Genomic DNA, 288,358 nt, shown 5'->3' with positions numbered 1-288,358 from the left:
ACTCACAGTAGATGATTTATCGTGTAGCTTTTTGAGGACCAGCTTCCTAGCAAAAAGGTGTAAGTCCTTTAAGGCTGTAAAATAATCGAAAGAAGCCACAGGGGAAAATGTTAAACCCATACCAAGCACATCAATCTGATCCGTGGACAACTCAATGTCAGAGAGGTTTATTACCTGGAGTTTGGAGGATTTATTAGAAGATCTCAAGTTCCTGTGCTGATAGGGGCTGAATCTATGGCCACCTCCACGTTTGTTCTTATTACCAGAACCTCCTTTAAAGGAGTGGGGTCCAGACATACTCTCAACCGATGATAGTGATGAGTTAGATGGAGCCCTCTGAAGTGAGTGCGGTTGCTGCCATCTGTACACATTGTTACTCTGAAAATCATTAAGATCACGCTGGAATTTCTTTGTTTTAGTATCCTGAATTTCCTTAACCCAGGTTGTGAGGAGTTTATCAATTTCACTCTTGAATAAATCCATCTCAGTGAGAGGTAACGTGTTGGTTAATTTCACTTGTATCGTCTCTATTTCCCCTTCCAGGGTTTCCAGAGTTTTTTTGTTCATACCAATAAGAATCTCCATAAGAGATCTTGAGCAAATAGTACAGGCCTCTTCCCATCTATTACGAAAAAATGCATCTTCAACAGGAAAAGAGGGTAGGATCCTGACTCTCAAACCCCGGGGTATCAGACTTTTAACTAAATAATTTTCAAGGGAGGCCTTGTTCCACCAGACACGAGCTCGTTTTTTTATAAGAAATTTAAATGAATTTTTTAGTTCAACAGTGCTCCCATTCTCATTACCCATACTCTGCGCATGTTCACCCTTAAAGATTGTATCGATGTTGGAGAGCCATAACTGGTCTCTAGCTTTAATGTCCATGGTCAACAAACTGTGAAAACACAGAAAATCAATCAATTTATTTACCCAAAAACATAGACCAATAAATATATGAGGGGTACCACCAAAAGGATACTATATAACCAAAAAAGGGGGAAGTACCAACCAAATATTAAAAATTATATATTTTATTTATAACAATTTTAAAATACAAACAGTCGTAAAGAGAAATGGGGACAAGGCAGAGTAGCCCCAAAGCAATCTTCATGTACATTAAATAAATATATATACCAAAAGAAATTAATAAATAAATGCTCATGCATCAGCAGGTTCTGGATTGGTAATGTATATAAACACCATAAACTAGTAGATGTGTATATATTTATACATATGTAGGTGTTAGTATAGCTCCTATGACAGCAAGTCCCATATGGATGAAGTGTGCAAGGCTACAATAAGTGTGCTAAGGAAATTTCCTATAGCTACACAGAAAAGAGCTAATAAAGTGACAGTGCACATGGCCGAACAAATGATGCAAAGTAAGAGTGCTTAGTGCAATACAAAAGATCAAGTTCTAGCCACAATGGTCCATAGCCAAAGGTAAGGGGGACTACAAAGAAATGAATGACCGCAAAATATAAAAAAATAATGCGGGACAGCTAGCCTGGTAGGGCATTAGCCACAATCATACATAGGACTGCAAGTTATACCCCAGAGTTGGACATAATACGGCTGGGTGGCAAATACAGTGCTGAATGCACAAAGATATTAGTGCGTTGCCAGTGAAAATCTAAGCCTCACTAATGAGAGAGGAGCTGCAGATGTAACATGAACAACCATATAATTACCTGCTGGAAAGAGGATTGCTGTGGAGAGGAAAACCCCGACGCGCGTTTCGCAACGTAGCTTCTTCCTGGGGGTCGTGGTGAAAAGAGGGGCATAGTGCAAACCTTATATATGCGGCGGTTCAATCGGCGCTGGCGCCCATCAGGCTCAAACCAGGAAGCGGCAGATCCGGCGTCCCACGTCACCAAGTCCCACCCCACTCCGACGCGTCAGAGAGGTGGGGAACAGGATGACGCTGAAGGACGCGTTACCACGGCAATCCAGGCCGGCCGACGGGCGCAAGCGCACTGCGCTGCAAAAGGAGAGCACCACAGAGGGACTAAGTAAGAAGATAGAGAAACTATACTAAACATAGGCAGAGCGCGGGTGGATGTCATATGTTGCTAAAACTGAACAAGAATTACTGGGAAAACTAGAAAGGAGGTGGATGCGGTATGTAATGAAAGGGGAAAGCAGGGCAAAAAGCCGTACGAGCCTAATAGGGTGTGTGAAAGTGGTAACTATAGTGAAGAGGATTAGGCATATATTAAGATGCCAATATGTGGCAAATATAGATGCACAGGCACAATGTGAACCCCATAGGGGCCAAAAGTGGGTAAAGATAGTGTGCAAAATTAAATACATTATACATGTAAAAAGAAAAAACAATGTAAGAGCAAATATGTGAAAATTAATAATTTAACAGCAACGTTGATCTTGTTTCAGACGAGGAAGATAAAGTCCATTGTTTCAGACGAAGGAGATGAAGTCCATCAAAGTGCATACAGTGAAGCCCGAATCGACAACGCCACATAAGGAGATGAACAAGGTGAGTAGCAGCAACTGGTCATACCGCGTTTATTTTACAAAATACAAGTGTCTATAATAAAGAGAGAACAACATATGTTAAAATCACATATATAAGAATTGAACAAGGATATAAAATTAGAGGGATTAAAAAATAAAATAAAATACAGGATGTGACAAATATCCGTGCACCGAAGACGTTATAGGGCACACGTATCATTACAGATAGTTAAAATAACAGAAATAGAACTAGGAAACACTATGCATAAAATCTCAAAATTACTTAAGTCATTTAAAGAAAGGGAGCGAAGCTCATGACCTCATTTAGGCCTTTGGGTTGGAGTGAGCCTATTCTTGAAATCCACCTGGTTTCAAGTTGAGCCAGTCTGGTTTTAACATTGCCACCTCTAGAGTCCTTGATTATTCTGTCAATACCAATTATCCGTAATAGGCTTGAGTCACAATTATGAGCTGTTCTGAAATGTCGTGGAATTGGCTTCAGAAGTGCCAAGTCAGTCACCTCACAGGCATTGATTATGTCGCGGACATGTTCACGTGTCCGTATCTTCAATGGTCTGGATGTCATGCCGATATATATAAGGTGGCACGGACATGTGGCATAGTAAATCACACAGTCCGTTCCACACGTAATGTGGTGAGTAATATGGAAGACCTTACCCCGTGTGTCCTTGAATTCTTGAGCCTTATCCATGTTGTTGCAGGCCAGGCATTTTTTGCACGGAAAAAAGCCCCAGCTAGGTCTTTTGGAGTTGAAAATACCACATGCTGCATTGCCCTTATACTGGCTATGAACCAGTATATCCTTAAGATTTTGCGATCTCCTATACGTGATTGTAGGTGTTACAGAGACACTTCTTGCTAGCAGAGGATCATTCCTGATGATAGGCCAGAATTTGGAAAGGGCTTCTCTCATCGGTTTCCATTTCTCATTATAATTAGAAATAAATCTTACTTTAGATGGTGTGCTTGAGAGATTTTTGGGTTTCTGTTTCAACAAGTCACATCTTGATTTGTTGCTAGCTTTCGTCCAACCCTGGTGGATAACTCGTTTGGAGTATCCCCTTTGTGAGAATCGTTGGGCCAGTTCAGAGGCCTGAATTTGAAATGAGGAGTCGGTGGAACAGATTCTCCTAGTTCTCAAGAACTGCCCATACGGGATACTATCCTTCAATGGTCTGGGATGTGATGAGGTGGCATGTAACACTGAGTTGACAGAGGTGTCCTTCCTGAATACTTCAGTGTGCAGAAACCCATCTTCACCTTTAAAGATTTTAGTATCAAGAAAATCAATACATGATTGACTGTAATTACAAGTCAATTTGATGTTCAATGTGTTATCATTCAGTAAATGAATGAAAGAAACCAGATCCTCTTCAGAGCCCTGCCAGATGACAAAAATGTCATCTATAAACCGTAGCCAAGTGCATACTTTCTCAATCAACGGAATGGTGTTGGTTAAGAAAATCATACGCTCCCAAAACCCCATAAAAAGGTTTGCATATGAGGGCGCAAATGCAGCCCCCATAGCAGTCCCCTGCAATTGAAGGTAGAGGACCTCTTTAAACATGAAAAAGTTATGGGTAAGGGCGTATTCTAGTAGAGTCAACAGAAATTCAATTAGATCGTTGTCATTACTGGACATGTGGAGAAAGCTTCTGACCGCTTCGATCCCATCATTGTGGCGGATAGATGTATATAGAGATTCAACGTCAAAGGTTACCAACCACATATCAGCTTCCAGTGGGGTATCCATTAGTCTGCGGAGTACGTCACCTGTATCCTGGATATATGATGGGAGATTTTCCACCAATGGTTTCAGGTGGAAATCGAGGAATTTATTGACCTGCTCACAGAGCCCTCCCCCCCCTGAAACAATCGGACGTCCAGGTGATACCCCATATGTGGGGGTAAACTACTGTTTGGGCACATGCCGGGGCTCGGAATTGAAGTAGTGACGTTTTGAAATGCAGACTTTGATGGAATGCTCTGCGGGCGTCACGTTGCGTTTGCAGAGCCCCTGATGTGGCTAAACAGTAGAAACCCACCACAAGTGACCCCATTTTGGAAACTAGACCCCGAAAGGAACTTATCTAGATGTGTGGTGAGCACTTTGAACCCCCAAGTGCTTCATAGAAGTTTATAATGCAGAGCCGTGAAAATAATAAATACGTTTTCTTTCCTCAAAAATAATTATTTAGCCCAGAATTTTTTATTTTCCCAAGGGTTACAGGAGAAATTGGACCCCAAAAGTTGTTGTCCAGTTTGTCCTGAGTACGCTGATACCCCATGTGTGGGGGTAAACCACTGTTTGGGCACACGTCGGGGCTCAGAAGGGAAGTAGTGACTTTTAAAATGCAGACTTTGATGGAATGGTCTGCGGGCATCACGTTGCGTTTGCAGAGCCCCTGGTGTGCCTAAACAGTAGAAACCCCCCACAAGTGACCCCATTTTAGAAACTAGACCCCCCAAGGAACTTATCTAGATATGTGGTGAGCACTTTGAACCCCCAAGTGCTTCACAGACGTTTACAACGCAGAGCCGTGAAAATAAAAAATCATTTTTCTTTCCTCAAAAATGATGTTTTAGCAAGCATTTTTTTATTTTCACAAGGGTAACAGGAGAAATTGGACCCCAGTAATTGTTGCGCAGTTTGTCCTGAGTATGCTGGTACCCCATATGTGGGGGTAAACCACTGTTTGGGCACACGTCGGGGCTCGGAAGTGAGGGAGCACCATTTGACTTTTTGAATACAAGATTGGCTGGAATCAATGGTGGCGCCATGTTGCGTTTGGAGACCCCTGATGTGCCTAAACAGTGGTAACCCCTCAATTCTACCTCCAACACTAACCCCAACACACCCCTAACCCTTATCCCAACTGTAGCCATAACCCTAATCACAACCCTAACCGCAACACACCCCTAACTCTAATCCCAACTGTAGCGATAACCCTAATCACAACCCTAACCCCAACAAACCCCTAACCCTAACCACAACCCTAATTCCAACCCTAACCCTAAGGCTATGTGCCCACGTTGCGGATTCGTGTGAGATTTTTCAGCATCATCTTTGAAAAATCCGTGGGTAAAAGGCACTGCGTTTTACCTGCAGATTTTCCGCGGATTTCCAGTGTTTTTTGTGCGGATTTCACCTTCGGATTCCTATTGAGGAACAGGTGTAAAACACTGCGGAATCCGCACAAAGAATTGACATGCTGTGGAAAATACAACGCAGCGTTTCCGCGCTGTATTTTGCGCACCATGGGCACAGCGGATTTGGTTTCCATAAGTTTACATGGTACTGTAAACCTGATGGAACACTGCTGCGGATCCGCAGCCAAATCCGCACCGTGTGCACATAGCCTAATTCTAAAGGTATGTGCACACGCTGCGGAAAACGCTGCGGATCCGCAGCAGTTTCCCATGAGTTTACAGTTCAATATAAACATATGGGAAACAAAAATCGCTGTACACATGCTGCGGAATAACTGCACGGAAACGCAGCAGTTTACATTCCGCAGCATGTCGCTTCTTTCTGCGGATTCCGCAGCGGTTTTACAACTGCTCAAATAGAAAATCGCAGTTGTAAAACCGCAGTGAAATGCGCAGAAAAATCGCGGTAAATCTGCCATAAATCTGCAGCGGTTTAGCACTGCGGATTTATCAAATCCGCAGCAGAAAAATCCACAGAGGACCAGAATACGTGTGCACATACCGAAACCCTAACCCTAGCCCTAACCCTAACCCTACCCCTAACCCTAACCCTAGCCCTAACCCTACCCCTAACCCTAACCCTAGCCCTAACCCTACCCCTAACCCTACCCCTACCCCTAACCCTACCCCTAACCCTAACCCTATTCTAACATTAGTGGAAAAAAAAAATTCTTTATTTTTTTATTGTCCCTACCTATGGGGGTGACAAAGGGGGGGGGCTCATTTATTATTTTTTTTATTTTGATCACTGAGATATAATCTATCTCAGTGATCAAAATGCACTTTGGAACGAATCTGCCGGCCGGCAGATGCGCCCGCCATTTTGGAAGATGGCGGCGCCCGGGGAGAAGACGGACGGACCCCGGCAGGATCGGTAAGTATGATGGGGTGGGGGGGAGCACGGGGGGGGGGATCGGAGCATGGGGGGTGAATCGGAGCGCGGGAGGGGTGTAACGGAGCACGGGGGGGTGGATCGGAGTGCAGGGGGGGTGATTGGAGCACGGGGAGGGTGATTGGAGCACGGGGGAGCGGACAAGAGCACGGGGGGAGCGGAGTACAGGACGGAGGGGAGCCGGAGCAGTGTACCGGACAGATCGGAGGGCTGGGGGGGCGATCGGTGGGGTGGGGAGGGGGCACATTAGTGTTTCCAGCCATGGCCGATGATATTGCAGCATCGGCCATGGCTGGATTGTAATATTTCACCAGTTATAATAGGTGAAATATTACAAATCGCTCTGATTGGCAGTTTCACTTTCAACAGCCAATCAGAGCGATCGTAGCCACGGGGGGGGGGGTGAAGCCACCCCCCCTGGACTAAACTACCACTCCCCCTGTCCCTGCAGATCGGGAGAAATGGGAGTTAACCCTTTCACCCGATCTGCAGGGACGCGATCTTTCCATGACGCCACATAGGCGTCATGGGTCGGATTGGCACCGACTTTCATGACGCCTACGTGGCGTCAAAGGTCGGGAAGGGGTTAGACATGCCAGGGATACCCCAATATCCAGACATGTTCGAACTGTACATCAGGGTGACCTTAAATCTTTCTCTTTTTGTGCTATTGAGGTGGTGGTCCCATCTATTAGAGGCAGTGACTGGGATCGAAAGATTTTGCAAAAAGAACTTAAATGGATCCATAGACTGGACACAGTCTCCCCGAAAGGGTTGAACGAACAAATGAACTTTGGCTGTTACCTATGACTCTATTATTGGTTGATAATAATCTGGCAATGAGACTATCTGTGATATTGACCCTAATAGTAACATAGTAACATAGTAACATAGTTAGTAAGGCCGAAAAAAGACATTTGTCCATCCAGTTCAGCCTATATTCCATCATAATAAATACCCAGATCTACGTCCTTCTACAGAACCTAATAATTGTATGATACAATATTGTTCTGCTCCAGGAAGACATCCAGGCCTCTCTTGAACCCCTCGACTGAGTTCGCCATCACCACCTCCTCAGGCAAGCAATTCCAGATTCTCACTGCCCTAACAGTAAAGAATCCTCTTCTATGTTGGTGGAAAAACCTTCTCTCCTCCAGACGCAAACAATGCCCCCTTGTGCCCGTCACCTTCCTTGGTATAAACAGATCCTCAGCGAGATATTTGTATTGTCCCCTTATATACTTATACATGGTTATTAGATCGCCCCTCAGTCGTCTTTTTTCTAGACTAAATAATCCTAATTTCGCTAATCTATCTGGGTATTGTAGTTCTCCCATCCCCTTTATTAATTTTGTTGCCCTCCTTTGTACTCTCTCTAGTTCCATTATATCCTTCCTGAGCACCGGTGCCCAAAACTGGACACAGTACTCCATGTGCGGTCTAACTAGGGATTTGTACAGAGGCAGTATAATGCTCTCATCATGTGTATCCAGACCTCTTTTAATGCACCCCATGATCCTGTTTGCCTTGGCAGCTGCTGCCTGGCACTGGCTGCTCCAGGTAAGTTTATCATTAACTAGGATCCCCAAGTCCTTCTCCCTGTCAGATTTACCCAGTGGTTTCCCGTTCAGTGTGTAATGGTGATATTGATTCCCTCTTCCCATGTGTATAACCTTACATTTATCATTGTTAAACCTCATCTGCCACCTTTCAGCCCAAGTTTCCAACTTATCCAGATCCATCTGTAGCAGAATACTATCTTCTCTTGTATTAACTGCTTTACATAGTTTTGTATCATCTGCAAATATCGATATTTTACTGTGTAAACCTTCTACCAGATCATTAATGAATATGTTGAAGAGAACAGGTCCCAATACTGACCCCTGCGGTACCCCACTGGTCACAGCGACCCAGTTAGAGACTATACCATTTATAACCACCCTCTGCTTTCTATCACTAAGCCAGTTACTAACCCATTTACACACATTTTCCCCCAGACCAAGCATTCTCATTTTGTGTACCAACCTCTTGTGCGGCACGGTATCAAACGCTTTGGAAAAATCGAGATATACCACGTCCAATGACTCACCGTGGTCCAGTCTATAGCTTACCTCTTCATAAAAACTGATTAGATTGGTTTGACAGGAGCGATTTCTCATAAACCCATGCTGATATGGAGTTAAACAGTTATTCTCATTGAGATAATCCAGAATAACATCCCTCAGAAACCCTTCAAATATTTTACCAACAATAGAGGTTAGACTTACTGGCCTATAATTTCCAGGTTCACTTTTAGAGCCCTTTTTGAATATTGGCACCACATTTGCTATGCGCCAATCCTGCGGAACAGACCCTGTCTCTATAGAGTCCCTAAAAATAAGAAATAATGGTTTATCTATTACATTACTTAGTTCTCTTAGTACTCGTGGGTGTATGCCATCCGGACCCGGAGATTTATCTATTTTAATCTTATTTAGCCGGTTTCGCACCTCTTCTTGGGTTAGATTGGTGACCCTTAATATAGGGTTTTCATTGTTTCTTGGGATTTCACCTAGCATTTCATTTTCCACCGTGAATACCGTGGAGAAGAAGGTGTTTAATATGTTAGCTTTTTCCTCGTCATCTACAACCATTCTTTCCTCACTATTTTTTAAGGGGCCTACATTTTCAGTTTTTATTCTTTTACTATTGATATAGTTGAAGAACAGTTTGGGATTAGTTTTACTCTCCTTAGCAATGTGCTTCTCTGTTTCCTTTTTGGCAGCTTTAATTAGTTTTTTAGATAAAGTATTTTTCTCCCTATAGTTTTTTAGAGCTTCAATGGTGCCATCCTGCTTTAATAGTGCAAATGCTTTCTTTTTACTGTTAATTGCCTGTCTTACTTCTTTGTTTAGCCACATTGGGTTTTTCCTATTTCTAGTCCTTTTATTCCCACAAGGTATAAACCGCTTACACTGCCTATTTAGGATGTTCTTAAACATTTCCCATTTATTATCTGTATTCTCATTTCTGAGGATATTGTCCCAGTCTACCAGATTAAGGGCATCTCTAAGCTGTTCAAACTTTGCCTTCCTAAAGTTCAATGTTTTTGTGACTCCCTGACAAGTCCCCCTAGTGAAAGACAGGTGAAACTGCACAATATTGTGGTCGCTATTTCCTAAATGCCCAACCACCTGCAGATTTGTTAATCTGTCAGGTCTATTAGATAGTATTAGGTCTAAAAGTGCTGCTCCTCTGGTTGGATTCTGCACCAATTGTGAAAGATAATTTTTCTTGGTTATTAGCAGAAACCTGTTGCCTTTATGGGTTTCACAGGTTTCTGTTTCCCAGTTAATATCCGGGTAGTTAAAGTCCCCCATAACCAGGACCTCATTATGGGTTGCAGCTTCATCTATCTGCTTTAGAAGTAGACTTTCCATGCTTTCTGTTATATTTGGGGGTTTGTAACAGACCCCAATGAGAATTTTGTTACCATTTTTCCCTCCATGAATTTCAACCCATATGGACTCGACATCCTCATTCCCTTCGCTAATATCCTCCCTTAAAGTGGACTTTAGACAAGACTTTACATAGAGACAAACCCCTCCTCCTCTCCGATTTTTACGATCCTTTCTAAACAGACTGTAACCCTGTAAGTTAACTGCCCAGTCATAGCTTTCATCTAACCATGTCTCGGTTATTCCCACTATGTCAAAGTTACCTGTAGATATTTCTGCTTCTAGTTCTTCCATCTTGTTTGTCAGGCTTCTGGCGTTTGCGAGCATGCAGTTTAGAGGATTTTTTTTTGTTCCAATCTCCTCACTGTGGATTGTTTTAGAAATGTTCTTACCTCCCTTCTGAGTATGTTTTCCTGGGTCGTCTTTGTTCGAGTCTAATGTTTTTCTTCCCGTCCCCTCTTCTTCTAGTTTAACGCCCTCCTGATGAGTGTAGCGAGTCTTCTGGCGAATGTGTGTTTCCCAGGTTTGTTGAGGTGTAGTCCGTCTCTGGCGAGGAGTCCATCATACCAGTAATTCACACCGTGGTCCAGGAATCCAAATCCTTGTTGTCTGCACCATCGTCTTAGCCAGTTGTTTGCATCAAGGATCCTGTTCCATCTCCTGGTGCCATGCCCGTCTACTGGAAGGATAGAAGAAAAAACTACCTGTGCATCCAGTTCCTTTACTTTCTTCCCCAACTCTTCAAAGTCCTTGCAGATTGTCGGTAGGTCCTTCCTTGCCGTGTCATTGGTGCCAACATGTATCAGAAGAAATGGGTGGACGGTTAGATGGGTTAGATTTAGCCTACATCTGTCCTTATTTTTTGGACTTAATATCCGTTTATACCTGTTGAAAATAGATTTTTGACAGAAGTAACTTGATGATGTGTGCGTTTTGGGGCTATAGAAGAGAATTTTTCTATTTCTTCATTCTAAGAATACGTTTATCTCAATGTTATGGCATATGTTATCGAACTAAGCGTCCACTTAATAAAGTCCCCGGTGATTTGCTCTTGGTGAAAATAAAAAATAAAAAATATCTTTATATTATCAAGGTCTGTTAGGCTGTCTCTATTAATGTGGCATCTATATATGGATTTTTATCTATGAGATGATGGTGTTGGTATTGAATATGGATTATTCATAGTATGCTGGTGTATTGATAAATTTTTCTATTCCCACGCTAGCGCATTAACTCTCCAGCCGTTTACTGTACGATCGGGACCTATAAGGGGCATTTGTATTGTAGTGACAACTGCACGTGCGCTAGTGTCTTTGCATTGCGCAATGTGATACTTTCATTTTCGATGTGCGGTGCGTGCGTGACTTTTCGCGCTTGCGCATATGCAGTACCTGATGTGTTTCTTACTATCTTGGTCAATTGTGTACTGGGCATGCGCATATCCTCCGCGCCAGCGCATTAGTGGAATGGGGTTTGCGCCATGCAGGAGACGTCATATGACGCGCTGCAACCTCAGGGTAACAACCGGAAGTAATTGAAGTGGGAACACACGCCGGATAATCAGGTGATTTCATCTAGGATAATGAATGGTCTATAAAACGCAGAGTTCCTGGCACATTACCGTAAGCAGCATATCTATAGGGGACTGGCCCAGTGGTGTTACGGACTATATTGCTTACATGCACCCCGTTAATGGATGAAGCTAAGTAACCCTTTTCGATATCTATTTCACTCCTGATGAACCTCCTGGAATTTGAGGAGGGGAAACGCGTTGAGTTAGAAAGGGAAGCATTGTGGTTTATGAAGGAGCGCATCAGATTATGACTTGGTGTTGTTATATGTCAGAAAGGGTAAAGGGGGATGTATCTCTGTAATATTCAGTGATGGTTTGAACCACTATATTGATGTCTAGGATTGGCTTAATGAGGATATAGTGTCTTTATTTATTGTTTTTTTGTATTTGTCCTCATATACATATTCATCTAGAAACTATGTGGTACGTGGAGTATGAATGACTATCACATTAAGGGGATTTTTACATATGCAAATATAGTACCCTTAAGGGCACCCCTGATATATGGTAACAACTGAGGATTATATTCTTCCTGACACCTTAAAAGCACTACAAGCACCTTAACCTACCTTCCATATCTCATCTATATATAGAGGGCCAGATTAGTGGACAGTCGTCGTGGAACGGGGGTGCCAATTGCGTTTTTCATAAGGGTGCCAACCTCCGCTGACAGGAAGGAATGGATATAGGCATGAAGATAGATGTACCATTTCACCTATGTTGACTCATTATATTCCTAGAGGGGCACCGTTTGTGTGATCTTTCCTTTCCCCATCCCAGCAGGGCCCATTAGGGGTAGCAGGGATAGTCGTCCAGGAGCCGGGGCGCCATTGCGCAGGTTAATAGGGTGCCAACCCAACTGTTAGGTAGGGTGTTTTTAGTGAAGTGTAGGGCCTGGCACTACCCTGGCCTTTCCTGTAGTATGCTGCTATTGTGGTGATGGTTTAAGTAGTGCACTTATGTGGTTGTTTTTTTATTATATGATATCAATAAAGGTTAATTTTTAATTTTGGGGGGATCCTTTCTGTGAGCTCTAAAATATATCCCCAAGGACACATTTTGTTTTTCTCTGTGAATTTCAACTTCCAACGTTAACCCTTGCAGACGCTGAGCAAGATCTTAAACGCTGTTCATATTGCAGAAATCCGGGAGGGGAGTTTTTTTTCTTTTATACTTCTTTCTGGCTGGACAAACTGTTACGGATCTGCAGCACAGGACTAAGGTAGAAGGGGAAAAAGTGACCCTGCACTATGACTAGGCTGAAACCCTAAGAAGGAGTGGGCAAACCATTCCTTGCGAATAGGCCCACCGACGATCCTAGGATAATCTCAAGCGAAGACCTATAGATAAGGGGAAGGGGTTCCCTAAAAGACCTAAGGACTGGGTACAAAAAATGGGTCACCTCCTAATAGAAAACAAAGAGAAGGCTGCAGAAACCAATAGAAAATAGAAACTAAGGCTAGCAGAACCAGAGGTACCAGCACTGCTCAAATAACACACACAGAACACAAAGCAAAGCACCAAGCTTGAGTTCAAGCAGATTAACACTGTTGTCCAGCAAGGACTTGGAGGCAGGTGCTGGTTAATAAAGAGTGAAACAAACACCTGACTCAAGACAACTCCACAAGAAAATGGCGGATAGTAACAAACTAAACAGATTCTAACAGTAACCTGACAGTTGAAAGACGTTTCTGGACAAAAGACACTTTCTTCTCAGAACCCGATTCAACTGATAGTGTTAATGAATTTTCCAACTATGATTTTTGTGAGCAACCATCTATTATATATTTGCAGAATGGTACTCAGTCTGTGATAACATCAGTAAATCAGGTTAACAGATTTAAAACCAAAAATCCTTAACCAGTGCAGTCTAGGACGGACTACATGGATAAGTTACAGGATAACGTTGAGAGGGAATTATAAACTCTACATGCGTCAGTTCAATCCAATAAAAAATCCTACTTGTAGCAATACTGTTATGCTGTCACTGAATATGCGAACACATCAATAATATATATTATCAAATTACATCTTTTTGAGTTGTTAATTTCGAAATAATAGGGTACAATTAGTTTATTGTAATCTCCCATGGAGTAGTCTCACTAGAATTATATAATTAAACAATCAGATATAAGATCTTTCTATTTGCTTCAAGCAGATCTGGGGAGATTGGTCGTGCGCATGCGTGTCTGTCGTATCCCTTCTGACTTCCAGGAATGCTTTATCACACTGATATGTGTTCCAGCATGAGGTCCCATTCACATTATCCTGGAAATACCTTTAGTATCAAGGAACAGAGCAGACACACAATGTGCCGCTTACACCAACACTCGTCTAATTCATACATGACGTGGCAGCATCCTATTGGTAGTGTAGGAATATGTGTAGTACTGGGTCCCCTGTGGTTAGCTATTCCCCCCGGAAGAAGCGTAGGCAACACGGCGTCAAGGTGGGGAGTGTTATGATCAGGTGGCCTTGGAGCAGCATGAAATGACCTTCGCTGGAGCAGTGGTAACTTTACTGACCGCAAATCCTATCACAGCAGCTAGAAGTAGCCGTGGGGTGTGCCTAACCAGACCTAGACACCTCGACACAGCCTGAGGACTAAATATCCCTAAAGATGGAAATAGGAAAACTCTCTTGCCTCAGAGTAGACCCCCAAAGGATAGGTAGCCCCCACAAATAATGACTGTGCGTAGGAGAGGAAAAGACACACGCAGACAGAAAACAGGGATAAGCAAAGGAGGCCACTTCTACTTAGATAGGAAAGGATAGTACAGGACACTATGCGGTCAGCATAAAACACTACAAAATATCCACAGCAGAAAAATACAAAAACTCCGCCACCTAACTAAAGATGTGGAGAGTATATCTACGACTCCAGCGAATCCAACTAGACTGAGAAAAACATCAGGCACAGTCTAGCAGGAACAAAATAGAAACAAGATCAGCACAGAAAATAAACACACAGCAGTGTGTCTAAAAAAATGAAGCAAACACTTATCTTTGCTGAATTGGCAGCAAGCAGGAGAGGCCAGGCAGAGGACCAACACTTCCAAAGGAACATTGACTACTGGCAAGGACTAATGAGTCCTGCAAAGCTAAATACCCCAGTCAGAATTGCGATTAGTAGAAACACCTGTCCAAGACTGCTGCTCAGGAATAACTGCATTACCATCAACAACCACCGGAGGGAGCCCAAGAGCAGAATTCACAACAGTACCCCCCCTTGAGGAGGGGTCACCGAACCCTCACCAGAGCACCCAGGCTGGTCAGGACGAGCAAGATGAAAGGCACAAACCAAATCAGCGGCATGGACATCAGAGGCCGAAACCCAAGAATTATCCTCCTGGCCATAACCCTTCCATTTGACACGGTATTGAAGCTTCCGCCTCGAAAAACGAGAATCCAAAATCTTCTCAACCACATATTCCAACTCCCCATCGACCAACACAGGGGCCGAAGGATCAACAGAGGGAACAACGGGCTCCACATATTTCCGCAACAAAGATCTATGGAAGACATTATGGATAGCAAAAGAGGCCGGAAGCACCAGACGAAAAGACACCGGATTAATAATCTCAGAAATCCTATAAGGACCAATAAACCGAGGCTTAAACTTAGGAGAAGAAACATTCATAGGAACATGACGGGAAGATAACCAAACCAGATCCCCAACCCGAAGCCGGGAACCAACACAGCGACGTCGGTTAGCAAAACGTTGAGCCTCCTCCTGAGACAACACCAAATTGTCCACCACCTGAGCCCAAATCTGCTGCAACCTGTCAACCACAGAATCCACACGAGGAAAGTCAGAAGACTCAACCTGCCCAGAAGAAAAACGAGGATGAAAACCAAAATTACAAAAAAAGGCGAAACCAAAGTAGCCGAACTAGCCCGATTATTAAGGGCAAACTCGGCCAATGGCAAAAAAGCCACCCAATCATCCTGATCAGCAGACACAAAGCATCTCAAATAAGTCTCCAAAGTCTGATTAGTACGCTCGGTCTGGCCATTTGTCTGAGGATGAAATGCAGAAGAAAAAGACAAATCAATGCCCAGCCTAGCACAAAAGGCCCGCCAAAACCTAGAAACAAACTGGGAGCCTCTGTCGGACACAATATTCTCAGGAATACCATGTAAACGGACCACATGCTGAAAAAACAATGGAACCAAATCAGAAGAAGAAGGCAATTTAGGCAAAGGCACCAAATGAACCATCTTAGAGAATCGGTCACAAACAACCCAGATAACCGACATCCTCTGGGAAACAGGAAGATCGGAAATAAAATCCATAGAAATATGCGTCCAGGGCCTCTCAGGGACCGGCAATGGCAAAAGCAACCCACTCGCACGGGAGCAACAAGGCTTGGCCCGCGCACAAGTCCCACAGGACTGCACAAAAGACCGCACATCACGCGATAAAGAAGGCCACCAAAATGACCTACCAACCAAGTCTCTGGTACCAAAAATGCCAGGATGACCAGCCAACACAGAACAGTGAACCTCAGAAATCACTCTACTAGTCCATCTGTCAGGAACAAACAGCTTACCCACAGGACAATGATCAGGTTTGTCAGCCTGAAATTTCTGAAGAACCCGTCGTAAATCAGGAGAAACGGCAGAAAGGACCACCCCTTCCTTCAAAATACCGACTGGTTCCAAGACCTCGGGAGAATCAGGCAAAAAACTCCTAGAGAGGGCATCAGCCTTAATATTCTTAGAACCCGGAAGGTACGAGACCACAAAATCAAAACGAGAAAAAAACAAGGACCATCGAGCCTGTCTAGGATTCAACCGTTTGGCAGACTCGAGGTAAATCAGATTCTTATGATCGGTCAAGACCACAATACGGTGCTTAGCTCCCTCAAGCCAATGTCGCCACTCCTCAAACGCCCACTTCATAGCCAACAACTCCCGATTGCCGACATCATAATTGCGTTCAGCAGGCGAAAACTTATGGGAAAAGAAGGCACACGGTTTCATTAAGGAACCAACAGGATCCCTCTGAGACCAAACAGCCCCTGTCCCAATCTCAGAAGCGTCAACCTCAACCTGAAACGGAAGAGAAACATCCGGTTGACGCAACACAGGAGCAGAGGTAAAATGATGTTTAAGTTCCTGAAAGGCAGAGACTGCCGCAGGGGACCAATTCGCCACATCAGCGCCCTTCTTCGTCAAATCAGTCAAGAGTTTAACCATGCTGGAAAAATTAGTAATGAAACGGCGATAAAAATTAGCAAAACCCAAAAATTTCTGAAGGCTCTTCACGGATGTGGGCTGAATCCAATCATGAATGGCCTGAACCTTAACCGGATCCATCTCTATAGACGAGGGAGAAAAAATAAAGCCCAAAAAGGAAACCTTCTGCACCCCAAAAAGACATTTAGACCCTTTCACAAACAAGGCATTGTCACGAAGGATCTGAAATACCATCCTGACCTGCTGCACATGAGACTCCCAATCATCGGAAAAAATCAAAATAACGTCCAAATATACAATCAGGAATTTATCAAGATAATCCCGGAAGATATCATGCATGAAGGACTGAAAAACAGATGGAGCATTGGAGAGTCCGAATGGCATCACAAGGTATTCAAAATGGCCCTCGGGCGTGTTAAACGCAGTTTTCCATTCATCACCTTGCTTAATACGAACAAGATTATAAGCCCCCCGAAGGTCAATCTTAGTAAACCAACTAGCTCCCTTAATCCTAGCAAACAAATCGGAAAGCAAAGGTAAAGGATATTGAAACTTGACCGTGATCTTATTCAAGAGGCGATAATCAATACAGGGTTTTAAGGAACCATCTTTTTTAGCAACAAGAAAGAACCCCGCTCCCAACGGTGAAGAAGATGGCCGAATATGCCCTTTCCCCAAAGACTCCTTAATATAGCTCCGCATGGCGGTGTGTTCAGGTACAGACAGGTTGAAAAGTCGGCCCTTAGGAAACTTACAGCCTGGAATCAAGTCAATAGCACAATCGCAGTCCCTGTGTGGTGGAAGGAAACTGGACTTGGGCTCATCGAATACATCCTGAAAATCAGACAAAAACTCTGGAATTTCAGGAGAGGGAGAAGGGGCAATAGACATCAGAGGAACATCATTATGAACCCCCTGACAACCACAACTAGTCACAGACATGGACTTCCAATCCAAAACAGGATTATGTACCTGCAACCATGGAAAACCCAGCATGATAGCATCATGCAAATTATGCAACACCAGAAATCGACAATCTTCCTGATGGGCTGGCGCCATGCGCATGGTCACCTGTGTCCAAAACTGGGGCTTATTTTTAGCCAAGGGTGTAGCATCAATGCCCCTTAAAGGAATAGGGTTCTGCAAAGGCTGCAAGGGAAAACCGCTACGCCTGGCAAACTCAAAGTCCATTAAGTTCAAGGCGGCGCCTGAATCCACAAACGCCATGACAGAAAATGATGACAATGAACAGATCAAGGACACAGATAACAGAAATTTAGGTTGTACAGTACTGATGGTAAATGAACTGGCGATCCTCTTGGTCCGCTTAGGGCAGACAGAAATGACATGGGAAGCGTCGCCACAATAATAACACAGTTCTGCGCTCCCGCAAGCGCCGATCAATCTGAATGGCCAGAGACATAGAATCACTCAGATTGGAGGCTGTGGGAAACCCCACCATAACATCTTTAACGGATTCAGAAAGACCCTTTCTGAAAATTGCCGCCAAAGCATCATTATTCCATTTAGTCAATACAGACCATTTTCTGAATTTCTGACAATACAATTCTGCCGCCTCTTGACCCTGAGACAGGGCCAACAAGGTCTTCTCAGCTTGATCCACCGAATTAGGTTCATCATACAGTAATCCTAACGCCTGAAAGAAAGAGTCTACATTAAGCAAAGCAGGATCCTCAGATTCCAGGGAAAATGCCCAATCCTGTGGATCACCACGCAGCAGGGAAATGATGATTTTAACTTGTTGAATGGAATCACCGGAGGATCGAGGTTTCAATGCAAAAAAACAGTTTACAGTTGTTTTTAAAACTCAAAAATTTGGACCTGTCACCAAAAAACAAATCAGGAGTAGGTATCTTCGGTTCTAAAGCAGGAGTCTGAACAATGTAATCAGAAATACCCTGTACTCTAGCAGCAAGCTGGTCTATACGAGAAACTAATTCCTGAACATTCATGCTAGCACAAGGCTCTTCAGCCACCCAGAGATAAAGAGGGAGGAGAAGACAAAACAAACTGGAGAAAAAAAAATGGCTCAAGATCTTTCCTCCCTTCTTCTGAGATGCAATTAACTCATTGTTGGCCAGTAGTACTGTTATGATCGGGTGGCCTTGGAGCAGCATGAAATGACCTTCGCTGGAGCAGTGGTAACTTTACTGACCGCAAACCCTGATCTTATCACAGCAGCTAGAAGTAGCCGTGGGGTGTGCCTAACCAGACCTAGACACCTCGACACAGCCTGAGGACTAAATATCCCTAAGGATGGAAATAGGAAAACTCTCTTGCCTCAGAGTAGACCCCCAAAGGATAGGTAGTCCCCCACAAATAATGACTGTGAGTAGGAGAGGAAAAGACACACGCAGACAGAAAACAGGGATAAGCAAAGGAGGCCACTTCTACCTAGATAGGAAAGGATAGTACAGGATACTATGCGGTCAGCATAAAACACTACAAAATATCCACAGCAGAAAAATACAAAAACTCCACCACCTAACTAAAGATGTGGAGAGTATATCTGCGACTCCAGCGAATCCAACTAGACTGAGAAAAACATCAGGCACAGTCTAGCAGGAACAAAATAGAAACAAGATCAGCACAGAAAATAAACACACAGCAGTGTGTCTAAAAAAAATGAAGCAAACACTTATCTTTGCTGAATTGGCAGCAAGCAGGAGAGGCCAGGCAGAGGACCAACACTTCCAAAGGAACATTGACTACTGGCTAATGAGTCCTGCAAAGCTAAATACCCCAGTCAGAATTGCAATTAGTAGAAACATCTGTCCAAGACTGCTGCTCAAGAATAACTGCATTACCATCAACAACCACCGGAGGGAGCCCAAGAGCAGAATTCACAACAGGGGAGACACAGTTTCCATTTTTCCCTCTGGTGGTTCTTGGATTTAGGTAATATACCTTTTACTATTTCTACAATGTTTTACTGCTGTTTTAGCCTGCCCCGTGAGTCACTGATGTTGAATCCATGCATATAAGATTATACAAGAGGGAAGACATTCTAGTCTTAATTAGACTAGCACTTTGATTATAAGTTTTGCCATTGTGGCAGAAATAGCCAGTAAGCTTGAATGCCCCTCTCCTTCTGTTCATTTTTTCTACACCTGTATTTTCACTTAGCTTATTATGCTTTGGATATATCTGCATATAGAAATTCTATCAAACTATTTAGACTTGTGATATTGTGTCTGTGTCTTCTTCTTGAAATGGAGCACTACGGCACTCATAATGTGTGAGATAGGTGCTAAAGTATCCAGCCCAAAACCAGAAAAGACTTGGCACTCTGAAGGAAATTTTGGCGTGCAATCAAAATGTTTATTGATGTGCATCCATAAAGGCAAGTTGAACGTTTTCGGTCCACATCCGGACCTTCATCAGAACAAATATATACTGGTATTGAGAGAAACATGTATCCTGTCTCTATCAGTTCCAAATAACGTTTTAAGGGTAGCCTGGATGCAGCCGGGAGTCGTGTATGAGTCAGCGCATGGGGAGAGCGACTGAAGTCGGTTTAGGAGTCGCGCTGAATAAACATTTTCATTGCACACCAAAATTTCCTTCAGAGTGCCAAGTCTTTTCTGATTGTCTCCTTCTTGGAGGTCTATTGCCCTGTCTTTGTATATATTGTTTTATGCATTAATTGAATAAAAAATTATATTTTTTAATACTTAGCTGAAATCTCTTTTTAACTTGCAGCATTTGATTTGCTGTTATGGATGCTAGTTTTGAATCTGTTGACAAATTGTCTAGCAGTACATTATTCTTTTTTGGGACATATGTGATTATATATAAGAAATGTGCTGCTTTCAGGGAGATATTGTGTCACGATCCATTTTTTGGATTTGTGGCAGCTATGGTTCCACTCCGTTTAAAACCTTTTTCCTTTTGGACTATCGGGGGTTAATGTCAGTCCCCCCACCCCACTTGCCAGCAATCTGGTGTTACAGCAGTGCTGCTGAGTCAGCTGATGCAGATGGTGTCCACTCCCATTCTTTAAAAGGTCACCTGATGCATCAGCTGACTGTTGGTGATACAGTTTCTTTCTGGAGACCAGCCTAGCGGGAGCAGCTCTCGTCTGGTAATTGGAGTCCAGTTGCTGTTGTTGTCTGCGGTGCGGAGCTTAGCAGTAGTGTTCATAAGCTAAGTGTGGTGTTTTTTCACCTTCTCCCATTGGTGTTTGTCACTTCCCTCTATGTGTATTATCTGCGGAGGTGAGGCTAGTGCTCCTTGCCGGCCAGTGCACTAGCCAGGGCAGTAATAGGTGACTACTAGGGATGAGTTATCCTGACAGCGGTCGGGGGAAGTACTCACATAGGGCGTTAAGCGAGTTCAGGGACCGGCTCAGGTTTGAGCTCAGGTGGTGACCATCCCCCATTCCCTACGGGTAGGGCCTTCCCCTCACCTTTTCCATCCCATTGTTTGTGAGTTGTGCTGTTCGTTGACCAACCACCCGTTGGGTCGGGTCTCACCATGACATATTGGCAGCACTCTTGAGATTTGTCAACACATCAGGAGAGTCTCACGATTTTGCAAGAGCCTTCCAAATTTTTTTTAGGGCAAGTAGGAGCTAAATACTCTGCTCCTTGAAAAAAATGTAAGGGTTGCTCACAATTATAACTCCTGTTTATATATCATATTCAAGTTTAAGGACATCTTTGACATGAAAAAAAAATTCTCTAACACTTCATTGGGGGACACAGGAAACCATGGATGTACACTGCTGCCACTAGGAGGCTGACACTATACAAAAAAGCTCCTCCCTAGTAGTGTACACCCACTAACTGGCATGAAGTTAATCAGTTTTAGCTTTGTGTCAGTAGGAGGCAGACAGAGGTCTAGACCCAGGCTCATTTCTACCTTAAGTTTTTTTTTTTTGGGGGGGGGGGGGGTTGTTAATGATTCCCCTTTTTCTTACAGATATGGATTGTAAATGCAATAAAGTGGAGTTGTTTCATTCTGATCTCTCACCTAGAGACCGAGAGCACATTGTGGAGTTGTGTCACTGTATCCCATCTGGTCTGAGGCAGGACCTTTAACCCCCTAACACAGCAAGAGTGTTTGGGGCTCCCTGGCGGACGGTCCTTGCCACCAATCTCCTGGCCACTCGGCCCCCAGAACCAGATGGACTGGGGAGGGAAGGCGGATCTGTTACCTGCCAGCCACTTCGGCCTGCGAAGAAGGATTCGGGATCTTCAGGACAATTATATCCAGATCAAGTGTCTCTGTTTCAAGGCTATCGAGTCGCTCTCTAAGGCAGTCATCATGATTCCCATCCCCCCGCACAAATGCTTTTTGGGTTTTTATGCAAGCCTGTTTGTGATCCCAAAGAAGGATGTTACCATGCACCCCATCCTGGACGTCAACAGACATGTACGTCTGTGTCATTCAAAATGGAGTCTCTTCGATCGGTGATAGCCGCCATGGAGCCTGGGTAGTTTCTATGCTTGGTGGACATCCAAGATGCTTCCCAGTCCAGGAATCCCACTTTTAGCTCACAATGCGTTGGAAGGTTGTAACAACGAATGCCAGTTTGCTCGGTTGAGGAGCAGTTTTTCAAGACATAACAGTCCAGGGCCGATAAATTGCTCAGGAATCGTCCCTTTCTATCAACATTCATGAACTCAGCGCAGTCTTCCTTGTTCTGCTTCAGTAGCAGAACCTTCTTTCCAGCCTTCCAATACAAGTCCAATCCAACAATGCCACAGTTCTGGCTTACATAAACCACCAAAGAGGAAATCGAGCAGTGATGTCAGAAGTGGCTCAGATGCTGTCATGGGCCAAAGGGAACATACCAGCAATCTCGGCGGTACACATCCTGGGAATATACAGCTGGTCCACCACCGGTGATCCGTCTGTGAATCTGTTGCTTTTTTGGTAAGATTTGTGTCAGATGAAGAACTCCCAAAGTTGATATGATGGCTTCTAGACTGAACCACAAGGTTTCTCTGTTTCCAGATCTCACAATTCTCTAGCGATCGGCTCTGATGCGCTTGAAATTCTATGTTCATAGTTCCCCCTCCCATACATGCTTCCACCTCTATCGCTGGTCCCCAGGATGATCAAGAAGATCAAGGCGGAGGTAGTGCCCGTCATACTCGTTGCTCCAGACTTGCTCAGAAGATCCTGGTATGCAGAAGTAATCAATCTCATCGCTGACATTCTGTATAAACGTCCAGATCTTCTCTCGCAGAGCCCTCTCTTACCCCTGAATTCTCAGTTGCTCAATTTAACGGAATGGCTGTTGAAGTCGTAGTACTGAATTCCACCAATGTTTCCTATCAAGATAATCAGACCATGAACAAGGCAAGGAAACCTTCTTGCATTTACCATCATATATGGAAGGCCTTTTTCTGCTGTTGCGAAGCCATCCTGGCCGCCCCCATAGTTATTGCTCTTCCATCCATTTTGTCATTTTTGCAGTTGGTCCTATCCCTCAGTTCCCTTTAAGGGCAGGTGTCAGTGCTTTCCATTCTTTTTCAGAAGATTCTGGCATCTTGTCTGCAGATCAGAACCTTCCTTCAGGGGGTCGCACATTCCGTTCCCCCTTACCAGCCCCTGGTAGAACCTTTGCACCTCAACTTAGTTTGAGATGTCCTTCAGGAGTCCCCATTTGAACTACTACAAAAAATCTCTCGCCTTCCTCTCATGGAAGATTGCCTTCCTGGCAGCCATCACCTCAATCAGATGAGTGTCCGAACTCCCAGCTCTTTCTTGCCGTTCCTCATACCTGGTGTTCCACCAGGACAAGATGATCCTGTGGCCGATTCCATCTTTTCTTCCTAAGGTGGTTTCCTCATTTCACCACAGTGAAGACATTCTACTTCATTTTGTCCATTTCCCTCTCTTCCTCAGGAGCGATGACTAAACAAACTTCATCTATACCTTACTTCATCTTTTGGACTTACTCAGTGGTCCTCCTCAGCCACCCACACAGACAGACACACATTAGACCTCGTCTTCACCCAGTTCTGCTCCCTATCTTCACAACGGCACGGTGGCGCAGTGGTTAGCACAGCAGCCTTGCAGTGCTGGAGTCCTGGGTTCAAACCCCGTCAAGGACAACATCTGCAAAGAGTTTGTATGTTCTCTCCGTGTTTGCGTGGGTTTCTTCCGGGCACTCCGGTTTCCTCCCACATTCCAAAGACATACTGATAGGAAATCTAGATTGTGAGCCCCATCGGGGACAGTGATGATAATGTGTGCAAAAATGTAAAGCGCTGCGGAATATGTTAGCGCTATATAAAAATAAAGATTATTATTAAAATAAAGATTATTTAACCTCCCTTCTCCCTCTATCTGACCACCATCTACTCACTTTCTCATCACTGTCCTCCACACTTGTCACCCATGTCCAGCAACATGCACACCCCCCGCAGAAACCTTGCATACCTAGACCCTCGCACACTCTCTGACTTTATTCAGCCACTGTCCTCCATAGCTTCACGACACAGACACTGCCACTAGTTTCTACAATGCTACTCTGGCATCAGCCATCGATTCGGTCACCCCTGTCATGCATAGCAAAGTGCGACGAATCAATAGACAACCCTGGCACAATAACATCACTAAAAAGCTTCAGCAAGTATCCAGAATTGCAGAACAGCGTTGGAAGAAAATGCATTCACAAGATGATTTCACTGCACTCAAACAAGCAACACTCCCATTTAAATCAGCGCTCACCTTTGCTAAACAGGCCTACGGTACTTTACATCCCTTGTATCTTCCCTATTCCACAACCCCAAACAATTGTTCAACACCATTAACTCCCTCCTCCGCTCACCACTGCCCCCTCCGACTTCCCTAATCTCTGCCGAGGTCTTTGCCAAGCACTTCAAAAATAAGATAGACCAAACAAGGCAAGTCTTTGCTGTACGACCACCACAACCCCTTTGAATGCCAGACCAATGCCCTAACCCCATAACTTCCCTTTCCAAAATCACTGAAGGACAGCTTGCTAATCTTCTCTCCAAACATACTTTACCCTGTCCCGGTAATCTTCTGCCTTGGAGTAACCCTTGACTCTGCTCTGTCCTTTAAACCGCACATCCATGCTCTCGCCACCTCCTGTTGCCTCCAGCTCAAAAATATTTCCAGAATTTGTCCTTTCCTCAGCCCTCACTCTACCAAAATGCTTGTGCATGCTCTCATCATCTCTCGCCTCAACTACTGCAACATCCTTCTCTGTGGCCTACCTTCTAACATTCTCGCACCCCTCCAGTCCATCCTTAACTGTGCTGCCCGATTAATCTCTCTCCTCGCTACACTCCTGCTTGTCCTCTTTGCAAATCCCTTCACTAGCTCCCAATTTCCCAGCGTATCCAGTTTAAACTACTAACACTGACCTACAAAGCCATCCATAACCTTTCTCCTTCGTATATTTCTGAACTAATCTCTCAATATCTTCCCTCACGTAATCTCCGGTCCTCCCAATACCTCCTTCTCTCCTCCATGCTTATTCTCTCCTCACCCAATCGACCTCCAAGACTTCTCCCGAATATCCCCCATCATCTGGAATTCTGTGCCCCAACACGTCCGGTTATCCACCACATTTGGATCATTCAAATGGAACCTGAAAACTCATCTCTTCAAAGAAGCTTACAACCTGTAATGACCACACGGCCACCTCATCACCATCAGAGCTACTGCAACCCCTGACCTACTGTCTCTTTCCCCACAATCCTGTAGAATGTAAGCCCGCAAGGGCAGGTTCCTCTTCCCTCTGTATCAGTCTGTCATTGTTAGTTTTGTTTATTGTAAGTGATATTTGTATTTTGATGTAACCCCGTCTAATGTACAGCTCCATGGAATTAATGGTGCTATATAAATAAATAATAATAATCTATACCTTTCGAAAACTGCACCCTTCAGATGAGCGGACTCTCTGTTCATAATTTCTGCCTCAAAGAGGCTTTCCAGGTCTACCATTTCCCCTTGTGACCGTTCTGCCATTCTGGAAGCCTATTGGATAAGGGACAGAGCACGTCCACTCAGGGTCACGGCTCACTCCGCTCATGCAATGGGGGTCTCCTAGGCTGTTTGCCACCAGGCTTTGGCCTTACAGCTTTACAAAGTTGCTACATGTTCTTCCATTCATACCATTGCAAAGTTCTACATGGTTCACACGTACCCCTCGTCGGCTGTGAACCTCGGTAAAAAGTAATGTTCTATTTATTTGCTTTCTTTCTTTATGTTTAATCTGTTTTATCTGCCCTCTATAACATTTTAGATACTTTATCCTCTCTCTCCACTTTGTGTACAACCTCCTCCCTCCTGGTATCTCTGAAGATCTTACCAAGATACTGAGGAACCCCTGAATTGGGCAATACCCCTTGGGGGGGGTAAGATCTTGTTATGGGTTGTGTCCCGGTGGGGTGTTTTCTGACGCCATTAGGCTTTTCACTTATGCCTCTCAGAGGACACTCCATTGATTAACCCACATCCCAGGCTGTTTATTAGCCAGACCCTTATAGATAAAGCCAGATCGGGCATGATTTTGACATATGGGTTACAGTTGTAGGCTTTACAGCTCGGTTCTGGGGGGTTTTGGAGGTTACAGATCCTTCATTTACTCATTGACATAAGACAAAATCCTGTGCCAGGGTAATTTGTGCCAGCATGGTTATGGGTACTGATATTATCTTATGGTGTCTTTATTTGGTGTTTTTTTAAGTGTGTAAATTGTATTGAATTTTTCTAATAAACTTTGTACAAATATTTTTTATAAACGCTCCCGTTGTTCTCCTGTTTTGATATTATGCTTTGGGAGTTGTGGATATAGGGGCCGGGATATATTCCTCGGCCACCTTTCACTATGAGTCTGGGTTTAGGTGCAGTGATATAGGTGGGCTGTGTAAGGGTTCTTTCAGTATATAGGGGACTATGTGGGGCCTCTTAGTTTATAGTGGGCTGTATGAGTGCTCTTTCGGTATATAGGGGCTATGCGCTAGCTCATACGGTGTATAGGGGATTTCAGCAGACTTAACTTTGCACAATAATAAGTGACACTAGTAATACAAATAATTATAGCATGTGCCTTCTAAGTGTTGCTCTATAAGTATGCTGCAGTAATATACCAGGAATAGACCAGAAGGGAAAAGTTCCCTCTCTCTGGAGCGCCCGCTCTATCTGCAATAGGCATCATGTGATTCAAAACCTCTTTATTTTTTGCAATCTTTCCTTCCTGGGCCTCACATAAACCTGGCTGATGGCCTCCCCTGCTGCCCTGTATTACGGTGGCCTCCACTGCACCCAAACTCCTCGCCCTGACAACAGACATGGTGGAGGAGTGGGTTGTCTCCTTTCTACCAACTGGACCTTTAACCTGATCCCACCTCTACCCTCCCTTATCCACCCTTCTTTTGAAGTAAACTCTGGCACAATAACCTCACTAAAAAGCTTCGGCAAGTGTCTAGGGTTGCGGAGCAGCATTGGAAGAAAACACATTTGCGAGATGACTTCACTACATTCAAACAAGCAAAACTTGATTTCAAATCAGCCTGTTATGGACCAACGTGAGTTGGAGTAGTAATATTGTAGCCACTAGGGGCAGGACCACCAGTTGGCATCGTCAGGAATTAGCCAGAGGTCGGTACACGGAGCCGCAGTACAATTAGAAGGATAAGCATGTAACGTAGTCAGGAAGTAGCCAGAGGTTGGGAAACGGAGTAGCAGCATAGTTGGGAGGATAAGCAGGTAACATAGTCAGGAAGTAGCCAGAGGTCGGTACAGTAAGCAGCAGTAGAGTCTTGAGGATAAGTGTCGAGTCTTGTATCTGAACTAACCAGGCATATATTTTTAGCAAACCAAAAAGAATAGGCTTTTATCTATATGTTGACTTTGGAATTTAAGCATTTCTTTCTGGCTGGTCAAGAAAACAGACTTTTGTTTGTGTAAGCCTGTAATATTGACTTGTATTGTGTGTTTATCCTTGATAACTAGTTATGTTTACTGATATGCTAATTCATCATTCTCTAGACCAGGTAGTTTTTTGATTTTATTTTAAAGCAGGGGAGGAAAAAAATATGCAAATAGATTAAATAATCAAGTAATGCTACTTGATCTCATCTCCATTCTTACCCTTTATGTAAAAACTGAATGAAGGACACTTGTTAAAGGGAAGGTGCCACCAGTTTTCTTATAGTTTGTTTTTTGTGAAATTAAGCTTTAAATAGTAATTAAAATGTATTAATGCAATGTTTGCAGTGTTTGTAAACATTTCTATATGAAAAATATTATATATTTTCTTACAAATATATATATTTACCACTAGGGAGAGCATTTTCCGTTTTAGACCCCAAGCAGCTATAGTAAGACTTACCAGCTTTAGTGTTAGCAGCAAAATTGGGGCAGTAACTGCTGACATCACCATTTCTCTCTCCTTTTGGGTGGTCTGGTATCCCTTGGGCAGAATGAAGAGTAGCATCTCAGGGCAGCGCCATTTTGTGGGTGACTGCCCTGTGATCTGCTATCACCAGTAGTTACTGTCTCTCTCTCTTCCATCAGTCTTACCCAGATTACATGATTCTCTCACCCCCCTCCACAATGTCTGGCCATTCAATGCAGACTGGCAGCTCCTTATCTTATCTTACTGAAGGATAAATCATAACTCCTGCCGAGCAGCTGACAGCTCCTGTCCTGATAATGGTACACTGTTCCCCTTCATGTCTCTGCTGTACTGCCCGTACCTTTCTCCTGCATTTTACTCAAGTCCGCCCTCAATCTAGGATCTGTTCTGCTGGAAGCACTACTGCTTATGTTATGTTCGAGGGCTCCATGAATATGGCAGCAGAACACTCCCACTACTGTGAGTTGTGCAGCCCACAGAGGCGTGCCCAGTTCACAGCAGTGACAGTTCTATTACAATAGATAGGGTCAGAGTCCATCTGTTCTTTCCTATGACCATGTGGTGCTGTATTATAACACTTAGGCTACGTTCACATTGGCGTTCCGCCAATGTGCGTCGCTGTTGCGCCGGCGACGCAGCGGCGACGCGTCATAGGGGACGCGTGCGTTGTTTTGGTGGCGTTTTTCGCCACGTGCGTCGTTTCCGACGCTAGCGTCGGACGCAAGAAAACGCTACATTGTAGCATTTTCTGTGCGTCCGATTTTCGTCAAAAACGACGCACGCGTCGCAAAACGCGCGCGTTTTTGCGCGCGTTTGCGCGCGTTTTTACGTGCGTCGCACGTTGCGTCGCCGACGCAGGGCGGCGCAACGCTAGTGTGAACCTAGCCTAATAGTGTCATGCTGCTTCTGTGAATGCAAGATGTCAGCCCCCAGTGCCTTTAAACTCCTATAACACACAAAATATGTTTCAAATGCAATCAAAACTTGGTTATAACAGCATGTTAAGCTACATTTCATTGATCTATTAATGATCTACAAACGCGGTACCTTCCCTTTAAGTATAAAAATAGGTTACATGCCTCGGTATGGACTTAGAGACACAGAAACAGCCAGAGATACTGCCAAGACATCCAAACATCCAGGGGACCCAACAGGACTGCTGCCAATACATCATGGCCCCAGCACAAGGGAGATAGATCTATCATTCTACAGGAAACAACCTAGGGGACTGATGCCCTCATTGGAAGAATACATGTCTGCTCCATTGACCATTGCTGAACCATAGATACATTTGGAGAAAACCAGAATAGGGACCCGCCGGTCGCCTGGCTCCATAGAGATGTCCGGAGAAGCCAGGTTGTGACCCTCGAGTCAACTGACCTTGTACCTCAATGGACTGTCATCTTTCTAAGCTTGTCGTTACCTTTTCTCAGTGTGTGTGTGCCACAGGTGGGGTAATCCACCCTGGAAGATGAATCCAGTTTGTGACCCTCTGACCAACTGGCCTTGCACCTGAATAGACTGTCATCTCCCTATGTTTGTTGTTACCTCCTCTCTGTGTGCGTTCCACAGGTGGGGTAGTGAACAGCTTCCATTTTCTCCAGTCACCTTCCACAACAGCAGCATTGAAGGATGTCTCCCTGCCCTAATTGGGGACAGGAAACAAAAGGAGGTTAAATACCCCTCCCCTTCCTGCAACCACCAGTGTTTTGGTGTCCCCTATGGGGCATGAAGAGGTTCCGTGATGGTGCTGCCATGGCCGGCGATTTGGAGCACCCAGGGCTACTCACCTCCGGGCAGCTGAGGTCGGGGGCTCTGCTCTCCTCCACTTGCTGCTCCCATCTCCATTCGCACCATGTGACTCGTGACCCCCTTTTCCCGCTCCTCCTGTGCCTCTTTGAGGGGTAAGGCGGAGTGGTGATATGCAGCTGGGGTCCACTTGTAGCTCCTCAGTGTCCTCTTCTCATGTGGCAGTATCCGGATACAGCGCGCATCGGAAGTGGCGTCAGGTGAACTTCCGATTCACTTCCTGTGCGCCCCACAGTGGAACGCACGTGCGCCCCGGCGTGTGTTAGGATTCTCCGGACCTGCTGTAGTGTTTGGGGCATTTCCCTTGGGATCCCCCCCCTGCGATGTGGGGGAGGAGCACAACTGTGTAATGCTGGGACCGCGGTTATTTAATCCTGGTCGGGGATTCCTCCAGGTAAGGCCCATTGTTTGTGTCTGTGTGTGACCACTGACAGACTGACCATGGACGGCGACAAATCCTTCCTTTCTGCCTCTGCAGAGCCCAGCATACACCCTCCTACTATAAGTAGTGGATGAAGGTCCTTTCCTATCTGAGGTGTCCTTAACTCCTTCATGACCGTGGGATTTTTCATTTTTCCGTGTTCGTTTTTCACTCCCCTCCTTCCCAGAGCCATAACTTTTTTATTTTTCCGTCAATTTGGCCATGTGAGGGCTTATTTTTTGCGGGACGAGTTGTACTTTTGAACGACATCATTGGTTTTACCATGTTGTGTACTAGAAAACGGGAAAAAAATTCCAAGTGCGGTGAAATTGCAAAAAAAAGTGCAATCTCACACTTGTTTTTTGCTTGGCTTTTTTGCTAGGTTCACTAAATGCTAAAACTGACCTGCCTTTATGATTCTCCAGGTCATTACGAGTTCATAGACACCTAACATGACTAGGTTATTTTTTACCCAAGTGGTGAAAAAAAATTCCAAACTTTGCTAAAAAAAAAAAATATTGTGCCATTTTCCGATACTCGTAGCGTCTCCGTTTTTCATGATCTGGGGTCTGTTGAGAGCTTATTTTTTGCATGCTGAGCTGGCATTTTTAAAGATTCCAATTCGGTGCAGATACAGTGGGGCAAAAAAGTATTTAGTCAGTCAGCAATAGTGCAAGTTCCACCACTTAAAAAGATGAGAGGCGTCTGTAATTTACATCATAGGTAGACCTCAACTATGGGAGACAAACTGAGAAAAAAAAATCCAGAAAATCACATTGTCTTTTTTTAACATTTTATTTGCATATTATGGTGGAAAATAAGTATTTGGTCAGAAACAAACAATCAAGATTTCTGGCTCTCACAGACCTGTAACTTCTTCTTTAAGAGTCTCCTCTTTCCTCCACCCATTACCTGTAGTAATGGCACCTGTTTAAACTTGTTATCAGTATAAAAAGACACCTGTGCACACCCTCAAACAGTCTGACTCCAAACTCCACTATGGTGAAGACCAAAGAGCTGTCAAAGGACACCAGAAACAAAATTGTAGCCCTGCACCAGGCTGGGAAGACTGAATCTGCAATAGCCAACCAGCTTGGAGTGAAGAAATCAACAGTGGGAGCAATAATTAGAAAATGGAAGATATACAAGACCACTGATAATCTCGGTGAGCAAATATCCCACAACCACGTGGGGGGACCTAGTGAATGAACTGCAGAGAGCTGGGACCAATGTAACAAGGCCTACCATAAGTAACACACTATGCCACCATGGACTCAGATCCTGCAGTGGCAGACGTGTCCCACTGCTTAAGCCAGTACATGTCCGGGCCCGTCTGAAGTTTGCTAGAGAGCATTTGGATGATCCAGAGGAGTTTTGGGAGAATGTCCTATGGTCTGATGAAACCAAACTGGAACTGTTTGGTAGAAACACAACTTGTCGTGTTTGGAGGAAAAAGAATACTGAGTTGCATCCATCAAACACCATACCTACTGTAAAGCATGGTGGTGGAAACATCATGCTTTGGGGCTGTTTCTCTGCAAAGGGGCCAGGATGACTGATCCGGGTACGTGAAAGAATGAATGGGGCCATGTATCGTGAGATTTTGAGTGCAAACCTCCTTCCATCAGCAAGGGCATTGAAGATGAAACGTGGCTGGGTCTTTCAACATGACAATGATCCAAAGCACACCACCAGGGCAACGAAGGAGTGGCTTCGTAAGAAGCATTTCAAGGTCCTGGAGTGGCCTAGCCAGTCTCCAGATCTCAACCCTATAGAAAACCTTTGGAGGGAGTTGAAAGTCCGTGTTGCCAAGCGAAAAGCCAAAAACATCACTGCTCTAGAGGAGATCTGCATGGAGGAATGGGCCAACATACCAACAACAGTGTGTGGCAACCTTGTGAAGACTTACAGAAAACGTTTGACCTCTGTCATTGCCAACAAAGGATATATTACAAAGTATTGAGATTAAATTTTGTTTCTGACCAAATACTTATTTTCCACCATAATATGCAAATAAAATGTTAAAAAAACAGACAATGTGATTTTCTGGATTTTTTTTTCTCAGTTTGTCTCCCATAGTTGAGGTCTACCTATGATGTGAATTACAGACGCCTCTCATCTTTTTAAGTGGTGGAACTTGCACTATTGCTGACTGACTAAATACTTTTTTGCCCCACTGTACATGCTTTTGATCGCCCGTTATTGCATTTTAATGCAATGTCGCGGGGACCAAAAAGACGTAATTCTGGCATTTCGATTTTTTTTCTCGTTACGCCTTTTAGCGATCAGGTTAATGCTTTTTTTAATTGATAGATCGGGCGATTCTGAACGTGGCGATACCAAATATGTGTAGGTTTGATTTTTTTTTTATTGATTTATTTTGATGGGGCGAAAGGGGGGTGATTTAAACTTTTATATTTTTTTTTATTTTTTTCACATTTTTTTAAACTTTTTTTTTTAACTTTTGCCATGCTTCAATAGCCTCCATGGGAGGCTAGAAGCAGGCACAACTCGATCGCCTCTGCTACGTAGCAGCGATCTGCTGTTCGCTGCTATGTAGTAGAAAATCAGGTGTGCTGTGAGCGCCGACCACAGGGTGGCGCTCACAGCTACCGGCGATCAGTAACCATAGAGGTCCCAAGGACCTCTATGGTTACAATGGAGAAGCATCGCCGACCCCCGATCATGTGACGGGGGTCGGCGATGACGTCATTTCCAGCCGCCCGGCCGGATGCGGTAGTTAAATGCCGCTGTCTGCGTTTGACAGCGGCATTAAACTAGTTAATAGCGGCAGTTGAATCGCAATTTCACCCGCCGCTATTGCGGGCACATGTCAGCTGTTCAAAACAGCTGACATGTCCCGGCTTTGATGCGGGCTCACCGCGGAGCCCTGCATCAAAGCAGGGGAGCTGACATCGGACGGTATAGTACGTCCGATGTCGGTAAGGGGTTAAGGGAGACTTAGTCCACCTTTTTCTCTTGTTTTAGGGAGGGAGACCAGGTCCCTGCCCCTAAGAAGGATAGAGGGCCCAGCCGCAAGTGTGGCGTATGTCATCAAGCTTCCCTCAGCATATAAGAAGCTTTGCCAGCACTGCACTAATGATGCGTTGTGTACCCAACAGCCGCCTTTGTTGGAGAGTATCAAAACCCTCGTTAACCCCTTTACCCCCCAAGGGTGGTTTGCACGTTAAAGAGACACTGTCACCTGAATTTGGAGGGAACAATCTTCAGCCATGGAGGCGGGGGTTTTGGGTTTTTGATTCACCCTTTCCTTACCCGCTGGCTGCATGCTGGCTGCAATATTGGATTGAAGTTCATTCTCTGTCCTTCATAGTACACGCCTGGGCAAGGCAAGATTGCCTTGTGCAGGCATGTACTACGGAGGACAGATAATGAGCTTCAATCCAATATTGCAGCCAGCATGCAGCCAGCGGGTAAGGAAAGGGTGAATCAAAAACCCCGCCTCCATGGCTGACGATTGTTCCCTCCAAATTCAGGTGACAGTGTCCCTTTAATGACCAGGCCAATATTTACAATTCTGACCACTGTCCCTTTATGAGGTTATAACTCTGGAACGCTTCAACCGATCCCGGTGATTCTGACAATGTTTTCTCGTGACATATTGTACTTCATGATAGTGGTAAAATTTCTTTATTACCTAAATTTATTTATGAGAAAAATGGAAATTTGGCAAAAATTTTGAAAATTTCGCAATTTTCCAACTTTGAATTTTTATGCAATTAAATCACAGAGATATGTCACACAAAATACTTAATAAGTAACAATTCCCACATGTCTACTTTACATCAGCCCAATTTGGAACCCAAATTTTTTTTTGTTAGGGAGTTATAAGGGTTAAAAATTCACCAGCAATTTCTCATTTTTACAACACCATTTTTTTTTAGGGACCACATCTCATTTGAAGTCATTTTGAGGGGTCTATATGATAGAAAATAACCAAGTGTAACACCATACTAAAAACTGCACCCCTCAAGGTGCTCAAAACCACATTCAAGAAGTTTATTAACCCTTCAGGTGTTTCACAGGAATTTTTAGAATGTTTAAATAAAAATGAACATTTAACTTTTTTTCACAAAAAATTTTATTCAGCTCCAATTTTTTTTATTTTACCAAGGGTAACAGGAGAAAATGGACCCCAAAGGTTGTTGTACAATTTGTCCTGAGTACGCTGATACCCCACATGTGGGGGTAAACCACTGTGAAGGAGCGCCATTTGACTTTTCAATGTAAAATTGACTGGAATTGAGATGGGACGCCATGTTGCGTTTGGAGAGCCCCTGATGTACCTAAACATTGAAACTCCCCACAAGTGACACCATTTTGGATAGTGGACCCCCTAAGGAACTTATCTAGATGTGTGGTGAGCACTTTGACCCACCAAGTGCTTCACAGAAGTTTATAATGCAGAGCCGTAAAAATAAAAAATCATATTTTTTCACAAAAATGATCTTTTTACCCCCAATCTTTTATTTTCCCAAGGGTAAGAGAAGAAATTGGACCCCAAAAGTTGTTGCACAATTTGTCCTGAGTACGCTGATACCCTATATGTGGGGGTAAACCACTGTTTGGGCGCATGGCAGAGCTCGGAAGGGAAGGAGCGCCATTTGACTTTTCAATGCAAAATTGACTGGAATTGAGATGGGACGCCATGTTACGTTTAGAGAGCCACTGATGTGCCTAAACATTGAAACCCCCCACAAGCGACACCATTTTGGAAAGTAGACCCCCTAAGGAACTCATCTAGGTGTGTTGTGAGAGCTTTGAACCCCCAAGTGTTTCACTACAGTTTATAACGCAGAGCCGTGAAAATAAAAAATCTTTTTTTTCCCACAAAAATTATTTTTTAGCCCCCGGTTTTGTATTTTTCCAAAGGTAACAGGAGAAATAGGACCCAAAAAGTTGTTGTCCAATTGGTCCTGAGTACACTGATACCCCATATGTGGGGGGACCACCGTTTGGGCGCATGGGAGGGCTCGGAAGGGAAGGAGCGCCATTTGGAATGCAGACTTAGATGGAATGGTCTGCAGGGGTCACATTGCGTTTGCAGAGCCCCTAATGTACCTAAACAGTAAAAACCCCCCACAAGTGACCCCATATTGGAAACTAGACCCTCTCAAGGAACTTATCTAGATGTGTCGTGAGAACTTTGAACCCCCAAGTGTTTCACTACAGTTTATAACGCAGAGCCATGAACATAAAAAATCTTTTTTTCCCACAAAATGTTTTTTTTAGCCCCCGGTTTTGTATTTTTCCAAGGGTAACAGGAGAAATTGGACCCCAAAAGTTGTTGTCCAATGTGTCCTGAGTATGCTGATACCCCATATGTTGGGGTAAACCCCTGTGTGGGCACACGGGAGAGCTCGGAAGGGAAGGAGCACTGTTTTACTTTTTCAACGCAGAATTAGCTGGAATTGAGATCGGACGCCAGCCCCTGATGTGCCTAAACAGTGGAAACCCCCCAATTATAACTGAAACCCTAACCCAAACACACCCCTAACCCTAATCCCAACGGTAACCCTAACCACACCTCTCACCCAGACACACCCCTAACCCTAATCCCAACCTTATTCCCAACCGTAAATGTAATCCAAACCCTAACCCTAACTTTAGCCCCAACCCTAACCCTAATTTTAACCCCAACCGTAACCCTAACTTTAGCCCCAACCCTAACTTTAGCCTTAACCCTAGCCCCAACCCTAACCTTAGGTGATGAAGGGGGGTTTGATTTACTTTAATAGCGTGTTATTTAGCGGATTTGTATGATTGGCAGCCGTCACACACTAAAAGACGCTTTTAATTGCAAAAAATATTTTTTGCATTACCACATTTTGAGAGCTATAATTTTTCCATATTTTGGTCCACAGAGTCATGTGAGGTCTTGTTTTTTGCGGGACGAGTTGACGTTTTTATTGGTAACATTTTCGGGCACGTGACAATTTTTGATCGCTTTTTATTCCGATTTTTGTGAGGCAGAATGACCAAAAACCAGCTATTAATGAATTTCTTTTGGGGGAGGCGTTTATACCATTCCGCGTTTGGTAAAATGGATAAAGCAGTTTTATTCTTCGGGTCAGTACGATTACAGCGATAGCTCATTTATATCTTTTTTTTTATGTTTTGGCGCTTTTATACGATAAAAACTATTTTATAGAAAAAATAATTATTTTTGCATCGCTTTATTCTGAGGACTATAACTTTTTTATTTTTTTGCTGATGATGCTGTATGGCAGCTCGTTTTTTGCGGGACAAGATGACGTTTTCAGCAGTACCATGGTTATTTATTTCGGTCTTTTTGATCGTGTGTTATTCCACTTTTTGTTTGGCGGTATGATAATAAAGCGTTTTTTGCCTCTTTTTTTTTTTACCGCGTTCACTGAAGAGGTTAACTAGTGGGACAGTTTTATAGGTGGGGTCGTTACGGACGTGGCGATACTAAATATATGTACTTTTATTGTGTTTTTTTTAAATTTAAATAAAGAAATGTATTTATAAGAACAATATTATTGGGGGGGGGGGATTTTTTTAAATTTTTTTTACATATGTGAATATTTTTTTTTTTACACTATAACATTGCCCCAGGGGGAGCATCATGTTATAGTGTAAGATCGCTGATCTGACACTTTGCTGTGCAGTTTGTCAGATCAGCGATCTGACATGCACAGCTGCAGGCTTCACAGTGCCTGCTCTGAGCAGGCGCTGTGAAGCCACCTCCCTCCCTGCAGGACCCGGATGCCGCGGCCATCTTGGATCCGAGCCTACAAGGAGAAGGAGGAGGTAAGAGACCCTCGCAGCAACGCGATCTCATCGCGTTGCTGTGGGAGTCTCAGGGAAGCCCGCAGGGAGCCCCCTCCCTGCGCGATGCTTCCCTATACCACCGGCACACCGCGATCATGTTTGATCGCGGTGTGCTGGGGGTTAATGTGCTGGGAGCGGTCCGTGACTGCTCCTGGCTCATTGTGCCGGATGTCAGCTGCGATAGTCAGCTGACACCCGGCCGCGATCGGCCGTGCTCCCCCGGGAGCACGGCCGATCGCTATGACGTACTATCCCGTCGGTGGTCATACGGGCCCACCCCACCTCGACGGGATAGTATGTCATATGTCAGAAAGGGGTTAAACAGGTTAAATCCTCTATGTCTGCCTTGTCACAGGTTCCAATACCACATTCCTAAGAAAGGGAAGTTAGCATTTGTGGAGTCTGATTCAGACTCAAGCGAGGTCCTTACCTCTGGTTCGGACGATGTTTGGTCCGATAATAAAAGATATTATTTTTCCTTCGAGGATATGGAAGAATTAATCGGTATCGTGAGAGGCACCATGTGGGTTGAGGAGGAGCAGATAAAGCAGTCAGTGCAGGACGAAATGTTTGGGGGGATAAAACCTGGAAAACACAAGGGTTTTCCCGTACATGAAAACACTCACAGCCTTATCCTTCTTGAATGGGACCTTCCTGAGAAATGTCTTAGCGTCCCACCTCCAACTCCCCTAATCTCTTCTGAGGACTTTGCCACCTACTTCAATAACAAGATCGACCAAACAAGGCAAACCTTTACTTTTCCACCACCCCAACCACTCCATATACCAGACCTCTGCCCTTCCCCAATAACTTCCCTCTCCAACATCACTGAAGGAGAACTTACTCGCCTCCTTTCCAAATCACACCTCACCACCTGTGCACTTGACCCCATCCCTTCCCACTTGCTCCCAAACCTCACTAACACGCTCATTCCAGCCCTAACCCATCTCTTCAACCTATCGCTATCTTCTGGTGCTTTCCCCTCTGCCTTCAAACATGCCACCATCACACCCATCCTCAAAAAAGCTATCCTTGACCCAACCGCTATGCCCAGCTATCGCCCCATATCACTGCTCCCGTTTTCTTCCAAACTCCTTGAGCAGCATGTCCATACTCAACTTTCTTCCCACCTCTCATCTAACTCTCTCCTTGACAACCTCCAATCTGGCTTCCGCCCCCACCACTCCACCGAAACTGCTCTGACCAAAATTACTAATGACTTACTCACAGCCAAAGCCAACAGACAGTTCTCCATCCTCCTCCTTCTCGATCTGTCCTCGGCTTTCGACACAGTCGACCACCACCTACTGCTACAGATTCTTTCTTCCCTCGGCATCAAAGGCCTTGCCCTCTCCTGGATTGCCTCATAACTTTCCGACCACACATTTAGCGTTTCTCACTCCCACACTACCTCCTCATCCCGCCCCCCTCTCTCTGTTGGAGTCCCTCAAGGCTCTGTCCTAGGGCCCCTACTTTTTTCCATCTATACCCTTGGCCTAGGACAACTCATAAAGTCCGATGGCTTCCAGTACCACCTATATGCGGACGACACTCAGATCTACCTCTCTGGCTCAGATGTATTTTGTGGCTAAAGAGTATATTTATGGTCGTGTAGGTTGCTAGGGGAAAGATTACTGTACTCCGGTGCTAATAAGGCTATATGCAAATGCTAAAGATAGGCCTATCGTATATATATAAATGTTATTTTTGTTTATGGCCGCTGTGCCTTATATATATAGGCTCCCGGAACATGTGCACCTCATTAGCAGGGTTTAGCTAGGTAGTATATAGTAAATAAACAAACATCAATCTGATAGATAGTCAGGGAGCCATGTGTACAATGGCGCCCAGATTGTATGCCCCCTGGTAGTGAAGAAATTACGCAAATAGAGCCCCAACAGTAGCCTAATCAAGATCCATAATTACCTCTACACACTCACAAAGCCGGTAAGATACCCCTACACACGTTTCGATAAGCTTCTTCTTCCGGGGGCGTGTGTTATTAGGAGGAGAGATGAGGGCCTATTTAAATGAGTTCCTAGCCAATAGCCGTGGATGACAAATCACCACACATGTGAGTAAGGTGCCTTACGCTATATCCTATGCAGCTGTGTTCAGCGTAGATGAAAGGCGCCGCGTTGCTTAGTTACTATACACTCAGTGTGACGCACTAGAAACCCTCTACATAGTTATACGCAGGAGCGGAAATAAAGAAACACCATGCATATCTCTGTATCCCTATGGTCTAGTGCGCAGCTGCCAACTGAGATTGAGATGTTGCCTAGCAGCCATAACGCGAACAATTCAAAAGATTATTTTGGTTTCTTCTCTGGACATTTGTTTAATGTAATCGCCTTTTCTCCAACTCTTATGTACGACTTTCAAGCCTGTAATGCGAGTACCCCTGAGTGAGCCCCCGTGGTGAATTAAAAAATGTTTGGATAACGGATGGCCCTGAAATTGTTTATTTATATTTCTCAGATGTTCTTTTATCCTCACATACAGGGGACGCTTCGTCCTCCCGACATAAATCTTATCGCACGGGCAAGGTCTAAAAGTGCTGCTCCTCTGGTTGGATTCTGCACCAATTGGGAAAGATAATTCTTGTGACTTTCATCTTTACTCACAGTCAATATATGTGGGGGGCTGCCTTTTCCTTTGGGGAATTTCTCTGAGGCAAGGTAGGCTTTATTTTCTATCTCTAGGGCTAGCTAGCTCTAAGGCTGTGAAGAGGCGTCTAGGGGGAGTCAGGAACGCTCCACAGCTATTTCTAGTTGTGGTGATAGGATTAGGGCCTGCGGTCAGCAGAGCTCCCACATCCCAGAGCTTGTCCTGCGTAAGTTTAACTATCAGGTCGTGCCGGGTGCTCCTAACCACCAGGTCCATAACACAAATCCATCCGTTGGAGCTATCCAAAGGGTGGTAAGGGCAAAAATATCCTTGTCCCTCACCACCAGCAAGCCCCAGACAAGCAGTGACTGCTCCCCTGTCGGAGGTCGACTCTCAGACTTTCTCACTCAGTGGCAATCCATTTCTATGAACCAGTAGGTTCTCCGTACCATTCGGGATGGATTAAAGCTAGAGTTCGTGAGTCTTCCCCCTCAATACTTGAGAATTACCTCATTACAGAGTCTACACCTTCAAAACTCCTTGCTGTTAGCTCTTCAAGGTTTGCTTCTAGCAAATGTGATCTCTCGAGTACCCCTGCAAGAGATAGGCAGGGGCCACTATTCTTGCCTCTTCCTGTCAAGAAGCCCTCAGGGGAGCACAGAGATATCATCAATCTGAAACCCCTGAATCAAGTGATCACATACAGATGGAAACGATCAAGTCAGCAATCCCCCTTATTGGACAGTTTTGTAATGGCTGCGATAGATCTGAAGGATGCCTATTACCATGTACTAATCCACCCAGATCATCGGAGGTTCCTCAGATTCGCAGTTTCCCATGGTCACCAGGTCAGCCATTACCAATTCAATGTCCTCCTGTTTGGCATTTCATAAGCACCACAGGTATTCACCAAAATTATGGCAGAGGCAGTAATCTTCATTCGCCATCAGGGGATTTGCATCGTTCCATATTTAGACAATTTCCTCATCGTTGCACCATCTATTCCCCATCTAAAACTAGATGTGGCGAAGACTTTAGAAATTCTGGAATCTCTGGACTGGTTCCCAAATTGGGAAAAGTCGGATCTTCATCCTTCACCAAGGAAGAAATTCCTGGGAATACTCCTGGATTCAGAAAAAAGAACATCCTTCTTGCCCAGAGATTAACAGCTCGATCTTTTTCAGAAGATCTCAAAATTCAGAGACTAGAGGGCTTCCACCCTAAGGCACTCGATGTCGATCCTGGGATCATTAACATTATGCATCCAGGCAGTGCCCTGGGCCCAAGCCCATACACAAGTCCTCCAGACTCCTGTTCTTTCATCTTGGGACAGGCATCAAGATTCTCTGACCAAGTGTTGTGAATTCTGCTCTTGGGCTCCCTCCAGTGGTTGTTGATGGTAATGCAGTTATTCCTGAGCAGCAGTCTTGGACAGGTGTTTCTGCTAATTGCAATTCGGACTGGGGTATTTAGCTTTGCAGGACTCATTAGTCCTTGCCTGTAGTCAATGTTCCTTTGGAAGTGTTGGTCCTCTGCCTGGCCTCTCCTGCTTGCTGCCAATTCAGCAAAGATAAGTGTTTGCTTCTTTTTTTTAGACACACTGCTGTGTGTTTATTTTCTGTGCTGATCTAGTTTCTATTTTGTTCCTGCTAGACTGTGCCTGATGTTTTTCTCAGTCTAGTTGGATTCGCTGGAGTCGCAGATATACTCTCCACATCTTTAGTTAGGTGATGGAGTTTTTGTATTTTTCTGCTGTGGATATTTTGTAGTGTTTTATGCTGACCGCATAGTATCCTGTACTATCCTTTCCTATCTAGGTAGAAGTGGCCTCCTTTGCTTATCCCTGTTTTCTGTCTGCGTGTGTCTTTTCCTCTCCTACTCACAGTCATTATTTGTGGGGGCTACCTATCCTTTGGGGGTCTACTCTGAGGCAAGAGAGTTTTCCTATTTCCATCTTTAGGGATATTTAGTTCTCCGGCTGTGTCGAGGTGTCTAGGTCTGGTTAGGCACACCCCACGGCTACTTCTAGTTGCGGTGATAGGATCAGGGTTTGCGGTCAGTAAAGTTACCACTGCTCCAGCGAAGGTCTTTTCATGCTGCTCCAAGGCCACCTGATCATAACACCAAGAGAGTTCCTCTTCTCAGTCATGTGAAGGCTTCCCTTGCATGGTGGCTAAACTACCTGAATCTCCAGCAAGGGGTCAGCTGGGATCAGCTTCCCCTGAAAATTCTCACTTCGGATGCCAGTCAGAGGGGCAGGGGCGCGGTGGTAGAGAAAACCCACTTTCAGGGTTTATGGTATGCAGAAATCAGAACCAGTTCCTCAAACCTCAGAGAACTGAAGGTGGTAGAACAAGCATTGAAAGCCGCATCTGCCCTTTTCCAAGTCCATCATGTACATGTCTACTCCAACAATATGACCACAGTGGCATATCTCCTTCACTAGGGGGGCACAAAGTATGTCAGATTGAAATTGGTTGCTGCAAAAAAAATTTCCTGGGCAGAGAAACATCTTCTGTCCATTACAGCAGTCCATCTGAAGGGGTCCGCCAATACTCAGGCAGACTTCCACAGCAGAAGGGACATCCATCCGGTGGAATGGTGCTTCGGCCACACAATCTTTCTATCCCTAGTGACAAGATGGGGAATTCCAGATGTGGCTATATATGCCAATGGCCAGAACACAAAAGTGAAGACATTCTTCTCCCTGAATTCCGCAGACGGGGCATTAGACCTTTTCTCACCCTTGGAAGTTCAACCTGGCCTATGCCTTCCCACCGATCCTGATTCTGGCAAGGACTTTACAGAAGATACGGTCCGATCAGATCACCACGATTATGTGGCCGGGAAGGAGTTGGTACATCGCTCTGACGGACATGGCCCAGGAGAGTCCACTGCTGCTTTCCCAGAAAGAAGACCTCCTCCACCAGGGTCCCCTGTTATACCCGGACCTTCACAAATTGAACCTTGCGGCCTGGATACCGAAGCCAGAATCCTAAGAGCAAAGGGGCTTACGGATGAAGTGATACAAAATCTCCAAAATAGTAGAAAGCCAGTGACCAACGCCATTTATGGCAAGGTTTGGAAGAAATTCTTGTCTTGGTGTTCACCGAACATGCCTGATCCCTTACATCCTAACATTGCTCAGATTTTGGACTTTCTTCAAAAGGGTCTTGATCTAGGTCTTACACCTTGTACCTTGAAGGAGCAGATGTCAGCTCTTAGTTCTTTCTTTGACCAGAACTTAGCTAGTCATCGCTGGATAAAGCAGTTCATGACCTCAGCAGCTAGACTCCGGCCCAGACTTCGGAGCGTATTCTCCCTTGGGATTTAAATCTCGTGCTTAATGGCTTAACTAGAGACCCATTTGAACCTTTGTCATCTACCAGTATAAAAAACCTTACCCTTAAGACTGTCTTTTTGGTAACAATTACTTCTGCTAGGCATGTAAGGGAGCTACAGCCACTGTCAGTACAAGAGCCCTACTTAACAGTGATGACAGATAGCATCATCCTCCGCTGAAATCCCTCCTTTATGCCTAAGGTAGTCTCGGATTTTCATAGAGGTCAGGATATAGTGCTACCATCATTCGGCCAAATCCTTCCAATACAAAAGAAAAGGACTTTCACACCCTTGATGTTCGTAGGGTGGTTCTCTACTATCTCCAACAGACTGAAGGTTAGCGGATCAACTGAAACTTATTCATTCAGCCCTCGGTACGGAGTAAGGGCAGGAAGGTGGCTAAGAATACAATTGCCAATTGGATCAAACAAGCTGTCTTGCATACTCGTCACAGTATTTATCTCCTTCTACATCACTAAAGGCTCATTCCACACATGCAATATCAGCATCATGGGCAGAGAGAGGGGATGCATCTACTGAGCAGATCTGCAGAGCTGCCACCTGGTCTTCTGTTCATACGTTTACCAGACACTACAGACAAGATTTTAATAGGGATTTAACATTCGTCAGACGTGTTCTGCAGGCTGTTGTCCCTCCCTAAGAAATTAATTGTTGGTATTACTCCAATGCTGCTGTCGTGGAAGGTGACTGGAGAAAATAGAATTAGTCTTACCAGTAATTCTGTTTCTAGGAACCTTCCACGTCAGCACTAATTTCCCTCCCTATCTTATTGGATGATTCCTGCACTTTGGTGGTAACTATTCATGCTAGTGTCTCCGGAAAAACACTGGTAGTTGCAGGAAGAGGAGGAGTATTTAACCTCTTTATGTTTCCTATCCCCCATTAGGGCGGGAGACATCCTCCAATGCTGCTTTTGTGGAAGGTTCCTAGAAACCAAATTACCAGTAAGACTAATTCTATTTTCTCACAGTGCGAAAAATGGCTGTCATAGGTAAAAAAAAAACAAAATAATATCTCCAATACATATGTAAGCTAAACAATAATAAAGAATAGGGGCTATATACCCATAGATGGTAACATTAACTATATTTTTTACCATCTGGGTAGGATTTGAAAAATAGATAAAGAGATTTTGCATAATGCAACAATATAACATAGTCACCCATGTAACCCAGATCAGAGTTGCTAATACAATACATAAGAAACAGATTTGGTCTCCAGTGGTCTGCCCAAAGGACTTTTTGTTATTGCGTTTTCTCATAAAGACAGCTTTCTGTTAAGGCTCACCTTGTGAGATAGATCAACCGAAGAGCAAGTTAAGATGATCACAAGGACCAAGGCTGATGACACACCCAGGCTCGGACTGGCCCATACGGTAACAGGGGAATCCCCCGGTGGGCCTCTGTTCAGATCTGGGCCCCCAACCCCATTATATGGGCATTATTTGGCATAATTCAATTGATTCACTCTGTACATAAAAAAAACGGCATATCAATCATTAACCAAATTACCCAGTTTATTATTATATAGAGATATAGGCAAATTTGTGAACGAGGATAGTGTAATATTTGTATGCAGGTGAAAAGTGGGTCCCCACAGTCAATGTTACTGGTGGGCCCTTAGCACACCAGTCCGACACTGGACTCACCGATGAGAAACTGGACAATGGACTATGCTGGCCGGCAATCAAGCAGAGCGGGTGTCAAATATGCTTATTTTGGGGGGCGTGGCCTATCTGCTGATGGAGTAGGTCGCACAGAGTGGGAGCTCCTCAGCCAGGAACCTCAAAGCGGCACACTTCTACCTCTCAGGTGTCCTCTTCTGCCTTCACGACATCGGTGCTGGCTCCCGGAGCGTCGGTGAGTGCATGGGGAAATCCAGAGCGTCCAACCGCGATCCCCCTAGGAGAATTCCCGACTTCTTTGCAGCCACCCCGCAGCCACCGCCGGAATCCAAGATGGCGCCGTCCTCCCCCAGGGCTTCCCGCTCTTCACAACGCAACGCTCAGGCGTCGCGGTCCGGCGCTGCGGCGTCGCATCCAGATGGAACAGCGCTACATTCGGACGCAGCAGCGTCGCATTTTGGCGGAGCAGCGTTAAATTCAGGCGGCTCGGCGTCTGACGCAGCTGATGGCCCGGTGACCGCATCTCTCCTTAGAGGACTGCTTGGGGACCTTAGATCCTCCATCCAAGAGGACTTGCGTTCTATGCTGGCTGAGCTAAGAGGAGAGGTGGCAGAGCTGGGCAACCGCACGGACCGCCTGGAGCGCAAGATGGCGGAACTGGTCTCCTCTCTTAATGAGCTCTGGGACGCACATGAATCCCTGCAAACCCTAGCTGCTAAAACCCACGCTAAAGCCCTGGACCTGGAAGATAGGTCCAGGAGAAATAACGTTAAACTGAGAGGCATCGAGGAATCTGTCCTGGCAGGGGATTTGAAGTCATTCCTGCAGGACTTTACGGCGGCAGCCTTACCGCAGTTCGCGCCAAAGGACTTCATAATAGACCGCGTGCATAGGATCCCTAAACCCTCTGGCCTGGGGCCCTCCATCCCCAGAGATGTGCTGGCGCGCATACATTTTTTTGAGATAAAGGAGGACTTCCTACAGGCCCTAAGGAGAACCCCAGTGCTTCCTGAACGATTTGCAAACATCTCAGTCTTTCCGGATCTCTCTCCGGGCACTTTGGCTCTGCGGAGGACCTTCGCCCCCTACACTGCCATCCTCAGAGAGAAAGGCATTCTGTATCGCTGGGGATTTCCGACGAAGCTGCTCATTCGCAAAGATGGATCAATCACTACCTGCCTAACTCCGTCCCACGCGGCTTCGGCTCTCGCTAAATGGGGACTCCCGACTCCGGACTCCTCGAGTGCCGTGAACATTCCTAAGCATGGGTCTGACGGAGGTCCCAGGGCCCGTATCACACCGGACTGGGAGGAGGCCTGAGTCTACTGTATCTTTGGTTCCTGGCTATTTTCCCGCACGGATTTACTTGGTTTTTCTTTTTTTTTCCTTTTTTAAGCTGCGTTGGTTTCTCGCTTGAGAGCTCCAGCAGCACTTGTTTGCCCCATAGGTGAACTGTTTTTTGATTCTCACCTTCTGGACTCAGGATATTCCTGAATGGACCTTGGTCCGCTGGTTTTTTTGTTGTATGTCCTGTTGGTTTCCCTATGTTCTTTCTCTCCTGTTTCTGTTTTGCCCTTTCTTATGCCCTGCTATATTGACCACATGTTTTCTTTGCCTTTGCTCAGGTTATCAGTGTTTGAGGACTGTAAAACTGTTCTTATGCCTTTTCAATGAGTATCTCACTGCATTCAGTTAACGTTAATGGCCTCAACTCGCCGGGTAAGAGGTCTGTGGTTTGGCGTCAGTTGAGCAAATCCCGTCATGATATTTTATGTCTCCAGGAAACGCACTTGCTGGAATGTGATAACTCCAGAATGCAATCAGGTCTGTACCCGCATCAGTTTTTTGCCAATGGCCCATCAAAAAAGGCGGGTGTAGCCATTTTCTTCAGCAGGTCCAACTCCTTCCAACTGGTTCGCTCTATAGCGGATCCATTGGGTAGATTCATTGTGGTGTTGTGTCTCATTAATAATGCCCCATATACTATTGCCTCGATATATGCCCCTAATGTAGGCCAACTTAAGTTTTTGGAGGGTGTATTCAAAACTCTTAATGATATTCAACATGGGCACAAGCTGATAGCTGGTGACTTCAATGCCCCAATGTCCAAAGTCCTTGACTGCTCTGCCTCCTCACTGTCTAGATGTGAAGTCGGGCCTCTAGCTGACTCTTTCCACTTGCATGATGTCTGGCGGTACCTGCACTGCGGTGAGAGAGACTACACATTTTTGTCTCCCAGACACGGTTCTTATAGCAGGATCGATTTTGTGCTGGTGAATGACGTGGCTCTCCCTCACTGCACCGCAGCAGATATTGGCAGTATCACCTGGTCGGATCATGCCCCGGTGTCCCTTACCCTGAAGGACCCCTTGGCCATCAGACCCCCTGCGCGTTGGCGCCTTAATGCCCACCTCCTGGCTGACCAATCCAATTCCCAATGTATAGAGGAGGCCTTGGGAGAATTTTTTGCCTCCAACGACACTCCTGACATTGGTGACGATACCCTCTGGTTCGCCCACAAGGCGGTGATTAGGGGTCACTTCATCAAGCTAGCGGCAAAGGCTAAGAGGAAATACAATGCGGCACTTCAGGTAGCCTTAGACGAATTATCTCGCCTGGAATCTGCTCATAAACTTTCTCCTACTCCAGCGCTTCTCTCTGACCTTTCTAAAGCCCGCATACATGTTCGCAATCTCCTCCTCCATAAGGCTGAGAAGGCCCTGAGGAAAACCAGAGCCAAATTCTACACAATGGGGGATCGAGCGGGTGCTGTTCTGGCTAGACGTGTTAGGAAGAGAGAGGCCCAATCCAAGATCCCATTCTTGCTCCGGTCTGACGGCTCCCAGGTTCGCAACCCGATTCAGATTGCGGAGGAGTTTGCTTCTTATTATTCCTCGCTCTATGACCTCGGGTCTGACCTGGGGATTCCTCAGCCTACGCGGGAGTCAATTTTGGCGTTCTTGGAGAGGGCTAATCTCCCCTCGGTCACTCAGGAGCAGCTCTCCTTCCTAAATTCCCCCATTGTCGAGTCTGAACTCTCGCAGATTGTCAGAGAGGCCAATAAGGGTTCTTCCGCGGGGCCTGATGGCTTTCCCTTCTCCTACTATGCTCAGTTTCTTCCTGTCCTTGCCCCCTTTCTGTTGCGTCTTTTTAATAATTGGCTGGCGGTTGGTAGTATTAGGGCTGAGGGGTTGGAGGCAGCCATTGCGACTCTCCCCAAACAGGGGAAACCCACAACATCTCCGGGGAACTTCCGCCCGATAGCACTCTTAAACTGCGACGTTAAGATTTACGCAAAAATCTGGGCCAATAGATTGTTCTCAGTCCTTCCTGATCTCATTCACCCCGACCAAGTTGGGTTTGTTCCTGGCAGACAGACGAGGGATGGTACCAGACGTTTGATAGATCTCTTGGATGTGGTGGAGAGGGGGAGTCTCCCCAGTGTATTCCTGTCGCTCGATGCCGAGAAGGCGTTCAACAGAGTGCACTGGGGCTATATCGAGCTCACATTGGAGAAATTTGGGCTTACCGGGCAGATTAGCAAAGCGGTTATGGCATTGTATTCCAACCCATGCGCGTCGGTTCGATCGGCGGGATTCGGGTCTCGAACGTTTCCTATTAAGAACGGTACTCGTCAAGGCTGCCCCCTCTCCCCTATCATCTTTGCTCTGATCATGGAGCCCTTGGCCGCCATGGTCAGGCAGTGCGCGGACATAAGGGGAATTGCGGTGGGGGGAACTGAACATAAAATTGGTCTTTATGCCGACGACGTGGTCCTGACCTGCACCTCCCCCTTAACTTCATTGACTGCAATCACCACCATCCTATCTGAGTTTTCGGCGGTTTCATATTATAAACTTAATCTCACCAAATCCACAATTTTCCCCCTCTTCCTCCCCCCCCCCCCCTTCAGATTCAAATTCAATCTCAATATGCTTTTATTTGGGCTCCCTTGGGCTTTACATATCTGGGCATCAAGATTACTAGGCTAGATAACATAGTCCGAGTAAATTGCGAAGAAACTCTTTCGGAGGTCAGGAGGGGCATGGAGCAAATATCAAGCGCGTCTCTCTCGTGGATGGCCCGCATACAAACGGCGAAAATGCTATTCCTCCCCAAAATAATGTACCTCTTTCGGTGCCTTCCCCTTTTTATCTCCTCGAAGTTTATTTCGGCTTTTCAATCTTTGATAGACCGATTTATCTGGAATAAGAAGCCCCATAGGGTCAGGCGTCGGATTATGTCCCTTCCGTACTCTGCGGGGGGGTTGGGAGCTCCTGCGGTCCAGGCGTATTACAGGGCGGCGATCCTTGAGCCCCTTAAAATATGGTGGGAGGGGAACTCATGTTTGCCCTGGTTTCTGATTGAATCCCATTTTGCTCCCCAAAACTCGCTTAGATTGCTTTTGGAGCTCCAACTACTTCAAGTTCCTCCTGTGGGCCCCTGTCTCCGTTCTATTAGGAACGCATCTAAACTATGGGCGCTACTTAGCACTTCTCTCCTAACATTCATGTTTGACTATGTCTCTTTGCAGGCTGTGGAGTGTGCCATTGTCCACATTTCTCTTGCCTCCTGGACGAGGCGTGGGGTGCACCGGGTGGCGGACCTTTTCGGCTCGGACGGTCTCTTGTCGTTTGAGGACCTTGCAGGGAGATTTTCCCTCACTGGGTCTGACTTCTTTCAATACCTGCAGATTCGCAGCTTCCTCAGACCGTGGCGGTCATTCGGTGCACCCCCGCCTCTGACAGAGGACCCGGCCCATAGATTTTTCAGACCATCCACCATTGTGCCACATGGCATCTCCATAATTTATAAAGCCCTCATTTCATTTGGTTCTACTGACAAACTGCCTTTTATGTCTTCCTGGGAGTCAGCGTTGGGCTTTGAGGCTTCCCTGGAGGATTGGCAATTTGCTATGGTACACCCTTCTAGGTTCTCGTCTTGTTTGGGCCACTTGGAGCAGGTGAAAAAAATTCAGCTCCACTGGTACCTCACCCCCGCCCGATTGGCGAGGGTTTTCCCGGCTACCTCTCCGCGCTGCTGGAAGGGATGTGGCGCCCTTGGGTCCTCCTCTCATGTCTGGTGGTCGTGTCCGCAGGTCCGGGTCTTCTGGCGTGAGGTAGAGACTTTGATTGAGGATCTGATCCGTATGCCCCTTGTTCTGAGTGGCCAACTCGCTGTCCTGGGCATCTCCCTCATCGATCTCCCTGCCCCCCTACGCCCCATAGTTTCTAATATCCTAGTGGCCACTAGGCAATGTATCGCGAAGCATTGGAAGACCTCCGTTTCCCCCTCCAGAGCAGAGCTGATCTCCAGGATTGATTTACATTTTTGTTATGAGGTCATAATGGCAGGGGGTCTTTCGAAAAGAGCTAGGGTCCTATCGTGGTGGGACCCTTGGACGTCCTCGCCATTTGTATCTCAGTCTGCCCTTTCCCTTATTTAAACTGTTTGCTCCTACAATTCTGCTCTTGTTTTTTGGTTTTCTGTTTATTTCTTCTATCCTCTATGTGACACTGTATTTATGTATTTTGTATTGATTACATAGTAACATAGTAACATAGTAACATAGTTAGTAAGGCCGAAAAAAGACATTTGTCCATCCAGTTCAGCCTATATTCCATCATAATAAATCCCCAGATCTACGTCCTTCTACAGAACCTAATAATTGTATGATACAATATTGTTCTGCTCCAGGAAGACATCCAGGCCTCTCTTGAACCCCTCGACTGAGTTCGCCATCACCACCTCCTCAGGCAAGCAATTCCAGATTCTCACTGCCCTAACAGTAAAGAATCCTCTTCTATGTTGGTGGAAAAACCTTCTCTCCTCCAGACGCAAAGAATGCCCCCTTGTGCCCGTCACCTTCCTTGGTATAAACAGATCCTCAGCGAGATATTTGTATTGTCCCCTTATATACTTATACATGGTTATTAGATCGCCCCTCAGTCGTCTTTTTTCTAGACTAAATAATCCTAATTTCGCTAATCTATCTGGGTATTGTAGTTCTCCCATCCCCTTTATTAATTTTGTTGCCCTCCTTTGTACTCTCTCTAGTTCCATTATATCCTTCCTGAGCACCGGTGCCCAAAACTGGACACAGTACTCCATGTGCGGTCTAACTAGGGATTTGTACAGAGGCAGTATAATGCTCTCATCATGTGTATCCAGACCTCTTTTAATGCACCCCATGATCCTGTTTGCCTTGGCAGCTGCTGCCTGGCACTGGCTGCTCCAGGTAAGTTTATCATTAACTAGGATCCCCAAGTCCTTCTCCCTGTCAGATTTACCCAGTGGTTTCCCGTTCAGTGTGTAATGGTGATATTGATTCCCTCTTCCCATGTGTATAACCTTACATTTATCATTGTTAAACCTCATCTGCCACCTTTCAGCCCAAGTTTCCAACTTATCCAGATCCATCTGTAGCAGAATACTATCTTCTCTTGTATTAACTGCTTTACATAGTTTTGTATCATCTGCAAATATCGATATTTTACTGTGTAAACCTTCTACCAGATCATTAATGAATATGTTGAAGAGAACAGGTCCCAATACTGACCCCTGCGGTACCCCACTGGTCACAGCGACCCAGTTAGAGACTATACCATTTATAACCACCCTCTGCTTTCTATCACTAAGCCAGTTACTAACCCATTTACACACATTTTCCCCCAGACCAAGCATTCTCATTTTGTGTACCAACCTCTTGTGCGGCACGGTATCAAACGCTTTGGAAAAATCGAGATATACCACGTCCAATGACTCACCGTGGTCCAGTCTATAGCTTACCTCTTCATAAAAACTGATTAGATTGGTTTGACAGGAGCGATTTCTCATAAACCCATGCTGATATGGAGTTAAACAGTTATTCTCATTGAGATAATCCAGAATAACATCCCTCAGAAACCCTTCAAATATTTTACCAACAATAGAGGTTAGACTTACTGGCCTATAATTTCCAGGTTCACTTTTAGAGCCCTTTTTGAATATTGGCACCACGTTTGCTATGCGCCAGTCCTGCGGAACAGACCCTGTCGCTATAGAGTCCCTAAAAATAAGAAATAATGGTTTATCTATTACATTACTTAGTTCTCTTAGTACTCGTGGGTGTATGCCATCCGGACCCGGAGATTTATCTATTTTAATCTTATTTAGCCGGTTTCGCACCTCTTCTTGGGTTAGATTGGTGACCCTTAATATAGGGTTTTCATTGTTTCTTGGGATTTCACCTAGCATTTCATTTTCCACCGTGAATACCGTGGAGAAGAAGGTGTTTAATATGTTAGCTTTTTCCTCGTCATCTACAACCATTCTTTCCTCACTATTTTTTAACGGGCCTACATTTTCAGTTTTTATTCTTTTACTATTGATATAGTTGAAGAACAGTTTGGGATTAGTTTTACTCTCCTTAGCAATGTGCTTCTCTGTTTCCTTTTTGGCAGCTTTAATTAGTTTTTTAGATAAAGTATTTTTCTCCCTATAGTTTTTTAGAGCTTCAATGGTGCCATCCTGCTTTAGTAGTGCAAATGCTTTCTTTTTACTGTTAATTGCCTGTCTTACTTCTTCGTTTAGCCACATTGGGTTTTTCCTATTTCTAGTCCTTTTATTCCCACAAGGTATAAACCGCTTACACTGCCTATTTAGGATGTTCTTAAACATTTCCCATTTATTATCTGTATTCTCATTTCTGAGGATATTGTCCCAGTCTACCAGATTAAGGGCATCTCTAAGCTGTTCAAACTTTGCCTTCCTAAAGTTCAATGTTTTTGTGACTCCCTGACAAGTCCCCCTAGTGAAAGACAGGTGAAACTGCACAATATTGTGGTCGCTATTTCCTAAATGCCCAACCACCTGCAGATTTGTTATTCTGTCAGGTCTATTAGATAGTATTAGGTCTAAAAGTGCTGCTCCTCTGGTTGAATTCTGCACCAATTGTGAAAGATAATTTTTCTTGGTTATTAGCAGAAACCTGTTGCCTTTATGGGTTTCACAGGTTTCTGTTTCCCAGTTAATATCCGGGTAGTTAAAGTCCCCCATAACCAGGACCTCATTATGGGTTGCAGCTTCATCTATCTGCTTTAGAAGTAGACTTTCCATGCTTTCTGTTATATTTGGGGGTTTGTAACAGACCCCAATGAGAATTTTGTTACCATTTTTCCCTCCATGAATTTCAACCCATATGGACTCGACATCCTCATTCCCTTCGCTAATATCCTCCCTTAAAGTGGACTTTAGACAAGACTTTACATAGAGACAAACCCCTCCTCCTCTCCGATTTTTACGATCCTTTCTAAACAGACTGTAACCCTGTAAGTTAACTGCCCAGTCATAGCTTTCATCTAACCATGTCTCGGTTATTCCCACTATGTCAAAGTTACCTGTAGATATTTCTGCTTCTAGTTCTTCCATCTTGTTTGTCAGGCTTCTGGCGTTTGCGAGCATGCAGTTTAGAGGATTTTTTTTTGTTCCAATCTCCTCACTCTCCTCACTGTGGATTGTTTTAGAAATGTTCTTACCTCCCTTCTGAGTATGTTTTCCTGGGTTGTCTTTGTTCGAGTCTAATGTTTTTCTTCCCGTCCCCTCTTCTTCTAGTTTAACGCCCTCCTGATGAGTGTAGCGAGTCTTCTGGCGAATGTGTGTTTCCCAGGTTTGTTGAGGTGTAGTCCGTCTCTGGCGAGGAGTCCATCATACCAGTAATTCACACCGTGGTCCAGGAATCCAAATCCTTGTTGTCTGCACCATCGTCTTAGCCAGTTGTTTGCATCAAGGATCCTGTTCCATCTCCTGGTGCCATGCCCATCTACTGGAAGGATAGAAGAAAAAACTACCTGTGCATCCAGTTCCTTTACTTTCTTCCCCAACTCTTCAAAGTCCTTCCTTGCCGTGTCATTGGTGCCAACATGTATCAGAAAAAATGGGTGGACGTCCTTGGAGCTGAAGAGCTTTGCTATCCTATCGGTCACATCCTTGATCATCGCACCTGGAAGGCAGCATACTTCTCTTGCGGTTATGTCCGGTCTGCAGATGGCTGCTTCTGTGCCTCTCAATAGTGAGTCTCCCACCACCACCACTCTTCGTTGCTTCTTGGCTGTACTTTTTGCTGTCACTTGTTGCTGTGTGCCCTTTTCTTTTTTGCTTGCTGGTATTGCTTCATTCTTAGGTGGTCCTACATTGTGGTCCTTAATACGTTATACATTGGATTTTTCCCCTGATCCCCCCTTCCCTCCCCCCACCTTCCCTTTTCATTCTGATATGTTGTTTATTGTGGAAAATGTTCAATAAATACTGATTGGTTAAAAAAAAAAAAAATGCTTATTTCGCACATTTATTTAATTAGGACTTTACCAGGTGCGTTACCAGGTGTCATGATATTTTCATAAAAAATGTAGTGGTTTATTGAATTGTCCACAGAAAAACGACATTGCAGCAAATTGTAAAAATAGATGAAATAGTTACGATCAGATTGTCCATTTGTAAATATCAGCTCTTGTTACTCATCTTTCCCAATGTTCTGAATGGTAAAAGCCATCTGTCTGTGTGAAGTCTGAAATCATCATAGCTACCAGCTGTTCCTTCCTTGTGTGACTTGTCTGATATCCATGGAGAATGATGGTGAAGGCAGGAGGTGACAGCCCCCAAGTGACAAGCCCCCACCCTCCTAAGAGAAGTTATTTATATGTCCCACAGATCACGTGTTCCCTTTATACGGTGTTGACTTATACTCTGAGCTATATATATATATATACATATATATATATATATATATATATATATATAAATAGCTTTTGTAACGTCAGCAAGAAGCAATGTGCTCAGTACAGAATTGAGAATAAGAATAATTCAATTAATATTTAACAGCGGGACACAACAGAATCCAGAGCCAGAAATGTAGATAAGCACAGGAGAGCAGATGAAGGTCCAAAAAGAAGGTCTTAACCAGGATGTAGATGCAGGTTGAGAAATATTCAGGATTTTGCAGGGATGATTGCAGTGTAATATGATCCGTCTCTAAGTAACAGTTCGTAATAAATACAGCAGATAATTGGCCAAACAGTTGGTCTGAGAAGCAGCAGATGCAAGTCGTAGCACCCACAGGAGTTTGCAGAGATGATTGCAGCATAATGTGACCAGTTTCCAAACAACTGTGTGTAATGCTTCGGAGCAGTACATGAAAGTTGTTGAAACATGTGCTTTTGCAAAGATGATTACAACTGAAGGAACTGGATTGTGGCAAGCTATAAGCCAAAAAGGCAACTGATCACAATGTTCACTGAATACTCAAACACCACATGTTTACCTAAGTAAAATTTAAAGGGATATTCTCATATCATAAAATTAGTATAGTTAAATAACATGAAAATAAACAAGTTTGCAATTGACCTGCTTTTTCTATCTGCTTTCATTCTCCCTCTTTGGAAGCTTTTACCTGACATAGTGTGTAGCTTGTTTCCAAGGAAACTGACCACTGGAGCCTGGTCCTATGCACAGTAGTTACATTCAGGGCTAAGGCATTAACTTCTGAGATGTTAGACATCTGACCTGCTCATTGATTTCCATACAGCAGATAAGTTTGTTAGCTCCTGACCAACCTGTCATTAATCCTGCAAAATCACAATCCTTCGACCCCACCACCAGCTATTTAAAGAGCAGTTTTCCTATCTCATTATTAGCTCTATATGCAAATATAAGGATAACAGTTTAGTCTTCAGAATAAGCAGTAGGATAAACCTACTTAAAGGGAACCTGTCACCAGGTTTTGCAGATAAGAGACATGTCCATCACCTTTCAGGGCTGATATACAGCATACTATAATGCTGTATATCTGCCTCCAACCTGACCTGTAAGAGAAGAAAAATAACATTTATTATACTCACCTGCAGGGCAGTCCGGTCCAATGGGTGTTGCTCTACTTGGTCCAGCGCCTCCCTTCTTGTTGCAATGCCACCCTCCTGCTTGCTTCGTGTGGATGATGAGTCTCCTCGGCACCGCAATCCTTCGCAGGTGCACTTCTCTGCCCTGTGGAGGGCAGAACAAAGTACTGCAGGGCACAGGTGCTGGGAAAGGTCAAAGAGCCCCGGTGCATGCGCACTGCAGTACTTTGCTTTGCCCTCGACAGGGCAGAGAACTATGCCTGCACAGGAGTCCTGTGCCAAGGAGACTGTGTGGATGACGAACGGACATGTCATCCACATGAAGCAAGCAGGAGGATGGAGATCGTAAGATGGGAGACGCCGGACCAAGACCAGCGATGCCCATCGGACCGGAGCATCCCGCATAGAAGTATAATAAAAGTTGTTATAGAAAAAAGATATTATAGAATGCGGTTTATCAGCCCTGAAGGGTGATGGCCGTATCTCTTATTGGCCAAACCTGGTGACAGGTTCACTTCAAGGAGTAGCTTTATCATTCTGCTTGTGGCTCCTCCCCCACTAACAAGGAAGTGAAAGAAGCTGTATGGGAGTGTGTTGTTGAAGGCGCAAATTGAGTATATTAAATTAAAAGGCCTTGGATGATGATGTCAGTGAGGTACGCCAAGCAACTTGTGAATCCTACCATGAAGCACAAGACCTGTAGCCAATTACTTAAGGGAGCATTGAGACAGGTGAAAAATACTTTCTTTAGTACACTTGGTCCTTTGTTTAGCTGTTTCCAAATCACTAATTGGAAATTTATAGTTTTATTGGGGACATGTTCTTCTGTTGGCCTTGGCCATATCTACTTCAGACTAATGATCAAACGGAAGGTGAAAACCGAAATCCGGTTGATAAAATTACACCAGTTGGTAAATATCCATTAGTCTCACACATTCTTCCCTTATTTAAGTCCACAAAGACACAGGAATGTAATCTTTTAGATTATTTATTTTAGCTTTAAAATGCACAAGTATATGTTACACAGGGTTTAGTAAAGTGATCGCAAAACAATGTTTTTTCACATCTAAAGTTAGATGAAAAAAACATTACTTGGTATCAGTTTTTTTCTTACAGATAGGGAAATAAAGATACGGCAGGAGTTACAGTGCCACATAATGAAGCGTTTCTTGTTCATTGATAACTTCTGCCTAGAAGACTGAAATAAAATGGTTTAAAAATTGTACTTGTTTGCTACAAGTCTATGAATTTAATCTAAAAATTCTGAAATTGAAAACACTGCCATTTTCTTGTCTTGCTCTTCCTACTCCTCCGCAATCAGTGGACTTGTACATGCTCTGCCGTCGTCAGTCCAAAGGCAACAAGAGTGGCAGAGAACCAGCATGTAATCGATAGGCAACTATAATGCAAGCTTTGTAATATTGCAAATATGCACCCATTAAACTTTGAATAATCACTTTATTCATGGCAATACCCTCAATATATACTTGATATTTCTGCAGTGGAGATCGCTTCTCTACAACAATGCTTGTTGTTATATAAAAATGCCTGAATAAAGTAGGTCATAAATACAAGGTGACTATGGCCACAACTTTCATCGGGGATGTCAGGATAGTTGTTATTCTTGAACTTCAATCTAATGTCTGTGCACAGTTTAAGGCTGAGTCTGGTATTGGCCCTCTGTAGCTGTGAAAAAATCTTCCAAATAGGAGCGAAGAAATTCAAATGTGGGCCTTTCTTCAGGGCATTCCTTCCAGCATCGAAGCATCAAATCATAAAGTTCCTTAGGGCAATCTTCTGGTTTTGGCATTCGGTACCCACGCTCAAGGTGATCTATTACTTCGGGATTAGTCATGCCTGTAGAATGGAAAACATATTTCCTTATGTCATTGAACATTTGCTTTCAGTGTATACCAGTTCTTCCCAAACTGTGATGTGGGTCTCAGCAGTGATACGCCACTTGGCACCTCACTTGCTGAGCTGCAGCTAGGGAGGCTGTTTCCACAGAAGAGATCACAGGATACAGACTAGATAAGCTGGGCTTGCCTCAATTCACTTGTATTAATGCCGAGTACGTCTAGTCAGGATGTGGCAAGGGAGTACACGAAATTAAAGGACGTATAGTATTCTGAGCATTTAGCTCATACTGAGCATGCATTGGAATTGACAATTGATGCATGCTCAGCAAAGCAGGGATTAGACCAGCACCCAAAGTGGGCGTTACTGATGATGGTTTGTTTGAAGGTGGGGAAAGCATCTGTGACAGTAACACTGACTGTTGGTAACCTTACACATTACCGTCATTCACAGGGCTGCAGTTCCCACACTGTCCACAGATGACAGCGTGTGAGCCAGCAGCTTTGACGGCTGGTGAAAAAGTTACCTGTGTCTTGGATGCTGGGCTGAGCAGTTGCATTACTTATGTCACCGCTCAGCAATGCATCCATATGTAGCAGAGTTGGAGCTTGTCGTGGGACACATGGATTATTGGCGGACAAGTGAGGATTACTTTGATTTTTTCATCTTAATAAATGGGTAAAAGAGGGGATTTGCCAAGGAGTGTGTTATTCACTTAAAGACTTTTTCTGTGTGTCTATATTAATTTTCTCTACGGGGTTAGTAATGGAGGCGATAGACATATCTCCATTACAAACTCCATTCCTTGATGTCAGCGGACATAAAACAGCTAGCATCAACCCCAGAACTATTACCCCACTTGCCAATGCCCCAGAGCAAGTGGGAAGAGCCGAGCAAAGCATCTAATGGAAGTGCCTTTTCTGGGGTGGCTGCGTGCTGCTATTTTTAGGCTGAAGGGGGTCAATATCCATGACCCCCTTACCAGTCTGAGAATACCAGCCCCCAGCTGTCTGCTTTAGCTTGGCTGGTTATCAAAAAATGGAGGTGACCCTACGCCAGTTTTTAAAATTATTTCAATAATTTAAAAAAATGGCATGGGTACTCTTTTATTTCTGATAACAAGCCTAGATAAAGTTGACAGCTGAAGACTTCAACCCGCAGCTGTCAGCTTTACATCAGTTATCAAGAATAAAGGTGACCACACTTTTTTTTATTGCTTATGTTGTTACACAGTGCGCCGGCCAATCACAGCAATGCCAATACTTGACATGGCTGCGATGGGGCCAGAAGCCTTTCAGCAAGCTTTGTTTGGGTTACCGAACCCAAACAGTAACACGTAGGATGGCAATACCATTACTTTCATGATCTTTTTCATGTACTTTCTAATTTGTCAACTTACCTGGGTATGGAATACGCCCATATGTGATGATTTCAGTTAAGAGAACACCAAATGACCACACGTCTGATTTAATGGTAAATGTTCCATAATTTATAGCTTCAGGAGCTGTCCATTTTATTGGAAATTTTGCACCTGCAGATAAGAAAACATTTTCTGATCATTATCATCTGAGCTACAACAATAATCTAGTTTTGTGAAGAAACCAGACAGTAATAAAGAGTTATCAAAGTCAATGGGACAAGGCAGAACAGAGAGCCAGTAGTTTTTTCAAAGAAGTACACTTTTTTTATATCTTTTTTTTTTTATTAGAAAGGCGCTCTCCCAAATCCATGTCAGACTTTGGGGAAAATGTAGCAAGTCCAGAATTTTGTCTTTAATAATGCTTTGCATATGTATTTAAAGCGATCCATTCATGGTTTATCCAAATTGATTTTAGATACAAGAGAATTGGATGGTTGTTCAGGTATACACATGCACATAAAGTATATCATAAAGCCCCCAAACACATTAGAGTAATGTCAGGCGAACCCACTGATATCGGCGAGTATGGCCAGCTGACTGCCTAATGTGTCTGGGAAAGATCAATCCAACATGAGCAACATTTCAGACTGCCGATTGTATCATATGGGTAGCATGGTGGCTCAGTGGTTAGCATTGCAGTACTGGGGTCCTGGGTTCCAACCCAAGCAAGGACAATGTCTGCAAGGAGTTTGTATGTTCTCCCCATGTTTGTGTGGGTTTCCTCTGGGTTCTCCAGTTTCCTCCCACACTCCAAAGACATGTTACATGCACGCCACTAGTTTCAGATAGGGGCGGAACAAGTCTCATGAATTCTTTGGAACTCTGGGGGAACCGTTACTCAGGGCGACCATGTACTGCAGCTTCCTCAGGCACAAGATGGATCCACTTGCTCACACAGAAACAATTGACCGTATAGTTTAGTGTAACAGCACATTCAGTACAATTCAAGTCTCTTAAGCACAGGCTTGATAAACAGGACAGCTGCTTCTTAGAGGTACATTGATTAACAGTCTCTTTAGATAGCACAGTTCAACACAGATCAAGACTCTTTACAAAAGCACAGGAGTATACAACATTCCTTCCAGCACAGTGTAATGGAGGAGGGAGGAGTATTTGCTGAGGGAGATTATCCCTGTACACAACTTCTTCCAGTCCTTATCTTTCCACTCTTGTTAGACTCAACTAGCAGTATAGGGGTTGCCCAACTCCACTCTGTACATGAATCCAGTATCCCTATGGTTCACTTGCCTGAACTTCTGTGGGAGAGATCACAGAAACACACCGCTCATTCCACTGGCTGCTGCCAGACTGGTAAACAAGTTTCCCACAAACCCCCTGGGGCTCTGCTAAGCACTCCCTGTTTCCTGTGACTGTGTTAACCCCTCTAGTTGCTGGATGCTTTTGAAGCAACAACAGTTAGCACTATTTCTGCATGTCACACTCTTCCCTCCTTTTTGAATGTCGTCCTCGACATTTGCCTCAATTAATCGATCTGACCAATTCTAAGACAGTGGTAGGAATCATGTCACTTCATATACATATTGGCATAACATTCATAAACATTAATAACAACCTATTATTACAAACTTTTGCTTGTAGCACTTCTGTAAGAAATTAACAATTAAAACAAACAGCATCTCTTCAGCTGGAGCTTTTCGCATGTCTTCAACCAGCTCTCCGTCTCACTAGGCCTAATAGTTCTTTGTTTCTACAAAGTCTTTTAAGGAAAATCACAGCGTGAAAATAAGTCTTTCCACCAGGCAACATCTTCCATACTGCCTCTCGGTGGTGAACACCACTCAAGTGGGCTTACCTGGTCCGTAGGCAGAGATACTTGTTTCCAATTGACAGTCCTTGGCACTTGACTAGGTTCACCAAGTGTCTCATACGTCAGCATCACTTGCCTCCTCACTTTTCGAGTTGACATCCTCTTGATGGGTTGTTCCTCAGATATTTCTTGTACTTCCTCAGATGCTCTTGGAATGCCTCTGTAAGTTCCTGTACTTCTTCTGAATCATCTGGTTCCACACAGTCTGGTAATACCGCTCCTCCCGAGTGTCTCTGCAGTGATCGGTGTTCCATCATCAGAACTGAACTGGACTTAATCTACACTCCTTTGTACAAACTCTGGAGCCTCTGGACTTAGTTCACTCTCCTGAGGATAGTACATCATTCTCCTTGCCAGACCGAGAGGTACAACAATGTGTGTTGTGAATTCTGTTGTCGAACTCCCTCCTGTGGTCGTGAATGGTACTTCGGTGAGTTCTGTCCATGGACTCCCTCTGGTGGCTGTGAGTGGAGCTGCTGCTTCTGAGGTTCCTTACACAGGTGACGTGGTTTATCCTTTGGCTGGCTGCTCTATTTAACTCCACTTAGATCGTTACTCCATGCCAGCTGTCAATGTTTCTGCTTTGGTTCAGTTCGCTCTTGGATCTTTCTGGTGACCTGTCTACTCCAGCAGAAGCTAAGTTCCTGATAGTATCTAATTTGTTCATTGTTTTCTTCTCCAGCTGGATATCATGATTTTGTCTTGCTAGCTGGAAGCTCTGGGATGCAGAGTGGCATCTCCGCACCATTAGTCGGTGCGGAGGTCTTTTTTGCACACTCTGCATGGTCTTTTGTAGGTTTTTGTGTTGATCGCAAAGCTACCTTTCCTATCCTCTGTCTATTTAGTAAGTCTGGCCTCCCTTTGCTGAAACCTGTTTCATTTCTGCGTTTGTGACTTTCATCTTTACTCACAGTCAATATATGTGGGGGGCTGCCTTTTCCTTTGGCGAATTTCTCTGAGGCAAGGTAGGCTTTATTTTCTATCTCTAGGGCTAGCTAGCTCTTAGGCTGTGACGAGGCACCTAGGTAGAGTCAGGAGCGCTCCACGGCTATTTCTAGTGTGTGTGATGGGATTAGGGATTGCGATCAGCAGAGCTCCCACATCCCAGAGCTTGTCCTGTGTGAGTTTTACCTATCAGGTCATTCCGGGTGCTCCTAACCACCAGGCCATAACAGTACAGCTGGCCCAAAGTATTGATGCATCTCAATAGAGGGATAAGAGAAGTTCTGAGACCATTTTTTTTCTTTGCACTGTGTTTTGTCTTTCTTTTCCCCTAAACCTTTGGGTGGTTCAGGACACAGGTGTAGATATGGACATTCAAGGTCTGTCCTTTTGTATAGATCATCTCACTGCAAGGGTACAAAACATTCAAGATTTTGTGGTTCAGAATCCGATGTTAGAGCCTAGAATTCCTATTCCTGATTTATTTTCTGGGAATAGATCTAAGTTTCTGAATTTCAAAAATAATTGTAAACTGTTTCTAGCTTTGAAACCCCGCTCCTCTGGTGACCCCGCTCAACAAGTAAAAATCATTATTTCTTTGTTGCGTGGTGACCCTCAGGACTGGGCATTTTCCCTTGCGCCAGGAGATCCTGCATTGCGTGATGTTGATGCGTTTTTTCTGGCGCTTGGATTGCTTTATGATGAACCAAATTCAGTGGATCAGGCAGAGAAAATCTTGCTGGCTTTGTGTCAGGGTCAGGATGAAGCGGAGGTGTACTGTCAGAAGTTTAGAAAGTGGTCTGTGCTTACTCAGTGGAATGAATGTGCCCTGGCGGCAATTTTCAGAAAGGGTCTTTCTGAAGCCCTTAAGGATGTCATGGTGGGATTTCCCACGCCTGCTGGTCTGAATGAGTCTATGTCCTTGGCCATTCAGATCGATCGGCGCTTGCGTGAGCGCAAAGCTGTGCACCATTTGGCTGTGTTCTCTGAGAATAGGCCTGAGCCTATGCAGTGTGATAGGACTTTGACCAGAGCTGAACGGCAAGAACACAGACGTCGGAATGGACTGTGTTTTTACTGTGGTTGTTCTGCCCATCTTAATGTGCAGAGAGTTAATTATCATGTTATTCAAGTTGTGGCCACTGGAGGTCATCAGTTGCCTACTTTTCATGTTGTTTACCAACCTTTCCCTCCTAAGAGCAATGTCTTATGGGTTAGTTCCGCCCACATTCTTCTTGTGAAGACAAGCTTCAGTAGCCATTTTTCCTCAGATCTGCAGAGAGGTACACGTGCTCCTGTCTCGCTTACTTTCTTACCCCTGTCCTAACGGATCTCGGTACGTTTATAAAGGTTTAATGCATCTTATGTTTGTGTTAGTATTTAAGCCTTATGCAGCTCCTATAGTCAGATATAGTTAAGCAGATGTGCTTTGCAGCTTGCAGTTAGGTTAATGTGTACTCTGCATTTAGATAGATGCATTCTTGTATAGAATAGGGCAGTGCTGTTAGAATTACTGTGTAATGCACTCTGTATAATTCTTGCTGTTATGTCCCAGTTATTTATGTGATTGCACCCTGTATGTGCATATACTGAAATGCTGTTATTCTTTACAGTTTTTCACCAGTCATCCACTATGATCAGTCATCCACTATGATTATTCACTGAACATCCACTTTGTACATCAACATCATTCACTATTCGATCATCTACTATGAATACTGTCCACCATTGTTGTTCAATGTTATAGTTTTGGTTATCATCACCCTAATAAATAAGACTTAAGCATCAACACAGTCTGTTTACTGGGATGTGGATGAAGGTTTAGCCGTATGTTGGAATCCACACAGCATCCTACGTGGAGGAAGACAGAACAGTGAAAAACGAGACCGCCAGTCGCAGGCGGTGATTGTAAAGTAAGAACAGATTAGCTGCCTTCAGTGAAACTGATAGCCGGTCGCAGGCTGTAGTTGTTCAGACTGTACGGAACCGCTAACACCCACACTGCTCCGCATTCGGGTATCACAGCAGCCGCCATACAGCCGTGGGACTATACTGCAGCCCGCCAAGAGGAGCTACATCATTCATGCCACGCGGAAGCTCACCGCATCTAGACTCAGTTTCCCGCCAAAACACTCAGCAGTACGCAGCTAAGGGCACAATGTCTCGAAACAGCACATCCTCACTCAAGACGAGGTCACGAGCAAGCTCTAACAGGTCATCATTAGCAGAGCTGGGTGCTGTCGCTCGTGCTGAAGCTGAAGCAGCCAAAGCGAGGTCCTCCTTTGCCGAGAAAGAAATGCATCTAAAGCTGAGACAAGCAGAGCATGAGGCAGAAAAGGTATGTTTGCAGGCAGAACAAACTGCACGCCTGCAAGCCGAAACCGCACGTTTGCGGGCAGAGCATGAAGCAGAAAATGCACGTTTGCAGGCTGAAACTGCACGTTTGCGGGCAGAGCAAGAAGCAGAAGGTGCGCGCCTGCAAGTGTCTCTAGAAAGACTTATGGTAGACAAAGAGGCAGCAGCTGCAATAGCTAAGGCAGAGTACTTGGAAGCCATGAAGGATCCTGATTATGAGAGACGCAGCAACGTTCTTGGAACAGATCTAGAGCAGCAAGATCCAGCTCAGCGCGTCGCAGAGTACGTTCATCGACACTCCAGCATGGACAACACCCTCGACAGACTACAACGATCAGCCTACGCCGATTATCATCGATCCAACCCCGAACTTCACTACTACAAACAAGAAGACGTCCAACACAGAGGAGTCGACCACAGCTACCGTTCCACTGAGAAGAAGGTACAGCTCCCACCTCACCTTAAAGAGACATCTTCTTCACCAGAAAGGTACTATGCAGACTGTCCGAAGCCAAGAGCGTCTCACAGGTATGGTGACGCACCACACACTAGACATGGCTATAACATACCGGCTCGTACCAACACTGATCAAGCCACCATAGACTTGGCAAAGTTCTTTGCCCGCCGAGAACTGGTAACAAAAGGACTTGTAAAGTTCACTGACAAAGCCAAAAACTACAGGTCGTGGCGAGCTTCGTTCCAGAACGCCATTCAGGGACTGGACCTTTCTAGTAGTGAGGAGTTAGATCTCCTGGTAAAGTGGCTTGGAACTGAATCGGTCGAGCATGCTAAAAGACTAAGAGACATTAACATAGAATACCCACACATAGGTTTACGTAAAGTGTGGGAAAGACTTGACGAACGCTATGGGTCCGTAGAAGTAATAGAGAATGCTTTATTCAAAAGAATTGATGATTTCCCTAAGATAGGGCCCAAGGGTTATCAAAGACTTAGAGAATTGAATGATTTATTGATAGAGTTACAGGTCGCCCAGAAGGAAGGTCACTTGGCTGGATTGGCATTCTTAGACACTGCTAGGGGTGTCAATCCAATAGTACAAAAACTTCCTTACAATCTTCAAGAAAGGTGGATTATACATGGTTCACGGTATAAACAAATTCATAACGTACCATTCCCTCCTTTTACTGTATTTGTTGAGTTTGTCACCCAGCAAGCCAAGATCAGAAATGACCCTAGTTTTGATTTCACTCTGTCATGTTCCACTACCCCTGGTGTCAAACCCAGTAAGACACCCGTGGCAGTCCATAAAACTGATATTGATTCCACAGGTCCTCCACACAAGACAACTAAGCCCCCTACGGAAGAGCGCAAACCTCAGGATGTCAATAAGCAGTGTCCTCTACACAGGAAACCACATCCTCTACTAAAGTGCAGAGCCTTCAGGGAGAAGACTTTAGAGGATCGCAAAGGTTTCCTCAAGGAAAACAACATCTGCTTCAAATGCTGTGCTACGACCTCTCACTTCGCCAGGAACTGTGGAGCTAGCGTGAAATGTGCAGAATGCAGCAGCACGGATCACAATACAGCCTTGCATCCTGGACCACCTCCAGGAGTGTTGTCACAAGCAGAGGAGCACGATGAGAAACAGAAGAACACCGACGAAGACACCCCTGCGGTCACCTCTCAATGTACGGAGATCTGTAAGGGACTCAAGGGAGGAAGATCCTGCTCAAAAATCTGCCTTGTCCGAGTCTATCCAACAGGCCACAGAGACAAAGCGCTCAAGATATATGCAATCCTAGATGACCAAAGTAATAGGTCTTTAGCCAGGTCCATCTTCTTTGACAACTTCAGCATTGTAGGCCCCAGTTCTCCCTACTCCCTTAGGACATGTTCAGGTACCGTCGAGACGGCGGGGAGGAAAGCAACCGGATACAAAGTGGAGTCCATGGATGGCCAGACCTGTCTGTCACTACCGACCATCCTGGAGTGCAACCAGATTCCTGACAACAGGTCTGAGATACCTTCACCAGAGGTGGCAACGTATCACCCCCACCTGAAGCGTATAGCCCACCTGATACCTAAGTTGGAACCAGAAGCGCCAATAGCTTTACTTCTGGGAAGAGATATACTACGAGTCCACAAGACTAGAGAATATATCAACGGCTCACTGAATGCTCCATATGCGCAGAGGCAAGACCTTGGATGGGTCATTGTAGGAGATGTCTGTCTAGGAGGAGCACACAAGCCGGTCTCAGTCAACAGTATGCTTACCAGCACACTAGAAAATGGACGTCCATCTCTCTTCCAGCCGTGTCACAATAGTCTGCTGGTAAAGGAACTACCGAGCAGCACTCCCCTACCTTGCCCTTTCTCAGTTCCTATCAACGAAGACCACGCCTGTGAAGGTGAACAAGACCACATAGGATGTACAGTCTTCCACAGGATGAAGGAAGACAACAAGGTAGCGATGTCTATAGAAGACAAGATATTCCTGGACATCATGGACGAACAAATAGTCAAGGATACGGCGAATAGTTGGGTCGCACCTCTACCATTTCGACCTCAGAGGAGACGCCTACCCAACAACAAGGAATTGGTCTACAGCAGATTCATCTCCCTAAGACACAAGCTTCAGAAGTCACCTGAGACGAAGGAACATTTCTTTACCTTCATGGGAAATATATTCCAGAACAACCACGCAGAGATTGCACCTGCACTTCGACACGGAGAGGAGTGTTGGTACCTGCCCATCTTCGGAGTGTACCATCCTAAGAAGCCAGGTCAAATTAGAGTGGTATTCGACTCAAGTGCCAAATGCGAAGACGTGTCATTGAATGATGTCTTACTGTCGGGCCCAGACCTCAACAACAGACTTCTGGAAGTATTACTCTGTTTCCGTAGAGATTCAGTGGCATTTATGGCTGACATACAACAGATGTTCCACTGTTTTCTCGTCAAAGAGGAACACAGAAACTACCTGAGGTTCTTCTGGTACCGTGACAACGACCCAGACGAAGACATCGCAGAGTACCGGATGCTGGTACACATCTTTGGGAACAGTCCTTCCCCAGCGGTCACAATCTACGGCCTCCGACATTCTGCCAAAAAGGGTGAAGAAGAGTATGGCTCGGACGTCAGGTCCTTTGTGGAAAAGGATTTTTACGTGGATGACTGTTTGAAGTCCACACCGACAAGTGAGGGCGCAATCAGTCTACTAAAGAGGACTCGTGACATGCTCGCTCAGTCTAACCTAAGGTTACACAAGATTTCTTCCAACAGCCGAGAGTTGATGGAAGCCTTTCCCTCTGAAGACTATTCCAGCGATCTAAAGGATTTAGACCTCAGCATCGACCCCCTTCCTATGCAGCGGAGCCTTGGATTGCTGTGGGACCTGAAGACAGATACCTTCACCTTTCAGATCAGCAAGGATGAGAAACCCTTCACGCGCAGAGGAGTTCTTTCCTTCGTGAATAGTTTATACGACCCCTTGGGATTCGTAGCTCCAGTAACCATCCAAGGAAAGCTGATGCTCAGGGACTTCACCCAAGACACTACTGATTGGGATGATCCACTTCCAGCAGGAAAGGCTGACCTGTGGGCAGAGTGGAGGAAGTCTCTTGAAGCCCTGACCAACCTTCGTGTGAAACGACCGTATGCTCCTGTGCCATCCACAGAGGTCAAAACGCAAACACTTTGTATTTTCTGTGATGCATCAGTTAAAGCGATTGCAGCAGTAGCGTACCTCAAATCCACAGACATAAGCGGACAATGCCATATCGGGTTCGTTATGAGTCGGACGAAATTGGCACCACTTCGTGAACACACGATACCCAGACTGGAACTCTGTGCTGCTGTCCTCGCAGTTGAGTTGGCCGAACTGATCTCGGATGCGATGAGGCTGAAGATCAAGGATGCAGAGTTCTACACCGATAGCAAGGTGGTACTGGGGTACATCTGTAACGAGACGCGACGCTTCTACGTCTACGTCAGCAACCGGGTACTTCGGATAAGAAGATCCACCGACCCTAATCAGTGGCACTACGTACCTACTAACCACAATCCTGCGGACCACGCGACTAGATCCGTTGCACCCAGTCATCTGAAGGACACTTCATGGTTCACAGGCCCTACCTCTTTGTACCGTTCGATGTCCAACATCAGCAGGCCTGAAACTTTCGAACTAGTGGGTCCAGACGCAGACGAAGAGATCCGACCTCAAGTGTCTGCTCTACATACAGAGATTTCAAGCTGCCACCTCGAATCTCACCGGTTCAGCAGGTTCTCCACCTGGAAGTCACTTGTTCGAGCTATAGCTTGTCTATTTCTTGTAACCCAGTCCTACAAGACAGCACTTTCTAGTGATTCTGGAGATCCATCCATCCTTACTCCTGCAATGTTACTCACACAGAAAACCTGTGTCCCGAAAGCTCCACTCGGAGAATTCAATGACAAAGACCTCTACAGACGACAATGGAGGCAAGTACAAAGCGTGTCCAACGTCTTCTGGAATAGATGGAGGAAACAGTATCTCTCCACTCTGCAAAGCAGGACAAAGTGGCAGAAAGACCGCTCAAACATTCAATCTGGCAATGTTGTACTCGTCAAAGACAGTCAGTCACATCGGAACGAGTGGCCACTCGGCCTAGTCATTAAGACCCTTCCCAGTAAAGATGGGAAAGTGCGGAAAGTAGAGGTCAGAGTGTGCAAGCTTGGAGAAAACAAACTGTTCCTCAGGCCCGTTACCGAGCTTGTATTATTATTTTCCCCAAAAGAACCTAATTGTGGCATCTGTTGACGCCAAGCGGGGAGTGTTCTGCCCATCTTAATGTGCAGAGCGTTAATTATCATGTTATTCAAGTTGTGGCCACTGGAGGTCATCAGTTACCTACTTTTCATGTTGTTTACCAACCTTTCCCTCCTAAGAGCAATGTCTTATGGGTTAGTTCCGCCCACATTCTTCTTGTGAAGACGAGCTTCAGTAGCCATTTTTCCTCAGATCTGCAGAGAGGCACACGTGCTCCTGTCTCGCTTACTTTCTTACCCCTGTCCTAACGGATCTCGGTACGTTTATAAAGGTTTAATGCATCTTATGTTTGTGTTAGTATTTAAGCCTTATGCAGCTCCTATAGTCAGATATAGTTAGGCAGATGTGCTTTGCAGCTTGCAGTTAGGTTAATGTGTACTCTGCATTTAGATAGATGCATTCTTGTATAGAATAGGGCAGTGCTGTTAGAATTACTGTGTAATGCACTCTGTATAATTCTTGCTGTTATGTCCCAGTTATTTATGTGATTGCACCCTGTATGTGCATATACTGAAATGCTGTTATTCTTTACAGTTTTTCACCAGTCATCCACTATGATCAGTCATCCACTATGATTATTCACTGAACATCCACTTTGTACATCAACATCATTCACTATTCGATCATCTACTATGAATACTGTCCACCATTGTTGTTCAACGTTATAGTTTTGGTTATCATCACCCTAATAAATAAGACTTAAGCATCAACACAGTCTGTTTACTGGGATGTGGATGAAGGTTTAGCCGTATGTTGGAATCCACACAGCATCCTACGTGGAGGAAGACAGAACAGTAGTGAATCCACTCATGCTATCTCCGATTGTCCTAAGCGCACTAAGCGGTTCGCTAGGTCTGCCACCATTGGTACGGTACAGTCTAAATTTCTTTTGTCCGTTACTCTGATTTGCTCTCTATCATCCCATTCTGTTATGGCATTGGTGGATTCAGGTGATGCCCTGAATTTGATGGACTTGGAGTTTGCCAGGCGCTGTGGTTTTTCCTTGGAGCCCTTGCAGTATCCTATTCCATTGAGAGGAATTGATGCTACGCCTTTGGCCAAGAATAAACCTCAGTACTGGACGCAATTGACCATGTGCATGGCTCCTGCACATCAGGAGGATATTCGCTTTTTGGTGTTGCATAATCTGCATGATGTGGTCGTTTTGGGGTTGCTATGGCTACAGGTCCATAATCCAGTATTGGATTGGAAATCTATGTCTTTGTCCGGCTGGGGTTGTCAAGGGGTACATGGTGATGTTCCATTGTTGTCAATTTCGCCTTCCACTCCTTCTGAAGTCCCTGAGTTTTTATCAGATTACCGGGATGTATTTGAGGAGCCCAAATCCGGTGTCATACCTCCTCATAGGGATTGCGATTGTGCTATTAATTTGATTCCCGGTAGTAAGTTTCCTAAGGGCCGACTGTTTAATTTATCTGTGCCAGAGCACGCTGCTATGCGGAGTTATATAAAGGAATCCTTGGAGAAGGGTCATATTCGCCCGTCGTCGTCACCATTGGGAGCGGGGTTCTTTTTTGTGGCCAAGAAGGATGGATCTTTAAGACCTTGTATTGATTACCGCCTTCTTAATAAGATCACAGTTAAATTTCAGTATCCTTTGCCGCTCCTGTCTGATTTGTTTGCTCGGATTAAGGGGGCTAGTTGGTTCACCAAGATAGATCTTCGAGGGGCGTATAATCTTGTGCGAATTAAACAGGGCGATGAATGGAAAACAGCATTTAATATGCCCGAGGGCCATTTTGAGTACCTGGTTATGCCATTCGGGCTTTCTAATGCTCCATCTGTGTTTCAGTCCTTTATGCATGACATCTTCTGAGAGTACCTGGATAGATTCATGATTGTATATTTGGATGACATTTTGGTCTTTTCGGATGATTGGGAGTCTCATGTGAAGCAGGTCAGAATGGTGTTCCAGGTCCTTCGTGCGAATTCCTTGTTTGTGAAGGGGTCAAAGTGTCTCTTTGGAGTTCAGAAGGTTTCCTCTCCTAAGTTTAAGCCTCGTTTCATTGGGCCATATAAGATTTCTGAAGTTCTTAATCCTGTGTCATTTCATTTGGACCTTCCAGCTTCTTTTGCCATCCATAATGTGTTCCATAGGTCGTTGTTGCGGAGATACGTGGCGCCTATGGTTCCCTCCGTTGATCCTCCTGCCCCGGTGTTGGTCGAGGGGGAGTTGGAGTATGTGGTGGAGAAGATTTTGGATTCTCGTGTTTCAAGACGGAAACTCCAGTACCTGGTCAAGTGGAAGGGTTATGGTCAGGAAGATAATTCCTGGGTTTTTGCCTCTGATGTTCATGCTGCCGATCTAGTTCGTGCCTTTCATTTGGCTCATCCTAATCGGCCTGGGGGCTCTGGTGAGGGTTTGGTGACCCCTCCTCAAGGGGGGGGTACTGTTGTGAATTCTGTTGTCGAACTCCCTCCTGTGGTCGTGAATGGTACTTCGATGAGTTCTGTCCATGGACTCCCTCTGGTGGCTGTGAGTGGAGCTGCTGCTTCTGAGGTTCCTTACACAGGTGACGTGGTTTATCCTTTGGCTGGCTGCTCTATTTAACTCCACTTAGATCGTTACTCCATGCCAGCTGTCAATGTTTCTGCATTGGTTCAGTTCGCTCTTGGATCTTTCTGGTGACCTGTCTACTCCAGCAGAAGCTAAGTTCCTGATAGTATCTAATTTGTTCATTGTTTTCTTGTCCAGCTGGATATCATGATTTTGTCTTGCTAGCTGGAAGCTCTGGGATGCAGAGTGGCATCTCCGCACCGTTAGTCAGTGCGGAGGTCTTTTTTGCACACTCTGCATGGTCTTTTGTAGGTTTTTGTGTTGATCGCAAAGCTACCTTTCCTATCCTCTGTCTATTTAGTAAGTCTGGCCTCCCTTTGCTGAAACCTGTTTCATTTCTGCGTTTGTGACTTTCATCTTTACTCACAGTCAATATATGTGGGGGGGCTGCCTTTTCCTTTGGGGAATTTCTCTGAGGCAAGGTAGGCTTTATTTTCTATCTCTAGGGCTAGCTAGCTCTTAGGCTGTGACGAGGTGCCTAGGTAGAGTCAGGAGCGCTCCACGGCTATTTCTAGTGTGTGTGATGGGATTAGGGATTGCGATCAGCAGAGCTCCCACATCCCAGAGCTTGTCCTGTGTGAGTTTTACCTATCAGGTCATTCCGGGTGCTCCTAACCACCAGGTCATAACAAATGTGCTCTTCTTCATTGGAACTTTCAAGGTCACTATCCACCTCTGGAGCTTCAGTCTTTGGTAGTTTTGTAGTCGATCTCGAGCGATGTCTGTCTACTTCTGGGGAGGCTTGTGGTGGTGGGAGATAATCACAGGGTAGTAGTAAATTTCGATGGACTATTCTGGTTTTCTTGTCCCCCATTTCCAATCGGATTTCATACACTGGACTGTCATCGGCTTTCCTCCTTACGACCACATACACGTTGTCTTCCCAGTCCGAACGAAGTTTTCCTGGACCACCTTTTTCACATACATTCTTGACTAGCACCCGACTTCCCAGTGTTAATTCTGCTCCATAACATTTTCGATCATAGTACTCCTTACTCTTGCTCTGCCCTTGGGGAGCCACTTTGGAGGCTATGTTGTATGCCTCTGTCATCCGTTCCTTCCATTTCCAAACGTACTCTGGCTATGTTTTGTAAGTCTCTGACACCGGAGTGTCGAACATGATGTCAATTGGCAGTCTTGGCGATCGTCCATACAACTGGAAGAAAGGTGAGTAATCTGTTGCCTCGCTCTTGGTACAATTATATGCATGTACCACTTTTGACAGAGAACTCTTCCAATCTTTCTTCTTGTCAGCTGTTAAAGTGCGCAGCATTGACAATAATGTTCGGTTAAAACGTTCCACTTGTCCATTACCCTCTGGGTGATAGGGTGTTGTATGGGATCTCTGAATTCTACAGTACTTTCCTAATTTGGCAAAGAGCTGGTTCTCAAATTCTCTTCCTTGGTCGTGGTGTAACCTCGTAGGGAGCCCAAACTTCAAAGCAAAATCATTGAAGATCTTCTCTGCCACTGTTCGACCAGATTTATTATTGGTGGCATATGCTTGAACAAATCGAGTAAAATGGTCCATCACCACCAAGATAATAATAATAATATTTATTTTTATATAGCGCTAACATATTCCGCAGCACTTTACAGTTTTGCACACATTATCATCACTATCCCCGATGGGGCTCACAATCTAAATTCCCTATCAGTATGTCTTTAGAATGTATTCGTAACCTCCCTTGCATGTCTTGAGATGTAAAAAGTCTATTGAGACTATCGCAAATGGATACGTAGTCTGGATGTTGCCCATAGGTGCTCGGGTTGATGTGTTGGGACATTTATCTTTCAGACACCCACACTCACTGGTCATGTACCTCTCAATATCTCTCTGCATGTATGGCCAGAAGAAACATTCACAGATCAAGTTTGTTCTTTCCACTCCCAGGTGTCCCATGCTTTCATGGAGTTCTTTGAAAACCAACCTACGTTACAATCTGGTGAGCACCAACTGCTGTTTTTGCCCTCCCTTTACAATACAGGATACTGTCTTCACTAAGGTACAGCTTTGTCCATTCTTTAACTAAAACCGATACTGCCAATGTCAAAGTGAACATAAACAAAAATAACAAAAAAAAGTATGTAAAAAAATAATTTTATTGAAAGTAAAAATAAAAAATACAAAATACAGAAAAGGAAAAAACAACCAATAATACTACACCATGTAACAAAGAATATATTGAATGAGGAGACCAGATCCATATAATATAAAAGATACTAAAAAAGTATATACTGAAAAAATATATAGCCCTCCAAAGTGCAACAAAATGAGAAAAATAGATGACATAAAAAAATAAATAAGCCATCCATCTCAATAAAGTGCATATGCATCCATAATAAATAGTCTAGCTTAGACAAAGTAAGTGCATAAAACTCTGGAAAAATACTAGTACCAGTGTGGAGATGATCTGTGACCCTCAAGGACTCCGACTCCAACGTACGTTTCGCCTAAGTGGCTTTTTCAAGGAGTGGCGTACGTTGGAGTCGGAGTCCTTGAGGGTCACAGATCATCTCCACACTGGTACTAGTATTTTTCCAGAGTTTTATGCACTTTGTCTAAGCTAGACTATTTATTATGGATGCATATGCACTTTATTGAGATGGATGGCTTATTTATTTTTTATGTCATCTATTTTTCTCATTTTGTTGCACTTTGGAGGGCTATATATTTTTTCAGTATATACTTTTTAGGATCTTTTATAATATATGGATCTGGTCTCCTCATTCAATATATTCTTTGTTACATGGTGTAGTATTATTGGTTGTTTTTTCCTTTACTGTATTTTGTATTTTTTATTTTTACTTTCAATAAAATTATTTTTTTACATACTTTTTTTGTTATTTTTGTTTATGTTCACTTTGACATTGGTTGTATATTTGTTGGTGGACATCAATTCACTAGGGTGAATTTTGTTGTTTATTTTACCGATACTGCTAGTGACTAATTATCGCTCTCCCGTTTACTTGGAAAACTGTTTTGGTCCACATAAGGAAGTACTCTGCCAATTATCTGATCTTCATGTTGTGCTCTACGGATTGTTCTTCATGTTGTGCTCTACGGATTGTTCTTTTTGGTAGTTGTTGAATGGACAGGGGATGATCTCGTTCTTTCGCTTTTACAGTGGTTTCCACCATCAACGGACACCACAATGGTGTATCTTCCACTTGATGAGCTTATACTGCGTGGGTAGTGCACTCAATAGCTTCCAGGCTGACTTCCTTTGAGCATTCTTGCATGAACTCCTCAGGCTCTGGTGGTATTTCCCTGGCCTGTACTTAATACTGTAATTAAAGTCAGCTAGTTCAGCTACCCATCTCTGACCCGTTGCATTCAGTTTGGCTGTAGTGAGAACATAGGTCAAGGAGTTATTGTCTGTGTAAACCTCAAACTCTTTGCTGTAATAGAGATAATCTCTAAATCATTCACAGATAGCCCATTTCAATGCCAGGAACTCCAATTTTCCAGAATGTAGATGGTAATTTCTCTCGGCGTTTGTCAATGTTCTGGAACCGTAACCGATGACTTTCAATTTCCCATCTTGATGCTGATACAGGGCAGCTCCCTGTCCAACTTGAGAAGCATCACAATGAAGAACAAATGATAAGTCAGAATATCCCAATATGGGTGGTTTTACCAGGTAATCCACTAGTTCTTCCAATACCTCCTGGTGCTCTGATGTCCAGACAATAGGCTGCTGGGATGAAACGGTGTTTCTTTTAAGTCCGGTCCTGCCCGCATTCTTCTTTTTCTCCATGGGTGTTGTTGACTCTGTCGTCCCCCAAGAAAAGATATAGTGGGGCGGCAATCCTGGAGAAGTTTCAGATATAAGTACAATAGTAGGAGAGGAATCCTATGATCTGCCTGACCTCCCCGACAGTAGAATGCCGCTTGTCTTTTAAGGCCAGTACCGGAGCGATTTCTGTTGGGTCCATGGTATATCCTTCTCCAGGCACAATTTTCCCTAGAAATCGGACTTGCCTTTTGAACAGTTCACACTTCTTTGGGGTCAACTTAACTCTATGTTGTTGATATCGCTGAAGTACATGTTGAACATGCTCTTGGAAGGTTTTGCTGTGTACCACATTGTCATCCAAGTACAACTGACATACAGTACAGACCAAAAGTTTGGACACACCTTCTCATTTAAAGATTTTTCTGTATTTTCATCACTTTGAAAATTGGACATTCACACTGAAGGCATCAAAACTATGAATTAACACATGTGGAATTATATACTTCACCAGGAATGGTTTTCACTTCACAGGTGTGCCCTGTCAGGTTTAATAAGTGAGATTTCTTGCCTTATAAATGGGGTTGGGACCATCAGTTGTGTTGAGCAGAAGTCTGGTGGATACACAGCTGATAGTCCTGCTGAATGGACTGTTAGCTGCTTTTTTCTTGCCATAATACAAAATTCTAAGTAAAGAAAAACGAGTGGCCATCATTACTTTAAGAAATGAATGTCAGTCAGTCCGAAAAATTGGGAAAACTTTGAAAGTGTAACCAAGTGCAGTTACAAAAACCATCAAGCGCTACAAAGAAACTGGATCACATGAGGACCGCCCCAGGAAAGGAAGACCAAGAGACACCTCTGCTTCTGAGGATAAGTTTATCCGAGTCACCAGCCTCAGAAATCGCAGGTTAACAGCAGCTCAGATTAGAGACCAGGTCAATGCCACACAGAGCTCTAGCAGCAGACACATCTCTACAACAACTGTCAAGAGGAGACTTTGTGGAGCAGGCCTTCATGGTAAAATAGCTGCTAGGAAACCACTGCTAAGGACAGGCAACAAGCAGAAGAGACTTGTTTGGGCCAAAGAACACAAAGAATGGACTTTAGACCAGTGGGAATCTGTGCTTTGGTCTGATGAGTCCAAATATGAGATTTTTGGTTCCAACCACCGTGTCTTTGTGCGATACAGAAAAGGTGAATGGATGGACTCTACATGCCTGTTTCCCACCGTGAATCATGGAGGAGGAGGTGTGATGGTGTGGGGGTGCATTGCTGGTGACACTGTTGGGGATTAATTCAAAATTGTAGGCATACTGAACCAGCATGGCTACCACAGCATCTTGCAGCGGCATGCTATTTCATCCGGTTTGCGTTTAGTTGGACCATCATTTATTTTTCAACAGGACAATGACCCCAAACACACCTCCAGGCTGTGTAAAGGCTATTTGACCAAGAAGGAGAGTGATGGGGTGCTACGCCAAATGACCTGGCCTCCACAGGCACCAGACCTGAACCCAATCGAGGTGGTTTGGGGTGAGCTGGACCGCTGCTCATTCCTTTGGCTGCTGCCAGACTGGTAAACAAGTTTCCCACAATCCCCCTGGGGCTCTGCTAACCACTCCCTGTCTCCTGTGACTGTTAACCCCTGTAGTTGCTGGATGCTTTTGAAGCAACAACAGTTAGCACTATTTCTGCATGTCACACATACTGATAGGGAATTTAAATTGTGAACCCTAAAGGGGACAGTGATAATAATGTCTGTAAAGTGCTGTGAAATTAAAAGCATTATATAAGTGAATAAAATAAGTAAAATTTTCCAGAGACATGCTGCCACCAGACATGCTGGGTGGTGGATCTCTCAAAGAGAACTCAGGGCTTCTCAGCCGCATTAGTGCTCCTGTGTTTTTAAGAGTGACTGAGATGGAGATGGGCCAAACCATTGTTTGGCTAATAGCCATAAAATGTGCTCAAGAAAGGTGTGATGGCAGCATCACTGTATACATTTGATCTATTTTTATTACAGATGTGCTTTCACAGATCCCAAATGTCTAACATTGATGATTTATGAGATTGGTAGACATCCAACACCTGGCACCCCTACTGATGTCTGCTCTGACAGAGGCTGGAAGTAAGAGATTTTGTGGAATACCAGCTTAAAGGGAACCTGTTACCAGAAATAACACTATGAACCTGCAGATATGCGATTAATCTGCAGGTTAACAGTGTTATTATGCTTTTACACAACCAAATGCAGTGGGGAGAAAATAAACTTTATTCTCCCCCCCCAGCATTGGGTTTCAGTCATGGATTGACACTCCCTCTGCATTGAGGCTCAGCTGTCAGTCAGGGCTGGGGCGCGGTTACAGCAGCTGCTCTGTATACTCAGGTGACTGAACCAGCAGTGCCCCCTCCTCCATGACTGAAACGGAATGCTTGCAGGGAGAATGAAGTTAATTTTCTCCAAACTGCATTCGGCTGCGTGCAGATGCCAGACAGAATAATAACGCTATTAACTTGCAGATTAAACGCATATCTGCAGGTTAACAGCGTTATTTCTGGTGACAGGTTCCCTTTAAGTGTAACTGTCTGAGCATAACACTTACACACTTCAAATACAGCAGCCCCTGGGCATAATAAAGTGTAGTCGCCATCCGACCGCATCTCTTGTATTGAGGCTGCTTCTCCTGCTTCTAGCTGTGACCTGGGCATGCCTCCTGGGCTCTCCTGGTCACAGCTGTGAAAAGAGATCATGGCCATTTTGTTGTAGTGCACAGCGTATGCTGTGGGCTTCATTTTGCCCCTGTCATCGCACAGGATGGAGGGGCCATACACCATGATAGAAGAGCCATATACTACTATAGAGGGGCAATATACCGGAATGGGGGCCATATACCTGGATGGGAGGACATACATCAGGATGGGGAGCATACAGTGGGTACGGAAAGTATTTAGACCCCTTTAAATTTTTGATTCTTTGTTTCATTGCAGCCCTTTGGCAAATTCAAAAAAGATCATTTTTTGGCAAATTCAAAAAAGATAATTTTTCACATTAATGTACACTCTGCACCCCATCTTGACTAAAAAAACAGAAATGGAGAAATTTTTGTAAATTTATAAAAAAAATACTGAAATATCACATGGTCAAAAAGTATTCAGACCCTTTGCTCAGACTCTCATATTTAAGTCACATGCTGTGCATTTTCTTGTGATCCTCCTTGAGATGGTTCTACTTCTTCATTGGAGTCCAGCTGTGTTTAATTAAACTAATAGGACTTGATTTGGAAAGGCACACACCTGTCTATATAAGCAGCTCACAGTGCATGTCAGACCAAATGAGAATCATGAAGTCAAAGGAACTGGCCAAGGAGCTCAGAGACAGAATTGTGGCCAGGCACAGATCTGGCCAAGGTTACAAAATAATTTCTGCAGTACTCAAGGTTCCTAACAGCACAGTGGCCTCCATAATCCATTAATGGAAGAAGCTTGGGACCACCAGAAGTCTTCCTAGACCTGGCCGTCCAGCCAAACTGAGAAACCGTGGGAGAAGAGCCTTAGTGAAAGAGGTAAAGAACAACCCCAAGATCACTGTGGCTGAGCTCCAGAGATACAGTAGGGAGATGGGAGAAAGTTCCACAAAGTCAACTATCACTGCAGCCCTCCACCAGTCGGGCCTTTAAGGCAAAGTAGCCCAAAAGAAACCTCTCTTCAGTGCAAGACATATGAAAGCCTGCATAGAGTTTGCTAAAAAACACATGAAGGACTCCCAGACTAAGAGAAATAAGATTCTCTGGTCTGATGAGGCGAAGATAGACCTTTTTGGTGATAATTCTAAGCAGTATGTGTGGAGAAATCCAAGCACTGCACATCACCTGCCCAATACAATCCCAACAGTGAAACATGGTGGTGGCAGCATCATGCTATGGGGGTATTTTTCAGCTGCAGGGACAGGACGACTGGTTGACATTGAAGGAAACATTAATGCAGCCATGTACAGAGATCCTGGGTACAAACCTCTTCCAGAGTGCTCTGGACCTCAATGACCCTAAGCACACAGGTAAAATAACAAAGGAATGGCTTCAGAAAAACTCTGTGACCATTCTTGACTGGCCAATCCAGAGCCCTGCCCTTAACCAACTGAGCATCTCGGGAGAGACCTGAAAATGGCTGTCCACCAATGTTTACCATCCAACCTGACGGAACTGGAGAAGATCTGCAATGAAGGATGGTAGAGGATCCCCAATTCCAGGTGTGAAAAACTTGTTGCATCATTCCCAAGAAGACTCATGGCTGTACTAGCTCAAAAGGGTGCTTCTACTCAATACTGAGCAAAGGGTCTGAATACTTATGACCACGTGATATTTCAATTTTTTTTTTAAATAAATATGCAAAAATTTCTACGTTTCTGTTTTTTTCAATCTAGATGGGTTGGAGCGTGAACATTAATGACAAAAAAAATAAACGTTTTTGAATTTACCAAATGGCTGCAATGAAACAAAGAGTGAAAAATTGAAAGGGGTCTGAATACTTTCCATACCCACTGTATATCAGGATGGAGGGGCCATATACCAGGATGGAGGGGCCATATTCCAGAATGGAGGGGCCATATACCAGGATAGAAGCCATATACCAGTAAAATATAATATATTATAAATATAAGGAAATATAAGCCAGGATGGGGGAACAGATGCCAGGATGCATCAGGATGCACTACATGGGACCATTATACCATGGAGCACATTGCACTGTGGGTCACTCTTGTGGGGCCATTATACTGTGGGGTACCATATTTTTATTATTATTATAGCGCCATTTATTACTTGGCGCTTTACATGTGAAAAGGGGTGTACATAGCAAAAAACACGCACAATAATTTTGAACAAAATTATTCACCAACTGGTACAAAAGTAGAGGGGACCCTGCCTGCAAGGGTTCACATTCTACAAGGCATGGGTGTGGATACAGTAGGTAAGGCCAGAGGTGATCATGCAGCAGTTTGGTGGAACGAGGGTTACTGCAGGTTGCACATTTATCGGAAGAGGTAGGTCTTCAGGTTCGTTTTGAAAGTTTCCAAGGTTGGCAAGAGTCTAATCGAATCATAGAATCATTGAATGCTAGAGTTGGAAGGGACCTCCTGGCTCATCTGGTCCAACCGCCTGCTCAAAGCAGGATTCACTAAATCATCCCAGTCAGATATCTGTCCATCCTCTGTTTGAAGACTTCCATGGAAGAACGCACCACCTCTCGTGATAGCCTGTTCCACTCATTGATCACCCTAACTGTCAAAATGTTTTTTCTAATATCTAATCTGTCTCCTCCCATTCAGTTTCATCCCATTGCTTCTAGTCTTTCATTGTGCAAATGAGAATAAAGATGATCCTTCTACAATGTGACAGCCACTGAGATATTTGTGGACAGCTATTAAGTCTCCTCTCCGACTTCTTTTTTGCAAGCTAAACAATCCCAAATCCTGTAACCGTTACTCAGAGGACATGGTTTGCAGACCGGTCGCCATTCTGGTGGCTCTTCTCTGAACTTGCTCCAGTTGGTTGATGCCTTTTTTAAAATGTGGTGCCCAAAACTGGACACATTATTCCAAATGAGGTTTGACCAAAGATGATTATTAATAGTAATGACTTTGTGTGATTTAGACTGTATGCTTCTGTTAATACATCCCAGAATTGCATTTGCCTTTTTAGCTACTGCATCACACTGTTGACTCATCAGCGTACGATCTATTAGTATACCCAAGTCTTTTTCAGTTGTCCATTCCATACTTAGTCATTTTTTCAATAAGAATGCTGTGAGATACTTTGTCAAATGCTTTGCTGAAGTCAAAATATACTATATCTACAGTATTTCCCTGATCCACCCAGTCAGTGATTCTGTCATAGATGGAAATGAAGTTAGTCTGACATGACTTATTAGTTACAAACCAATGCTGACTCTGGTTAATCATTCTTATCCAGGTTCTTACATACATGTTGTTTAATAATTTGTTCAAAGATCTCTCCTGGTATAGAAGTCAGACTCACCGGCCTATAGTTCCCTGAGTCCACCTTCTTCCCCTTTTTGAAGATAGGAACAACATTTGCTCTTCTCCAGTCTTCTGGGACTTCTTCTGTTCTCCAAGAATTTTCAAAGATTATGGACAGTGGTTCAAAAATTTCTTCTGCTATCTCTTTCAGTACTCTGGGGTGCAATTCATCTGGACCTGGAGACTTGAATTCATTTATGTTGGCTAAGTGTTTCCTCACTATATTTATGTTTATAGATATCCTGGATTCTTCTATTCCTTTAATTAGACAGTGAAGATCAGTTTATGTTACATTTACTTTCTGAGGGAAAACCGATGCAAAATAGGAATTTAAAAGTTTGGCCTTCTCAACATCCTTTCTTACCATTTCATTGTTTTCATCCTGTAAAAATCCTATAGCATCTTTGACTTTTCTTTTACTTTTGACATATCCACAAAATACTTTTTTATTGCTTTTGACGTCTCTTGCAAGCCCTAATTCATTGTCAGCTTTAGATAATCTGATTCATTCCCTGCAGGTTCTGCAGACAGCATTATATTCTTTAGATATGCCTCCCTCTTTCCATTTGATAAACATTTCCTTCTTCCCTTTTAGCATGTGTTTAAGTTCTATATTCATCCATCCTGGTTTCCTTAAATGCTTTATATTATTCCCTCATTTTGGAATTGTTAAAGATTGTGCTTTGAGAATCTCATTTTTCAAGATTTCTCATCCTTCCTGGACATTTTTGTCCTTAAGGATATCCAGCCATTGGATACCTACGATTCTCTTTCTGAGTCCCTTAAAATCTGCCTTTCTGAAATCTAACCTTGAAGTCTGAGTCTTCACAGGTCTTCCTCCTCTAGTTATCCAAAATTCTAAAATAGCATGGTCACTACCTCCTAGGGTCCCAGCCACTCCTACATTCTCAACCATTTCCTCCCTGTTTATAAAGATTAGATCCAAGGTAGCAGATTCCCTTGTTTTCTCCCCTACCCTTTGGAAGATAAAGTTGTCAGCAAGAGAGGATAAGAATTTGCTTGACCTGTTAGGTTTCCCTGAGAGAGATTCCCAACAGATTCTCTGGATTGTTGAAATATCCCATAACCACAATGTCATATTTTTTGGAGAACTTGGCCATTTGATGCAAAAGAGTTCATCCATATCTTCAGCTTCCACAGGCGGCCTGTAGAAAATGCCTACAATGGTGTCCTTTCCGTTGTTCTCTCCTTGCATTCTTACCCAAACAGTTTCCACAGAACTCCCAGAGTCTGAAGCTTCAATCTGTGTGCAGATATACGCTTTTCTAACATACAATGCGACACCTCCTCCTTTATCAAGTTTGTTTCTTGCAAATAAGTTGTATCCTTCTAGCCTTGTATTCCAATCATGTGTATCCTCCCACCAAGTTTCAGTGACTCCAATGACATCATATTTCTCCTGTGTTAGTAGTTCCAATTCTCCTTGTTTATTGCCCATGCTTTGAGCATTTGTATAGAAACATTTTAGTTTTGTTCCTACTGTTAAGGAGATATCAAAGCGGTGAAAAACGTGGCAAAATTCACTCGCCAGCAGGCGCACATTTTACCAATGTCCTCCTTTCAGCTGTAACGGCCAAATTCCAGTGTTTTTTGAGCTCACGGAGACTCTTCACTTATCCCAGAATGCACTGGGACAGTGTCTTGTCTTTATTTGTCTCTTTTTATTTCTTAGGTTTCAATTTGTTATTTTCAAAAATAAATTGGTGAATCAGGTAAAATGTTGGAGAGTTTTTTTTCAAATAAAATGTATTTTTCTGTCTGCTTTGTTTTTTTCATTAGTGTGTTAGTAATGGGGGCGTCTGAAAGACAACTCTCCATTACTAACACCAGGGCTTGATGCCAGATGTGATTTTTGATAATTCACAGCTGTCATCAACCCCAACTACCATTACCCTGATTGCCACTAAACCAGGACAATCGAGAAGAGTCAGGCAAAGCCCCAGAATTGGCGCATCTAATGTGATTGCCCAATTCTGGGGCGACTGTGAGCTGGTATTTTTAGACTGGGAAAGGCCCAATAACCAGGGACCTTCCCAGCCTGGTAATATAAGCCCACAGCTGTCTGCTTTACCTTGGCTAGTTACCAAAAATAGGAGAGACCCTACATCATGTTTTTCATTTACTTATTTGGGTAAAGTTTATTATTTGCACAGGGTTTGTGAGATTATATAGCTACAGGATGTTTATCTATTCTATTTATCTTTTCTATTACACCACTGCTCCCACAGAAGTGGATAGAGCAGAGTTACACATTTTAAAGGAGCAGTGGTGTAATGTGGCATATCGCTCTGTACACTTCTATGGGAGCTGTGATGTAATGTGTGACCCTGCTCCGTCCACTTCTATAGGTGCAGTTATGTAATAGTAACATAGTTAGCAAGGCCGAAAAAAGACATTTGTCCATCCTGCTCAGCCTATATTTCGTCAGAATAAATCCCCAGATCTACGTCCTTCCAAAGAACCTAATAACTGTAAGATACAATATTGTTATGCTCCAGGAAGACATCCAGGCCTCTCTTGAACCCCTCGACTGAGTTCGCCATCACCACCTCCTCAGGCAAGGAATTCCAGATTTTCACTGCCCTAACAGTAAAGAATCCTCTTCTATATTGGTGGAAAAACCTTCTCTCCTCCAGTCGCAGAGAATGCCACCTTGTGACCATCACTATCTTCTCTTGTATTGACTGCTTTACATAGTTTTATATCATCTGCAAATATCGATATTTTACTGTGTAAACCTTCTACCAGATCGTTAATAATATGTTGAAGAGAATAAGTCCCAACACTGACCCCTGCGGTACCCCACTGGTCACAGCGACCAGGGCCGGCGTCAGCACCCGGCGCACCCGGGCAAGTGCCGGGGCCCTGAGCAGGCAGGGGGCCCACTCACCGTCGGGGACACTGGCGCGCTATAGTGCCGGCCCCTGCGAGTGGACCCCCCGCCTGCTTCGGGCTCCGACACTTGCGACACTTACCTCTCCCGGTTCCAGCACTGCAGCGTCTTCCATCCTCTGACTGTGACGTTCAGGTCAGAGGGCGCGATGACGTCACCAGTGTGCACCCTCTGCCTGAGCAGTCGCAGCACAGAGAGCAGGAAGATGCCTGTTATGACCTGGTGGTTAGGAGCACCCGACCTGATAGTTAAACTCATACAGGACGAGCTCTGGGATGTGGGAGCTCTGCTGACCGCAAGCCCTAATCCTATCACACACACTAAAAATAGCCGTGGGTGGTTATAAATTGTATATTCTCTATCACTAAGCCAATTGCTTACCCATTTACACACATTTTCCCCCAGACCAAGCATTCTCATTTTGTGTAACAACCTCTTGTGTGGCACGGTATCAAGCGCTTTGGAAAAATCAAGATATACCACGTCCAATGACTCACCTTGGTCAAGACTATACCTTACCTCTTCATAAAAACTGATTAGATTGGTTTGACAGGAGCGAGTCCTCATAAACCCATGCTGATATGGAGTTAAACAGTTATTTTCATTGAGATAATACAAAATAACATCCCCCAGAAACCCTTCAAATATTTTACCAACAATGGAGGTTAGACTTACTGGCCTATAGTTTCCAGGTTCACTTTTAGAGACCTTTTTGAATATTGGTACCACAATTGCTATGCGCCAGTCCTGTGGCACATAGCATGACCCTGCTCCATCCACTTCTATGGGAGTAGTGGTGTAATGTGGGACCCCACTCCGTTCACTTCCATGGGAGCAGTGGTGTATTGTGTGACTCCGCTCTGTCCACTTTTATAGGTGTAGTAATATAATGTACAGAGCGGGGTCACACATTACACTACTGATCCCGTAAAAGTGGACGGAACGGGGTCACACATTACCACACTGCTCCCATAGAAGTAGACAGTGGAGTCACACATTACACTATTGCTCCCATAGAATAGACAGAGCAGGGTCACACATTACACCAGTCATTCATAAAACTACTGCTCCCATAGAAGTAGACAAAGCAAAGTCACACATTTTACTGCTGCTCCCATAGAAGTAAACAGAGCAAAAGTCACACATTACACTAATGCGCCCAGAGAAGTGGACAGAGCGAGGTCCCACATTACACCACTGCTCTCATAGAAGTGGACGGAGCGACATCACACATTACATCACTGCTCCCATAGAAGTGGGTGGAGCGTTGTCACATCTTACATACATTAGATACTTGAAGACACAAAAGAGCACAGTGAGGTCAAAAATACTCTGTTGTAAAAAAAATCACAATAATAAGCAAGTGCTAGTCAAAAGATGGAAAAAAACAGGGTATTTAGTTGATACTTTTTTTTGCAAAAAAATGTATACTAAGCTGCTCCACCAATCGTCAAGGTATACCCATATAGAGCAGTCCTAACTAATGTATATAATCCCTATCTGATATATTTAAAAACCTGATCATCTGTATAGTACCTGTATAAGCAGGGTTCAGAGAAGGAATATCCATGTGGACATGCTGGATGGAACAGCTTTGATACAAATGACCCATAAGGAGTGGTGGACTCCCCAGTCTTGTAGAAACAAGAGAACAATTATAGAACCAAAAACACATAGTTGTTCCATCCAGCATTCTCCCCTGCTAGCGTTGATTGCAACATGAGCAGGGGAGAATGGTGCAAGTGGTCTTCAGCACCCAGCATCGGAGAACAGCGCTAACTGTACCGCTGCTTCTCAACTCAACTATCTCCCCCATTTAAATAAATATGCATAATGTTCATGGTGTAGTTAGGTAAAATAGCTGCCAGCTGTCTCCTATGTATAGTTGGCTGTAGTGGAGGGACATACCATTTTGGAATGTCATGAAATTTTTAGTTATCTTACACTAATGCTCTAAGAATTGCCAGCAATGTGCACTATTAAATATCTTCTAATTATCACCATGCAAACATCCATTGTGTGCATACAACATCATCGACAGAAAATGAAAATCACTATAGCCAATTGGGATGATTGTCTGACTTTGGTTGTAAATAATTACTTCATTTTAGATGTCTAAATTATTGTTTTAATGGAATGTTCTCAAATAAGTTAACCATATTACATATTGCAAAAAAGCAAAATGCAACTGGATTCTGTCTCAAAATGTGATAAAAAAAATAGTATACACGTTTTGTGCTACATCTATTATGGCATTTTGCCCCTAATTCATCAAAGCATCATTGCCAGAAATCTGGAGTAAAATAGTTTAATAAGTTGAAAATCTTTGTGTAACTTGAGATTGTGCCAAAATGTCACGACTTTTCAGGTTTTCACACAAAATTCTCCCAGCTTCACCAAAATGTGTGGAACTGGAACAGAACGGTGGTGTGACACTACTGCTTGTCTAACTAATATGAAACTGTGGCACATCTCACGCCAAACATCTTACTGCAGTCTATGACTAGAGTAAGATTTGTAGCGAGGTGTATGGAGGCGCTGACTCCTTTTTTTCATCTGCAACTAATTCATTAAGACACATGCAATTCTTAATGAATCAAGCGCCACTGACTTCAATATGCTCCCTGAGCAAGACTGTTGGTCCTGATGAATCAGTGCCATGGTGCCTTGCTATACAGTTTTGAAAGAGAGAATGTAGCTAACAGGAGTTTTAAAAATTACATACTGAAGGGGTTGTTCACTACTAGGATATTCCCTTCTCAATCTAAATGTTTGCTCCGGTTAAAATAAAAACACTTATACCCAGCTCCTGGGCCGTTGCCATTCCAGTGGTGCTGACACTCGCATTCCCAGGGCTCACATGTGGTCGTTATCAAAGATCAAGAGGAATCCGAGAAGCAGTTGCAGTCCTTGTTGATGTACCAAACATCCGAAGGCGGAGACAGTAAAGCCGGCGCTGATTGGTCGCAGGGCTTTAGTGACATAACAACCTCACAAGAGCCCTAGGACCGCGAGAGCCGGCCCCCTGGGACGCTATGGGAGGTGGGTGTAAGTGCCTTTATTTTAACAGAGGCAAACATTCAGATTGAAAAGCGACTGTCCTAGTAGTGGACAACCCCTTTAACTGCATGCAACATTATTTTCGTTCAAAGTAATGGTGTAAAGTCAACCAAGAGGTGCAAATGCTGAATAGAAAGTTCAAAGGTTTAGAATACCTTTAAAATAATATATTCTAAAATACTTTTCACCCAACAGTAACATATTATGAAAAAAGGTTTAGGAGATTAATTATTTGAAAAAAAAAAAAAATACTAGACAGGATTTGTATAGCTAGGTACCTTCTCGTGCTGTGTACTCATTGTCCTCGATCATACGAGCCAGACCAAAGTCTGCAATTTTACATATCACTCTTTCTGAAACCAAGATGTTGGCAGCTCGCAGGTCACGATGGATATAATTTTTACGCTCCAGGAAAGCCATTCCTTCTGCCACCTAGTAATCAGGAAAGTATATTACAGTGAGGAGGACTGATTAATTATAAAAAGTGCATATATACTTTTTAGCGCATTTACAATAAGATTTAGTTCACATCTGCGATATTATTCAGTTTACTGTTCCTTCATAGGAGAATAAAACAAAAAAGGCTGCGTGCCGGATCTCCCACACTATCAGTCTGAGTATATATCTGCATTGGAGGCCACACTAGGAGCCTCCTTCATAGATTATCATTCGGTCATATTTAAATAGGAAAAATAGCGCAGCATGCAGCAATATTCTTTTTGTTAAAATACTGGACACCACAACAAAACTTAACAAACCCCAATATTGTCAATTTAGACTGTTTTTCCACTCATGTCTGTTGTATGGTGGTGGCACCACATCATTTATGGTTTTATGCTCCTTAGACTTAGAAGTATACTCAGTTTCAAACTGTGTTCCTCAAATCCTTCTGTGGTTCACCAGACATTTCTTTATAATTCTTATTCTAGGAGTTGCCATTTCTGGGTTCTCTGCCAGCTTCAATATTCTGTTATATGAATTCTTACCTGAGCTGACATGTCTATAAGCTTATAGACATTTAGTCTGAGGCCTTCTGGTGTCTTCAAATAATCCACCAGGCTCCCTGTAGTATGACGAAAGAGGCAATAGATTGATAATACTCCAAGATTATTACCGTAATATTAAGTATTTAATCATGACCAATAAAGGGTTATCTGGTTTAGTTACAGATTTTCCAATCTCCTATTCAGGAATTCATAGTTAGGTCCCTCATCTATTTGGCTGCTTTCACATTGCAATGTCTGCTAAAGATCTGTATCGGTAGGATTTCCCAACGTTTACCTCTGTCGGATGCCACAATATAAACATGCAGAGCCATCCGTTGCCCAAAGGCTTCCATGTAAAAAAAATAAAGGAATACCTTGTATGGAATATTCCAATTGGCAGAAAAAGAATAACAACCTATTGCCAGAGTGTCAGACTGGCCCACGATGACCAATCCACTTTTAAGGAAACTGTTCATGTAGGAATGCTCGGACCTGACACCCATAATGTGGTGGTGCACACCGTAGGCCAGTTGAATGGCCACCAAGGTCTCCGATCTGACCCCCTTAGACTTTTATCTTTGAGGTCATCTGAAGGCAATAGTCTATGCTGTGAAGATATGAGATGTGCAGCATCTGAAACAACGGATCCTGGAAGCCTGTGCCAGCATTTCTTCTGCGGTATGGAAATCAGGGTGTCAAGAGTGGGAGAAGAGGGTTGCATTGACAATCCAACAAAATCGGCAGCACTTTGAATACATTTTATAAGTGGTCATAAACTTGTAAATAACTCATGAAAGAATAAAGTTACGTTAAAACCAAGAACACCGTTGTTTTTCTTGTGAAATTCTCAATAAGTTTGATGTGTCACATGACCCTCTTCCCATTGGAAAAAATAAAGTTGGATCCAAAATGGCCAACTTCAAAATGGCCGCCATGGTCACCACCCATCTTGAAAAGTTTCCCCCTCCCATATACTAATGTGCCACAAACAGGAAGTTGATATCACCAACCATTCCCATTTTATTTAGGTGTATCCATATAAATGGCCCACCCTGTACATTAGATTAATGCTGGCTGGTTCACCTGATGGTCTAATATGTAAGAGAAAATTGGCCTCCTGATCGTCTTTAAAAATATTTCGATCAGGAATTTCCGATTTTGGATTGCCGATCACATTGACTCCTGGGGAACACGAGAGCTTAGCTGAGCGATCGCTTCTGTGTTTGGGAGTATGGGAAAGCCAGCTGAGATGGCGGTTGACCGAACGATCGGTGAAGCAATGTGTATGGCAGGCTTTACATAACTATTGTATATACATACTGTATATTATATTATCTTTTGTAAAGAGTACTCGACAAAGTGCAGACTGTTTACTCTTTTACTCGAAATCACATTATTGTATGTTTGCTACCTTATATTTCACAATAATAAGATATTTAATAGAAAAGTCTTACCATTTTCCATGAATTCTGTCACAATAAATATAGGCTCTTCAGTTACCACAGCATGTAAGCGGACCAGTCGTGGATGCTGCAGCTGCTTCATTAGGTTGGCCTCTGCCAGGAAAGCTGTTGGTGGCATGGTGCCCTGTTTAAGGTTTTTTATTGCAACTTTGGTGTGCTTATTGTAGTATCCTGACCAAAAAGACAAAGTGTAATACAAAAAAAACCTTAGTAATATGTAAGTGGAAACAATGCCAATAAAAAAGGCATGTTTGGCATATGCAAAAGACATTTCACATCAATGTCTCATTCACAGTCACCGTTATGCCCACTGATCCAAGGTGGATTTTACAAGCCAAATTTCCACAGTGAAATTTGTCAGGGAAATTTGTAGCAGCAACATTTGCACCATATTGTGGGTTTTGTTATGGAAATATTGCCACAGATTTCATTGTTTGCATGGCATTTCGATACCACATTCCTGCTCAGATTTTGATTTTTTGCTGTGGATTTCCTTATGCTGATTGTGAATAAAATGTTGGGAAAAAAACCTCCTCCTGCTGGTATTGTAATATGCAGTGGATTTTGTGGTTTGAAAATATGGATAGAAAATGAGCTAATTAATTATTTTCCCATATGCATATACCATTAGGGTATGTTCACACATCATTTTTTTTACGTGGAGTTTGAAGTGGATCCGCTCTAAAATCCACTTCAAATGCACTTTGAATATGCTTCCTGCATCAATACCTGGCACTGCCGCTGACACTCGGGACCGGAGCGTGCAGCTGCATGTATTCTGTGTGAGTTTCTCGCATTGCACTCGTAAGTGTGACCCCGGCCTTAAAAAGATGTTCTTCACCCTTCATTTAGTACTGTCAATCATAAAGGCCTTAAGGGGGAGTCACACATAACGATATCGTTAACGATATCGTTGCAACGTCACGCTTTTGGTGACTTAGCAACGATCCCGCTAACGATCTCGCTATGTGTGACAGCGACCAACGATCAGGCCCCTGCTGGGAGATCGTTGGTCGTTGGGGAATGATCAGGACCATTTTTTGGTCGCTGATCACCGGCTGTCATCGCTGGATCGGCGTGTGTGACGCCGATCCAGCGATGTGTTCACTTGTAACCAGGGTAAATATCGGGTTACTAAGCGCAGGGCCGCGCTTAATAACCCGATATTTAACCTGGTTACCATTGTAAAAGTTAAAAAAAAAAAAACAGTATATACTCACATTCTGATGTCTGTCACGTCCCCCGGCGTCCACAGGGTTACTACTGCTTTCGGCAGGAGCGCTGCTAATGTGTCAGCGCCGGCCGTAAAGCAGAGCACAGCGGTGACATCACCGCTGTTACTGCCGGCGCTGACACAGTCAGTACAGGGAAGCTCTCGGCAGCAGCGCGTGCATTAGCAGCGCTCTTGCCGAAAGCAGTTTTAACCCTGTGGACGCTGGCGGGGGACGTGACAGACATCAGAATGTGAGTATGTAGTGTTTTTTTTTTTTTAACTTTTACAATGGTAACCAGGGTAAATATCGGGTTACTAAGTGCGGCCCTGCACTTAGTAACCCGATGTTTACCCTGGTTACCCGGGGACTTCGGCATAGTTGAAGACAGTTTCAACGATGCCGAAGTCGTTCCCCCGATCGTTGGTCGCTGGAGAGAGCTGTCTGTGTGACAGCTCCCCAGCGACCACACAACGACTTACCAACGATCACGGCCAGGTCGTACCGCTGGTCGTGATCATTGGTAAGTCGTTTAGTGTGACTAAAGCTTTATGTACCCTGATTGTTTAAGACTGATGCGCTGCCTGATAATTCCACTGAGGAAATAGGATTAGCACCTAGCATTGTAGCAGCCATATTGTTGGCAGAATTCCCACTGTTCAGCTCAAAAATGGGTTGGCATAGTTTGAACGGCAAGTCATTTGTAAATGCTCATGGCATTCTTTATTCTTCTGAAAAACTAACTAGCCATAATTTGCTATTTGCTTGAAAGCCCTTTAAACTTACCATATCTTTAGCTATAGCTCTGCTCACTCTGTTTCAATTGCAATAATGCCCTTTTTTGCCATTAATTACTGAGAACAATTCTTTAGTCTCTAATGGCAATACAATATAATGGTAATCTACAATGCTAGGTCAAATCTGTTCTGTTTAGTGGTAAATTAAAATTTTAAGAAATAGATCAACTGATCTGTAACCACATGATGGCAGCACCATATAAGATTCAATATACAAAATGAAAGCTACACAACATTTACTGACTTTAATCTTATCAGCTACATTTGTTGTAAGACAGATATAACATTTGAGAATATTTTGCTCTGGGATTCTCATTCCTTACATAGTAATAAACATGACTCTGACTTCAGAAAATAACGAGAGAGTATACAGCAATTATATTCTTTTAACTAAAGCCTGACTGTCAGCAATATGTCCTGGTACGTATATAATATGTAACCTTTCTTTCCACATTTAGCTCTTCTCTAAATAATAAAAGTTAGTCGATTGTTATTGTTACTATTATTAATTGCTTCCGCACTGCCTGTAGTCTCTAAACGTCTGGTGGTCCCGTTCTTACTCTGCAGTGATGTTATAAAACATGATTGCTGTGTATAGGGAGAAACAGTGTGGCTGCATTTCCTTTGTAACTGGAGCTGATATTATGAATCAAGTTACAAGGGAAATATCATGACCTTATGGGGGCACAATGTGTAAAAGAAATTAAAAATAAATACATAAAAAATAACAGGTAAAAAATAATCGAAACTGCTCTTACTAGCCCCTGCCCCGTAAAAAAAAGTGTCCAACAAAAAAAATTAATTCTTGCATCTTGGTGAACAACTTTATAAATATATTTTAGTGGTCCTGAGTGGACATAAAAAATAATATTAAAAAAGGGAAAAACAGACACTCATTTCCCTTATTTTTCCATCTATATTGCCAAATATCAGCCAAAAAAAGAGAATATCACACTGACATAAAAATGGAGCTCCATGTGTCACAAAAGAAAACACAAAAATATATTTAATATCTGAATGAGAATATGTTTTAAGGTTCTTTAAACCACATGTATAGTGGGAAAAAATGAAAATGTGCCTGGCCAGAAATGGGGGGAAAATGTTCTGGTCTTGAACTGGTTAATAATACATTTTACCTAAAGCTATTTTATAACAAATCAAAACTAACACTAATCCTGTTATCCTTTTAAATATATAAATGAGTTAACTTACCCATCCATACCTCCCCAAACTGCCCGGCGCCTAGTTTTTTCACCAGTTGTAGTGAACTGCGTGAAATTTCCCATTCATCGCCCCACCAGGGCTTTTGTGGCCGCTGAGTTTGACATGGTGCCTTCAGTAATGTGCACAATCCATCCAAAGTACCTAAATTAAATACTTATAAAATTACTCTATACACCAATATATGTATGGAATGATCTGTGAATTCTTTGGCAGCTGTTAACCACTACTTTGTACATTACGAAAGATATTTCAATCTATTGAATTCCTATTGTTACAACAAAAGTAAGAATCACATAATAGATATAGTATAGCTTGTAAATGTGTTTGTTTCAACTTGCATTCCCTCTGCCGGGCTTTGTAAATGAACATCTTGACTATTTGTTTGTTCTTTTTGGCATGATGAAAGAGTTGTTTTGGGTTTTCTGAGCTAGTCAGGTGTATCAGAGTTGCCAACTTGATTTTTTATTTTTACTGGACAGCAAACATTTTTTGAAGGCATATTGGAAAACCATAATACATCATTAATAATCATAAGTAATATGTATATTATGACAAAGTCACTGGCAAAGTACTGGAGTGGAGATATGCATCACTGTGGTTGTTAGCGCCAGTAACATGAATCTAGAAAAAGGCTCCAGCACACTAAGTGTTAAAAAGTGTTAATCTGCCATGTTTAGGGCTAGGTTGAGTGAACAGCTGTAGAGTGATGGGAGTCCAGAGGATAAATACACAGCCTTCTGGATCATTCAGTGTTGGGTGTGTCTTGAGGTGCAAACTCCAAAGCTGTGTTTTCATGATACGGAAAGCTGAACTTTGTTGTTCTTTTCTGAGAGGAAGACCCCCACAGCAACTATGCCTACTTACATTAAGTTTTTGTTTTCCTGTTAGGCCAGAAAGGCCGTGTTTGTTTTTGCTAACGTTATACTGGTTTATGCGGTACCTTTAATAAACCAGTAAAAGTTATAAAGAGACAGAGTTCTTGTGTCTACCTCTATGTGCAGCCAAGTGAGCCTATCTACCACAATATTTACAGAATATTTATATGAACAAATTGGTAACATTTTTTTTTACCAGAATAATGTTGCACAAGTTCTTGAAGTGTTTTAAAAGTTATTCGAGGAGATATATAGAATCCTCCATTATCCATGTTGCGGATTTTGTAATGTTTCACCACTTCCCCTTGATTCTGATCCAGATCACGCACAGATAAAGAGTATGAGCCTGGAAAAACAATAGGTGAGATTCATTCATAGCTGGAAAGGATGAAGCTTTTCAATGGAAAAAGTGATACAGTAAAGATACCTTCATACTGTTCAGCCAATAGATAGAAAGAAAATGATAGTGCTCAGTGGTTTGATAAAATTTTCTCAGCTATTAAGGACTCTCATTTTTTTTCTAAATTAATACAATAAATACAAACATAAAAATTAATTTGGAGAATAAAGATCCAATTTATGTTACTTGCCTATTTTCATTGCAAAACTATACCTTTATTTGTCTCACTCTCTCGGATAAGGAAAGAACCTTGCTGGTTTCCTGGCGCTAAGAGTTGACGCTCTGCATCTTTCCGACCTAAATCTTTGAAGAACCAACTAAAGAGAACATGTTGACATGAGTTTATAAGCAACACATTTTATACAACGACAAAAAATGCTACAACAAAAAATGCTACAATCAAAAGGTAATATGTTAACTTTTGACAAATACATACATTGAATTGTTCTATAAGGTAGTGACTGAGTATGTTTGTTCTTATTGAAATTTAAAATATTTCTCCTTGTATACAAAGAGTTGGGGACAATGTTCTATTTGATATTAAGCTTCCATTTTCATCTCATATAAAGACAGGTTTACATCTTGTGCCATTTGAACACTATGCATACATTTTTTGTAATTTTCCTCTATGTATTTGCATTTGACATGAATTAACAAGAATGGAAACTGAGTCACACGCTTTTCCTCTCTGTATTGTCAAACCACAAAAATGTTTATTTCGGAAAAAAAAAACTCTAGTAGGTAATATTTCCCGTTGGTGATGCACCAAGAAAATTACTGAACGAACATGAGATATCATTTGTAATGTAAAATATCTACCAACACAAATGTCCCCATCTCTAGAGTCTGAAAGTCTTTGTAGTTATTTTATTCTAGGTTTTATTTGATACTTATTTTAAGTATTCGTTCACACTTGCGTATAAATCAACCGAGTGCAATCCAATTTTGGCATCTGATTTTTACGGATGCATTACAACTCTCTAGCACAGAAAACTGTAAATAGTTAATAGTTTCTGAGTAAAAAAATGGATTGTATACAGACAGCACACGGATGACAAGTGAGAAAAAATTGTCCCACTCTCCTGGATGAGAATGGGACCGATTATTTAAACGCATGTGTGAGCGAATCCTCAAGTTTAGGTTTACTAGCTTTATAAATAAATATAGACAAGACCAACTTTAGATAACGTCAAACAATATAACAATAGCCATTTCCGTAAATTGAAGCTCGTGGACCCTAATGCCAAGTCGGCAACGGGGCCTCTAAAAATCATGGATTTGTAATAGTTTTCTCTTCTTATTTAGACCAAAGAGAACATTTGAGCCCCTTAGACTCCAGGGCCCAGGTGGAACTGCAACCCCTGCACCCACTATGGTCACTCCCGTGCCAATAACCATACCACAAAGTGTCTAACATCCACTGCTCCACTCATTGCCAAAAATAACATTGTGAATTGCATCTTACTAACAGTGATAGAAATTGCTCACATAATAGCAACATACATTGAATTAGAAACATTGCCATATACAGTATATATTGGGTGTATATACTTATGTACAATAGATGAAATAATCAATTCTATTCAAATCAAATTTGTATTAAATATTTAGCATCCAAGGGGTAACGTTCCTCCTTCTGGAGCGCGTCACAAAGGGGTGGACATACCGCCAGGGCAGCAAATACAACTGTACCGGAGCCCAGAGGTGGAGGTGGGCCCCTGCAGGGCAGCTAATTCTTAGTGTACTCTGGCCTGTTTCTGGATCCCCGAGGCTCCGTGGGGCCCATGGTCAAATTGCCCTCATTTGTTGCGGGCAGGGAGCGATCCATCCTCTGCTTCCTGCCCAGGGAGGTGAATGGTGGCGTGTTTTTTTTTAGTTAATACTGTACATTGAGGAGAGGACACTGAGGAATGGTGGGGAGAACAATGATGGGACTGGTGGAGAGGACACTGAGGTGTGGTGGAAGAGAGGACTGGTGTGGTGGGGGAGAACAATGATGAGGATAAGGGAGAACAATAATGTGGGTGCGGCAGAAAAATGATGAGGCTGGTGGAGAGGACACAGGTGTGGTGAGGGAGAACAATGATGGGGTGTTGCAGAGGACACTGAGGTGTGTTGGGGGGAAAATAATGATGAGGCTGGTGGCGAGTACACAGGTGTGAGAGAAAAATGATGGGGTGGTCTGAGAGTCTCCAGATGACCATGCTTGCTTCAGCAGCACATATACTAAAATTGTAATGATACAGAGAAGATTAGCATGGCCCCTGCGTAAGGATGACACGCAAATTTATGAAGTGTTCCATATGGTATTCGTCATGTTTTCGAACGGATGAGATGCAGGATGCACCCATGCAGATAGAAAGCCTTCTCATGCTTTTCCAAGGCCAACTGAAGTTCAACATTTTGGTTCCTCCCATTCATTTTTGAATAACTGACTCCATTTTGGCCTACTCTCAATCAACCCAATAAGACTCTTTTTTTAACCCTAATTCGAGTTTGCAAGCTAATCAGGAGTACTATGCTGCATCCTGCTGTATGTTTTAAAGATCTTAATGAAAAAAAGTATAATTTTCCCATTCACTCCCCCTAAGTTTGTGAGATGGATATGCGGTGCCGCATATATTTCTTTATAGTTATTGGGTAGGGGAGATTATGGTTAATGGGGGGCACAGTGTTGCTCGTCAGTCTATATTTTGATTGGTGCGTGGTTAATAGTATGTTAATGGTGGGGTACATATCTATACTCAGGGGTGCAGTGCAGGGGAGATACATGTATGTATACAATGTATATGACCTTGTTATTTTTAGGGCTGCAATGATCATCATGACAAGATAAGTCTTGGCTGGGAGGTGTCGACATGAAGGTCTGACTAGATGGAGAAGAAACAGCAGAAAGTGACTCTAATCAGACATCAGCGGTTAGTTCCTGGATGTAAATATTATTCTGTATCTGCTTTGAGGGGTTGACTCACTCAGCTGTTTCCTAAGGTAGACATAGCAACGCTTCTTGTGATAAATCACCTTCTGGTTTATTGTGGATCAGCATAAACCATAGCAGGGTTAAGCAAAGGAAACATGGCCTTTCTGGCATAACGGCAAAACAAAAAGATAACATAAAGCAAAGTCCATATGTCTGAGGGATTCGCCCGCTCAGACTATCACGTGTCTTCAGCTCCACCTGGAGCCACCGTTTGGAGTCTTTCATCTCCAAACCACAACAAACCGACTGACTCTCAAGTCTAGCTATTTAAAGCCACACCATGTGACTTACCACATGACTGTGAAATCACACAGGTCCTGTCATCACACGACTATGACAACTCTGCAGGTGGAGATAAGGTGGACATCTTCCCACCCATTCTATAGATCTCCACATAAAACCAGCCCATGTATGCAAATTTAATTTAACCCTCACAACATGTAGTGTGCTGGAGGAAAATACTCTGGTTTCACGTCGCTGACTCCATTATGCACAGTGACACATTACTCCCCTCATATACCGTGCCAGTGACCCTGTCACATATTCTCCCCCTCTGCCCAAAGGCGAGGGTTTTGGCACCTTCAGACATCAAACAGTGGATTCGGAAGAGAACATCCACGCTACCATGTAACTTCCCTGGCCTATGTGCCACGTGGAAACTGAAATCTTGAAGGGCTAAGAACCACCCAGTCACCCGGGCATTCTTACCCTTCTTTTCCCTCAACCATCTCATAGGGGCATGGTCTGATACTAGCTTAAACCTACGGCCTAGAAGGTAATACTTCAGTGTGTCCACGGCCCACTTTATGACTAAGCACTCCTCAACAATTTGGGTAGTTTTTCTCGCAGGAAGAGTTTCTGGCTCAGATACAGGATGGGATGCCCTTCTCCATTTATTTCCTGAGACAGAACAGCTCGAAACTCGACTTCTGAAGCATCCATCTGGACCACAAATTGTTTGCTAAAGTTCGGTGCGACCAGAACCGGATGCATATGCAGAGCCCGCTTAAGCTCCTAAAATGCCACTTCTGTGTCAGGAGTCCATTTCACCATAATCGACTTTGTGCCCTTAAGGAGATCCGTTAATGGTGCGTCAATTATGGCTAAATTTGGGATAAACCGTTGGTAATACCACACAATTCCAAGAAACATCCTCACTTGTTTCTTGGAGAGCGGTTGCAGCCACATCTGAATTGCCTTGATCTCATTTAACTGTGGCTGATTTTGCCTCTCCCGACAATGTAGCCTAAGTACGTGGCCTCTTCCTTCCCTATGGCACACTTTTGGGGATTTACGGTGAACCCAGCTTTTCTCAATGCATCCAGGATCGCCTGTACCTTTGATAGATGACTATTCCACTCTGGTTTCACATCACTGACGCCATTATGCGCAGTGACACATATCTCCCGTCATGTACTGTGCCATTGACCCTGTCACTCTGCACTGTGTGATGTGGAGTGATAATGTTATGTGTAAAATCCATTAAGCCACATTCTCAAATTTATGTGAAATGCCCGAGTATTGCCAGATGTTTTTATCAAACACCACACAAACTTGTAGAGTTTTAAGGGTTCATTCACACATGATTGAAAATCATGGTTCTGAGAATGAGATCTGTTAGGGTCAGAGAATGTCCTTTTCTAATCCGATTTTGAGGATCAGAATAGGACATGCTTAATGTGGCTGTAAAAGCTAGCAGCACACCGACACTGCACACAGATACAGGAATGTAGCCTAATTATGTATCGCCCATTCCCCTAGTACATAGTGTGCTCACTCAAAATGTAAAGCACAGTCCCTTATTATATAGTGTACTCACTTATTATGTATAGTGCCGTTCTTAGTTACATAGTTTACTGTTCTATTATATATAACCCTGTCCCTTAATATGTACCATCCTGACTAGTTATATATGGTGCTGTCCATTATTATATAACTTCATCTGCTGTTATGTACAGTGTTGTCCCTTACATAGGTTATTCTTGTTATTTTTCTTAAGAAGGGCACTGTGTAATAAGGGACAGCAATATACATAATAAAGGAGACTATGTAAGATACAGTGAGAAAAAAAGAATTTAGTCAGCCACCAATTGTGCAAGTTCTCCCACTTAAAAGATGAGAGAGGCCTGTAATTGACATCATAGGTAGACCACAAGTATGAGAGTCAAAATGAGAAAACAAATCCAGAAAATCATCCTGTCTGATTTGGCAAGATTTATTTTGCAAATTATGATGGTAAAAAAGTATTTGGTCACCTAAAAACATGCAAGATTTCTGTCTCTCACAGACCTGTACTTCTTCTTTAAGAGTCTCCTCTGTCCTCCAACTCATTACCTGTAGTAATGGCACCTGATTGAATTTGTTGTCAGTATAAAAGACACCTGTCCACAACCTCAAACAGTCACACTCCAATCTCCATTATGGTGAAGACCAAAGAGCTGTCGAAGGACACCATAAACAAAATTGTAGCCCTGCACCAGGCTGGGAAGACTGAATCTGCAATAGGCAAGCAGCTTGGTGTGATGAAATCAACTGTGGGAGCAATAATAAGAAAATGAAAGACATACAAGACCACTGATAATCTCCATCGATCACAAGAACGGTGAGCAAAAATCCCAGAACTACACTGGGGGACTGTTATGTAGGCAATCCAGTGACACAGTGTGCCAGCAATCAGAGCACATACAGTGATCTGACAATAACCCAAAAACAATAGAACGAGCTCTGAGACGTGGAATCTCTGTAGACCGCAATACCTGAACCTATCCTAAGCACAACTAAAGGCAGCTGTGGATTGCGCCTGACACTACCTATGCAACTCGACACAGCCTGAGGAGCTGACTAGCCTGAAGATAGAAAAACAAGCCTGACTTGCCTCAGAGAAATACCCCAAAGGAAAAGGCAGCCCCCCACATATAATGACTGTTAGCAAGAAGAAAAGACAAACGTAGGGATGAAATAGATTCAGCAAAGTGAGGCCCAATATTCTAGATAGAGCGAGGATAGCAAAGAGAACTTTGCAGTCTACAAAAAACCCTAAAGCAAAAAACCACGCAAAGGGGGCAAAAAGACCCACCGTGCCGAACTAACGAATTGACAAGCTGGACAGAAAAAGTAGCAACAAAAGCAAAAAAGCACTTATCTAAGCAGAGCAGCAGGCCACAGGAAAGATCCAGAAGCTCAGATCCAACACTGGAACATTGACAAGGAGCAAGGAAGACAGAATCAGGCGGAATTAAATAACAAAGCAGCCAACGAGCTCACCAGAACACCTGAGGGAGGAAGCTCAGAAGCTGCAGTACCACTTGTGACCACAGGAGTGAATTCAGCCACAGAATTCACAACAGGGGACCTAGTGAATGACCTGCATACAGCTGGGACCACGTAACAAAGGCTACCATCAGTAACACACTACGCCACCAGGGACTCAGATCTTGCAGTGCCAGACGTGTCCCCCTGCTTAAGCCAGTACATGTCCGGGCTAGTCTGAAGTTTGCTAGAGATCATTTGGATTATCCAGAAGAGTATTGGGAAAATGTCATATGGTCTGATGAAACCAAAGTAGAACTGTTTGATAGAAACAAAACTCGTCGTGTTTGGAGGAGACAGAATGCTGAGTTGCATCCAAATAGCACCATACCTACTGTGAAGCATGGAGGTGGCAATATCATGCTTTGGGGCTGTTTGTCTGCAAAGGGACCAGGATGACTGATTGGTGTACATGAAAGAATGAATGGGGCCATGTATTACCCCATATAATCTACTCTCACAAGTTTCTTCTGCAACCAAACTATGAAATACAAACCTCCTTCCATCAGCAAGGGCATTGAAGATGAAACTTGGATCGGTCTTTTTGCGTTTGTGACTTTCATCTTTACTCACAGTCAATATATGTGGGGGGCTGCCTTTTCCTTTGGCGAATTTCTCTGAGGCAAGGTAGGCTTTATTTTCTATCTCTAGGGCTAGCTAGCTCTTAGGCTGTGACGAGGCACCTAGGTAGAGTCAGGAGCGCTCCACGGCTATTTCTAGTGTGTGTGATGGGATTAGGGATTGCGATCAGCAGAGCTCCCACATCCCAGAGCTTGTCCTGTGTGAGTTTTACCTATCAGGTCATTCCGGGTGCTCCTAACCACCAGGCCATAACAGTACAGCTGGCCCAAAGTATTGATGCATCTCAATAGAGGGATAAGAGAAGTTCTGAGACCATTTTTTTTCTTTACTCACAGTCAATATATGTGGGGGGCTGCCTTTTCCTTTGGGGAATTTCTCTGAGGCAAGGTAGGCTTTATTTTCTATCTCTAGGGCTAGCTAACTCTTAGGCTGTGAAGAGGCGTCTAGGGAGAGTCAGGAACGCTCCACAGCTATTTCTAGTTGTTGTGATAGGATTAGGGCCTGCGGTCAGCAGAGCTCCCACATCCCAGAACTTGTCCTGCGTGAGTTTAACTATCAGGTCGTGCCGGGTGCTCCTAACCACCAGGTCATAACAACACTGCCAGGGTAACGAAGGAGTGGCGTTGTAAGAAGCATATGAATGTCCTGGAGTGGTCTAGCCAGTCTCCAGATCTCAACCCCTTAGAAAATCTTTGGAGGGAGTTGAAAGTCTGTGTTTCCCAGCGACAGGCCCAAAACATCACTGCTCTAGAGGAGATCTGCATTGAGGATTGGGCCAACATTCCATCAACAGTGTGTGCCAGCCTTGCGAAGACTTACAGAAAATGTTTGACCTCTGTCATTGTCAACAAAGGATATATAAAAAAATATTGAGATGAACTTTTGTTAATGACCAAATACTTATTTTCCACCATAATTTGCAAAATAAATCTTGCCAAATCATACAAGATGATTTTCTGAATTTGTTTTCTCATTTTGACTCTCATATGTATGGTCTACCTATGATGTCAATTACAGGCCTCTCTCATCTTTTTAAGTGGGAGAACTTGCACATTTGGTGGCTGACTAAATCCTTTTTTCCCCACTGTATATATGTGTGTTGCTATATATATATATATATGTAGGTTTGTCTCCATAAAAGGAGACGGACACATTTCTGCACAAGGGCCCCAAGCTGTCAGTGTCTGCCCCTGGTGACATGTCAAGCCTGACTGTTGTGAATTCAGTTATCGAACTCCCTCCTGTGGTCATGAATGGTACTTCGGCGAGTTCTGTCCATGGACTCCCTCTGGTGGCTGTGAGTGGTGCTGCTGCTTCTGAGGTTCCTTCCACAGGTGACGGAGTTTATTCGTTGGCTGGCTGCTCTATTTAACTCCACTCAGATCGTTACTCCATGCCAGCTGTCAATGTTCTTGTACTGGTTCAGTTCGCTCTTGGATCTTTCTGGTAACCTGTCTACTCCAGCAGAAGCTAAGTCCCTGCTAGTTATTATTCGTTCATTGTTTTCTGGTCCAGCTTGCTATCATGATTTTGTTTTGCTAGCTGGAAGCTCTGGGATGCAGAGTGGCACCTCCACACCGTGAGTCGGTGCGGAGGTCTTTTTGCACACTCTGCGTGGTCTTTTTGTAGTTTTTGTGCTGACCGCAAAGATACCTTTCCTATCCTCAGTCTGTTTAGTAAGTCGGGCCTCTCTTTGCTGAAACCTGTTTCATTTCTGTGTTTGTGACTTTCATCTTTACTCACAGTCAATATATGTGGGGGGCTGCCTTTTCCTTTGGGGAATTTCTCTGAGGCAAGGTAGGCTTTATTTTCTATTTCTAGGGCTCGTTAGCTCTTAGGCTGTGAAGAGGCGTCTAGGCCGTGTTAGGTACGCTCCACGGCTATTTCTAGTTGTGTGATAGGATTAGGGGTTGCGGTCAGCAGAGTTCCCACTTCCCAGAGCTTGTCTTGTGTGAGTTTAACCATCAGGTCGTTCCTGGTGCTCCTAACCACCAGGTCCATAACAGTACAGCTGGCCCAAGGTATTAATGCATCTCAATAGAGGGATAAGAGAAGTTCTGAGACCATTTTTTTTCCTTTGCAGTGTGTTTTGTCTTTCTTTTCCCCTTAACCTTTGGGTGGTTCAGGACACAGGTGTAGATATGGACAGTCAAGGTCTGTCCTCTTGTGTAGATCACCTCACTGCAAGGGTACAAAACATTCAAGATTTTGTGGTTCAGAATCCGATGTTAGAGCCTAGAATTCCAATTCCTGATTTGTTTTCTGGGGATAGATCTAAGTTCCTGAATTTCAAAAATAATTGTAAATTGTTTCTAGCTTTGAAACCCCGCTCCTCTGGTGACCCCGTTCAACAAGTAAAAATCATTATTTCTTTGTTGCGTGGTGACCCTCAAGACTGGGCATTTTCCCTTGCGCCAGGAGATCCTGCATTGCGTGATGTAGATGCGTTTTTTCTGGCGCTTGGATTGCTTTATGATGAACCTAATTCAGTGGATCAGGCAGAGAAAATCTTGCTGGCTTTGTGTCATGGTCAGGATGAAGCGGAGGTGTACTGTCAGAAGTTTAGAAAGTGGTCTGTGCTTACTCAGTGGAATGAGTGTGCCCTGGCGGCAATTTTCAGAAGGTCTTTCTGAAGCCCTTAAGGATGTCATGGTGGGATTTCCCACGCCTGCTGGTGTGAATGAGTCTATGTCCTTGGCCATTCAGATCGATCGGCGCTTGCGTGAGCGCAAAGCTGTGCACCATTTGGCGGTATTCTCTGAGCATAGGCCTGAGCCTATGCAGTGTGATAGGACTTTGACCTGAGTTGAACGGCAAGAACACAGACGTCGGAATGGGCTGTGTTTTTACTGTGGTGATTCCACTCATGCTATCTCCGATTGTCCTAAGTGCACTAAGCAGTTCGCTAGGTCTGCCACCATTGGTACGGTACAGTCTAAATTTCTTTTGTCCGTTACTCTGATTTGCTCTCTGTCGTCTTATTCTGTTATGGCATTTGTGGATTCAGGCGCTGCCCTGAATTTGATGGACTTGGAGTTTGCCAGGCGCTGTGGTTTTTTCTTGGAGCCCTTGCAGCATCCTATTCCATTGAGAGGAATTGATGCTACGCCTTTGGCCAAGAATAAGCCTCAGTACTGGACTCAATTGACCATGTGCATGGCTCCTACACATGGAGGATATTCGCTTTTTGGTGTTGCATAATCTGCATGATGTGGTCGTTTTGGGGTTGCCATGGCTACAGGTCCATAATCCAGTTTTGGATTGGAAATCTATGTCTGTGTCCGGCTGGGGTTGTCAGGGGGTACATGGTGATGTCCCATTGCTGTCAATTTCGTCTTCCACTCCTTCTGAAGTCCCTGAGTTTTTGTCAGATTACTGGGATGTATTTGAGGAGCCCAAATCCGGTGCCCTACCTCCTCATAGGGATTGCGATTGTGCTACTAATTTGATTCCTGGTAGTAAGTTTCCTAAGGGCCGACTGTTTAATTTATCTGTGCCAGAGCACGCCGCTATGAGGAGTTATATAAAGGAATCCTTGGAGAAAGGTCATATTCGCCCGTCGTCATCACCGTTGGGAGCAGGGTTCTTTTTTGTGGCCAAGAAGGATGGCTCTTTGAGACCTTGTATTGATTACCGCCTTCTTAATAAGATCACAGTCAATTTTCAGTACCCTTTGCCGCTGCTGTCTGATTTGTTTGCTCGGATTAAGGGGGCTAGTTGGTTCACCAAGATAGATCTTCGAGGGGCGTATAATCTTGTGCGAATTAAACAGGGCGATGAATGGAAAACAGCATTTAATACGCCCGAGGGCCATTTTGAGTACCTGGTTATGCCATTCGGGCTTTCTAATGCTCCATTTTTGTTTCAGTCCTTTATGCATGACATCTTCCGAGAGTACCTGGATAGATTCATGATTGTATATTTGGATGATATTTTGGTCTTTTCGGATGATTGGGAGTCTCATGTGAAGCAGGTCAGAATGGTGTTCCAGGTCCTTCGTGCGAATTCCTTGTTTGTGATGGGGTCGAAATGTCTCTTTGGAGTTCAGAAGGTTTCATTTTTGGGTTTCATTTTTTCACCTTCTACTATCGAGATGGACCCTGTTAAAGTTCAGGCCATTTATGATTGGACTCAGCCGACATCTGTGAAGAGCCTGCAGAAGTTCCTGGGCTTTGCTAATTTTTACCGTCTCTTCATCGCTAATTTTTCTAGTGTTGCTAAACCGTTGACTGATTTGACCAAGAAAGGTGTTGATGTGGTCAATTGGTCCTCTGCGGCTGTAGAGGCTTTTCAGGAGTTGAAGCGTCGTTTTTCTTCTGCCCCTGTGTTGTGCCAGCCAGATGTTTCACTTCCGTTTCAGGTCGAGGTTGATGCTTCTGAGATTGGAGCAGGGGCTGTTTTGTCGCAAAGAAGTTCTGATTGCTCGGTGATGAAACCATGTGCCTTCTTTTCTAGAAAATTTTCGCCTGCTGAGTGCAATTATGATGTTGGCAATCGAGAGTTGTTGGCCATGAAGTGGGCATTCGAGGAGTGGCGACATTGGCTTGAAGGAGCCAAGCATCGCGTGGTGGTCTTGACGGATCACAAGAATTTGACTTATCTCGAGTCTGCCAAACGGTTGAGTCCTAGACAGGCTCGATGGTCGCTGTTTTTCTCCCGTTTCGATTTTGTGGTTTCGTACCTTCCGGGCTCTAAGAATGTGAAGGCTGATGCCCTGTCAAGGAGTTTTGTGCCTGACTCTCCGGATGTTCCTGAGCCAGCGGGTATTCTCAAAGAGGGGGTAATTTTGTCTGCCATCTCCCCTGATTTGCGGCGTGTGCTGCAGAAATTTCAGGCTGATAGACCTGACCGTTGTCCAGCGGAGAAACTGTTTGTCACTGATAGATGGACTAGTAGAGTTATCTCTGAGGTTCATTGTTCGGTGTTAGCGGGTCATCCGGGAATCTTTGGTACCAGAGATTTGGTGGCTAGATCCTTTTGGTGGCCTTCTTTGTCATGGGATGTGCGTTCTTTTGTGCAGTCCTGTGGGACTTGTGCTCGGGCTAAGCCCTGCTGTTCTCGTGCCAGTGGGTTGCTTTTGCCCTTGCCGGTCCCGAAGAGGCCCTGGACGCATATTTCCATGGATTTTATTTCAGATCTCCCTCTCTCTCAAAGGATGTCGGTCATTTGGGTGGTTTGTGATCGCTTCTCTAAGATTGTCCATTTGGTACCCTTGTCTAAATTGCCTTCCTCCTCTGATTTGGTGCCATTGTTTTTCCAGCATGTGGTTCGTTTGCATGGCATTCCGGAGAACATCGTCTCGGACAGAGGTTCTCAGTTTGTTTCGAGGTTTTGGCGGTCCTTTTGTGCTAAGATGGGCATTGATTTGTCTTTTTCTTCGGCTTTCCATCCTCAGACAAATGGCCAACGAACTAATCAGACTTTGGAAACATATCTGAGATGCTTTGTTTCTGTTGATCAGGATGATTGGGTGTCCTTCTTTCCTTTGGCTGAGTTCGCCCTTAATAATCGGGCCAGCTCGGCTACTTTGGTTTCGCCCTTTTTCTGTAATTCTGGTTTCTATCCTCTTTTCTCTTCAGGGCAGGTTGAGTCTTCGGACTGTCCTGGTGTGGATACTGTGGTGGACAGGTTGCAGCAGATTTGGACTCATGTGGTGGACAATTTGACATTGTCCCAGAAGAAGGCTCAACGTTTCGCTAACCGCCGGCGCTGTGTTGGTCCCCGACTTCGTGTTGGGGATTTGGTTTGGTTGTCGTCTCGTCATGTTCCTATGAAGGTTTCCTCTCCTAAGTTTAAGCCTCGTTTCATTGGTCCGTATAAGATTTCTGAAGTTCTCAATCCTGTGTCATTTCGTTTGGCCCTTCCAGCTTCTTTTGCCATCCATAATGTGTTCCATAGGTCGTTATTGCGGAGATACTATGGTTCCCTCCGTTGATCCTCCTGCCCCGGTGTTGGTCGAGGGGGAGTTGGAGTATGTGGTGGAGAAGATTTTGGATTCTCGTATTTCGAGACGGAAGCTCCAGTACCTGGTCAAGTGGAAGGGTTATGGTCAGGAAGATAATTCCTGGGTTTTTGCTTCTGATGTTCATGCTGCCGATCTAGTTCGTGCCTTCCATTTGGCTCGTCCTGATCGGCCTGGGGCTCTGGTGAGGGTTCGGTGACCCCTCCTCAAGGGTGGGGTACTGTTGTGAATTCTGTTATCGAACTCCCTCCTGTGGTCATGAATGGTACTACGGCGAGTTCTGTCCATGGACTCCCTCTGGTGGCTGTGAGTGGTGCTGCTGCTTCTGAGGTTCCTTCCACAGGTGACGGAGTTTATTCGTTGGCTGGCTGCTCTATTTAACTCCACTCAGATCGTTACTCCATGCCAGCTGTCAATGTTCTTGTACTGGTTCAGTTCGCTCTTGGATCTTTCTGGTGACCTGTCTACTCCAGCAGAAGCTAAGTCCCTGCTAGTTATTATTTGTTCATTGTTTTCTGGTCCAGCTTGCTATCATGATTTTGTTTTGCTAGCTGGAAGCTCTGGGATGCAGAGTGGCACCTCCGCACCGTGAGTCGGTGCGGAGGTCTTTTTGCACACTCTGCGTGGTCTTTTTGTAGTTTTTGTGCTGACCGCAAAAATACCTTTCCTATCCTCAGTCTGTTTAGTAAGTTGGGCCTCTCTTTGCTGAAACCTGTTTCATTTCTGTGTTTGTGACTTTCATCTTTTTTTACAATCAATATATGTGGGGGCTGCCTTTTCCTTTGGGGAATTTCTCTGAGGCAAGGTAGGCTTTATTTTCTATTTCTAGGGCTAGTTAGCTCTTAGGCTGTGAAGAGGCGTCTAGGCCGTGTTAGGTACGCTCCACGGCTATTTCTAGTTGTGTGATAGGATTAGGGGTTGCGGTCAGCAGAGTTCCCACTTCCCAGAGCTTGTCTTGTGTGAGTTTAACCATCAGGTCGTTCCTGGTGCTCCTAACCACCAGGTCCATAACACCTGACATGCTGAGGTGAGGAGACTTTTAAGCTACAATGCTTCTCTGGGAAATATGCAAATTGTCTCTTCAGAGAGGAAGATAACTGGAACTCTAGTGCTAATTATAGGAAGTAGCAATCCTAAAAGTCAATATTGACTCTATAATAAGCCTTGTCACATGACTTAGGATAAACGCAAAAACCAAAATCTCAATTTGCAGACACTGTGTTTTGGGGTACTGCCCCTCATCAGTGCAAAGTGTGAGATCTGGTTTGGCTGAGTCAGAGGTGTCTGATGGGGATGCAAGTGGTTCCTAGGGATTTACATATTTCTCAGAGGAACATTGCAGCTTTACCCCTTAATGACCACCGATATGCCTTTTAATAGCGGCAGTTGAAGGTACTTATGCCTCAGCGCTGCTTTTTAATGGCACTGAGAAATAAGTGGATACAGGGGTAGCCGTGAACCTGGAGAACATGATTTGGGTTGGTTGTTACCAACCTCAGTGTTGCGATCACCGTTATTCACGGAATAACGGTGACCGCAAGCAAAAAAGTCAGATTTCCCATTTAATTTCTCTCTCTTTAATTTTCTCTTTCCTCTGATGCCATCACATCAGAGGAGAGAGAAATGGGGTACACCGATACCCCCTGGTACATCCGGTGTCCCTAGACCCTCCTGTATCCCCCCGTGATGTCCCTCGGCTGGCTGCCTCTTCCGGGAAGAAATGCGTCCGCCGAGATCTGCCGACTGGCACCCGGCAACATTAGGAAATTTTTCCTATTGGTTCATTTTTATCACTGTGATAGACCCTATCACAATGATCAAAATAAAAAGTATAGCAAAACCCCCTTTATCACCCCCTTAGTTAGGTAAAAAAAGAAAAAGAAAAATAGTATTTACTTCCATTTTTCCATTAAGGTTAGGGTTGGGGCTAGGGTTAGGGTCGGGCTAGGGTTGGGTTAGGGTTGTCTTTAGGGTTGGTATTAGGGTTAGGGGAATGTTGGGGTTAGGATTGTTGTTAGAGTTATGGTTATGGATGGGATTAGTGTTAGGGGTGTGTTGTGGTTAGGATTGGAGTTAGAATTGGGAGGTTTCCATTGTTTAGGTACATCAGGGGATCTCCAAATGCGACATGGCACGCACCATTGATTCCAGCCAATTTTGCATTAAAAAATTCAAACGGTGCTCCCTCCTTTCTAGGCCCTGCCATGTGCCCAAACAGTGGCTTTTCCCCAAATACAGGGTATCGGTGTACTCAGAAGAAATTGCACAACAAATTTTGTGGTTCATTTTCTCCTGATACCCTTGTGAAAAAAAAAATTTGGTTCCAAAGTAAATTTTTTGTGAAAAAAGTAAAATGTTCATTTTTTCCTTCCACATTGCTTTAGTTCTCGTGAAGCACCTAAAGGGTTAATAAACGTATTGTATGTGGTTTTGCACACCTTAAGGGGTGCAGTATTTAGAATGGTGTCAATTTTGGGTATTTTCTGTTATATTGACCCCCAAACTCACTTCAAATGTGAGGTGGTCCCTAAAAAAATGGTTTTGTAAATTATGTTGGAAAAATGAGAAATCGCTGGTCAACTTTTAACCCTTATAACATCCTAACAAAAAAAACTATGTTTCCAAAATTGTGCTGATGTAAAGTTGACTTGTGGGAAGTGTTATTTATTAACTATTTTGTGTGACACCAATCTCTGATTTAAGGGTACAAAAATTAAAAGTTTGAAAATTGCTAAATTTTCAAAATGTTTGCCAAATTTCTTTTTTTTCATAAATAAATGCAAGTTATATTAAAGAAATTTGACCACTATCATAAAGTACTATATGTCACAAAAAACAGTCTCAGAATCAGTGGGATACGTTGAAGCGTTCCATAGTTATAACGTCATAAAATGACAGTGGTCAGAATTGTAAAAATTGGCTTGGTCATTAAGTACCAAATTGGCTCTGTCACTAAGGGGTTAAAAATCTCACCTCAGCATGTCAGGCTTGATTGTCCCACTCCACTTAGAGGAAAGTTACCACTTGGATGAGTTGAATACACTACTTGGAGACCTCAGAGTATTATACATGCTTTTTCAGGGCAACTGGAATACTTGCGATTTGCCACAAATTGATTTGCTCTGAATAATTTTTTTTTTCATTCGGTGAAGCTAGAAAATTTAAATTTCAAAAGCTTTGCTGATCTCTATTATTATATATATTCTATTATTTGCTCCAATAAGACCAGTACAATTATACTATGAACTAATGAACTAATGCTGCGCTAAAAATCTAATGGTCTCAGACTTTAACTATAATACTCCCGCTAGTTTCGAGAATTCATAGAGTTAAAATTCATGGTTAGTTAATAAAACTGCCAGACATCATACACCACTGACTTGCAGATTACCCCAAATCTGCAGGTAAAAAGCTTTTACTTTTAAAGTGACAGGTTCCCTTTAATGAATCAAGCTAAGAAAAGTAGGCATAACCTCTAGAATAAAGAAGTTCTATACAAAATAATACAAACATACTGTAAAGCATGACGGGATTGCACATCATAAAAATATGTAAAACTTATAGTGTCATGTAGGAAACTAACATTTAGTTCCAAGGCTAAAGAAAAAATCCTATAAGAGAAATTTTATTGTACCAATAATGTTTTGTACTCCGTGGCCTGTAATGTCAGGTCTTGAAAAATGAGTCATTTTGATTGCAGGAAAGAAATATATTATGCATTTTGGTTGTTAATTAGAAAAGCTAGATCCTTTATGGATCACATATTCTCCAATTTTTGAAACTGAAGTTTAAATGAAGCGACATTTCTGTAGTACTGTGATACAATCTCTAGCTACATCTAATAGAAGTATCATAATGGAGACCTTGTAAGATATGGTTGGTACATCACTACTGTATAGCAGGAAAAAGCAAGAGTGAAATGGAGAGTAATCTATGAAAGTGGAGGACTCTATGGGTATGTGCACACGTTGCGGATTTACTGCGGATCCGCAGCGTGTTTTCCGTGCATCCACAGTGGATTAAAAAAAGGACCATGTCAATTTTTTTGGTGTTTCTGCATTGTTTCTGCACCCATTCCATTATAGGAAAAGGCAGGGGTAAAAACACATGAAATCCGCAGCAAATCTGCAGTAAAAACGCACAACATCTGCATAAAAAAGTGCAGATTTTGACCTGCATTTTCTGCCAAGAGATGCAAAGAAAATTCCATAGGCAAATCCGCAACGTGTGCACATAGCCTTAACTTTTCTCCAAAAAGCTAAAATGTAGATAGTCCTTTCAGTACTGCCAACAATAAGAGAGGACTGAAGACATCATCATGTGTAATTTAGAAGGAAATCTAGAAATAGATGATCTGTGGCATAACACCCCTCCACCCACTACCCTTCCTCCACCATTCATGCACTCACTTCCTAATCCTTGCTTGTCATGTACTTACGTTGACACACATTAGCCAATCTGAGAAGGCAAGAGAGCAGCAGCCTGAACTAAAAATGAGGCTGGGGGTGTGTTTTAGGCTACCACAGACTCCCTGTAGGCAAACTGTAGTCACAGAACTCAGCTCTGCTGTAATAGAGCTAAGCTATAAACCAGCTAAGCAGTGCATATAGAAAAATATATACGGTAACAGACAAGAATAACCTTAACCTATTAGCATACATATACTGTATGTTATTTTTAAGTTCCTGGTTGGACGGTTGCTTTTACTTTTACAAACTCATATCATTGATACTTTAGGAGTAAAATATTCATCTACTCATATGACAGAAATATGGAAAAAGCAATAGATAATAATGTTGTGCAGCCATGAATCTACAACCATACAGTCTCACTACATTGATCACAATAATAATACTCATTAGTAGGATATTCAGGAGGCATTATCGTAATAATATGTTTCTAGTTGAAAAAAAAAGTTCATTTTGATAATTGATAGTTATGGACCAGACTAGAGCATCATGATCTCACTAGACTCCCTTATTATCTCATAGAAACCTTGTTCCTTCTTCTAATGATAAAAAGACAAATACTAGAAACAATATTTTCTTAAGAAAATGTTAAAGGCATTAAAGAAGTCAGCACGAAGTCACAGTGTCATTTCTGAATACTTGCATTGCTGTTTCACATGAATGGATACTCACCGTTCAGCTGCAATTCCAGCTACTGAAGCTACAAAATTAAATGGGATTAGTCCTTCTTGTCCTGTACGCAAGGACTTAGCTTTCCACCACTCTCCGGTTCTAAAAGGGATAAAATGTCATTAGGGCTATGATTATACAGCAGAATAAAACCCAGGTGACATCAGCATTATATTCTAGTGAACTCCCAGTTTGGATGAACCCCTTGATTTTGGTTTGGCCAACCATCTAATTGGTATGAAGTCCTTCCAATGTTCCCCATGGCGTCAGAAAAGAAGAGGATCAGTAGATTTGAATTCATATGCCTAATCCTATTGTCCTCCTAGGAGATAAGCCCCCACCAGTGGTGTCTGGTAGCATCTTTCTCCCTCTTTTCCAAATGCATGGAATAAGCATTGATGTCTATCAGCCAACAGGTATATAAGGTTCTTAGGTGCTTGTGGAGTGCCCCCAAGGGCTAGGGGTACTCAGTACCGGATCCTTCGGTTCTCAAGGGGGATGTCACGGTGGCTGACCCGGTCCGTGGCCCTCGGTACGTCCGTAGTAAAAGGGGAAGGGTCTTTAAAGGAATATGTTCGTGATGCCACCTGTGGTATTCGGTCAGGGTGACCGACGATGCTAAGGGGTCCGCTGGGGTGATGTTATGGCAGCTAGATGGTATACCTTCCCACAGGTGAAGTGTGTCCCCAGGGCTTCCCAGTGTGTAAGATGGTGGATGGTGCGAGGCGCAGTGAAGAACGAGGACACAAGGTTGCAGTCTCTTTACCTTTTTACTGAAGGCTTCAGCATCCACAGTCCAGAGCACAAGGCAGGCAGAGTCCGGCCGGTTTGGAGGCAAATCCAGAGTCACCTTATCTAGGTGGAAATCAGTAGCCTTCCTCTAGCGCCTTGGCATTGTAGTACCTTACTGCTAAGCCTCTTATAAGGTCCTCACAGATGTTGTAGATGTTATCAATGTTATCTCTCTCTGGCCCCCAGATGGATAGGACAAACTCGTATGACCGGTGGCGTGAGACTTTTTACAGGGATTCTATCATGCCCCGGCCTCTTGTGGGTGCCACCTTGCCTCCTGGGTATAGGGCGGATCAGTAACTTGCAATTAGCTGTCCTGCCGGTCTCTGGAGCAAGGCATAAAGGACTGTTGCTCCCTCGGTGTTCCGGCTTCCGGGATCCTGCGCCTCAGAAGGAGGCAGCCTGTACAGGGCAGAACTCCTTCTGGTTTCCACTCCTTTTGCTATGACTTCTTTCTCACTCTCTACAATACAGTTCTCTGTTTGTGTTCGTTCTTAGGAACTGTCGCACGTGGGGCAGGCGCAGCTCCGTGATCTTCTGTCTAGGCCTCTGACAGAATCCCACCCCTGTCAGGGACCAACTACCTGAGCGGAGCTCAGCTAGCAACTGCCTAGCTTCCTATCCATGCCACCAGTTTTACCTAAATGTGTGAAGAGTGCCCGCCCTAATAAATAGGATCATAGCTCCCCCTGGTGGACTGGAGTGTGAAATGTGTTGTATGTTTGTAGTAGCTGGTAAAGAGATCTCCTTTATTGCCTCCAACCGTAACATCACTCCCCCCTAGAGGAAAATGATATTACTGCAATGACCAGGACCCTGGGGCGCTGCACTTGTAGTTTGCACGTACAGCGATAGCTAAAGCAACCATGTAGAGAATTGACCCTGCTAATGAGCTTCTCTGCTTCCTAGACTTCTGTAAGTATAATTTGGGAAAAGAGGCAGGAGTTAAAGCGTTGGACCCTAAAAATCTACATTTGTCAGTTCTTCAATCATCAATTTACAACCGAATTGTAAATTCGAATTGAGATACTGATTTGGCTTTTATCCTAAGTCATATTCCACGACTCGTTAAAGGGTTGATTGTGACTTGTAGGATTGCTACTTCCAACAGGTGGCGCGATAGAGTTTAAGTCCTCTTTTTCTCAGAAGAGGCAATTTGCATATTCAATTTACAACAGTTACTTGAGTAAGGGTGAAATAAGAAATCTAACATCAATTGGTCATGTATGCACTTACAAATCCAGAATGTGCAGCTTCTCTCCAGCCTGAAAGCCAAGATCACCATCATGCACAGGCGTGTAGTCAAACAGTGCCACTACCTGTTTATCTGGGCAATAGAGAAATTATTCTGTAAAGACTGCACTCAAAATGCGAAACATGAAAAGTTTACAATTGTTTTATGTGTTTACTCTAAATTTTGCATAGTAATGTTCATCTTATCTGTATTGTGCCCCCAATTATACCAAATTTTGGAAAAATAACATACCAAATATAGATTCAAAGTAGGCAATTTGTATTTTTGATTAATTTTATTATTGAACAACTGCAGAGCTGTCAATCAGCCCAAAAGGTTAGTAAACCTGAATATTTAGGAAAGTAAAAGTGAGGATTTGTCTCTCTTAGGAGAGTATTTATGTGTGCAGAAGTATTGGGCAACTATTAGTGTGCAGAATTATGCAACTAAATGAAAAATGTAAATTTCCCCATTTGATTTCTTTATTTAATCTATTAAAGTGTTATAAAAGATAAATGTGGATGAAATCCACGCTGCTGTGACAAATGACGAATACAGATATGGTTGTGAAATACTCAGGTGGTTTATTCAACGCGTGTCAAAGCTCATGGCCACAGAAAGATATGACAAACGGTACCATTGCATTGCTTATATACATTCAGAATTCGTATAACTGCGCCAAACAGTCTTCTGACATGTGACATACAATGTCAAAGTTGATAATGCAGTATTACATAACAAGAAGTTATTTTTGACATATACATAAATTGTTGGTATCATGATTAGAATTAATTACCAATCTCATAAAATTTCATTCATTTTTCAGAAATCAGAAAGAGAAAAGAAAAATAAAAATGTATACGAAATGACAGGACAAGAAGTTATTTGAGGATGAGAACAATCCCCACTATGCTCCCTCCCCTACCTGAGCCACCATTCCAATCAGAGGAGCTTCTCCTGAAGGATAAGATCAACCTCCACCTTTAAATGTTTAATTAATGTGTATTTATATTTATTTATTAAAAAAGTATTTTTATTTAAAGTAAAAATGAGTAAAAATAAAAAAATTAATAAAATATACTCATGAAATTATCATTTTGGGTTTTCTCTTTTTTTTCTCCTTTTCTGATAAAAATAAGATATTTATTGTGGTTATGGTGGAGTTTTAAATTTTTTTTATCCTGTTGAATGTCATTGGTAAAAATAAAAAATAAAATGAATCATTATATTCACACTTGAAACTAACCAAGAAAATTCCATCCGTCATTAACGTGGACTGGAGCTCAAATGAAGTACCCATGAAAAAGGTGAGGAGAAAGACGAGAAAACCACAAACTATATGAAAGAAGCAAATAGACAACTTATGGACACACGCTACTGCAAAAAATTCAGAGTCGGATCCTACACAGGACTATTACAAGGAACTAAACAAGTTAGTATCTTGTCTGCTTGACAAATCCATAAGAGCCGATGACCTGATACCAGAAAGTCCAAGAACAGGGACATTCTACATTAAATTACTTTGAATTTGACAACAAAATATATCTACAGGAGACTGGCACAGCAATGGGAAGTAAAATGGCCCCACAGTTTGCCATGGACAGGTTTTATACTTCCATCCTGTCCTATCTATCAAGCTAGACTGGCTTCCTGTGCTCATCCTGGTTTCATTCTGTGTATGTCTTTTCCCTCTCCACTCACAGTCATTATTTGTGGGGGGCTAATCTATCCTTTGGGGATTTTCTCTGAGGCAAGATAGTTTTCCTGCTTCTATCTTTCGGGGTAGTTAGCTCTTAGGCTGTGATGAGATGCCTAGGGAGAGTTAGGAGCATTCCACGGCTACTTCTGGTGTTGAGCTTAGGGACTGCGGTCAGTACAGTTACCACTTCCTTCAGAGCTCGTTCCATGTTGCTCCTAAACCACCGCATCATAACAGTGCAAATCGTTTCATGACCAAGCTTGAAAGTGACTTTTTGTCCTCATGTCCCATCAGGCCTCTGGCCTAGTACCGCTACATTGATGATATTTTAATCATTGGGACAGAGTCTGAGCCACAACTAAAGACGTTCCATGAACAGTTTAATCCATTTCATCCTACCATCAACTTAACACTCAACTACTCCTGCACTGAAATTAAATTTTTGAAAACATCCCTGTATCAGAAGCCAATCGACCATCCAACATACCTTAAATGGGACACTTTCCATCCAAAACACATAAAAAATTCTATTGTCTACAGCCAAGCCATCAGATACAATTGTATATGTTCCAACCTCATGGATAGAGATGAACACCTTGGTCACCTCAGAAAGACCTTTTTGAATCAGGGCTACCATCCAAGAACAATTCAAAACCAAATTACTAGAGCAACTAGAATATCAAGGAATCACCTGCTACATTACAAGGCTAAAGAAGAAAATAATCGGGTGCCTCTAGTAGTCACCTACAATCCAAATCTGGAGGTGCTAAGGGGAACTCCACAGAAATTACAACCTTTACTACAAAAAGATGCCCCACTTACAATCCATTTTTCCAAACCCCCACTACTGTGTTTTAGGCAGCCCCCAAATCTAAGAAGCATTATTGTCAGAAGGTCGCTGTCCCCTCCAACAGCTGCAGGAACCTTTCCTTGCAACCAGAAAAAATGTAAAACCTGACCATTTATAATCACTGCGGACAAGATAAAGATCCCCAATTCACATCAGGAGTACAAGATACCAGGTACTTTCAGCTGCGTCACTTCTAATGTAGCGTACTTAATTATTTGTACTAAATGGACAACTGGGGGTCTGTATGTAGGGGAGACAGGGCAGAAACTGAGAACAAGGATGAACTTTAATTGCCATACAATAAGAGAAAAAAAATGGATCTACCTGTGGCCAAACATTTTTGTCTCCCCGATCATAACATTGTGGACATGAAATTACTTGTATTAAAAGGTAACTTCAAATCTCAGAGAGACAGAAGAATCTGGGAATATAAGCTAATGATGACCTTTGACACTCTCAGTGCAGAAATGAATGTGTCACATGGATTTTTTGTCTTTTTACATCAACTAAGGAATTTGCTCCTCAGACCATGTGGGGTCATCATAACACAGTACCATACCCCAATCAGAGGACAATAAAACATTCACACTTCTTATCTATGAACTGTTCCAACATTTATGGACACAAATGTTTATCCCTCTCCCATAATGATAATTCTGCTTCACGTCACCTGTCTTATCTATGGCATTTTTCTGTGCTGTGTTGTGCATAAATATTTGATTCTTCAGAATTTCTATTAGTCTAGGCCTGAAGAGACCTGAGTAGACTCGAAAGCTTGCAGTTTGTAGCCATCTTTTCAGCTAGCCATTAAAAGGTATCAACCTCTGAAGACTCTCAATTCTAAATATTTTTCTATCCACTGGCTAACACTTTACCAAGTTATATATCTGTCCTGTACCTACAGTACAGACCAAAAGTTTGGACACACCTTCTCATTTAAAGATTTTTCTGTATTTTCATGACTATGAAAATTGTACATTCACACTCAAAACTATGAATTAACATATGTGGAATTATATACTTAACAAAAAAGTGTGAAACAACTGAAATTATGTCTTATATTCTAGGTTCTTCAAAGTAGCCACCTTTTGCTTTGATGACTGCTTTGCACATTCTTGGCATTCTCTTGATAAGCTTCAAGAGGTAGTCACCGGGAATGGTTTTCACTTCACAGGTGTGCCCTGTCAGGTTTAATAAGTGGAATTTCTTGTCTTATAAATGGGGCTGGGACCATCAGTTGTTTTGTGCAGAAGTCTGGTGGATACACAGCTGATAGTCCTACTGAATAGACTGTTAGAATTTGTATTATGGCAAGAAAAAAGCAGCTAAGTAAAGAAAAACGAGTGGCCATCATTACTTTAAGAAATGAAGGTCAGTCAGTCCGAAAAATTGATAAAACTTTGAAAGTGTCCCCAAGTGCAGTTGCAAAAACCATCAAGCACTACAAAGAAACTGGCTCACATGAGGACCGCCCGAGGAAAGGAAGACCAAGAGTCACCTCTGCTTCTGAGGATAAGTTTATCTGAGTCACCAGCCTCAGAAACCACAGGTTAACAGCAGCTCAGATTAGAGACCAGGTCAATGTCACACAGAGTTCTAGCAGCAGACACATCTCTACAACAACTGTTAAGAGGAGACTTTGTGCAGCAGGCCTTCATGGTAAAATAGCTGCTAGGAAACCACTTCTAAGGACAGGCAACAAGCAGAAGAGACTTGTTTGGGCTAAAGAACACAAGGAATGGACATTAGACCAGTGGAAATCTGTGCTTTGGTCTGATGAGTCCAAATTTGAGATCTTTGCATCCAACCACCGTGTCTTTGTGCGACGCAGAAAAGGTGAACGGATGGACTCTACATGCCTGTTTCCCACCGTGAAGCATGGAGGAGGAGGTGTGATGGTGTGGGGGTGATTTGATGGTGACACTGTTGGGGATTTATTCAAAATTGAAGGCATACTGAACCAGCATGGCTACCACAGCATCTTGCAGCAGCATGCTATTCCTTCCGGTTTGCGTTTAGTTGGACCATCATTTATTTTTCAACAGGACAATGACCCCAAACACACCTCCAGGCTGTGTAAGGGTTATTTGACCAAGAAGGAGAGTGATGGGGTGCTACGCCAGATAACCTGGCCTCCACAGTCACCAGACCTGAACCCCATCGAGATGGTTTGGGGTGAGCTGGACCGCAGAGTGAAGGCAAAAGGGCCAACAAGTGCTAAGCATCTCTGGGAACTCCTTCAAGATTGTTGGAAAACCATTCCCGGTGACTACCTCTTGAAGCTCATCAAGAGAATGCCAAGAGTGTGCAATGCAGTCATCAAAGCAAAAGGTGGCTACTTTGAAGAACCTAGAATATAAGACATAATTTCAGTTGTTTCACACTTTTTTGTTAAGTATATAATTCCACAAGTGTTAATTCATAGTTTTGATGCTTTCAGTGTGAATGTACACTTTTCATAGTCATGAAAATACAGAAAAATCTTTAAATGAGAAGGTGTGTCCAAACTTTTGGTCTGTACTGTATATCTTCGGTAAGTCCCCTCTGTTCACTGAACCATACATGCTTTTCTAGTATACTGACTTCTAGTATCACTATATCTTTTTTAGACAAGCCAGCCCTGCAGCTGATGCTGTACCAGCATACTGTATATAGTCTAATAAACTGGTAGGTGCTCCTTCCCTATGTTTGTGGCTTGCCACCACGTTGCTATATTGTACTCTAAAGTGATCTCTTATTCTTTTTTCTCTTAGGCTTCTTTCACACTTCCGTCGGTACGGGCCGTCGCCAAGCGTCGGCGCGATGTACCGACGGACGTTGTGAAAATTCGGTACAATGTGGGCAGCAGATGCAGTTTTTCAACGCATCTGCTGCCCTTTCTAAAGTCACGGGGAGGATGGGGCAGAGTTCCGGCCACGCATGTGCGGTAGGAAATGCAGGAACCGACGTACGAAAAAACGTTCCCTTGGAAGTTTTTTCGTGACGAAGGTCCGCCAAAACACAATGCATCCAGTGCACGACAGACGCGACGTATGGCCATACCTCGCGATCCGTCGGCAATACAAGTTTTTTCCCAAAACGACGCATTGCTGCGGATGCCAAACGACACAAGTGTGAAAGAAGCCTTAAAGAGTGCATCTCTCACAAGGGATAAGGATATCCCATGATTGTCTAATGTATCATATAGGTGGGTTATTTTGTATTTCATCCCTTATGCCCTCCATCTCCCGTGCATGACACCATAATGGGTTAAGAATTAATGCTGTAGATAAGCCCCCGATGTATCCTGAAAGATGAGAAAAGAGGTTAGATTATACTCACCCAGGGGCGGTCCCGCTGCGGTTTGGGTCCGATGCGCGTCGCCCAGAATGCTGTAGATAAGCCCCTGATGCCGGTGGACTTAGCTCATCTTCGAATTTGGGGTGACAGGTTCCCTTTAAGTTCATTTTGTACACATTTTTTATTGCGCTTTTTCAGCTGGGGTTTTTTCTGTTTTTGTTTTGTCATGTTTTTAAAAAATTGCTTGTTTTTAGATACTCTCTGTTATTTGGTTTTGATAAGCCTTTATTGATAAAGTCATATGCATATTTGATGTGTTTTAAGTACATTTTTGCTGCATTTTGTTATTTCTTACTACTTTATCTCACTCAAGTCTATATAGTGAAAATCCACAAATTAAATGCTTATCTGCCGCAAGAGAAAATGACATGTTGCAAATTTAAAAAAATCTCTTTTGTGGGACTTAGCTTTGTGGTATGTTTTTACAGCAATGTTGGACTAATTTTTTAATATATTTTACTTACCATGCACTGGCGAAATGGGAGGAACTTGAGACATATATGAGACCAATGGATCCTGTATATCATATTGCATGATCATCTGAGAGGGCAATAAAATTAAGAAATAATTATTCACATGTAAATATATCTCTGTCTTTTTTGTGACCTTCTATAGCTTATGGTAGTGTCATCGTAATAAAAATGTAGAGTATGCTAAAATATATAAATTGTGTCACATATGGATTTGTCACAAATTTTGTTGCCGATTTGCTACACATTTCTCTCTATGAGAAACCATAAATCCAACAAGTACATGTTGAAAATAAATGGGTATTACAGAAAAAATACCAGTCTGTCTCTAAACCCATATAAGCCACTCTAAAGGATGTAAACGATAAAAACAAAACAGGAGAAATAGGAGTTTGTGGCTAAAATACAAAAAAAACTTTTATTGTTTGCAAGCAAAAAAAAACAATAAAGTCATAGGTAAAGTGAATACAATTTAGCACAAAAAATTATAACGCAAACATGTACCATAATAATGTGCATAAAATTTACTTAAAAGTAAGAAAAGTTCAGGTGTGGATGTGCACCAATTGAGTATATTTGAACAACCAAACGTAAATGAACATAAAATGCCCTCAGTATATAAATTAAGATTTACTGTTAATTCTGGTATGAATAGTAGGAAAGTAATGCGCCTTATCATAAAAAAGAGACAAAATAGTCACAACAATCAAGAAGCCACTAAGCCTCCCATAAACACTGCATGTCAGGCCGGTCTCACACTACCGTAGAAAATGACCGAGTCCCCGAAAATCCATCTCCTCTACACTCACAATTCCGCCAATAATCCATTAATGCCCATGTCACATGACAATCCGGATGGTATGGTCAGTGATGTGACCATTCTCCACGACAGTGGAACACACTGAGCTGATCTTGAAAACGCGGCTGCATGTGACTAGTGGTGATGTCATTAAGGTTACCGTTGATCACGGGAAGTGCTTCTCATGCTCAGCTCAGTGTGTTGTGGCTGGCATGGAGATTAGTTTCATCACTGATAATAATAATAATAATAATAATTTTTATTTATATAGCGCCAACATATTCCGCAGCGCTTTACAAATTATAGAGGGGACTTGTACAGACAATAGACATTACAGCATAACAGAAATACAGTTCAAAACAGATACCAGGAGGAGTGAGGGCCCTGCTCGCAAGCTTACAAACTATGGGGAAAAGGGGAGACACGAGAGGTGGATGGTAACAATTGCTTTAGTTATTCGGACCAGCTATAGTGTAAGGCTCAGGTGTTCATGTAAAGCTGCATGAACCAGTATGTAGCAGTACAGACACAGAGGGCTAATACTGCATAAAGTGTATGAGAACATGATGCGAGGAACCTTTTTTTTTTATTTATTTATTTATTTATTTTTTATTATAAATAGGCCACACAGGGATCGTTAGGTTAATGCATTGAGGCGGTAGGCCAGTCTGAACAAATGAGTTTTTAGGGTACGCTTAAAACTGTGGGGATTGGGGATTAATCGTATTAACCTAGGTAGTGCATTCCAAAGAATCGGCGCAGCACGTGTAAAGTCTTGGAGACGGGAGTGGGAGGTTCGGATTATTGAGGATGCTAACCTGAGGTCATTAGCGGAGCGGAGGGCACGGGTAGGGTGGTAGACTGATACCAGGGAGGAGATGTAGGGTGGTGCTGAGCCATGGAGTGCTTTGTGGATGAGGGTAGTAGTTTTGTACTGGATTCTGGAGTGGATGGGTAGCCAGTGTAATGACTGGCACAGGGTAGAGGCATCGGTGTAACAGTTGGTGAGGAATATGATCCTGGCTGCAGCATTCAGGACAGATTGGAGCGGGGAGAGTTTTGCAAGAGGGAGGCCGATTAGTAGAGAGTTACAATAGTCCAGACGAGAATGAATAAGTGAAACAGTAAGAGTTTTTGCAGAGTCGAAAGTAAGAAAAGGGCGAATTCTAGAAATGTTTTTGAGATGCAGGTAAGAAGAGCGAGCCAGTGATCGGATGTAGGGGGTGAATGAAAGGTCAGAATCAAGGATGACCCCAAGGCAGCGGGCATGTTGCTTTGGAGTAATGGTGGAACCGCACACGGAGATGGCAATGTCAGGCAAAGGTAGGTTAGTAGAGGGAGAGAACACGAGGAGTTCAGTTTTTGACAGGTTTAGTTTCAGATAGAGGGAGGACATGATGTTAGAGACAGCGGTAAGACAATCACTGGTGTTTTCTAAATAGGTCGGTGTGATATCAGGAGAAGAAGTGTATAATTGGGTGTCGTCAGCATAGAGATGGTACTGGAAACCAAATCTACTGATTGTTTGTCCAATAGGGGCAGTATACAACGAGAAGAGGAGGGGGCCTAGGACTGATCCTTGAGGAACCCCAACAGTAAGGGGAAGGTGAGAGGAGGAGGAACCAGCAAAACATACAGTGAAGGATCGGTCAGAGAGATAGGAGGAGAACCAGGAGAGAACGGTGTCCTTGAGGCCGATGGAGCGGAGCATAGTGAGGAGGAGCTGATGATCCACAGTGTCGAATGCTGCAGAGAGATCCAAGAGAATTAGCATGGAGTAGTGACCATTAGATTTAGCTGTTAGTAGGTCATTAGAGACTTTAGTGAGGGCAGTTTCAGTAGAGTGTAAAGAGCGGAAGCCAGATTGAAGAGGGTCGAGAAGAGAGTTATCTGAGAGATAGCGGGTAAGACGGGAGTGGACCAGGCGTTCGAGGAGTTTAGAGATGAAGGGAAGATTAGAGACAGGTCTATAATTAGCGGCACAGTTTTGATCGAGGGATGGTTTTTTAAGTAATGGATGTATGATGGCATGCTTAAATGAGGAGGGAAAAATACCGGAAGTGAGGGAAAGGTTGAATATTTTTGTTAGGTGAGAGGTGACAGCCGGGGAAAAGGACTGGAGGAGATGTGATGGAATGGGGTCACTGGTGCAAGTGGTCGGGCGAGAAGATGCAAGGAGCCTGCTTACTTCTTCTTCTGTAACTGCTTCAAAGTCAGAGAGTGAACTAGATGCAGTGGGGGAGGGAGGACAGTGCATGGTATGAAGAGATTGGGAGATGATTTCCTGTCGAATGTGGTCAATTTTTTCTTTGAAGTAATTGGCCAGATCGTCAGCACGGAGATCCGTGGTTGGGGCCTGCTCTCTTGGGTTGAGTAGGGACTGGAACGTGTCAAAGAGACGTTTAGGGTTATTGGACAGGGAGGTGATGAGGGTGTTGAAGTAGGTTTGTTTGGAGAGGTGAAGGGCAGAATTGTATGTCTTTAGCATGAACTTATAATGGATGAAATCTTCGGGTAGATTAGATTTTCTCCACAGACGTTCTGCGCACCTGGAGCACCGCTGCAGGAAACGTGTTTGCAGCGTGTGCCACGGTTGTTGCCGTCTGTGCTGAGTTGTTTTATGTATAGGAGGAGCAGCTTCATCCAGAGCACTTTGCAGGGTTTCATTGTAATGCTTCAATGCAGAATCAGGACATGAGATGGAGGAGATAGGGGCCAATGAGGACTGCAAGTTTTTCATAAGTTTCTGGGTGTTAATGGCCTGCATGTTTCTATAAGTGTGGAAAGTGGGGGTGACCTGAGCGGGATGGCAGTTCTTGATAGAGAATGAAAGAAGGTTGTGGTCAGAGAGCGGGAGAGGGGAGTTTGTGAAATCATCCACTGAGCAAAGCCGGGAGAAGACCAAGTCAAGAGAGTTTCCATCTTCATGTGTTGGAGAGTTAGTATGCTGCGAGAGGCCAAAAGAGGAGGATAGAGATAAAAGGTGAGAAGCAGATGGGGAGAGGGGAGAGGCAATGGGGATGTTGAAATCACCCATGATAAGGGTGGGGGTGTCACAGGAGAGAAAGTGTGGAAGCCAGGTGGCAAAGTGATCCAGGAACTGATGAGAGGGGCCGGGAGGACGATACACCACCGCCACTCGCATGGAGAAGGGGACGTAGAGTCTGACCACATGGACCTCAAAGGAAGGGAAGACAAGTGAGGGTACTTGGGGGGTAACTTGGAAAGTACATTTGGGTGAAAGGAGCAGGCCAACGCCTCCACCTGCTCTGTTGTCTGATCTTGGGGTATGAGAAAAGTGTAGTCCACCATATGAAAGAGCAGCAGCAGCAGTGGTGTCTGACTGCTGGATCCAGGTTTCAGTAAGAGCCAGGAGATTAAGAGAATTAGAAAGGAAGAAGTCATGAATGAAGGAGAGTTTATTACACACAGAGCGAGAATTCCAAAGGGCACAATGGAAAGAGACAGAAGGCATGCAGGGAATATTAATAAGGTTAGAGGGGTTTCTGGGTGTAGCAATTGGGAGGTTTGACTGGCTATAACATGGGGGGCCGGGGTTTGGAGATATGTCTCCAGCGACTAGGAGAAGGAGGATCGAAAGAGTGAGCAGATGGTTAAGTGATTTGTGAGAGCGTCTCTTGTGTTGGATGGTGGGACTGAATGGATCTGTGCTGTTAAGCAATGTGAATAGAGCATGAGTGCTATACATAGGAGAGGCAAGGACAGAGGGGCCGATATGGATGGAGTGTAGAGAGTTAATGCGAGGGCGGTGAATGTGAGTGAATGCAGCAGCCAGAATATAGATTATACAAATAAATATGGTGAGTATTTGTGCTGTTTCAAGTGAATATGGATTAGATTTAGATTGTCTTACCTGTCTAACTGCCATGTTATAACTGCCGAGTACTTAGAAAAAAAAAGTACTTTGAATAAAAAATACACGAATAACAGTGCACGAATGCACCCCTGCACGAATGCATCCCCAAGCTAAGTCTACATTTATAGAAGGCTAGCCCTTAGATCTCTTTTTTTTTTTTTTGGGTTAAAGCTCGTTAGCAATCAATCTAAATCTGATGTGACTGCTCATCAAACCATCTGCATCATCGGGCGACGTTCCATGTGAAAAACCTAACATATACGCACCACCACTGAATACAATTGGTGTACTATGTGTGTTAAAAAACGGACATGTGAAGAAGATCTAACTATGCCTTTTTTGGTCACCAGAAGCACTGGTGTCTGTCTTTTTTTATGTTTCTGAATAGTTTTGTTTTACTTGTAAACAATAAGAGATTTTTGTATTTTAGTCACAAACTCCGATTTATCCTGTTATTTTATACATTTCTCTCTATGTCTCTCCAACAGTAACATCCGCTGTGACAATCTGCAGTATTCAAAATCCATATTGTGAATTTGGATGTGGATGAGATTTTGTAACATTTAATTCACTTTGCTACAACTGAAAAACACTTGATTAGCACACAACCTATCTAAATGTGCAACAATGTAATATATCAAAGAAACGTGAATAACAACCGCGCCTCAGGCGTTAATAGCAAAACTACTTTATGGCATAATGGTTCACGCAATGGAACAATTAGTCTGCTTGATACTGCTGAGTAACATCAATAAAAAGAAAATTAGTTCCTATAAATGGTTTTAAAATATAGTAAACTATTAAACCAAAATACAAAACTACACTGTACAGTAATGTGATGTATAAGTAGCAAAAGACCAGATTAAGTCAATATGAGGGAACTGACAGTCATAAATTACATTTCCCAACTGCAGCGTGTAACTGTAAGCAACTATAAAAAGATCCAAATATAAACATAGTATTAACAAAAATAGATTGCTACATTAACCCCTTCCCGACCCATGACGCCACATAGGCGTCATGAAAGTCGGTGCCAATCCGACCCATGACGCCTATGTGGCGTCATGGAAAGATCGCGTCCCTGCAGATCGGGTGAAAGGGTTAACTCCCATTTCACCCGATCTGCAGGGACAGGGGGAGTGGTAGTTTAGCCCAGGGGGGGTGGCTTCACCCCCTCGTGGCTACGATCGCTCTGATTGGCTGTTGAAAGTGAAACTGCCAATCAGAGCGATTTGTAATATTTCACCTATTATAACGGGTGAAATATTACAATACAGCCATGGCCGATGCTGAAATACCATCGGCCATGGCTGGAAATACTAATGTGCCCCCACCCCACCCCACCGATCGCCCCCCCAGCCCCCTGATCTGGCCGGTACACTGCTCCGGCTCCCCTCCGTCCAGTGCTCCGCTCCCCCCCGTGCTCTTGTCCGCTCCCCCCGTGCTCCAATCACCCCCCCGTGCTCCAATCACCCCCCCTGCACTCCGATCCACACCCCCCGGTGCTCCGTTCCACCCCCCCCGTGCTCCATTCCATCCCCCCGTGCTCCGTTCCACGCCCCCCGTGCTCCGTTCCACCCCTCCCGCGCTCCGATTCCCCCCCCCTGTGCTCCGATCCCCCCCCCCGTGGTCCCCCCCCACCCCATCATACTTACCGATCCAGCCGGGGTCCCGTCCGTCTTCTCCCTGGGCGCCGCCATCTTCCAAAATGGCGGGCGCATGCGCAGTGCGCCCGCCGAATCTGCCGGCCGGCAGATTCGTTCCAAAGTGCATTTTGATCACTGAGATATAATCTATCTCAGTGATCAAAATAAAAAAAATAATAAATGACCCCCCCCCCCCTTTGTCACCCCCATAGGTAGGGACAATAAAAAAATAAAGAAATTTTTTTTTTCCACTAATGTTAGAATAGGGTTAGGGTTAGGGTTAGGGGTAGGGTTAGGGCTAGGGTTAGGGGTAGGGTTAGGGTTAGGGCTAGGGTTAGGGCTAGGGGTTAGGGGTAGGGTTAGGGGTAGGGTTAGGGGTAGGGGTAGGGTTAGGGGTAGGGTTAGGGTTAGGGGTAGGGTTAGGGGTAGGGGTAGGGTTAGGGCTAGGGTTAGGGTTTTGGTATGTGCACACGTATTCTGGTCCTCTGCGGATTTTTCCGCTGCGGATTTGATAAATCCGCAGTGCTAAACCGCTGCGGATTTATGGCGGATTTACCGCGGTTTTTCTGCGCATTTCACTGCGGTTTTACAACTGCGATTTTCTATTGGAGCAGTTGTAAAACCGCTGCGGAATCCGCACAAAGAAGTGACATGCTGCGGAATGTAAACCGCTGCGTTTCTGTGCAGTTTTTCCGCAGCATGTGTACAGCGATTTTTGTTTCCAGTAGGTTTACATTGAACTGTAAACTCATGGGAAACTGCTGCGGATCCGCAGCGTTTTCCGCAGCGTGTGCACATACCTTTAGAATTAGGCTATGTGCACACGGTGCGGATTTGGCTGCGGATTCGCAGCAGTGTTCCATCAGGTTTACAGTACCATGTAAACATATGAAAAACCAAATCCGCTGTGCCCATGGTGCGGAAAATACCGCGCGGAAACGCTGCGTTGTATTTTCCGCAGCATGTCAATTCTTTGTGCGGATTCCGCAGCGTTTTACACCTGTTCCTCAATAGGAATCCGCAGGTGAAATCCGCACAAAAAACACTGGAAATCCGCGGAAAATCCGCAGGTAAAACGCAGTGCCTTTTTCCCGCGGATTTTTAAAAAATGGTGCGGAAATATCTCACACGAATCCGCAACGTGGGCACATAGCCTTAGGGTTAGGGTTGGAATTAGGGTTGTGGTTAGGGTTGTGATTGGGGTTATGGCTACAGTTGGGATTAGGGTTAGGGGTGTGGGGGGGTTAGTGTTGGAGTTAGAATTGAGGGGTTACCACTGTTTAGGCACATCAGGGGTCTCCAAACGCAACATGGCGCCACCATTGATTCCAGCCAATCTCGTATTCAAAAAGTCAAATGGTGCTCCCTCACTTCCGAGCCCCGACGTGTGCCCAAACAGTAGTTTACCCCCACATATGGGGTACCAGCATACTCAGGACAAACTGCGCAACAATTACTGGGGTCCAATTTCTCCTGTTACCCTTGTGAATCTAAAAAAATGCTTGCTAAAACATAATTTTTGAGGAAAGAAAAATGATTTTTTATTTTCACGGCTCTGCGTTGTAAACGTCTGTGAAGCACTTGGGGGTTCAAAGTGCTCACCACATATCTAGATAAGTTCCTTTGGGGGTCTAGTTTCTAAAATGGGGTCACTTGTGGGGGTTTCTACTGTTTAGGCACACCAGGGGCTCTGCAAACGCAACGTGACACCCGCAGACCATTCCATCAAAGTCTGCATTTCAAAAGTCACTACTTCCCTTCTGAGCCCCGACGTGTGCCCAAACAGTGGTTTACCCCCACACATGGGGTATCAGCGTACTCAGGAGAAACTGGACAACAACTTTTGGGGTCCAATTTCTCCTGTAACCCTTGGGAAAATAAAAAATTCTGGGCTAAATAATTATTTTTGAGGAAAGAAAACGTATTTATTATTTTCACGGCTCTGCATTATAAACTTCTATGAAGCACTTGGGGGTTCAAAGTGCTCACCACACATCTAGATAAGTTCCTTTCGGGGTCTAGTTTCCAAAATGGGGTCACTTGTGGGGGGTTTCTACTGTTTAGGCACATCAGGGGCTCTGCAAACGCAACGTGACGCCCGCAGAGCATTCCATCAAAGTCTGCATTTCAAAACGTCACTACTTCAATTCCAAGCCCCGGCATGTGCCCAAACAGTAGTTTACCCCCACATATGGGGTATCACCGTACTCAGGAGAAACTGGACAACAAATATTGGGGTCAAATTTCTCCTGTTACCCTTGGGAAAATTAAAAAATTCTGGGCTAAATAATTATTTTTGAGGAAAGAAAACGTATTTATTATTTTCACGGCTCTGCATTATAAACTTCTATGAAGCGCTTGGGGGTTCAAAGTGCTCACCACACATCTAGATAAGTTCCTTTCGGGGTCTAGTTTCCAAAATGGGGTCACTTGTGGGGGGTTTCTACTGTTAAGCCACATCAGGGGCTCTGCAAACGCAACGTGACGCCCACAGAGCATTCCATCAAAGTCTGCATTTCAAAACGTCACTACTTCACTTCCGAGCCCCGGCATGTGCCCAAACAGTGGTTTACCCCCACATATGGGGTATCACCGTACTCAGGAGAAACTGGACAACAACTTTTGGGGTCCAATTTCTCCTGTTACCCTTGGGAAAATAAAAAATTGCAGGCTAAAAGATCATTTTTGAGAAAATTTTTTTTTTTTTTTTCATGGCTCTGCGTTATAAACTTCTGTGAAGCACTTGGGGGTTCAAAGTCCTCACCACACATCTAGATTAGTTCCTTTGGGGGTCTAGTTTCCAAAATGGTGTCATTTCTGGGGGATCTCCAATGTTTAGGCACACAGGGGCTCTCCAAACGTGACATGGTGTCCGCTAATGATTGGAGCTAATTTTCCATTTAAAAAGCCAAATGGCGTGCCATCCCTTCCGAGCCCTGCCGTGCGCCCAAACAGTGGTTTACCCCCACATATGAGGTATCGACGTACTCGGGAGAAATTGCCCAACAAATTTTATGATCCATTTTATCCTACTGCCCATGTCAAAATGAAAAAATTGAGGCGAAAAGAATTTTTTTGTGAAAAAAAAGTACTTTTTCATTTTTACAGATCAATTTGTGAAGCACCTGAGGGTTTAAAGTGCTCACTAGGCATCTAAATAAGTTCCTTGGGGGGTCTAGTTTCCAAAATGGGGTCACTTGTGGGGGAGCGCCAATGTTTAGGCACACAGGAGCTATCCAAACGCGACATGGTGTCCGCTAACGATGGAAATAATTTTTCATTCAAAAAGTCAAATGGCGCTCCTTCCCTTCCGAGCCTTACCATGTGCCCAAACAGTGGTTTACCCCCACATGTGAGGTATTGGTGTACTCAGGAGAAATTGCCCAACACATTTTAGGATCCATTTTATCCTGTTGTCCATGTGAAAATGAAAAAATTGAGGCTAAAAGAATTTTTTTGTGAAAAAAAAGTACTTTTTCATTTTTACGGATCAATTTGTGAAGCACCTGGGGGTTCAAAGTGCTCACTATGCATCTAGATAAGTTCCTTGGGGTGTCTAGTTTCCAAAATGGGGTCACTTGTGGGGGAGCTCCAATTTTTAGGCACACGGGGGCTCTCCAAACGTGACATGGTGTCCGCTAAAGAGTGGAGCCAATTTTTGATTCAAAAAGTCAAATGGCGCTCCTTCCCTTCCAAGCCCTGCCGTGCGCCCAAACAGTGGTTTACCCCCACATATGAGGTATCAGCGTACTCAGGACAAATTGGACAACAACTTTCGTGGTTCAGTTTCTCCTTTTACCATTGGGAAAATAAAAAAATTGTTGCTAAAAGATAATTTTTGTGACTAAAAAGTTAAATGTTCATTTTTTCCTTCCATGTTGCTTCTGCTGCTGTGAAGCACCTGAAGGGTTAATAAACTTCTTGACTGTGGTTTTGAGTACCTTGAGGGGTGCAGTTTTTAGAATGGTGTCACTTTTGGGTATTTTCAGCCATATAGACCCCTCAAACTGACTTCAAATGTGAGGTGGTCCCTAAAAAAAATGGTTTTGTAAATTTCGTTGTAAAAATGACAGATCGCTGGTCAAATTTTAACCCTTATAACTTCCTAACAAAAAAAAAATTTTGTTTCCAAAATTGTGCTGATGTAAAGTAAACATGTGGGAAATGTTATTTATTAACTATTTTGTGTCACATATCTCTCTGGTTTAACAGAATAAAAATTAAAAATGTGAAAATTGCGAAATTTTCAAAATTTTCGCCAAATTTCCGTTTTTATCACAAATAAACGCAGAATTTATTGACCTAAATTTACCACTAACATGAAGCCCAATATGTCATGAAAAAACTATCTCAGAACCGCTAGGATCCGTTGAAGCGTTCCTGAGTTATTACCTCATAAAGGGACACTGGTCAGAATTGCAAAAAACGGCAAGGTCTTTAAGGTCAAAATAGGCTGGGTCATGAAGGGGTTAAAAAATAAAAAAAAGTGCTAAAATAACTCAAAAGAAATAATTGAAACACAATGCTCAGATAGCAGCTATGAGGGCTCATTCCCACTTGCGATGAAATCGGATGAATGCAATCTGATAAAAAATCGGATTGCATTCGGACCAATGTTATTCTATCATTGTATGTTCATCTGCATTTTTTTCCCAGCTCGGATCGTATCACGATCGGTCTCAAAAAAATTGACAGCATGCTGCGATTTTAATCAGAAATCGGATTGCATCCTGCAATAGAAGTCAATAGATGCGAGAAAAAAAAAATCGCACAGCACACGGAGTGCTGTCTGATTTTTACACACCGCATTTGAAAAGCCGCGTATAGTAAAATCACAACGTGACAGGTAAGGCTACTTTCACGCTAGCGTTTTTTGCAATCCGTCATTTTTTGGGCAAAAAACGGATCCTGCAAATGTGCCCGCAGGATGCGTTTTTTGCCCATAGACTTGTATTGCCGACAGATCCGTCCGTCGTGCACTGGATGTGTCGTGTTTTGGCGGACCGTTGGCACGAAAAAACGTTCAAGGGAACGTTTTTTCATACGTGGCGTCTGCCATTTTCTACTGCGCATGCGCTGCCGTAACTCCGCCCCCAACTCCCCGGACTTTAGAATGGGCAGCGGATGCGTTGAAAAACTGCATCCGCTGCCGACGTCGTGCCACATTTTCACAACGTGCATCGGTACGCCAGGCTGACGCTTAGCGACGGACCCATACCGACGCAAGTGTGAAAGAAGCCTTACTATAGAATAAGTAGAATAGATACGGTTGCATCTCACAAAGTTAGAATATCATCAAAAAGTTAATTTATGTCAGTTCTTCAATACAAAAAGTGAAACTCATACATTATATAGAGCCATTACAAACAGAGTGATTTATTTCAAGTGTTTATTTCTGTTAATGTTGATGATTATGGCTTACAGCCAATGAAAACCCAAAAGTTATTATCTTAGTAAATTATAATACTTTACAACATCAGCTTGAAAATTGATTTTAAAATCTGAAATGTTAACCTACTGAAATGTATGTTCAGCAAATGCACTCAATACTTGGTTGGGGTTCCTTTTGCATCAATTACTGCGTCAATGCAGTGTGTCATGGAGAAGATCTGCCTGTGGCACTGCTGAGGTGTTATGGAAGCCCAGGTTGCTTTGATTGCAGCCTTCAGCTCGTCTGCATTGTTGGGTCTGGTGCCTCTCATCTTCCTCTTGACAATACCCCATAGATTCTCTATGGGGTTAAGGTGAGGCTAGTTTGCTGGACAATTAAGTAGAGTGATACTGTTGTTTTTAAACCAAGAATTGGTACTTTGGGCACTGTGGACAGGTGCCAAGTCCTGATGGAGAATGAAATTTCCATCTCCAAAAAGCTTGTCGGCAGAGGGAAGCATGAAGTGCTCTAAAATTTCCTGATAGACAGCTGCGCTAAATATGGTCTTGAGAAAATACAGTGGACCTACACCAGAAGATGACATGTCTCCCGAAACCATAATTGATTGTGGATACTTCACACTAGACCTTGGAAATCAAGGCTCCAGAGTTTGGAGGAAAAGTGGAGAGACAGAAATGCTGTCTACGACAGAAAGAACACTGTCCCCACTGTCAAGCATGGAGGTGGAAACATTATGTTTTGGGGGTGTTTCTATGCTAAGGGCACAGGACTACTTCACCGCATCAATGGGAGAATGGATGGAGCCATGTACCAAAAAAACCTGGGTGACAACCTACTTTCCTTCACCAAGATATTAAAAGTGAGTCGTGGCTGGGTCTTCCAGCAAGACAATGACCCAAAACATACAGCCAAGGCAACAAAGGAGTGGCTCAAATAGAAACATATTAAGGTCATGGAATGGCCTAGCCAATCTCCAGACCTTAATCCCATAGAAAACTTATGTAGGAAGTTGAAGCTGGTAGACGGCTGCGCTGACTTTGGTCTTGATAAAACACAGTGTACCTATACCAGCAGATGACATGGCTCCCCAAACCATTAGTGATTGTGGAAACTTCACACTACACCTCAAGCAGATGACATGGCTCCCCAAACCATTAGTGATTGTGGAAACTTCACACTACACCTCCATGCTTGACAGTGGGGACAGTGTTCTTTCTGTCGTAGACAGCATTTCTCCTCCTCCAAACACGGCGAGTTGAGTTAATGCCAAAGACCTCAATTTTTGTCTCATCCAACCCAGCACCTTCTACCAATAGCTCACAGAATCATCCAGGTGTTCATTGGCAAACTTCAGATGGGCCTACACATGTGCCTTCTTGAGCAGGGGGACCTTGCGGGCACTGCAGGATTTTAAACTTTTACGCCATAATGTGTTAGCAATGGTTTTCTTGGTGGCTGTGGTCTCAGCTGCATTGAGATCATTAACAAGTTCCCCCATGTAGTTTTAGGTTGATCTCTCACCTTCCTCATGATCAAGGATACCCCACAAGGAGAGATTTTGCATGGTGCCCCAGATCAATGTCGATTGAAAGTCATTTTGTATTTCTTCCATTTTCTTACTATTGCAACAACGGTTGTCGCCGTTTCACCCTGTATTTTACTTATAGTTTTTTAGCCCATTCCAGCTTTTTGCAGGTCTATGATCTTGTCCCTGACATCCTTATAAAGGTCTTTGGTCTTGCCCATGTTGTAGAGGTTAGAGTCTGACTGATTGAGTCTGTGGACAGGAGTATTTTATAAAAGTGACTATGTAAGGCAGCTGTCTATAATGCAGGTAACGAGTTGATTAGGAGCAGATAACTGGTCTGTAGGAGCCAGAACTCTTAATGGTTGGTAGGGGATCAAATACTTATTTCTCACTGCAAAATGCAAACAAATGTGTATAATTTATACAATGTGATTTTCTTAATTTTATTTTTGATATTATATCTCTCAATGTTAAAATTAACTTACCCTTAAAATTATAGACTGTTCATGTCTTTGTCAGTGGGCAAACTTACAAAATCAGCAAGGGATCAAATAATTATTTTCTTCACTGTATATATGTATATACACTGCTCAAAAAAATAAAGGGAACACTTAAACAACAGAATATAACTCCAAATAAATCAAACTTCTGTTAAATCAAACTGTCCACTTAGGAAGCAACACTGTTTGACAGATGGAAATTATTGGAAATTATCAAGACACACTCAATAAAGGAGTGGTTCTGCATGGGGGGACCATAGACCACATCTCAGTATCAATGCTTTCTGGCTGATGTTTTGGTCACTTTTGAATGTTGGTTGTGCTTTCACACTCGTGGTAGCATGAGACTGACTCTACAACCCATACAAGTGTCTCAGGTAGTGCAGCTCATCCAGGATGGCACATCAATGCGAGCTGTGGCAAGAAGGTTTGCTGTGTCTGTCAGCGTAGTGTCCAGAGGCTAGAGGCGCTACCGGGAGACAGGCCAGTACACCAGGAGATGTGGAGGGGGTTCTAGGAGGGCAACAACCCAGCAGCAGGACCGCTACCTTAGCCTTTGCGCAAGGAGGAACAAGAGGAGCACTGCCTAAGCGCTGCAAAATGACCTCCAGCAGGCCCCAATTGTGCATGTGTCTGCACCAATGGTTAGAAACCGCCTCCATGAGGATGATCTGAGTGCCTGACATCCACAGATGGGGGTTGTGCTCACAGCCCAACACCATGCAGGATGCTTGGCAATTGCCACAGAACACCAGGATTGGCAAATTCACCACTGGCAACCTGTGCTCTTCACAGATGAAAGCAGGTTCACACTGAGCACATGTGACAGACATGACAGTCTGGACACGCTGTGGAGAGCGATCTGCTGCCTGCAACATCCTTCAGCATGACTGGTTTGGCAGTGGGTCAGTAATGGTGTGGGGTGGCATTTCTTTGGAGAGCCGCACAGCCCTCCATGTGCTTGCCAGAGGTAGCCTGACTGCCATAAGGTGCCGAGATCCTCAGACCCCTTGTGAGACCATATGCTGGTGCGGTTGGCCCTGGGTCCCTCCTACTGCAGGACAATGCCAGACCTCATGTGGCTGGAGAGGGTCAGCAGTTCCTGCAAGATGAAGGCATTGAAGCTATGGACTGGCCTGCCCATTCCCCAGACCTGAATCCGATTGAACACATCTGGGACATCATATCTCGCACTATCCACCAACATCACGTTGCACCACAGACTGTCCAGGAGTTAGCGGATGATTTAGTCCAGATCTGGGAGGAGATACCTCAGGAGACCATCCGCTGCCTCATCAGGAGCATGCCCAGGTGTTATAGGGAGGTCATACAGGCACGTGGAGGCCACACACACTACTGAGCATCATTTCCTTGTCTTGAGGCATTTCCACTGAAGTTGGATCAGCCTGTAACTTCATTTTCCACTTTGATTTTGAGCATCATTCCAACTCCGGACCTCCGTGGGATATTAGTTGCGGTTTATGTTGAAAATGTTTACGTTTTATTGTTCTCAACACATTCCACTATGTAATGAGTAAAGATTTACAACTGGAATATTTCATTCAGTGATATGTAGGATGTGGGATTTCAGTGTTCCCTTTATTTTTTTGAGCAGTGTATATTGCATAGATAGAAGAAAAGCCAGCAGTTCAGCAGCCACGTAGTGTAAAATCACAGCAGGAGCTGACAGGATAGAATAGATGGATTACATACAGTAAATACACATAAAATAGATAGATATACAGATGTCAGTGACACATGCAATTAGTACAGTGCGTGTGCAGCTTACTGTACATGTATTTAATTATTAAAAGACTATTTTTTTGAAAAACAATGGCATGGGCTCCCACGTAATTTTATTTACCAGCAAATGGAAAGCAAATTTTTCGGGTATATGTATATAGCCTGGGAAGGGGGTAATACCCAAGGAGCTTCCCAGACTATTAATATCATCTCACAGCTGTATACTTAGCGTTTACTGGCTATTAAAATGGGGGATCCTGAAAAAAAGTTACGTGGGGTCTCCCTATAATTAATAACCAGCAAAGGATATGCAGACAACTGCGAGTTGATATTAATAGCCTAGGAAGTGGCTATGGATACTGGCACTCCCCAGGCTAAGAATATCAGCTCTCTGCCACCCTAGTAAAGGCACATCTCTAAGATGTGCCAATTCTGGCACTTCTCCCACTTACCCTGTAGTGGTGGCAAGTGGGGATATAGTTGGGGGGTTGATGTCACCTTTGTATTGTCAGGTGACAACAAGCCCTGAGATTAGTAATAGAGAGGCGTCAATAAGACACTCCCATTACTAACCCTATAGTGATGTTATATAAAAACACAGAAACCCAAAATAAAGTTCTTTAATTGATAGAATGACACAGACTCCTTTAATAAATCTTAATTAAACTATACTTATGACCTTGCACATTCCACCGATGCCATCGTCTTCTGCAAAAGAATTAAAAAAGCAAACAACAATATTCCTCACCTATCTGCAGAGAAGACGATAATCAATTTGTCCCACGATGGGTCTAGCTCTGCTGCATCTAGATGGCAGGCTGCATGGTGGCACGATGTGACCATACAGCCTGTCATCCAGCAGAGACACTGAGCAGTGTGTGCTCAGTGTCTCACTGTGAACTCCTATTCCCTGTCTGAGGGCACTGCTTGAGTGAGAAAGTTCTCATGCTCATGGAGCTGTTAGACAGGTGCTGGGAGTTCACAGCCAATTAACTCACTTCACCTATCTGACATCAGCAAGAGCCCAAAGTGACACATTACAAAAACTGCATCCCTCAATGTGCTCAAAACTGCATTAAAGAAGTTTATTAACCTTTCAGGTGCTTCACGGGAACTTTTGGAAAAAAGAAGAAATTTAAACAAATTTTTTTTCACAAAAATATTACTTTAGACCCATTTTTTTTTAGTTTTGCAGGAATAACAGAAAAAAATGGACCTCAAAATTTGTTGTGTAATTTCTTCTGAGCATGCCGATACCTCAAATATTGGGGAAACCACTATTTGGGCACGCCGCAGAGCTCAGAAGGGAAGGAGCGCCACATGATTTTTTGCATGCAAAATTTTCTGGAACAATTAGCGAACACCATCTTATATTTGGAGAGCCCTTGATGTGCCTAAACAGTGAAAATCCCCCAAAAGTGACACCATTTTGGAAACTAGACACTTATCTAGATGTATGGCGAGCACATTGAACCCCAGGTGCTTTACAGAAGTTTATAACTTTGAACTGTGAAAATAAACAAATCACATTTTCCCCACAAAAATGTTTTTTAGCCCTAAATTTTGCATTTCCATTAGGGTAACAGGAGAAATTGCACTGCATTAACTCTCCTGAGTATGCCGATACCCCATATGTGGGAGAAAATTACTGTTTGGGGTCATGACAGGGCTCGGACGGGAAGAAGCATCATTTGACTTTATGAATGTAAAATTTGCTGGAATGATTAGCGGACTCCATATTCCGTTTGGAGAGACCCTGATGTGCCTAAACAGTGGAAACCCCCACAAGTGACCCCATTTTGAAAACCAGACCCCTCAAGAAACGTATTTAGATGTATGGTGAGCACCTTAAACCCCAAGAAGTTTATGACGTTGAGCTACAAAAATAAAAAAACAACTAATTTTCCCCACAAAAAATGTTATTTTAGCCCCATTTTTTTAGTTCCATAAGGGTAATAGGAGAAATTGCACCATACAATTTGTGGTGCAATTTCTGCTGAATACGCCGATACCCCATATGTGGGGGAAAACTACTTTTGAGGCACAGTGCAAAGCTCAGAAGGCAAGAAGTGCCATATTGGAGTTCAGATTTTGCTGGAATGGTTTGCGGGTGCCATGTCACATTGGAGAGCCCCAGAGGTGCCAAAACAACAAAAAAAAAACATATGTGTGTCATGCCGTTCTGTCTGTTTCTGGTTTTCGGCATGACAATGCATATGTTTGCTTTAACCCTTTACTCTTTTCCCCCTAATTTGAGCTGGGATACTGCTGGCTGTTACCTTAATGAGCCTTCTCAGTTCCCTGCTCTGCTGCGCAGTCGTACATGGGCATTTAGGTATTTGCCCTGCTGCATACCTTTCTCATGTGTGGTCCCTGGTTGCTGCTGTGAAGCTGTCCGCTGGTTGTGAGGTCATTTGCAGCTGGTGCATGGCTTTCTACGTGGTTCAGTGCATGCAGTCTCAGCCAGGTGCCCTTAGTCACAGATCCTGCACTGTGTGCTGTAATGGTTTCTGTGTGTGCTTAGGGCGTGCGCGGTCAAACCTCCCCTGCTTTTATCAGGGTTAGGGTGTGTACTTCAAATGCTGTCCCCAGCCAATTGCTGAGGGGCAGCTCATATATAAAGCTCCCCTGCCCTATGGGCGGGGCCTGAGCTACACTCACAAAGCTCTTGAACTTTGCTATGTGTGTTTCTGTTCCTGCACCTCTCCTGTCTATGTTTTGGTACCAAAGTCCTTGGCTTGATTCCTGTTTTGTCCTGTTCTGGCGCCTGTCCTGGAGGCGGTATATCCAGGCCCGAATCCTTGATCCTGTACCTGTCCTGTACCTGAACCTGTCTGAGCTGTGTCTGCTGTGATTATGTTCTTGGAATCCCTCTGCATCTGGAGCCTCACTCCCAGTGACTTTGAGTCTCTTGAAACCGGTGTTTCTGCTGAGCATCTACTACTCTGTAATCTGACTACCATGCGGTGTTAAGCCCGTCTGGCCCATGTCCTGTCTGTGCCCTGATGTCCTGATGCCCTGCCTGTGTCCTGATGTCCTGAGGTCTTTCCTGTGTCCTGATGTCCTGATGCCCTGCCTGTGTCCTGATGTCCTGAGGTCTTTCCTGTGTCCAGAAGTCCTGATGTCCTGTTTGTATCCTGATGTCTTGCCTGTACCCTGATGTCCTCATTTACCCTGATGTCCTGCCTGGGTCCTGATGTCCCGCCTATCTGTTCCTCGGTGATCCGTTGGTGCCTTGGGGTCCACTGGGTGGTACCCTTCTGAGGTGTGGAATCGGGAGCCTGACATTGTCATGTTTTGTTTATGTACTGTGTGACTTTGCTTTAGTAAACTTTACTTTCTCTATACCTGAAGTATCGGTGTAATCATGTCCTACGTGTCTCTTTCCTTGTCCACATGCTCAGCTGCCACAGAACCCCGGTCGCTACCCTCCCCTAGTTCGGGTAGGCCCGGGTCCCCCTCTGCGGTTTAAAGGGTCCGTATTTCGTCCCTGGGGGACGCACGCCCCACACCTTCTGAGGTTGGTCGGCTTGGGGGCGTCTATGGGCTGGGCCGCTTTGGCGGCCGCAGCTGATCGTGACATGTGAACTTATTTTACAAACTACACCCCCCAATGAATACATCTAGGGGTGCAGTGATCATATTGACACCACATGTGCCTCACAAAATTTTATACCATTGAGCGGTGAAGGAAGAATAATTATATTTTTACCAATAAAGTGTTGTTTTAGCCTTAAATTTTAAATTTTTCTAAGGGCTAAGTGGAGAATTTTTTTTACAACAAACTGAGGTCCATTTTTTTTTTTGAGTGCACCAATACCCTACATGTAATCGGGAAATACTTTTCAGGCACATTGCAACTCTCAGAAGGGAAGGAGCACCATATTATAGTGCAAATTTTAATGTTATGGTTTGCGGTTGCCATGATCCACTGGGAGAGCCCTTGAGGTGCAACCACAGAAGAACCCCCATAAGTGACCTCATTTTACAAAATATACCTCTCAACGAATTCATCTAGGGGTACAGTGATCATATTGACGCCATGGGTGTGTCACAGAATTTTATACCATTGCGCAGTGAAGAAAAAATAATTACATTTTTACCACCAAAATTTTGTTTCAGCACCAGATTTTACATATTCACAAAAGAAATGGGTAAAAATTGCACCATAGGAACGTGGCTATGTAGCTGAAGGAGACAGACGTACCCAGGGAGAGCTCCCATTATCCTGCAGAAATCCTGCCATTTAGACCCCATTCTGCCCAGATTTCTGGACTGATTTATGGTCCCTCTGGACCCGGAAAGGCACCTGGCGGCGGTGGGAGAGCGGAGAGAGTGTGGACGGGAGCGGAGGTCGGTAAGACCCGCGGGAACACGGCCGGAGTGAGGCGGCGGCCATCTTGCAGGCGCGTGCTCTGACACACAGAGCGGCGCCGAACCTCCATCAACGCCGGAGACTCCCCCCGGTGCTCTGGGGATTCCCGGTGTACATATTACCGGAGAGCGGAGGTCAGTGGAGCCTGCGGGAGCGCGGGAACTGGATTAAGGTGGCGGCAATCTTGCAGGCGCGAGCCCTGATACGCAGAGCGGCGCCGGCCTCATCAGCGCTGGAGTCTCCACCCCGGTGATCTGGGAGCTCCGGTGTGCATACCGCAGGAGGCAGCCTTTGAATTCCTGGACGGAGAGACCTACAGGGTGGTGTCGGCGGTGGAGGCAACTTATCTATAAGCGCGCTCTCTGACGGTGGAGAAGCGACGCAGAAGTCCGGATCTGCAGCACTACTGGGGAGGTGAGCACATATCCTGAACTTTTTCTTGAGGGGACAAGCAGTGAGCACCCTGGAAGATTGGGCCCTGCGTTTCCCTGTTTGAGAGACATCTGTCCCCACTGGTGCATGTAATTTGGAGGGTCTGGCCCCCCTCCTATTGCCCCATCTGTCGGCACTGTGGGATTTCTCCCCTCTCCGGACATATTGGATACATTTAGTGTTCTTGAGACTGCCTAATAACGCTTTTAAGCATATACAGCTCCCTGCGGGCCCTGCTGTCTTTATTTCTGCACCACTCCACAATATACATCGGGCCGTTCTCCTGCCCCTCTTACTCATGTCAACTATGCAGCACGCCAAGGGATCAGGAGCCGCTGACAGACTTAAAAAATTTGCCAGAGAGGACTCCTCGGAGGGCGTGCGGACTCTTCGGGGTAGCTCCTCACAGATACAACGCAAAGGCCGTCCCTCTGATAGTAATGAGGAGGGGGAACAAGATGAGTTAACCCTTAAGCAAGCCTCTGAACAACTAATGCAGGCTATCTCTCTAACCAGATCTTCTCTCACTGAAAAAATAGAAGATGTGCACACTGAAGTGGGACGTCTTAGACAGGACATGCAAACTATGGGAGGACGCATCACAGAAGTGGAAACGAGAGTGTCACAAATAGAGGATACCATCGAGCCTATGGAAGCTAAATTGACAAAAGTGGCTGGCTCAATCAATGCTTGGAAACAGAAAGCAGATGATTTAGAGAATAGACTGTGGCGAAACAACATTCGAATCATTGGTCTACCGGAACGAACGGAGGGACAACAACCGGAGGAATTTCTGGAAGATTGGCTTAAAACTTCTTTGGGAGGTGAATTCTCCTCAACATTCGCTGTGGAGAGGGCTCATAGGGTCCCCACAAGACCCCTCCCTCCCGGAGCTCCGCCAAGACCGTTCCTGGCGCGTCTTCTCAACTGCAAAGAAAGGGACACCATTTTACGACTGGCACGACAAAAAAGTCCCATTAAACTCCACAATGCCACAATATCAATCTTTCCGGATTTTTCAATGGAGCTTCAGAAACAGCGAGCGAGATTCATAGAGGTCAAGAAACAACTGAGAGACCAGAATATCATATACTCCATGATTTATCCAGCTCGTCTGCGGGTTGTTTATGAGGGCTCATCTATTTTTTTCACTAATCCGGAGGAGGCGGCTGAGTGGCTTCGGGTCCACAAAACCCCTAATACAAAGAAACCCTAATGCATTTATACTGGCAAACGCGTAATAGAGCTCTTTTTGTGGATGTCAACTTAACAACAATACCGGACGCTGAGTTTAGCGAGGGTATCCCCAATCTTACTTATCAATAGGAGCGCTGGATTATGCTCCTACACTGTTGGGTTTTTGTTCTGTTCTCTTTTACATGTTTTCAATGTTGGTTTATTTTGTTCTATAGGTAGAAATCGCCGCCAATGGTTCTCTTGCCCTCCATGTGTTGTTCCTAGGTCTTACCCGGACAGCAGCTCTTCTCCTGTGTATTTATTATACCTTGATGAGTGAGTATGGGGTCTGAACTGATATGCATGACCTGGAATGTGCGTGGTATTAAGTCTCCTCAGAAAAAGATCAAAGTATTTTCGCTGATTAAACGTTACCATCCTCACATAGTGGCGCTGGTAGAGACACACTTAACTAGAGATACGGCTCGGTGTACACAAAAACCATGGGTACAATGGTCCATACATGCGTTTCACACCAGTTACTCCAGAGGGGTCTCACTACTGATTCATAGGGATGTCAGGTGGGAGGTGAGGGAGGCTAGGAGGGATTCTGAAGGCCGATTCGTCTTTGTCCACGCGTCAATTCATTCTCGAGAATATGTCATATTATGTATTTATAATCCCCCGCCAGCTAATGTATCTATTCTTAGAAAAGCAATGAGTTTTGCCCTGAGTTTTCCAGATGCGAATGTTATATGTATGGGAGATTTCAATCTAATTATGGATAATCACCTTGACCGATTGAGATTGGGTGGAGAGTTGGTAAAGGAACCACCCTCTCAGGCATCATCCCAGCTGGCTCTGTTTATGGAAGGGAGTGGATGGTTAGATTTATGGAGGATACGTCATCCTGGGATAAAAGGTTATACCTGTCATTCATCTACCAGACGTACTCTTTCCCGTCTGGATTATATATTTGGATCAAGAGAGTTGGCAGCATGGGTGGACAATGTTGAGCATGGTAACAGGGGAATATCTGATCATAGCCCGGTCATTCTCAAACTCAAATTTGGGCACTTCAGAGACAATATGACTTGGAAATTAAACCCATTCTGGCTTAAATTAATTGACTCGAGTGATAGGACAGTGGGACAGTTAAAATGCTTCCTCTCATCTCATTCTGGACCCCAGAACACTAATATATTTTGGGATGCCCTTAAGGCATATTTAAGAGGGTGTCTATCTTCTACAATATCGTACATAAAGAGAGTGACCTCGAGAGAGGACGATGAGATGGAGCGACAGCTGAAGGACTCGGAGTCGATATTTGTATCTAATCCAACTAATAGTAACAGACTTGCGTGGCAAACTTCCCAGAGGCTATATGACCAACACAGACACGAAATCTAAACGTAAACTATTTTTTGCTCGCCAGTCCTTCTTTGAGATGGGAAATCAAGCTAGCAAATTTTTAGCCTTCTTGGTACGACAACATAATGTATCTAACACTATATTGCAAATTCGAACACCAGATGGCTCATTAGTATCCTCAACAGAGGAAATTCTTCATTGTTTTCAAGACTATTACGAGTCGTTATACACATCTAAGTGTGACTTTGATGTCCTGGGAAACTTAGATTATTTATCAGATGTGACATTCCCTGAATTAGACTCAGCTCAACGCGCCTTTATGGACGCTGAGTTCACCCTGGAGGAGGTCGAGCAGGCTTTGGCGGATATGGCCTCTGGGAAAGCTCCTGGTCCGGACGGTTTTCCCGTTGAATTATATAGGAAATATCATGATATTTTAGCACCACAACTGCTGAGGGTGTACCAGGGGATGCAGGGGGGAGACTCTATGCCGGACACCTTCTATGAGGCGAATATCATTATACTCAAAAAGGAGGGGAAGGACCCACTAGACTGTGGATCTTACCGGCCTATATCACTGGTCAATGTAGATTATAAGATCTTCACTAAAATCCTGGCCACCAGGCTAAACTCGATTATACTAAACCTCATTCACCCAGACCAAACAGGCTTCATGCCTGGTAAAATACTTCCATTAACATTAGACGGGTCCAATCGGTAGTCCAATATAGCTCACTGGTGTTGGATAACTCTTGGGCATTGGCGTCGCTGGACGCGGCCAAGGCCTTTGACTCCCTTGAGTGGCCCTTTTTATTAGCTTGTTTGAAAAAATACGGCTTTGGTGACAAATTTCTTAAATGGGTGGGACTGCTGTATATGAAGCCTAGGGCCCGGATTATTATAAATGGTTCCATCTCTAAACCCATTCCTCTACATAGCGGGACGCGACAGGGATGCCCTCTTTTCCCGGCCCTCTTCGCCCTGGCATTGGAAGCATTGGCGATACAAATAAGACCTCTTCTGCCATTAAAGGAATACACATAGCTGATCGGGTAGATACCATTGGCCTGTATGCTGATGATATGGTAATATTCATGGATCAGGTGGAGGAAACGCTACCGCGAGTAATAGCCACTATAGATAACTTCAGTAGATATTCAGGTTTATATATAAACTGGGCCAAATCTGCGTTGATGCCCCTTTCCCACTCTCCAATGCCCAATTTAGAGACTTTGTCCCCCCTTCCTGTTGTGTCTAGTTTTAAATATTTGGGTATATACATATCTCAGCATGGTAGAACTGACTTGCAACTCAATGTATTTCCACTGTTAGAATTAGTCAAATCTAAGTTTGCGGCCTTGAGCAAACTCCCTTTATCCGTAGCTGGTCGTATTAATTTAATTAAAATGATTCTGCTTCCCAAACTCAGTTACTGCCTCCAACATAGTGCCACGCCGGTGCCTAGGTCCTTTTTCGCGACACTAAACTCTCAACTTACCACATTCATATGGGGGAAATCTAGACCTAAACTCAAACTGTCTACACTACAGAGGCCAAAACAGGGAGGAGGAGCGGCGCTCCCGGATTTTTATTTATATTACCTGGCCGGTCAGGCAAAAGCCCTCTACCCGTGGATGCCCAATAATTGCCTCCCCAATTCCGAAAACCATTTAATTCATTCGGTTCAAATTGATTGCCCATTAAACTTTTTGGAGGCGGAGAAAATCAGTGCTCCCCGACTGCTACCCCTGCTCCGGCTGGCGTGTTTAGTTTGGAGACAAATTAAAAAAATTACGGGATATGTAGATATTGTAGCAGAGATGCCCCTATGGAACAATAGTTATTTCTCCACTCTATTAAGTCATCCATCTACAGATTTCTGGATGAGGTATGGGGTCTTCTCAATAGGTGATTTGTATGATGGAGGGGTCTTTGTGTCTTTTGAACAATTGCAAACTAAATATGATATACCGAGATCCCAATTTTTTCGGTACTTACAGCTGAGGTCAGCCGTTCAAACACATATGAGGTACGTGGGTACAGGTCGGGCTATATCTTCTTTACCCTTGATAGGAATCCTTAAGTCGCAGGGCCCCCAGGGTCTTATCTCTTCCTTATACACCTATATGCTATCTTCGGGAGCCGCAGCCACTGTCAACTCCATTAGAGAGAAATGGGGGGTACTGCTGTCCAATATGCAGGAGGATGATTGGGAGGATATTCTTGAATCTCCGGTTAAAGTATCCCCGTCAGTTAATAATAGGATGACTCAACTGTATATAATACATCAAGCATACCTAACCCCGATACGTCTTTTTAAAATGGGTCGATTCCAAACATCAGAATGTGTGCGGTGTCACTCGCCAGATGCAGACTTTGTACATATGATATGGGGATGTCCTATAATTCTTCAATATTGGAAGGAAGTGACATTACTATTAACATCATTGCTGCTGATACCTGTTCCCCTTGACCCGTTAATTTGCATATTTGGAGTGTGGGAGGAGGAGACTTGGGATCACTACACTGGTATATTTTTGCGAGAGGCACTCTTTATGGTGCGCAAGGTGTTAGCGCTGAGATGGATGGGAAGCTCCTGTCCATCTAGAAGAGCCTGGATTGACTTGTTTAACTCAGTCATCCCGTATGAACGCATGCTATATCAGAACAGAGGCTGTCCGGGAAAATTTGACAAGATATGGGGTCGATGGAATTCTTCCCATCTTACCCTTTAGAGATATCAGGTTGGTATCTTCTTTGGTGGTGGCCGGGGACACTGCCTGGAGGGATAGGCACGAGGTTACGCGGCGTATTAGTTAGCAACTAGAGTAGGCATAGACTTAATTTAAGAGTCTTAGTTTTTTTTTTTGTTTTGTTTTTCTTACCTATGTAATACATGTGTTACTATGAAGTTGTTATTCGCAACAAATACAAGATAACACGGACTGTGGGTTGAAGTACCTTTTATTACGTGTTTAATGTGTACACTTTATATGCTACATACTGTGCTTCTCAATCTAACTGTACATTGTATGTAACATAATTGATTTTGTTACTAATAAACGAATTAAAAAAAAAAAAATTGCACCATAATTTATCCCACAAATTCTATTGAAAGTGGCAATACCCCACATGTGGTTGTACAGTACTTCTTAGCTGTACGGAGAGACTCTGGAGGGACAGAGTGCTATTTGCCTTCTAGAGTGGCGATTTTCCTAAAATAGTTTGAGGAAGCCATATACAGAGCCCTTAAGTGATAGGAGAGCAGAATCCATCCCTCAAGTGACCCCATTGTGGAAATTTGGGAATTTATCTACAGGTGTAGTGACAATTTTGACTCTATGGGTGTTTTCAGAAACAAACAGCAGTGCATGTTGCTGAGTCAAAATTGCAAACTGCCATTGAAGTGACAAGTACACTGCAGTGACCAGTACCTTATAGTGACAACTATGTTATGCCCAGCTCATGCTTCTGAAGGTGCAGCGCCCCAGAGATCTGGTCGTTGCAGTATGACACTCTGCCACTAAGGGGAGTGATGGTACGTCTGATGGCACTGAAGGAATTCTACTGACCAGGTATCACCAGCACACATTACACTTCACACACCGGCCACTAGGGGGAGAAAAAGGCTTTATTTATTGGGCCACTTCTCACACTGGTAAAACTAGGGGTTGGATAGGAAGTTAGTCAGAAGCTGACTGGGTTGGATTTAGGCAACATCCCGTGGCAGGGGGTGTTGCAGGGAGAAGACACAGGGGGGTCCCTGTCAGGCGTGGGAACCTGGCAGGTGCCTAGCGAACAGAGCAGAATGTAACGGAACCGCGCCTGCACACTCCGCGGCGGTATCCTAAGAGAGAGACATGAAGGGAAGGATATTGTGGAACAGTGAGAAACGAGATCAAGCACAAAGGAGAACCAGTAGGAGTCATGCCGTGAGACCGGGGCAACATCCTACTGAGGCGCGTAGCCGGTGGCCAGAACACCGCGGGAGTAACTGACTCTAGGCCTTACTTCGAACTCCGCAGGACAGTTAATTATAGGTTGGCTGTCTACCTTAAATTTCCTATGAAGACATAGGGGGCAACGCTTGGAGGGGGGTGTCTCTAGGGTCCCGGAAGAGCTCCGAGCCTTCCCATCATACGGGTGCATCCTAGCCATAAAATACCTGGGGGACGAGAAACTAGTAACATCTGGAACAAGAGAGAGAGAATTAGAAAGAACGAACGAATGAGAACATAAGTTGTGAGGACTATTCCGAATGCTCAGCAGGGTAGCACTACAACACACAGGCCCTAGTGGTAGGCACTGATTTCCACCTGCAAAGGGAACTCTGGATGTGCCCATCGGACCGGCCGATTTCAGAACGCCCTGTTAATCGTGCTCTGGATTGAGGATCCTGAAGTCTTCAGTAAAGAGGTAAAGAGACTGCAACCCTGTGTCCTCGTTATTGACTGCACCTCACACCATCACCATCTACCTTACTGGGAAGCCCTGGGGACATACTTCACCTGTGGGAAGGTATACCATCCAGCTGCCATTCCATCACCCCAGCGGACCCCACAGCAGCATCGGTCACCCTGACCGAACACAGGTGGCGTCACAAATCCCTGACATACTGTACCACCTTTATTGGACGCCCCATAGCAGGGTCGCGGACCGGGTCTAGCCACCGTGACAGCCTCAGAACCGAACCAGAGAGGCCCGTTACCGAGAACTTATGGCCCTGTGCCTGGGGGTGCTCCAAAGGCATGCACCCGTAAACAGAAATGCCAAGCATGTGGACTCTATATGTGGTTTAGGCATACTGGGGCTCAGAAGGGAGGGAGCATTTGGATTTAGGAGCACAGAATTTTCTGAATTTCTTTTGGCAGGCAAGGAGCCAGTTTACTTTTTCAGAGCCTTTGTACTACCAGTTAAGTGGAAGTCCTCTATATTTCCCTTAACAGGTAACGGACCTGAGCAGGGATTTCCTTTTTTCGTGGATTGAGATGAAGCTTATATTGGGAACATTTTACACAATGTGAGGGATCAAATTTATCCTGTGATCTACACTGAGCACTTACATTGCCATTTGCATCTAAGGTCATGTGCACACATAAAAAAAGTGGTGCAGAATTTTCTGCACAAAATCTGCATCTCCTGGCAGAATCCGCAGCCGTGGATTTGCTGTGGTTTTTATGCGGATTTTGTGCAGATTTGCCGCGGAAATGATGCAGATTTTCTGCAGTTTTTGCCACTGCGGATTTCTATTATGGAGGGTGCAGATCCGCACAAAAGAAGTGACATGCACTTCTTTTAAATCCGCAGCAATTCCGCACTGATTTTTCTGCACCATCTGTGTAGCAAATCTTTGATAGAATGGAGGCATCTCGACATCCTCCCACAGATCTTCCTCAAGAGCCTCTTCTCCTATGGGCAAACAAGATAACACATCTGCATTGATGTTGATCTTGCCACTACGATACTTAATGTCAAAGCAGAAACTCGCCAATCTTGAAGCCCATCTCTGTTCCAGAGCACCTAGTCATGCAGTATTAAGGTGAGCAAGAGGATTATTGTCCGTGTAAATGGTGAGGGGGTAGCTGCGAGGTAATCTTTGAACCTCTCGGAGACAGCCCACACAAGAGCTAGCAGCTCAAACTTGAATGAGCTGTAATTGTTATCGTTCCTCTCAGCACTTCCCAAGCTCCAGCTGGCATAATAAATAATAATAATAATAATTTTTATTTATATAGCGCCAACATATTCCGCAGCGCTTTACAAATTATAGAGGGGACTTGTACAGACAATAGACATTACAGCATAACAGAAATACAGTTCAAAACAGATACCAGGAGGAGGGCCCTGCTCGCAAGCTTACAAACTATGGGGAAAAGGGGAGACACGAGAGGTGGATGGTAACAATTGCTTTAGTTATTTGGACCAGCTATAGTGTAAGGCTCAGGTGTTCATGTAAAGCTGCATGAACCAGTTAACTGCCTATGTATGTAGCAGTACAGACACAGAGGGCTAATACTGCATAAAGTGTATGAGAACATGATGCGAGGAACCTTTTTTTTTTTTTTTTTTATTATAAATAGGCCACACAGGGATCGTTAGGTTAATGCATTGAGGCGGTAGGCCAGTCTGAACAAATGAGTTTTTAGGGCACGCTTAAAACTGTGGGGATTGGGGATTAATCGTATTAACCTAGGTAGTGCATTCCAAAGAATCGGCGCAGCACGTGTAAACTCTTGGAGACTCTCTTTGCCATTCTGGACTTGTGATAGCACCGCCCTGAGGTCTTGATAGCTGGCATCCATGTAGAGACGGAAAGGGTGGCAGTAGTCAGGATACGCCAGAATTGGAGAGGAAATTAGTACGCTTTTCAGCATCTGAAAGGCAGTTTGTTGTCGCTCAGACCAATCAATTGGAAGTTTTCTGTCATAGTGTTCGCTAGGGCAACCTCGTAGCAGTTCTGTAAGAGGTTCTGCTATTTGCGCAAAATGAGGGAGGAAGCGGCGTTAGTAGCCCGCAAAGCCTAGGAAACTGTTTCACGGTTCTTGGAGTATCCCAGTCGTTCACAGCTGAGTTTTTGTCAGGATCAGGCTGGATACCTTCAGCACTTACAACATGACACAGGTATTTGACCTTTGGCTTGAGCAGATGGCACTTTGATGGTTTTAGTTTCAGGCCATGTTCAATGAGTACCTGGAATACTTCTGCAAGATGGCGTAAGTGCTCTTTATATGTACGAGAATACACAATCACATCATCGAGATATAACAGAACGTTTTGGAAGTTGAGGTGACCAAGACATCTCTCCATGTGTCGCTGAAATGTAGCAGGGGCAGTGCATAACCCAAACGGCATACCGTCTAACTCATGGAGTCCCATCGGGGTGGTGAAGGCTCTCTTCTCTCTATCTTCAGGAGCCATGGGTACCTGCCAATAGCCGCTGGTCAAGTCAAGAGTGGAGAAATATGCAGCTGAGCCAAGAGCTGTGATGGATTCTTCAATCCGTGGAAGAGGATAGGCGTCTTTGTGCGTAACATTGTTCAGCTTTCTATAGTCGACACAAAACCTGATTTACCATCCTTCTTCTTCACCAGGATGATTGGTGCAGCCCATGGGCTGTGACTTTCTCAAATTACTTTAGAATCTTTCATCTCCTTTAACAGCGTATTTACTTGCTGATAATTAGCAAGAGATACTGGACAGTGTATTTCCTTGAAAGGAGGATGATCACCTGTTTCGATTCTGTGTTGTATCAGGGAAGTTCTGCCAAAGTCAAGTGGGTGCTTGCTGAAAGCTTGGCTGTGTCGTTTAGTAACTTTGGTGACACCCTGGATGTGTTCAATGGGAGTGTTAGCATCTCCGACGAAAGTTCATTCCACCAGAAGATAGTGGGAGTATTAGTGCCTTTGGGAGCGGCTTTCATCGACTTTTGATGAGCGAGTGTCTCGTCATCTAGGATGTTTTCAGGATCAAGGCTGTACAGTTGAGCGACTGAATCAAACTTGTATAGCTCGTTGGGTGCATCACTCAGATTGATTAGCCGTACTGGTACTCTACCGTTTGAGACAGTGACAATACTTCTGGCAGCTTTTATCAAGGGCTGTCCTTCAACTGGGATGGAGTCCAGAAGCGCTTCATAGTCTTCGTTGTTAATTCCTGGTCGGGCTCGGCACCAGACTAAAGTCTCGCTGTTGGCCGACAGGGCAACTGGCCGTGCATTGGTGATACGCACACGGCAGATCTTACCTTTACAGTTGGCAAACTTCTGTTGGGCACAGAGCACTTTGATGTTCTGTTGAACAGCTTTCCTGTAAAGGGAAGAAGCAGAAGGAAGAGAAGCATGCAAGGCAGCAAGCAATTCAGGAAACACGTCGCAGAACATTCATGTCTAGCACTACTGCTGTTGTATCTCCCTTAGCCTCAGTAACAATTACACCTTGACCTGGTAACTTAGATCCCCAATTTGGATGATGAGTTCCCAGTAGCCTACCTGAGGAACAGATTGACCATTACTTGCAATCACACGTAACTTCGCTTTGCCCACTGGATTCAGAATATCATAGTCCCAATTCTTCTCAAAAGTTCGACTGTCAATGATGGTGACTTGTGAACCAGTGGCTAATAAAGCTTCTAAGGGTACACCATCAATCCATATGGTTATATATGGGCATTTGGTGATGAACCGGGAGACCCACTGTGACGGTCCCTCTGGGCCTATGGATTCACTTCCCGAGGGGCGGCCCTTGGCCTCAGGGATGGCCCATTTAACTTATAGCATTGATACTTATAGTCCCCAGGACACTCACAATAAGTGCAGTAGACACAATCTCCAGATGGAAGCCCTCCAGCACCTGGGCGACTAGAACGTGGTTCTGGGGACACTGCCCAACTTACGGATGACTCGCATGGTGCAGGATTTGGCTTTTTAGTTCCTTCAAGGCTTGGCATACAGAGTCAAGGACTTGGACAAGTGCATCTGTGGTAATAAGAATATGACCGAGAGTAGGGGCTGGCACGGACTGTGTGGCCTGCATAAATGGAGTAGGTGAAAGTGGAGATATGGTGGATATTCCGGCAGCCAGGTCTAGAGAACAAGGAGTAGGATCATAGTGGGGACAATCTGAGTCATTACCCACTACCTGCAATGCTAGAGCTTTAATGTCTAAGAAAGTCATGTTGGTGTTTTGTGCTGCTAGCATGCAGAGTTGACTTTGTACGAGTCTGGAATCCACACCTTCTATGAATCTGTCGGTGATTATGTTTTCTGTAGCAGCAAGATCTATATTGTCAATTTGCTGTAAAGTCCTGTACGCAGACTGAAGGGCTAATGCATAGTCCCGGAGGGTTTCACCTGGTTCCTGACGTTGGTTGTAAAATTTTAGATGGACCTCGGTAGGCGACTGGCACACAAATTCTTTTCCCAGGCAGGTGAGGATCTGTTCTATGCTGGTCTTTCCATTAGATGGCTAGGAACGGACTTCTTCAGCCACTGGACCTTCATACTGGCGCAGGAGGAGTTGTACCCGCTGAAGGGGAAAAAGTGAGAAGAGTTCAAGGGTGTACATTAGCTTTTCTTTGAACCCAGAAAGTGTATGGGGATTTCCTCTGTAGATTGGGAGACTAGAGGTTCTTATGAAGAATGGCATGCCAGTGGCCATGACAGGGGCTGGAACCGGGTTGTTGGCATTAGCCTGTGAAACTGGAACACTAGCTGATGACGATTATGGTGCAGAGTTAGTGGACTCTGCCTGGCCATTATGAAGGGGGTCAGACATTTTGGTGTTAATACCGGTACTGTGCCTGGATCCCCTTCACTGCCGCACCTCAAGCTCACTAGACATCTTTGAGCCTGTTTCAGAAGAAGTTTCCAAGCTCCTCGCTTCTGCTCGGCCTACAACCTGCAACAGTGACCCCATTCCTTCACATCTCCTGCAGTCTCTCTCACCAGTGGTCACCACTCACCTGACTAAAATATTTAACCTCTCTCTTTCTTGAAGTATCTTTCCCTCCTCATTTAAACATGCCAGCATTACCCCTTTACTTAAAAAGCCATCCCTGGACCAGAACTGCACTGCTAACTACAGACCTGTCTCTAACCTTTCCTTCATCTCTAAACTCCTGGAACGCTTGGTCCACTCCCGTCTAATCCGCTATCTCTCGGATAAATCTCTTCTCAACCCCTTACAATTTGGTTTCCGCTCTTTACACTCCACTAAAACTGCCCTCACTAAAGTCTCTAATGATCTAATAACAGCTAAATCCAAAGGTCATTGCTCTCTGCTGATTCTCCTGGATCTATCTGCCGCATTTGACACTGTGGATCACCAGCTCCTTCTCACTATGCTCCGCTCCATAGGCCTCAAGGACACAGCCCTCCTGGTTCTCCTCCTACGTTTCTGACCGCTCCTTCACTGTATCTTTTGCCGGCTCCTCTTCCTCTCCTTGTCTCCTTACTATCGGGGTTCCACAGGGCTCAGTCCTAGGCCCCCTCCTTTTCTCTCTATACACTGCCCCTATTGGACAAACAATCAACAGATTTGGGTTCCAGTATCATCTCTATGCTAACGACACGCAATTATACACTTCTTCCCCTGACATCACACCTACCCTAATTCAAAATACCAAGGATTGTCTGTCTGCTGGTTCTAACATCATGTCCTCCCTCTATCTGAAACTAAATCTCTCCAAAACTGAACTACTTGTGTTTCTCCCTTCTACTAACCTCACTCTACCCAATATTGAAATTACCCTGGAGGGTTCAACCATAACTCCCAAGCAGCATGCCCACTGTCTTGTGGTCATATTCGACACCGAACTTTCCTTTACTTCCTATATCCGATCTCTCACTCGCTCCTGTCACCTGCATCTTAAAAACATCTCCAGAATCCAACCTTTTCTCACCTTTGAAACTGCTGAGACTCTTACTGTCGCTCTTATTCATTCTCGTCTGGACTACTGCAACTCTCTTCTGATCGGTCTCCCTCTTACCAAACGTTCTCCTCTGCAATCCATCTTGAATGCGGCAGCCAGGGTCATATTTCTGTCCAGCCGCTTCACAGATGCCTCTATCTTGTGCCAGTCATTACACTGGCTACCCATTCGCTACAGGGTCCATTATAAACTCATCTCTCTCACCCACAAAGCTCTCCACAGTTCTGCACCGCCTTATATCGCCTCTCTCATCTTAAGGTACCGTCACACTCAGCGACGCTGCAGCGATATAGACAACGAGCCGAACGCTGGAGCGTCGCTGTTTAGGTCGTCAAACACAGCAACTCCAGAACGATGCAGGAGCGATCCAGTGACGTAACGGTGACTCACTTATCATTCTCGCTGGTTGTTAGCTCCATGTAAAACATTGCTGGCATCATTGGTTTTGATGTCAAACATGACAATACACGCCGACCTGACGACAAAATAAAGTTCTGGACTTCTAGCTCCGACCAGCGATGTCACAGCGGGATCCAGATCGCTGCTGCGTGTCAAACACAACGAGATCGCTATCCAGGATGCTGCAACATCACGTTCTCGTTGCAAAGTTGCTGAGTGTGATAATAATAATAATAATAATCTTTATTTTTATATAGCGCTAACATATTCCGCAGCGCTTTACAGTTTGCACACATTATCATCACTGTCCCCGATTGGGCTCACAATCTAGAATTCCTATCAGTATGTCTTTGGAATGTGGGAGGAAACCGGAGTGCCCGGAGGAAACCCACGCAAACACGGAGAGAACATACAAACTCTTTGCAGATGTTGTCCTGGGTGGGATTAGAACCCAGGACCCCAGCGCTGCAAGGCTGTAGAGTGTGATGGTACCTTTAGTTTATCGCCCTACATGTGCCCTCCGTTCTACAAATGACCTAAGGCTAACATCCCCCGTAATCCGAACCTCGCATCTCCGTCTCCAAGACTTCTCTCGTGCTGCGCCAGCTCTCTGGAATGCACTTCCCCAGACGATCAGACTGATACCTAGCCCCGACCTATTCAAGCGCGCTTTAAAACCCATGTCTTCAAACAAGCCTACCACATCAACTACTCAGTAAACTAACTTTGCCTGTCATGATCCCAATGGCAGGGGATCACCAAAGGACAAGCACAGATACAAACAAGCTCTAGGGCGATGGAACCTGAGCTGACCGCGACCCTGAACCTAACACACAAATAAAAGTAGCCGGGGAACGTGCCTACGATGATCCTAGACGTCTCGCTCCAGCCGAAGATCTAACTTCCCCTATTAGTAGAAACACAGACCTCTCTTGCCTCCAGAGAAATCCCCCACAGAAATAGCAGCCCCCCACATATAATGACGGTGAAATGAGAGGAAAGCACATACGCAGTATGAAAACAGTTTCAGCAAAATGAGGCCCGCTAAAGCTAGATAGCAGAGGATACAAAAGTGAACTGCGCGGTCAGCGAAAAACCCTTCAAAAAACCATCCTGAAATTACTTGAACTCATGTGCCAACTCATGGTACATGAGGAGCAATTTCAGCCCACTAGAGCAACCAGCAGCAAGAATCACATATCTGCAGGCTGGACTAAAAACCAAATAAAGCAAAACACCAAAACAGGAAAATCCAAACTTAGCTTGACCAGAAGGTTCTAGGAGCAGGGAGCAGAGGTAACAAGACACACTGGATACATTGATAACCGGCGAGGAAATGCCAGCAAAGCCAGGTTAAATAGGAAACTCCCATATGCTGATGGAACAGGTGGAACCCAGAAACCCAGGAAAGACAAGTCACCCAGTACCATCAGTAACCACCAGAGGGAGCCCAAAAACAGAACTCACAACAGTACCCCCCCCTTGAGGAGGGGTCACCGAACCCTCACGAGAACCACCAGGGCGACCAGGATGAGCCCTATAAAAAGCGCGAACCAAATCATCAGCATGAACATCCGAGGCAACCACCCAAGAATTATCCTCCTGACCATAACCCTTCCACTTGACCAAATACTGGAGTTTCCGTCTGGAAACACGAGAATCCAAGATCTTCTCCACAACATACTCCAATTCTCCCTCCACCAGCACTGGAGCAGGAGGCTCAAGCGAAGGAACAACAGGTACCTCATACTTCCGCAACAACGACCGATGGAACACATTATGAATAGCAAACGATGCCGGGAGATCCAAACGAAACGACACAGGGTTAAGAATTTCCAAGATCCTATAGGGACCGATGAACCGAGGCTTGAACTTAGGAGAAGAGACCTTCATAGGAACAAAACGAGAAGACAACCACACCAAGTCACCAACAAGAAGTCGAGGACCCACGCGGCGACGGCGATTAGCAAACTGCTGAGCCTTCTCCTGGGACAACTTCAAATTGTCCACCACATGACTCCAAATCCGGTGCAACCTATCCACCACCATGTCCACTCCAGGACAATCAGAAGGTTCCACCTGACCAGAGGAAAAACGAGGATGAAACCCCGAATTACAAAAGAAAGGAGAAACCAAGGTAGCAGAACTAGCCCGATTATTAAGGGCAAACTCGGCCAGCGGCAAAAAGGTAACCCAGTCATCCTGATCAGCAGAAACAAAACACCTTAAATAAGTTTCCAAGGTCTGATTAGTTCGTTCAGTCTGGCCATTCGTCTGAGGATGGAATGCAGACGAAAAGGACAAATCAATGCCCATCTTAGCATAGAACGTCCGCCAAAATCTAGACACAAACTGGGATCCCCTGTCAGAAACGATGTTCTCAGGAATCCCATGCAAACGAACCACATTCTGAAAAAACAGAGGGACCAACTCAGAGGAGGAAGGCAACTTAGGCAAGGGTACCAGATGAACCATTTTAGAAAAGCGATCACACACAACCCAGATGACGGACATTTTTTGAGAGACAGGGAGATCCGAAATAAAGTCCATGGAAATGTGCGTCCAAGGCCTCTTCGGGATAGGCAAAGGTGACAACAATCCACTGGCCCGAGAACAGCAAGGCTTAGCCCGAGCACAAACCTCACAAGACTGCACAAAAGAACGCACATCCCTCGACAAGGAAGGCCACCAAAAAGACCTGGCCACCAAGTCTCTAGTACCAAATATTCCAGGATGACCTGCCAACGCAGAAGAATGGACCTCGGAGATGACTCTACTGGTCCAATTATCCGGAACAAACAGTCTCTCAGGCGGACAACGATCAGGTTTACCCGCCTGAAACTCCTGCAAAGCACGTCGCAAGTCTGGGGAGACAGCAGACAAAATCACCCCATCCCTAAGGATACCAGAGGGCTCAGAATTTCCAAGGGAGTCAGGCACAAAACTCCTAGAAAGAGCATCCGCCTTCACATTCTTTGAACCTGGCAGGTATGAAACCACAAAATTGAAACGAGAGAAAAACAGTGACCAACGAGCCTGTCTAGGATTCAGACGCCTGGCAGACTCAAGGTAAATCAAATTTTTGTGATCAGTCAAGACCACCACACGATGTCTAGCACCCTCTAGCCAATGACGCCACTCCTCAAATGCCCACTTCATGGCCAAAAGTTCCCGATTACCAACATCATAATTCCGCTCAGCCGGCGAAAACTTTCTAGAAAAAAACGCGCATGGCTTCATCACTGAGCCATCGGAGCTTCTCTGTGACAAAACCGCCCCCGCTCCAATCTCGGAAGCATCAACCTCAACCTGAAAAGGGAGCGAAACATCTGGCTGACGCAACACAGGAGCAGAAGAAAACCGGCGCTTAAGTTCCTGAAAGGCCTCCACAGCCGCAGGAGACCAATTAGCAACATCAGCACCCTTCTTAGTCAAATCCGTCAAAGGCTTAACAACACTAGAAAAATTAGTTATAAAACGACGATAGAAATTAGCAAAGCCCAAGAACTTCTGTAGACTCTTAAGAGATGTAGGCTGCGTCCAGTCACAAATAGCCTGAACCTTGACGGGATCCATCTCAATAGTAGAAGGGGAAAAAATATACCCCAAGAAAGAAATCTTCTGGACTCCAAAGAGACACTTTGAGCCTTTTACAAACAAGGAATTGGCCCGCAGGACCTGAAACACCTTCCTGACCTGCTGAACATGAGACTCCCAGTCATCAGAAAAAACCAAAATATCATCCAAATACACAATCATAAATTTATCCAGATATTCACGGAAAATATCGTGCATAAAGGACTGGAAGACTGAAGGAGCATTAGAAAGTCCAAAAGGCATTACCAAATACTCAAAATGGCCCTCAGGCGTATTAAATGCGGTTTTCCACTCATCACCTTGCTTTATTCGTATAAGATTATACGCACCCCGAAGATCAATCTTAGTGAACCATTTAGCCCCCTTAATGCGAGCAAACAAATCAGTCAACAATGGCAAAGGATACTGATATTTTACGGTAATCTTATTCAAAAGACGATAATCTATACAAGGCCTCAAGGAACCATCCTTTTTGGCCACGAAAAAAAAACCTGCTCCCAAAGGGGACAAAGATGGACGGATATGTCCCTTTTCCAAGGACTCCTTAACATAATCCCGCATAGCAGTATGCTCTGGCACTGACAGATTGAACAAGCGACCTTTAGGAAATTTACTGCCTGGAATTAAATTTATAGCACAATCGCAATCCCTGTGAGGAGGAAGCGAACTGAGCTTAGGCTCCTCAAAAACATCCCGATAGTCAGACAAAAACACAGGAATCTCAGAAGGAGTAGATGAAGCGATAGAAATCGGAGGTGCATCATCATGAACCCCCTGACAACCCCAGCTTAACACAGACATTTTTTTCCAGTCAAGGACTGGATTATGAGTTTGTAACCATGGCAGACCAAGTACTAGAACATCATGCAAATTATACAGTACCAGGAAGCGAATCACCTCCTGATGAACGGGAGTCATACGCATGGTCACTTGTGTCCAGTACTGAGGTTTATTCATAGCCAAAGGTGTAGAGTCAATTCCCTTCAAAGGAATAGGGACTTCCAGAGGCTCCAGACTAAACCCACAGCGATTGGCAAATGACCAATCCATAAGACTCAGGGCAGCGCCTGAATCCACATAGGCATCGACGGAAATGGATGATAATGAACAAATCAGAGTCACAGACAGAATGAACTTAGACTGTAAAGTACTAATGGCAACAGACTTATCAACCTTTTTTGTGCGTTTAGAGCATGCTGATATAACATGAGCTGAATCACCACAATAAAAGCACAACCCTTTTTTCCGCCTATACTTTTGCCGTTCACTTCTGGACTGAATTCTATCACATTGCATTATCTCAGGTGACGGTTCAGACGACACCGCCAAATGATGCACAGGTTTGCGCTCCCGTAAACGCCGATCAATCTGAACAGCCATAGTCATAGACTCATTCAGACCAGCAGGCGCAGGGAACCCCACCATAACATCTTTAATGGCCTCAGAAAGGCCATCTCTGAACTTTGCAGCCAGAGCGCACTCATTCCACTGAGTAAGCACCGACCACTTCCGAAATTTTTGACAATAAATTTCTGCTTCATCTTGCCCCTGAGAGAGGGCCAACAAAGCTTTTTCAGCCTGAATCTCTTGGTTAGGTTCCTCATAGAGCAAACCCAATGCCAGAAAAAACGCATCCGCATTAAGCAACGCAGGGTCCCCTGGTGCCAATGCAAATGCCCAATCCTGAGGGTCACCCCGCAGGAAAGATATAATTATCTTGACTTGCTGAGCAGGGTCTCCAGAGGAGCGAGATTTCAGAGAAAGAAACAACTTGCAATTGTTCCTAAAATTCAGAAAACGAGATCTATCTCCAGAAAAAAACTCTGGGACAGGAATTCTAGGTTCAGACATAGGAGCATGTACAACAAAATCCTGTATATTTTGAACCTTAGTGGCAAGATTATTCAGGCTGGAAGCCAAACTCTGGACGTCCATGATAAACAGCTGGGATCAGAGCCATTCAAAGATTAAGAGGAGGAGGAAGTAGCCAGGCTGCAATAAGGCTAGGCAGCAAACTCTGAGGGAAAGAGAAGGAAAAAAAAAAAAAAAAAAAAAAAACTTCCTCAGACTACTTATCCTCCTACTTCAGCCAATACAATTAACACTTTGTGGGCCGGTTATACTGTCATGATCCCAATGGCAGGGGATCACCAAAGGACAAGCACAGATACAAACAAGCTCTAGGGCGATGGAAGCTGAGCTGACCGCGACCCTGAACCTAACACACAAATAAAAGTAGCCGGGGAACGTGCCTACGATGATCCTAGACGTCTCGCTCCAGCCGAAGATCTAACTTCCCCTATTAGTAGAAACACAGACCTCTCTTGCCTCCAGAGAAATCCCCCACAGAAATAGCAGCCCCCCACATATAATGACGGTGAAATGAGAGGAAAGCACATACGCAGTATGAAAACAGTTTCAGCAAAATGAGGCCCGCTAAAGCTAGATAGCAGAGGATACAAAAGTGAACTGCGCGGTCAGCGAAAAACCCTTCAAAAAACCATCCTGAAATTACTTGAACTCATGTGCCAACTCATGGTACATGAGGAGCAATTTCAGCCCACTAGAGCAACCAGCAGCAAGAATCACATATCTGCAGGCTGGACTAAAAACCAAATAAAGCAAAACACCAAAACAGGAAAATCCAAACTTAGCTTGACCAGAAGGTTCTAGGAGCAGGGAGCAGAGGTAACAAGACACGCTGGATACATTGATAACCGGCGAGGAAATGCCAGCAAAGCCAGGTTAAATAGGAAACTCCCATATGCTGATGGAACAGGTGGAACCCAGAAACCCAGGAAAGACAAGTCACCCAGTACCATCAGTAACCACCAGAGGGAGCCCAAAAACAGAACTCACAACATTTGCCCTGTTCTCTCCTTCCAAATATTATTCTGAATCTGCATCCTACTATTCATCTGTCTCCACACCCTCCATGCACATGATAACTGCACTTGATACTTGACTCTTGCCCTTAAACACACGGGCTTATGACCGGATCATGCAGCTTTATATGAAAATCCCTATTTATTATAATTGCCAGACCTGAAATAACAATCACTTTTCACCTATTGTGTCCCCCCATTTCCTTGTAGATTGTAAGCTTGCGACCAGGGACCTCACCCCTAATGTCACTGTTTAAATTGTCTTAGGCTGCTGACATACTATCAGTATTTGGTCAGTATTTTACATCAGTATTTGTAAACCAAAACCAGGAGTGGAACAATTAGAGGAAAAGCATAATAGAAACATATGCACCACTTCTGCATTTATCACCCACTCCTGGTTTTGGCTACAAATACTGATGTAAAATACTGACCAAATACAGCTAGTGTGACGGCAGCCTTAACTTGTACTGAATTTATTGTCTGTACATGTCCCCGCTTAATTGTAAAGTGCTGCGGAATATGTTGGCGCTAAATAACTAAAAATTATTATTATTATTACTGTCTCTTTAAGAATAAGGACGACACTGTAACTTGAAGAAATGCACAATTATACAGCAAAACAGTTTCTGAAATGGAAAGCTCCCCTTCTTGAATATAGCACTGCCAGAAATCAGAATTTACACTTATCTGTATAACTTGGCAGGAGAGTAGAGTAGCTGTTGCAGAAGTCAGTCGCAGTGCGTGCAAAACAGAGAGGCACCGTCCAGCCGTAAGAAACACAAGGATCACAGTTCAGCCTTGTAATGACCAGGCCGAAGGTCCCTGCTATCCACCCCTACACGGTGTCCGCAGCTGAAGGAATTATGACACACACCGGACTCGAGGATAAGGCTACGTTCACATTAGCTTTTTGCGTGTTTGCGTCGGGCGACGCAGCGGCGACGCATGCGTCATGCGCCCCTATATTTAACATGGGGGACGCATGGACATGCGTTGTGCTGCGTTGTGCGACGCATGCGTTTTTTTTGCCGCAAGCGTCGGGCGCAGAAAACGCAACAAGTTGCATTTTTCTTGTGTCCAAATTTCAGCAAAAAAGGACGCATGCGTCGCAAAACGCAGCGTTTTTGCATGCGTTTTGGTGCGTTTTTATTTGCGTTGTGCGTTGCGTCGCCGACGCAGCGGCGCACAACGCAAATGTGAACGTAGCCTAACAGTTGCTTTAACTTCAGCAGGAATGGGAATTATAACTTGGAACAAATAAAGAAAAGTCGCTCATGGGTAGTGCATGGCAATTACAGTTCACACTTAGATGCTGAGATGTGATTGGGGTCTGGAGCTTTAAGAGCACCGGACAGAGTCTATTCATAGCACACAGAAGGAGGTAGATGCAATAATTAGAGGTTACAGACCTGTACTCGGTGTTAACTCCACAGTGTGTCATGGCACCTGCACAAGTACTTATAGGTGAATGTGAAAACTGAGGTGATTCCAGTCAGAAAGACTTTAGAATGATGTCTGTACAGTTTAGAGAGAGAACACAGGCTCTTAGGCTACTTTCACACATCAGGCTTTTTGTTTCAGGCACAATCCGGCAATTTTTGGAAAAAACGGATCCGTTTTTTTTGTACGTTGGATCCGTTTTTTTTCCCATAGAGTTGTATTAGCGCTGGATTGTGCCTGATGGCCAGACGTTTCATCTGTTTTTTTTTCTGGATCTGTCCAAATAGTCATTTCTGGCGGACGGAGAAAACATTCACTGCAACATTGGCCGGATTTAGCCTAAAAACAAAAAACGGATGTGTGAAACTAACCTAAGGCCTGCAGGAGATCTCGTAGTGAAAACAGCCTCCTCGTGTGTTCTGTTCTCCCTGAGGGCATCCCTCAGACTAAAGAACATTCTAGACTTACCTGGAAAACAGCTCCTCCTATTGACCATGTGACTAGGAGCTGGCCAATAGGACACCAAATTCACATCTCAGATCCTTACAAAACAATAATTATGAGTCATTGCACACTTTCACTATTAGATGATGCCAGAACACAGCAAATGAGAAATGCATTGTATCTAAAATGGAGGTGAATAGAAATGGAGAATTACAGCCAGTTCACAAAGGCAGGGGATAATGTAGAGGGGCAGTTGGAGAGTGAGCTGTAGTGTACAGAAGCTACTCAGAATCCAGGATTACTTAAAGGGAAGGACACACTCTCGATTGCGTCACTACACCAGATGCAACAACAGCAACTTTCCCAGAATCCCCTGGGGCTATGCTAACCTGTTATGAACTGGTGGTTTAGGAGCAACATGGGACGAGCTCTGAAGGAAGTGGTACCTGTACTGACCGCAGTCCCTAAGCTCAACACAACACTAGAAGTAGCTGTGGGATGCTCCTGACACTCCCTAGGCACCTCGTCACAGCCTGAGAACTAACTACCCCTAAAGATAGAAACAGGAAAACTATCTTGCCTCAGAGAAAATCCCCAAAGGATATATAGCCCCCCACAAGTAATGACTGTGAGTGGAGAGGGAAAAGACATACACAGAATGAAACCAGGATGTAGCACAGGAGGTCAGTCTAGCTAGATAGATAGGACAGGATGGAATACTGGGCGGTCAGTATAAAACACTACAAAAAATCCACACAGAGTTTACAAAAATCTCCACACCTGACTAAAGGTGTGGAGGGTAAATCTGCTTCCCAGAGCTTCCAGCTTCACTGAATTAATTCATACTGACAAGCTGGACAAAACATAGAAAGCACAGAACGGATAAGTCCACAACCTGTGGACAGAAAAGAGCAAGCAAGGACTTAACTTTGCTGAACTGGTCAGGATAACAGGGAAATCCAAAGAGATGTGAATCCAACCAGGAACCATTGACAAGTGGCACTGGCTGAAGGGAAGAGCCAGGCAAAAATAGCCGAGCAGAAAGACAATCAGTGGAAGCAGCTGCAGACTGCTAAATCCAAGGAGCAGCCATACCACTTAAAACCACCGGAGGGAGCCCAAGAGCAGAACTCACAAAAGTGCCACTTACAACCACCGGAGGGAGCCCAAGAGCGGAATTCACAACCGTACCCCCCCTTGAGGAGGGGTCACTGAACCCTCACCAGAGCCCCCAGGCCGATCAGGACGAGCCAAGTGAAAAGTACGAACCAAATCGGCGGCATGGACATCGGAGGCAACAACCCAAGAATTATCCTCCTGGCCATAACCCTTCCACTTGACAAGATACTGAAGCCTCCACCTTGAAAAACGAGAATCCAAAATTTTCTCAACCTCATATTCCAACTCTCCCTCAACCAACACTGGGGCAGGAGGATCAACCGAAGGAACAACGGGCACCACATATCTCCGCAACAAAGATCTATGGAAAACATTATGAATCGCAAAAGATGCTGGAAGAGCCAAACGAAAAGACACCTGATTGATAATTTCAGAAATCTTATAAGGACCAATAAACCGAGGCTTAAACTTAGGGGAAGAAACGTTCATAGGAACATGACGAGAAGACAACCAAACCAAATCCCCCACACGAAGACGGGGACCAACACACCGACGGCGGTTAGCAAAACGTTGAGCCCTTTCCTGAGACAACGTCAAATTGTCCACCACATGAGTCCAAATCTGCTGCAGCCTGTCCACCACAGAATCCATGCCAGGACAATCAGAAGGCTCAACCTGCCCAGAAGAAAAACGAGGATGAAAACCAAAATTACAAAAGAAAGGTGAAACTAAAGTAGCCGAACTAGCCCGATTATTAAGGGCAAACTCGGCCAACGGCAAGAAAGCCACCCAATAATCCTGATCAGCAGACACAAAGCATCTCAAATAGGTCTCCAAGGTCTGATTAGTTCGCTCAGTTTGGCCATTAGTCTGAGGATGAAACGCCGAAGAAAAAGACAAATCAATGCCCATGCTAGCACAAAAGGCCCGCCAAAACCTAGAGACAAACTGAGAACCTCTGTCAGACACAATATTCTCCGGAATGCCATGCAAACGAACCACATGCTGAAAAAACAATGGAACCAAATCTGAGGAGGAAGGCAACTTAGGCAAAGGTACCAGATGGACCATTTTAGAGAACCGGTCACAAACAACCCAGATAACAGACATCTTCTGGGAAACAGGAAGATCCGAAATAAAATCCATGGAAATATGCGTCCAGGGCCTCTCAGGGACCGGCAAAGGCAAAAGCAGGACAGTCCCACAGGACTGCACAAAAGCACGCACATCGCGCGACAAGTAAGGCTACCAAAAGGACCTAGCAACCAAATCTCTGGTACCAAAAATCCCAGGATGACCAGCCAACACTGAACAATGAACCTCAGAAATCACCTTACTTGTCCATCCATCAGGAACAAACAGCTTCCCCACTGGACAGCGGTCAGGCCTATCAGCCTGAAATTCCCAAAGCACCCGCCACAAATCAGGGGAGATGGCAGAAAGAATCACCCCTTCCTTAAGAATGCCAACCGGCTCAAGAACCCCAGGGGAATCAGGAAAAAAACTCCTAGAGAGGGCATCCGCCTTAACATTCTTAGTACCAGGAATGTACGAGACCACAAAATCAAAATGGGAGAAAAACAGGGACCATCGAGCCTATCTAGGATTCAGCCGCTTGGCCGACTCGAGGTAAATCAGATTCTTATGATCAGTCAAGACCACAACGCGGTGCTTAGCTCCCTCAAGCCAATGTCGCCACTCCTCAAACGCCCACTTCATAGCCAACAACTCCTGATTGCTGACATCATAATTGCGTTCCGCAGGCGAAAACTTTCTGGAAAAAAAAGCACACGGTTTCATCAAAGAACCATCAGAATCCCTCTGAGACAAAACGGCCCCTGCCCCAATCTCAGAAGTGTCAACCTCAACCTGAAAAGGAAGAGAAACATCCGGCTGACGCAACACAGGGGCAGAAGTAAATCGGCGTTTAAGCTCCCGAAAGGCCTCAACAGCCGCAGAGGACCAATTCGTCACATCAGCGCCTTTCTTCGTCAAATCAGTAAGGGGCTTAACCACACTGGAAAAGTTGGCAATGAAACGGCGATAGAAATTAGCAAAGCCCAAAAATTTTTGAAGGCTCTTCACAGATGTGGGTTGAATCCAGTCATGAATAGCTTGGACCTTAACAGGATCCATTTCCATAGACGAGGGAGAAAAAATAAAACCCAAAAAAGAGACCTTCTGAACTCTGAATAGGCACTTAGACCCCTTCACAAATAAAGCATTATCATGAAGGATCTGGAATACCATCCTGACCTGCTTCACATGAGACTCCCAATCATCGGAAAAAATCTAAATATCATCCAAATATACAACCATGAATTTATCAAGATAATTGCGGAAAATAACATGCATGAAGGATTGGAACACAGATGGAGCATTAGAGAGCCCGAATGGCATCACAAGGTATTCAAAATGGCCTTCGGGCATATTAAATGCAGTTTTCCATTCGTCACGCTGTTTAATACAAACAAGACTATTTGCCCCTTGGAGGTCAATCTTAGTAAACCAACTAGCCCCCTTAATCTGAGCAAACAGATCAGAAAGCAAAGGCAAGGGGTATTGGAATTTGACTGTGATCTTATTGAGAAGACGATAATCTATACAGGGTCTCAAGGAGCCATCCTTCTTAGCAACAAAAAAGAAACCCGCTCCAAATGGTGACGAAGACGGACGAATATGCCCCTTCTCCAAAGATTCCTTAACATAGCTCCGCATGGCGGCATGCTCTGGCACAGACAGATTGAAAAGTCGGCCCTTAGGGAACTTACAACCTGGAATCAAGTTAATAGCACAATCACAGTCCCTATGTGGAGGAAGGGAACTGGACTTGGGCTCATCAAATACATCCTGGAAATCCGACAAAAACTCAGGGACCTCAGAAGAGGGGGAAGAGGAAATTGACATCAAAGGAACGTCACTATGTACCCCTTGACAACCCCAACTGGTCACAGACATAGTTTTCCAATCCAGCACCGGATTATGTTCCTGTAACCATGGAAAACCCAGTACAACAACATCATGCAGGTTATGCAACACCAGAAAACGGCAATTTTCTTGATGTGCTGGAGCCATGTACATGGTCATCTGCGTCCAGTACTGAGGTTTATCCTTGGCCAATGGTGTAGCATCAATGCCCCTCAAAGGAATAGGGCTCTGCAAAGGCTGCAAGGAAAAACCACAGCGCCTGGCGAATTCTAAGTCCATTAAGTTCAGGGCAGCGCCTGAATCCACAAATGCCATGACAGAAAAGGACGACAATGAGCAAATCAGGGTCACAGATAAAAGAAATTTAGGCTGTACAGTACTGATGGTAACAGACCTAGCGACCCTCCTAGTACGTTTAGGGCAATCAGAAATAACATGAGCAGAATCACCACAGTAAAAACACAGCCTATTCTGACGTCTGTATTCCTGCCCTTCTGTTCTAGTCAAAATCCTATCACATTGCATAGGCTCAGGACTCTGCTCAGAGGACACTGCCATATGGTGCATAGCTTTGCGCTCGCGCAGACGCCGATCAATCTGAATGGCTAGAGACATAGATTCGCTCAAACCAGTAGGCGTAGGGAAGCCCACCATAACATCTTTAAGGGCTTCAGAAAGACCTTTTCTGAAAATAGCAGCCAGAGCATCCTCATTCCATTTAGTGAGCACAGACCATTTCCTAAATTTCTGGCAGTATAATTCTGCCGCTTCCTGACCTTGACACAGGGCCAACAGGGTTTTTTCTGCATGATCCACAGAATTAGGTTCGTCATACAATAATCCGAGCGCTTGAAAAAATGCGTCTATATTCAGCAATGCCGGATCCCCTGATTCAAGGGAGAATGCCCAGTCCTGAGGGTCACCACGCAGCAAGGATATGATGATTTTAACTTGCTGAATGGGATCACCAGAAGAACGGGGTTTCAAAGCAAAAAACAATTTGCAGTTATTTTTAAAGTTAAAAAACTTGGATCTGTCCCCAAAAAACAAATCAGGAGTAGGAATTCTAGGCTCCAAAGCCGGAGTCTGGACAACATAATCTTGGATACTCTGTACTCTTGCAGCAAGTTGATCCACACGAGAAAACAAACCCTGAACATCCATGCCAGAGCATAAATCCTGAACCACCCAGAGATCAAGAGGAAAAAAAAGACAAAACAGAGCACAGAAAAAAAATGGCTCAGAATTTTGTTTCCTTCTTTTGAGATGCATTTAATTCATTTTTGGCCACTTGTACAGTTATTAACTGGTGGTTTAGGAGCAACATGGGACGAGCTCTGAAGGAAGTGGTACCTGTACTGACAGCAGTCTCTAAGCTCAACACAACACTAGAAGTAGCCGTGGGATGCTCCTGACACTCCCTAGGCACCTCGTCACAGCCTGAGAACTAACTACCCCTAAAGATAGAAACAGGAAAACTATCTTGCCTCAGAGAAAATCCCCAAAGGATATATAGCCCCCCACAAGTAATGACTGTGAGTGGAGAGGGAAAAGACATACACAGAATGAAACCAGGATGTAGCACAGGAGGCCAGTCTAGCTAGATAGATAGGACAGGATGGAATACGGTCAGTATAAAACACTACAAAAAAATCCACACAGAGTTTACAAAAATCTCCACACCTGACTAAAGGTGTGGAGGGTAAATCTGCTTCCCAGAGCTTCCAGCTTCACTGAATTAATTCATACTGACAAGCTGGACAAAACATAGAAAGCACAGAATGGATAAGTCCACAACCTGTGGACAGAAAAGAGCAAGCAAGGACTTAACTTTGCTGAACTGGTCAGGATAACAGGGAAATCCAAAGAGATGTGAATCCAACCAGGAACCATTGACAAGTGGCACTGGCTGAAGGGAAGAGCCAGGCAAAAATAGCCGAGCAGAAAGACAATCAGTGGAAGCAGCTGCAGACTGCTAAATCCAAGGAGCAGCCATACCACTTAAAACCACCGGAGGGAGCCCAAGAGCAGAACTCACAAAAGTGCCACTTACAACCACCGGAGGGAGCCCAAGAGCGGAATTCACAACACTAACCACTCCCTGTCTCCTGAAACCACTTTAAAGGGAACCTGTCACCCCCAAAATCAAGGGTGAGCTAAGGCCACCGGCATCAGGGGCTTATCTACAGCATTCTGGAATGCTGTAGATAAACCCCCGATGTATCCTAAAAGATGAGAAAAAGAGATTATATCATACTCAACTGGGCGGGTGGTCCGATCCGGTGGGCGTTGCGGTCCGGTCCATGGCCTCCCATCTTCATAGGATGATGTCCTCCTCTGATCTTCACGCTGCGACTCCGGCGCAGGTGTACTTTGTCTGCTCTGTTAAGGGAAGAGCAAAGTACTGCAGTGCGCAGGCGCCAGGAAAGGTTAGAGAGGCCCAGCACCTGCGCACTGCAGTACTTTGCTCTGCCCTCAACAGGGCGGACAAAGTACGCCTGCTCCAGAGCCGCAGCGTGAAGACCAGAAGAGGACGTTATCTGATGAAGATGGGAGGCGCCGGACCCGAACCAACAGCGGGAACGCCCCTGGGTGAGTATAATCTAACCTCTTTTTCTTATCTTTTAGGATACATTGGGGGCTTATCTACAGCATTACAGAATGCTGTAGATAAGCCCCTGATGCTGGTGGGCTTAGCTCACCCTCGATTTTGGGGGTGACAGGTTCCATTTAACACCTCTAGTTTCGGGATGATTCTAAATCTTCAGTGCAGCTTCTACTTGACACATATAACTCTTGAGAAGCACAAATCTCCAACTTCCTGCTTGTGTGAGGTCAGCCTTCTAAAGAATGACAGTTCGGGACAGTGACCTTGCCGTGCTGTTAGCATGGGTGATACATTTACCAATGGTACTAGCAGAGGTAGCTTTGGCTTTGCAGGACTTGAGGAGCTTAGGTGTTCTAAAGTTGGTTTGATCCAAGGAAACAGCCCTAGAAAGCTATATATAAAAGAACTTGCAATTATGTACACTTTTACTAGGTAACTAGCCACCTCAAATAGATTTCAGAGATGGCTGGTAATCTAGGCAACAAACTAAACTAAAGAATTAAACATTTCTCCTCTCATGAAAAGAGAATTTTTAATAAATGACAAAGTTGAAATTAACAGGACATTAAAAGGGTATATGCACAATCTGCTGCAAATACTTATGGCTGGCAGGAAAAATGCAGCATAAAATGCATTTATTTCTTATGTATGCATTTTTCCCATTAATTAGAACAGGTGAAAAACGCTGTAAAAATGCTGAAAGAATTGTCATGCTGCAGATTTGAAACTGCTGCAAATCTGTAAGGAAAAAATAAGCAATGTGGGCATGAGATTTCAGGAACCTCAATCAATTGGCTAGCACAAAAAATGCTCATTCATCTGATGAAATTATGTTTTAGCTTGCTTAAAAGATCATTGTTCTTGGCAGCACATCGTCTTGTCAGACAAGATCAATTGCATTCTATGTGCATAGAACAATCTATGACTGACCGTTCTGTGCTCACTTTACTTCTGTTTGTCTAAACACGTTGTTAAAATGACAGCAGATTGGCAAATGTAAACCATTCGGCAGACATTTAATACCATGGATCACATAATGTACAGTATCTCACAAAGTGAGTACACCCCTTACATTTTTGTAAGTATTTTATTCTCTCTTTTCATGGGACAACACTGAAGATACGACACTGTGATACAATGTAAAGTAGTCAGTGTACAGCTTTTGTAACAGTGTAAATTTGGTGTATCCTCTACATAACTCAACACATAGCCATTCATGTCTAAACTGCTGGCAACAGAACTGAGTACACCCCTAAGTGAAAATGGCCACATTGTACCCAGTTAGTCCTTTTCCCTCCCCGGTGTGATGTGACTCATTAGGCTACTTTCACACTGGCGTTTTTTTTAATACGTCGCAATGCGTCGTTTAGGGGTAAAAACGCATCCTGCAAAGTTGTTTGCAGGATGCGTTTTTGCCCCATAGAGTTACATTACTGACGTATTGCGACATATTGACACACGTCGCAACCGTCTTGCAACGGTTGCGCCGTGTTGTGGCGGACCGCCGGGAGCAAAAAACGTTAAATGTAATGTTTTTTTGCAGCTGACGGACCACTTTTTCCGACCCCGCATGCGTGGCCGGAACTCCGCCCCCACCCCCCCGCACCTCACAATGGGGCAGCGGATGCGCCGGAGAAATGCATCCGCTGCACCCGTTGTGCAGCACATCCAAAGCTAGCGTCGGAATCTCGGCCCGACGCAATGCGACGGGCCAATTCCGACGCTAGTGTGAAAGTAGCCTTATTAGTGTTGCAAGGTCTCAGTTGTGAATGGGGAGCAGATGTGTTAAATTTTGTGTTATCGCTCTCACACTCTCTCATACTGGTTTCTGGACATTCAACATGGCCCGTCACGGGAAAAGAACTCTCTGAGCATCTGAAAAAAAAGAATTGTTACTCTACATAAAGATGGTCTAGACTCTAGACTATAAGAAGATTGGCAATACCGTGAAACTGAGCGGCGGCATGGTGGGCAAGACCATTCAGCGGCTTAACTGGTTCTACTGAGAACTGGCCTCGCCATGGTCGACCAAAGATGTTGAGTGCACATGCTCAGCGTCATATCCAGAGGTTGTCTTTTCAAAATAGACATATGAGTGGTGCCAGCATTCCTGCAGAAGTTAAAAGTGTTGGGGTCATTCTGTAAGTGCTCAGACCAAATGCTGCACACTACATCAAATTGGTCTGCATCACTATGGTCCCAGAAAGAAGCCTCTTCAAAACATGATGTACAAGAAACCATGTCATGTGGTCTGATAGGACCAAGATAAACTTATTTGGTTCAGATGGTGTCAAGTGTGTTTGGTGGCAACCAGGTCAGGAGTACAAAGACAAGTGTCTTGCGTACATTCAAGCATGGTGGGAGTTTCATGGTGGTGGGAGTGTCATGGTTTAGGGCTGCATGAGTGCTGCCAGCTGTGGTGAGCTACAGTTTATTGAGGGAACCATGAATGCCAGCTTGTACTGTGACAGACTGAAGCAGAACATAAACCCATCCATTCAGAATTTGTGCCACAGGGCAGAATTCCAAAAAGATAGCGACTCCACACACACCTCTAAGACAACCAATGCCTTGCTAAAGAAACTGAGGGTAAAGGTGCTGGACGGACCAAGCATGTCTCCAGACCTAAACGGAAGGTGGAGAAGCGCCTGATCTCTGACATCCACCAGTTCTGTGATGTCGTCATGGAGGAGTGGAAGAGGATTTCAGTGGCAACTTGTGAAGCTCTAGTGAACTTGTTGCCCAAGCAGTGGCATATCTAGGGGGGGCAGCCGGGGCATGTGCCCCGGGGCGCAGCCGGCAGGGGGGCGCAGTTGGGCCACCTAAAGCGGATTCTGCCGCCCCCCCGCACTGGGAGTCAGCTGTTCTCTGTGCCAACTGTCAAGCTGACAGCCGGCACTGAGAAGCTGCAGCGCGCCGGCTCCCAGTGTTCAATTGTACTGCATCTGAGATGCGAGTACAATTGAAGCTCTGACTGCCGGGTCAGAGCGACGCCAGCAGCGTGATCAGGTAATGTGATCACGCTGCTGACGTCACTCGCCCGCGCTGCAGAGCAGAGGCACTGAGATGCAGATCGGTGGTAACTGTAAGTGCTCCAGTGGAGCTGAAGACACCGAAGGTGCAGGGGGGGATTTAATGTGAGTGGGAATGGGGGGGATATATTGTGGGGGTATTTAATGTGAGTGGGGATGGTGGGATTTATTATTGGATGGGGGATATTTAATATGAGTGGAGATGGGGGGATTTATTGTGGGGAAGGGATTTAATGTGAGTGGAGATGGGGGGATTTATTGTGGGGGAGATTTAATGTGAGTGGGGATGCTGGGATTTATTATTGGATGGGAGAGATTTTATATGAGTGGAGATGGGGGGATTTATTGTGGGGAAGGGATTTAATGTGAGTGGAGATGGGGGATTTATTGTGGGGATGGGGGGATTTATTATTGGATGGGGGAGATTTAATATGAGTGGAGATGGGGGGATTTATTGTGGGGAAGGGATTTAATGTGAGTGGAGATGGGGGGATTTATTGTGGGGGGATTTAATGTGAGTGGGGATGGTGGGATTTATTGTGGGGAAGGGATTTAATGTGAGTGGAGATGGGGGATTTATTGTGGGGATGGGGGGATTTATTATTGGATGGGGGAGATTTAATATGAGTGGAGATGGGGGGATTAATTGTGGGGAAGGGATTTAATGTGAGTGGAGATGGGGGATTTATTGTGGGGATGGGGGGATTTATTATTGGATGGGGGAGATTTAATATGAGTGGAGATGGGGGGATTTATTGTGGGGAAGGGATTTAATGTGAGTGGAGATGGGGGGATTTATTGTGTGTGGGAGATTTGTCATGAGGATGGGGGATTTAATGTGTGGGGGAGATTTGTCATGGGGATGGGGGGATTTAATGTGTGGGGGAGATTTGTCATGGGGATGGGGGATTTAATGTGTGGGGGAGATTTGAGGACACAAAATGAAGAGCAAATGGGGAGATGGGGGGCATGTATGAGGAAACAATACCGGGGAATGGGGGGCATATATGAGGAAACAGTATGGGGGATGGGTGCAGACAGTTTGGGGAGCAAACGGGGGAATGTATGCAGACACAGTATGAGTAGCAATGTGAAAAACGTATGTGGACAGAATATGGGGAGTGAGGGTGTTGGGATTTGTGCATGCGTAGCATGGGGGGGCAGTGTAAGGGCATAGCCAGGAGGAGACAGTATTCCAAGGAGGGGGAGTGTGATGAGAGAGTACAGTATAAATACTGAGCCCTATAGGGGGGACACAGTGTGAGAGGACAGTGTGAAAATGGGGGCCGGTATGGAAAGGGGACGTCTGTGTAAAAAGCATGTACCATAAGAGGGACAGTGTGGGGGTCATATTTTGTGCAGACAATATAGTGAGGGGCAATTTTTTATTCAGGATCATTATAATGACACTTGTATCTTTAAGGGCGTCATGTGGAGATTTTCTGCAAAAGAGCGGAAAAGATGGAAGTCTGCAGAGGCGGCTGTGGATGAGAAAACTCATCATGGGGTCTGGACAAGATGAAGAAAAGGAAAACGGCTTGAGAGACAACGCCATCTATAAGGTACCTGGATGTAAATGTTATTTGTGATACTGACTAACTCTCATGTTTTTATTTATGTTAGGAGCATTAAAGGGGATGTCCAGGTTTTTGATGAGTTTGCAGTCATTCTTTGTGACTGCAGACTTCTGACTTCTCACAGTGCGCCCTACACACTGTCAGGATTCTCTGGTGCTGGTGATTCACGTACATGCGGTCACGTGCCGACTAGACATGTGTGGCCTCACTCAATGACAATGAACTGAGCGAGGCCGGGCATGTCTAGTCAGAATGTGGTCAGAAGTAAACAAATCACATGCTTGTGCTGACATGACTGTCCACCAGCAAGGGAGAACCCTAAAAGTGTGCAGTGCATTAGTTGTGAGAATTCAGTAGCCTGCGATGTCAGGATTCAGCTCTACAGGTTCCAGTAGTCATCACATGGACACTTCACTCATATGCGATTTTCATACTTATGGTCCTGTGACAACGAGCTTCTCTTCTGCTTCTCTCATTTTTCCACTGAACATTGAGAGCATTAGGGAGAGGAGCTCATGGGTACATGACTAAGTGTGCAAATCGCATATGTCCTTGGGGGTGGGGGGGCACCAAAATGAATTCTTCGCCCGGGTGCCAGAAACCCTAGATACGCCTCTGTGCCCAAGAGAGTTAAGGCAGTGCAGCAAGGCAGTGAAAATAATGGTTGCCACACAAAATATTGACACTTTGGGCAGAATTTGTCCATTTTCACTTAGGGGTGTACTCACTTTTGTTACCAGCGGTTTAGACATTAATGGCTGTGTGTTGAGTTATTTAGAGGGCACACCAAATTTACACTGTTATACAAGCCGTACACTGACTATTTTACATTCTATAATAAAAAAAATTACAAAAATATGAGGCGTGTACTCACGTTTGTGAGATCCTGTAAATGGACCCTTTCTTAGCAGCTTCCCTCTGCATTGCATAGGTGAACCTCCCATGAAAGGTTCTCTTAACATAGTAAAAAATATAAAAAGGAGTTGTATTTGTAAGAAATCCTTTTATATGACTAAAATTAGTGAGTTGACTTTGTATTAGTAAAATGTGAGGACTATATGAATTAACAGGTTTAAGTGATAAAATAATTTTAGGTTTTAGCATTTGCAGTTGTGAGTAGCCATCTGTTTATTATGTATATACTGACCTGATTTTTCTCTCGAGGAAGATGGCAGTTTTCGCACACATCAAAATTTTCCATCCAGTCCTCATCATAATCAGAGCTGCACCCACACCCCATTGTACCTGCAGACACAAAGACTTCATCAAGTTAAAAAAGTATCTGTACAGTATAAATTGAGTGTTTGGTAGCATGCAGACGACTTACCTGTGCCTAAACACTACCATTTTGTGACTTCAGCAGAGGTGTTCTTGTTACTATGCTTTAATATAAAGTTTACAAATTAAACTACCATTTTCATAGATCAATGAATTCCACTTATCTAGCAGCTTAATTTTCTCTCTAGTGTTGTCCAAAAATATCCAAAGAAAACTAGTGTGGGAGCCTATCACGTAGTTTTGTATGGGATCATTTGATCTAACATATCAGTTTTTGCGCTGAATTGGTTTTAGATCCAGATCAGAAAATGTTACCCGCACATAATTATTATATACACATCTAACGGCAGGTGGCAGTAGTCACACTGCAACTATTTGGCTCTATATACGGGCATGGCCAAAAGTGCTGGCACCCTTGAAATTGTTCCAGAAAATGAAGTATTTCTTCCAGAAAATTATTGCAATTACACGTTTTGTTATAAACATGTTTATTTCCTTTGTGTTTTAGAAGAGCAGAAAAAAACTGAAAAAAAGGCAAATTGGACATACTTTCACACAAAATAACAAAAATGAGCCAGACAAAATTGTTGGCACCCTCTACTTAATATTTGATTGCACAGCCTTTGGAATAAATAACTGCAATCAATCGCTTCTTGTCACACACGTGGATCGCGGACCCACTGTGCCAAGGGCAGGGCTTACCTAGGAGAGAAGTAGCTAGTGGCTACCTGGTTTTCGCTAGAGCACCTGATGGTGGAGTTAGGCTGGAGTTGCAGGTAGCCACCAGGTGCCACTTCTAGGCAGTCCGCATTACCGCAACTGCTGAGGATCGCAGACACAGACATGGGCTCAGAGATACTGGCAGACTTTGCTCAGACAACACATTTTCTGGGTCACCGAGCAGAATAGACACTGACTGAGAGTAACAGGTGGTACAGGCTTCAGATACTTGAACAGGCTCCAACAGCATGGAATCTGGAACGCTGACCAAGGCAGACAATAGTGCTAGTTCAAATAACGCCGGAACGGTTTCCAGTTTGGGTACCACAGGAGCAGCTTCAAGTTCAGGTACCGCTAGTACAGCTTCAGGCTCAGGTACCGCCAGAGTGGCTTCAGGCGCGGGTACCGCCGATGCTGCTTCAGGTTTATAATGCCGATGCAGCATAAGGTTTGGTTACCACCTGTGTGGCTTCAGGTTAAGGTATTGCCGTCTTGGCCCCATGTTCAGGTACCACCAGAGCAGCTGTCTCAGTCCTGGTGTGCTGCTGTGTATGTGGTGCTTCCCACTTACTTCTGGCCTGCAGGCCTCTTCTGACTCTAGGAATCGCTCTTCTGGAACCAGGGCAGCAAACAATCCAGGAGCCACGTGGTTAATAAAAAAAGCCTTTTACTTAGAGAATGGCAGTCTGTACAGTATTTGCAAGCAGGCTTAAAGGATAAGGCCCAATGGGTTGTCATCGTTGCCAAAGGTATACCAGATACAACTTTAGCCCTTGTTCTCAGGATAGGTGGCACATCCCCCTCTTTGGCTTTCCTAGCCCTTGGAGATCTTCCTCACCTCTAGCAGAATTTCTGGATTGCAATACCTTCCCCCATTGTGGTCTGAGTCCATCCTTTCATCTAGCTTCACAAGCTCAGTGTGCCCCTGCCCCATCACCCCTCCCCCCCCCCCCCCCCCGACATCCATCTCGACGTTGCACTTGGCTATTAGACTGAATCACACAAAGGGTATTTACAGCAATCTGCTGTCCTGGATATTGAGCTCACTTTGTCCCTAGCAGCCCACTATTTCTGCTGCATGTGCACTCATGCCCTCACATACACTGACTCTCACTTCCTGCCTCTGTTTCTGAAAAAAAAAATCTCTCTCTCGTCCCCGTAATACTAAATCCCATATCTACACCAGAAAAGCTCACTGACGCATCCGTCATAACACTGGATGCGTTCGCCCCCGTTGTATCACTATTTTATCAACATACCTCGGCACATCTTCCCTACGTATTAGGACGGGACACTGCCGACGGAAGTGTGAAAGAAGCCTTACACTCAGTTCCCCTCCCATCTGGGCTGGCCACTTCAGTTAACCCTGTCCCAGCTAACTGTAGCCCCAGGGGGTATTCTACCTCTACTACATACAAATACATAAAACACATTAAACCCTTGGGTGTCTGGAAGCAATCCATGAGCTCCCACCACCACTACATTCTCCCACACTTTAATCATGGTCATCCCTGACCATGTAAGACCTGAAAAGAAACGTTAGAGCAGAGACAATGCATTATAAAACTCTATTAAACTTTATCACATATCAGACTGTAGGCTAGTCCTGCTATCTTCTCTTTAGATCTGGCCCTTCTCTGTTAAGGGCCCAGGAACAGCAAATCTGACAGTCCATAGCCATAAAACCTTCCAGCAATACCGGTCCTTCTCGGTAAGGACCCCGGAACAAACTGTTGATGTCCATTTATATCAATAGGCCTTTAAGCCAATACATTAATAGCCTCCGGTTGCGACATATACCAAAGCGGTACAATCCCAATTGGAAAAGATTGTAACAACCCGCTGAGAGCACCAGCTTCCGTTATTCCAGCAGAAAAAGGTGCAACAAAACAAGAAAAACAATATGTGAAACAGTTATTCAAAATAATGTTTCACTTAAACTTCAGTCTCTTCTGGCCCATAAGGGAAAAGGAACAGTCCCTTGTATGAAAACTCTCAAACAGTCCTGAACAGTTCCATATTCAGGATAGAAACACAAATCGCAAATTGCCAACAGGCAAAAAAATCCCTAGCTGAAGACTCTAAAAAATAACTTTTAATGATACAATTAAAACGGGAATTAGATTTAAAACTTGCACTTGTCAGTGTGCATCAATAGAAAAACCATATACTGCTCTGAAGACAGCCATCCTTTATATAGTTCGCAGTCCTATTCCTATTTAGTGACAGTATTCAGGGGTATAAGGTATGATGCGGTCGCTACTAGTGATGAGCATCTGTTAGCCAGCATAAGTACAAGTGGGGGTTGCCTGGTTGCTAGGGAATCCCCACATGTACTTATGCTGGCTAACAGATGTAAATCATTCAGCTGCGGCAAGAAAAACTAAATCTCCGAGGACTAAAAAATACTCAGAGGACCCCTGAGCATGCTCGAGAAATTTCGAGTAACGAGTATATTCGCTCATCACTAGTCACTACCTATATACACTCATTTCCCAATACACAATCACTGGCAAGTGTAACTAAAACTTGCTCCTAAAGCCTCCCCAACATGTTTCGCCAGCTAAACTGGCTTCGTCAGGGTGTTGAGGCTGCATCGTCATAGATACCTTCTCCCGAACTACGATACCTCTCACTGAAGCTCGGTATGTTGTAAGCCATCTTTACCATGAGCTCTCTACGGGACGTTTCATGTTGTGAATTCAGCTTTTGGGCTCCCTCCGGTGGTTGTAGAGGGTAATGCAGTTGTGCCTGGATTGCAGGAGTGAACATGTGTATCTACTAATTGCAGGACTGACTGGGGTATATAGCTTTGCAGGATCCTTTAGTCAGTGCCAGTTGTCCATTGTTCTTGAAGGATTCACTTCCTGCTGGTCTCTCCAGTTTGCTGTGCTTTTCTACAAAGTTAAGTCCTGGCTTTGTTTTTGCTGTCCACCTGCTGTAGACCTTAAAGTTCTGTGCATTTTCATGTTTTTGTCTTGTCCAGCTTAGTCTGTGAAGGATTTTTTGCAGCCTAGCTTTTTCTCTGGAGATGCAGATATACTCCCCATGTCTTTAGTCAGATGTGGTGATCCGTATTTTCTGCGGTGGATATTTTCTAGTGTTTTATACTGACCGCATAGTACTCTGTTCTATTCTTTCTTTTTAGCTAGTATGGCCTCCTATGCTAAAATCTGATTTCATTTCTGCGTATGTTATTTCCCTCTCCTCTCACAGTCAATATTTGTGGGGGGCTATCTATCCTTTGGGGATTTTCTCTGAGGCAAGATAGGTTTCCTGTTTCTGTCTTTAGGGGTAGTTAGATCTTAGGCTGTGCCGAGGGGTCTAGGGAGTGTTAGGTACCCCCCACGGCTACTTCTAGTTGCGCTGCTAGGTTCAGGGTTTGCGGTCAGTACAGGGACCACCTTCTCCAGAGTCCTTCTCATGCTGCTCCTAGGCCACCAGATCATAACAGTACAACTGGCCAATAATGAGTTAAATGCATCTCAGAAGAAGGGAAGAAAGGTCTTGAGCCATTTTTTTTCTTCAGTCTACTTTGTCTACTCCTTCCTCTTAATCCCTGGGTGGCTGAAGAGCCTTGTGCTAGCATGAATGTTCAGGAATTAGCTTCTCGTGTAGACCAGCTTGCTGCTAGAGTACAGGGTATTTCAGATTTCATTGTTCAGACTCCTGCCTTAGAACCTAAGATTCCCACTCCTGATTTATTCTTTGGTGACAGATCCAAATTTTTGAGTTTCAAAAATAACTGTAAACTGTTTTTTGCATTAAGACCCCGGTCTTCTGGTGATCCTATTCAGCAGGTTAAAATCATCATATCTCTGCTGCGTGGTGACCCACAGGATTGGACATTTTCCCTGGAATCTGGCAATCCTGCTTTGCTTAATGTTGATTTGTTCTTTCAGGCATTGGGGTTGTTGTATGATGAGCCTAATTCTGTGGATCAGGCTGAGAAAATCTTGTTAGCCCTGTGTCAAGGTCAAGAAGCGGCAGAATTGTATTGCCAGAAATTTAGAAAATGGTCTGTACTGACTAAATGGAATGAGGATGCCTTGGTGGCAATTTTCAGAAAGGGTCTTTCTGAATCTGTTAAGGATGTTATGGTGGGGTTCCCCACGCCTACTGGTCTGAGTGATTCTATGTCTCTGGCCATTCAGATTGATCGGCGCTTGCGCGAGCGCAGAGTTGTGCACACTGTGGCGTTGTCCTCTAAGCGGAGCCCTGAGCCTATGCAGTGTGAAAGGATTTTGTCTAGAGCTGAACGTCAAACATTCAGGCGTCAGAATAGGTTGTGTTTTTACTGCGGCGATTCTGCTCATGTTATTTCTGATTGCCCTAAGCGTACTAAGAGAATCGCTAGTTCTGTTGCCATCAGTACTATACAACCTAAATTTCTGTTATCTGTGACCTTGATGTGCTCATTATCATCATTTTCTGTCATGGCATTTGTGGATTCAGGCGCCGCTCTGAACTTAATGGACTTAGAATTTGCCAGATGTTGTGGTTTTCCCTTGCAGCCTTTGCAGAACCCAATTCCTTTGAGGGACATTGATGCTACACCATTGGCTAAAAATAAACCTCAATTTTGGACACAGCTGACCATGCGCATGGCGCCAGCCCATCAGGAAGATTGTCGTTTTCTGGTGTTGCATAATTTGCATGATGATATTGTGCTGGGTTTTCCATGGTTACAGCTCTCTTCATACAGGTAAACATATGATTCATTCTCTGAGCTGAAATATCCTGCATGTCTATTGCTCCAGTCCCTGACAGCAAGCAGCTTGGATGGTAAACATATGATTCATTCTCTGAGCTGAAATATCCTGCATGTCTATTGCTCCAGTCCCTGACAGCAAGCAGCTTGGATGGTAAACATATGATTCATTCTCTGAGCTGAAATATCCTGCATGTCTATTGCTCCAGTCCCTGACAGCAAGCAGCTTGGATGGTATCTGAGTCATTCTATCTTCGGCATTGAATCCTGCATGTATCTATATATGTTAGTCATACTATTATGCCTTTGTGTTTATAGATATTTAACTCACTTTTGCATGTCCTTACTCAGAGAGATCACATAACTGTTTCAAAGTGCTTTATGATCCATGTAGACCTGGACATTTGTTTATCTGATCACTACATTTATTGTGTCCTGTTGTCTCAACTGAGTTAGATTGATTGCTAACGAGCTTTAACACAAAAAAAAAAAAAAAAAGAGATCTAAGGGCTAGCCTTCTATAAATGTAGATGTAGCTTGGGGATGCATTCGTGCAGGGGTGCATTCGTGCACTGTTATTCGTGTATTTTTTATTCAAAGTACTTTTTTTTTCTAAGTACTCGGCAGTTATAACATGGCAGTTAGACAGGGCAGGACACAGGTAAGAAAAACTAAATCTAATCCATATTCACTTGAAACAGCACAAATACTCACCATATTTATTTGTATAATCTATATTCTGGCTGCTGCATTCACTCACATTCACCGCCCTTGCATTAACTCTCTACACTCCATCCATATCGGCCCCTCTGTCCTTGCCTCTCCTATGTATAGCACTCATGCTCTATTCACATTGCTTAACAGCACAGATCCATTCAGTCCCAACATCCAACACAAGAGACGCTCTCACAAATCACTTAACCATCTGCTCACTCTTTCGATCCTCCTTCTCCTAGTCGCTGGAGACATATCTCCAAACCCCGGCCCCCCATGTTATAGCCAGTCAAACCTCCCAATTGCTACACCCAGAAACCCCTCTAACCTTATTAATATTCCCTGCATGCCTGCTGTCTCTTTCAATTGTGCCCTTTGGAATTCTCGCTCTGTGTGTAATAAACTCTCCTTCATTCATGACTTCTTCCTTTCTAATTCTCTTAATCTCCTGGCTCTTACTGAAACCTGGATCCAGCAGTCAGACACCACCGCTGCTGCTGCTCTTTCATATGGTGGACTGCACTTTTCTCATACCCCAAGATCAGACAACAGAGCAGGTGGAGGCGTTGGTCTGCTCCTTTCACCCAAATGTACTTTCCAAGTTATCCCCCAAGTACCCTCACTTGTCTTCCCTTCCTTTGAGGTCCATGTGGTCAGACTCTACGTCCCCTTCTCCATGCGAGTGGCGGTGGTGTATCGTCCTCCCGGCCCCTCTCATCAGTTCCTGGATCACTTTGCCACCTGGCTTCCACACTTTCTCTCCTGTGACACCCCTACCCTTATCATGGGTGATTTCAACATCCCCATTGCCTCTCCCCTCTCCCCATCTGCTTCTCACCTTTTATCTCTATCCTCCTCTTTTGGCCTCTCGCAGCATACTAACTCTCCAACACATGAAGATGGAAACTCCCTTGACTTGGTCTTCTCCCGACTTTGCTCAGTGGATGACTTCACAAACTCCCCTCTCCCGCTCTCTGACCACAACCTTCTTTCATTCTCTATCAAGAACTGCCATCCCGCTCAGGTCACCCCCACTTTCCACACCTATAGAAACATACAGGCCATTAACACCCAGAAACTTATGATGAACTTGCAGTCCTCATTGGCCCCTATTTCCTCCATCTTATGTCCTGATTCTGCATTGAAGCATTACAATGAAACCCTGCAAAGTGCTCTGGATGAAGCTGCTCCTCCTATACATAAAACAACTCGGCACAGACGGCAACAACCGTGGCACACGCTGCAAACACGTTTCCTGCAGCGGTGCTCCAGGTGCGCAGAACGTCTGTGGAGAAAATCTAATCTACCCGAAGATTTCATCCATTATAAGTTCATGCTAAAGACATACAATTCTGCCCTTCACCTCTCCAAACAAACCTACTTCAACACCCTCATCACCTCCCTGTCCAATAACCCTAAACGTCTCTTTGACACGTTCCAGTCCCTACTCAACCCAAGAGAGCAGGCCCCAACCACGGATCTCCGTGCTGACGATCTGGCCAATTACTTCAAAGAAAAAATTGACCACATTCGACAGGAAATCATCTCCCAATCTCTTCATACCATGCACTGTCCTCCCTCCCCCACTGCATCTAGTTCACTCTCTGACTTTGAAGCAGTTACAGAAGAAGAAGTAAGCAGGCTCCTTGCATCTTCGCGCCCGACCACTTGCACCAGTGACCCCATTCCGTCACATCTCCTCCAGTCCCTTTCCCCGGCTATCACCTCTCACCTAACAAAAATATTCAACCTTTCCCTCACTTCCGGTATTTTTCCCTCCTCATTTAAGCATGCCATCATACATCCAATACTTAAAAAACCATCCCTCGATCAAAACTGTGCCGCTAATTATAGACCTGTCTCTAATCTTCCCTTCATCTCTAAACTCCTCGAACGCCTGGTCCACTCCCGTCTTACCCGCTATCTCTCAGATAACTCTCTTCTCGACCCTCTTCAATCTGGCTTCCGCTCTTTACACTCTACTGAAACTGCCCTCATTAAAGTCTCTAATGACCTACTAACAGCTAAATCTAATGGTCACTACTCCATGCTAATTCTCTTGGATCTCTCTGCAGCATTTGACACTGTGGATCATCAGCTCCTCCTCACTATGCTCCGCTCCATCGGCCTCAAGGACACCGTTCTCTCCTGGTTCTCCTCCTATCTCTCTGACCGATCCTTCACTGTATGTTTTGCTGGTTCCTCCTCCTCTCACCTTCCCCTTACTGTTGGGGTTCCTCAAGGATCAGTCCTAGGCCCCCTACTCTTCTCGTTGTATACTGCCCCTATTGGACAAACAATCAGTAGATTTGGTTTCCAGTACCATCTCTATGCTGACGACACCCAATTATACACTTCTGCTCCCGATATCACACCGACCTTTTTAGAAAACACCAGTGATTGTCTTACCGCTGTCTCTAACATCATGTCCTCCCTCTATCTGAAACTAAACCTGTCAAAAACTGAACTCCTCGTGTTCTCTCCCTCTACTAACCTACCTTTGCCTGACATTGCCATCTCCGTGTGCGGTTCCACCATTACTCCAAAGCAACATGCCCGCTGCCTTGGGGTCATCCTTGATTCTGACCTTTCATTCACCCCCTACATCCGATCACTGGCTCGCTCTTCTTACCTGCATCTCAAAAACATTTCTAGAATTCGCCCTTTTCTTAATTTCGACTCTGCAAAAACTCTGACTGTTTCACTTATTCATTCTCGTCTGGACTATTGTAACTCTCTACTAATCGGTCTCCCTCTTGCAAAACTCTCCCCGCTCCAATCTGTCCTGAATGCTGCAGCCAGGATCATATTCCTCACCAACCGTTACACCGATGCCTCTACCCTGTGCCAGTCATTACACTGGCTACCCATCCACTCCAGAATCCAGTACAAAACTACTACCCTCATCCACAAAGCACTCCATGGCTCAGCACCACCCTACATCTCCTCCCTGGTATCAGTCTACCACCCTACCCGTGCCCTCCGCTTCGCTAATGACCTCAGGTTAGCATCCTCAATAATCAGAACCTCCCACTCCCGTCTCCAAGACTTTACACGTGCTGCGCCGATTCTTTGGAATGCACTACCTAGGTTAATACGATTAATCCCCAATCCCCACAGTTTTAAGCGTGCCCTAAAAACTCATTTGTTCAGACTGGCCTACCGCCTCAATGCATTAACCTAACGATCCCTGTGTGGCCTATTTATAATAAAAAAAAAAAAAAAAAAAAAAAGGTTCCTCGCATCATGTTCTCATACACTTTATGCAGTATTAGCCCTCTGTGTCTGTACTGCTACATACTTAGGCAGGTAACTGGTTCATGCAGCTTTACATGAACACCTGAGCCTTACACTATAGCTGGTCCGAATAACTAAAGCAATTGTTACCATCCACCTCTCGTGTCTCCCCTTTTCCCCATAGTTTGTAAGCTTGCGAGCAGGGCCCTCACTCCTCCTGGTATCTGTTTTGAACTGTATTTCTGTTATGCTGTAATGTCTATTGTCTCTACAAGTCCCCTCTATAATTTGTAAAGCGCTGCGGAATATGTTGGCGCTATATAAATAAAATTATTATTATTATTATTACATAATCCGATGTTAGACTGGAAATCCATGTCTGTGACTAGTTGGGGTTGTCAGGGGGTTCATGATCAGGTTCCTTTGATGTCAATTTCCTCTTCCCCCTCTTCTGAAGTTCCTGAGTTTTTGTCAGACTTTCAGGATGTATTCGATGAGCCCAAATCCAGTTCCCTTCCACCGCATAGGGACTGTGATTGTGCTATTGACTTGATTCCAGGTTGTAAGTTCCCTAAGGGCAGACTTTTAAACCTGTCTGTGCCTGAACATACCGCCATGCGGAGCTATATTAAGGAGTCTTTGGAGAAAGGGCATATTCGGCTATCTTCTTCACCGTTGGGAGCGGGGTTCTTTTTTGTTGCCAAGAAGGATGGATCCTTGAGACCCTGTATTGATTATCGCCTCTTGAATAAGATCGCGGTCAAATTTCAACACCCCTTGCCTTTGCTTACTGATTTGTTTGCTAGGATTAAGGGGGCTAGCTGGTTTACTAAGATTGACATTCGAGGGGCATATAATCTTATTCGTATCAAGCAGGGTGACGAATGGAAAACTGCATTCTTTTTTGGGTTTCATTTTTTCTCCCTCATCTATAGAAATGGATCCGGTTAAGGTTCAGGCCATTCATGATTGGATTCAGCCCATATCTGTGAAGAGCCTTCAGAAATTCTTGGGCTTTGCTAATTTTTATCGTCGTTTCATTGCCAACTTCTCCAGTGTGGTTAAACCTCTGACCGATTTGACCAAGAAAGGCGCTGATGTGATGAATTGGTCCTCTGCGGCTGTTTCTGCCTTTCAGGAGCTTAAACGCCGATTTACTTCTGCCCCTGTGTTGCGGCAGCCAGATGTTTCTCTTCCATTTCAGGTTGAGGTTGACGCGTCTGAGATTGGGGCAGGGGCCGTTTTGTCTCAGAGGAATTCTGATGGTTCCTTGATGAAACCGTGTGCCTTCTTTTCTCGGAAGTTTTCGCCTGCGGAACGCAATTATGATGTCGGCAATCGGGAGTTGTTGGCTATGAAGTGGGCATTTGAGGAGTGGCGACATTGGCTTGAGGGGGCCAAGCACCGTATTGTGGTCCTGACCGATCATAAGAATCTGATTTACCTCGAGTCTGCCAAACGGCTGAATCCTAGACAGGCTCGATGGCCCCTGTTTTTCTCCCGTTTTGATTTTGTGGTCTCGTACATTCCTGGTACTAAGAATGTTAAGGCGGATGCCCTCTCTAGGAGTTTTTTTCCTGATTCCCCTGGGGTTCTTGAGCCGGTCGGCATTTTGAAGGAAGGGGTGATTCTTTCTGACATCTCCCCTGATTTGCGACGGGTTCTTCAGGAATTTCAGGCTGATAAGCCTGACCGCTGTCCTGTGGGGAAACTGTTTGTTCCTGATAGATGGACTACTAAAGTGATTTCTGAGGTTCATTGTTCTGTGTTGGCTGGCCATCCTGGGATTTTTGGTACCAGAGATTTGGTTAGTAGGTCCTTTTGGTGGCCTTCTTTGTCGCGGGATGTGCGTTCTTTTGTGTAGTCCTGTGGGATTTGTGCGCGGGCTAAGCCTTGCTGTTCCCGCGCTAGTGGGTTGCTTTTGCCATTACCGGTCCCCGAGAGGCCCTGGACACATATTTCTATGGATTTTATTTCCGATCTTCCTGTTTCCCAAAGAATGTCGGTTATCTGGGTTGTCTGTGACTGATTTTCTAAGATGGTTCATTTGGTGCCTTTGCCTAAATTGCCTTCTTCTTCTGATTTGGTTCCGTTGTTTTTTCAGCATGTGGTGCGTTTTCATGGTATTCCAGAGAATATTGTGTCAGACAGAGGTTCCCAGTTTGTTTCTAGGTTTTGGCGGGCCTTTTGTGCCAAGCTGGGCATTGATTTGTCTTTTTCTTCTGCATTTCATCCTCAGACAAATGGCCAGACTGAACGAACTAATCAGACCTTGGAGACCTATTTGAGATGCTTTGTGTCTGCTGATCAGGATGATTGGGTGGCTTTTTTGCCATTGGCCGAGTTTGCCCTTAATAATCGGGCTAGTTCGGCTACTTTGGTTTTCATCCTCGTTTTTCTTCTGGGCAGGTTGAGCCTTCTGACCTTCCTGGATTCTGTGGTCGACAGGTTGCAGCAGATTTGGGCTTATGTGGTGGACAATTTGGTGCTGTCTCAGGAGGAGGCTCAACGTTTTGCTAATCGTCGTCGGTGTGTTGGTTCCCGGCTTCGGATTGGGGATCTGGTTTGGTTATCTTCCCGTCATGTTCCTATGAAGGTTTCTTACCCGAAGTTTAAGCCTCGATTTATTGGTCCTTATTTCTGAGATTAGTAATCCGGTGTCCTTTTGCCTGGCGCTTCCGGCCTCGTTTGCTATTCATAATGTCTTCCATAAATCTTTGTTGCGGAAATATGTGGAGCCTGTTGTTCCCTCTGTTGATCCTCCGGCCCCTGTATTGGTCGATGGGGAGTTGGAATATGTTGTTGAGAAGATTTTGGATTCTCGTTTTTCGAGGCGGAAGCTTCAGTACCTTGTCAAGTGGAAGGGTTATGGTCAGGAGGATAATTCTTGGGTTTCTGCCTCTGATGTCCATGCTGTTGATTTGGTTTGTGCCTTTCATCGGGCTCATCCTGATCGGCCTGGGGGCTCTGGTGAGGGTTCAGTGACCCCTCCTCAAGGGGGGGGTACTGTTGTGAATTCAGCTTTTGGGCTCCCTCCGGTGGTTGTAGAGGGTAATGCAGTTGTGCCTGGATTGCAGGAGTGGACATGTGTATCTACTAATTGCAGGACTGACTGGGGTATATAGCTTTGCAGGATCCTTTAGTCAGTGCCAGTTGTCCATTGTTCTTGAAGGATTCACTTCCTTGGTCTCTCCAGTTTGCTGTGCTTTTCTACAAAGTTAAGTCCTGGCTTTGTTTTTGCTGTCCACCTGCTGTGGACCTTAAAGTTCTGTGCATTTTCATGTTTTTGTCTTGTCTAGCTTAGTCTGTGAAGGATTTTTTGCAGCCTAGCTTTTTCTCTGGAGATGCAGATATACCCCCCATGTCTTTAGTCAGATGTGGTGATCCGTATTTTCTGCGGTGGATATTTTCTAGTGTTTTATACTGACCGCATAGTACTCTGTTCTATTCTTTCTTTTTAGCTAGTATGGCCTCCTATGCTAAAATCTGATTTCATTTCTGCGTATGTTATTTCCCTCTCCTCTCACAGTCAATATTTGTGGGGGCCTATCTATCCTTTGGGGATTTTCTCTGAGGCAAGATAGGTTTCCTGTTTCTGTCTTTAGGGGTAGTTAGATCTTAGGCTGTGCCGAGGGGTCTAGGGAGTGTTAGGTACCCCCCACGGCTACTTCTAGTTGCGCTGCTAGGTTCAGGGTTTGCGGTCAGTACAGGGACCACCTTCTCCAGAGTCCGTCTCATGCTGCTCCTAGGCCACCAGATCATAACAGTCTCACCTCCAATGTGCTGCAGAGAAAATGGCACCAGACGCCTTCCGATGACACACTTCCTGCCCCCGACTCTGCCTCTTTCTGGGTCGAACTTTTGACTTGACGACTGCGCCACACTCCATTCTCGGCAGCTTTCCCTTCAGCATCGCCCAAATCCAGTACCCTTTTACCTCCTATTCCGGGCAGGCCTGTTTTCACCGGGCTCTTCCTTCTTTGGCCTGTCACTTGTGGGGGCTGAACATCTTGTGCATTTTTCCCTACATGTTTTTTCTTATCCACTGTCAAGACTATCATGCATTGCAACACTTCATCAATTTTTCTCTGCCGTCCATGTCCAGGGGGATTAGCTACAGTGCTATCGGTTGTAAATGTCCTGTTTATGTTGCGCACCATGGACAAAGTAGTATCAAGATCTCTGGTGATTGACTTGCAACCTTGAGATTGTTGATATTTTTCAACAATTTTGTTTCTCAATCCTCAGACAGTTCTCTTCTCCTCTTTCTGTTCTCCATTCTTAGTGTGGCATACACAGTCACACAATGCAAAGATTGAGTCAACTTCTCCACTTTTTATCTGCTTTCAGGTGTGATTTTCATATTGACCACACCTGTTACTTGCCACAAGTGAGTTTGGGCAAGCTTTATAGGTTTGAAACAAAGTTGTTCACTCACATTTTTGGAAAAGTGCCAACAATTGTGTCTGGCCCATTGTTGGGGTTTTGTGTGAAATTATGTCCAGTTTGAATTTGTCTCTGTTTTTTTCTGTTGTTTCAATACACACAAAGTAAATAAACATGTGTATAACAAAACATATGTTATTGCAATCATTTTCTGACAGAAATACTTCATTTATGGAACAATTTCAAGACTGCCAACACTGCTGCAATTTTTTCCACTAACCGATTACCATTGAGGAACAACTCGCAAATGAACACCGCTTTTTGCTGCATATCTGTTTTACTAGTGAAATTTTACATCCTTACACACCGCACCAATACAGCGCCCTGCTGTAAGTGCTGGCTTTTTGTACGTGTATTTATTTAGTATTTCTTATTGTCATTTTTGGCAGACAGAATAAAAAGGAAATATTTAACTGTCCTGGTCTGTTTTTTGTACAATTGTTTTACTAGGCCATTTTGACAACTCTACACAACCCACCTATACTGTGGCCTGCTACGACACTTTGTTTTCTGTGCATGTAGCTACCTACATTTCTTGTTATTTTCACTTTGGCACAGGTTAAATAATTGGGGTAAAAAAATGTCAAAAGTTAATAATAGTGTTGTACAAAATGTATGATAAAAGAAAAAGTCGAAAAAGGCGGAATAACTTCATTGAAAAAAAAAACACGGCTAAGAATGTGGGAGCCGCTAGAAGAAGCAGAAGCATCACCACTGACACCAGCCTTCTGGGCAGAAATAATACAAAATATAGTCCAAAATTGGCCACCTTTTGCCTGCGGAAAACATATTAGGAGGGTGTTATGGAATATATGGAAAATTACACACAGCTGTTACCTCTGACAGCAACACTGTCAGTTTGAGTAAGCAGTCTGCACAGAATGGTTTACCTGATCAAAAAGGTCCAAAAGGGACAATTTTGGGACAGTCAGTGTGCTGTGTTTTTAAATGTGCTATTGGTTAGTACTGGGTCCCTATCCATTTCTATGTTGAGATCACTTTGACAATACTAAGGATGTGTTTGTGTTAAAGAGATTGAAAGGGGTTCAAAACAGTTCCAGAAAACTTCAGAGTGTTAGGCTGGCGTCACACTAGCGAGTTTTACGGACGTATGAGAGGCGCAAAAACTATGCATTGCACACAAACCAATGATTTTCTATGGGGCAGCTCCTATCTGCCGTATATTTCTCGGCCGTATTTTACGGCTGTAGAAAATCAGAGCATGCTAAATTTGTCAGCGTATTGCGCAAAAAATCCGCCAATGAAAGTCAATGGGGGCGAGAAAAATACGGACTACACACGGACCAGCAGTGTGACTTGCGAGAAATACACCAGACATCTCCAGGTGCCAGGAAATGTGCCAAGCCCTCAATCAGGAAGCTCAGACATGCTAATTAGCTAAAAAAGTCAGACAGACATCACAAATTATGACCAGCGGCCACGTGAGGGACTGAGGCAACCAAGTAAGTAAACTCCTGATTATCAACTATTTCAGATTACAAACTGCAGTAAGAACTATATTTGCTCACAGTTATATTTATGTTATCCTGATTTTGAATGTATATTGCAGCATATTTGTAATGTTGCAGGACATGATAAAGGGGTTACGTACAACATTTATAGATGTTGCTTACAGTTAGCAAATTGACAATTACAGACTGGTCTAGAGGGGACAGAACCCTGTTCTTGTGTACTTACATTCTACGGTGTCCCCCTTTTATGGGATTGTGGTATTTGTGTGTGTTTATTTTCCTAATTGCAGATATTAATTTAGAAATGCAGCTTAGAAAAGGACCTAGTGAAATATGTTAAATCAATGACACCTTGTGTTACCAATGTGTACAATGTCCTTAGACATTATTTTTTTCTCTGTCATTACAGTGGAAGATGTTATGATTATGAGATGTTGGAGAAGCATTCGTGACCAGTATCGAAGAGAAAGGCAGCAGCGGTCCAGGAGTGGCTCATCTGCTCATGCCAAGCGAAAATACATTTATTTTGACCGGCTGTCCTTTCTGGATCCCAATATGGATCTCAGGTCGTAAGTACTAACCCCACATCACAATACACATATGTTAGTAATGGGCATAGATGATTGTAAATTTTTTTTTTAAATCTTTTTCAAATTATAGAACTCAATCCAACCTCACTGAGAGGGAGACAACAGGTTCAGATTCAGAGGCACTCATAGATCCTGTTGGTGAAGGAGAAGAGGTGGCTGGACCATCTTCGGCTCCTTCTAGGATTCTACCTCCAGATCCATCTTCGGATGCCCCTCAGGTTTCTCATCCACCTGGTCCTGATGTTGCAGCACCACCCACAGATGCCCCAGCTTCACAGATGCCCGAAGATACTGGCCACAGCAGCAGCCCAACTGTTCCTCTTGGGGCCTCACCACAGCCTGCTGTGACCTCACGCCATGGCCGCAGAAGGAGAGAGCATAGTGCAAACAGAAGAAATGTGCACACTGGTGTCTTAAATTATTTAGCCAGGGCTACTCAAGATGAGGGTGAGGAGTCATTTGTGCGTAGCCTGGCCCGCTATCTCCGTCCCATTCCCGTGAGGTGAGGCTACGTGTGAGAGGGTCCATGCAGATCCTTCTTCATGCATGCACACCCCCAAATGACCCTAACAATTTGTTTGAGTGCATTGAGAGTTGGCAGATGTCACCATCTAACCTCTTACGTATGCCAAGAAATCAACCAGTGCATGCTCAAGAGGGATCTGCAGCACCTCCTCCACATGGGCCTACACCTCAACCCTATCCCCAACAGAACCCACCAATGTCAACTAATTACCCAATGGCATCCTTACAGCAACCTTACCAATATGGCCACTTGTCTAGACCCAGTGTTGGAGGCTGGTCCCAACCTGGGTTTGGACGACATATTGGTGGGGGTTATGACACACATGACTTATATTATCGTCATGATACCCATAATATGAACCCTTATGGCCAGTACTCAAGTGGTCAATCTGAGCAGGGCCAGATTTTGGGGCAGGCCCAACAGAGAGCACAAAGGCCACAAGAGCAGCAACCTGAACTGCCGCCATCACCTCCACCAACATATCATAATCTCTAAAAAAGGGTTTTTTGTTGTTGCAAATTGTGTGTGATATACACACAATTTGATAATCTGCTCTGATAGCAAAGTGTTTTTTTGTTTATTATTTTTCTCTGGCAAAGTTTTATTGTCTACAAAAGACATATGCTGGCAATATGTTTAATGAAAGTTTAAAATTGGCTAAAACAATCATTTATAAAAACTATTTTTCAAGCCAAATTCTTTGTGTTTATCCAATCATTATGACATCATCACAGTCAAATCAACACATATAGTTCAGTAATTCAATGTTGAATTTTATATATGTAGTATAGGAATAAACAAAACAATTACAACTGAGATACAGCATAATCCTGCCAGGGAGTAGTACCCTGAGGAGAAACAAAATAATTTGCGTAAATATCCCTCACTTTTAGGCCAGAAAAGGGATGCCGCGGAGGAGGGAAATGTGGTGTAGGACTACGCACATTATTAGTCAACATGTCTTGAACACTATCAGCTGAGGAACAATCATGATGTCTTGTAAAATTGTGTAAAACAACACACGATTTTATTACTTCGTTAACATTAGCCTCACTCAGCTGAATGGCAAACTAGAGGACACGCCATTTGGCATACAGAATCCCGAAGGCACACTCCACCAGTTGCCGCGCCCTGGAAAGCCTCAAATTAAACACCCACCGCCGGTGGTCCAGGTTGCGCCGGGGATAAGGTCTCATCACATGCCTCGTCAATTGGAAGGCCTCATCTCCCACAAGAACATATGGCACGGCTTCAGCATTGGAGCCTGGGAGTTGTCGTGATGGGGGGGGTCAAACTGATTTTCACATAGCCGCCGACCCATAATGGACGAATTGAAGACCCTAGAGTCTCCAGTTCGCCCATAGGCCCCAATATCTACAATTATAAACCTGTAGTTACTGTCAACTATAGCTAACAGAACTACAGAGAAAAATTGCTTATAATTGAAGAATTGGGTGCCCGAGTTCGGCAGCTTACGCACCCTGATGTGTTTCCCATCAAGGGCTCCGATGCAGTGAGGGAATTGGCAAGTGACATTAAATCCAATGGCTATTTTGAGCCAATCATCCATTTTTGGCTCAGGCATGACAAGTTCGTGGAGTTTTGACCATATTTCCATACATGTTGCACGCACAATGCCAGAAATAGTGGATCATCCGATGAGAAACTCCAGATGTAGTCCGCCATAGGACAATCCAGTTGACAGGAAGCTGAAAGTACAGACCAAATAAGATTAGCTAAGTTAAAAAAAAACAGAGTAAAAAACAAAACAGTATAAATGTAAAATGGCAGGATATACAGTGTAACTTGCAAAATCTTCACTGGGTATGTAATTGAACACTGTAAATACATATTTTGTATCAACTTTGTCTCTAATTTACACATATAATTTTATGGAGCTGCTAAGAAACAACATAACAAAGAAAACATCATCATCATACAGTATATGAGGATGGTGAATACATACCGTAAGGTAAGGAGAAGACGCTCCTCTGCGGATATGCATTTCCGCATCCTGGTGTCCTGATACGTTATTCCTGAACGTACTGTCTCCAACAAGATGTCAAAGGTTGGTATTGTCATTCGACAGTAAGGAAAAAATTTGTCAGGATGTGTCCGCAGAGCTCTATACAGCCTCTGAAAATGTCCTTTACTGATGCGTTGTCTCAAAAGTTGATGCACCCACATTCTTCTCCTCCTTCGGGATCCACTATCACGGGGTATGGCTGGCCAAAGCGACGTGACAACACCCAGTTAAACAACACCCGCTGAGTTGTGGTGAAATGCAGCAGCTCAGACATGGTGACAACGTCACAACGATACACCAACAGATGCACAGCAACAAAATGGCCAGATGGGAGGGTGCCACCTGTTGCAGAGGCTTTAAATAGGGTTGGTGATGTTGATTTAAATCAAATTCAGGCCTAAAAACTGTTAAATGTCCATTTTGTAAGGTTGCGAGAAAATAACGCATTACGTATGTCATACGGATTACATACGCAGAAGTACATGCGCAAAATAAGCTGCCACACCCTGCCTACGGATGACATACGGATCACTATTTTGGGAACATTTCTGCGTATTACGAATGTAAAATGCGGACCGTATTTCCCTACGCTGAGTATGACACTGGCCTTAGGGTATGTGCACACGTTGTGGATTCCATTGCGGATTTTTCCGCGTGGATTCTGCAGAATTCGTAGGTAAAATTCCCTGCGTTCTACCTGCGGATACCCTGCGGATTTTGTGCATATTTGTGCGGAATTCGCCTGCAGATTCCTATAATAGAATAGGTGTAAAATGCTGCAGAATCCGCACAAAAAATTGACATGCTGCAGAAAATAAACCGCTGCGTTTCTGCGCTGAATTTTCCGCAGCATATGCGCTGCCCATTAGGTTTTTCATAGGTTTACATGGTACTGTACACCACATGGAAAACTGCTGCGGATCTGCAGGGCCAAATTTGCTGCGGATTCGCAGCCAAATCCGCAATGTGTGCACATACCCTTACACACCTTTTCAGTTCAATTTGTGTATCTGTGACTAGAGGCAAATACATAAAAAAAACAAAAAGAAAACTTGAATTTGTCGAACATTTTAGCACCTTAATGACCGTCAATACGTCTTTTAACTGACCTGAGATATAAGAGAATATCATCCCCATAAAGGTCAATTAAATTAGAAGACACCGCACACTCTAAGGCTGGAGTCACACTCAGCGTAAGACAATATGGTCCGTATATTACAGCCGTAATACGCTGAAAAGTCCCCAAAATAGTGGTCCGTAGCTCCTCCGTAGGCAGGGTGTTTCAGCGTTTTTTGCGCATGGCATCCTCCGTATGTAATCCGTATGGCATCCGTACTGCGTGTTTTTCTCGCAGGCTTGCAAAACCAACATACGGCTATACAAGGGATCCATGGGAAAAAAATAAATAAATAAAACATATATACTGTCTATATATATATATATATATATATATGTCAGTAGACACATATATGTATATATATTATTACTTCATACAGCGCTAGATAGCTTTAAAGCCGGTAATTCAATTGCCGGCTTTGCTATCTCCTTCCTAAAACCCGACATGATATGAGACCTGGTTTACATACAGTAAACCATCTCATATCACCTTTTATTTTGCATATTCCACACTACTAATGTTAGTAGTGTGTATATGCAAAATTTGGCCGTTCTAGCTATTAAATTAAAGGGTTAAATGGCGGAAAAAATTGGCGTGGGCTCCCGTGCAATTTTCTCCGCCAGAGTAGTAAAGCCAGTGACTGAGGGCAGATATTAATAGCCTGGAGAGGGTCCACGGGTCCAAGCGGGCGGGCGCAGAGGGGATGGGAGGCGGGAGGTGACTCCCAAACTTTATTTTTAACACAAAAAAGCTTGATTTTTCATCTCTTCTCTCCTGCAGGGGACAAGAGATGAATGCCGCCTTCAGCACCACACGCTGTGGGGACAGCGCTTACTGTAGCGCTGTCTCTCCTGCGGGCGGTACGTGTACACAGAGGAGAGTGCACACTGTTCTCTGTGTGCACGTGTGCGGGACGTATTGCGGTACGTGCTGCCGGAGAAAAGCGGACATGTCTCCGTGTTTTGCACACGGACACACGGTCTGTGAAAACACGGAGACATGTGCATAGACCCATTCATTAGAATAGGTCTACGTGCGTCAGTGTCTCCGGTACGTGAGAAAACTGTCAGTACACATACTGGAGATACTGACGTGTGAAAGAGGCCTAAAAGAGTGTGGCTTCTCCCTCTTTATCCCCATCAGCACCCTGAAATCATGATTGTGTGGTCCTGATGTTTGCTGTGGCAATTCACAAGCAACTAGCAGCCTTAGGGTATATGCACACGCTGCGGATTTTGCTGCAGATCCGCAGCGGATTGGCCACTGCGGATTCTCAGCAGTTTTCCATGAGTTTATAGTACCATGTAAACCTATGGAAAACAAAATCCGCAGTGCACATGCTGCGGAAAAAAACGCACGGAAACGTAGCGTTGTTTATTCCGCAGCATGTCAATTCTTTGTGCGGATTCTGCAGTGGTTTACACTTGCTCCATAATAGGAATCCGCAGGTTTAAAACCGCAGGTGGAATCTGCACAAAATCCACTAAAATATCGCGGTAAATCCACGGTAATTCAGCACCATGGTTTACCTGCGGATTTACGAAAATCAGTCCGAAAAAATCTGCAGAGTAATCCGCAGCGTGTGCACATACCCTAGGAGTTTGCCGGCTATACTGACCTGTTCAAAAGTCAGCGACATTTAGGTTGAAAAAATCAACTTTTTCATTCCTGTCATGCCACTTTGTATAAATTCCTGAAAAGCACCAGAAGGGTTAATAAACTACCTGACAGCAGTTTTCAATATGTCGAAGAGTGCTGTGTTATGAAAGGCAATTCAGTACCACAATGGACATAGCGGTCAGAGCACATACAGTGATCTGACAATAACCCAAAATCATAGAACGAGCTCTGAGACGTGGGAACTCTGCAGACCGCAATCCCTAATCCTCTCCAAACAACACTAGAGGCAGCCGTGGATGGCGCCTAACTCTGCCTATGCAACTCGACACAGCCTGAGAAACTAACTAGCCTGAAGATAGAAAATAAGCCTACCTTGCCTCAGAGAAATACCCCAAAGGAAAAGGCAGCCCCCCACATATAATGACTGTGATTTAAGATGAAAAGACAAACGTAGAGATGAAATAGATTCAGCAAAGTGAGGCCCGACTTTCTTAACAGAGCGAGGATAGAAAAGGCAACTTTGCGGTCTGCACAAAACCCTAAAGAAAACCACGCAAAGGGGGCAAAAAGACCCTCCGTACCGAACTAACGGCACGGAGGTACACCCTTTGCGTCCCAGAGCTTCCAGCAACAAATGAGACAAGCTGGACAGAAAAAATAGCAAACAAATAGCAAAGAAGAACTTAGCTATGCAGAGCAGCAGGCCACAGGAATGATCCAGGGAAAAGCAAGTCCAACACTGGAACATTGACAGGAAGCCAGGATCAAAGCATTAGGTGGAGTTAAGTAGAGAAGCACCTAACGACCTCACCAGATCACCTGAGGGAGGAAACTCAGAAGCCGCAGTACCACTTCCCTCCACCAACATAAGCTCACAGAGAGAATCAGCCGAAGTACCACTTGTGACCACAGGAGGGAGCTCTGCCACAGAATTCACAACAGTACCTCCCCCTTGAGGAGGGGTCACCGAACCCTCACCAGAGCCCCCAGGCCGACCAGGATGAGCCACATGAAAGGCACGAACAATATCGGGAGCATGGACATCAGAGGCAAAAACCCAGGAATTATCTTCCTGAGCATAACCCTTCCATTTAACCAGATACTGGAGTTTCCGTCTAGAAACACGAGAATCCAAAATCTTCTCCACAATATACTCCAATTCCCCCTCCACCAAAACCGGGGCAGGAGGATCAACAGATGGAACCATAGGTGCCACGTATCTCCGCAACAATGACCTATGGAATACGTTATGTATGGAAAAAGAATCTGGAAGGGTCAGACGAAAAGACACAGGATTAAGAACCTCAGAAATCCTATACGGACCAATGAAACGAGGTTTAAACTTAGGAGAGGAAACCTTCATAGGAATATGACGAGAAGATAACCAAACCAGATCCCCAACACGAAGTCGGGGACCCACACGGCGTCTGCGATTAGCGAAACGTTAAGCCTTCTCCTGGGACAAGGTCAAATTGTCCACTACATGAGTCCAAATCTGCTGCAACCTGTCCACCACAGTATCCACACCAGGACAGTCCGAAGACTCAACCTGTCCTGAAGAGAAACGAGGATGGAACCCAGAATTGCAGAAAAATGGCGAAACCAAGGTAGCCGAGCTGGCCCGATTATTAAGGGTGAACTCAGCCAAAGGCAAAAAGAACACCCAGTCATCCTGATCGGCAGAAACAAAGCATCTCAGATATGTTTCCAAGGTCTGATTGGTTCGTTCGGTCTGGCCATTAGTCTGAGGATGGAAAGCCGAGGAAAAAGACAAGTCAATGCCCATCCTACCACAAAAGGCTCGCCAAAACCTTGAAACAAACTGGGAACCTCTGTCAGAAACGATATTCTCTGGAATGCCATGTAAACGAACCACATGCTGGAAGAACAATGGCACCAAATCAGAGGAGGAAGGCAATTTAGACAAGGGTACCAGATGGACCATCTTAGAAAAGCGATCACAGACCACCCAAATGACTGACATCTTTTGAGAAACAGGAAGATCAGAAATAAAATCCATAGAGATATGTGTCCAAGGCCTCTTCGGGACCGGCAAGGGCAAAAGCAACCCACTGGCACGAGAACAGCAGGGCTTAGCCCGAGCACAAATCCCACAGGACTGCACAAAAGCACGCACATCCCGCGACAGGGACGGCCACCAAAAGGATCTAGCCACTAACTCTCTGGTACCAAAGATTCCAGGATGACCAGCCAACACCGAACAATGAACCTCAGAGATAACTTTATTGGTCCACCTATCAGGGACAAACAGTCTCTCCGCTGGACAACGATCAGGTTTATTAGCCTGAAATTTTTGCAGCACCCGCCGCAAATCAGGGGAGATGGCAGAAACAATTACTCCTTCTTCGAGGATACCCGCCGGCTCAGACAAACCCGGAGAGTCGGGCACAAAACTCCTAGACAGAGCATCCGCCTTCACATTTTTAGAGCCCGGAAAGTACGAAATCACAAAGTCAAAACGGGCAAAAAACAGCGACCAACGAGCCTGTCTAGGATTCAACCGCTTAGCAGACTCAAGATAAGTCAAGTTCTTATGATCAGTCAATACCACCACGCGATGCTTAGCTCCTTCAAGCCAATGACGTCACTCCTCGAATGCCCACTTCATGGCCACCAACTCTCGGTTGCCCACATCATAATTTCGCTCAGCAGGCGAAAACTTCCTGGAAAAAAAAAGCGCATGGTTTCATCACTGAGCAATCAGAACCTCTCTGCGACAAAACAGCCCCTGCTCCAATCTCAGAAGCATCAACCTTGACCTGGAACGGAAGAGAAACATCTGGTTGACACAACACAGGGGCAGAAGAAAAACGACGCTTCAACTCTTGAAAAGCTTCCACAGCAGCAGAAGACCAATTGACCAAATCAGCACCCTTCTTGGTCAAATCAGTCAATGGTTTGGCAATACTAGAAAAATTGCAGATGAAGCGACGATAAAAATTAGCAAAGCCCAGGAACTTTTGCAGACTTTTCAGAGATGTCGGCTGAGTCCAATCATGGATGGCTTGGACTTTAACAGGATCCATCTCGATAGTAGAAGGGGAAAAGATGAATCCCAAAAATGAAACCTTCTGCACACCAAAGAGACACTTTGATCCCTTCACAAACAAAGAATTAGCACGCAGGACCTGAAAAACTGTTCTGACCTGCTTCACATGAGACTCCCAATCATCCGAGAAGATCAAAATGTCATCCAAGTACACAATCAGGAATTTATCCAGGTACTCACGGAAGATGTCATGCATAAAGGACTGAAACACTGATGGAGCATTGGCAAGTCCGAATGGCATCACTAGATACTCAAAATGACCCTCGGGCGTATTAAATGCAGTTTTCCATTCATCTCCTCGCCTGATTCGCACCAGATTATACGCACCACGAAGATCTATCTTGGTGAACCAACTAGCCCCCTTAATCCGAGCAAACAAATCAGATAACAATGGCAAGGGGTACTGAAATTTAACCGTGATCTTATTTAGAAGGCGGTAATCTATACAAGGTCTCAGCGAACCATCCTTCTTGGCTACAAAAAAGAACCCTGCTCCTAATGGTGACGATGACGGGCGAATATGCCCCTTCTCCAGGGATTCCTTCACATAACTGCGCATAGCGGCGTGCTCAGGCACGGATAAATTAAACAGTCGACCTTTTGGGAATTTACTACCAGGAATCAAATTGATAGCACAATCACAATCCCTATGCGGAGGTAGGGCATTGGACTTGGGCTCATCAAATACATCCCGGTAATCAGACAAGAACTCTGGAACCTCAGAAGGGGTGGATGATGAAATTGACAGAAATGGAACATCACCATGTACCCCCTGACAACCCCAGCTGGACACCAACATGGAATTCCAATCCAATACTGGATTATGGGCTTGTAGCCATGGCAACCCCAACACGACCACATCATGCAGATTATGCAACACCAGAAAGCGAATAACCTCCTGATGTGCAGGAGCCATGCACATGGTCAGCTGGGTCCAGTATTGAGGCTTATTCTTGGCCAAAGGCGTGGCATCAATTCCTCTCAATGGAATAGGACACTGCAAGGGCTCTAAGAGAAACCCACAACGCTTAGCATACTCCAAGTCCATCAAATTCAGGGCAGCGCCTGAATCCACAAATGCCATGACAGAAAACGATGACAAAGAACAGATCAAGGTAACGGACAGAAGAAATTTTGACTGTACAATACCAATGGCGGCAGACCTAGCGAACCGCTTAGTGCGCTTAGGACAATCAGAGATAGCATGAGTGGAATCACCACAGTAGAAACACAGCCCATTCAGACGTCTGTGTTCTTGCCGTTCAACTCTGGTCAAAGTCCTATCGCACTGCATAGGCTCAGGTTTAAGCTCAGGTAATACCGCCAAATGGTGCACAGATTTACGCTCACGCAAGCGTCGACCGATCTGAATGGCCAAAGACATAGACTCATTCAAACTAGCAGGCATAGGAAATCCCACCATGACATCCTTAAGGGCTTCAGAGAGACCCTTTGTGAACATAGCTGCCAGCGCAGATTCATTCCATTGAGTGAGCACGGACCACTTTCTAAATTTCTGACAATATACCTCTATCTCATCCTGACCCTGACAGAGAGCCAGCAAATTTTTCTCTGCCTGATCCACTGAATTAGGTTCATCGTACAGCAATCCGAGCGCCAGGAAAAACGCATTGATATTACTCAATGCAGGATCTCCTGGCGCAAGAGAAAATGCCCAGTCCTGAGGGTCGCCGCGCAAAAAAGAAATAACAATCAAAACCTGTTGAACTGGATCACCAGAGGAGCGAGGTTTCAAGGCCAGAAATAATTTACAATTATTTTTGAAACTCAGAAACTTAGTTCTATCTCCAAAAAACAAATCAGGAATAGGAATTCTTGGTTCTAACATAGATTTCTGATCAATAGTATCTTGAATCTTTTGTACTCTTGCCGAGAGCTGATCCACAAATGAAGACAGACTTCTAATGTCCATCGCTACACCTGTGTACTGAACCACCCAAATGTCTAGGGAAAAAAAAAGGCAAAACACAGTGCAAAGAAAAAAAAATGGTCTCAGAACTTCTTTTTTCACTCTATTGAGAATCATTAGTACTTTGGGCTTCCTGTACTGTTATGAAAGGCAATTCAGTACCACAATGGACATAGCGGTCAGAGCACATACAGTGATCTGACAATAACCCAAAATCATAGAACGAGCTCTGAGACGTGGGAACTCTGCAGACCGCAATCCCTAATCCTCTCCAAACAACACTAGAGGCAGCCGTGGATTGCGCCTAACTCTGCCTATGCAACTCGACACAGCCTGAGAAACTAACTAGCCTGAAGATAGAAAATAAGCCTACCTTGCCTCAGAGAAATACCCCAAAGGAAAAGGCAGCCCCCCACATATAATGACTGTGAGTTAAGATGAAAAGACAAACGTAGAGATGAAATAGATTCAGCAAAGTGAGGCCCGACTTTCTTAACAGAGCGAGGATAGAAAAGGCAACTTTGCGGTCTACACAAAACCCTAAAGAAAACCACGCAAAGGGGGCAAAAAGACCCTCCGTACCGAATTAATGGCACGGAGGTACACCCTTTGCGTCCCAGAGCTTCCAGCAACAAATGAGACAAGCTGGACAGAAAAAATAGCAAACAAATAGCAAAGAAGAACTTAGCTATGCAGAGCAGCAGGCCACAGGAATGATCCAGGGAAAAGCAAGTCCAACACTGGAACATTGACAGGAAGCCAGGATCAAAGCATTAGGTGGAGTTAAGTAGAGAAGCACCTAACGACCTCACCAGATCACCTGAGGGAGGAAACTCAGAAGCCGCAGTACCACTTCCCTCCACCAACAGAAGCTCACAGAGAGAATCAGCCGAAGTACCACTTGTGACCACAGGATGGAGCTCTGCCACAGAATTCACAACAGTGCTGTTTTTAAAATGGTATAACTTTTGGGGGTTTTCCAAAATATAGTATCCCTAAAGTCACTTCAAACCTGGAGATGTCCCTAAAAAACAATTTTGTAAATTTCCATGAAATATTGCTGCTACATTTTTAAACCTCCTAAAATGCTAACAAAATAAAATAACATATTACAAATGGTGCTGATGTAAAGCAGACATGTGGGAAATGTTATTTATTAATGGTTTGCTATGGAATGGCTATGTGAATTAAAGTGATAATCATTCAAAGTTTGAAAATTCCTAATTTTTTTATTATCATAAAGTATAATGTGTCACGAAAAAACTTTCTCAAAATCACTCGAATTTGTTGAAGCGTTCCAGAGTTATTACCACATAAAGTCACACTGGTCAGATTTCAAAAATTTGGCCCCATCACTAAGGGGTTAAAGTTTTCAGAATATATCATAAACACATGGATGTTCAGATCTGGTGAGTTCGGCCGAACAGTTACAAAAAGTTCGGGGTCGGGTACCAGATCAATTCCAATCCAACATGAAGAAAAAATAAGTGCAGTACTCACCAGCTTGAAAGATATCCAACAGTCTTTATTTCACATCAGTGCCATAGACAGAAGAAGCGTGGACATGAGGACGTTCGGAGGGGTGCGAGGGAGGAAGGGAATGGATGATGGTCGTTTCACGATTGCTCGCTTCTATGGGTCTATGGCACTGATGTGAAGTAAAGACTGTTGGATATCTTTCAAGCTGGTGAGTGCTTCACTTATTTTTTCTTCATGTTGGACCGGATCTGATCCTTTTTTGTGTCAAGCACCAATACTAGCAGGAACTGTCCACTAGTTTCAGCTTTTGTGGATCTATTGTCTGCAATAAGTAGTGATTTGTGACCCTAGTTGCCGTTCATGTTTCTCTTTCATGTGGATCGGGAACCAGCACAGTACCTGGACCCAAACCCAAACCCAGACCCCATTCACTTGAATGGGGGGCCCGAATATCCAGTGTTTGTTGCCCTGTAATTGTTGCGCTGCAAGCACCAATTTTGATCGGCGGTGAAATCATCCCCGCCGGTCAGAGAGCAACGGTTCCCACACTGTCAAAACACTGCATGAGTGCTCAGCTGTGAATGGAGGTATAAAGGTGTCAACTGATGCTCCCATCATCCGACACTTGCTGCCGCTAATAACAGCGAGAGCAGGAGCTGCGCATGGGAGTATTTATCTGCTGGAGCTGTAAATAAATATTTTTTTTCAAAAAATGGCTTGGGTTCCCCTGTATTTTTGTTAACCAGCCAGGCAAAACTCACAGCTGGGGGCTGTAACCCTCAGCTGTCAGCTTCAGCAAGGCTAGTTATCAAGAGGGGTCCCCATGACATATTTTTCATTATTTAAATAAATAATAAAAAAATGGCGTGGGGTCCCCCCCATTTTGTCAACCAACCTTGCTAAAGCAGACAGCTGGAGGCTGGTATTCTCAGGCTGGTAAGGGGCCATGGATATTGGCCCACCAGCCTAAAAATAACAGCCCGCAGCTGTCCAGAAAAGGCACATCTATTAGATGGGCTAATTCTGGCGCTTTGCCCAGCTTTTCCCATTTGCCCTGTAGCGGTGGCGAGTGAGGTTAATATTTGAGGGGTTGATGGTATTGTCCTCACCTGGTTGCCGCCACACATGTTTTACACCATATGTACCAAATAAGTCTTGGTCTCAATAAACTGCAAAACATGGTTCCAGTAAGCCATGTCCTTAGTCTGCTTGTCTTAAGCAAATTGTTTGCAGGCTTTCTTGTGCATCATCTTTAGAAGAGGCTTCCTTCTGGGACGACAGCCATGCAGACCAATTTGCTGCAGTATGCGACGTATGGTCTGAGCACTGAAAGGCTGACACCCCACCCCTTTAACCTCTGCAGCAATGTTGGCACCAATCATAAGTCTATTTTGAAAAGACAATCTCTGGATTTGACGCTGAGCATGGGCACTCAACTTCTTTGGTCGACCATGGCAAAGCCAGATCTGAATTGAACCTTTCTTGTTAAACCATTGTATGGTCTTGGCCACAGTACTGCAGCTCAGTTTTAGGGTGTTGGCAATCTTCTTATAACCTTGGCCATCTTTATGTAGGGCAGGGGTGGGGAATCTTTTTTACTGCCAAGGGCCATTTGGGTACTTATACCATCCTTCGGGGGCCGTACAAACTCCGCCCACAAAGTGCATCATGACTCTGGCACTGGTTTCAGGATGTAATATTTCATTGCATGCTTTTCAGTGTTCAGTAGTGAACACTGCATGTGTGTGCTAACAGAGAAAGAAGAAATTAATCAGCTTGTTGTAATCAAAATACACCTCACTGCCCAAAAATGTGGTCCCTGAGAATCTGCTCGGGGGCCTGATAAAAGGTCATCAAGGGCCATAAATGGCCCTGGGGCCTGAGGTTCCCCACCCCTGATGTAGGGCAACAGTTCTTTTTTTCCCTTCCCCCATGACAGCACACTTGAGAGAGGGGATCCGCCCAGTCAGGACAGGAACCCTACTAAAAATAAAAGGGCAGTACCTCTCCCTCGCTTCAGTTGGGTTTCCTGTCCTGAAAGGGACCCTCGTGCTGAAGATGGCGGTCACAGTCTACTTACCCACTCCCGTCCCAGCGTGGAAGAACAGGCAGGGCCAGTGCGCTGGTGTTCGGGTGATGGAGGCGGGTCCTGAGGGCCTTAGCGTCCGAGCGGGAGGGGTGCAGCATGGTCAGGAGTTCAGGGCTCTTCCGTGGCTGCTGTGCCCCCCTGCCCCTCTGCCAGTGTCCAGGAGCTCCAGGAGAGAGGAGGGGAGGGACTATGGATGGGCATCGGAGGAGGCGGGGAGTGCAGTGGATCCCTCATAAAGAGGGATGACCACAGAAGACGCACTTATGCCCAGAACTTCATCATGGAGGTAGGGCAAGAGCAGCAGCAGCAGCCGCCGTTACAGCAGCAGCAGGAGCTCTCACCAGATGCCTTGCCGAGCCACCAGCATGCCAGGAAGAGTAGCCGCTCAAGTGGTAGAAGTGGCAGTCGTCCTGTCCGGCAAGACTCCTCGACGTCCAGAAGGGATGTTGTACATGCATCTGATCAGCCTCCGAAACTGGTACCCTTGACTGACAGCGGTGGTGAGTGATGGTAACAGGGTCCATTTTTCTGCTTGATCACTAGGGGTTGTGGAAGTCTAGTGGTAAAACAAAGAACAGAATGTGCCCTTTGCAAAAGACCGCTGGCAGTTCAGTGGCAGAAAAATCTCTGTGCTGACTGTATTATTAAGACCATACAGGAAGAGACCCCTGATTTTGCCACTAGCCTTAGGCCTATAATACAGGCAGAAGTAAAAGCTTCCTTAAAAGCAGCCATTAAAAAAGCTGGAAAAAGAAGCCGTAAGGTGCCTACGGATTCAGAGACCTCTCTAGAGCAGGAAGGTTGGGAAAGATCCCTGTCTAACTCTGCCGCCTCGTCCTCTCCCCAGTCCTCAGAATCCTCCTCGGACAGTGATATAGGGGGCCGACCAAGTTTCCTAACTGTGAAAGTAGAAAGACTGGTCAAAGCAGTTAGGTCTACAATGGGCCTTAAGGAAGAAAAAGCACCTAGGTCATTAGAGGATGTTATGTTCGGTGGGTTGGAGGAAAAAAGGAAACGCACGTTCCCTATCAATGCAAAAATATAGGCATTGATTGATAAAGAATAGAAAAGGCCTGATAGGTTGGGTACTTTACCTTCTTCATCAAAACGGAGGTACCCATTTGAGGAGAATGACTCTGAAGCTTGGGAAAAGATCCCTAAAATTGATGGTGCTGTGGCTAGATCCTTAAAAAAATCATCCCTACCATTAGAGGACGGGCGTACTAAAGGACTTGCTTGATAAAAAGGCAGATGGCTTTTTAAGACACGTCTGGGAAGCGACTGCAGGGGGATTAAAACCAGCAATAGCTGGAACATGTACTGCTAGTTCTCTGATGATCTGGCTGCAGCAGATAGATCAGCTGAAGGATAAAGTGCCAAGACACTATATCCTAGCAAATATGACCTTAGTGCATGGAGCAGCAGCTTTCTTAGCAGATTCCTCAGCGGATTCTGCAAGATTAACAGCCAGAGCAGCGGGCTTGCCCAATGCGGCAAGACGAGCCCTGTGGCTTAAAGGGTGTCCAGGGGATTTACCGTCCAAACATAGACTGTGCTCCATCCCGTGTGATGGTCAATTCCTTTTTGTTAAAAAATTCAAGAAATTTTGGAACAAGCAGGGGATAAAAAGAAAGGCTTTCCCCGTTTTCCTGTAGAGTCCAAAAAGCCTTCCTTTCAGAGGAGAAGATTTAATAGAGGTCATCCCCCAGGAGATAGGAGAAATTGGGACTTTAAAGACAAAAGAGGGTCGGGCTACATGTTCGAAGGGCCCTCTACATCATCAAAAAAATCTCCACAATGATATCAGATCGGAGGTAGGGGGAAGGCTCTCTCTTTTCCTCCCTGCCTGGGTAAACATCTTCCCCAGTTTGTGGGTATTAAACATAATAAAAGACGGTTTAAAAATAAAATTCATCCGTCCACCCAGGCAAAATTTTATAATGACACCCTGAAGGAAGTCCAAGCAGGAACAATTGGCTCTGGAGACAGAGGTCTTGGGACTAATTCAGAAACAAGTTCTACAGGAAGTCCCAACTCAGGAGGAAGGAAGGGGATTTTACTCCCCCCTCTTTTTGATAGAAAAACCAGATGGTTCCTGGAGAACCATAGTTAGCCTGAAGAAGCTCTATCAGTCGGTAGAGAATTGCTCCTTCAAGATAGAGTCAATCAACACGATCATAAAAATCTTATTCCAGCACTGCTTCATAGCAGTGATAGACTTAAAAGATGCCTATTATCATATCCCAATCCATCGGCAGTATCGGAAGTACCTGAGGGTAGCGCTCTATGTCCAAGGTCAGGTCAAACATTAGCAGTATATAGCCCTTCCATTCGGCCTGTCTACAGCTCCCAGGGTCTTCACCAAAGTAATGGCCGAAGTAATGTCATACCTTCGATCCCAAGACATAGTGATTGTCCCATACCTGGAAGACTTCCTTGTGGTAGGGAGGTCGGAGGCCCAATGCACACACCAAGTAAGAGAAGTGGGGTCAACTCTAATAGAGTTAGGATCGATAATAAATACCCCCAAGTCAAGATTAGCGACAGAAAAATTGCAATCCTTCCTAGGGTTAATACTGGACTCTGAGCGATAGCTCTGCCTCCTGCCAGAGAGCAAGATAATGAGCCTGGCTCATACAGCAATGCAACAGCCAGCAATGACACTAAGGAACGCAATGTCCCTACTAGGCTCCTTAACATCATGCATACAAGCTGTAGGGTGGGCACAGTTTCACCTAAGACAGCTGCAGTGGGAAGTTCTGTCAGCGCAGAAGTTATTGAAAGGACATTTAGAAAGAAAACAATATCTTTCCTTGTCCGTAAGAGATTCCCTAATCTGGTGGACTGTGAAGGAGCATCTGACAATGGGGGTCCTGTGGCAAAAACCAGTCGAGGACATTATCACAACCGATGCAAGTGGTACAGGTTGGGGACCACACCTGAGATTCTGCTCAGTACAAGGGACCTAGTCCTCGCTAGAAAGGAGTCACGGTTCGAATGTGAAAGAACTGTGGGCAGTGGAAAAGGCCTTGAGACATTTTCTCCCCTTGCTTCGGGCCGCCATACTCGAGTCATGTCGGAAAATCGAGCAGTGGTGGCTTATATCAACCACCAGGGGAGGATGAGGTCCCGGGGCATCATGGAGGTGTCAGATCTACTATTCAAGCTGGATAAAAAAAAAATTACATGAATGATGGTTGTTTTTAGTAGATGGAGTAGAGTGATACTTCATCATAGTAGCTAGATTGGCGGGGGTGGGGTTCTTGGAGTTGATGCTGATTTGTTGGGGAAGGAATTGTGAGTAAATTCCAGACAGTTAAAATGAGGTGGGGTTGATTTGGAGTTGATTCGACTATGGGCTCTGGATAGGGTCTTAGGCCGGTTTCACACATCAGTGGCTCCAGTACGTGAGGTGACAGTTTCCTCACGTACCGGAGACACTGCACTGACTCACGTAGACATATTAAAATCAATGTGTCTCTGCACATGTCAGCGTGTTTTCACGGACCGTGTGTCCGTTTGAAAAACACGGAGACATGTCAATTTTCGTGGGAGCACATGTACTACACGGACCCATTAAAGTCAACGGGTCCGTGTAAAACACGTACCGCACACGTATGCTGTCCGTGTGCAGTCCGTGTGCCATGCAGGAGACAGCGCTACAGTAAGCGCTGCCCCCCCCAGCGTGGTGCTGAAGCCGCCATTCATTTCTTCTCTCCAGCAGCGTTCTTTTTTTTTTTTTTGGTGTTTAAAAAAAAAGATTCCTGTCTCCAACCCCCTCCTACCCTCTGTCCCCCCCCCCCCCGCTGTTAATAAAATACTTACCCGGCTCCCTCGCTGCTTCCTCTCCTCGCCACAGCTTCTCCTGTATGAGCGGTCACGTGGTGCCGCCCATTACAGTGATGAATATGCGGCTCCACCTCCCATAGGGAGCTTTTAGTGGTTAGTCTTCCCTGAACGGGTTGTTTGGTGCCCTCGAGCTGGTGGTTTATGGCTGAGGGTAACATGGTGGCTGAAGTTCGTTGGTTATTGCTAAATAAAAGCCATATCTTTTAGCTCCAAGAACCCTCCCCTCATTAGAGAGTATATCAATAATTGATATGTATTTCTTATTTGTTCTTGTTTGTTAATAAACTGGCTGCTGTGGCCAATATTATCCAAAGAACTGATGAATAATGTTTTTATTTTCAAGAGGTATAATGGTCTACGGCAGCGGTCCCCAACCTTTTTGACCTTGAGAGCCACATTCAGCACTAAGAGAGGGTCGTGAGCCACATTCGTTTCTGAGAAGGGGGCACGAGCAACATCCTGCTTATGTCCCCCTCAAAGTCATGTCACCCAAAGCCACCATTACGGATATAATGATAACCAAAGCTTGTCCACAGAAGTCACTCCAAAGCAGTACACTGAGATCCAAGGGTTCCCACAAAGCCCCAATTCAGTATTATCCCACCAAGGACTCCCAACACTTTGTTGTATCCAGCTTCAAGAACCTCCTCTAACAGGTAGTATCATCCTCCAGCGTACCATACATAAAACATCTCTAAACCCCAGTGTATGTGCATCTAGATCTTATCTGCTGTGCTGGGCTACTCGAATATTCACAATTTTGAGATGTACTTGTGACGCCCAGGAGACCGGGATACCCAGCACCGGACCAATGGAGTCTGTCTCTTGAGGGGGATGTCACGGGTGGCTTGACCCGGTGCTGTGGCCTCAGGCAATGCACAATGTAAGGGGTATCATGAGGGGACAGGCACTTACTTGATCAGCAGCAGATTCTCCCAGCGGTGACGATCCCGATCCTGGATAGATGGCTATTGTCCAAATGAAAGACTGAGGCACTGAAACGTTTAACCAGTTTACTTTAACATAAAAGGATTTACAACCAGTCCTGTCACCGGAGTCTGTATGGGAACTCTGAGTTACTTTGACCCTGCCGGGGTCTTCGCCTCTTATTGTGCGCAATTTCTGTGTGGCCCTGCTGCTGTATGTGAACTGGCTGCCGGCCCAATCTGTCCCCTCCGGGTCCTGGTTCGACGGGCAACCCGAGTCCTTTTATCGGTTTACCCCCTCCGGGAGTACCGCTGAACTCTGTGTCTGTTGCTGCGTCCGGCCCTAGTGAAGCTGATATCACCTCACGTTTTTCCGGTTGCTGTATTATATATAATGAATACAGCCACGGATCCGGTATCCGTCTTTGCGCCTGTTCTGGGTAGTGATTAATGCTACCCGGTTCTCACAATGTCCTTTTTCTCTATCCCTCTTCTCCTCAGGCCGGTGATTTAGGCCTGGTAACAGTCACAGGGCTGTTAGAGATTCAACTGTATGACCTCTCACTTTCAGCTCCTTAGCCCAACTGCCATTTCTTCTCTCAGACCAGAATGGATCAAGGGGAGTCTCTGGAGCTCCCCCTTCTGGCCGGAGGTGGTAGTGCAGTCTTGCTATTTTAGTATTTGTACTTACTGTCAGTAACTATTTTTGTGGCAAATACCCCTAGGGGTGCCACATTCCCCCTTAGTTAAGAACAGTACTCCGGGACTGTGGGACAATAACATTTTGAAATAACAATTAATATGTACAGAGTCTTAAAAATGAAAAGTTACAAAAACCACTCAAGGAAACAAAAATAGAGTTCTGTAAAAAGTCACTTCAAATAGCGTCCATTAATACAGTTCTATCCTTGAAGGTATTAGGAAAGGCACTGTACTTAGTGTCCAGGAATTTAGTTCCATTTTTCCAACGGAGTTATCAATATAAAGTCTAAAGAAAGTTCAAAAAGAGCAAAAAGCAAAGTTCAAAAAGCAGTCTTTCCGGAGCTTTGATTTAGTGCCTCCGGGCTGATAAAAAGTTCAAGAATATGCAATAAGTTCATACAGACAAGTCTCTGTAGGCACTGGGCTTAAACGTTGCAGACTGATAACAATGACTATACTACATTTTCTGTTTAACTATATACGGCATAACATATATACAATTCACATTATGAGCTTTATAGTTGGTAATCTGCATACCTGGCCGGTAATTGACCCTGGGTACTACGCTGTGATCTACGTAATAGCGGTGTCTCTTCATGTGGTGTACTACTGTCTACTGCGGATGTAGTATCTGCCCGCTCTGCTAAAGATAATTCCACGACTATGGAGTTGGCAAGTCCACCGTGAATGGGATTACTCTGACCAGGAATCTGTTCTTCCTGGCCTGGAACCTCCTGTAGTACGGGGTCAGCCTCTTCCTGTCTTGGGACTTCTGGTATTGGGTTCGGTGTTGGGTAAAAGGCCACCATGGGAACCACTACTGCACCATGGTATGTTAGTAGGGTTTTGGGAAAGTCTCCTATACAGGTGTGATACACTTCCTCTTCTTTTTCCTTTACTGGTTGAACCTGTATGGGTTGAATAACTTCTGGTTCTGGCTGGACAACGTCTGGCTCTTTCAATGCTTCCGGACATAATTTAAGATTGTCTCTTGACACTAGTACAGATGTTAAGCCTCCGTTTTTGCTAATGAGACACATTTTAGGATTATCCACTCTTGTTGGTAAAACTGTGTAGGGTACGGCTTCCCACTGATTGTCCAGTTTATTGGTTCGACGATTTCTCTTGAGCACTTGGTCACCCGGTCTTAATGGGGTCGCTAGAGCATTCTGGTTGAAAGTTCGCTCTTGTCTTTCTCTAGTTTGCTGAAGGCTTCTTTCCACACTCTCTTGCACTTGGCGATACTGCTTTTGCCGTATGATATCCCAATTGGAGTCTTGAACTTCTGCGTCTGGTTTCAGAATTCCCATTTCTAGATCGATTGGTAATTGGCCGGGTCTTGCACGCATAAGGTAAGCTGGGGTGCAGTTGGTGGAGCTCACCGGGACATGATTATACAGATCCACCAAGTCAGGCAATTTCTCTGGCCATTGATTCCTTTCTGTCTCAGGTAAAGTCTTTAGTAGGTCTATTACAATATGGTTCATCTTCTCGCATAAGCCGTTTGTTTGTGGATGATAGGCCGTCGTCCGGATCTTTTTGCAACCATACATATTACAGAATTCTCTGAAGATCTCTGATTCAAAGGCTGTACCTTGGTCGGTGAGAACCTGTTCCGGATATCCATGGGGTCTACAAAAGTACGTTTGGAACGCTTTGGCTGCTGTTTTTGCTGTCAGATCTTTTACGGGTACTACTACCAAGAAACGTGAATAATGGTCCACGATGGTCAAGGCATAGACATAGCCGGACCGGCTTGGTGTCAACTTCACGTGGTCCATGGCTACAAGTTCAAGTGGTTGTTTGGTGATTATGGGCTGCAGTGGTGCTCTTTGGTTCTTTTGATCGTTTCTTCTGAGGTTGCACGGGCCACAATTTCTGCACCACTGTTCGATTGATTTTCTCATCCCGACCCAATAAAATCTTTCTCTTAGAAGTACTTCTAACTTTTTCCAACCGAAGTGACCAGCACCATTATGGTAAGCTTCGAGGACCATCTTCACATCTTGTTTAGGCACAATAATCTGCCAAACCAATTCATGTGTTTTCGGATTGGTGTATCTTCTACAGAGCTTCCCTTGATACAGGAACATTTTGCCTCTCTCTTTCCAGAGTTGATGCGTCTCTTCTGGGGCATCCTCATCGGGATATGCACTTTGCTCAGTCAACAGTTACTTCACCAACTTCACAGCCGGATTGCTGTCTTGGGTGTCAGCCCATCTATGGTGTGCTAACGGATTAAAATTCACCTCTTGTTGTTTCTGATAGGTACTTGACTGATGATGTTTTGCCTTGGGACGATGGAAGGCTGGTAGTTCAATTTCTTCAAGCTCCCCCGTTTCCTCTTCTACATCTCTCAAGTGTGGCATCCGGGATAGGGCATCGGCATTTCCATTCTTGCGACCTGCTCGATACTTGATTATGAAGTTGTAATTAGATAACCGGGCTATCCATCGCTGTTCTAACGCACCTAATTTGGCTGTGTCCAGGTGGGTCAACGGATTGTTGTCAGTATAGACAATAAATTCTGCAGCGGCCAGATAGTGTTTGAAACGCTCCGTCACAGCCCAAACTACTGCCAGTAGTTCCAATTTGAAGGAGCTGTAATTTTCTGAATTTCTTTCAGTAGGCCGGAGCTTTCTACTTGCAAAGGCGATGACTTTCTCCCGACCTTCTTGCTTTTGTGACAGCACCGCTCCTAGTCCCACATTACTGGCATCGGTGTAGAGGATGAAAGGTTGATGGTAATCTGGGTATGCCAGAACCTCTTCTCCAGTTAGTGCCTTCTTTAGTTGTTCAAAGGAGTCTTCCCTTTCGTCGTTCCACTGAAAAGGAGGGTTTCGGTTTGAAGGTTTCTTCGTCTGCCCTACCAAGGTGTCTTGCAAGGGTGCTGCCAACTTGGTAAATCCTTTTATAAATCTGCGATAGTAACCCACCAATCCCAGGAATTGTCTCACTTCTTTTGCGCTGGTAGGTCTTGGCCAATCCCTTATGGCGCTTATTTTCTCGGGATCTGGTGCTACTCCCTCCGAACTCAGGATGTGTCCCAGGTACTGTACCTTTGGCTTGAGAAGGTGACATTTGGATGGCTTGACTTTCATGCCATACCTGGATAAGGCTTCGAACACTTCTGCCAGGTCTATTAAGTGTTGTTCGTAAGTCTTTGAGTAGACGATCACATCATCTAGGTACAGGAGGACGGTCTCGAAGTTCTTGTGTCCGAGACAGCATTCCATCAGCCGCTGGAAGGTACCGGATGCGTTGCAGAGTCCGAACGGCATGCGATTAAATTCACATAGACCCATTGGTGTGGTGAATGCCGTCTTTTCCTTATCTCTCTCAGCCACAGGGACTTGCCAATACCCGCTTGTTAAGTCTAAGGTGGAAAAATAATTAGCAGATTTCAAAGCAGTTAAGGACTCTTCTATCCTAGGCAAGGGGTAGGCGTCTTTATGGGTGATGTTATTAATCTTCCGGTAGTCTATGCACATTCTCATGGTTCCGTCCTTTTTTTTGACAATCACTAGAGGGGCCGCCCAGGGGCTACAGCTGTCTCTTATTACCCCGGCCTGTTTCATTTCCCTCAGCATATCTTTTGCACATTGATAGTGAGCGGGCGGTATGGGTCTATATCTTTCTTTTATTGGGGGATGGTCACCTGTGGGGATTGTGTGTTCTACCCCTTCTATCCGTCCGAAGTCCAATGGGTGTTTACTGAAGACTTGTTCATATTCCGTCACTAGCCTATACACCCCTTGTTTTTGATGGGTAGGTGTTGAATTTATGCCCACGTGTAGCTGTTGGCACCAATCCTCCATTTCTCCATCTGAGCCATTGCCTTCCACCTGACAGGTTGGTTCTAAGGGCTCAATGGTTGTGATGGCATTGTTGTCAACAGTATGTAGCTTTGCCATTGTAGCATACCTTGGCAAAGTGACCTCTTCCTCTCCACAGTTCAAAAGTCGTACCGGCACTCGTCCCCGGTGTACCTCGACTATCCCTCGTGCTGTGAGTATAGTGGGCCTGCTGTCGGTGTACACTGGTTCTATTAAGGCTTGATAATCTCGTCCCTTAGTACCAATGGCTGCTCTACACCATACCAGCATTTCTGTTTTTGGTGGGATTACAATAGACGTTGGATCACTTACCCTCACACTGCCGTTTTCTCCACCTGCAACTTCTACCTGTTGCCTTAACATCAATACTTTTATTTCCCTCCGGAGAACTCTCTGCTGGCAGGATTGGGCAGTTTCAGCAATTTGCTGTAAGACAGAAATGACTTCGGAAAAGCAGTTCTCTAACACATTCATTCCTATCAATACAGTTGGTTCACAGTTCCGCCGGTCAACATCAACAACAATTATACCCTGTTTCTTCAGTTCTACTTTACCAATCTTTATGGTCATCTCCCTGAATCCTAGTTTCGGTACCAACTTACCATTACTGGCCCATATATCTAGTTCAACATCAGAGGGCCCTTTATCAATATCTGCATCAGCCCAGTACCTCTTATAAAGGATATACGGTATAGATGAAATCTGGGAACCTGTGTCCGGCAAAGCGTTGAGGGGAATTCCGTCCAGCACGATAGGGATAATGGGTCGTCCTCCGATGTACCTGTCGTGCCAGGGTGTTGGGCCTTGAAAGTTCATTCCTGCGAAGCGGCCCGCATTCCCAGGGGATTCCCGTTTAAATCACAATCTCGTGCAAAGTGGCCCGGCTGCTGGCAACGGCGGCAAATGGGCTGTCCATCCGGTTGGTAGCGGTCGCGGGGTCGTCCTCTCCATGTCGGGTATCTCCGGGGTCTCATCCATGGAACATCCTCTCTACAGTTTGCCAACTCCATCTTGTGTCCTCTCATCTCCTGCATGGTTTTAGCCATTGAAGCAACAACATCAGCTAAAGAGTCAAGCTTTTGTTGAAGAGCCTCATTAGTACTGGGCCCCAGGGGCTTAGCAATGGCCCCAGACATAGCTGATGTCACTGGCACTCCCTGTTGTTGAGGTGCCTCTGCCATGGGTTGCGCAGGATCCTGATCCCGAGGTGCCTCTGCCAGCTGGAGACGTATAGCGCTCTCCTTTAATTGGGCAAATGTCAATTCAGGGTTCTTAAAAACAAGCATGCTCACATGCCCCCGGTGAGAAGGGGTGTAGAGTCCCTCAATAAATTGATCTCTTAGCAGTTTATCCGCTCCGGTGTTAAAAATGGGTTCAGCCAGTGTAAGTGATTTAAGGGCTTCCTGCAGGTTTAAGGCAAAGTCTCTCACGCCCTCATTAGCTTTTTGTTTGCAATTAAAGAATCGTATTTTAGCTTTGCTGCTGGCCGTGGTTTCAAATGTAGCTTTTAATCCAGCAAATATGCGTTCAACAGTGCCTTTTAGATCAGCTGCCCATGCTGTGACTTCTCGCTTAGCATGGCCACTTAACTGCATCATCAGGAGACTAACACGCTGAACTTCACCCACAGGGAACATGTCAAAATGGGCCAGCATCTTTTCTCTGAAATCGTCAAGGGTATTAGGCTCACCTTCATACATTGGAAGCCATGGGCCACCCGGGGTATATGGCATCAGCACCGGCATGATGGGCGCCACTCCTTGCACCGCTGCGCTGCCGGACTCTCTATTGACACTCTGTCTTTTAGCTGCATTAGCGTTGCCGGGTGCTGCGGCGTCTCCGTGCTGCGACATACTGTGCCCCCTTAGTTAATCCGGACCCTTCCGGTCCTCCGCTTCCGTCGGGATAGTGTAGATTCGTTCCGCTGTGCAGCAGGATCGATTTTCCCCTTGCTCTGATGTCAGAGCGCTCAGCTTGGTGCCGCCCACAATGACACGCCCCCTGCTGCTCCCACCCACCGCGCTCTGTAATGGCGGATTCTGAAGTTTTTCAGTTAGACTGGGGCTCAGGTGATGGCGTAGCTCAATTAACAGTCTCGTGCCTAACGGTTATGAAGTGATTACCTCAGGGGATGGCGGCCATCTATACTCCATTATAACCAATGGGGAAAAGTCACTTTCAATAGTTTTCAATGGGGAATGGATTTTTCTTTAATAAAGTCAATTTTCAAGATTTTTCATCCCAGTTTTCACAGTTTTGGGCTCCAATCACGGCACACAATACCCGGTATACGGGCTGGCTAGATCCTGTTCGTGACGCCAATTGTGACGCCCAGGAGACCGGGATACCCAGCACCGGACCAATGGAGTCTGTCTCTTGAGGGGGATGTCACGGGTGGCTTGACCCGGTGCTGTGGCCTCAGGCAATGCACAATGTAAGGGGTATCATGAGGGGACAGGCACTTACTTGATCAGCAGCAGATTCTCCCAGCGGTGACGATCCCGATCCTGGATAGATGGCTATTGTCCAAATGAAAGACTGAGGCACTGAAACGTTTAACCAGTTTACTTTAACATAAAAGGATTTACAACCAGTCCTGTCACCGGAGTCTGTATGGGAACTCTGAGTTACTTTGACCCTGCCGGGGTCTTCGCCTCTTATTGTGCGCAATTTCTGTGTGGCCCTGCTGCTGTATGTGAACTGGCTGCCGGCCCAATCTGTCCCCTCCGGGTCCTGGTTCGACGGGCAACCCGAGTCCTTTTATCGGTTTACCCCCTCTGGGAGTACCGCTGAACTCTGTGTCTGTTGCTGCGTCCGGCCCTAGTGAAGCTGATATCACCTCACGTTTTTCCGGTTGCTGTATTATATATACAGCCACGGATCCGGTATCCGTCTTTGCGCCTGTTCTGGGTAGTGATTAATGCTACCCGGTTCTCACAATGTCCTTTTTCTCTATCCCTCTTCTCCTCAGGCCGGTGATTTAGGCCTGGTAACAGTCACAGGGCTGTTAGAGATTCAACTGTATGACCTCTCACTTTCAGCTCCTTAGCCCAACTGCCATTTCTTCTCTCAGACCAGAATGGATCAAGGGGAGTCTCTGGAGCTCCCCCTTCTGGCCGGAGGTGGTAGTGCAGTCTTGCTATTTTAGTATTTGTACTTACTGTCAGTAACTATTTTTGTGGCAAATACCCCTAGGGGTGCCACATACTCTTCATACCTGTTTGCTAGACCTGGAGCTAATGCACCAAGCTGGCAGACAGTCGCGAGCCACAATTCCTGGGACCGCGAGCCACATGTGGCTCCCGAGCTACACGTTGGTATACACCCTGGTCTACGGGTTGGGTGCAGAAAGGAGGGCAGTTGCAAGGTAAGAAACCCATATTTGCCATATGCGGTCATGTCTTTTCCTCAAAAACCACAATGTTAAATGTTTGTTAAATATTGATATAATAAGGAAAAGGGAATATTTCCTTCTTTAGCTGATGTCCAGCATGCAGTTTATTCCAATCAGCACATATCTCACTGCCTCTGTGCAATGTATAACTTTTCTGACAGTTTAAACTTTTTATTTTTAGCATCAATATTATAAGATTTCTTTATGTATTATGCAACTGTTTGAGATAAACCACTCTCCGACACAAACAGCCTGGTAGTTAGCGAGGAAACTTTTCCTCATTAAGGTATGTTTCTACGGTCAGTATTGACAATGCTTTGGATGCAGCTCCGTCCACAGCGCTGATGGCTTTTGTATGTGCTGTGATTCGGCCTGTGTTCATTGAACCATGCGGAATCACCGCATCCTATACATAGAACTGTGATATTTATCTTGCAGAGACTGAGCGTCTCCACAAGATAAATTGACATGCTGAGGTCTAGAAAGATGCGCCGCATGTATGTCTCTGCACGGAAGCCGGAGGCGTCCCTGCACGCAAAGTGTAGATGGGATTTCATAAAATCTCCTCCACTATGCTGTAACATCTGGACGCTGCGGATGTACACAGCGTCCAATCCGCAGCGAATACTGACCATGTAAACATACCCTTACATACTAGTACTTTATCTACAATCAGTAATGGCTTAACTAATTTTACTTTTTGGCTATCCAGAGAAAAGGATACACTTCTTGCAATTTATAGAAAGTATAAAATAATGAGTTTTGGCTGCTCAACACTTTCACAGTCTGAATAATATTAGATTGTGGCTTTACACTTGGTGGATATTTTCAATGCCTAAGTTGTTCTTTTCCAAATAAATGTCATGTTTCCCTGTAAATTAGATGAGCCAAAACATAGTGGAAAACCAATAGCATTTAACATACTCACAAAGGTGCATAGGACAGTCAGCACATCAATTTAAAGACGTTGTCCACTACTTGGACAACTTCTTCTCATACCCCTCACTTGACCCCCACAAAATAATAAAGCTTATACTCGCCTCCCGTGCCAGCACTGTTCCCGTGGTGTCAGCACTCACTCTCCCTGGGGCTCTCGTGCGGTGTTGTAACACGTGACACCAGGGCCCAATCAGCGCTGGCGTCACTGTCACCGCCTTTGCACGAATTGAGAATGAAGAGAATACCAGGGATCAGCGTAGACTTCCTCTTCATGTTCGATTTGTTTTAAAGGCGGGGACAGTGACACCAGCGCTGATTGTGCTCCGGTCACCACGTGTCATAAAACCGTACGAGAGCCCCGGGACTGCAAGTGCTGACACCTCTGGAATGGCACTGGCACAGGAGGTGAGTATAAGCTTTATTATTTTATCGGCGCCAACCATTTTTATCAAGAAGGGATTGTCCCAGTAGTGGACAGCCCCTTTAATCTAATATCAGAAAATATTGAATAAAATTGATGTTCTGGGCGTGGCTTGGACCCTGAGCTGAGCGGACGTGTCTGAGGAGAGCAGATATCTTTAGCCTTAGCCTCTAAAATCCCACATATTTTTCTAAAAGACTTCCCTGACCCCGGAATACAACAGCCCCATTACTTCCCATCACTGGGAAGCCACATTTGAAGGAGTCCGGTGTCAGCAGGTAGCGGGACGCTTTGGAAGAAGGACGCCATTGCTGCTCACTGACTGGAGCCAGGAGCCTGGTAGAGGACCATTACCTTGATCGGGCAGAAGGAGCGGCGATAGGAGTGCCAGCGCCGGAGTCAGTAAAGGAGACCGCGGAACGTCACTGAAGGGACTTGGTGAGTGAGGGAGTGACGGTGGAGTGGGAGGGAGACCGCCTGTTGCTGCGGCGGCCATCTTAACTCTGGAGTTGCTGAGAAGCAGACGGCCCGCGGCCTCGGACGCCTGAGGTACTCCCCCGCTCCCCTCCTCCAGCGGCTCCTCACATTCTATCCCCCTGTTGCGGTCTTAGCTGTCCGGAGTGGAGAGCTGAGGTCACCTTCGGCGGGGCTACGGAGGCTCCTGATACGTCCTCCCTATTTCAGGTCCCTATTTTGGCACCAAACGCCGCCATCTTGCTGAGCAGCAGAGACGGAGGCAAGAGACCACCTTTTGCTATAATATAGCAGCACAAGATCTGCTCAGCACCTGCGGGACCCCAAGTCATATCCCTACCCGTGGCAGAAATCTCACTAGGGGAGTGGAATTTGCCGATGGGAGATTGAGCTGCATGATGTAGCTACTCCTGCCTCACATGCCACCCCCGTGGCCATATATAAATTTTTTAAGCCCGCTTACATATATGGTCAAACCCAAAAAACGTGCTGGATTGCCTCTAGATCCAGAAGTTCATTCCGAAGACATGGATCATTTTCTAACCACAAATAGCCAACAAAGAAATACTTGATCCAAGTCCTCCTCCAAGATCCCTGGGGAATGCTCCTCCTCACAGGACTTTTCAGCGTCTCATAGCTCCCCTGATAGAGCAACAGATGAAGGGGATGATAATTCTGAATTCCCAGACGACTTGAATATACACGATCTTAGTAAATTTATCAGAACTCTTCCCACTAAAAAAGATTTGGAGATATTTGCTTGCAGAATTGAAAACTCTTACAAGAAGGAACTGCATGCTCTAAAATCAGAATTTCCCTCTAGAGTGGAAGATGTAGAGAAATCCCAGGAACTCATCTTGCAAGAACTACAAACCCACAGAGAGGTTATAACAAATCACACTATGAGACTAGATGACATAGCAACGGGACTGGAGGATCTGGAGAATCGCAACAGACGTAATAACATTAGAATACGTGGCCTTCCTGAGTCTGTAAGCCCATCTGAGCTGGACACCACAGTGCGAAAACTGTTGCTTGAAATCTTAAATGATAAGGAGGCAGGCTCTATAGAATTTGACTGGATCCACAGATCCCTTGGACCTAAACCGCAATCAGATTCCAGGCCTAGAGACGTCATCTGCAGAATACATTACTATAAAGTCAAAGAAACTATTATGTTAGCGGCTAGACAAAAAGGCACCATCACCTTTTGTGGAGCCCAGATTCTAATACTCTCAGATCTGTCTGGACGGACTCTGCAACTAAGAAGAGCCCTGTGACCACTTTTATCTCTCCTTAAAGAAAAAGACATCCCATATAAATGGGGATTTCCATTTCAGCTGATAGCTTTTAAAGGAGGGAAAACAGCAACTTTTCATAATCTGGGTGATCTGGCCACCTTCCTGGGAACTTTTGAGTTACCAATGGCTGGCCTCCCTGATTGGCCGAGTTCCCCCCAGCTCCCAGACATTCCACCGAGATGGTTGAAAGCTCAACATGCCAAACAACATAAGAAACATGGCTTCTCTCTTGGCCAGACATGAGGGGATTCTCCTCCCCCTTCTTCCTGTTTTCAGAGTATAATACCCTGCCTACACATACCCCGACAAGTTGCCCTGACTTTTGGATCGATATGTGTTGGGTTTGCCCGTGTTCAGTCGTATGGACCATTTTCAACCAAGTGGACATTTAAACTTATCATCTGCTATTAATATAATACTAAGGAATAGAAGGTCTAATTACCCTCTCTATAGTATATATTGTTCGGTTAGAGCTCAAATTTAATTCAAGTGGGGGCAGGCGTCGGTTAACTTTGATTGACCTTAGATAATGTTACTTACTTGTTGTTATTTTGTCTAGGCCATGGGGGTGACAGATAGAGGTTGGACCTCACCCTCGGCTTTTCCTCACCCAAACCGATGTGTCTGGTGGATTCTCGACTCACCGACCCATCACGATTTCTTCCTTTAGGACAGTGTTCATTCACCATACACTAAATTTCCCTTTCTCATCCTCAACCTGTTTGTTTCCTTCTCTCTTTCTTCCTTCTTAATGTTCCATTCCCAATTCCTCAACCTATTCCCCACCCTGCAATTACAAATGAATACACAAGGGATCTGGTTTCCTTTCTCATACAACCTATTCTTCAAACAACACATTGATTATGGCTGGAGTTTAAATTTTGTTCCTTTAATGCTAAAGGGTTTAAAAATACCGGAAAAAAGAAAGCAGATCCTGTACTCCAACCATAAGGATGTGTCTCAATTTTGCTGCTTCAGGAGACCCACTTTAAGACTGGAGTGACCCCTAATTGTACATCTTTTTACTACCCGAAATGGTACCATAGTACAAATCCTTATTCCAAGTCTAAGGGAGTGTCTATAGGTTTTCATAAGTCCTTCCTCCCAGAGGTCCTTGACTCGGTAATTGATACGGAAGGGAGATTTATTTTCTTGAAGTTGGCTTGGAGATCTCGTGAACTTATCTTGGCGAATGTTTATTTCACTAACCAGCAGAAATTTGGCTATTCATGCAAAAGGCTTCTAGAGAAATTTGCAGGCGACTCGCCGATTATCCTCGGAGGCGATTTTAACCTTCCAATGAATCCTCTAATTGACGTATCAATGGGTAAGTCCTCTTACTCTCCATCTTCTATTTAAAAAGTGAGAAAGCAGATGAGTGATCTGCGTCTGGTTGATGTGTGGAGGGCTCTCCATCCAAATGCGAGAGACTATAGCTTCTATTCACAAGTACACTGCACATACAGTAGAATCGACTACTTTTTTGTGTCCCATCCCTTGCTGCACCTGGGGGTGGGGGCGGAGGTGGGATCGGTGCTGTGGTCCAATCATGCGCCCATTTATTTTTCGATGCAACTGTACCCCCTTGTGAAGCCTAAATTCTCTTGGCGACTAAATGAGAACTTGCTGCAGGATCCGATCTGTGCCTCAGAGGTGAAACGAACTATCGAAGGCTTTGTGGTGGACCATGCTGTGGACCCCACGTCTCCTTCAATAAAATGGGAGGCCCTGAAGAGTATTTTAAGAGGCGTTTTTATCTCACAGGGTGCCCGTCTTAAGAAGATTCGCATAGCAGAAAAAGCTGATCTCTCCTCCCAGATCTATAAACTTGAGACACAACATAAACAGGATCTCACCCCACTTACTCTATCGAATTTATCCACAGCCAGACAAAAGTTACTTACAATACTAGGCCAGAAATCCCGTTGTTTAAGGGAGAGAACCAAGAACCGCTTCTATCACTTAAGTAACAAAAGGGGCAAATTCCTAGCAAGAGCCCTACACCCACGGGGCCTACAAACATTCATCCCATTCATCAGAAATGCCATGGGTAAGAAAGCTCACAGTACACGGGATATATTATTCAGCTTTTATGATTACTATAACTCCCTGTATAATATAAAAGGTCACTTTAAGGATCTTCCCGCCCACTTATTTAACGATAAAATCAAATCTTACATTCAATCAAATAAGTTGCCCGCAGTTTCAGGGGAGTGCCTAGCGGATCTTGAGGAAGATTTTTCAATAGAGGAGGTCGCCTCAGTGATTAGGGACCTGAAACCAGGCAAAAGTCCTGGCCCTGATGGTTATTCAGTAGGATTCTACAAACAGTTTTCGGATCTGCTGGGCCCTCTGTTCCTAACCGCCTGTAATTTTGTGGCCTCGGGGGGGGATCCTTTCCCCCACAAGTTCTAGCCGCTCATATAACGGTTATCCCAAAACCAGAGAAGGATCCCTCGTTATGTAGCAGTTATCGCCCTATCTCCCTTATCAATATAGATGTTAAAATCTACGCCAAAATGATCGCTAAAAGATTAAGTTGTCTTTTGCCACACCTAATTAACCAGGACCAGGTAGGTTTCATCCCAGGAAGAGAGGCTAGAGACAATACTATAAGATCTATTTCTTTGATAGACAGAGCAAACAGGACCGGTGACCCCATGTGTATATTTTCAATCGATGCCGAAAAGGCTTTCGATAGGGTGGGTTGGGATTTTATGTTTCAAACGCTAGAGGGTATTGGACTAAAAAAGAAAATGATGAGGAGTATTATGGCTCTTTATGAGTCCCCCTCTGCACAGATCAAAGTTAATGGCTCTTTGTTGGACCCCTTGCACATACGAAATGGCACAAGGCAGGGGTGCCCTTTATCACCCTTGTTATATGTATTTACTATGGAGCATTTGGCCAATGCAATCCGTAGTAATCCATCTATAAAGGGGGTGAGGATCCTTTCGGAAGAACACAAGTTAGCACTTTTTGCTGACGATGTGCTCATGTTTATTACTTCCCTATAACTACTATACTCAATATCCTTTCGGAACTACACAACTTTGGTTATCTGAGCAATTTTAAAATAAACTTACTTTCTCTTTCTCTTCTATTAAACATAATGTTGGTTTAAACTATATTAAGGTTCTGTATAATGTAACAACTCGGATACCCTTACTTCAGCACTATGTATATTCCATTTTAGTTAACAGAACGTGATTTGGAGAATCGGATTCTTAATAACCATGAATCTTATTGCCAATATTAATAGATCATTTCGTAGCTAATGGGTATAAAGTTAATAAGAATGCATTCTAGAAATCTGTCAATGATTCCCAATTCTCTTTTGAAAAAGTTAAATTGAATAGCATTCTCTATCATATAGGAGACCAAGAAGCCTCTACACAGGCTTATGTTGAAAACTTAATTATATTATTTCATGATTAACAGTGGTTAGAAGTGCCAAGAGTTATTGTGATTTGTATCTGTTTGTCACTATCTTAATTTGCAATGTATCTTTATATGCAACTTCATTCAATAAAACTGATTTACACAAAAAATCGATGTTCTGTCTATCTTATGTTCTTTTCTGAGTTTGTTAATTGCGTTTTTGAAGTAAAATTTGCTATTGGTTTTACGCTATATATTGGCTCCTATGATTTATAGAGAATCACGCCACTTATTTGGAGAAGAACAACTTAGGCATTGAAAATACCTGCCAAGTATAATGCCACAATCTATCATCTATCCTAAATGGATCCTGCCTGATTAGAATATCTACCAGAATAAAGTATTAAGACAAAAGTCATCTGTAAGATTGTTATGTCATCATTCAGAGTGTGATAGAATTGAGTGGCCCTAATCTTATTATTTTAGTTCAGTTGCAGAGTTTTTTGTGGACTTTCTGCTACTATATAGAACCAGTGTCATGCCTCCCGCATCCCCTTCTGGCTCTTTACATACTTACCTGTCCCGGCGCGCCGCTGCTGCCGCTTCTGCCGATTCTGCTGTCTCTTCTTCCGGCTCCCAGCGTGCGTGTCCTTCTTTTCGCGCTCCCGGGCTGTCCGCGCGCCGCCTGGTCTCTTCTGTTCCTGCCTCCTCGCTGGATCCTGGTTCTCGGCGGCGTGTGCGCACTTCACCTTCCCACTCTGGCTGCGCACGCGCACTCCCACAAGCTGATCGTCGCTCGCTCCGCTCTTCCCCTTCGTAATACTGGAGGGTTCCTGACCCGGAAGTGCTGCGCTACTCAGCCTAAATCAGGTAGCCTCTCCCCCTACTCTTTGCCTGATTGTCTATTGTGCTTCACACTAGCTTCAGGTCCCTTGCTTTCCTGAGCTTTCCTGTCCTGTATTTTTGCACTGTCTCATTTCCAGTGCTTCCCCATCCCGGTACCTCGCAGTAGCGCTTTCCGTGTGCCTTCCGTCCGTCCCTGTCTGCTCCTTGTTCTCCCATTTCCCAGTCTCTCCTGAGTTTCCTCCCTTGATACTCCTCTGTCTGTTTTGTTACAGTCCCTCTTGTACCACCAGTCTCCGCTTCCTGCTCTTTTCCCTCTCCTGCCTTCGTGCTTCTCCTACGTCCTGTCCCCGGGTATCAGCATCTGCGGCAATTGTCTCCTTTGCGTCTGCCCCTGATGCTCCCTGTATAGGAGGGGTTTACTAGGCCAGCTCACCCTTAGGAGGTTCGTTGTCGCGGTTCTCCGGGTTCACCTTAGGAGTTCCACTAATCCTACAACCAGCTCCACTGAAAATCTGATGAAGAGACTTCTTAAAACTTTTACTTAATTTTTTTGCTATTTTTTTATTGTGCTCTGAATACGCTGTAACATAAATTTATAGAAACTACTTATTATTTATTAAATTGTTTAAGGGATTTTTCAGGAATAGCTTTATTCAGCATATCGTCTCAACTTTCTGTGGGTCCAGAGCTGCCTCTCTGATGTTTTCTGGTGATTGTATGCAAGCTACCGTAGTAATATCACAACTACAGAGCAGATCACCGCTGCAGCCAATCATTGACCCCAGCAGCACTGCCTATGTAGGAAGCACGAGCCACCTCAGTGAGTGTCAGCAGCTGTGTGGTGCACTGTAGTCATGATGTAACCTCTGCAGCCTGTAAACAATCACTAGAGTAGCGGTGGAGAGACAGTACTAGACTCGGGGAGAGTGAGTAAAAGCTCTTTTATTATTTACACAAGGTCCTGGCCAATAAGACCGAGAAAACTCCATTAATGGAGGTTCACAATAACATTTGCCGAAAAAGAGAAGAACATATTGGGTGTGCAATCTTTTGTATACGAATAAACATAATACCATTTTTGGTTGCCCTAGTTAACTTGTGACTGATAAAGTAGTTTGGATAAACCAATGTATTTACCTCTGTAAAAAAAAATCTGGACAGAACTTTCATTGGAACGACCTTAGTGGCATCCAAGTCAAACAAAGCTCAATAACCTTGGTTTTGTCATGATAATTGCATAATTTAAAATAAAACTATGTAGACTATGTGGATTAATCTTCGATAGACGATCTGCCAGGGATATTTCAAAGAATTTCAGTGTACAGGAAATAGGCATGGAAGACTCTATCAATAGACCATTGTTATCTGGCTTCTTGATGAGTATAATTACAAATTTGGAAGCAAGCCCTAGCTACAATCAAGAGCAATAAAAAAAAGACCAAACTCCTGAATGAGAAGATTTAGATTAAAAATGAGCTTGATGTTTCCAAACCCAATATTTTCGGCTCGAGAAAAGTAATGAGGGTTTCCTGTTTTTCTGCACTTGATATCACTAACAAGTGAGAACATAACATGTTGACCTAAAGCAAAGTCTATACCTTTCTCTACTGGAATTACAGTCACTAAGGGTAGCAATTTATCCAACTGTTGATACAAAATACTACAAAGGGTCATCACCAAAGGAGATGAATCAGATAAAGTAACATAATTAATAATGGACCTCAGTGCCAAAAGGAGGTTTGTATACACAACAGCCTCCTGACAAGTATCCCAATCTTGCAATGTAAAATGATACATATATCCTTACTATGTGATCTTAGAAGTGAAGGAAATATGAATTATTACAATGACACGTTGTGTTTATAAGGAATATATCACATGATAATTGGTGGCGGACCACCGGCTCCCGACACTGGGCAAGGTGTCGATCACAAGATAAGTTAGAGCTGATTACACCCAACCCAGTGGGACAATTCTAGCATTCACAATTTAACCAAATAAAAAACGCACTCATATTCCCTGGGATATGAATGGCTTCTTCCCCTCCTCCACACAACCAGATTAGCTCAAGACTTTGATATTAAAGGGAGTCTGTCACTCCTAAAATTCTTATTAAACTTATTATTATGCAGTGATTTAGAGATCTTAGCCCCTATAACAATCATACTGCACAGTACTTGTTACTGGTAAAGTGCCCTAGAAAAGAATTTTAAATGATGGAGCTTCAGTGCACCCTTGGTGCCGCCAAGAGCTTGGTACTCTGCTACACCCCTTCATTTACATCTTGGTGATTGCTGCAGCTTCTGAAGGACAGCGCTGGCTTCCTAGACCAAATGTTGCTCTGCTTGTGTGTGCTGGCCATGAGCACCGACGTTTCATGGTGGGCATGCACACAGTGGCCGGGCACATTCTCATCCATTGCTCCTCTTTTCCGACACGTGTCGCTGCGCTGGCTCTACGAGATGTGTCGTGAGTGCCTACAGAGAGGAGGGGAGAGCTGAGAAGTACTACTCCTGTCTTAACTGCATCACCGAATAGGTGATTATCCCCACTGTCACCAATTATAACATTTTAGCCACTAATATAACAAACAGTGCCACCTTATCTTCAGGTCTTGCATTCTGTACAGGGTCTTCATATTTATATGGGAGCTTTTTATGAGGTTTCAGAGTTCCACACCGCAGGCACATTCTCTGACCTTACATTACTCACTCACTGCGCTGGTACACAGGAAGTGTTAGTGAACGACTTCAGAAAGGGCGAAGTGCGGTTCCTGACTTCACTGCATCACCAAATGATATCCTCATTGCCACCAATGCAAAGCATTTTAACATCTAAATATAAAAAGGTGACATCGTATCTACATGTGTAGAGCTCTGAAACACCATACATATATGAAGCCCCCATACATATATAAAGCCACTGTACGTAATTCAACACATGTAGATAAAGTGGCCCTTTTTCTAAATTAGCTGCTAAAATGTTCTTATTGGTGGCAATGGGGCTATCACCTCATTGGTGATGCAATGAAGGCAGGAATCGGACTTCTCCGCCCTCTCTGAAGATGTTCACCGCACTTCCAGTGTACAAGCACAAAGAGCCAGAAGATTAAAGGGGTTGTCTGGCCTTAGACTACAAGTCTGCAGTCACTCTATGTGATCCTCACAACGCGCACTGCAGGCTGTGAGGATTCTCCGTTGCAGGAAGCCAGTGGTCATGTGACCACAAGTATGCAATTTGCCTACTTCCAGCCACATTCCAACTAGATAGTATCCGGCCTCGCTCAAAACACTTGCACTGGGTGAGGCCACACCCATCTAGTCAGCACATTACTGCATATATGCAAATCCTATATTTGGGGTCACGAGCCAACCATTCCTGCGCCAGCATTGGAGAATCCTCACAGTACGCACGTTGTTAGGATTCACAAGTCGGCAGTCACAGAGTGACTGCAGACTTGTAGCCTAGGGCCAGACAAGCCCTTTAAGGTAGGAGAACGCACTTGGCCACTGTGTGCCCTCCTACAATAAACTGTGTGTGCTCACTACTCACAGCTGGCACAGCCAGTTTTAGGAAGTCCCCAAAATGCAAACTGATGGGACACAACAGTGCAACGAGCTCTTGGCTATGCCAAAGGTGTGCAGAAGCCCACTAATTTCATAGGTAAAAGTAAGTATAAGTTTGCAAAAGAGATCTCTACTTACTCAGTAAAACAACTATGTTTTTTTTTTTTTTAAAGAGTTGTTATGCTGAGTTAGTAGAGATTAGGGTTGAGCGAAATGGATCGTTCATTTTCAAAAGTCGCCGACTTTTGGCAAAGTCGGGTTTCATGAAACCCGACCCGATCCCTGTGTGGGGTCGGCCATGCGGTACGCGACTTTCGCGCCAAAGTCGCGTTTCGTATGACGCGCTTGGCGCCATTTTTTTTCAGCCAATGAAGGCGCGTGGGCAGAGTGATGACATAGGTCTTAGGGGCGTGGACGCCTATCGCCATGTTGTCGCTTGTGCGAGAGAGAGAGAGAGAGAGAGAGAGAAAAAAAAAAATTCCCATTGGCTTTGCATTGGGTTTCGTGTTTCGGTCGATCCTCGACTTTTCGCCATAATCGGCCGATTACACTCGACTCGACTTTTGAGATAGTCGGGTTTCGCGAAACCCGGCTCGACCCTAAAAAAGTCAAGGTCGCTCAACCCTAGTAGAGATGTCTTTTGCAAACTTATTTTGTGTGGACAAGGAGGCGGTGACCTGGGTAGGCATCATGATTTCTAGAAGGCTGTCACACATTTAATTTTGTAATGAATGCAAACCAATCTTGTCAAGTAACAGGTGTAGATGGTTTAACTTAATGGAATGGGTAAGGATGTTTTTATGTACTGTTCATATGCCTATAACTAAGAACTTTGTTCGAAACGCGTCAGGCGTTTAGGGGCTGCATCCACACAAGATGATGTTTTTTTCCTTGACATGAAAATAAAATATTGAAGATTTTTATGAAGAGACGCCTGGTGCTTGAACTTTTTTCTCCTTTTTTTTTTGCTAATGCATACACAGTATGCAGACATGCACACACATACAGTGAGCAGACATGCACACACAGTGTGCAGACATGCACACACATACAATACGCAGACATGCACACACACGGTACGCAGATATGCATACACACGGTATGCAGACATACACACAGTATGCAGACATACACACAGTATGCAGACATGCACACACATTCAGTACGCAGATATGCACACAGAGAATTACAGAAAGGCGCACACACAAAATGCACAGACATGAACACACAATGCACAGACATGCACACACACTATTCGCAGATGTGCACACACAGTACACAGATATGCACATAGAGCACGCAGACATGCACACACATACAGTACACACATACAGTACTGATACATATCCAGCACCCCAGGGTCCTGGTTGTTGCAGTAATATCATTCTCCTGTAGGGGGGAGTGATGTTACGTTTGGAGGCAAAGAAGGACAACTGCATCCAGGTATCACAAATATGCAACATGTTTCACACTCCAGGCCACCAGGGGGAGCTCTGCTCCTATTTATTAGGGCACTCCTCACACTTAGGTAAAACTGGTTGCCTGGGGAGGAAGTGAGTTAGTTGCTGCCTCAGCTTTGCTCAGGTAGTTGGTCCCTGAGAGGGGCGGGATCCTGAGAAAGAAAGAAAGAAAAAAAAAAAGGAAAATAAATATATATATATATATATATTCTCAGGGATTTTTTTTTGGAGGGTTTATTGTTTTTTTTGTTTTCCACTGTTATCTCTTTGATTTCACAGACTCTTGTGAAATTACCACCAAACATAACAATCCAATCAAATCCACCCACGGCTCAATGGTTCAAAACATCAGTAGCAGGATCCTGACAAAGAATAAATGTCTTAACACCGTAGGTTCTAGCACTCCCCCAGCTTGCAAAAGTTATTCATTTGCTCAACTAATCTTTTTAATGTGTTTTTTTTGTATTTAGATTTTTACATGTATGAGCAATGGTTTTCAGTGCTATACTCAATTATATTTTATGATTGGTTCATGTGTTTTATGATGTACGTATATGTTTGAATATGTGTTTAAGTCAGATTCCCCACCCACTGGGTGTGGTGTTTTTTTTTTAAAGGAGGCGTCTCCATGTGCCTTCTTTTGCTATAAATACAAGACCCTGTATGTGTATGTGCATTGACTGTCCCGAGGAAGTGGTGTGATCACCACGAAACGCGTAGAAATAAAGTCTCTTCTCTATTACATCTATTTGGACTTCTTTGGTACATTATCCTGACAGGCAAGCAGCGCAGTCTGATGCCCCATTCTCTTCACCTTGCAAGGGGTGGGATCCTGTCAGAGATCGAGACAGAAGGACACGGAGCTGTGCATGCCCTGAGAGCTGCAGCTCCTAGAAAGAGACATTGAAGGAGAACTGTATTGTAGAGAGGGTGAAGAAGTCATAGCAAAGGAGTGGATTCCAGGAGGGGAACAGCCCTACACAGGCTGCCTCCTTCTGAGGCGCAGGATCCCGGTAGCCGGAACACCGAGGGAGCAACGATCCTTTATGCCTTGCTCCAGAGACCAGCAGGACAGCTAATTTCACGTTACCTGTCCGCCCCTACACCCAGGAGGCAAGGTGGCACCCCTTAGAGGCTGGGGCATGATAGAGTCCCTGTAAAACGCCTCAAGCCACCGGTCATACGGGTTTGTCCTATCCATCTGGGGGACAGAGAGAGAGACATAACATATACAACATCTGTGAGGACCTTATGAGAAGCTTAGCAGTAAGGGACTACAACACCACGGCGCTAGAGGAAGGCTACTGATTTCTACCTGGATAAGGGGACTCTAGACATGCCTCCAAACCGGCAGGACTCTGTCTGCCCTGTGATCTGGTATTCTGGACTGTGGATGCTGAAGCCTTCAGTAAAGGTAAAGAGACTGCAACCTGGTGTCCTCGTTCTTCACTGCGCCTCTCACCATCCTACCATCTACACACTGGGAAGCCCTGGGAACATACTTCATCTGTGGGAAGGTATACCATCTAGCTGCCATAACATCACCCCAGCGGACCTCTTAAAGCAGCGTCGGTCACACTGACCGACTACCACAGGTGGCGTCACGAACATAAACTCTATCCCTTTAAAGACCTTTCCCTTTTACACGGACGTCCCAGGGCCACGGACCGGGTCAGCCACCGTGACATCCCCGTGTGAACCGAAGGATCCGGTACGGTGTACCCCATGGCCCCATGGGGGCGAGCCACATACATACACATACAGTGTGCAGACATGCACACACAATTTTCAGACATGCACACACACAATTCGCAGACGTGCACACACCATACGCAGACATGCACACACATAAGGTATGCAGATATGTACACATACAATAAGCAGACACGCACACATACAAACATACACAGATAAGTACACATACTGACATACGTACAGATAGATATTTGAAGACAAATTCACATACATGTGGCGAGTTACATACAAGCTCTGGCTTGTCAAGGTAAGGAGACTTATTCGCCGTGCAGTGCTCCTCTGGGAAACTCTGGGAAACTTTATATGCAATTTGACTCTTCAGAGAGAAAGAGGACTTGAACTCTATAGCGCCATCTATCGGAATTAGCGATCCTGCAAGTCACAATCAACCCTTTAATGAGTCTTGCAATATGACTTATGATAAAAGCCAAATCAGTATCTCAATTCGCAGACATGGTGTTTCGGGCTGTTGGCCCTCGTCAGTGCGAAGCATGAGAACTGATTTGGCTAGGTGAGAGGCTCTGGACTGGGGTCTTAGGGGTAAGGTTTCTCCTTGTGGAGAGTAACATACCAGCTCTGGCTTGTCAAGGTAAGGAGGCTTATTGGCAGTGCAATGCTCCTCTAGGAAACTTTATATGCAATTTGCCTCTTCAGAGAGAAAGAGGACTTGAATGCTATATAGCGCCACCTGCTGGAAGTAGCGATCCTACAAGTCATAATCAACTCTTTAACGAGTCTTGTAATATGACTTAGGATAAATAGCCGAATCACTATCCAGAGATATGCATGTACATTTTTATGCTTATTTCTCATGAAGAAATATCGCTGATATAGAGCCCAGTGCACAATAAAATCTATAACTCAACAGGTTTACTAGAATATGAAGCACTCTGTTATTATTATTTATATGGATATTTGCCACTTCTTATTTTACAATTATTTCTAATAATTTTTTTATTTTAAAGGGAACCTGTCACCTGAATTTGGCGGGACTGGTTTTGGGTCATATGGGCGGAGTTTTCGGGTGTTTGATTCACCCTTTCCTTACCCGCTGGCTGCATGCTGGCTGCAATATTGGATTGAAGTTCATTCTCTGTCCTCCGTAGTATACGCCTGCGCAAGGCAATCTTGCCGAATCCACTGCGCGCAGGTGAAGAAAAAGCGCGCGATCTGCGCTATTACCCTTGTCATCGGGGGGGGGGGGGGCCATCTTCCTGAGGCCGCGCATGTGCAGATGGAGTGCTCTGCTGCACGGGGCTTCAGGAAAATGGCCGTGGGATGCTGCACGTGCGCAGATGGAGATCGCGGCGGCCATTTTCCTGAAGCCGAGATGCACACACCACTATGCCACCAACGGAAAGCTGGGGAAGAAACAGCGATGTCACCACGCCCACCTGACCTAACCAGCCTGATTGACAGGCGAAAACGGCGACTTTAGTAATGCATTTCGCAGCATAGGTGGGGAATCAGGGTACACTACATACACTATTGTAACACACAGCGCAGGCCCTATTTAACAGTATTCTAATCTCAATATGAAAAAACGGGGTGACAGGTTCCCTTTAAGAAAATTATCTTTTGTTTAAAACAGTTTTTTTCTTTAACTTACTATGGTTTTTTATATCAATATCTTTATTTAAAATGAAAAATAGTACTCTTGCAATCAATCTTGAAAGTGGTCAGTGTAGGTATTATAGACTTTAACATCCTTTTGTTTCAGGACGAGTTTACAACATGTTCCTTATCATCAGAGGCAGTTTTACAATCACTGATAATACCTTTATACACAGCTGATAAAACTTGATCCACCATTTATAGTTGGGAATATCCCATCTCTTTTACCTTTCACAACAACCTTTGCACACACTCATTAGATGCTGCAATACAAAAGATAGGGTCTGCATCAATCTATTGCTGTTCATGTACATGTGCATTTCCTGAAACAATTGGAAGTCAGAGTCTAAAAAAGCCTAAGTGGCTAAAGTGAAAATTCATAAAGTGGTTAATTTTCTGGTTAGCTCCAACAAACCTCATTGGCATATGTTTTAAGTTATTTTCTGCAAAAAATAATATCCCAAAACACTGCAACAAACCTAGTAAAATTGAATAAACTACATGGACTGCCAAGTTTTATCCAGCTGGCCACGTCAAAACGACGCACACCGACGCATCCACATACAACGCATGTCCCTGTGTACCCAATGTTAAAGATAGGAACACAGGACGCATGCGGAAGTAGGCGAGCTTAAAGAAGTCCGCAGCATGGTGCTGCGGACTCAAACGCTAATGTGAACTTAGCTTTAAAGGGAGAGCAAATCTGGCCATACCCATAAGATAGCTGTCTGGCAAATGCTAATGTGTTTTCTGCTGATGCCAGACAGATGGTACGGCGGTTTATCTCCACCGAAAACAAAAGGATCGGGTGTTGAAATTCAAAGTGACCCATCTCTGATAAGATATTTTACAAAGGTTCTTATTTTCACATGTACTGTACTACTCATTTATGTAAAAATGAAAAGTTACTCGTTTAGCATTGTAGCCAATAAATTGTCCGCTGACCGCTATCTAACGCGGTTGGGGAAATGATACACTATTGTTAAAACTTATTAAAGTACAAATTGATGTTGTGATGATAGTAACATTGCAAGGAAGAATTGTTTTCAGCATTCATGAAGGCAGACTAGGGCCCCTTAGAATCATTTTAATGCCGTCTAACCTACGGAAAATATAAAATGTTGACACGTATGAAGTTCTAGCATTACTTTTTATGTATTTATCTTGAATTTTCTGCATTTAATATAACTGACTGTGTATTCTATGCAGCATCGTCCCTGATTCTCCATTTTGTGAAATAGATCAGAGGAAGCTGCCATTTTATACAGTAAGTAGTTCACAATCAATGTATATTATACTGGAGACTGACATTACTGTTACTGTTACAATGAAGCATGCATATGAAAAGCCATTGTCCATTCAGAAAAAGCATGGCTTGCTATTACTATACCTAACCACAATCATTGCTGTGGTCATTACTGAACTTAGACCAAACAGTGCACAGTTTAAAAAATAGAATTAAAGTTTTCTTCCAAAATTACATTTAGGAGACAATAATAATCAGATTATAAAACAATTGGGAGTGAGTGAGGCAATAGTGCGGACACATTAGATTTCAGGTTCCATTAGAACGGTGGATGGATATTGTGGTTGTTGTGAATGTGTGTGCATATATATATAAAATATATTAACCAGCATTAGAATATATGAAGATTTTTTTACCTGTCAGAAGAAAACAACGAGCAGTTCCAGTTATGGTTTGATCATCATTGAGCCTATAATATATATTCCATATTTGTGTTTTCTACCTTTTCTGACTCTTCCTTTCTTCCCCAGAGTGGCCTCTTGTGTTAACTTTTGTCTTTATGTTTCTCCAAAAATGCGGGCCTCTTCCTAGTATGAATTGTCTTTTGTCATATTTTCTTTGTATATTGCTTTTTGCACCATTGCTTGCTCTTCTCTCTACTGCACACTCTTCTCTCCCTCCTCTTGTTTTACTTTGCATCTGTTTCTCTCCTTTTCATTGTTACCTGACTTCCTGCCCAACATAACTCTCAATACCATGCTCCAACCACAGACACATGCTAACCATTGTGTCGCTGATATTATATCTGTAGTTCAAAACCTAAGGGTCCTATTTACAGTGCTCGGCCATTTCTTAGGTGTTTTTGACCAGCAGTGTCCACATCGATTCAAGAATACGTAGCCACTTACATTTTCACTTACTTCCAAGTAGTAGATGTTTGAATGGTGCTTTATATAGTTTTTAACTTGTGCAGGAGCCAAACAAAATGTAAGGCTTCCTAATCACGTCCATCTACTTATTCATGCATGAACCTGTTTTAGGACTACAGTGCGTGTATCTGTCACTGGCAGGAGCGGGCTGGGCCCGATGGCAGGAAGGCAAATGCCCCCCGGGCCGCTGCTCCAGCAGCTGTGCAGGGCTGGCCACCTAATGGCCGCACGCCGCACAGTAAAACTGCGCGCGGACGTGTCTGCTGTGCTGTGATACCGTCAGCAGCAGACATGGCCACGCGCATCAATCTCATAAGCTGCAGACCCCGGCTTGTGAGACCTCAGCATGCTCCTGCAGGGGGCGCGATGACGTCATTGTCTCGCGCCCCTCTACAGGCCAGAAGAGAAGACGGAGGCTGAGGTGCCGGAATCAGGATGAGGTGAGCAGTGGCGTAACTACAAAGTTATGGGTCCTGGTGCGAACTTTCAAATGGGGCCCCCCCCACCATGCCAAAATATTTTCCACCCAAATTCACATTTTCCCTATTCAATTCGCACACTATAGCTTTGTTGCAAAGTTGACATTTGTCCATCCAGTTCAGCCTATATTCCATCATAATAAATACCCAGATCTACGTCCTTCTACAGAACCTAATAATTGTATGATACAATATTGTTCTGCTCCAGGAAGACATCCAGGCCTCTCTTGAACCCCTCGACTGAGTTCGCCATCACCACCTCCTCAGGCAAGCAATTCCAGATTCTCACTGCCCTAACAGTAAAGAATCCTCTTCTATGTTGGTGGAAAAACCTTCTCTCCTCCAGACGCAAAGAATGCCCCCTTGTGCCCGTCACCTTCCTTGGTATAAACAGATCCTCAGCGAGATATTTGTATTGTCCCCTTATATACTTATACATGGTTATTAGATCGCCCCTCAGTCGTCTTTTTTCTAGACTAAATAATCCTAATTTCGCTAATCTATCTGGGTAGTGTAGTATAGTGTGACCTCAGTGGCGTAACTATCCGGTGCCCCATCCTGGTATATATCTGTCCCCCATACTGCCATTGTTATGTAATGTGTAAAAGAAAATAAACCATTATACTCATCAAGGGCTTACATAGAAGTCATGGGGATCCATATAAGAAGTATAATGCACCCCCATAGTCCTCCTTATAATATAATGCATCCCCATAGTCCTCTATTTAATATACTGCACAGTTCATAGTCATCCATATAGTATAATACACTCCCCATAGTGCTCCATATAGTATAATACATTCGCCATAGTCCTCCATATAGTATAATACACTCCTCATAGTCCTCCATATATTAAAATACACTCCTCATAATGCTCCATATAGCATAATACACTCCTCATAGTGCTCCATATAGTATACTTAACTGCTCAGTCCTCCATATTACACTGCTCATAGTGCTCCATATAGTATAATGCACCCCGCATAGTCCTCCATATAGTATAATACACTCCTCAGTCCTCCATATAGTATTATACACTCCTCATAGTCCTCCATATATTAAAATACACTACATAGAAGTCATGGGGATCCATATAAGAAGTATATTGCACCCCCATAGTCCTCCTTATAATATAATGCACCCCCATAGTCCTCTATATAATATACTGCACAGTTCATAGTCATCCATATAGGAGATTTAGTTTTTGTCGACACAGCTGCCTGATTTGCGGGTTCCCTAACAAATAGGCAATCCCTGCATGTGTTCAGGCTGTCCAGCAGCCACAAATCATGCAGCTGTGTCGAAAAAACTAAATCTCCGAGCATGTCAAAATACTCAGAGGACACCCGAGCATACTCGGGAAAACCCGAGCAACGAATATACTCGCTCATCACTAATTGGGAGACATGCACTTTGGGGCATGTACCCCTGACCTTTTAGAACCCTAGCAGTGTCCCTGCCGTACTGTGTGTTTACTTGTCAGTGTTTCTAGAGATATATGTATGTTTGTAAGTAAGCTCAGTTATGGTACCATATCTAAGCAGTAAGCTTGATTTTGGTATTGTATTGATGTAATAATCTAGATTCTGGTACCATATTCATGCCATAAGCTTGGTTCTGTTCCAGTATCTATGTAGTAGACTTAGTAAGCTTGGATTTCCTCCCTCATCTCTGTAGTAAGCTCAGTTTTGCTCCCATATCTCTAGTAAGCTTGGTTCTGCTCCCATATCTCTGTAGTAAGCTCGGTTCTTCTCCCACAGCTCTGTTCTGCTCCCACGTCTCTGTAGTAAACTTGGCTCTTCTCCCATAACTCTGTAGTAAGCTCTGTTCTGCTCCCTTATCTCTGTAGTAAGCTTGGTTCTGCTCTCTTATCTCTGTAGTAAGCTCTGTTCTGCTCCCATGTCTCTGTAGTAAGTTCAGTTCTGCTTCCATATCTCTATAGTAAGCTCAGACCTGCTCCCTTATCTCTGTAGTAATCTGCATTCTGCTCCATTATCTCTGTAGTAAACTCTATTCTGCTCCCTTATCTCCGTAGTAAGCTCTGTTTTGCTCCCTAAGCTCTGTAGTAAGCTCAGTTCTGCTCCCATATCTCTGTAGTATGCTCAGTTCTGCTTTATCTCTGTAGTAGTAAGCTCAGTTCCTCACCAATACCACTGTAGCAAGCTCTGTTCTGCTCCCATGTCTCTGTGGTAAGCTTGGCTCCGCTCCTATATTTCTGTAGTAAACTCGGTTCTGCTCCCATATCTCTGTAGTAAGTTCGGTTCTGCTCTCATGTCTCTGTAGAAAGCTTCATTCTGCTCTCATGTCTCTGTATTAAGCTCAGTTCTGCTCCCATATCTCTGTATTAAGCTCAGTTCTGCTCCCATATCTGTAGAGTAAGCTCAGTTCTGCTCTCATGTCTCTGTAGTAAACTCGGTTCTGCTCTCATGTCTCTGTAGTAAGCTTGGTTCTGCTTCCATATCTCTGTAGTAAGGTCGGTTCTGCTCACATAACTCTGTAGTAAGCTCGGTTCTGCTCCCATATCTCTGTAGTAAGCTCAGTTCTGTTCCCATGTCTCAGTAGTAAGTTTGGTTCTGCTCCCATATCTCTGTAGTAATCTTGGTTCTGCTCCCATATCTCTGTTGTAAGCTTGGTTCTGCTGCCATATCTCTGTAGTAAGCTCAGTTCTGCTCCCATCTGTCTGTAGTAAGCTCGGTTCTGCTCCCTTATCTACGTAGTAATCCATCCTTCTCGTGTCTATGTAGTCATCTTGCTTCTTTTACAGTATCTATGTAGGCAGTAAGCTTGGTTCTGCTCCCATATCTATGCAGCAAGCTCAGTTCTATTTATATATCTACAGGTCCTTCTCAAAAAATTAGCATATAGTGTTAAATTTCATTATTTACCATAATGTAATGATTACAATTAAACTTTCATATATTATAGATTCATTATCCACCAACTGAAATTTGTCAGGTCTTTTATTGTTTTAATACTGATGATTTTGGCATACAACTCCTGATAACCCAAAAAAACCTGTCTCAATAAATTAGCATATCAAGAAAAGGTTCTCTAAACGACCTATTACCCTAATCTTCTGAATCAACTAATTAACTCTAAACACATGCAAAAGATACCTGAGGCTTTTATAAACTCCCTGCCTGGTTCATTACTCAAAACCCCCATCATGGGTAAGACTAGCGACCTGACAGATGTCAAGAAGGCCATCATTGACACCCTCAAGCAAGAGGGTAAGACCAGAAAGAAATTTCTCAACAAATAGGCTGTTCCCAGAGTGCTGTATCAAGGCACCTCAATGGTAAGTCTGTTGGAAGGAAACAATGTGGCAGAAAACGCTGTACAACGAGAAGAGGAGACCGGACCCTGAGGAAGATTGTGGAGAAGGACCGATTCCAGACCTTGGGGAACCTGAGGAAGCAGTGGACTGAGTCTGGTGTGGAAACATCCAGAGCCACCGTGCACAGGCGTGTGCAGGAAATGGGCTACAGGTGCCGCATTCCCCAGGTAAAGCCACTTTTGAACCATAAACAGCGGCAGAGGCGCCTGACCTGGGCTACAGAGAAGCAGCACTGGACTGTTGCTAAGTGGTCCCAAGTACTTTTTTCTGATGAAAGCAAATTTTGCATGTCATTCGGAAATCAAGGTGCCAGAGTCTGGAGGAAGACTGGGGAGAAGGAAATGCCAAAATGCCTGAAGTCCAGTGTCAAGTACCCACAGTCAGTGATGGTGTGGGGTGCCATGTCAGCTGCTGGTGTTGGTCCACTGTGTTTCATCAAGGGCAGGGTCAATGCAGCTAGCTATCAGGAGATTTTGGAGCACTTCATGCTTCCATCGGCTGAAATGCTTTATGGAGATGAAGATTTCATTTTTCAGCACGACCTGGCACCTGCTCACAGTGCCAAAACCACTGGTAAATGGTTTACTGACCATGGTATTACTGTGCTCAATTGGCCTGCCAACTCTCCTGACCTGAACCCCATAGAGAATCTGTGGGATATTGTGAAGAGAAAGTTGAGAGACGCAAGACCCAACACACTGGATGAGCTTAAGGCCGCTATTGAAGCATCCTGGGCCTCCATAACATCTCAGCAGTGTCACAAGCTGATTGCCTCCATGCCACGCCGCATTGAAGCAGTCATTTCTGCCAAAGGATTCCCGACCAAGTATTGAGTGCATAACTGAACATTATTATTTGTTGTTTTTTTTTGTTTGTTATTAAAAAACACTTTTATTTGATTGGATGGGTGAAATATGCTAATTTATTGAGACAGGTTTTTTGGGTTATCAGGAGTTGTATGCCAAAATCATCAGTATTAAAACAATAAAAGACCTGACAAATTTCAGTTGGTGGATAATGAATCTATAATATATGAAAGTTTAATTGTAATCATTACATTATGGTAAATAATGAAATTTAACACTATGTTAAGGACTGGCGGAACGCACCAAGTATAGATGGTAAGAAACTAGGTGCGTTCGCAGTCCGAGGTCCACCGTGCAGGTAAAAGACCCTGCAGCTAGCAAGACGGACAATATGGCGGTACACTAAAGGATACACGCGTGGGTTAAACCTCACCCAGCGTGAAGAAAGCGATCCTGTTAATTCACAGGACCGCAGTACCGCACTAGTGCGCGAGCAAGTGGTCAGCGGACTTAACCCCAGAAGGGATTGGAGCCCGATTAGACCCTTGCTGGCGTAACACCGCAACTGGGTGTGTAGAGAACCTAAAGAAATATAAGTGCACAAGAGTGCGAGCGATGCCGCACTAACGGACGCCACTAACCACCCAGACTCGGGTATGGAAAGCGCAAGGCAGGCGCACGGCGCCGTACTGGCAGGCACAGCTACAGGACGCTGAGATGTGTGTTTAGTGCTGTAGGCTAAGTCGGGCGCTAGGTAGCAGCCATACACCTTCCGCGAACAGACATTCACTAGGGTAGGGGTTTCCAAGGACGACTTGCACTCACAACATACACACTTTAGCAATTGTTAGACAATACTAGCGCATGGCCGTGCGGTCATGCGCAGTTTATATAGCAGCAGCACAGGAAGTGGCCACAGCACTTTTGCCCTTCTAGGACCTGCCAAGAGGACCAATGGAATGTGCTGCAGAGCCTGAGCACATGACCCTCGATCTCCAACGGGAGACCTTACGCTGGGCATGCTCAGTACATGCAGACAAGGACTTAGTCCCAGAGAAGTCCGCTCGCTGCTGACCAGCACTGACTTTAATGGCAGAGACTGGAGAAGCAGCACTAACTCTCAGAACAGAGTGAGAATGAGCAAGACGCTGGGACCGACGTCCTTGCTGAGCAGGCTCCACTGCGGCTGGACAAGAATGGGAGACCGCAGCGGAAGTGGCTCGAGATTCCCCCTGTGCAGAAGCGGGAACTCGACCCCTAACATTACCCCCCCTCCTAGGGCCCCCCCCTCCTTGGGCCTCGCTACGTTCGAAGGCAGCAATGAGCTGCGGAGCCCGAATGTGCTCCACAGGCTCCCAGGTTCTATCCTCTGGACCATGACCCTTCCAATCCACCAAATAAAATTTTTTGCCACGTACCACCTTGCTTCCCACAATAGCATTCACCTCAAACTCATCCGTGGATGAACCCGATGTCCCAGCAGATAACTCAGAAAACCGAGACAAATGAACGGGCTTTAAGAGGGAAACGTGAAAGGTATCGGTGATACCAAGGCGTGGAGGAATGGCCAAACGGTAAACCACAGGGTTGACCTGTTCCAGAACTTTAAACGGGCCAATGTAGCGAGGAGCAAACTTAGTGGACTCAACTCGCAGCCTGATGTTACGGGCGGAGAGCCACACTAAGTCGCCGGGAGCAAAGACCGGAGCGGGACGCCGGTGTGTATCAGCCGAAACCCTCATTCTCTCCTTGGAGGCCCGAATGGCATCCTGTGTGCGGTCCCAGATGTCCCGTGCCTCCACCGCCCAGTCTGCCACCCTAGAATCGGTGGATGACACGGGCATGGGCACAGGAACACGCGGATGCTGGCCGTAATTAAGGAGAAAAGGAGTTTGGCCAGTGGAATCGGCTACGGCGTTGTTCAAGGCAAATTCCGCCCAAGGTAGCAAAGATGCCCAGTCATCCTGCCTAGCGGAGACGAAATGTCGCAAATATGTCACCAGAGTCTGGTTGGTTCTCTCCACCAACCCATTCGTCTCGGGATGATATGCAGAGGAGAGGTTTAACTCTATGCTGAGCAAACGGCAGAGCTCTCTCCAAAACCGAGACGCGAACTGGGGACCCCGATCGCTGACAATCTTATCAGGCATACCATGCAATCGGAAAACATGCTTCATGAACAACACCGCCAAGGCCCGTGCTGAGGGTAACCGAGGAAGCGGTACCAAATGTACCATCTTAGAGAAATGGTCGGTGACAACCCAAATAATGGAGCAGCCACGCGACTTGGGTAAGCCCACCACAAAGTCCATTCCGACCATCTCCCAGGGCCTGTCTGCCACCGGTAGAGGGTAAAGCAACCCAGCAGGCCGTTGCCGAGGAGACCGATTCTGGGCGCAAGAAACGCACGCCTGAATATAGTCCTTGACATCTCGGACCATATGCGGCCACCAATATGTTCTCGCCAAAAGCTCAGAAGTCCTCTTGGTCCCAAAATGCCCACCCACTCTGGAGGAGTGAGCCCAAGAGAGAACCTCCGGTCGCAAGTTAGCTGGCACGAAAGTCTTGCCCGGGGGCACAGACTCCAGCGAAACCGGAGCTACAGTTCTCAAGCTCTCAGGCGGGACAATAAGCCGAGGCTCCTCCTCCTCCTCCTCAGATGACACTACGGAGCGGGAGAGAGCGTCGGCACGAACGTTCTTCTCCCCGGAGAGAAAATGGAGGGTAAAATGGAACCGGGAGAAAAACAGGGACCATCTAGCCTGGCGAGAATTTAGCCGCTGGGCCGTCTGTATATACACCAAGTTCTTGTGGTCAGTGAAGACTTGGAAGGGAAAGCGAGCTCCCTCCAAGAGGTGTCTCCACTCTGAAAAAGCCAACTTCATGGCTAGCAACTCCCTGTCCCCGATGGAATAATTCCTCTCCGCTGGTGTGAAAGTTTTGGAGAAGAAGAAGCAAGGATGCTTCCGACCTTGAGCATCCTTTTGGAAAAGGACTGCTCCAGCACCAACGGATGAGGCATCCACCTCCAAGATGAATGGTTTATCTACATCGGGGCGATGTAGGATGGGAGCGCTAGCGAAGTGTGACTTAATCGAGAGAAAGGCCTTGGAGACCTCCTCTGACCACAACTTGGGATTTGCTCCCTTCTTGGTGAGGGCGACCACGGGAGCTACCAAAGTTGAGAAGTGTGGAATGAACTGGCGATAGTAATTAATGAACCCCATAAAGCGCTGCACCGCTTTAAGAGAATGGGGTTCCTGCCAGTCCATTACTGCCTGTAGCTTGGCAGGATCCATAGCCAAACCCTGGGCAGAAATGATATAACCAAGGAAAGGCAAGGACTCCTGCTCAAACACACACTTCTCCAACTTAGCGTAGAGGGAGTTTGCCCGTAAGAGGTCGAAGACTTTGCGAACATCTCTCCGATGGGAGTCTATATCTGGAGAGTAGATGAGAATGTCATCCAGATAGACTACGACCGAGGTGGTGAGCATATCCCGAAAGATGTCGTTCACAAAGTCTTGGAAAACGGCTGGGGCATTACAGAGCCCAAAGGGCATCACTAGATATTCATAGTGCCCATCCCTGGTGTTAAAAGCCGTCTTCCATTCATCCCCCTCACGGATGCGAATCAGGTTGTAAGCACCCCGCAGATCTAACTTTGTAAATACCTTTGCTCCCCGTAGCCTATCAAAGAACTCAGATATCAGGGGTAATGGGTACTTGTTCTTAACGGTAATGGCGTTAAGACCCCTGTAGTCTATGCATGGACGTAAGTCTCCAGTCTTCTTCTGTACGAAGAAGAACCCAGCCCCTGCCGGTGACACTGACTTCCTAATGAATCCTCTTGCCAGATTCTCCTGAATATACTGGGACATTGCCTCCGTCTCCGGGAGAGATAACGGGTAGACTCGACCCCGGGGAGGCTCAGCACCAGGCAAGAGGTCAATAGGACAGTCATAGGGGCGGTGAGGCGGAAGAGTCTCCGCAGCTCTTTTGGAGAACACGTCTGCATGGGACCAATAGTGCTTGGGGAGAGAGGAAAGATCTGCGGGTACCTGTGTAGTAGCAACCTGAACGCACTCCCTCTGACATCTACCCTCACAGGATTTACTCCATCCCAAAATTCTCCCAGAGGACCACTCAATATGAGGAGAATGGTAGCGAAGCCATGGCATCCCCAACAGGACCTCATCAATTCCCTCAGGAATGACTAATAGGGAGATTATCTCCTGATGTGATGGAGACACAGATAGCGTGAAAGGAATGGTTTGGTGGGTAATCTGTGAAGGTAGTGTTGACCCATTTACCACTCGAACGGTCACTGGCTGGGCGAGCATCACCAAGGGTATTGCGTGACGCTGGGCAAAGGCGGAGGACATAAAGTTACCCTCTGCCCCAGAATCCAAGCATAGCTCGACCGTAAGAGTGGATGGGCCTATGGTAATTGTCCCCTTGAAGGACAACTTTGAGGCAAACGTCGCCGTGTCTAGTGTACCTCCTCCAACTGCCACTAGACGCTGACGTTTCCCCGACCGCTGAGGACTCTTGGAGGCAAGACGTCCTGACTGCTGGCAAACATGACGGACCTTATGTGCACGAGCGGACTGAGACTTAGATCCCGCTCGTGTCACCTCCAAGGTCTCATGTGACTCAGATGCCTGGACTGGGGATTCCAAAGGTTTGGCGAAGGTAGGAGCCAGCCGAAACCTCTGCCTACACTGGGCTCGTTCCAACCTCCGCTCGTTAAAACGGAGGTCTATACGAGTAGAAATAGATATTAACTCCTCCAGTGTGGCAGGAATCTCCCTAGTGGCCAGAGCGTCCTTAACATGGTCAGCCAGGCCCCTCCAGAATATGGGGATAAGGGCTTTATCCGACCACTCCAGCTCGGAAGCTAAAGTACGGAATCGGACGGAAAAATGGCTGACCAAGGACTCACCCTGAGTTAATGCCAGTAGTTGGAGCGCTGTATCATGGGTGAGTTGAGGTCCTAGAAAGACCTTTTTCAGCGTGCCCAGAAACAACGGAGCACTCTGCACCACATGATCATCACGCTCCCACAGCGGCGTAGCCCACTCCAACGCCCTGTCCGACAACAGCGAGACAATAAATCCCACCTTAGCCCGCTCTGTAGGAAAACGTGCAGCCAGGAGCTCGAGGTGGATAGAGCACTGACTCACGAATCCCCTACAAGTTTTGCAATCTCCAGAAAATTTTTCTGGCAACGGGAGGCGGGATAATGACGGAACAGGGGTGGCAGTGGACAAGGTTGCTGCCGCCACGCCAGCAGCCTTTACAGCAACTGCGGTAACATCCACAGCTGAGGTTGAGTTCTCGAGAACCTTCAACCTACCCTCCAACTGCTGGATATACCGCAAAGATTGCTGAATGTCCGCCATACTAGCCAGACCTTGGCGCTAGTATTATGTTAAGGACTGGCGGAACGCACCAAGTATAGATGGTAAGAAACTAGGTGCGTTCGCAGTCCGAGGTCCACCGTGCAGGTAAAAGACCCTGCAGCTAGCAAGACGGACAATATGGCGGTACACTAAAGGATACACGCGTGGGTTAAACCTCACCCAGCGTGAAGAAAGCGATCCTGTTAATTCACAGGACCGCAGTACCGCACTAGTGCGCGAGCAAGTGGTCAGCGGACTTAACCCCAGAAGGGATTGGAGCCCGATTAGACCCTTGCTGGCGTAACACCGCAACTGGGTGTGTAGAGAACCTAAAGAAATATAAGTGCACAAGAGTGCGAGCGATGCCGCACTAACGGACGCCACTAACCACCCAGACTCGGGTATGGAAAGCGCAAGGCAGGCGCACGGCGCCGTACTGGCAGGCACAGCTACAGGACGCTGAGATGTGTGTTTAGTGCTGTAGGCTAAGTCGGGCGCTAGGTAGCAGCCATACACCTTCCGCGAACAGACATTCACTAGGGTAGGGGTTTCCAAGGACGACTTGCACTCACAACATACACACATTAGCAATTGTTAGACAATACTAGCGCATGGCCGTGCGGTCATGCGCAGTTTATATAGCAGCAGCACAGGAAGTGGCCACAGCACTTTTGCCCTTCTAGGACCTGCCAAGAGGACCAATGGAATGTGCTGCAGAGCCTGAGCACATGACCCTCGATCTCCAACGGGAGACCTTACGCTGGGCATGCTCAGTACATGCAGACAAGGACTTAGTCCCAGAGAAGTCCGCTCGCTGCTGACCAGCACTGACTTTAATGGCAGAGACTGGAGAAGCAGCACTAACTCTCAGAACAGAGTGAGAATGAGCAAGACGCTGGGACCGACGTCCTTGCTGAGCAGGCTCCACTGCGGCTGGACAAGAATGGGAGACCGCAGCGGAAGTGGCTCGAGATTCCCCCTGTGCAGAAGCGGGAACTCGACCCCTAACACACTATATGCTAATTTTTTGAGAAGGACCTGTATGTACAAGCCTGTTTTAAAGCCTGTTATCTCTATTGCTTTAATGCAGCAGCCAGAGATAAGTAGGGCAAAGGTGGGCGACTGCAACTGGAGGGCCACTGCCTTGCGGTTGCCCCCCCAGGCTGAAAAGTGCCAGCCAGCCCATTTGTGAGTTGTACGATTGATATTTGCTCAGAAATTTAAAGTTACCTATAAACATAAGACTTTGTGAAAAAGCATAAAGATGCTTGACCAGACAATCATTCATTCAGTGGTTCAACCAACAACCAACAAACTGATTTTATCCACCTTAAATTACTCCAGTTGTGGAAGTGGATGTAGGGGATTGGTAATATAATTAGTCTTTATTTTGGTATTTTAACCCCTTAGTGACGGAGCCAAATTTTTGAAATCTGTCCAGTGTCACTTTACGTGGTAATAACTCTGGAACGCTTGAACAAATCCCAGTGATTTTGAGAGTGTTTTTTCATGACACATTATACTTTATGATAATGGAAAATTTAGGTCGATATGTTTTGTGTTTATTTATAAAAAAAAATATGAGAAATTTGAGAAAAATGTTAAAAAATTTGCAATTTTCAAATTTTGAATGATTATCCCTTTAATCCAGATAGTCATACCACAGAAAAACATTAATAAATAACATTTCCCTCATGTCTGCTTTTCATCAGCATCATTTGTAAAATGTTATTTTATTTTGTTAACATTTTAGGAGGTTCAAAATTGTAGCAGTAATGTTTCATTTTTTCAAGGAAATTTACAAAATTTATTTTTTTAGGGACTTATCCAGGTTTGAAGTGATTTTGGGGGGTCCTATATATTGGAAAAACCCCAAAAGTGATACCATTTTAAAAACTGCACCCCTCGACATATTGAAAACTGCTGTCAGGTAGTTTATTAACCCTTCAGGTGATTTTCAGCAATTAATTCAAAGTGGCATGACAGAAATGAAAATGTGTATTTTTACTACCACCGTCAGACTCTAAGGCTGCTATTTGATCATGAATTGCCATGGCTACCATCAGGACCACACAATCATGATCTGAGGGCACCAATTGGGATAAAGAGGAAGCCCCCACACTCTGTTAACCATTTATATGATGTAGTCACTGTTGACAGCAGCATCTAAGGGGTTAAACAGATTTGGATGGTGTAAACACTGATCGTGGCTGATGCAGCAAGTTGTCAGCTATAGTGTACAGCAGTTGCTGGATTGTCACCTTTATGGGGATGCAATTCTCTAATTTCTCAGGTCAGTTAAAAGACGTATTGGTGGTTATTAAGGGGTTAAAGCATGCTAGGCTATTTTTTTTTTAAAAAACGTAATAATTAGTGGTCTATAACTATTCTAGACCTACATGAAATAGTAGCACCAATAGTTTCTGCCATTTTTATAGTTTCATGCTTAAATGTAAAAAATTAAGGAAGTCACCTCCAAGTCATTATCACGACACAGCTGTTGGGTGACCCGGGACCAGGGGCTTCTTCCCTGCCCCTAACACTAGGAGATGCCCTAGCTCGCCCTGCTCCCTGGAATACTTCAGATGGTGAAGATGCCAGGGCCTCCGTCCTTTCCTTATCTCCTAAGTTAGCCCTCCGTCTGTTCTCTTCCCCCCACCCAGGAAAGAGGGGGCGCTACGGTGTACCTCAGTACACCAACTCAACAAACAGGGCAACACAGACAAGGATTAACAGAAAACTCCAGACATACAAACTATCCACTCACATATATTAGGGGAATCCACAGGGTTGTGCAGGAAGGGGAAAAACAAAATAGAGAAGGATAAAGAAATACCATGCGTACAAACCAAGCAACAGTCACTTAATAAATCCTCCAACTCTCCTTCTCATACCAACTCCTCTCCCACTGATAGCCATGCAGCAATATAGCTAGCTCTTACAAGGATTAATAGCAGAGGCCAGGTTATAAAGGGAAAAGGAGTGGCTAACCGAGCTCAGCTGTGAGTACAGGGATTTCCAACATGGCTGATTATAACGGAGTAGTGCTTCTTCTCAGTGCCAGAGTAGGAGAAATTAGACGTTGCGGTCTTCTGGCTCCACACTGTCGCGGTAACCCTGTAACAGTCATCTTTTAACTTTCTGCTGTTTTCTTGTACATAAGTGATCTAAAAAGGTCAACCAAAATGCAGCAAATTGTGCTTAATTGATTAAAAAGTTTAATTGCATAATATGAAGTATTTTGCACAATATACTTATCATGTTTGACGTATCAGGGCTGATTTATTAAGCTTGTGCAGCCAATTTCTGAATTAATTTGGAACAAAAATGGCCTTACATGCTTTGCACTCCTGAGAGTTCACAACCAGTGAACCTGCTTCACCTTTCTGACATCAATGCAAGTGCTGTGGGAAAATTTCTCACAGCGCTCGCGCTGACGTCACATACTGTAGATGAAGTGAGTTCATTGGACGTGAACTCCTATTGTATGTCACACGGCACCGCGAGCAGGAGAACTTTCTCACTCTCGCAGTGCCGTCAGACAGGGAATAGCAGTTCACAGAGAGACAGTGAGCACAAGGTGCTCGGTGTGTCTGCTGGATGACAGGCTGCATGGTTGCATCATGCAGTCTGCCACCTAGATGTAGCAGAGCTGGAACCGTCGTGGGACAAATGGATTTAAAGCATCTCTACGGAAAGATGAGGAATACTGTTGTTTGTTTATTTTACCTCTTTTACAGATGACGAGGGCATCGGGGGAGTAGGCGTGGTTGTAAGTATGGTTTAATTAAGAATATTAAAGGAGTCTGTATCTTTCAATTAAAGAACTTTTCTCTGGGTGTCTGTATTTTCTTACAATGTGACTATGGGTTTAGTAATGGTCTTATTGAAGCTAATTGAAGCTATTAAATACTAACCTCAGGGCTTGATGTCACCTAACGGTGATATCAACACCCCCAACTATTACCCTACTTGCCACCGCTACAGGGCAAGTGGGATGAGCGAGGCTAAGTGCAAGAATCTTAGATAAGCGCCTTTTCTGGGGTGGCTGAGAGCTGATGTTTTTAGCCCAGGGGCCAGCATCCATGGCCCCTTCCTAGGCTAATAATATCAGCCCGCAGCTGTCTGTGTAGCCTTTACTGATTATTAATTATAGGGGGACCCCACATAATTTTTTTTAATAGCCAGTAAAGGCTAATTACCGTATACAGTTGTGAGCTGATATCAATAGCCTGGGAAGCCCCATGGGCATTACCCCCTTCCCGGACTATAAACATCTGCCTCCAGCTGTCGGCTTTCCCTCTACTGGTTACAAAAATTATGCAAGAGCCCACACCATTTTTTCCAAACAATAATCTTTTAATAGTTAAATACATGTCCCATAATTTGCACACACACTGTACTAATTGTATTTGTCACTGACATCTATATAGCTACCTATTCAATTTTCATTTACTGTATGTAATCCATCTCTTCTATCCTGTCGGCTCCTGCGGTGATTTTACAGAACACGGCAGATTAATTAGCGTCTTTTCTTCCATCTATGTAATATGTATACAGTACACATACATATATACAGTATGTGTGTGTGTCACTGACAGCTATATATCTATGTATTCTATGTGTATATGTCTATTCTATTCTATTCTATTCTATTCTAACCTGTCAGTGTGATTTTACTGTACACGCACGTGAATTGCCGGCTTTTCTTGTACCTATCTATATAATTGTCTAAGGGGTACTTCCGTCTGTCCTTCTGTCTGTCTGTCACGGATATTCATTGGTCGTGGCCTCTGTCTATCATGGAAATCCAAGTCGCTGATTGGTCGCCGCAAAACAGCCACGACCAATCAGCGACGGGCACAGTCCGGAAGAAAATGGCCGCTCCATACTCCCCGCAGTCAGTGACCGGCGCCCGCTCCATACTCCCCGCTGTCAGTGTCCCCGGCGCTCTGCTCCCCACAGTCAGTGTCCCCGGTGCTCCGCTCCCCGCAGTCAGTGTCCCCGGCGCTCCGCTCCCCGCAATCAGTGTCCCCGGCGCTCCGCTCCCCGCAATCAGTGTCCCCGGCGCTCCGCTCCCCGCAGTCAGTGTCCCCGGCGCTCCACTCCCCGCAGTCAGTGTCCCCGGCGCTCTGCTCCCCGCAGTCAGTGTCCCCAGCGCTCCGCTGCTTACTCCCCGCAGTCAGTGTCTCCGGCGCCCGCTCCATACTCCCCTCCGGTCACCGCTAACACAGGGTTAATGCCGGCGGTAACGGACCGCGTTATGCCGCGGGTAACGCATTCCGTTACTGCCGCTATTAACCCTGTGTGTCCCCAACCTTTTACTATTGATGCTGCCTATGCTGCCTAGTAATGTTAAAAATAGTAAAAAAACAAAAAATCTGCTATACTCACCCTCTGTTGTCCGCTGAGGCACTCGCGCCTGCCGCCATCTTCCTTTCCCAGCGATGCTTTGCGAAATTACCCAGAAGACCTAGTGGTCTCACGAGACCACTAAGTCATATGGGTAATTTCGCAAAGCATCCTGGGAACGCAAGATGGCGGCAGCCACGCGCCCATCTGCACAGCGCCGTTTGATCCCAGGAGGCGGATAGACCGGACGCTGAGGAGCAGCGACCAGAGTGGTGAGTATGTTAAACTACAAGGGGCCCTCGGATCGTTAGGTGAGTATGTTTATTTTTTATTTTTTTAACCTGTGACATACGTGGCTCGGTAATATACTATGTAGCTGGGCAATATACTACGTGGCTCCGTGCTTATACTACAAGGCTGGGCAATATACTACGTGGCTCTGTGCTGTATACTACATCACTGGGCAATATACTACGTGGCTCTGTGCTGTATACTACAAGGCTGGACAATATACTACCTTGCTGTGCAATATACTACGTGGCTCTGTGCTGTATACTACGTGGCTAGACAATATACTACCTCGCTGTGCAATATACTACGTGGCTGGGCAATATACTACGTGTCTGTGCTGTATACTTCGTGGCTCTGTGCTGTATACTACGTCGCTGTGCAATATACTAAGTGGCTCTGTGCTGTATACTACGTGGCTGGGCAATATACTACGTCACTGTGCAATATACTACGTGGCTCTGTGCTGTATACTACGTGGCTGGGCAATATACTACATCGCTGTGCAATATACTACGTGGCTCTATGCTGTATACTACGTGGCTGGGCAATATACTACGTGGCTCTGTGCTGTATACTACATGGCTGGGCAATATACTATGTGGCTCTGTGTTGTATACTACGTGGCTGGGCAATATACTACGTGGCTGGGCAATATACTATGTAACTGGGCAATATACTACGTGGCTGGGCAATATACTACGTGGCTGGGCAATATACTACGTAACTGGGCAATATACTACGTGGCTGGGCAATATACTACGTGGCTGGGCAATATACTACGTAACTGGGCAATATACTACGTGGCTGGGTAATATACTACGTGGCTGGGCAATATACTACGTAACTGGGCAATATACTACGTGGCTGGGCAATATACTATGTGGCTGGGCAATATACTACATCGATGGGCAACATACTACGTGGCTGGGCAATATACTACGTGGCTGGTCAATATACTACGTAGCTGGGCAATATACTATGTGGCTCTGTGCTGTATACTACGTGGCTGGGCAATATACTACGTGGCTGGCCAATATACTACGTCGCTGTGCAATATACTACGTGGCTCTGTGCTGTATACTACGTGGCTGGGCAATATACTACGTAAATGGGCAATATTCTACGTAACTGGGCAATATACTACGTGGCTGGGCAATATACTACATGGCTGGGCAATATACTACATCGATGGGCAATATACTACGTCGATGGGCAATATACTATGTCGATGGGCAATATACTACGTGGCTGGACAATATACTACGTGGCTGGGCAATATACTACGTAGCTGTGCAATATACTACGTGGCTGGGCAATATACTACGTGGCTGGACAATATACTACGTGGACATGCATATTCTAGAATACCCGATGCGTTAGAATCGGGCCACCATCTAGGATATATATATATATATATATGTGTGTGTGTGTGTGTGTGTGTGTGCGTGTTTTGACGAATATTTCCTTTGAAATGTGTAAATAACAGAGAAAAGCACATGCACTCGGATGTAAATCGGATGCTAGATGTGAAAAATCGGATTGTACACTCATGACACTCGCATGACACTCGCATTACACTCGTGCGACTCTCGGCAGGGAGACTCTGACTGATTTTTAATACGGTACATAAAGTGTGACTCCAGCCTAAAGGTACCGTCACACTGGACGATATTGCTAGCGATCCGTGACGTTGCAGCGTCCTGGCTAGCGATATCGTCCAGTGTGACAGGCAGCAGCGATCAGGCCCCTGCTGTGATATCGCTGGTCGGGGAAGAAAGTCCAGAACTTTGTTTCGTCGCCGGATCTCCCGCTGACATCGCTGAATCGGCGTGTGTGACGCCGATTCAGCGATGTCTTCGCTGGTAACCAGGGTAAACATCGGGTTACTAAGTGCAGGGCCGCGCTTAGTAACCCGATGTTTACCCTGGTTACCATCGTTAAAGTAAAAAAAACAACCACTACATACTTACCTACCGCTGTCTGTCCCCGGCGCTGGGCTTCTCTGCTCTGGCTGTGAGCACAGCTTTCCGGCTGCCCGGCGCTCACAGCCAGTACAGAGAAGCACAGCGCCGGGGACAGACAGCGGTAGGTAAGTATGTAGTGGTTGTTTTTTTTACTTTAACGATGGTAACCAGGGTAAACAACGGGTTACTAAGCGCGGCCCTGCGCTTAGTAATCCGATGTTTACCCTGGTTACCGGCATCGTTGGTCGCTGGAGAGCTGTCTGTGTGACAGCTCTCCAGCGACCAAACAGCGACGCTGCAGCGATCCGGATCGTTGTTGGTATCGCTGCAGCGTCGCTTAGTGTGACGGTACCCTAACAATGGAGTTACTGGGAGTTGTTGCCAGTAATCATCAGACTGCAGACTATACAGGAACCACAGTACTAATGAGATGCAGGCTGGATCACAAATAAACATTTACATCCAGGTATCTTACTTGTGATGTGTTCTCTGATTAGAGTTGTTGTCTTTCTTTTCATCTCCATCATGATGACTTTTTACACCCGCAGCTCATCTCTGCAGACTTTCATCTCTTCTGGTCTCCTGCAGCACTTCTCGACTTGATGCACTTAAAAATAGCCATGTCATTATAATGCTACGGAATAAAACTATCTGCACTACACTGAGCCGCTCTGTAGACTACTAACTCTCTTAATGCTCATTGCACAAAATATGATCCACACTCTACCCTCTTATGGTATACAGGTGCTTCTCACTAAATTAGAATATCATCAAAAAGTTAATTTATTTCAGTTCTTCATTACAAAAAGTGAAACTCATATATTATATAGAGTCATTGCAAACAGAGTGATCTATTTCAAGTGTTTATTTCTGTTAATGTTGATGATTTGGCTTACAGCTAATGAAAACCCAAAAGTCATTATCTTGGTAAATTAGAATAATTAACAAAAAACACCTTTCATTTCCCAGTCTGTCACAGGCAGAGGCCTTACCCTCCAGCCCAACATAGCGTATCTCTGTTCATAAATGTGAACACACAATCAAACTACCAATGACATAGAAGGCAGCAAATAACCGAGACACATATGTACATGTATGACATAAACAGTACAGTATAAGTGCTTTTGGACCTGTAGAGAGCTCTTAATCATGACATTTCGATCCCGTACAGGACTCTGGTGTCTTCTTTATATTTGATATTTTAAAATTCACTCTTTTTTAAGTGTTTTTCAATAAATATGAAGTTCTTGCTGCTTGAATCTAAGATCCTGAATCACTTTCCATTTTATGGTTTCCATAAAAATATGGTTGTCGGTTTCTCCATGTGTTTTATTTTCTACTTGACTTCTCGTATTTCTCCTTGTCTACGTTACTTATATCAAGATTTTAATTGCCCATTTCCTCCCACCTTCAAGAGTCATTTTCACACTAAAGATAGGAATAACCACAAAGACATTCTTATGACACATAATTATGTTATCCATACAGTCATACAAGAACCAGACATAAAGGCCCAGGATCATTAAGGATAGTGTTGTGTGTGCTAATCTTAATGAGCGGGCCATTATAGTAAGATTTGCCACTTAAATTGAACCCCTCAGTACAATTTTGTAATATAAAGTATGGCTGTAATGGCGCCTTAATACTGATTACATTGATACCTTTGGTGAAGAAATTCACTTTGTGGTTTGATATTTTCTGCTAATTACCTCTTAATTCTCAGCTCCAGGTCTTGAACGTAACCAACAAAGCACTGTATCCTGCCACTGATCTCGATGCTACTGCCAACCAGTAGTCAGTTGTCTACAATTCTCCGTCCATTGTGAAGTCTTACGAATCACAAACTATTGTCTACTTTGAGTCACACGTTACAGAGTTATCATAGAATCCTTACTTGTAATAGTCACGGACCCCAAACCTCTCTTCAAACATTACTACAAGCTATGCACAGGGGATGCGAGAATTTCTGGTTAGTGAGTAGACCATATGTTCACAAGAACATCGTAAAAATATTACGGTAATTGAAAATATCGATACAGCATCAATATGATTCTCACTGAGCGTAGGTCCTCCTAAATACCACGTGCATCGGGAAACTCACCACATACAAACAAGAGGATCTTACCATCTCCAATTCTCGAAATAAAAAAGAATATATCCCCAACTCCTCTCTATAGCCTAAAGACATAGTTAGGCAAACTTTAGCTAAACATGGGCTTTTGAGACATGGTGGATCATTCTGCAAAAGGATTTACGCATTCAATCAAGCAAGGCTGGGAGGATCTTCACTAGGAGATCTGATTTAATTGCCATGCCAAACCAACGAGCAGAAAAATATAATCATTATCATTCTGGCCAATGTTTTATGCTGTATTTATTGATATATTACACATTGAGCATAAAAGTTAAGTGTAACTCAATACCTTTGGTTAATATTTACCTGCTTTCTATCATTGGCATTGGTTATTTAGTAATTTTTTTGATTTAGGGCACAGTTAGAGTGCAAAGAAAAGTTTAGGTCATATGGTATATTTTGCCAAAATTTCCAAAAACCATAACAAAATTGCTAGGCTTTTAATAAAGTCTTTATTTAAGCCAAATCGGAAGGAAACAGCACACAATCATAGATAGGAATACAGCGCTGCTAAGATTAATACAAAATATATGCACAAGGGTGAATGTGAAACTACCAGGACATAAGAAAACATACACTTTAGATCGATGTCAGCTGAACGTAGGTTCTGCAGGCATCTGTCTCACCCTACTAACCCATACAAAAGAGCGTTTGCACTGCTGAGCGCTTTTGTGTTCACTATGAGAGAGCCGGTGCCATACATGTCGGTGGTGGCTTATACCTTAGAGAACAAAAAGATCGGCAGTCCGAAATCGGACATGTTGGATCTTTATCAGTCTGACATTAGTTGTCCGGTGATAGTTGAGCGAGTTCATAAACATTAGACTAATGTTAGTCTAATGTGCATGGAGGCCTATTGCCATCCAATTTCACAGACTACATATTCTCACACATTTTTCATTTTCAACCAAAAAAACAGAAGAGAAAATTCAGAGAAAAAAAAAAGAGGGCAAGAAGGTGGGAGTGTCATGATATGTACTTTTGCCCGGTCCTGTATTTGAATAATATGCCATTTGATGTAGGTAACTGTTCTCTGGTGTCTATTAGCTGTAATTTACAGTTAGGTCCATATATATTTGGACAGAGACAACATTTTTCTTATTTTGGTTATAGACATTGCCACAATGAATTTTAAACAAAACGATTCAGATGCAGTTGAAGTTCAGACTTTTAGCTTTCATTTGAGGGTATCCACATTAAAATTGGTTGAAGGGTTTAGGAGTTTCAGCTCCTTAACATGTGCCACCCTGTTTTTGAAGGGACCAAAAGTAATTGGACAATTGATTCCAAGGCTATTTCATGGAAAGGTGTGGGCAATCCCTTCGTTATGTCATTCTCAATTAAGCAGATAAAAGGCCTGGAGTTGATTTGAGGTGTGTTGCTTGCATTTGGAAGGTTTTTCTGTGAAGTAAACATGTGGTCAAAGGAGCTCTCCATGCAGGTGAAACAAGCCATCCTTAAGCTGCGAAAGCAGAAAAAAACCATCCGAGAAATTGCTACAATATTAGGAGTGACAAAATCTACAGTTTGGTACATCCTGAGAAAGAAAGAAAGCACTGGTGAACTCATCAATGCAAAAAGACCTTGGCGCTCACGGAAGACAACAGTGGTGGATGATAGCAGAATAATCTCCAGGGTGAAGAGAAACCCCTTCACAACAGCCAACCAAGTGAACAACACTCTCCAGGAGGTCGGTGTATCAATATCCAAATCTACCATAAAGAGAAGACTGCATGAAAGTAAATACAGAGGGTTCACTGCATGGTGCAAGCCACTCATAAGCATCAAGAATAAAAAGGCTAGACTGGACTTTGCTAAAAAAAACATCTAAAAAAGCCAGCACAGTTCTGGAAGAACATTCTTTGGACAGATGAAACCAAGATCAACCTCTACCAGAATGATGGAAAGAGAAAAGTATGGTGAAGGCGTGATACAGCTCATGATCCAAAGCATACCACATTATCTGTAAAACACGGCGGAGGCAGTGTGATGGCTTGGGTATGCATGGCTGCCAGGGGCACTGGGTCACTAGTGTTTATTGATGATGTGACACAGCACAGAAGCAGCCGAATGAATTTTGAGGTATTCAGAGACATACTGTGAGCTCAGATCCAGCCAAATGCAGCCAAACTGATTGGTCGTCATTTCATACTACAGCTGGACAATGACCCAAAACATAAAGCCAAAGCAACACAGGAGTTTATTAAAGCAAAGAAGTGGAATATTCTTGAATCGCCAAGTCAGTCACCTGATCTCAACCCAATTGAGCATGCATTTCACTTCTTAAAGACTAAACTTCAGACAGAAAAGCCCACAAACAAGCAGCAACTGAAAACCACTGCAGTGAAGGCCTGGCAGAGCATCAAAATGGAGGAAACACAGCGTCTGGTGATGTCCATGAGTTCAAGATTACAGGCAGTCATTGCCAACAAAGGGTTTTCAACCAAGTACTAAAACTGAACATTTTATTTACAATTATTGAATCTGTCCAAATACATTTGGTCCCTTTAAAAACAGGGTGGCATATGTTAAGGAGCTGAAACTCCTAAACCCTTCATCCAATTTTAATGTGCATACCCTCAAATGAAAGCTAAAAGTCTGAACTTCAACTGCATCTGAATTGTTTTATTTAAAATTCATTGTGGTAATGTCTATAACCAAAATGAGAAAAATGTTGTCTCTGTCCAAATATATATGGACCTAACTGTATGTATTTTCTTGGCTGGGAGTTCACCTGTAACAATGTCTCCTTCCCCCAATACTTGCAGCCCTAAGCTCTAATGTAATTAAGCTTTGTCAACATCACTAGTGGAGGAATAGCCATTCTTCCTCACAGCAGGTGGCTAGTCAAATGTACATATTACATAGACTGCCTGGAGCCCACCAGTCTAGAATCTTCTGGTGGACCCAACCATTGAATAGAAGGTGTAAAGGTACCTTCACACATAACGATATTGTTAACGATATCGTTGCTTTTTGTGACGTAGCAACGATATCGTTAATAAAATCGTTATGTTTGACAGCGACCAACGATCAGGCCCCTGCTGGGAGATCGTTGGTCGCTGAAGAAAGTCCAGAACTTTATTTTGTCGCTGGACTCCCTGCTGACATCGCTGGATCGGCGTGTGTGACACCGATCCAGCGATGTCTTCACTGGTAACCAGGGTAAACATCGGGTAACTAAGCGCAGGGCCGCGCTTAGTAACCCGATGTTTACCCTGGTTACCATCCTAAAAGTAAAAAAAACAAACACTACATACTTACCTACCGCTGTCTGTCCTCCAGCGCTGTGCTCTGCACTCCTCCTGTACTGGCTGTGAGCGTCGGTCAGCCGGAAAGCAGAGCGGTGACGTCACCGCTCTGCTTTCCGGCCGCTGTGCTCACACAGACAGTACAGGAGGAGTGCAGAGCACAGCGCTGGAGGACAGACAGCGGTAGGTAAGTATGTACTGTTTGTTTTTTTTACTTTTAGGATGGTAACCAGGGTAAACATTGGGTTACTAAGCGCGGCCCTGCGCTTAGTTACCCGATGTTTACCCTGGTTACCGGCATCGTTGGTCGCTGGAGAGCGGTCTGTGTGACAGCTCTCCAGCGACCAAACAGCGACGCTGCAGCGATCAGGATCGTTGTCGGTATCGCTGCAGCGTCGCTTAATGTGAAGGGGCCTTAACCCCTACCCCCTTCATGGGCGGATCCCAGGAGCTCAGACAATCCATTCTTATTTTGAGATCAGATGTGAGTTGATCCTTGAAGGAGGAGTGGGGATTCTTAGCTGAGGCAAGACCCCATGTCCATCTGGGACTGCGGAAGCGAACGGGGCGGGACTTGAGCTGAGGACATATCTCGTCGTTCGTGAGATTGTTTTGGGATCCCTTGGACTAATTGTGGACCATTGCTTTGTTACCTGGCACAAGGATTATCGGGAGGTGCCCCGAACCTGTTCCATTGGACTAATTGTGGACTCTGTAGATCTACCTGCATGTGTTGTTCCAGCGTTCTTGATAATAAATCTGTGGAATCATCCCTCGGCCTGTTGTCCCTTCTTGCTCTGCCGTACACCCCGTCACAGGGAGGAATTATAAGGAAGGCAAGAGACAGTAGAAATGCAATTGAGTGTCCATTTTGAAAATCATAAGAACAGATTGGTAATCTTCAAGAGACATAAAGGTTTTTAAGTTATCCCATAATAATAGGATAGGGCATAACATATTGATTGCTTTGGGTTGGACCACTAGTCAAGCATCCAAGTATGTACGCCTCTGCTCAATTCATTCAGTAGAGTACTGCTGGAGCTTGTCAAGCAATGTACTTGGCTATCTTTACCAATCCTAGAAAATAGAGAATATATGGACCAAAAGTAGGTATTCTTGACCTCTACTCTATTTAGACAGGGATTGTAGAGTCGCTGTCAGAGATTGACAGCAGCATTTAGGCTGTGTGCACACGTTCAGGATTTTTCTCATTTTTTTCACATTTTTTCACTATAAAAACGCTTAAAAATCACATATGCATCCCATTATTTATAATGCATTCCGCAATTTTTGTAGATATGTTGCTTCTTTTTCAGCGAAAAAAACGCATTGCAGTAAAAACCGCAGCATCTTCATTAATTATGCGGATTTTTTTGCGGATTTCCCACTATATTATTGCGTTGGGAACCTCCGGAAAAAAACGTAAAAAATCCGCAAAAAAAACGCATACGAATTTGTTGCAGAAAATGTCCGGTTTTGTTCAGGAAATTTCTGCAAGAAATCCTGAAGTGTGCACATAGCCTTAAGGACTTAAGGCTGCCGTCACACTATCAGTATTTGTACAGTATTTTACATTTGTAAGCCAAAAATAGGAGTGGGTGATAAATGCAGAAGTGGTGCATATGTTTCTATTATATACTTTTTCTCTGATTGTTCCACTCCTGGTTTTGGCGTACAAATACTGATGTAAAATACTGACCAAATACTGATAGTGTGACCATAGCCTTATAGTATATAACTGTTGGAACCCAACTCTGATCCCCACTGTTAGGCTGCCGTCACACTAGCAGTATTTGGTCAGTATTTTACATCAGTATTTGTAAGCCAAAACCAGGAGTGGAACAAATAGAGGAAAAGTATAATAGAAACATATGCACCACTTCTGTATTTATCACCCACTCCTGGTTTTGGCTACAAATACTGATGTAAAATACTGACCAAATACTGCTAGTGTGACGGCAGCCTTATATGCAGATGCTTACTGTATAATACAGCTGGCATCTCCAGGTTATTATGCAGACTCTGCTCCTCAGCCTGCTCCATACACCTACACCTGGTGTGTGACGTACATATACGTCATATGTCAGGAATGTCTTAATTTGCCTGAAAATATGTAAGCCCGGGTATTTTTATGTATTTACAGTTGAATATATTTGAAGGTGTAATAACAATGATTTTTTAATCTGTAGATTCAATCATTTTTACATTGTCAACAGAAATCATAAGACAATAAACTACTAAAAAATATTTTCATGTTTTCATGTTTGGGTTTATTCTATTCATTAGAATAGAAATGAACATGTCCTTTTTCTCTGGAAGGTCATACTATTTTCAAAGTGGAGGGATCCCCTGCAGTTAGAACATCTGCTCTGGTGCGCCAGACAGGCCCATGCACTGAGGGAGCCCCTTAACATACTAGTTTATTACTTTAAATATTGTTATTGGGTTTTAAGAACATTGATACGAAAACAGAACATTCCAATTATGTTCAATGGTAACAATAAAAAAGTTATTGTTAAACATTAGAATATAAGTATAATCAGCTTGATGATGTATTAATATAAGCTCTCACATGAACCAAATAATTATATGTGTGCTAGAAGAATGTAAAGAAGAAAGGAGAGCGGAAAGAGAAAGCATGGGAAAGAAAAGGAGGTGGGGTACAAAAAAAAACACCACGACTTATTGAAACCAGCACTTCAGAGGAGACCACATCTTCTGCAACATTCTGTCTTAAGTATTATTTTCTGACAACCAGATTGCCAGATCATTCCCCTCACTGAATAATATACATGATGAGATTAAGACTTACTTCCATGTTTGCAAAAAGTGTTGAGCGAGTTTTGGGAATTGTTAAGTTTACACCTGTATTTTTGTGATCCAAGTTGATTGTCCAGGGAGAGAGGTCTCCTTCCAGTTTCACCAATGAAATATATATATTCCACAGACCTGAACAAGTCCACTGCTTACAGAAGAATCACAGTCTGATGGTATTTTTTTTAGATCGGGCAGAAAAGTCCCCACTTTATTCTTGGGACGACACAATATTTTAAAATGTATCCTAGTATCTTAGACCTCAACGTTCCCCATACAAACTTGCGAATAGCCTTGTGAAGATGGGAGGAAAAGGTTTGAGGAACGCAAACAGAAAGGGTCTGGAATATATAAAGAAGTTTGAACAAAATGTCAATTTTTATCACAACCCTTAACACACTTCATAAATTCTGTTTCAAAGAGGAACAACACAACACAAAAAAGAACATAGCATTGTAAACTGCACAGCGAAATTCTATTTTATGTAGGAATGTAAGGCAGTCTGTGTATGTATTAGTATTGAACAGTGAGGTTTTTTTTTGTGGACATTAACCAACCCAAAACTAATGTGTCGGTAATCAGAGAGGCCCGGCGCCTGCGCACTGCAGTATTTTGCTCTGCCCTCAACATGGCAAATCAGTGCGCCTGCGCAGGAGCCGCGACAGGAAGCAAAGAGGAGGACATCATCGCATGAAGATGGGAGGTGCTAGACCCGGACCACGACGCCCATCGGACCGGACCGCATCGGGACCGCCCCTGGGTGAGTAAATTCTAACTTGTTTTTCTTATCTTTCAGGTTACATCGGGGGCTTATGTACAGCATTACAGAATGCTGTAGATAAGCCCCTGATGGCGGTGGCCGCAGCTTATAGGACAAAAATGGGGTGACAGATTCCCTTTAAAATGTTAGTAACATTATGACAACAGAACGGTGAAACAAGCAGCAGCATAATCTGGAAAACATATTCAGAGCTAGTGCCAGGTTTTCCCCACTGAGAGCAAGAGTTCATCTAACTGGTCCAAACCTATATCTAAACGCCTTGGCCAAGAATGAAGCGGTGCTTGGTTATTGGTATGTTGCCCTGTTGTCTCAGCACAGTGAAAATCTTCTGGAGTTTATATTCATGCGTGTGACTCCGATGTGTTTGAGGGGAGTTGAAAGAGAGAAGGCAGCTCTTGGTGGGATGTCACAGAGTAGATCAGAGTCTTCATCGCAACCCTCTAGGTCGAAAGTAGCATCATCCAGCATTTCCTTATGCCTCTCACAGGTCTGCTCTATTTTAAACTGTGAAATCCGGGATCGTAATAACATAAGCTGTCTTGCCAGGAGGTGGTCTGAAGCCTGCATTTCCTGCTGTGTGAAACAAGAAAGTACACTTAGAAAATGATCAATACACCTAGTAAATAAGTGCACAGATGGAATAGTACATGCAAAAATGTAAAGAAATTCTATAAATCTTAACGGTACCAAACATAAAATGCTAGTAATAGAAAATGAAAAGGGAATTGACTAAAAGTTTTGATTCTCCCCAAAAAGCTGACTGCAGGGTGCGTGATTGCAGCCAGTGCTGTTTTTCTTTGAACCGCTCTGTCACTTTAAATCAAACATAGTTTAATTATCCAGCCGGAAACTAAAAGGAGAGTCGGGACTAGCCCAGTGCCGCTCCTGCCGGCCTCTCCCCACACTCCACTAGTTTATTGACAGTTCTCTCCCAATGTGCACATGGGAAAGATCTGTCAATCACCTAGAATGGCGTGGTGAGATGTCGGCCGGGGCGGCTCTGGATTAGTCTTGTATTCTCCCCATGCCACCAGGCTCTGATTCATGCTGCCTGTGGTTTGGGCAGCATGTATTGTCTGACAGGTTCCCTTTTGAGAGATCAGATGTTTTTTCACATCAAAAACATATACTTGACACGTGGATGATGGAAAAAAATGGATAAGAAATGGATTGCATAAAAGAAAGCAAATGTTGCTGACATGATTAGAAAACAGATGATAAAATTACACTAAAAGTACCGTCCACCCGTTCAATCTGTTAGACAGTCTATACTTATTTTAACTTCATCACATACCATATTGACAATGGTTTCTTTCCCTAACTATCATACGTCTTTCTGTATTTCTAAGAGTGAAAGCATGCATTGCAGATTGCATTGTGGATGTTGTGCTGGTTTTTCAAATTTGCAGAGTAATAAAATACCAGCAGTGTAGATGAGATGTAAAGAGGACCTTTCATCAAATTCTTCAAGTTGAACTGAACACGCAATGTAATAGTTGCTGCTAAGCCGAATTAAACTTTTTTTTTTTTAAAAGGGAACCTGTCACCAGGTTTGACCGATATGAGTTCCGGCCACCGCTTTTCAGGGCTGATATACAGCATAATGCTGTATATCTACCCCCAACCTGACCTAGAAGAACTGAAAAATAACTTTTATTATACTCATCTGCGGGGTGGTTCGGGCCGAGGGGTGTCGCTCTTCTTGGTCCGATGCCTCCCTTCTTCTTATGATCGCCGTCTTCCTTCTTGGTTTGTGTTGATGACACGTCCCTGCATCATTCACAGTCTGTTCGGCATCGTGCTCCTGCGCAGGCGTATTTATCTGTTGAGGGCAGAGCAAAGTACTGCAGTGCGCAGGTGCTGGGAAAAGTCAGAGAGGCCTGGCACCTGCACACTGCAGTACTTTGCTCTGCCCTCAACAGAGCAGAAAAAAACACCTGGGCAGGAGCACAATGCCGCACAGACTGTGTGGATGATGCAGGTACGTGTTGAAGCGATGGCCGGGGGACCACCATGGTGCAGGAAGACTACTGTACACAAGATGAGGTGCAAACAACAAAGGGTAGATTTATTGGAAGGCAAGGAATGAAGTGGATGAGGAAGATGCAAACAGGGGTATGCAATGGCAAAAGATAATTTACAAGAGTTATATTCTTTAGCTTGACCGTAAAATAGCACGGTGCTCCAACTGTTACAGACTCAATATATGTCACACAAGTAAATGCAAACAATAATCAAAGAATGATGCTACTCTACATATAACCTCCCTGGCCTTTACTAAGTAGGCCTCACGGCTGCCGTGTTCTGACTATTGAAGCCTACACTAGGCCCTGACATGTGCACAAAACAGGAACAAACTCATGGTGATGTTGGGGACTCAGATCCAGTCCCGGGGGCCCCCAACAGTCTAGTATGGCGGTGCGCACGGCTTTCTGTCTGCTCCGTGAAACGTGGTCTTCTCCTTGCTTCTGGGTCTCGGAGGTGCTCCTGGAAACTGTAAATCCCTTTCTCGGTATCTTCATGGCTCCTCGAACTAACACAGGACAGCCACCCTCGCTGCACCCGGAAAAGTCTGTCAAATCTCACAAGTCCACTCTGTTACAGGCTGTGGGTCCTCTCTTGCAGCTATATCAGGACACAGTTCTCCTCTCTTGCAGCTATTATCGCAAAGTTCTCTCTGCAGAAGCCTCAGCTCACACGCACTGTTCAGGCTCCAACCCTGCCATCTGCACAGTCCAATTCATTCACACAGTCTATTGCAGGGGAGAAGCAGAACATTCCATCCTGCCAGACAAGGGGGTGCAGTCTCTTAAAGTAACAGTGTGTTCCTTACTGTCCATAACAGTACCACCCTCCTACATGCCTCCCTTCTTAATGATGGTCGTCCTTGGCAATCACAGCATCAAGGTTAAAGTGTAATGAAGGAACGTGCAATGCAGAAACAGCACCTATAGAGGAGGCAACAAAGTTGTAAAACAGACAGAGTACACTGTTCTACATATTAGACTGGTGGAACCCCTGCATTAGACCTCTGGGATCTCCGAAGCTCTTGGCTGTCAGGCAAGGCTTGACTATCTTCCAGAGGAACACTTGCTGCAGGAGTTATTGTGGGCTCTTGTCTGGTCTCGTCCTCACGTGGCGGTACTGGTACATCCATGGGATTACCGTCTCTGTGCGGCTGAGGACCCCCTACTGTGTCAGGGATGGTCCATCACTCGATTTCACCATCAGGCATGACAGATTCAGGAAGTGGAGTAGCCCCTTCAGACGACAATGGCGTAGAACAGAACTCAGGCCGGCAGGGCCGCAGCATATTTCTGTGAAGTACTCTAGGGGCGGACGACAATGGCGTAGAACAGACCTCAGACCGGCAGGGCCGCAGCATATTTCTGTGAAGTACTCTAGGGGCGGACGCCCCATTCTCAATCTGCACCATGTAGACACACTCGCTCAATTAGCATACACTCACTCAATTACTCTGTAAGGCTGTACTTCTCATCTCTAACTTAGTTTTCCCTTGGGGTGTTTCTCTCTAATACTCGGCTGGAGCAGTAACTCTTGAGTTAGTTTGCGGCCCGTATGTTCTTTTTCTTGCAGCTGCTGACCCTCCAACCGCCGTATCATTTGTAATCGTTGCCGATGCTCTTTCACCCATGAGGTGACAGTTCGCTCCATCAGCTCCTCTGGCTGTTCCAAATTCAGCTCAATGATCTCTTGTCCAGCTCTTCCAAACAGCAGTAAATAAGGGGTATAACCCGTGGTGGAGTGGACCCGATTGTTGTAGGTCCAGACCAACTCTGGCAGGTAGTCTGGCCAACATGCCTTCTTATCCTCCTCCAACGTTCTCAGCATTTGAAGTAAGGTTCGGTAGAAGCTTTCACATGCTCCGTTAACTTGAGGGTGGTAAGGGGTGGTCCGGGACCGCTCATGCCATACATACGATACAGTTCTTCCATCACCTTGCCTTGGAAGCATGCGCCTTGGTCGGAGTGGATGCATTTTGGGCACCCATACACTTGGATGAAGTATTGACAGAACACTCGCGCCACCGATTCCGCAGTCTGATCTCTAGTCGGGGTGACTACTGCGAACTTAGAGAAATGATCGGTCATCACCAAACAGTACTGTAGCCCCCGAGCCGAGTGTCCCACGAGGAGATAGTCGATCATCAAGACTTCTAGTGGTGCCTTAGTTTGTATGGTCTGGATGGGTGCCCTGTGTGGTTCTCTTAATGAGGTCACATACTCGACATTGCCGGCAAACCTCTTCCACCATAGACTGTAACCATTGGTAGGTCTTTGTGGGGCCGAAGTGAGCTCCAAATTCGTGGGCTTCTTTAGCTACTTCTTGAGCCATTCTTCCTGGGATGACCACCTGCCACCTTACTTCCATATCTTTTGGCTGTTGTCTCTTACGATATAGCACTGACTCTCGCACTTCCAGTCTATCCTACTGGTGTAACACACTCTTCATTTCAGAGTCCAGATCATCTCTCTCTTTGCCAGGCTTCCGCTTCTGAGTTACCCACCATTTCATCTGTCTCAGCCCTTCGTCATCATCCTGAACATGTCCCCATTCCTCAGTGGTTCTCCTTAGGGACCGGGGTAATGCGCAGGCCTCCCTTCTGGACTGGGCCACAACCACTGGAGGCTTAAACTTACGAAAGTCTGGGGTTTCCTCCTCTTCGAGTTGCTCATCAAGATCCCCCGCTGGAGTCTCCATAGTCACTCTTGACAGCCCATCAGCATTTGCGTTTTCGGTAACAGAGCGATAACGGAGAGTAAAGTCAAGTTTGGCTAGGCGAGCCACCCACCGTTGTTCTAAGGCCCCCAATTTAGCATTCTCAAGGTGGGCCATGGGATTATTGTCTGTTCGAACTTGAATCTTGGTACCTGTCAGGAAGCCCACAAACTTCTCTGTCATGGCCCACACCAGGGCCAGGAGCTCTAACCGGAAAGGGCTGTAATTGTGAGGGTTTCTTTCGCTGTCTCGCAGGGACCTGCTGGCATACCTGATGACTCTCTCATGTCCACCCAGTATCTGAGAAAGTACTGCACCGAGTCCATGAAGGCTACCATCTGTGTACAACAGGAACGGTTGATCGAAATCTGCGTAGGCCAAAATCGGGGCTGAGGTAAGGGCATTCTTTATAGCCTGGAAGTCCTTATCTTGTCTCTGGGCCCAAGGGATGTACTGGGTCTTCAGCACTCCAGTGGTCCCCCTCAGCAGCTCATTGAGAGGACCCACCACCTTTGCAAAGTCTTTAACAAACCGGCGGTAGTACCCGGCGAGCCCCAGAAAGGCCTTGAGTTCTCTCACTGTTCGAGGGACTGGCCACTTCTAGATAGCAACCACTTTTTCTGGTGAGGATAGAACTCCATCTTGTGACACTATGTGGCCCAGGTACTCGATCTCTCTCTTGAAGAGGTGGCACTTCTTTGGCTTCACCTTCAGGTTATGAGCCTGCAGTCTTCCGAGTACCTGTCCAAGCCGGGCAAGGTGTTCTTCGAATGAGGCCGAAAACACAATGATGTCATCCAGATAGATCAGGGTAGCCTCAAAATTTAAGTCTCCCAAACACTTTTCCATCAGCCATTGAAATGTGCCCGGAGCATTGGAGAGCCCGAAGGGCATCCGGTTAAACTCGAACAGCCCCATAGGGAGGATGAAGGTGGTTTTCTCTTTGTCTTTCTCTGACATGGCTGCTTGCCAGTATCCGCTTGCTAGGTCCAGGGTGGAGAAGTACTTAGCTTTCACCAATGCTGTCAAGAATTCCTCGATGCGGGGCAACGGATACGAGTCTCGAACAGTGCAGGCATTGAGCTTCCTGTAATCTACACAGAACCGGATGGTCCCATCCTTTTTCTTGACGAACACCACCGGGGCTGCCCAAGAGCTCTGACTACTCTGCACCACTTCTGAATCCAGCATCTGCCTCAGTAATGTTTTCACCTCTTGATACATCTTGGGCGGGATCTGTCGGTATCGTTCTCGAATTGGACGAGCTTCCCCGGTCGGTATCTTATGCGTGATGGCTTCAGTACAGCCGAAATCCTCGGTGTGACAGGCGAATGTGGCCTGATTTTCCCACAGCATAGTTTCTATTGTTTGCACACGCTCAGGGCCCAGAGCCTTCACATCCACTTCCATTTGATCAAGGATCACCCGTCCAGTTCACTCCGGGGATGGTGTCTCTTCGACCCACGCAGCAACTACTAGGGTCCACCCCACACCTTCTTTCAGATATAAAGACACCTCCTTCTGACTCACCACTTCAGCCTTATGTAGGTACACCAGGGCCAGATCTGTCCCTCGTGGCAAGGTGACCTCCCCAGGGCCCACATTCAAAGCTCTTATGGGGACGTGTCCTCGCTGGACCACAGCTATCGTACGAGCTATCATGACTTCTTGGTCCACTCCTCCGCCTACCACGGGCTGAACAAAAACTTCCATCCGGTCAAGGTTGCGATGAGTCCCCACTGGAAGGTATACTATAGTTTTTTGCTCGGGAGGCAGGATTACAGGTTCTTTACCAAGAGCCCTGATGACCCCTACAGTCTGGTCCCCATTTGGTAAACATAATCTGATCGAGTTCACGTAGGATATTCAATCCCAGTACTACAGGCACATCTTCTTTGATAGGCTCAGGGACTAGCAGGATCCCTTTTCTCCCCACTTTTTGCCCACAGATACGAATATTCATCCACACGACCCCTGTGACCGGGATCGGTTGTTGGTTGGCAGCAAACAACTGGATCAATGTCTCTTTTTCTGGCATGGCCCGGGCCTGGAAATGCTGCCTGAAATACATTTCTGGCATCGTCGTAACTTGTGACCCGGCATCTATCAGACAATGCACTAGAACTCCCTCGAATTCAGCACATAGGATGGGACACCAAGCAATCAAGTGTTCGTTATGATATGGAGTGGCCTCTCTCCTCGCCTCCTCCACAGAGTGCCACACTACTGCAGGGGTTGGTAGTTTAACAGCAGCTTCCGCTGGCCTTGAGTATAGTTCCGATAGTCTCTGGCAAGGTGCCCCCATCCTCCTTTGATGCCTCCTCCTCGCCGGGGGGCACCTCGAGCCTGTCCTCATGCCCCCGATGCCTGATGGGAGGGGGCTTGCTCCCACTGATCCCGTATCGGTCGGACCGAAGAATGGTTGCATGAGTATGGTGGGTCAGACTGTTGTAGTTCCCCCACTCTTCCCTCTATCTGGGTCACTTTCTCTTGCACGTTGACAAGGGATTACTGCAAGTCTTGCACCACCTGGACCAGCACCTCCTGATGGTTTGGGTCTCTTCTGGTATTGGCGCCCTGGACACGCATCACCCCAGATGCGTAGCTCTCTTCTTTACTTCGGAACACTGTTTCCACCAGGATTTGAAGAAACATAAGAGCTGGATCTGCCCGGACCCGTTCTGACAGTGCTCGCTTCAAGGATGTGCTGTCCAGTCCCAGAATGAATTGCTCCCGAAGTATCCGGTCTTTAGAGCCAATGGCACCAAATCCATCCGCCTCCTTTCTCTGCACCTCCGCTAACACTTCTTGCAGTGCTGTTGCATACTGAGAAATTCCTTCTTCCCGCTGCAGCCTAGAGAAAAATTTTGCACAAATGTGTCTAGCGCTAGCAGTCTCGCCGTAGATCTATCCCAGGAACTTTACTAGCTCCTTCAGGGTACTGCGGGTGAGTTCTGGTTGTAGGCAGACGTTTCTACGGGCTTCTCCCTCTAGGGCAGTTAAAGCAATGTCCGCTTCAAGGTCTGGGCTGATGTTATAAATCTTCAGGGTGCTTTGCAGCCAGGACACCCAGTCGGAAAGTGGCATATTACTGCCGTCAAACTTTGATAGCACACTAAATATGGTGCCCATTGGCAGTGTCCTTGCAGGGGTTCCACCAATGCCCACAGCATCTCCATTAACATTAGCATTCCCGCCGTTCCTGTCTGCTGCCTCCATCTTGGTGACAGCGCCACTAGAAGCGATGGCCGGGGGACCACCATGGTGCAGGAAGACTACTGTACACAAGATGAGGTGCAAACAACAAAGGGTAGATTTATTGGAAGGCAAGGAATGAAGTGGATGAGGAAGATGCAAACAGGGGTATGCAATGGCAAAAGATAATTTACAAGAGTTATATTCTTTAGCTTGTCCGTAAAATAGCATGGTGCTCCAACTGTTACAGACTCGATATATGTCACACAAGTAAATGAAAACAATAATCAAAGAATGATGCTACTCTACATATAATCTCCCTGGCCTTTGCTAAGCAGGCCTCACGGCTGCCGTGTTCTGACTATTGAAGCCTACACTAGACCCTGGCATGTGCACAAAACAGGAACAAACTCACGGTGATGTTGGGGACTCAGATCCAGTCCCAGGGGCCCCCAACAGTCTAGTACAGTGGTGCGCATGGCTTTCTGTCAGCTCCAAGAAACGTGGTCTTCTCCTTGCTTCTGGGTCTTGGAGGTGCTCCTGGAAACTGTAGAAAGGGATTTCTCAGTATCTTCATGGCTCCTCGAACTAACACAGGACAGCCACCCTCGCTGCACCCGGAAAAGTCTGTCAAATCTCACAAGTTCACTCTGTTACAGGCTGTGGGTCCTCTCTTGCAGCTATATCAGGACACAGTTCTCCTCTCTTGCAGCTATCAGCACAAAGTTCTCTCTGCAGCAGCCTCAGCTCACACACGTTGTTCAGGCTCCACCCCTGCCATCTGCACAGTCCAGTTCATTCACACAGTCTATTGCAGGGGAGAAGCAGAACATTCTGTCCATAACAGCACCGCCCTCCTACAGTGTCAGCCACATGAACCAAGAAGGAGGGCGGCATCGCAAGAAGATGGGAGGCGCCGGACCAAGAAAAGTGACACCCCTCAGACTGGATTCCCCCGCAGGTGAATGTAATAAAAGCTATTTTTCAGTTCTTCTAGGTCGGGGTGGGAGTAGATATACAGCATTATAGAATGCTGTACATCAGCCCTGAAAGGCGGTGGCCGCATCTTATATCGGCAAAACCTGGTGACATGTTCCCTTTAATTATTATTTTGCCTCTCAATTGTGGAGATATTAGCAATCAAAGTATTTAACTCATAAAGTTATGTCTAAGTGGGTGTTATCATATAGTAATTCATGCAGGGAGAAGTACATGTCCCATTAAAAACACACAGATTCATTAGAAAGTTTGGATCGGAATATTGTAGATGTGCTATTTCCTGAAACAAGAGTAAGTATATGTCTAAAGAAGCCCCCTGTGGTCAGTGTGAAATTGTAAGAGTTCTCTTTTCTATTTTTACATTGTGATATGTACACTGCGTGCAGAATTATTAGGCAAGTTGTATTTTTGATCACATGATACTTTTTATACATGTTGTCCTACTCCAAGCTGTTCAGGCTTGAGAGCCAACTACCAATTAAGTAAATCAGGTGATGTGCATCTCTGTAATGAGGAGGGGTTTTGTCTAATGACATCAAAACCCTATATATGGTGTGCTTAATTATTAGGCAACTTCCTTTCCTTTGGCAAAATGGGTCAGAAGAGAGATTTGACGGGCTCTGAAAAGTCCAAAATTGTGAGATGTTTTGCAGAGGGATGCAGCAGTCTTGAAATTGCCAAACTTTTGAAGCTTGATCACCGAACAATCAAGCTTTTCATGGCCAATAGCCAACAGGGTTGCAAGAAGCGCGTTGGGCAAAAAAGGTGCAAAATAACTGCCCATGAATTGAGGAAAATCAAGCGTGAAGCTGCCAAGATGCCATTTGCCACCAGTTTTGCCATATTTCAGAGCTGCAACGTTACTGGAGTATCAAAAAGCACAAGGTGTGCGATACTCAGGGACATGGCCAAGGTAAGGAAGGCTGAAAAACAACCACCTTTGAACAAGAAACATAAGATAAAACGTCAAGACTGGGCCAAGAAATATCTTAAGACTGACTTTTCAAAGGTTTTATGGACTGATGAAATGAGCCAGATGGATGGGCCAGAGGCTGGATCAGTAAAGGGCAGAGAGCTCCACTCCGACTCAGACGCCAGCAAGGTGGAGGTGGGGTACTGGTATGGGCTGGGATCATCAAAGATGAACTTGTGGGACCTTTTCGGGTTGAGGATGGAGTGAAGCTCATCTCCCAGACATACTGCCAGTTTCTGGAAAGCAACTTCTTCAAGCAGTGGCAAAGGAAGAAGTCGGTATCGTTCAAGAAAAACATGATTTTCATGCAGGACAATGCTCCATCACATGCCTCCAACTACTCCACAGCGTGGCTGGCCAGTAAAGGTCTCAAAGAAGAAAAAAAAATGACATGGCCCCCTTGTTCACCTGATCTGAACCCCAGAGAGAACCTGTGGTCCCTCATAAAATGTGAGATCTACAGGGAGGGAAAACAGTACACCTCTCAGAACAGTGTCTGGGAGGCTGTGGTGGCTGCTGCACGCAATGTTAATAGTAAACAGATCAAGCAACTGACAGAATCTATGGATGGAAGGCTGCTGAGTGTCATCATAAAGAAAGGTGGCTATATTGGTCACTAATTTTTGGGGGGATTTTGTTTTTACATGTCAGAAATGTTTATTTCTATATTTTGTGCAGTTATATTGGTTTACCTGGTGAAAATAAACAAGTGAGATGTTAATATATTTGGTTTTTATTAAGCTGCCTAATAATTCTGCACAGTAATAGTTACCTGCACAAACAGATATTCTCCTAAGATAGCCAAATCTAAAAAAAACCACTCCAACTTCCAAAAATATTAAGCTTTGATATTTATGAGTCTTTTGGGTTGATTGAGAACATAGTTGTTGATCAATAATAAAAATAATCCTCTAAAATACAACTTGCCTAATAATTCTGCACGCAGTTTAAATAAAATGTCAAAAGTTTAAAAAAAAAAATATATGTAACAAAAAAATCTGATTTAAACAATAGTTTGTTTTCTGATGATAACTTCACATTAAGTTGGGGCTTGATCAACATTACTTTCCTACTGTTAGGCTAGGTTTACATTGCGTTAAGTGCAGTCCGTTCAGTGCATACGCTAACGGACTGCGTTAACGCAAGTGCCGAAAAAGATCGCGTTTATGCGATCACGCTAGCGCAGATGCTCTCTCTGTGCTAACGGTGACGGACCCAAAAACGCTACAGACTGCGTCCGAGGGTCCGTCACAGAATGACGGCACATCACTAACGCATGCCGATTATGAAATGTGTTAGCGATGTGCTACATAATGGCAGTCAATGGGTGCGCTAACGCATCCGTTACATAGCGTTAGTGCCGCTATGTAACGGATGCCGTTGCAGCGCCCCAGAGTCCTGGTTCGTTGCAGTTTTGTTATTCTTCCATCAGGGGGAGTGATGTTACGTCTGAAGGCAATGAAGGAGATCTTCTGTCCAGGTATCACTAACCACACAACACACTTCACACTCCAGCCACCAGGGGGGAGCAAAGGGTCTATTTACTAGGCCACTCCTCACAGTTAGGTAAAACTGGTAGTTGGAGGGAAAGTTAGAGAGTTCCTGGCTGGGGACCGAGACGGAAAGGTCTCCAGGTCGAGCTGGCTGGAGTGATCTCCAGTCAGATCCAGACTGCGGCCTGAGGAGGACGAGGGTCCACGGAGCTGCGCCTGCCCACGTGCGGCAGCATCCTAAGAAAGAGATATAGAAAAGAAGTGTATTGCAGTGAGTGAGAAACGAAGGCATAGCAACAAGTGGATACCAGAGAGGAGAGTGGCCGAGAGAAGCTGCATCCTTCTGGTGCACGATCCGGTAGCCGGAATACCGAGGGAGTAAGTGCTCTACGCCTTGCTTCAGAGACCGGCAGGGCAGGTAATTCCAAGTTGCCTGTCTGCCCTTTATACACAGGAGGCAAGGTGGCAACCTTAAAGAGGCCGGGGCGTGCTAGAGTCCCTAACCAAAGTCTCAAGTCACCGGTCATACGTGTTTTGTGCTATCCGACCACGGGGAACAGTGAGAGGAGTAACAACAGTGAGGACCTTATTGGAGCTTATGCAAGTAGGGACCTACTGTGTTACTGTGCGCATAGAAAAACTATTGAATTCCACCTGGATAAGGGGACTCTGGATTTGCCTTCAGACCGGTCGGACTCTGCCTACCTTGTGGTCCCTACCCTGGACTGTAGATGCTGAAGCCTTCAGTATAGGTAAAGAGACTGCAACCATCCACTATCCACCATTTACACTCTGGGAAGCCCTGGGGACACACTTCACCTGTTGGAAGGTATACCATCTAGCTGCCATAACATCACGCCAGCGGACCCCTAAGCAGCGTCAGTCACCCTGACCGAATACCACAGGCGACATCACGAACATTATCCCTTTAAAGACCTTTCCCCCACACCTTCAACGGACCTTCCGAGGGCCACCGTGACATCCCCAATGAGAACAGAAGGAGGGCCCGGATCCGAGTACCCCACAGCCCTTGGGGGCGCTCCACCGCCAGCGGACTGCACTTAACGCAATGTGAACCTAGCCTTAATGCATCATTATTACAAACCAAGAGCCATGTGTGGGCATAGAAAAGTAAAATATCATCATGTACTAGATATGTTTCTAGCTCATGTCTCGGAAGCAATAAGAAAAGAAAATCAAAACCAAAAAACAATATTGGTATCTTCTATGGCTTTTAAATAAACAGTGATAACATGTTTAACATTTTACTTCTGTAACAAAATCTGTGCCTTTAGTGGAATCAAAATAAAAACATATAATAAATCCTGTATATTATCTATGACATTTCCTTGCAGGGTATTTTGCTTCTGCTAAATGCATACTCAGGAAATCACCAGATATATACATTTAATCAAATACTGAAGGCTGTGTTTTCCTGTCGTATCTTTCAACCACAGAATTTTATGAAAAAAAAGGAGTTACTTATATTTTATGTGTTTGTTTGGTTTCTTTTTGCTGGATGAGCTATTCCATACTGTATATATGGCAAAAACCCTGCGGCATACCAAATTGGCTTCCGGGCTTTAAATGGAGGCAAAAAAAATGCAGTGTAAAGCCCCTCATGCGCAATAGATTAAAGTCAGCCAGAACTGAATGATATTGGCAGAATTGGATGACAATCTAATATATATGGAAGACTCCTGGTTCTCCCTAGCAGATGATTTGGGTGGAAAATAAGAGTAAAGGTTCCCATACACAATAGACTAATATAAACCCACCAGGCCACCAATATTGACGGGTTTGGCCCAAGATCTAATGTGTATGGGGGTATCGGCCAACTGATGGTCAGGAGAGATGTCGATCGGGCATGTCCAATTTCGGACTGATGAGCTCTTTGTTCTCACTAAGATAAGTTGCTGCCCAACGTATCAGTTGGTGGCTATTTGATAGGGAACATAGAAGTGCTAGGGAAAATAGTGAGCGCTCATGTGCATAAGGGCTGAGATGGCCATCGGATGAACGATCAGCCTTAGGCCTCTTTCACACTTGCGTCGTTTGGCCTCCGTCGCAATGCGTCGTTCTGTGCAAAAAACGCATCCTGTAAAGTTGCCCGCAGGCTGCGTTTTTTTGCCCATAGACTTGTATTGCCGACGGATCATGACGTATGGCCATACATCGCGTCTGTCGTGCACTGGATGCGTCGTGTTTTGGCGGACCATCGTATCGATAAAACGTTCAAGGGAACATTTTTTCGTACTCCGGATCCTGCGTTTCCAACTGCGCATGCGCGTCCGGAACTCCGCCTCCTCCTCCCCGGAACTTTACAATGGGCAGCGGATGTGTTGAAAAACTGCATCCTCTGCCCACGTTGTGCCGAATTTTCACAACGTCAGTCGGTACGTTGCGCCGACGCATTGTGACGGCCCCGTACCGACAGAAGTGTGAAAGAAGCCTTAGGCTGTTCAATTTTTTTAATTTAATTAAAGGGAATCTGTCACCTAATTTTTCGCATATAAGGTGCGGCCACCGCCATTAGGGGCTTATCTACAGCATTATAGAATGTAACCTGAAAGAAAAACAAATTAGATTATACTCACCCAGGGGAGGTCTGGTGCGGTCTGGGTCCGATGGTCGTTGCAGGTCCGGGTCTTCCCATCTACATATGATGTCATCATCCTCTTTGATCCCTGTCGCGGCTCCGGTGCAAGCGTATTGATTTGCCCTGTTGAGGGCAGCTTAAAGTACTATAGTGCGCAGGCGTCGGGAAAGGTCAGAGAGGCCCGGCGTCTGGCACTGCAGTACTTTACGCTGCCCTCAACAGTGCAGACAAAGTACGCCTGCGCAGGAGCCGCAACACGAAGCAAGGAGGATGACGACATCGCATGAAGATGGGAGGCACAGTAAGCACGCTACATTTTTTGAGGATTTCTAACACTACATATAAAGACACTTCCTATTTGCATCAAAATACTTCACTATAGGCACTAGTACGCTTTTGCTCACCAGTTACCTCACATTCATATGTGCCTACAGTATAGTCTGGTTTTCTTTTACTGTTCTGCTAAATGGTACTTGAGTATCTAACTCGGAAAAGATCCACAGAAAGTTAAAAGTGCTACATAGAAAAATATTAATGTACACACTAGAAGCAGTTTTAAAATTAATAATGATAAAAAAGTTTGTATTTAGAGCCATATTTATCTGTAGAAAAAAAAGGTCTACAGTTATTGTTGGTGGTAATGTACAAGTGATACATACAACCACAAAAAGATATACCCTTAAAATAACAAATATGAAACTTTATGAATACTGCTCCTAAACCGATTTTATACACTTTATTGAAAAATCACATTATTATTCATATCTGCTTGTATCTTGTTATGATGAGGCCAAGTTTTATAACTCTGTGGAGTAAAAGGTGTTTTCCACATCTTATCAGTGTCCGTAGACATGCATATTTTCTACTGTATATTAACAGTTTCGAGGTCATCTGCTTCTTGCATTTTCTTGGATATGAGAAAACCTCTTTTTGACCACATAACCTGCAATATGGTCACAGGGTCACAACTAGGCATTAGTTCACCCCTGGTTCAGTTTGCTGCCCTTGCCCTGTATTTCCAAGCCTCCCCCTCGCTCTAGACACCTGAGGCACGTGCCCCAGTAGCGCTCTTCCCCCATATGGATATTTTTACCTCACAGATTCTGGCTTTACCATTTACATGATGAATACTATCAGGTTTAGGGACTGTTATTATATTTACGCATGTCCAACTAAAAACCAAAACTAACTTACCAGTTCTTTTCTAAGCCATTGCAAAGCTTCATCTATGGAGCTGAAGCCACAAATGCTATTTTTCGGGGTGCTTTTCTCTTGACTGGATGAGGGTTTCTCTTGGACCACACTTCGATTTTTTGCCCATGGTCGTGCTTGTACTCTCTGTGTCCATTCTTGGTATGATGGTCGACGAGTCTGCAGCTTCAATCTGGCTGCCAAGGCTTTGACAGACTCTAAATCTGGAGAAATATCACTCTCCTCATCCTCACACAGCTCACTGAATATAACTGGGCTGAAAGACATGACTGTGCAAAACTACAACAGTCACAAGTAATATCAGGAAATTATGAGCCAAACTAAGATTAGATTATGCGCTTCAATAGGAAGGTGTGTTGTATCCAAAAGGTAGTGAAAACCTATGGGTTTGGGAAGATCCGTTAATCCAAGTAAACAAGGTCCTTGTGGCTCAGTGAAGTTCTCTGAGCAGAGGCTTCCTAATGCCTATTACTACACACTGTGTATTTTATGAGTCTTTATGATTTATTATTATGCCTGCAGGATCCTCCCATGTCTACAGGAAACTGCACCCAGTATCTAAGTTTATCCAATGTTCAGGAGAACAATAAAAGTGACTCCTGAAGATTAGCATGCAGAGGAAAAGTCATTAACACATTCATCATGAGTGATCTATATACAGATGACCCTCTGCCCCAGAACATACTAGGACGACTCAATAAAACAGGAAAAGGAAGGGTGGGTGTACTACAGAGCAGAACATTACATCCATACCATCATAACTGACCTCCTGTAGAATGGGCTGCAGAGGACATGGTGGTCTGTGCATTTCTACGCGTAAATATTACTCATCAACCATTACATAACCAACAGAGCATTGATTTATGTGAAAAGCTCATGTGCCTGCTCATCAAATATTATTAACTGCGTAATGTAATGACCATTATATGATCACACATTTATAAAACGTCTAATAAGCCCAAAAGACAAGAATGTTTCTTAAGAGGAAGCACCACCCCTAGGAGTAAGGAAGGTAGAGAGGTTAAAGCTATGTGTTCTGATCAAGGCTTCTAGTCTACAGTCTACATATATAATGTACATGAAACCGCTATTATAACATCCTGCCACAAGAAGATCAAACATCTTACAAGAGATGGTGCTCATAGTTACCGTTAAGCAAAGACAAAATGTAAAAAAAAAGATTCCCTTAGAAACAATCTAAAAATCTAATGACTTGTCTGCTATAAAGGAGCAGACAGGACAGAACTAATAGACAATGTTATGCCTAAAGTGGTGCGGAATCTGTTGGCCCTATAAACTGTAAATAAAATTATTATTATTATTAGAGTTTTAACAGGTGGTAGTAAAAATAAGATTTCTCTGTTTGGCGTTCTTCATATTCCTGAAGGTCTCAGGGAGGACTGATTCTCCTTACAGAGACAACAGTCAGCGTAGTTCTTATAATATCACTGTTTTATTGTTTTATCAGCAGGAGATTATCACTAGATGACTAGTAAATATGCTGCCATGTAGTCCAACCATGCCCCCACCACTGTTTGTCAGCTTTCTGCCTATGCACAGTACACACAGAAATCTGCCAATCAGTACTGTAGGCAGGTTATAAGGAGCTCAGAATTGAGACAACTTCTAGGTCTGCAGCAGATAAAACAGTTTTTAATCAAGACTGCATTTAGGAAAGTGACACACTACTGGAATAAGGGTCTCTGGCTCTACATCATGCTGCTCTCCGAAGAGGTAGTAAAATCCTGGTGACAGATTTGCTTTAACCCCTTCCCGACATGAGCAGTTGATTTGATATGCAAATGAGGCTGAAAAAAACTATTTGCAGATCTGAAGGCCCAGTCACTCCAGCTCTATTTCTTGCCCAGCGCTGCCTGCTCCTGCTTAACTGATAGTCTCTATGCTGGCTGACTTCAGGCAATGGAGTTAGTTAAGCAGGAGGAGTTACTGGGTTGGGAATAGAGCTGGAGTGACAGAGGCTTCAGATCTACAAATAGTTCTTCGGCCTAATTTGCATTTCAACTCATGCATAAACAAATAGCTTGGGGTGTGATTTCATGCTGACAGATTCCCTTTAAAGGGAACCTGTCAGCAGGATTTTGCTAAATAAACTACAGGCATTTTCAGGTTGGCGCTGTTATACTGATTAAAATGATACCTAGGGTGAAGAAATCTGCCTTGTGATTTTTGTGTAATCAGTGTTAGGCTACGGTCACACTCAGAGGCGTAGCTAGGGTTTCAACTTAGGGGAGGGCAAAACATCTGAGTGGGCCCCTAACCAGCTAACCCTGATTACAGTTACGGTTGCACACTCTAATTGTGAATATAGAGGAACCTCAGAATATGACCGCGCTGCTATTGAAAATAAATATATATACAAAAACAAACATTGATTTTACCGCCATATTGTGACGATATGCAACTTTGATGGTCGCAATACTCTGAGTGCCCCTATAAAAATACAGTAATGCTTAAGTGCCTACTTTACATTTAATAATGTCCCCTAAGTTCCCTCATATACTGCTCCATTATACACAGTATGGTGAGCTCAAAGCTTCCCTATACACAGCATAAGGCCCCCATAGCTCCCCCATACACAGTATGATTCTATAACTCCCTGATACACCGTATGATGTTCTCACTGCTCCCCTTTACACAGTATAATGCTGACAGAGCTCCACTATACAAAGTATAATGCCCCCCAGAGGTCCCCTATATACAGTGTAATGGGCCAACAGCTCCGATATGCACAATATGCCTTCACAGTTGTCGGGGTCGTCACGACAATACCCTTCATTCACCAGTCATTCCAAATTAGACTATGAGCATTGGTACCGGGTAAGAATGAGTCAGACAAAGTGCTGGTTCAATCTCAGTGCATGCTCGTGCGTCTACAAGTTTTAGCAACGATCACAGCAACTGCAACTTTATTTCCTGATACACAGCATTATGTAGTGTATTAGGGGAAGGTGTGCAATAGGCGGGGTTAGGCGGGGTTTAAGCAATATATGTCTAGTATCCAGTTTTCCTGGTTAGTCCTGACGTCATCTGGTGGATCCTCCTCTCTCCACATATCTCAAGTTTCGACTTCAGCAGAAACGATACTTAGCTTCTCAGAAACGAAACTAGGGCATAGGTGAATACTGGCAGCCATTTTAAATACAGTTACATTTGCATCAGCAAGCAAAGGGGAAAACTTATTGTTTCACAGCATAAGAATATAAAAGTACAAAAAGTGTATAAAGATATATCTTTTCACCCTGACAATCCCCCCTAAACACTAAGTTTTTCCCTAAAAAGAAAGATCTTTCGAGACTGTCCATGTGATGGGGAAAGGGGAGGTGGATTTCTTCATCCAGGCACCTCATAAGCTCTCCCCTTGCGAGAGGCCTCCAGGCAGCTGAACCGTTCACTAGCCTCACATAGAGTTCTCCCACTGTCCCTAGAGTAAGTCTCTTAGCTTCATCTGAGAGTAGGGGGTATTGTCTAATTTCTTGAGGGGGACGTACTTAGGGATCTCCCCTGGATCAGTGCCATCATTCTCTAGTGGGTCCAATAACCTGACACATACCACCCTGTGCTGCTGTTAAGTAGTCCAGTACTACAGTGTATTGATTAGTGACTATGATAAGTTAGTTTTGGACAGCAACAGTAGTATTAAATATATCCAATATATCCCAAATTTGATCATCTGGATAATCTGTGGCCCTAAGCAATTTATCCCACATTTGTGTAATCATAGGGTAAATGAAAATACAACTGACAATTTTATTGGCTATACCCATCTGTACTACTAATCTTTCATGATATTGTACAAACTTATTATTCAAGGATATTGGAGAATTTAGGCTGTCCCATGCGGTTACTAATATTATTATATGGAAATACAAAAAAACAAAATATTATGTTCCCTTATTTGCTACTAGTCTGTTTGACCAGCTTGCAGTGCAATACGTGGATCCACGTCGGCCTTTCTTCCAGCTTTACTGACATAGGAGTAATGAGGACTTGGTAGGGACGGTCATACAAGGGTTCTAGTCCGTGTTTTCTGTCATGCCTTTTCACAACCACAAAATCACCAGACTTCAAATTGTGACAAGTGTCGGTTTCTGCTGAATCTGGAAGGGAAGAAGAAACTAAAACATGGGTGTTAGCAACATTTTTACTAAGCTGAATAACATATTGAACAGCACGGTCAGTTTCTTCTGATAACTACTGAGGCTTGAAATTTGCAACTGAGGGCCTAGCACCAAACAATATCTCATATGGGGACAGGCCATGTTTTGCAATAGGGGTAGTACGAATGTGTAAGAGCCCTGGCCATGGAGCCGTAGTCTCCTGCATCATTTTGGTCAATTGTCCCTTCAGTGTGCCATTCAGCCTCTTAACTTTCTCACTGGATTGTGGATGGTACGGAGTATGGAGAGCTACAGTGGATCCAAGAATTGTCAGAACCTCCTGATACACGAGAAGGAAAGGCCGGGCCTTGGTCACTTTCAACAACTTCTGGAACACCATATCTGCATTTGACTTCCATCACCAGTTTCTTTGCTGTGGTCTTTGCAGTCATGTTGGTAACGGGGAATGCTTCTGGCCAACTGGAGAACATATCGACAACTACCAGACAATATTCATACCTTCCAGACTTAGGCAACGTGATGTGGTCCACCTGGAGCCTTTGGAAAGGATAGTCAGGCTTAGCAAGATGCTTCGGGGGTACACGTTGAAGTTGACCGGGATTGCAGGTCTGACAGATGTTACATGCACGGTTGAGTGCTGTCAGGACTGTAGAAACACCTGGAGTCCAGTAGATGTGTGGGCCCATGTGCCCACGTGGCAATAGCAGGGTACATCCGCTTAGGGAGACACACAAGTTGGTCCTTTTTCCAGAGACCATGTCCATACATGCTCCATCAGCCTTCCACCGCTTCACTTCTTCCTTTGGAAGACATTCTCTGTATCGTCATTAAGCGGTCTCGCAGGGTCCAACAGAAAGCCTCAGTCTGGCATAGATCATCAGGTTCCTGTAGAGTCAGTGTTTCTTGTAACTGTTTACGCTGAGAGCATGTGGTCACCATAGCTGGTATAGTCGGTTGAACGGGTAGGAGAGCAGCAACTTTTGCTTGCATATCCGCAAAGGCGTTACCAACAGTCTGTGGACTGTTCCTAGGACCGTGCTTCTTAACTTTGATAATGGCCACCTGGGTAGGTAATTTGATTGAGTCCATAAGGGTTTTAACAGCTTCAGCATTCTTCACTGGAGTTCCGGCAGTAGTAATAAACCCTGGATTGGCCCATAGGGCTCCGAAACCATGAGCAATACCAAATGCATACTGTGAGTCCGTGTATATATTAGCCCGCCTGTCTTTGGCCAGAACACATGCAGTAGACAGAGCCTGAAGTTCTGCTTCTTGTGCTGACTGTGAGGGAGGGAGGGAGTGCAGCTGCGTGCACTACAGTGTCTTCCGTAGTAACAGCGTATCCGGTGTGGAATCTGCCAAAATCATCAGCATATCTTGAACCGTCTTTCAGGGCCTTGTAGAGAGGTTGCATTATGCGGGATGCATCCGGTATCCACTGGCGACAATAAGTAAATAGTCCAAGAAAACGCTGGAGTTCAGTCTCATCTTTTGGGAAAGGAAGGGAGCTGACGGCTATTTTTCTTTCTTCTGTGAGGTGTCTGGCACCCTGAAGGAGACAGTGACCCAAAAATATCACTTGACCAAGGCAGAACCGAAGTTTCGAGGCCGAAACCCGACAGTTCAGATCTGCCAGATACTTGAGGAGGCTAACAGTGGCAACAATGGCTTCCTGCTCTGTCCGTGCACACAACAAAAGATTACCCACATACTGAAGCAGCGTGACATAAGGATATTCTAACTGCCAGGGTAAAAGACACTCGCCCATATTTTTTTTGCAAACTGATTGGGACTGTTTTGGGCCCCTTGTGACTTAACTGTCCACATCAATTGTCGTCCCTGATAAGTGAATGCAAACAGAAACAGGCAATCTGGGTGTAAAGGAATGCTGAAGAAGGCATTGGCAAGGTCGATGAGTGTGAACCAAGCAGCATCCCGAGATATCTGGGACAAGATTATGTGGCTTAGGCACCGGAGTTTCTAGAACAGTAGCTGCATTAACTGCCCGTAGATCTTGTACCAGCCGGTACACAGGGGGTTGGCCGGGTGGGGTCTTTTTCTTAACGGGAAACAAAGGCGTGTGTTACATGGGGAAACACAGTGTACCATTATCGAGTAACGTTTGTATTTGCCCCTTGAGGCCCTGCTCCTGATCATATTTCAAAGGGTACTGATGGACTTTGGGAAAAGGGGCACCAGGTTTGAGAAACACTTTTACTGGTTCTACAGGCATTATTGGGGGTGGATCTGGGCCTATCAGGGCCATCATAACCGTGGGAAGGGCATGTAAGATACACATCTCATTATGTTCATCTGCATAGGGGTTATATAACGTAAGTACCATCTGACCATAATCTTGGAATTATATTCTGGAGCGGAACTGTGATAATAAATCTGCCCCCAGTAAATTTACCGGACATGAGGGAGAGATTACGAACTGAGCAGTAACTTCAGGGAAAGGTCCCACAGGGATGGGTTTTGTGAGAGTATATTTATTGGGTCTGCCATCTACTCTAGTTAAAACAAGCTCTTGGTCTGAGAATTAACATAGGGAGATTTCCAGATATAGGGTTAAAAAGGGATATTGGAGTATGGGACTGGATTTGTGTAAGGGAGGAGGGCTGGAGCTGGAGTCTGGGCCACTGATAAGGAACGGAGCTATGTCCTTGAAGCTGCGGCTCCTTGAAGCTGCAGTGGGGGCTAGAGAGCGAGCAAAAGTCGCTGCAGCTGCTGATTTAACCTCTAATTTCTCTGCTGATATAGAATGAGTTAAGTTCTTCTGTAAACTTTGTACTACTTTTTTTTAATACATCGTCCAGAATGGAAATCTCAATATCGGGTCTGACTGACATTATTGCCTTTTTAAATTCAGATTTAAGGCCCGAGATTAAAGCTGCCACAAAAAGTTGTAAATGGGCTTTATTATACAGTGAAAACCCCAAATCTTTAAATACTACCATAAGACACCCATAGAACTTCTCGGCAGTCCAGGATATATTGGTGCCTTGGGGTTAAGGGGCATAGGGCTTACAGTCGGGAGAAGAGGCTTAATTTCCTGGGGAGGGACCATATTATCTAGCAGGGAGCCCCCCTGTACCAAATTTTTTATTGTTTGCTTTCCCAACACATTAATTTCAGTCACTTTCTCAGTTCCTTCCTGCACCACAAAACATTCAGCCACTTTCTCATAGTAATAGACAACTTTCCTTTTTCAACGTAACAAAAACAAATCAGAATTCACTTCCTCTGTTAATCCTTAATTTGCTATATATCAACCACTCAACTTGAAGCAGGTGAATCTTTTACCAATCTTTCAATCACACTGATAACCAAACTATCACTTACAAGTTTCCTTCTAAAACAAGGTGCAATATTTTACTTTAAACTTACAATATTTCTTTCTAATTCAATACAATATTGTTGTTTTAAACAAAACACAGATCTCCCAGCGCGTTCTACACCAAGGACATAAAATTCCAAGAGAACGCAGCGACTTGCCCCCTCCATACCAGAGACACAGAACAGATAAGAACATCACAGCATTCCTCATCTAACTCGTGAGGCACGGACTTCTTCTGCTTTAAGAGACGCAACATGACTCACAGAATACTACGCCCTGCTGCAGCTCAGGCCGCTGACAACGACAATCAACACTGTGTCCTAAAGCACGGAACCTCATGTTCAACGTACTATAAATATAAAGCCTCGCGCTCGATATTTCCTGTCCCTAACCTGAACACCAGTGATTACAGACTGTCCTGTCACGATATTCCAAACCGTTGGGAGGCGGTCTCCTAATGAGAGCCCTCCACTGAAATACAGGTGGTCCCCTCTCGGGACGTCTTAGTTACCTATCTATACAATATCACAGAGGCTGCGTCTCCTATCCCTTTCTCTAAGCCGCCCCCCCATCTACAACTTTCTCAATCTTTCACTCTATTTCGCTACTAGGCAATAGTCACGGGTAGGGTGGTTGAATGGAGTACGATGACCGGTGGAAGAGGTATGGTGTACACGAGGACGCACAGAATGCGACGTCTCTCAGTTGCTGGTTCGAAGCGTGGAACGGGATCGCTCTCGGTCTCACCACTCGACCGGTCAACCCTCGGACCCAGGGAGACCACAGACAAACCAATAACGGCTGAAACACTAGCAAGTGTGGCACATACAGAGTATATGATCTCCACTTACCGTGTTTGGAGGGTGATCAGTCCTCGAGGTCAGCCACTACGGGGGTCGTCCACGGACATCCAGGGATGGGTCCAGGGGGTCTCGGATCGCTGGCCACGCCCCACGTTGTTTGCGCCAAATTGTCGGGGTCATCACAACAATACCCTTCATTCACCAGTCATTCCAAATTAGACTATGAGCATTGGTACCGGGTAAGAATGAGTCAGACAGAGTGCTGGTTCAATCTCAGTGCATGCTCGTGCTTCTACAAGTTTTAGCAACGATCACAGCAACTGCAACTTTATTTCCTGATACACAGCATTATGTAGTGTATTAGGGGAAGGTGTGCAATAGGCGGGGTTAGGCGGGGTTTAAGCAATATATGTCTAGTATCCAGTTTTCCTGGTTAGTCCTGATGTCATCTGGTGGATCCTCCTCTCTCCACATATCTCAAGTTTCGACTTCAGCAGAAACGATACTTAGCTTCTCAGAAACGAAACTAGGGCATAGGTGAATACTGGCAGCCATTTTAAATACAGTTACATTTGCATCAGCAAGCAAAGGGGAAAACTTATTGTTTCACAGCATAAGAATATAAAAGTACAAAAAGTGTATAAAGATATATCTTTTCACCCTGACACAGTTCCCTATACACAGTATGGTGGGTCCACATCTCCCTTATAAACAGTATGATGGGCCTGCAGCTTCCGTCAAACAGTATGATGGGCCTCACAGTTCTCCTGTACACAGTATGATGGGCCCGCAGCTTCCTTATACACAATATGATGTCCCTCACAGCTCCCTTATACACAGTATGATGTGGCCACAGCTTCCTTATTCACAGTATGGTGGGTCCACAGCTCCCTTATAAACAGTATGATGGGCCCGCGGCTTCCATCAAACAGTATGATGGGCCTCATAGTTCTCCTGTACACAGTATGATGTGGCCACAGCTTCCTTATACACAGTATGGTGGGTCCACAGCTCCCTTAAAAACAGTATGATGGGCCCGCAGCTTCCATCAAACAGTATGATGTCCCTCACAGTTTTCCTGTACACAGTATGATGTGGCCACAGCTAACTTATACACAGTATGATGGGGCCACAGCTTCCTTATACACAGTATGATGGGCCACAGCTTCCTTATACACAGTATGATGGGGCCACAGCTTCCTTATACACAGGATGATGGGCCCACGGCTCCCTTATACACAGCATGATGGGCCGCAGCTCCCTTATACACAGTATGATGGGCCCCACAGCTCCATTATACACAGTATGATGGGCCCCGCAGCTCCCTTATGCACAGTATGATGGACCCGCAGCTCTCATACACAGTATGATGGGCCCGCAGCTCTCTTATACACAGTATGATGGGCCCCGCAGCTCCCTTATACACAGTATGATGGGGCCACAGCTTTCTTATACATAGTATGATGGGGCCACAGCTTCCTTATACACAGTATGATGGGCCCGCAGCTTCCTTATACACAGTATGATGGGCCCCGTAGCTCCCTTATACACAGTATGATGGGCCGCAGCTCCTTGCCATGATTTGGCAGTCTGCAGGCACATAAAGTGACTGCAGACATTTATTCCAAGCCTTTATCAACTTTATAGTAATAAATTGTTTATTATTAAATTATTAAAGCACCACTCTAGCAGGGTTTTTTTTCCACTGTTGGAGTGGTGTTTTAAGCGCAAGTCCCCTGCCCTGGTCATTTACTCATCCTCCAGCGTATTCACTATTTTGTGGCACTGCTGCAGACCCACAGCTCAAATTTGTGAGCGCAGCTTCTGACTGGCCAGAAGTTAGAAGCTATGTCACAAGCGCTCAATGTAAGACTATGAGACTATGTGCACACTACGTTTTACCTGTGGATTTACCACGGATTTCCTGCGTTTTTTGTGAGGATTTCGCCTGCGTTTTTACACCTGCAGATTCCTATATAGGAGCAGATGTAAAACGCTGCAGAATCCGCACAAAGAATTGACATGCTGCGGAAAATACAACGCAGCGTTTCCGCATGGTATTTTCTGCACCATGTGCACTGCGGATTTGGTTTTCCATATGTTTACATGGTACTGTACACAGCATGGAAAACTGCTGCGGATCCGCAGCGACCAATCCACTGCAGATCCGCAACATGTGCACATAGCCTGAGAGTGAGAAAGAGGCCGAGGCTCCCAAAGACTTACATTGATTAGTGACGTCTGTGCTGCTCCATGAAACACTGGAGCAGCGGACAGGTCACTAAATGTAGGAGACGGAGCTGAGCAGAGACAAAAACAGATGAAGACGCCAGAAGGTGAGTATCAGACAGAGGTCAGGTGACTTGGATTTTCAGCACCGCTCCAGCAATGAAATTTAAAAAAATGCTGGAGAGGAGCTGTAAATGTGATGCAGCTCTTGGTTACTGTATGGGGGCTTCATATGCTAATACTCATAAAAGACCCAGGTGGTACATATCAAAAGCCCCCTACCCCCCCATCCCCAGCCTCCCCAGACAGCAAATATTACATGTGATAGATCACATATAATATCATAACAAAACATTATAATATTCAGCCCCCAGTGCCCTGTCCTCCCTCCCCCACTTCAGCCTCGATGCCCCCATCAACTCACATCCACCCCCTCAGTGCTCTTTCCCCCTTCACCCACCTTCAGCCACCACAACACCCCCATGGTCTCACATTCACCCCCCAGTGCCCTGTCTCCCCTCCTCCACAATACCCCCATCATCTCACATCCACCCCCT

At 44.6% G+C, this 288,358-nt stretch overlaps 2 protein-coding genes and 1 non-coding gene across 8 annotated transcripts; 1 reads left to right on the top strand and 2 right to left on the bottom strand.

Annotated features, from left to right (window-relative positions):
• Nucleotides 1-56,668: 56,668 nt before the first annotated feature.
• On the bottom strand, nucleotides 56,669-235,231 carry LCK (LCK proto-oncogene, Src family tyrosine kinase). Of its 5 annotated transcripts, none has more exons than XM_069757037.1 (13): nucleotides 235,039-235,221; nucleotides 174,949-175,046; nucleotides 120,497-120,572; nucleotides 114,147-114,237; nucleotides 112,122-112,220; nucleotides 94,361-94,464; nucleotides 93,944-94,093; nucleotides 92,861-93,013; nucleotides 89,632-89,811; nucleotides 88,178-88,254; nucleotides 87,470-87,623; nucleotides 58,952-59,083; nucleotides 56,669-57,552 (listed from the first exon to the last, which is right to left on the bottom strand). In XM_069757037.1, the coding sequence occupies exons 2-13, from the start codon at nucleotides 175,039-175,041 to the stop codon at nucleotides 57,350-57,352; spliced, it is 1,512 nt and encodes a 503-aa protein (XP_069613138.1). In that variant the 5' UTR covers nucleotides 175,042-175,046; nucleotides 235,039-235,221; the 3' UTR covers nucleotides 56,669-57,349. The 5 variants fall into 5 exon arrangements, with proteins under 5 accessions (XP_069613138.1, XP_069613140.1, XP_069613136.1 ...); XM_069757035.1 differs by having other exon boundaries at nucleotides 56,670-57,552; nucleotides 234,953-235,221; XM_069757034.1 differs by lacking the exon at nucleotides 235,039-235,221 and adding an exon at nucleotides 177,059-177,092 and having other exon boundaries at nucleotides 57,218-57,552.
• On the top strand, nucleotides 96,354-96,456 carry LOC138673220 (U6 spliceosomal RNA). The gene has a single exon (XR_011319884.1). It is a non-coding gene; the product is annotated as a U6 spliceosomal RNA (small nuclear RNA).
• Nucleotides 235,232-260,393: 25,162 nt separating the features above from the next.
• On the bottom strand, nucleotides 260,394-277,763 carry FAM167B (family with sequence similarity 167 member B). Of its 2 annotated transcripts, none has more exons than XM_069757033.1 (2): nucleotides 277,273-277,756; nucleotides 260,394-262,649 (listed from the first exon to the last, which is right to left on the bottom strand). In XM_069757033.1, exons 1-2 carry the CDS (start codon nucleotides 277,555-277,557, stop codon nucleotides 262,389-262,391), a joined length of 546 nt encoding a protein of 181 aa, XP_069613134.1. In that variant the 5' UTR covers nucleotides 277,558-277,756; the 3' UTR covers nucleotides 260,394-262,388. The 2 variants fall into 2 exon arrangements, with proteins under 2 accessions (XP_069613134.1, XP_069613133.1); XM_069757032.1 differs by having other exon boundaries at nucleotides 260,404-262,652; nucleotides 277,273-277,763.
• Between the last annotated feature and the right edge of the window lie 10,595 nt (nucleotides 277,764-288,358).

This window comes from Ranitomeya imitator, chromosome 3, assembly GCF_032444005.1.
Source record: "Ranitomeya imitator isolate aRanImi1 chromosome 3, aRanImi1.pri, whole genome shotgun sequence".
Taxonomy (NCBI): Eukaryota; Metazoa; Chordata; class Amphibia; order Anura; family Dendrobatidae; genus Ranitomeya; species Ranitomeya imitator.
The sequence above is the reverse complement of the archived record's forward strand: the minus strand, read 5'-3'. Positions and strand labels throughout refer to the sequence as shown.

Excerpts from the sequence above, each read along its gene's own strand:
- FAM167B (XM_069757032.1), bottom strand. The coding sequence starts at position 277,557 with ATGTCTTTCAGCCCAGTTATATTCAGTGAGCTGTGTGAGGATGAGGAG. Across the intron at positions 262,653-277,272 it reads AATGGCTTAGAAAAGAACTG|CAGGAAATGCAGGCTTCAGA; the intron begins GTAAGTTAGTTT and ends TGTTTCACACAG.
- LCK (XM_069757034.1), bottom strand. Across the intron at positions 93,014-93,943 it reads ACTTGTGCAACATTATTCTG|GTACTTTGGATGGATTGTGC; the intron begins GTAAAAAAAAAT and ends TATTTAATTTAG. Across the intron at positions 89,812-92,860 it reads GTTTGGGGAGGTATGGATGG|GATACTACAATAAGCACACC; the intron begins GTAAGTTAACTC and ends CTTTTTGGTCAG.